Here is a 281,661-nt window from a genome sequence, read left to right on the forward strand (position 1 = left end):
ATGTGAAACAAGGAACATGAGGAAAACGATGGAGAAGCCAATGCTATAATTGACAAGGGAAATGCTGAAGCCCACCAAGAGATCAAGAACATCACTATTAGGTGGGAGAGGAAAGAAAAAAGCCCAGAAGATGACGGGATCATGCTGGCACATCCCCATTCATTTGTGGACAGCAGCCCCTGGTTCCTGTGCTGTGACCAAAAATATCAATTTGCTGTCTTCTCCAAGGAGGCTGTGCAATGCCAATTCTGGACAAAGATCTTGGCCAGAGGCAGAAGGCACATGGATGATGTACAGCCAAAGGCTTTTTGCTATGATCTTGCTCTGTTAATTAACCACCTCTCCCCCAAAGCACATGTGTAAAACAGTTCATTTTCTAGCCGTTGTATATATTTTTAAATTTTCCACCAATTGCTATTGACACAAGCTTGGTGACATTTATATCCAGTTCTGTTTCTCTTCTCCATTTTCTCAGATTTGGATTTACATTGCTGCTCTGTGTTGTATGAGATGTGGAGAGACTTTATAAAATATATAGCAGACAGTGTTTGTTAAAAAAAGGGAGAAAAAATGGGAAGGGAATGATTTGGTACAGCAACTCAATAAGCCATGACATATTTTACAAAAAAACAATCGGCAGTCATGTAGTATAACATCACACGCTGAGTAGGATTCGTGGCTGTGCATAAGTTAGAGCAGTACATTGACAGATAAAAAGATTAATGAAATCTCCCCTCCCTACCCAGAAAAAAACAGTTCTCACAAATTCCCTCATATCTCCAGTCATTTCTGAACTCCCCTTTTCCATCTCCATGAACTCAAAAGCTGAGGGTGAGAAAGCTTAGAGGAATGTTGCCAACCTCCAGCTTCATATTTTCTGGCATCAACATGTAATTATCTCTGCAGGAATGTGGCAGGCAAATCTGTTGCTGTACAGTTTTTATATACAGAGGATGAAATTTCTTGTGCTGATTAGAAGGTGACACCTGAGGTGAGTTGAGGAGGTTCATTGACTTTTAAAAAGATTATCTGTGCATCAGCAGTAGCATGTAGGATGCTCATGATAGGAAATAAAATCTAGCTCTCGGTGGTTACTTTGAGCCTTAGTCCTGGAACCACAGGACCAGGAAGGAGCTTGTCCCAGGTGGCTCTGGGAGTCTCAGGGCTGGCACTTGCCTCCTGTTGAGGACAGAGGTTTTAGATGCCTGTGTGTGTATGGGGTGCGTGGGCCAGGTGGTGGCTGAGCCAGCAAGGTGAGGATTGAGCTGGCCTGGAAGGTCTGGCTTTCCTCTGGCTCTGCTTTCCACCTCCAGGCCACTATGATAACACGAGGGACAATGATGGAAAGAGATGAAATATGAACATAGCACCTATTGCTTTTCCCTGGACAGGACCCAGCTGCTATTTCTACAGGGTGCCCTGAGTTGTTTAAACCCTTCACAGCTGCCCTGTTTGTAGCTCTACGGATTGGCAATTGATTTACTTCTTTTTTTTTCCAATGCAAGAATAAAAATTGGAGTATTGAGAAGATCACAGTTGCATATTTATAAGAGATAGACATGCTGGCAGAAAGAATCGCTACCCAGCCTGCACTGCCCTTCTTGAGCAGTGCCTTTCTGCCCCCATTCATCTCTCTCCCAGCCCAGGGTCTGTGCCATGCTGTGTCACTGGGCAGATGGGAAGGCAGGGTGGGCTCTTCTGATCTTTGGTGCATTTACCCAGAAGATGCAGCTGATGAATGATCTTTTGGATACCAGAAAGCAACATCTGCAGTGTGACACACAGTGTCAACATTGCTGGTGTCACACAGAGAAAAGTAGGTGTTCTTTGACAAACAAAACCCAAAAAAGGACAGAACTTCTGAAAGGGACTTTTGTCCAATTTTGGTTTTTGTTGTTAAAAAAATCCATCTGGTTTATTTGGAAAGCTCTTCCCCTGGCAGACTTTATTTTCTTTTCCTTCTTTCAGAAAAAAAAAAAAAAAGGGGGGGGAGGGTAGAGCGGGGGAGGGAGAGGGGGAATAAAAATGTTAAAATACGAAATGGTATATTTTTCCTCATAGAACAAACCAGAACTGAATATTTTCAATCAATTCCCCTAACTCACAGAGAAACAGAGACATGTATGGCTCTTTACAATAAGAAGAGAATGTAAAAACACTTAGCAAGCTCTTGCCTAGACAAATATAAAGCCGTGAGCCCAAATTTTCCATCCGGGTGGGTCATGCTGTTATTCTGGTGTCAGGGTGGGCTGGATGCCAGAACCATTTCTCTTCTACCTAACTGGATCTCCTGCCTGTGCACAGCCTGTTGCTGTGAATCCCCAAATCACTTCCCAGTTTACTGCACAAGCACAGGCTGTTTGTGCTGTGTGCTGCCTGGGGAGGGTGCCTAGACCACAACTTCAGGTTGTGTATGAGCACACTGAGTAAACATCTGTCAGGACAGCATTGGGTGAACATCTGGAAGGCTTAGAGTATGCTGAGACTTGACAGACTTCATGGTTTGCTGGGTCCCCACAGCCTTGTGGTTATGTGTGCTGTCCATGATGCTCTTGCCATTCTGGGGGGCAACAGGAAGTGGCTATCACCAGGACAGTCAATGCTGCCTGATCCCCACAATCTTCCTTTTGAGAAGTGCCTCCAGACCATACAAACTGCAGTATGCTGCCTACTGTAGATTGCCTGAACAACTCATTCTTGATCATTGCAGTCATTGTCAAGAGAAGAGGTACTGGGGGAAGGCTGCGGGCTGGGTGACAATTCCTGATGGCTTGTGTTTGGTCTAAATATGAACTGTCTGTTTGATTTGCAAGTCCTCTCCAGGTGCCTCAGGACCTCTCCAGGTGACACAAAAAGGTCAAAACAGAAATAATGTAGAGTAATGAGAGTGGAAGAGACCCACAGCTATAACTGTCTTGTGTGAGCCTCACTTCACAAGCCACTTGAGTTAAGATTTTGATGGTGGATGTTGGGATTCTCTTGCCATTTCTCTTAGGAGTTAGTTGAATAAATAGGCAGTGAGGAAACTGTCCTTGAGGCAGGAGTGTTCTTTTGGAAGAACAGCAAGGGAAAGAGAAGATGAGGGATGGAGTCAGAGGTATGAGGAAGGGCAGTGACAGTGCAAAAAAAAGGGCTTAGGAATTGATATAGGAAAGGGAGAAAGGTGGTGCATAAGATCCAGACATGTAGAGGAGAAGAAAGGGTTAAGTTGCCAGGAAGGTATCCATTAGACTGACTTATGTGTGTGGTGGCTTGGGGAAGGATTATGATTGTTCTGTGGAGATGGGGATGAGCCTAGAAAGTGTTTGACCCAGTATGCAAGTTGTGTCTATAAGTTTTAATCACTCTGGAAAACATCTGGCTGGGATTAGCATGTCTATGGCCAGAGTAGCTCCATCCCATTAGGGAGGGAGAGCCAGCTGGATGGCCATGGGTGGCACATAGAGAAAGGAAGGGATAAAGGCTGAAGTTCATAATACAGAGTGAGGCCTCCAGGCAGCACTGTTGCTGGACACTGTTGCCACTGCCACATCAGTGCTTGAAAGTCTTGTTCTTCTTGTGGGTTTGTTCACCTACATGGTCTGCAGAGAAAGGGCGAAACAAGCAGCAGTAGCACGTTTGTTGACCCCAGTGTGGTCTGAGCAGTACTCGAATTTTCAGGGTGCTTGGTGAATGCATGTAGTGGAAACCAGCAAATGGTTTCCATATGTTATTCGTGTTCTTACTGTTCATCTGACAGGTGATACCTTTTTTCCACTGAAATGGTATCCCCTCATCGTCAAGCAGTGGGTTTGCAAGAGGGAGATGTGGTCTGTTCCACTTAATTCTGTAATTGCTATCTGACTGCTGACAGAAAGCATTTGGGAAGCTTCTTAAGCTATCCTAATGATTTTACATTGTGTACACCTAGAAGAGCTCTCAGCCTTTCCATCTCCATTGGTGCGTTAACATGTCATGTAATGAAACTATTCAACTGAGATTAGAGGGAAGCTGGAGGAGCAGGCAGTGGGGAATTGGTTAGATGCTTGACTGTGTCTTCCTGACACTTGTATTACCAGGGTCACCGAAACAGGCGGAGTGGAGCATGAAATGAGTACATTGCTGTTAATTTGTTAAACAAAACAAGTTGATATTAAGCTGTCTAAAAGAGAGTACATTTATCCAAAAAACAGCTGTTACAACATCACCCACATATACTGTGATCTATACAGTGATCTCAGAGCACACCTTGCCTTAAACACTACCGCTCTCAGTTTGCAGATGGGAGTCAAGATATCAGAATTCAGTTGTCCACTGCCAATCCACAACCTGAGAGCAACGCTGGGCCTTGTGCAAGGTTTCTGTGTTATTTCAGTGCTGAAATTCGTTGGTCACACTACGTCTCTTGCTAAATAAATGAGCAACAAATCATCTACCTAAAAAAAGCCCCTCTTGTTCAGTGATGTCCGTTCATTTCAGACGAGTATTAACATTTCTGCATGGCAGCCACCAAAGATGCCTATAGATCATTAAATTGCAGTGGAATTAGATGGATTTTTTTGTTAGCCAAGAGAAGCCTCCCCACTATTATTATAACTCCCATTATTAATAGATTTCAAATGTTGAATTTAAGTCAACAAAATTCAATTGTTTTCCCTATAATCTTCCAGCCAAGGGAGGGAGGATTTACACAAATATTGCTTGGAGTATTTGAGAAAATGTTTGTTTGTGGTTTTCAGCACAGGACTGCAAATTTCCAGCAGAGCTGTCCTGAGTTGTATCACAGTCCTATGCACTATGGAGGAGGAGGACAAAACCATCCACAATCTCACAAATACTTTTGTTCCCATGAGTCTCTCCCAGTAGATTCAGGGAACCAAGTGTGTGAGCACCACTAAATACTTGCATGGGTTTCAATATTTTCTGTGGAAAGTTTGGAAGGAAAAATTCATAGAGAATGGAATGGTTTCTCAGAGCTGTGAACAGAAGAAATTGTCTTTCTTTTGTCCGTTCATTCATTCATTCATTCATTCATTCATTCATTCATTCATTCATTCATTCATTCTCTTTCTTCCTGCCTTTTCACCCTCCTTCACTTCCTTTCCCTTCTTTCCCTCTCTTCTTCAGTGCAGATAAATGAAGATCTGTCACTTTGGAGTTCCTTTGTCCTTTCAGAATGTTCTGAGCAGTAATTCCAAAATGGCCCTGTCTGCTCTTTCAGTCCATAGTTCATCATCCTAATTGTTGCTTTCTTGCTGCAACCCAGATACTGCAGATGTGGTATTAAGAGAAGAAATCAAGAAAATGGAAAAGGAACAAAAGGAAAGGTGGGGAACTACGAGGGTATCCACAAAACAAAACAAAACAAAAAAAACACAGCCAAAAGTCTCCTCAGCTCTCATGCAGGTGTTCACTTACACACCTTACACCTTGACACTGTAGTTTGCATTGCTGTGTGATGAACACACACAGAATTTAAGCTATTCTCAGCATTGGGTGCCTGCTGTGGCATACCACCTTAAGCCATGAGTCAATGGGTGGAATAACATGAAGACAGAACTAAGTAGGCACCTGAGATGGAGTTTTGCAGTTGGAAGCTCTAATCAGCCTTTAAATTTAGTCAAATTCAGCACTGAAAGCTGCAACCTGGCATCAGCTCCTCTCAACACTCTGCAAAGTGCCACCAACTTCAGCACCAGGGGAGGGGGCTTAGGCAGAGCCATGAGGGGAGACAGGTAGAAAGCCAAACAGGCAAGAAAGAGTTCTGAGAGCTGGAATAATTGCATTAATGCCTACAGGTTTGACTGCCTGCTCTTGCCCCCTTTGACGTCAGTGGAATATTTTACTGTGACCTTCAGGAGAAAAAGAATCAGGGATGAGCAGATCAGGACAGGGTACAGAATGCTTGGAAATGTGATATGAATCCTGTTTGTTTCTGATATGCCCATGCAAGGATGTCTGAGTGACTAGATTAGAAGACAAGATTTTAAGGTCCCCTTGACAAGAGAAATGAAACAGAGAAAGCCATGGGGTTAGGAAACGTAGTGATTATCCATTCATCCTACCTATTCCTTTATGTGTATGGTGCTCAGATTAGTGCTGTGCTTTATATAAACTGGTTTTAGTTAGTCTCGATGCTCCAAATATTGTCAGCAAAAAGAAATAAAGATAAAGCTTTTTAAAAGCTTGCTCAGCTGTGAGAAAGAGGGTTAAGTCCTTGAAGTCCTTGATCCAATAAAGTGTTTGAGCATACACTCTTATTTTGAGCATGTGAGAGGGCCCTTTGATTTACACTCAGTAGTCTTGGGCCCCTGGCTAGGAAGCACAGCAGTGCACATGTTTGGCTTTCCGCTTGTGCAGTCCTGTGACTTTCCTAAGGAAACTCATGTGTTTGGCAGGACTGGGCTGAAGGGGTTTTCTGGGAGGTGCTTATTGCTGCAATGGGGCCAGGCCTGGAAAGAAAAATGTCTCTGCTCTGCGTCTCTGGCTTGGCCATCACTTCTCTTCTGGCTGTTGAACTCGATTCAACTACTCGTAGCTTTGGGATAAACCATAACCATTGAGAGAGTTCCTTAGGAAAAAGAAACACAAATTTTCACTCAACATTTTGGCACTCACAGTTCTGGCCTTCAGCAGACATGGAAAAGAGAAGATGTAGCCAAGAAGTTTAGAGTCTTGAAGGAAAAGATACTATAAAAGTGGTTTTAATTGGGCAGGGGTATTTCAGGAAGCAGAGAGGAAACAACAATTTGGGTTTAATTCTGTTCCTTCTGTTAGAATAGCCTCCCCTGCATGAGATCACTGGTGTGGCTCCTTTCCAAGCTGATAACAGCAGTGCCTGCCTTGTATGCCTTGTTCACATGCTCAGATGAGCAAACTGCCAGATCTGGAGCCAGGAGGGAGTTTCCCCTCAGGTCGGATGTTTGGACTTGGTTTACCCCTCCCCTGCTCCCTCAGAGTCAGGGTGATCCACCAGCTGTCTTCCTGGGGCCATTTGTGGGAATAGCTTTCAGGCTTTTACTGCAGGACTGAAGCTCATAGTGGGATTTTGGGAAGATCCACAGCGCAGGGTAAGCCATCCTCCTGCATCCCCTGGGATGCCAGGGGCTTGGGCTCAGTGGCCCCAACATGGCCCCTTCCCACCATAGGTTTCTAACATCTAACTAGGCCTAGATCTTAGTGGGGGAGTAAGACCTGCTACAGAGAGTAGCTGCTGGGTGTCTGAGAGTAAATAATACCACAGGAAGGAGACAAGGTGAATACGCAATGCATGTTTTGTTGAGTCATTTTGACAACTGAAATGTCTTCAGCAAATGAGATTTGCTGCTCATATATGAATTGAGTTCTCCTTTCAAAGCAAGAGCCAACTATCTGCACAGGGCATGCCACCACCTCTTTGGTGGAAGCTGAGAAGTGTGAATGCTTTGAGCAACCCACGTGGGGAAGACGTATCTGCCAGCAGGAGGAGGCAGGGATACTAGGGATGGAGGACGGTGGAGCTGTCTGCAATCCCATTTCCTTGGGTCTTGCCCAAGCTTCTGCAGTTTGTTTATACAATAGTAATCCCAAGCACTTCACGTGACAACTCCCTGGTGATAACATTTCAGAAGAGTTATATTGATTTACACTGTTGGAGGCCTTGGCCTGTATTTTCCAAAGGATTTTCCAAAATTTCCTAATGAAAAATACCAGAGTAGTCTAATCAGCAGAGGGCTGGGTTATCACAGTCCCTGTGGTTGGATGTCCAGAGCTTCTCTTCCCCTGACCTCCCCCAGGTCAGCCCCAGCCCCAGCATGCTGAGGGTGTAGACAACATCTGTGGGCACTGGAGCCATATCTGAGAGGTCTCGCCCCATCTGTGATGCTCCCATCTGAAAAGCTGTGTGGCAGGCACCAGGTGTAAATATCTTGACATTAATTAACTCCTTCGACCTCCCTCACCACTCTCCTTCTCCTTGTCCAGGGCTCACTATCTAGACAGGAGAAAGAGAAACAAGGTTCTTGTTTCCATGGAGAAAGGTTGAAGGAGTGGAGAAGGGCTGGTGAATAAACAGAATATAATCTGAACCATACTGTTCATCAGGATTCTGAAGTCTGTCTAAAGGTATTATTAACACCTTAACAAGGCTTGCTTATTTTTTCTGTCTTCCTGTTACAGGATTGCAGAACTCTTTTCCAAACTGACTTCTTTCCTGTTACTAAAAGCAGCAGAAGTGATTTATATGCACATTAGAGAAATTGGGGTCATATGAAGAGAAAGAACATCCATCCTCTCTTCCACCTGTATATGAACTTCCTTTCCCTTCCGTACTCTTCCCCTGGAGCTCAGACACATAGTGAGATTGCTGTGGATTCTGGGCCTGCTGTCATAACTTATGAGCATGCACGGACCCAAGAGGAGCCAAGATTTGCCTCCCTTTTTACTTTGTTAGCTGGGAAAGTCTGAAATGCTGATTTAGGAATATTACCTGCCTCATGCAGTGAGGTTCATTTTAAAATTCACTCCGCTCCCTTGTCCTTGAAGACAGATTCCCAGGGGGTTTTGTTGCCTAACTCCCTGAAGAGCTGAAAGTTGGCTTTCTTAAAATTTAGCATCCTGATTTTACTCTTTGCCTGTCTGATATCCCTCAAGAGTGTGAAACCCACCATTGCATGGTCACTACAGCTCAGGCAGCCTCCAATCCTGATGTCACCAATCAGTTCACTCACATTGGTGAGCTACAGGTCCAGCGTTGCATATTCCTGATAGAGTTGTCTATTACCTGGCTCAAGAATTTATCCTCAATATGTTCTAGGAGCCTCTTGGATTGCCTATAACTCACCATGCTACTTTTCCAGCAAATGTGAGAGTGATTGAATTCCCCTGGCAGGACAAGAGCCTGCAATCATGACAGCTCCTGTAGCTGGAGAAAGAAGGCTTCATCAACAGGCTCCATTTGATCAGCGACCTGTATTAGACAACAACCACAAGTCTCCCTTTATTGCCTTAGTTTCTGACTCTCACCCATAGACTTTAGACTCACTCACAACCATTCTTCAGAGACAACTCTTTACACTCTATTCCTTTCTTGACATAAAGGGCAACTGACATAGAGGTGTACAGCCACTTCAGCTGGGCTGCCAGCCTTTTTGCTTTCTTGGACGATACCTCCTTAATTCCTTTGAAGTACTGCCCTTGAGTTTCTTGGTTGCTGTCTCCTACTGCCTCAGCAGTCCCAGGCTCATTGTCCTAAGAATTCTCAGGACAGCAGGTTGAAGGCCTGTAATAGTACCCTGTCCCTCTAACTTAGCTATGCTGGTTAGACACACACCTTTTAATGGGCAGGCTCTCTATACACCCCCTGCCCCCTTCAAACCTAGTTTAAAACCCTGCCTATGAGCCCTCCTAGCATTTTCCTGGGGCTGAAAAAAGCCCACAAGTCAAGAACAGCACATTCCTGAAGCTGAAGCTCACTCAAAAACTGCCTCTGTATCTCTGTTCAGTATTCTTATCTTTTGTCTGAACTAGATAGTGATTCACCAGCAGACCTGAGGTCTGGTGTTGGCTTCTGCAGATCACAACCAGGGGCATGAACCTACAGACCCTGCGTGGTGGCCCAGGGCTCTCCTCACCACTTGCACTGTGTCCATGTGGTGGGAGAAGGGTCAGACTTGACTGAAGAGGAGTTCCTGAGGTGAAAGGAGTGCCCAGGGAAGGGATTTGTCGGGCTGGAGCAGAAGTTAACAACAGACGCTGTACCTAATGTTGGTGGGAGGATTTTCTATCTGAGGTTGGCAAGGGTACGCTAATGAGTATCATCAGAATTAGGTAACAGCGCGCTTCCATGTAGGGTTGCCTAACTCTCTTGCTGTGCTTTCAAGCTGAACATATGTTTTCAATTATTAACATGATTAATGGGAATGAGGTGACTTGAATCCCAATGAGCTCTATCTTGCCATCGCATGCAAAGCCAGCAATATGCTAACAGTTATACTGTGTGGAAACGTGTAATTTTTTTCATTGGAAGGGGTCTTCAGAGTTCTGGGTGCCTACCTCTTAGCAAGTTTAGAAATCCCCTATTAAAACCACTTGCTGTATAAATCCCTGGGCAGCTCTTTGGTACCGTGACCTGCTCACTATCAGTGCCCCGATGGCTCCCACTTCTGCCTCTCCAGCAGCACAGGATATGGAAAAGGCTGTGTAGGAGCCTTTTCATACAGCACTCTCCCAACCTTGTGTGGTTTTTGGTCCCCTCAGAAGGACTGGGAGACTTGAAACCATCTTCCATTGTTATCTGGGACAGCCTCCAAAATTCATAAACCTCTGGTTTAGGTAAGACTTTCCAAACATTTTGTGTGGCTTCTAAACCATTCTGTCTGTTCTTGATGGGCAACGTGTACATCATTTTCACTACACCCTGTGTCTTTGGTAAGAGAATAAGTAAGGTTTAGAATGGGGAACAATAAAAACAGACTTGGAAATTCTTGTATTGTTTAATACCTCTTCAGCTGCAAAACTCAGAAGTCATCATCGCACTTGGACCATTTTTCTCCCATCAGTTAAGTCCTGGTCTAATTCCTTCTGACATAAGTAAGTACATCACTCACCCTAAGTATGAAATTCTCTCTGGAAGGGAGTCATTCAACCCCTTACAAGCAGAAAAATGTTGGGTATAAGAAGTATTGTACAGGATGAGTGTGTTTGCTGAACATCCAAGCCAGAAATCGACAGAGAAACACTGTTTAGAACAACAGAACAAAGCTGAGTTGTGAGTGCTGGATCTAATAAAGTTTCTTTTTAAAATTCTCTAAGATAGCTAGAGTTTTAAGTTTGCTTTATCTTGCAGATTCTATTGGTTAAAATGAGGGTCAATTCATATTGTAGCTTTTACATCAGGCACGATATATGTTGGGGCTTTCTCCTGACTGGATGCCTGTTTTCATGTATTCTGTAATAAACACGTTATCTCCAAGTGTGGCTGAAGCTGTTAAAAAGGTTTGGAATTTCAAGGAGAGTAAGCAGGCAGGATGAAGGATGATTTCATAAATCATAATTTCCATGGGAAATGTGACTAAATGTTGCTATACAGTGCAAGCACAGATGGTTTTTGCAGTAGCAGCGACATATGCACATGTGTATGTGCAGATATATAGCATCAGTTACCATCAGAAAGCAGTGTGACTAAATCTTCTTTTCTGTTTTGAAAGATTCTCTCTATATATGTATATGTGGGTATATGCACATACATATAAATGATATATCCTTGTCTGTCTCTATGCATACATGTGTGTATGCGTGCATTTTTTCTATCAAAGCACTCCATATATATTTAGACAGAGTGCATAGTATCATCAAAGTTGGCCGATGAGTGATTATTTGTCCCACTGTGCTTCAGATATGGGCTTGTTCTTTTCAGATTTATCGACTAGGTTGCATATAAGGACTCTTAAATTCAACAAAAGAGGAGTGTGTGCATGCTAGTGCATTTCAGTGTGTGTGTAACAGGCCATACAAAGGTTACAGGAATTTACATGGGAGACAGTGGCATAAGGAAAGGCAATAAGGCCACCCCATGTGAGCACCTATGGCCACAGTGTTGACCACAATCTGAATACCTGTATGCTAAGGGAAGCTGCACTGTAACCTGTACATTTTCTGTCCTTCTGTGAGTAATTTCACTGTTAGCAAGCCCAAAAACTGTGGTTAGGGGTATGATCTCAGAGTGCTTATGGATGGAATTTCCATGTGTGACTGTAGCTGGGATAATACAAATAAAAACTTGCCTAACAATAACCTGTGAGTTCCCAAACTGTAAAATACTTAAAATTGAATCTCTACTCACTGTTGCTTTGCGTGGGCAAGCTGACATGGAGGGGTCTGGAGTGACAATGGTTTAGCAATGACACGTATGCAGGGAATGCACGCCCCGCCACCATTAATCAGTGTGTGCAATCACACAGATGTTGCTGTCAAACAGTACCAATTTTTGGTAATTGCCAAGCATGATGAGAGGAAGCAAACCCCTGTATTCCATTACCCATCCTCCGAGACATCCAGTTTTGCTGAGGAAGGGATTTTTGAAAACTATTTTTAAGGTCAATTGGAGCCTGAAGAGATTCCTGTTTTCTGAAGCTGCATAATGCACAGCATCTGTGAAAGGCAAGGTGGGGGATCTGCTCCTGCACTGCAGTGTGGGCAGGGGAGGCTCTGCAGAAGGAAAGAGACAGACACCCCCACATGCTGGAGCCAGCTCTCTGTATAACCAAGGTGCAGTGCTCTCACCAATCACATGCACTTTTGCCCACGTTTGTGCCAAGTGCAGTGAATTTTAAGCAGTCAGACACTGTTCAACAAGAAAACTTCACTCATGTTGTTGTTTTTATTTATTTATTAATTGTTGTTACTTCCTGCAGATTTCACTTTGTAAGCAGTACTTGAGCCTCCCAATTTGAAACATTTAGACCTTCTTTTATAGCTAAGTGTAGACCCTGTACCCCCATTTCAACAAGGAGCATTTTGATGAGTGGACTGAACATTTAAAAAAAAAAAAAAAAAAAAGCAGCATTAAAAGGAGCTCACATTTACTTCTGAAGGGACCATGCAGATATGGCTAAAATTAGAGATATATTGATAGTAGTACTGTAAAACTGGCAGTCCTGTGTTTGTTTATAGAGATAGAATGACACTGAGAATGCAGCATTTATTATGTCTGCACTGCTGTTTGTATGGGTAAAATTAGCCAACTCAGACAGATGAAAGCACTGCTGGGTTCTGGGAGGTGGTACAAAAATCACAGCTTCGCTGTTGAAAACTGTGTGTTTAGAACACTGCAGTGGGGGATCCATGTCATATTTTTTAAGCCCGTTAAATTTAAATGTTTTTTTGAGAGGTTCATTTGGAGAATGCCCCTCAAACAACCGGCTGCTCATCATGGCCAGGATGGGAAGTATTTGGCACCCATCCCCAGAACCCCCAGCAGTGTGAGTTACAAACTTCTGTAGGTGCAAATATTACAAGGTGCAGTTTTTTGAGGAACACTAAGTTTTCACTTAATAAATCATGGTACGTGTGGAAGAGAACCAAACTATTCCTGAATTTCAGTCAAATCCATCAAATCAAAGATTTCAAAATACTTTGTGTACCTAGTTTGAAGTTGAATGTTTTGTTTGGGGAATCTCATGGAAACCTTTATTATTATTATTATTATTTTTATTATTATTATTATTATTGTTGTTGTTATTATTACTATTAAAAGCTAACATAATTTGAGATGGAAACAAAATATTTTATTTCAAGTTAAACAAAATGTTTCTGGGGAGGATATTTGTTTCACAAAAGTTCTGATTCATTCTGGTTCACTTAGATCTGACCTCAGATTGAGCACCACACTGAAAAACCAGGCATAGCAAGCAGCCATCTTCTTTCAGCTCTGTGTTTCCCCAGTTCGCACAGCCCTTCAGGAATCCTGACACAGCTGGGGCAGCTGTGGCAGACCCTACAAGCAGGAGGACTCACCTCTGATGGGTGGGTTTTGTCTGACACCTGTTCTGCTAGTGCTCAGCCTCTTTGGAAGGAACTTGTTGTCTTCCTACAGGAGATCCTAAGTTCACTCTCTTGCCCAAATGTTTGCCTGGGAGCTGTTGTCACCTGGTGAAAACACTTTTTGGGATCCTCGTCATCTGGTCTTCCAGGCAGTGGCTTTTATGTGAACAGGACAAGAAAGTTAGGAATTATCCAGAGGATATTCTGTATTGGAAGTAGTGGGGGGTAAACATTCCTCTCTGCAGAGAGGTGGAAGACAAGACCCAATAGCAAGTGCTTTTTCAAGAGCTAAGTTTTCCACTTTCTTTCCTTCCTGTGTTTATTTAGCTTGGAGAAGAGAAAGCTATGAACAAACCTCCTTCTGGCCTTCCAGTACTTGAAGGGAGCTTACAAGCAGGAGGGGGAACAACTTTTTACATGATCTGACAGTGATAGGAGAATGGGGAATGGCTTTAAACTAAAAGAGGAGAGAATCAGATTAGATTTGAGGCAGAAATTCTTTACTCAAAGAATAATGAGGCCCTGGAACAGGCTGCCCAGAGAAACTGCGGATGTCCTATCCCTGGAGGCATCCATCACCAGTTTGGGGCCCTGGGCAGCCTGAGCTGGTGGGTGGTGTCCCTGCCCTAGCAGGGGGTTGGGGCTGGGTATGCTTTAAGGTTCCTTACAGCACAAAGCATTCTGTGATTTTATGGTTCTATCAGTCTATGATTCTATCATTCTATGATTTCTTTCCTCTGTCACATGCAGAATAAAGTTCACCAACTAATTCATAGAAGCACTACTTTGTCCTCTGCAAATCTCATTTCAGTTGTGAAGCACAGTTAACTGTTCTGAGTAAATATTTATTAGATGCTAATAACATGGTTCACTATTTTTTAAGTGCATCCTCTAAAGAATAAAACTATACAGAGACCTGGCCAACACAGAAATGTCTTATCATTTCCAATCCTCTTTGTCTCTCCATTCCTTCAGTACAGATTTTCTACTGGTCCTTGATGATATCCCCTAAACCTAGTTTAAATGTATTTCATCTAGAGACATTTGTCTATGTGATTCCTGTCTTGATATAGTATTAATAACAACAAGAAAATATTTTATTATCATAGCAGCAGGAATGATATGGCCCTGTATTTTCATCCTGATCCCAGCTAGATTCTGAGAGACATCACCCTCATCTACAGCAGGAGCAAGTCTGAGTCTATTACAATCGCAAGTCATTGGTACTGCCCTTTAAGAATTCCTGGTTGGCTGTAAGCAGAGCTCTGCTGCCTTGTTGTCTGCAGGGATATCCTGTGCCTTGTGCCACCCTGATCATAGCTGGAGGCCAGCAGCCAAGCCAGAGGATAGCTGCTTACTTGTTCCAATGCAGCAATGCTTCTAATTATGTTAGGTTGGGCACTGGATCTTCAATGCCTATCTGAAGCAACCCAGATGTCTACTGGTGGCCAGTAGCTTCTGATACAAGACATTGATTTGGAGTGTGAGGCTGTGCAATATGACCTGGACATACTTAAGTGTTGGGCAGAGAGGAACCTGTTGATTTAATGAGATTTAACGAGAGCAAATGTAGAGTCTTGCACATGGGAAGGAATAACGTCAGTACAGGTTAGGGGATGACATGCTGGAGATGAGCTCTGCAGAGAAGGACCTGGATGTTCTGGTGGACAACAGGTTGGGCATGAGCCAGCACTGTGCCTTTGTGGCCAAGAAGGCCAATGGTATTGTGGAGTGCATTACAAAGAGTTTTGGGCCTCCCAGTTCGAAAAAGACAGAGATCTCCTAGAAGGAGTCCAGCAGATGACCACAAAGATGATAAAGTGCCTGGAGCATCTCTTGTATGAGGAAAGACTGAGTGACACGGGTGTATGGTAACTGCTGAGTCACTGCCTGAACTGCTTATTGAACACCTGGGGAAAGGACCTGGTCAGCCCTGGGAGCACAGGTGAAGTCAATTCACCTGTGCGATTGGAAGGGGTTGGAATCTGGCTGCACCCCTCTTAGACTTCATTTAAGGGCTGACTGCCACTGGGAAAGGATCTCTTTCTGGAGATCTTTTCTTGGTGAAGCTTTCTCCTTTGAACCTAGAATTTTCAGAAATGGGTGAGCAATATTTTCCCCTTCATTTACAGCACATTTCTATTGTGTTGTCCTTCTCTCACCACACCTTTGTTGTAATGCCTTTCCCTTTTTGTTGATCTGTCCAATTGCTACACCTGGTCTGATCAGCCTGGGGAAAAGAAGATTGAATGGGAGTCTGATTAATATTTATAAATATTTGAAAGAGGTGAGAGGCAAGGCTTTTCTTGGCACTGTGTAGCAATAGGATAAGGAACAATGGCCTAAAACCTGAGCATAGGAAAACATGAAGAACTTCTTTATGGCAAGGGTGACAGAGCACTGGCATAGGCTGCCCACAGAGGTTGTGGAGTCTCCTTCTATGGAGATATTCAAGACCCATCTGGATGCCTACCTGTGTGACTAACTGCAGAGTACTTGCTTTAACAGCGGGGTTGGACTCAGTGAACTCAAGGACACTTTCAACTCTAGCAGTTCTGTATAGCTAATACCAACTGGAGCTCACCTGCTTGGCCATAACCCTGGATTATTTATCTTGCCCATTATAAAACATTCTATTAGTACAATTTTGTCTTTTGTGACTTGCACTTGCTTTCAAAAGAAAAGTACCGATCCATAGAAAAATCTATGTCAGTATCCTGTGACTAGAAATCTCTTGCTTCACTGCAGCATTTTGGAAAAAACAGTAGAAAGATAATATCTGCAATCTGATGTTGTTCTATCAGGGCCTTTGTGCCTTCTTACTCATCCAGCCTTTTTATTTTCCCCCAGTCTTCTCTCACAAATAACAAGCAATGCACTGTAAGCAAGCCTGGCAGATCATCAAGATGGAAAGGTTGGGTTGTATGTTAAGGGAAGAATTCAGATATCTTTAATGCTTCACTCATTGTCCCCAGAACATCATCTATTTGGTTCATAGACCTGCACTATAATCTGCCCGATAACTTATAGACTGTTTGACCCGTCACAGTCTCAGACTATTGTTTTTTACTGACTTGGAATAATAGGTATAAAGTAATAGTTGCCTTACTATAAGCCTACGATGGAAGAGTATTTCACTTCGCTGAAGGCGAAGAGTTGTATCTAAGGGAATCTCTCACACAAGTCATTTCCATGTATTCTTCTGGTTATTCTTCAGATTTTGTTATCATCATTTATTTATTGAGCACAGCCAATGTGCAGTTTCCTACACTGTGTAGGAACAGCACACAGTACTTGACTCTCAGCCAAGTTAAACTAGAGTGTTATGCTCTGGTGAGTTTGAATATCACTCCCTTATCTTCAGGGCTTACCATCAAAGGGTTTCACACAACTGTATTAAGTACAACCTTCATCTTTGTTTCATGTGCTAGTTCTACATTCAAATACCTTTGGGGATCTGGCCCTGCTGAGAAACTGGGACTTAAATCAGCATCAGTGGAAACATCAGGACTTCATTCCTAAACCATGCTTGCCTGGTTTTCCTATTAGTTTCTCTTTTGTGTTTGTTTTTTTTTTTTTTATCCCCTTTCTTGTGTGTTGTATCTTATGAGAATTAAATGACACAAGGCTTCTCTTATTCTTTTGAACACAAAAGCAAAATCCTCATGGACAGGATTATCACACAATCAGGGCTTTTGGAGATGAGAGCTGTTATCCAAAAAGTCAATCTTCATTACTCAATTCCTGCCTGGTCCCCTGAGCATTTCTCACTGTGGACCATGGAAGGTCCTGGTCTGCCCTGGGAAAGGTTGTTTCTTCATGAACTCTGTAGAGAGCATCATAAGTCCATGAGGCCAATGCCCTGTACTCTTGGGCATCTGGCAAGCTCTAGGCAAGGATGTGCTGGGTCAGCAGTGAGCTGGTGAAAGGATGTACTGGGGAAGGAGTGCACTCCCTCTGCCATCATTTTTAGGCAGATTCATTTCTCCTGGGTGCATTCCACTTGTACTGCATTTCAACTGGGCATCTTCATTACTTGGAGTGTTCTGGAGCAAGATGTGATAAGGTGCAGGTATCTAAAAGCTGACATGATACAATTGTTGTGGGATCCCTGCTGCTTCTATCAGTTATTTTACTATGTAATTATGGCTCGTTTGGACCTTGTGCAGCTGTTGCAGCATAAAGGTGAACTACCATTAAGCCCCCATGCATTTATTAGAATCCTAGGCAGATCTTGCAGTCCACACTATACCCGTCAGTGCTCTGGTCCCACTGTTAAAATGGAGCTGACTGAAATCTGGGTGTCAGGTCAGCTGCAGCTGTGGTATGCCCATAGCTAGAGGGGAAACTTTCTCCAGCTGCAGAGACATGAGCCAAATCTGGGAGCTGATGGGAAATGTGAGGGCTTCTGTGAGGACAACAGCCAAAAGCAGTAAATATATAAGTAAATCAGTAAATGGCTGAGGAAATGTATCCCTGGGTGTAGTAAGTAAAGGAAGTGGAAGAAAGAATAGAATTAGAGAACAGGGCTAGAAGTGAAGTGAAAGAGGCTGAAAAAAAGTGAAATTTATTGAGAGTTCATCTTTCTTAAGGGAGGCTGGGAGGGGAAATTAGGGAATGGGAAGAAAGAAGCAAGGAAAAAAAGAGCTGTGAAAAGAAGGAGAGAAAAAAAGTACTGAAGGATGTTAAAATTGTTAACATTTTCTGGGCTGGCTTGAGATCTCCTGTGTGCACGTGCACAGTTGACTTCTCACTGATGTCTCAGCAGCTTGTTAGGAGCAAGTTAGAGTTTCAGGAGCCTTTTATTTTTCAAATTTAAAGTCTTTTTTGAACTAAAAAGTCTAGTGAAAATGCAGGCAATCGCACTTTTTTCCTTTTTCCTTTTTTTTTCTAATTTCTAAGAAAAAAAAAATTACAGCAGTAAAGCTTCTACATTTCATTTTATTACCTCTTGACATTGGTTTGGCTGTCTATGGGGGCAGAGGAAAAATATTCTCCAGCCATAAGAGAAGCCCTGCAGGGCGATGCAAGCATCTGTCCCATCTATTTACCTGTGCTGGTTGTACTCCCGAGGTTGCTATCCAGCTTTATGCTCTGTGCTAATTGCATTGCTGGGGTTTTTAGGGCTGTGAACAAAGTAATCTGTAAAAGCTACTGTGAGGCAGGGCAGATCAGCGTGCGTAGTGCTCCTTCCTCCTTCAACTGTTTCTTATAATTTAAAGTTATCTCACATGCGGTGATTCTGCACCTCAGTCTGCAGCACATGGCAGAGCAGATCCAGGTAGTAACTCGCTGTCACTCAGCACTTGCACTGCATCCCACAGGTCAGGCTGTGAGCCCTGGAATGTTGCAGCCTCAGGCTTTGTATTCAGTGGGGTAGAGATTAGAGCCTGAGGGTCTCCATAGGTAGCTGAGCCCTGGAAAAAAACATTCCCTACTTTCCACCACTGTGAGGATAAAAATTCAGGATAACCTGGAAGCTATTACAGGTGGAGTCCCAGCTCAGAATAATATCTGAGAGTGACCGGAAAGGAGTTAGTTGTGATTGCTCACTTGTAGCCATGCCACATAGTTGGTAGAATGTGCAGTGCACTGGGGAGAAAAGGGGGAATGCAAGCCCCCACAGCTCTCACTGTTGGGAAACCCATGTATGCAAGCAGGGAGCAGAGCAAGATGATAAGAGTGCTTCCTTCTTGCTCACCTAGAGCATGAGAAAGGAAAGGCATCTGATTCCATATTCATAACTACTGAAGAATTGAAGAGACAGAAAAGCACCTGCAGCTGAACTTCAGCTGTATGCAGCTGCAAATAAAAGCATTTTGATGGAGATATGGATAAGACAGGTTTGAGAAAGCTGAGAAGCTGGATAAGCGCACTGAGAACATGTATGTGATCCCCCTTGGAGCAGGGACAACTTTAGTACCGCTCGATCTACTCCTGAAGTCCTTCACCAGCAGAGAGTCCCTAGCCTCTTTGTTTCCAGAAGATTTTTACTTGATGCTATATTTCCTATGTAGGGTTGTTTTCATGCCTGAAAATCCAATTATCTGAGTAATTCCCAAGGATTATTAGGCAGCCTTGGATTTTCTGCTGATATCTGACTTAAATCTGTTATTCTGTAGGATCTAGTCGATTCTTTCCTGAAAAGTAGGTTAAGGAAGTACGTGATTGAACAGTTTTTCACATATTGGTAAATTATTATCAAACCTTCCTTTAGAGCTTCTGGAAGGATCAATCTAATGATCTGAGCTATTTCTGATTGATCACATTGTCTAAATCTCTTTTATTCTTGTTGCTCTTTTTCAAGCCATGCAGAACTAGATCCAGTCCTCCAGCTGTGTGAGGACCAGTGCCCTGCAGAGCTGAATAATCTTGTTGCATGTGATGCTCATGTAATAATACGATAATACAGTATGAGATTTTCCTGCTTTGCTCATATTTGCTTTGAGCCCTACCTGTAGCTCTCACATCCTTTTTTGCAGTCTCTTCACCTCTTCTATGATTCTGCATTTTGTATTTGTACATTTGATCTTTCATTTTATGTGTGCAGTGGTTTGTACAGGTTGTTACTGAATTCGAACTTGCTCATTTTGGACTATTTCTCTAATGTCTTGAGATCATTTTGTATTCTATCCCATCTTCTAAAGTGCTTGCATCCACTCCCACCTTCATGTCACCTGCAGATTTTATAAGTGCACTCTCCACTCCATCATCTCTGAAGATGGCAAGAAGATATTGAGCTAGGTAATAAAGCATCCTTTTTTTAAATCTTGCTAAGATAAATAGTAAGTTAAGATATGATAAAGAACACTTCAGGGTGAAAAAGATCTAAATATATCTTAGTTCTGTGACTTCTAATCCCTGCTTGTGTGGATAGTTCACAGGTGCTACATTCACGAGCAGAGACTGGAAAAAACATAATCCTAGTTTTTGTGAGAGGCTTTCTTCCCTTTCTGGCCTAAGTGCAAGTGAAAAGGAATGCTGATAAACAAAAGCATAAAAAGAGTAAAAGGCAGTCCTAGAAAGAAGTTTAGTATTCTGGGAATACATGGCACTAAAGTATTGTCAGTGTTGCAGTATTTTGACACATAAGTGGGGCACATCTGAAACCTTATCCTTGCCTTCCACTGCCTAGTGCAAAGAATTGGCATGGTGACAGAATTCATCTTGCTCAGGAGTCAAGATGTTACAAGAGCCATCTTTAGGAAAAAAAAAAAAAAAAAGACAGAAGTATCGCCTTTTTTAAGTCTTACAGCCCAGGGTTGGCAATTGCAGCATCTATACTTGTGACAAGCCTGAAAGATTTTGTCTCGACTCAAAAAATGTACAATTTGTGACCTTGCACTCTGGGGAAATGTCAAGAAACACTGAATGAAGAAGGTACTTTCATTAGCCTTTGGGATGTTGCCAGTGCTCCCAAACTGTTGTCAGCTTTGCCACCCTTCATAAGATTTTCCCATCTGTGTAATCAGTTGTCAAGATATATCTCTCTGCTTCCAGAAGATATTCATTCTGCCTGTACCTGATTGCTACTTTTCCTGTGTGGGGTTGTTTTCATGCCCGAAATTCCAGTGGAAATAATGAGCTGAAAATACAGTAAATGCCAATTGCATCAGTTATGTTATTGCTGGTGGTAGTGCTGTGTTTTTGGTTGTTTTTTTTTTTGTTTGTTTGTCCTAGTGAAATTAGTGGTTCTGAATGGTGCTAGATTAGCAGCCTCTATTCTGATGTCTTTTCAGTAGAGCAGATACAGGATCTGTGTAGGCTTTACTAAAGGTCTCAGCAAGACTGAGAGCAGCATACACTCTTTATTGTATCTTTGCAACAACTAACAATGGGGGAGCCTATTGCAAGTGCAAACATTGTTCATAACGTGCTATAGGTTCTGATCCACCACAAATGGCCTAACACAAGTCCATTTCACAGCTCTCCCAGCGGAAAGATGGGAGTCTGTTCATGGCTGGAGCTCTCTGAGTGCTTCCTGAGGAAGGCAAAGGAAAATCTTGGTAGGGAGGTTTACATGAGATGGTGGTGACTGATTGCATACTATGAAGAGGCCTTGACTCAATTAACTGATTTATTCAGACTTGCCTCAGCTCTTGGTAGTGTCACTTTTCACAGGGAGTTCAGAATAGAAGCACAACTGAAGTAGGCTATCTTACATTGGAGAGGTGTCTCTATGAAGAGTTCATTCCTCTGGAATCAACACAAGTCTAGAAGAAGAAACTCATGCATATGATGAATCTCAATGCAGACTTCTCATGTTTGTATAAATGTGAGCCCTTTTATTTTGCATTTGGCTGTCAGAAGCATATTGACTACTCTGAGACATTTATTAAGTACTGCCTCGTTCCCAGTAGAACACTGGCTGGGAAAGTGGGCTTAAGGAGTCAAAGAATCACAGGATCATAGTGTGGCTAAGGTTGCAAGGGACCTCTGTAGGTGATCTGGTCCAACTGTTTGAGCAGGGACACTCAGAGCAGGCTGCCCAGACCCAAGTCCGGGTGGCTTTTGAAGATTTCCATGGAGGTGACTCCACAGCTTCTCTCCCTAGCAACCTGTGCTGGTGCTCTGTCACCTGCATGCTAAAGAATCTTGTCAGGACTTCTGGCATTTTATTTCAAGCCTTCTTTTCTGTGCAGTATCTTTGTGCAATTTTTCAAGAACTGAAAGAATGACATGTGCAGGCTGACCCCGATGAGCATCTGAGATCTGAATCTGTTCATGTCTTCCAAATGCAGACATCTTTCCTCTCTCTCTTTGTCAGCAATTATATGAGCTCATTGCTGATCAAATCCAGCAACTAAAGTACCAGTAGGATTCTGAGCTAATTTGGTGTCCCTTCAAATTCTTTGATATAGCTACGCAACAGTTCAATGTTTTAGTGAGTAGAATTTAAAAAGAAAAAGAAAAAACCAAAAAAAACAACCTGTTCTCCTGGGTGTATTGGGCTTGCTGATGTTTTCTTGGCTTTTAGAACAGAAAATCTAACTAAAATAATAACTACATGAACTACCTCATTTTTTCCTGTTTATTATTGTTACTCAAGCACATGGTATGCCTTAAGGTAAACTAGCCAAGAAAGCAGTGTAGACAAACTGCAAGCAAGCAAACACTATAGAGAAGCCAGCACAGAGCATCATGATCCGACTCCAGCTGCTGGGTTAATTATTGTTATTTAGTCACATGCCAGAAAGCATGTGATTAATTGCAGCAAGAAAATGCACTGCCCTTCATTGACTTTAAAAGAATTCTGCCTGCCAAGAAGAAAGATGAAATCTATGAAGTTAATAAGCTGAAACATTAAAAAGGAAGAGAGAGATAAAAGTTGATAGTGGTTCTGCAGCAGGTGAGGCTTCCCAATTGCATCCAGCTCTGCCAAGGTCCCATCAAAGAGCAGGAAAACCCTGGTGCCCAAGCACAGGGAATATTGCTTTTGTTCTGGCTCAAGTCCTTTAACAGTGCCTTGACAGAGCTTTGTGAAAGTGTGAGAGCACAGAGAATTATTTCTAAAGTACAGGGTTTGTCTGTGGTGTGTAGATGTGTGCCTGGCTAGCATGCTGTGACACGAACTTCTTCCTGATGGGATCCTTGCCTTCAGGTGTGGCAATGCACACAGCTTCCTGCCTGCTCCCTGCTCTCATCAGCAGGAGCCCCAGGTCTGACCTGCCTTGGGGCAGGTAGCAAGCATGGTGCTGAAATGGCAGATGACTCAGATCATGGTTTGGGTAAGACGCTGCTCGGCTTGGCAGATGCTCTGCTGTTTAGAGGTAGAGTTTCAACTATGCTTTGTGTGGCATACAGCTGCCAAAGTCAATATTGCATGTGCGCATCTGTCTCTTCTGTCCTGTTGCACCTCTGCAGGCACATCAGTGTGCCTAGGCAAGTATCTGGTGAGCTCTTCTGTAGCAAGGACACGGAATTTCTGGTTTTACACTGTGCAATGCAGCCAAAGATGTTTGTTCCTGTAATATTATTCTGTGACTTTCATACAGAAGGGATCACTCAGACAAGATAATTGAAAAACAAGTATACAGTAGAAATGCTGCTTACAAAGCTGGGAAACCAGAAACAGCGGTTTTCTTGTTCAGCATCCAGCATTCCCTATTTCCAGCATCGCAGTAGAGAGCACTTCCTAGAGTGTGGGATTTTCTCCTTCACCAGTGATGGTGAAAGGCTGCAGTGTGTAGGCACGTCTCTTGTGCCAGGCTGTTTTAACACAGTTGGGATATGTTAGCATGTGCCCAAGAGGGTGTGTCCTCTCTCTTCTGATGCTCTCCTCCTCTTCTAGTGCTCCCTGAGAAAGCTGCTTATTTTTCTCCACTTATACCACTTTCATCCTGTTGTAGAGAAGTGGCCTTCTGCAGAGTTGGTGCCCAGTTTACATCAGTGCATGTGAGATGACAATTAGAGCAGGTATCTCTCTCTCAGACAAGAGATAGAATATTTCTATATAGAAGGAATAACCTTGCTGCAGAACTTCTGCTGCCAAAAATATTATTTCAGCTGAGAAGGCCTCATTTACACTGTATGGACAGGAAGAATCTAATTTACAAGTAAAAGTCAAATCATTATCTAGCCATTTCTCTGTGCGGTACACATATCTCTCAGTTCAGCAGTAGTTCTGAAAGCCAGATAAAACATTGTATGGTGCTGCAGTAGAATGAGAAAGGAAAAAAATGTAGAATCAGTTCACAAACCTGCAGATCTTCAGCTTATAAAAACATGATGGAATGGTCTTTTATTTTTTTTGTCTTCTTGGAAGAAAACACTTTCTTCTCTACCTGAAACTCTTGAAAGACTAAAGGGCACAGAAAATACATGGTCTCTCTGATACAATCCTTGTTTCCTCTTTTGAATTGTTTTGTGTGATAGATGCTGGGGCCAAGTTCATTGTGGTTTAGAAGTGTTACGCAGAGGGTGGATCTGGCTACCACCGTGGGAAGTGGAATGCTGTAGAAGTGATTTCTCATGATTTGTTTCTGAAAATGGCATGAAACCAACAATGTCTTTCGTGATTTCAGCAGATGATGATAAAGGTTTGAAGCTGAAAGGGTTATAAAGGCCACAAAGGGGAGTCAACTTCCCTCCCCTGTGGTGAGTGAGCCTATTTACTGTCTGTTCCAAAATACTGAAAGATTAAATCTGGGAGAAATCAATATATGACTTCTACAGAGCATGTGAACTGAAGCAGCTATGAGCATCTCTTCTGCCTTGCATGCTCTTAAGCATGATACAAAAGACCTATGTAATTTGTTATAAAGACTGTGAGATCCAAACACCACGTTTTATTAATTGGCAAATATGCAAAAGAACAGGATAAAGTGACATGTTTATTTTTAATGTGCTGTGGGAAAAGATTACTTCTAATTGCACAATGCGAAATATTCTTGAGCAATATCTGGGAGTACAATCTAGAGTATCGATTAAAAATGAATCACTCGGGATTTATTTGGCTGTGGTTGTAAAGGAAAAATTAGGCATGATACTAGGGCAGGTGTGTGTCACTTGTCAAGCAAGGAGAAGTCTTTGAGAATGTGCGCCACTGCTGACTATCAGACCATGCTGTGCCCAGGATGAATTGTGTAGGTAGGCTGCTCCAGGCAGCGCATCACTTCTGAGGTATGGGCTCTACTGTTGCATGAGTGGGAGACAACAGTGTGAACATAGAATAATGAGAGGAAATATTTCTTTAAAAAAAAAAATAATATATATATATATATATATATGCTGTTATGGCACTTCTGGAATTACCTTGTCATTGTCAGTGATTAGGGTGCTTCTCTAGGTAGTGGGAGACCTGCTTTCAGTGGCTCTGGCTGAAATCACTTTAACACCTATCATAAAGGAAGTGAGGACAAGGTAAGGAGACATTTTCCACTATCCAAATGAAACTAAAATATTAGTTTAGGAAGAAAAGGCTCACTCTCACTGCCCTTCTGAAACATGTGCAGTCACTGAAGAGAACCATTTACGGTACCTATGTTAAGTAGTTGATAAGCATCATCCTCTCCCTGTTGATTGTATAAGAAGGCAAGGTTTGACATCTTGGGAAGCAGGCTGTCTGAATTGCCATTCATTCCACTTCAGATGCTGCAGACAGCTAGTCTGGAAACAGCTCTGTAACTTCAAAAGGGGAGGCCCTACATGGCTTCCTTGAACGCTCAGCTCCCTTCCTACAGGTCTTCCTTCATTCCTCTGTCCATTTTGTCTTCTTCTTTCTCTCATATCTCATGTGGTGAGCTGGTGTCAGTGTAATTAGCTAGGAAAAATTTTAGTTAAAGAGATGAGCAAAGCTTCTTCTGGCAGAATGCTTTGAGTTGGGGATACTTCTTTCCTGTTCTCCAGGAATTTTGCTGTCAGCTAATTTAGCAGCAGTTTCTATGCTTTGCTGTATCATAGACAGCCTCACGTTGCTGATCTGGATTATAAGTTTGAACTTATAAAATACCAGCTGAGGTTACGGAGGCACTGTGTGAAGAGTTCACATCCATTTTTTTTTTGCTCAAAACTAGATTGCTGTACTCTGCATTAGCACTCAGTGTTCACCTCTAGCCTCAGAATGCTAGGCTAGTACATAGTGCTGTGACTGCACACCACTGTGACACAAGCATGCTTGAGAGGAGAGGAAGGAATTTCCTGCCCTGTCTCAGACTGTAGATCACCAGTCTTTTCCACTCCTGGCAACAATGAGAAATCCAGCGTGACCTTGAGAATTCAGATAAATGCAATGAATGAGGATCGAATTACCCCAATCAAAGGTGAGGTCACTGTTTCAGCAAGTCTCTCTTCATGGCTGATTCTCACCCACCTATCATCACTCTCCTTTGAGAGATGCTTCTGAGCCATATCACGTTTTGAAATCTGATGATCAGCCTCCAGAATGCTGCAAGAAGGTTTTTTTTTGTGTGTGCTGCTGAAGTTCAGTCCGACTCACTAAGTGACTCAGCTTAGGAAGAATAGTTGGCAGTGCATCTGTAGTTTGTACTGGTTGCTGCCATCCTTAGCAGGAGGCCTACCGAAGGCTGAGTTGTTCTTTCTTTGTCTTGTTGTGTTTTAACCCGGCAGTCAGCTCAGCACCACAGTGCTGTTTGCTATCTCCTCCCACAGTGGAGTGGGGGGGAGAGAAGTAGAAAAATGGTGAAACTCATAAACTCATAAAGACAGTTTAATAGGACATAGAAGCAAAAGAAAAGAATAACAGTGATAATAATGACAGAAGAATATGCAAGACAAGTTATGCGCAAAACGATTGATCACCATGCTTTCATCTGCCCACTCAGTTCCTCAGCAGTGGCAGCTCCCTTAGCCACCTCCCCCAGTTTTATTGTTCCACATGACCTTGTATGATACGGGACATCCCTTTGGCCAGTTTGGGTCAGCTGTCCTGGCTCTGTCCCTCCTTCTCCATGTGCATTCCCAGCCTCATGCTGGCAGCACAGCACCGGAAGCTGGAATGTCCTTACAGCTTAGTGTAAGCTCAGTTCAACAACTTAAGTACGGTTGGGCTAGCAACTTTATTTCTAACCAAAATCCAAAACATAGCGGTGAACCAGCTACTAGAAAGAACCAGAAAGAAAGTTAACTCTATCCCAGGCAAAAACCAGCTTAGCCTTCATGACCCACAAGGAAAAAAAAATCTATTTCCTCTGTTCATAAAACCAAAAAAACTGCAAGGAATGTTGAACTTTCATCTTTAACAGAGAGGAAGAACTTCAAAATTTGGATTATTTGCCTTGGAAGCACATGGACTTAAGGTGACACTGTAAACCTCTATGAGAAAATATGGCGTTTGCTTTATCTGCATCATATGATGTAATGCATTATTTGATCTCTAGTGGGGAAACAGCAGTAAAAAAACCTGCTTCCAGGGGAAATATTCATTGCTTCATGCTTTAAAAGCGAAGATACTGCCTTATTGATGTCAAAGTCTGCAGAGAAAGAGAATTTCAGCTCTAATGGACCTGAAAGCACTCTGGCTTTGTAAGGCATACTCTTTGGTCAGACAGGATGACACGCTGTTCTCAAGGTAAAACTTGTATGATACAATATTTGCTACTTGGGGTTTTAACAGCTCCAACAGCGTTCTTGGAGGGTAACAAGATTTTCTGGAAGTGAGCCACTCTAGAACACTATTGCCAGCATGTCTGCCTACTCTGGGTAGCATCAGAAGCTGTGCTAAAAAATTAAACAAACATAGTTCTTGTCATCTAAACAGATGGGAAAGGACATGTCGACTCCCGTGTCTTTAACGAAGGAGGTAGGCTGTGTCTCATTGTTACCACTGTGCAGTGAGGAATTGCAAAACACCCACATAGATTTTCAGACCTGCTAGCTGCACTTAACCTTTAATCCTGCAAGTACTCAGCCATGAGCGTATAATTTCAAACATCTGAGTAGTCCGACTGACTCCGGTGGGAATGTGCACTGAATGAAGTTAAACATTTGCATAAACGTTTGCAGGTTCAGGATCTTTCACTACAAACACAATTCTTTCACTACAAACACAAACTCAGTACAGGCTGAGTATTCAGCTCAAGCTCTCTATGTATTAATAAACCTTTATCCCCGCAGATGTATTTTACATTTCGTGTTAATATGTGGTTTCTCTGTTATAACACGTCTTACATCAGGCTAATGAGTAACTATTTTCTTGAGAGGGAGGGAATAATATACCTTCTGACGTAACTGCGTGACTTTGAAAAAAATATAATCTGAAGTGGATCTGCTATGCACATTAGCTTCTGTATATCAAAAAGATTCAGGCAGCTTGGTCAGAATTTGGGCCTTTAAAAGTGTTTAAAACCTATTTGCTGGGTTTTAGATCTGATCTGATAATCTTCACTCCCATCTTTCCAGGGGCAAGATTGTGTGTGTGAGTAAGGGATCGACTTGCTTATTTCTAGAGGGGAGGACTGCTTTCCATTCTCACTGATGGAGGATTCCTTTACCTCCAGTTAGGTCATTTCACTACAGAAAAGGATGAGCAATGTTTGTGGTCCTTAGTTACAAGCAGGTGAATGCTAACACCCTGAACTAGCCTCTGATCCCACTTGCGTCTGTTTCTATACCTGCTCTCAAATGTATGTGGTGAAATAACCCCTGGTTTACACCCTAGCTAAGCAGAGCAGGATTTGGCCCATGGAATCTAGGTGCCACATTACAGATCAAAGAAAAAGTTTTGATGAATCCTTCTGCAAATTTCACCCCTATTTGTACTTTCACATGAATGATCTCCCTTTTGTTTAAAGCACTGTGGTTGATACAGAAGCATTTGAATTCAGTGAATCATCCTAGCAGTGCTGCTCTTAAAATATGCTAATATTTTCTTTTGAAATGTGCTAGAAAAAATCAGTTTTAAATGTCTTACATTTTTTTTCTCTTATTCCTGGCTTTAATTGAAGGTTGCTTTTTTTTCTTTTTTCTTTTTTTGGTGTGTGTGTGTGTGTCTGATTTGACTTGCTGACTAAACACGTTAGGACTTTTGAGGCAAAGAGGTATGTGCATGCAAACGTGTCGTAATACAACAGGCAGCTTTTCCTAGAGTTAAGGCTATATCATATTTTCCATCCTAAACCTCTGTGTTTCCTGTGGTCACTGAAATAAAAGTGCTTCAGAAGGAAATCTTCCGGCTTTGGGCTTTTTCCAAATGTGAATAATTTGGAAGGATTTGAACAGAACTGGTTCAGCCAGTTTCAGAATATCAGGAGAGTGTGTGTGTGGGGGGGGGGGGGGGGGGGAGAAGAAAAACTGTTTTGTGAGCTAAATAGATCCTTACACCATTTCTTGAGCATTTCTGCAACTTTATCAGCAGAAGGCTGAGAAGTGAACTCTGACATGGAAGTAGCCTTCCTTTAAGTAGATGTGCCTTTGCTTGTTCAAGAGGAAATTAGTTTTGATTTGCCTGAGTTATAAGGCTTTGAAAACTGTGATTGAGCATGTGCACTGGATTATTTCAGTAAGCCTGTGGAGTGTGCAGCTACAGAAGGATTTTCTGTACATGCATGGCTGGCTAATTTTGCTGGAAAGGGAAAAAATCTATCTAAGCACATTACTAAAATCAGTGAAAATACCTGAGGCTTCAGGAGGACCTTTGAAGGCTGTCTCAACATCTTTTAGACTACGAAAAGGGCAAGAAAAGATTCCGTAGGCTTTGCAAGGCATTTGAAGAGTAAGTGGCCTGCAGAATGTGTAAGGTTAAATGGGATTATGGCTCCAGAATCGAGTACTTGACACATCCGTGTGTGAAGTTCTCCGTGCAGAGCCATAGAAGGAACAATGTTCTCTCCCCCAGCACATCTGCCTGGTGAAGGAGTCTGCACAGCAGCAGGGAAGCTGCTTCGTCATCTCACCTCCAGCTGACGACAGAACTGGTGTTTATCAGCATGTTAACAACCCTGGACTGCTGAGACTGCTCCAAATTACATTGGAAACATTGGTAATGAAAATTTAGCCTTTGGAGTGGTGTGTCCGTGTGTGTGTGCCTTTTTAGATGCAGGCTTTTACAGTACGGTGCTCACCTGCATCTAACACGCTTTGGATAAATAAAAAAAATCCTATCCAGAACATGTGTGTGTCTCCTGGCAGCCTGTACTCTCCAGTGTACCTCACTTCAAGGGATGCCAGCTGTTTGATTCCAAAATTTGCGTTCTGCACAAATTGATGCCTTTCTCTAACTCCCTCCAAACACAAGAATCATAGAACGGCCAGGCTTGAAAAGGATTTCAAAGATCATCTAATTTCAATCCCCCTGCCTGCAGGGTAGCCAACAAGTAGACCAGGCTGCCCAGAGCCGCATCGAGAATCACAATGTTGAGTTTATTTGAAGGAGACATTTGTTCAGAAGAAAGAAGTGATGTTATTTTATGCTTCCTATGGGAATTACGCAGCTGTGATTTCTTCCTTTGACTTTTCATCCATCCCTCCCCTCCAGCGGGACTGTGGCAGGCAGGAGAGCACACCAGGCAACTTCTGCCTGGGCAGTTCCAGGACAGACATGGCTCTCTGGAGAGTCAAGTGAGCATCCGTGACATTTCTTCGGGCTGCTCTGTGTTTTCCCGCTAACACAGCAGACTTAGCACCGAGCCCCTGCTGCATTCTGGCACGACTCGCAGTCCAGAGGGTCTTTGCGGCCGTCCGTGCTAAGGCACCGGCAGAAGTCTGATATTGGCACGAACAGACGGAGCAGAGAAAAGCGGTGTCGGGCCCAAATGGGCGGTGATAAAGCCACCCGTTGAGAAAACACAATGAGGCAACAGAGAAAACCTTTAAACTTAGAATTGCAGCCCTGAGCCGCCCCTCTCCGAGGCTTAGCGAGGACCACCGGCCCCACCGCCCGCCTCAGGGGCCTCAAGAGCACGAGGAGCGGAGCAGCGAGCATCCCGCCGCCGCCGCAGCCCGAGTCTGTCTGCCGGCCGCCAGGCGCGGCGCGCGTCTCTGAACGCGCGGGGGGGCGGCGGCGGCCCGGCGTGCTGCAACCATGGCGACGCTGACGGCCCCGCCCTTCCCCGCCCCCCGCGGGGCCGGGCGGCGCGGGATTGGTCGGGGGGCGGGCACTCGCCCTCTGCCCCCTGACCCTGCGCGGCGGCGGCGGCGGCGGCGGGCGCGGCGGCTGCTGCTGCTGGCCGTTTCCTGGTGGCCTGGCGGCGGCGCGGGGGACGATGCGGCGCAGGTCCCGGCTGCTCCTCTGCTTCGCCTTCCTCTGGGTGCTGGGCATCGCTTACTACATGTACTCGGGCGGCAGCGCCGCGCTGGCCGGCGGCGGCGGCGGCGGCAGGAAGGTGAGCGCGAGGCGCCGTGCCCGGCTGCGAGCCCCTGGCGGGCTGCGGGGAGCCCTCGGCGTGTACGGGGGGGCGCCCTCCCGCGCCGCTCCTCCCCACCCTTTCCTCTTTATTTTTATGTTTCTCCTCCCGCCCCCAGCGCGTTCCGCGGGGCGGGCGGCTGCTCGGTGGACTTCAGACCGGCTCCCGCCCAACCGCGCCGAGCCACGTCGCGGGCCGGGAGCAGCGGGGCGGCGTGGGGTGTCGTTCCCACCCCGGGCATCTTCTCTTTGCGTGGGGTTCTCCTCCTGCCCGCCGGAGAGCCGGGCTGATCGTGGGCCGGGACTGCGTCGGGCTTTCCCCGCTCGTCGTGTTTTATTTTATTTGTTTTAATGGTCCTTTCCCCCTGGCATTGTTCTGGGAGAGCGTTTGGAGGTGCTTTGGTGGTCCGTCGTTGAGAGAAAGAGGGGGAAGTTGAACGCTCCGCCGTTCCCATCTGCGTGGGTCAGAGCGGTGCTATGGCAGGGCGAGGTGCGAGGCAGAGCCTTCACCCCAAAACTCTGCTTGGAATAATGAGTTTTGAATGCGTGGATTTGCATGTGCCTCCCCAGAGTCAAGAGCTTCCGCAAACCCTCCTGCTGCGGTGGCCAAGCCTCTGGAAAGTGAGCTTTATTGTAAAAGATTCCCCAGGCGAACCCAGAGATGGGCAGAGGGTGAGGAGCAGAGCGCTCCGCGGCTGAGCCGTGCTGTTTGCTAAAAATGGCACTGCTGGCAGGTGAGCCGACTGGTGCTCCTCCAGCACAGCCACGGGGATCTCTGTACGATTACTTTGATGCAGTGCTCCTCATCGGTGTGTGTGTTCCAGGCGAAGATCTGACTGGTTCCTGTGCAAGCCATGGGAGCGGAGCTTGCATGCTGACTTACGGTGTTACTGAGGGGAGCGGGGCTCTGGGGAGAGAACTGCTCTCAGGCTGCCTCAGTGCTCTGTTGTGTCCTCTTCTTTGCACCTCGTGTCTGCAGGACAGTGGCTGTTGACACAGTATGTTACAGTGTTAAGCATGTATCCTACATACAGGCTCTCAGAGCAGATACAGTAGCGGAAATAGATGAAGCATAAGATAAAAAGTAAGGCAGTACCCTAAAGCTTCTCTTGAGGAACTACCAGAGTGTGTTTAGAAACTAAAAGCAATCTTATGCTGCTGCTGATGCATAATGGGATAAAGCAAAGCTATCAAAGGCGCATATATCTGCAGATAGGGAAATAGATTTTTAACTCCCAGTATGTTTCATTTTGAGTTCCCACTCAGATTTGTAGCTGAGCTCAATTCATTTTTACTGCTGGGGAAACGGCAGCATGGGGATGGTGATTTGCACAAGGTCACCTAGAAGACCAGGTGAGAATAAAACAGAACAGAAACCAGTTTTTCTGAGAGCAACTCTAGTGCTTAATCTACTAGAACCTGCTGCTATTCCTTATTGGTAGTAGTATGACTTTCTATTATGGGTTGAAGAGATCTACAATCCCCGATGCTTGCTTCAGCCTTATAACTTGTCATTATTCTGCTAGCAGTTTAATATACCTTACCAATATGGGTAATTGGAGAGTTTTAGCAGAGATGAGTTTAAAGCAAATAAGATATTCTGTAAGCATGAGCCGAAGCTCAGTGTTGGGTTTAAAAATGTGAAAGCTTAAACTAAGGTTGTGGTAAGGAACAAAATAGGTACTATGACCATGAGAAACAAGTGGGGAAATTAACAATTATGTGTGGATTGGTGATTGAGGATTCTATTTTCTGTCAGCGAAGCGTAAAATTTAATCCTGGGCCTCAGTGTAGGTTAGCAAATGTAAGTATGGGAAGATGTGTGTAATGTAATAGCTTTTGAATCTCAATAAAAGCCTTATTAACTTAGTGTCAGACCCTGGTACAAAGCAACAGCACAAACTGCCTTAAACTTATGAACAGAAACCCTGCTGTAGTAAATTTCTTTGTTTGTATGACTTCACATAGTTTTCATTGCTTTTCCACTATTTCAATGCAATGAAAACAGGGTTGCTTACAGAGGAACATCGCTTCTTATAAATTGAAGTGTATGCCATGTTGAGGCTCTAAAATTACAGAAGCCAGAAGGAGATCATTCTTCATTTATGTGAATAAGTAATTTGCATGTTAATTACAGATCTAGTTAGACAAACAGAATGGTTTTTCCATAAGAATGTTTTTTTTCCATATTCAGACCTGATGTATTATCTGGACACCCCGGACTTGTTTGGTACGACACCCTGTGCTGTGAAGACACAGTCAATTCCCATTTCCTTTAGAAGAGGTGAAAGTATTTGCCCTTTTCTGGCACTGCACCTGAGAAAGCGAGAAGAATGCTTTATTTTTTTTTTTTTTTTTAGTAGAGGTGTGTCAGAGTTGATGTAAGCTTCTACATATTTTGGTTCTTCATTTCTAACATTTCAAGCCATTTGGATGCTCCAGTGTGCAGTATCCTTGTCCAAGCATTCGGCCTCTGGTAGCAGTGGTGGGAGCCACAGCCCTGTATGCACTTCTCTGGCTAGGTAGGCAGCAGGAGCTGAGCGTGCACAAGTGGAGCTAAAGCACACAAAGTAGAAGCTGTCTCATTAATAAATATGTGGATAATAATAACACGCAGGAGAAATATTTCATGTTTTGGAAATAGGCACAAAGCAGTAGTAGGATGAAATTACTTCTTCCACTTCTGGAATCTAAGGTATGATAGCATTTTTTTCTTTTTTTCTTAAAAGGAAGAGAAGGGGCAAAGTTGAAGCCTTTCATTCAAATGTGCTTAGAGGTGGCAGAATCACTTCTCCTTCATATTCTTTTTAATCTCCAATGAGAGTGACTTTAAGCATGAGAACCAGGGGTTCAGCTTGCTCCTTGTCCAGCCAGGTCACTGAATTGTAGATTGGAAAGAGCAAGTCTGTCTCACTTGTTTAATGGTTAGTGAAATAGTTCCACAGACAGAGTCTGTGACACAGAAGAAAGCAAGTCGCAAGCCCAGTAGTTGTGAGACTGAAAAATGTGGATTGCTCTTGTGCTCACTTACTGTGCTTTATATTAAACAGCCTTTGGAGTGGAGACTGGAACTTTCCTTCTTGTGGGCAAATTTCTTAACCCACTGCAAATGTAATTTGTACTCTGTGTCCCAGAACAAAGTAGAGCAGCTTCTTCAATGTGGTTAGAAATGATGCATCCCCTCCCAAGCTGGAATCATCCTGGTGATATCCCCCAGTGATACCGCCCCAGTCTTCAAAGAGTGGTGTGAATCAAAACTGGTGTATTTGGAAATCATTTAACTTGTTTCGGATTTTGTTTTGAGTCCCTTAACAACTAAGTTCTTCCACAAATGAGTGACGACTGGGTATGAAACAACAAAACAGCTTGTCCTTCCAAGCATTACAGCAGAAGGCCTGCTGAATGGAGCCCTTCAGGCAGGACGAAGGAAAGCACCAAGCACCTCACTGCTGCCAAGAGTGAAATCCTCATAGGCGTACCCTGGAGGAGACCTGTAGGCACTGAGTGTTGTAAGCGGAGGCATCAAGAGGAGATGCCTGCTAAGCAAAGCAGCAGCTGAGCCAATGTTTGGAGTCTCCTGGATTTAGGTACCAAAATACTGACAAGCTTTGGCTTTTGTTGCTATGTGAAGATGGTGTTCTGTTTTTTTTTTTTTTTTTTTTTAAATGTAGACCTCTTCCCCCTCCCTCACTGCTGTGCCTCCTCTCTTCCTTTCCATGCACTTTAGAGAAAGAGAGTAAAACAGTTACTAGGCAATCAGAGCTGGATAATTTTTGCCATGTTTAAAATTAGAAACCTCTTTTTTCTTATATTTCATCTTTCTAATCCAAACAAAAAATTAAAAAAAAAAAAAAAGGGGGGGGAAACAGCTCTGAAACACTTTGGACTAAAGGCCCATTAAGCTTCTGGCTTGCCAGATTTTCTGGGTGCAATAGAATGAGTTGCAGAATTTGGATTGATTTTAGCTGAGCCACAGGGAGGCAGACTGCTCCTGCAGAACTGGTTACAACCCAGTGCATTGTGCTGCTCTGGGGTTTTTCCTTCGGTTCCCTGGGCTTGTGTGTTTTTGGGGCAGGGAGGGAGCAATAGTGCTTTTTCTTTTTTTTTTTTTCTTTTCAGTAGGCTTTTGCTAGCGGCTGTACCATGAAGTTAGCTAAGATGAAAGAAATTCAAAGGTAAACTATGATATCTGGAGTATGTGATTGACTAAAAGTAAGTCAATCGTTTGGGGAAAGCAGGGGGAGAAGAAGGCAGCTGCTTTCTTTGGGATTTTACAAAGGTCCAATTTTACAACAGCTCCTTCCAGCGTAAGGGCTGCTTTCTCTTCCTTTCTTCTCCATTTGGAACAGATGAACTATTTCGGTTAGTGTTAAGTGAGGCTCTTAGGTGTACCATTATGTGTGCATAATGACAGGAGGAGGAGAGTAAGGGAGCTGTGTGTTCGACAGACTTAGTGCACTTGAGTTTCTTTTTGAAGGTTAAAGTAGGAGGAAAAAGGAAGTGTGTTTTAACCGTAGGTGCATTAGCCAGGTTTTGTCAGAGAATGAAACAGTGGAGTGCACTGTTTTTCTCACGACAGGAGAACTCCTTTTTGGAAGAGGATTGAAAGTAACATCAATTCTGTTGTCTCCTTTTGTCTAAGGAAGACATTGCCAGTTTTAATGACTAAGTATTGAAAGTTTAGTTTATTGCTTCCTTAAGGGTAACTGTAGTGCCTTGTAATGATGCCACATTGAATGTGATTTCCAATATCTCGATCTTAAGACAAATGAAGACACGTTGTCATGTGGCATTTGCTTCTAGGAGGAGCAAGAAGACAGAAAAGGATGTTCTAGCTGTTTAACAGGTAGCTATTTCCTGTCCCAAAGGTGTTTTTCTGCTATACATAATTCTATAACAACTGTGAAAGAAATGAAATACCTTGGCACTTTGATAAGATTGTCCTTCTCTTGCTGGAATGTAAAGTCTCTGAAGTTTGTCATGTGCATGCTTTCTTAATTTAAAATGTCACTTGGTGAAATTACTGCCTTATCTTTGTGGATTGTTTCTTTCATGAATTTAAGTTCAGCTGTGAGGAAAAGACAGCCACCTGCAAACTCTGTGCAGCTTCTTTAGGTCTGTGGTTGCATGAGGCTCTTCCTCTCATTGTCTGTGCAATTTGAAATGCTTCCAAATAGAGTTTTTTTTGTTGTTATCACAGGGTAGTGAGAAGTAAATTCTTAGACGTAAGAGTGCTGTGTCATCCCCCACAACCTACCCATCAGTGTAGGAACTGATGACCCTGGCTTTGGTTTGGATGCTATTGTTCTTGAACAGTTGATATCTATTTTTGTTGCATAAACAGAAGGGACTGAGGAAACAAGAATGACTTTGGGGTTACATGAAACAGAGTAGTTAAGCTGCTTTTCCACTTTTCCTGGTGTTGTGATAGTTAGCTGTGCTTCTCTTTTGCTTTGCTTTAGTTTGTTGTTTACTGTAATCTCTATGTACGAAAGTTTGTAAATTCTAATAATGATGTCCTTTGAGAGATGTAGGTTAGAAAATTAACTAGAATGTGAACAAAGTGTGCCACGTATCCTACCTATTTTTGTCTACCTGTCAGTCATGCAGTTTGAAATGTGTTGTAAACAAATGTCAGTCATTCTTTCAGGGTATTCCAGCTGCTTCCAAAAATACAACTTAAAATGCAATATAGAATGTAATAGTTTTCTAATATAGTAAAATTACTTCATATTAAGTAAAAGAATGTTCAATATCCGTCTCAGTTGTGACTAACAAAATGAAATAGACATGACTTGGTTTTGAGACCAATCTAGAAAAATAGAAGATTGATACATGCTGGAGAACTTCAATCTCTATCTTCAACATTATAAGATAATTCCATGGGTTTTTTTTCTTCCTGAGAAATGTTGATTTTGTTTTTCTCTCGTCCCCTCTCTTGCTTTCCAGTATGATGTGATATCTAAGAGCTTGTGCGTAACTGATGCTGTTTTATCAGTTGATGAGAGGTCAGATAAGAGATTGGATATTAACTGCTAGAAAGCCTGCTCACAATGCTGCTCTGTTGCAGAGAAGAGATGCCTTTGTATCTGTACTAGCTGTCATGACAGGGTAACCCTTGCATGTCTGGAAACTGTTTCAAAAATAAAACCTATGCATGGCCTAGAAAATGTAGTTTGACTTGATTTTTTTGCAACTACATATATTTTCATGAAGAATTCTATACATGATACCTTGGGATAAAATACATCTATTTGGAAACAAAAAAGTTAGGATGCAACTGATCCTGTCAACTCAGGTGATGAATTTAAGCTGCTCAGGTAGCCGGTGCAAATGATAAATATACACTTGTGTTTTGAAGTTGGTTTGGTCCATTTAAATCTTTTCTTACATAACCTTCTCAGGTGGCTGCTCAGTTGTAATGGCACCCATCAGCGTTTAGCCAGGCTATGTACAAATGTTCCTTCAATGGACTGGACATTGATAGCTTGTTACTAAATGTGATTTTTTTAGCAGGAGCTATTGGAGGAGCAATGCATTGCCAGTATGTTGGCAGTGCCATGTGTTGGCAATAGACTTCAATTCTAAAAATGAATCTGCAGGAAGTAGTGAGGCACTCTCATATTTTTTTCTTCAGTAATAGGGAGTTGAATGTCACTGCCTGCATATATTGGGGTGGGGGGAAACAGAATATCAGAGTGGGTGTTGCATAAGGTTGTTCTGTTGTCATCATGAAATTCAAACCGGTGGCATCTTCGGCTATATGAATTTTAAAATCTGAGTGCATTCTGTTATGCTGTTTGTTTTGAAGTGAGTGTGTGCTCATCTGTTTTTTCCCTTTCTGTGAGCTTCTAAAGAATTAAGGGATGAATTGAGGAGGGAAGATAAATTACTGTGTGTGAGTGGTGCACACCGAGTGCACGCTTACCTGTCATTCATAAGAGTTCACTTGCCAAACAATCTTACCATGAATGAAGCAGGAGTACTTAATGAGTCCTGAGGCAGTTATTAATGATCAAGAGAGCAAAAAATTCAGCATCTGTTTTCTTTCTTAAAGCTGTAACATATACTTCCCCTGTTGGAATATAGTGCATTTTCTTTGTGGCTTTATGGTAGGTTTTGTAGGAGGGGCTTCTCAGCGTATTAACTTGTTACAAAACGACTTGTTCACATGATAGCAATTTGCAGCGGCTGTGTTTGAAGCCTGTCAGCGCTTTATTTTTCCAGTTGCTTTTCCATGTGTTTAAACTCTTTATTTTCACCACTTTTGTATTTTTAAACATTGGGTTTGTTAATTGCCTAGGGTGCGTTTATTGTCATTTAAACGAGTTAAAATGCTAACTTGAATCCCTGAACCACCTGGCAGAGAACACCATCTATCTGAAGGGACCATCTATATAAAGAGACCATCCCTGCCCATAATAATTCTGAGCTCTGCTTATGAAACTCAAATGGAAAAAGGAATGAGATAATAAAAGAAAATATATCCACAAAAATTACTATGTGGTATTCATCAAAAGCAATCATTTGGATTTGTATACTGTGGTCTCTTATGGAAGAAAGAGTCAATTGAAAAGTTTACAGATTCAACCTCTTAATAACTTTTTGAAGTTGTAAAGTTACCATACAATGTGGGTGCTCTCTTTAAGGAAAACAGCACGCAGGGATTCTGCTGAGTTTGGGCATAAGCAAACTGCAGTAGATTGTCCATACTGAGTAAAGGAGCTGTTTGAAACAAAAAGAATTTAGTTAGGGAAAGATTTGACAAAAAGTTGGCACTGAACTAACGCTATTGTGAACAAATCCTCTAAGACCATGACTTGATGAGAAGAAAATGTTTCCTTGTTGTATGAAGTTTCAAATGTTTAACTACCCTGAAAACAATCTGCACAGCTGAAATTTCTTTTGGTTACTAAAATAATTTGCTTTAGCTGCCCTGTTGGTTTAAGGATGATCAGTGTGTGGGTATGGGTATGTTATAGTGAGATGAAATAATAGTTTTTATATAGCTTAACTCCTTTTTTCCTTTTTCGCTTTTCTTTTTTCCTTTTTCGCTTTTCTTTTTTCCTTTTTCGCTTTTCTTTTTTCCTTTTTCGCTTTTCTTTTTTCCTTTTTCGCTTTTCTTTTTTCCTTTTTCGCTTTTCTTAAATGGAAAACTGTTTGCTCAAATACATTCAGGTTCTCTTAAGATCTCAGTAAAGAAAATTTCCATATTTCATTTGGTAGCTAGCTGCTACCAGCTAATGGTGGATTGGCTTGTGTCATTACTGGTCTCTGTTCAAACACTGGGGAATGTCCCTCTAACAAAACCACTACTGTGGTAGGCAGACCTATCAAAAATGTGGGAGCGATTGGATTACGGTATTTTCTGCTGGAGTGTTCCATGAAATGAGGAGTGCATATGTTGTCCAGACAGTGTATTAACTCCTTGTTATGGTGCTCTCCTGTTACAGTGGAGTGCTTCAGACCATAGCAGACCATCCATTAACAGTAAGTCTGCTTGTTTTCTCCTGCATTACCTACTTGTGGAAAACATGTATTCTTTACTCCTCTGACCTGTGCTCGCACAACACGGCATACGTTTGGGTTCTTGCCCTGTTGCTTTGCCAGTAAAATGCCATTGACACGAAAATGAGCCATGCCATTTAGTCTTTATGGATAACTGGTGTTCTAGTGTGTGGAATAGTTATTATCCAGATACATGGTTAGGTGATGCTTTTTCAAGTTTTAATTTAAAAATGTTGTTTTTTTGTTCACCTGATGGCAGCTTCCAGGTTTCATTCAGAGTCTTTTGTAGGTGATGATAAGGAACAGTAATTGTAGCAAGTGCAGTGAGAAAGCTGGAGCTTGGTTCTCTTCCTACACTTTGAAGAGCTGTTTTTAATACCTTTTAAATGGATAGACGTCTGTGAAAGACACCTCTGCCCAATTTGCTAAGCTGTGTCAGGTCAGTTAATGAGCACATCATATGTTGCAGGTCTTGCTAGTTAAAGTAGAAAGGTATTTGCAGTCAGAGAGAAGCGTTTCAACTGAGAGCAGCTGGCAGCAGCCTAGCAAACAGTAGCACTTGTTTGTCTCTTTAGGTTTTGTACTGAAGCTGATGTGTGAAAAGTAAGGGGAAAGGGAGCTGAGTGGAAGTGTTGGTGCCTCCACTGTGACTGTGAGTTAGAAACACATCAGGACAAATAAGCCTCTACTGATCGAGGGAGGAAAAAAAATTTCAAGGACTCATCTGCAGTGACTGTCAGGGCTGTGAGAGATGTCGCAGTGATGCATTTCCCTTGGTTAAGGTGCAGTTGTTCAGTTATTCCCAATACTTACTGAGCATTCTCTACTATATAAAAAAAAAGCAAGAGATTGATCTTAATGCTCATGTTAGCTTAGGCATGAAGTACCTGACTTGAAATACAGTGAAAGTTGTTTGCTTAAAAATCCATTTTGGTTACCTACTGTGATAACTAATGTAAATTATAGTGGTGTTCCAGGAAAACACTACTTGCATCCTAGGAACAATAGCTAGAAAGGCAAGGTAACCCCATTCTGTGCTCGCTTAGCTCTCTCTCCTATGTGCTTGCCATCTCAAGAGCAAGAGGCTTAGGCAAATCCTAAGTTTTTACATACATGGGGTGTGAGATTTCTTTTTTTAATATTTCTCTAATGGTTGTAAATGTTTCATATGGGGCCATGATTGTGTCTTTATTTAAGTGTTAAAATAGTTGGGTTTTTTTTGTTTGTTTTTGTTTTTTTAAATTAAGCATGCAGCAAATATTCAAGAAGCAGATTTGCTAAGTTGTCTGTGTATAAGTAGTGATTTCTTGAACAACTCAGCTGTTGCAAACAGTCTCTGACAATATTGGAAAGATCGGTGAAATTCAGGAGTATTTTGACTGTTGTTTGCCTTATAGCACTGTCTGGAGTCCCAGTTCTGTTGTGCAAATGATTGAGTGGTCTTGACAGGTTCTTTGTACTTTGTGAGTTTAGGAAAGGGCTTTTTCCTAATGGTATTTAGACATGGGAGTGAAGCCGTAGTCTTATAGCCAAAATTCTCTTGTGGTCATCTTTTAAGGTTTGTCTTCTGTTCCAAACAACCCTTTTTGTCTATGCATTTCTCAACAAGATGTAGTAGAGAGTTGGCTTGTATGTGTTAAAACTAAGGAATGGAACAGACTCCAACAAATGATAATGTCTCAATTTGTACTCAAATGAAAAAGAATAACTCAAGCCTTGCAAGCTCTGGTATTGAAGTGTGATGTGACCTAGAGTTGCTAAGCTTTGAGGAGAACAAGACTGGACTGTGTTGTGGATCTGGGTATGATACTGTGGGTTGCAAGCTATGCAGACAACCATGGATAGTGCCTGATCTTATGTAGCTGATGTTCACCACTTCTGAAACCTTCAGTTCATGCATGTTCAGTTTTGTTTAGAATTGTGATATTTCGATGTTTATTTCAAAGAGCAGCTACAGCTCAGATGCAGGCAATGGTTTCGAAATATTTTGGCATTTGTTCTGATTAACTATGACTGTGGTTGTCCTCTCATGAAAGTGTTCTCTCAGACAGTTTCCAGTGACAGATTTGGATAAATATGCAACAGAATTGCTGAATTTTGTGCATCTTATAATGACTTTCCCCCAAAATAATAGAAATGCTCTTGGTGTTCCAAAAGTTATTAAAAAAAAAAACAAACCCACAGCAACACAAAAAAGCAGGAGGCGATTTAGGTATGTTATTAGATAACTCTTGCAGTGTGAGAGTACTTCAGATGTTACTTCCTTTAAGTACTTTACAATGCCTGAACCAATTGCTTTTCAATTGTATATTATTTTGAGGACTTTTTTTTTTTTTTGTGAATTCCTGCTTGAGTGATTTTGTTAAGTCAGTGAGGATTGATGAAACCATGTAGAGAAATACCAGTTTTAGTAATGAACACAGTTCGTAATGAAAGCTAGTTCATAATGATGAGTAATCGAGGTGTTGATTGGATGGATGTTTCTGCCAGTTGAAGGAAGAAGAGTCTCCAATGGGAGGGATTTTTGTAGTACAACAGTGAAACTCTGCTCCTGGCAACTGTACTGTGTTTTCATCTAGGATATTCTCATGTTCCTACTGGCAGTAGACAGCAGCAGCTGGGATATCAGCATGTTTGCTTTCTTGTGATGTAGTTTATTCTTCTTTTTCAGGCGTATCAGTTTAAGATAATTCTAGTAATTTTCTCCATATTTGAATAGTCTTTTGCCATTATACACATAGTTTAAAAAAAAAAGGCAACGGAATGGAAAAAGTGCGAGTGCGTCCTTTCTAGTTTTGGAAGCTACAGTAGTTAATGCATTTCAGAGTGCTATTTCTTGCTTTTAGTTTGATAATTAAGCTGCTGATTCTCTCCTCCCTCTCTGAGTACTGAATTTTGATATAAAAATAAAACTATCTTCTTCCCAACTCTATCAGTAAACATCAGCGCTTGGCAATTGATGCAGTGATTTTAGTATAGGTAAGAACTACTGATGGATAGGAGCTGTCCCAGTCAGACTGTATCAGCCTGTGCAGACGTGGTATGGGCTGTGTTTTCTGCACCTCCTTTGAGTGCTACTGTGTTTAGGCACATGGCCTTAGTTTGCACATGTTAACTTTAAGATTACTTATCTGAATACTTCAAAAGAGTACTTTTGTGTTGGGGAAGTAGCAATTATTGGCTTATATCCATTAGAGATGCAGATGCCTTTTAGCATCTTATATTTTGAGTAATTAATCCCTACCATGATACTGGCAGTCAGATTTTTATATTGTGTAATAACTCAACATCTCAGATTTAGCACCATGCAACTGCTAATACTTGATTCTGCCAGTTTCTTTCTGGAAGTGACATTCAAGTTCCTGTACCGCTTCCACCAGTAGAGATGACTTGTAAGATGGTGCCCAGTTACTCCTTTGAGGACGGAGATGTACAGCAGTAAGTTGTGTAGACTCCATTTGCTAACTTTGTGCTGTGCGCATGGGTTTCTATTCGAACATCTAGCTGCTCTTACTTGTATGCAAGTAGAGTAGTTGATCCTTGTCTCCTTGTTCATATCCTTGTCCAAGTTCATATCAAATCTAAAGAGAATGCCGTTGGTCAAGGGAAGAAAGATCTTTTCAGTTGATGGAGAAGAACAGTTCTGGTAAATTCTTAGACTGCAGAACCGGACTTCTCATTTTTTTTTTCCAATTTGTATTTTCCAAAGTTGATTAAGTTTGAAGTTTCTCTAGGACTTGGGGGTAAGACTTTGGACTGATTCTGTCTCACTGCCCTTGTTTGGTTTCCTTAAGGGTATGAGTGCTTAAGAATGCTTTGATTCAGGTCTATGTCTTTTAAAATATGTTCTAACACGTGAGCCTCTTGTGTGTGTCTGCGTAGTATTTTATGCTACTAAAACTATTCACATTTTGGTAAGACGTTCTGTTAAAAGACTTCCCCATAATGTGATTTGTTACCTTCTTCCCCAAAATAAAAGCAATTCTCCCATAGCTTTGGGTGCCTGACAGTCACTTATTTGATATAGCAGAAAGTATTCTTGGTTTTGCTGCTGTCTCTTTACTCTTTGGATTAGACAGAAGGCAGGAGGAGAGCTCAGGGTAAATTGGGAATGAGTGTGTGCTGCCTCTTAGGCAGTTGTGCTTTTTCATTTGTGAGACTGGTGACCATAACTTACTCACAGAAGTACAGGCCTGGACTGAGTGGTCAGCTTGCTTTGTGTTTCCTAGCCATTAAAATTAAGGAGGAGGTTTGTTTTCTTATAACCTTCTCTCTCACTTCATTTTCTCTTTTATTTGGAAAATAAATGGTCACCGCCTTCACACAACTTTATATTGTTGGCTTTGTGTAAATGTATTTTAGCTACACTTCAGACTTCCCATTTCTTTGCTGGCATCCAGGTATTTCATCATCCCATTCTGTTTTACTTCTGAAATTTAGGTGTTCACGTGTTGCTTCTTTGCAAAACTGAACATACAGTGTGTCCATGTGTTAACGAAATGGCTTGCCAAAGTCTAGGATGTGGTGGTTGTTGGCTGAAGAGAAACAAAATGCATCTTGTGTGAACATTCAATGGAACTGTTTTCTCATTCAGTGGGGCTTTGTTGCAGCAAATAGTTGCATCAGCAGGAACATGCTACTTCCGTTTCTGTCCAAAACCAGGCAGTTTCCTAGGAGGGAAAATAATCTTAATAGTATCTGAAATGCACCAACACACATCTTATTTGTGTTCTGCCACAGAAATGGGAAAGAGGATGACATAGAGTGCTTCTTTGTTTTTGAAAGCATAGTATCTGTTGTACGTAATTATTTCATCAGTTGCTAACAATGCATCCTGTGTAAGAAAAGGAAGGAATGGAGGCAGATAAGCAGGAGGTCAATAAGGGGAGAAAGATATCCTAGAGAAGCTCAGCCTTTTTCTTGCCTTCTCTCTGTCTTTGAAAATCATCCCACGCCCTAGGAGAATAAGCGCGCTTCATTTTAACCTTACCATTAGCATTGCAGGCTGCCTGCATTACCTGTTTTCTGCATGGAAGCCATAACTGGTTCAACTGAAAAAAGTCTGCAGAGAATAACATGCTGCAGATTAGTTTGTTTGCTTGTTTATACTGGCAGAAATGTATACTTTCAGTTATCCTATTAAATTCACTTAGCTTTGAGGTTTACAAAACAATAGTCTTTCCGTGAAGAGCAGCAATGCACTTTTAGAATAAGCTGTTCAGTATGCCTGTTTAGGAAGTTCACTTGTAGACAAATACAAATATTTCCCATTAAGAACAAATATGAGTGGAAAGTTGTTCTTTTCATATTTGTATTTTGTTGTTTATGCTGTTTTATCCCTTTACTTAATGTTTGCTCTCTGCCTGACAGCTTGACTCTGATTTATTTCTTTTTCAGTTATGTTTGGATTTGAGGATTTGAGTGGTGACAATTACATTTTTTTTGGTAGACTTTGAATACCAAGGACATGGAATTTTTCAGCTGCCTTAGATTAGCATTGATAGAGAAAGAGGCTTTTAGAAGCAGAAACCACATCCATATTAATATTTCAGAGTCTTCTTGCAGCTATAAAATGTAGTGTATAGAAAGATTAAATATGTGGTACAGAGATATACAAAACTGAAGGAAAAACATATTGGCTAGTCATGTTTCTTCATCTAGGATGCTGGGTGCTCTGGGCGGTACCACTTCTGGGGTTCAGCTTTCAGAAAATTTTCAAGCCTTAATGATCTATGAAAGTCAGAATTTTATGTAGCCACCAATCATGCTTCAAAATCACTACAAAGTTTGAGTTAAGTGGGAGAACCTGCAAGCCAAGTTATGGCTTGAACTACAGCAAAACCATGTAGGAACGAGAACTCTTGAAGAGAAGGGTCAATTTCTTCCGTAACTATCACTGGGACTCTAGTCGTTGAAACAGTGAATTTAGATTGTAAAGAATATGTATCTGAAAGTTAAAAGTATGCCACTTGTTTTGCTATTGATGACTTTCTTAAGAATTTGTAGTAACGTTTTGGCAGGTAGTGAATTAGGTTCTAGTGAGAATGGGCCTTCCACATTTTCCCCTAATTTCAGTGCCTCTGCTGCAAAGCAATTAGAGTAGAACTTGGATTTCACTTTTCCTTTGTTCTTCTGCCATTGCTCCTGTGAGTGAGTAGTGCTGGTGCCAGAAATGTGTATGTCTATCTGCATAGCTTCAACTTATTTCAAATGGATCAGAAGGTGTTTTCAGGGATCTGCAATTATGAAGGAGAGATGAAGTTGCCAACTGAATTCTCTCCCATGGTTAGGTATCTAAAATTTTAATTTGACTACTATTTTAGAATGTTTTTCAAACTTTGCTTAAATAGTAAACTTGGTCTATTAGTTTGTATTTCTTATGACAGGGCGCATTTGTCAAGGCTCTGCTTCTCAGCTGCCGTACTAGTGATGAGGTAATCCTGAATGTGTTACGTGCTCATCATCACTTATTATCCACCTTTATTATTTAAAACAAAACCTATTTTGTCACATTGCTGTAAAAGAAATTAGAATGGAGAATTCTACTATCACAACAAGAAATAAATACTGTTTGTTCCAAAATACTCTTAATATTTGATGAAAACACTTGATTTTACTTATAAACTGTGTAGAGTGAAAGTGGAAAGTATTATGTCTTTTATGAGCAGATTAGCTTTTGTTTGATTTTTGCAATGTACTATTTTACAGGCTTCAAGACTTAAAAAATTTTGGAGCTTGTTACTTTTTGAGAATGGCAAAATGTTTGATTCCCTCTTCCATATCACCATATACTCTATGCTACTTTCTAGATCTCAGGTACTAGATGGCTGTGGTTGAACATGTTTCCCAAGTCAAGGAATGTTGATCTGAAGCATTGTGGAGATATAGGCATTGTAGTGATTTATCCATAAAGGGTTGATGAAATAAAATCTGTCTAAAAAAGTCTTTTGTACTTTATTTTTGTACATAGACAAAAAAAAAAAAATACTGAATTATCTCATGGTGAGGTCATGTGGTCATGATTAATGCACAAGTAGACCTCACTAAAATTTTTGTTAATATTTTCATTTTTTCTACTTGCCTTCCTAGTTGTGAACTGCAAACTAATAGGAATGAACAGCAATCACCTGAATACATACTGGTTTTCTTTGAGAGTTAGAGAAAGTGGGAGCCTTTGGAAGTCCTGGAAGAAACCTGATGTTCTTCATAACTATGTGGGTCACTCTGAAAGTAATGCCTCCTATTTATTTCCACAGAAACTACACCAGACTACGGTAACACTATTTGATGGAGCAAATTCTCAGCATCAAAACATTATTTTTAACACAGTTATCATCAAGTTGAAACAGATGTTGATTTTCAAGCTGTTACTTAAATCAACCCTCTGTTCAGATGGTCATTGCTCTCCTAAGGAGCACGGTCAGCTCTGTTCTAGGAAAGAGATTTCTGTTTGGTTTGTGAAGATCACTGATTAGCAGCTTCTGTCCTCACTGGCTTGCTTTGCATCCAATAGTTGTGTTATCCCTCTGACTTCTGTTTTCTCCCTTCGATCTGAAACTGTCCTTCTGCAAACAAGTAGCTGTGTCATTTCTGTCTTCACAGATTTTTCTTCTTCTGTATCTTTGTACAGAGCTATACTGTTTAGTTGTACCAGTCTTTTCAAGGATCTAGCTGTCAGTGGAATTATACTGGACTGTCTATTTATGATTGTGCTTTTTTCCTGATGCAAACCATGTATATTTAGTCTCTGATTTAAGTGGCTGTTGAATTTTGTTGGATGGTGGTGCAGTCTGCTACCTTCTGTATGTGTGCGGGGAGAAGTTGTGTAATAAGTATTATTGTAATTAAACAAGAATAGTTTTTCTTCTTGCTTAGAGGATTCTCAAATCAGTGTGAAAGAGGGAAGTTCAGAAACAAAAAGAAGAAATAACATGGTTGTTTTCCTGCTGGAGGGAAAGCATGACATAGAGCTGATGGTAATCAGATCCTGAATAAATAAATGGTTTTACAAAAAAGTAGCTCTTCAGACTGTGAGTAGCAGGGGGAAAGTGATGAAGCTTCAGCCTATTCTGCCAGACAAACTGACACAATTTCAAACTGAACTTCAGCATGAATTTATCAAGGAGGTTTTTTTTTTTTTTTTAATTGAATGAGGGAGTGGAGGGTTAACTTAAAAACGGCTTCACAGTTTCTGCCAAATGTGAACTTGTAGTCATTGCAGGCTTTCTTTTTCCAAAGGAATCTGTTCTAGTAGCATTCTTGGAGTCTGTGTTTGGTATGGCGTAACTCCAAAGCGTTGGGAATGCATTTCTGAAGAGTGGTGATGTAGCTATTTCTTTATTCTACTTGCATACAAAATCAACCATCTTTGTTCTGCTCGTTCTAACATATTCATTCCATAAAACAGATATAACCCTCAGTATTTTTCCTTGAACCTTCTCTTGCCTTTGTGACATTTTCAATTGCTTGACTTGAAAGGAAGAGCTGACATTCAACCCAGAAATTTATATTTACTGGATATAAAACTTTACATTTCATCTAAGATTTGTCCGTATAAGGTACTGGCAAGAAGAATACTGTATGTGAACTGAAAAGTAATATGCTCTCTTAGCACAGATTATCAACAAAGTAAATGTATTAATAGAAATTATCACTGTGCAGAACCTCCCCCCTCTCTAATTTAGCCTCTGGCGCCGAAGCTGTTGCAGCAACAGCTAGATGCAGAAGCTGAAACATCACCTGATGTTCAGAAGCAGTTGAGAACAGCTTCTGGATTGTAAAATCTTATTTTCAGGTCTTTGACTTTAAGCGAAGCCTTTGTTGCATGTCTGTTCAGTGCAGCCAGTGTAAGCATTTGTCTGAGGTGAGCGAAAAGCAATCCATTCAGTGACTTACAAAAAAATAAAGACAGCAGCATACGGGAATTCTTCCCTCCATTGTTTCCTGTCTATCCAGGCAGCTGCTCTGAAGGGTTTTTGACAGCCTAATGCAGTTTATTCAGTGGACAGGTCAACTCTTTCGAGTAGTCCTTTCTTGCCATTGCCATAATGGTGGCATCCTTTGCTGTGCCAGGGTGAGTTACTTTTTGTCTGATCAGAAAACAAGTCGTTACTGCGTGGCTGCTTACTGGTACAGTGCTGAGTAAGTGGTCTCAATTTGTACAGGGGGCAAGTAACTGACAATTGTTTTGTTCATAGGCAGATTACAAATGTTTCTCATTTGCTGTGATTACTGATGGGCTGGTTCAGTAACTGGCCGTTTCTCCAAGATGTGCGGCCAGTGGCCTTAGCCCTACTGGGGAATGCTCCTTGTCTGGAATTCTTGGGAAATATTACACCATTTATCAAGCTGCCACTGACTCTTAGGGTGATCACGCTGGAAAATAAGTGCTTTTAAACTAGGAGTTTTCTAAATTGGCATAAACTGTCATATGTGTCTTTATAAAGGGGAAGAAACCAAAACTTTTCCTTACCCAGAATTTGATTTCTTAGGAAGTGTGCACAATGGGGCAGTGAATTTCTTAAGCTGAATCACTGTATTGATGTTCCTGTTTTTGGTAGTGTTAACTGTTGCTGTGCTTCTGATGAATGTGCCTGGAACAGCTGAAGAATCTTTCATGATTGTTACAAGACCGAGAATTTTCACTGCATTCGAACTTCTCATTATACATATCCTCTTTTAAAAGAGAGTAAGAGTAACTGTTCGTCTGTACAGGAAATTGTTTGAATGAAGTTTTTTCTTTTGAGCAACCGTATTAAGCCTCTTGCATTCTTCTTCCCACACATCTCCTTCCTCTCTTATTTGAAGTGGATTGAATCGATCACTTTTAAGCGATTTTTAGATACAGATCTTTGTATTTTGCTGTGGAAAACAGAATATCAGGAGATCTGAAGAGTATTACTAAGTACAAGGGGAAGTCTTGTGTTAGACTTACTGTATTTTCTTGGTGTGTCTTGCTCAGACAGCTGCGCATGATGGAATATGTTTTAAAGGCAACTATGAAGTTCTCTTTCTTTGAGGGGAGGGTTGGTGAGAGGCTTCATGGTTGCATATATTCTTTTTAGCGGAAGAGTGTGTGTATATATATAGATCTACATAGCAAATTTTAAAGTTCAGGGACTAAATCTGTCATCTAATACTGGAAGCATTTTGACACCTCTGAGGTTTCCTCCTGGGTGATCTAGATTTTCTTTTCCCTCCCCTTTTGGGGGTATGCAGTATGATTGGTAGCATCTTGAACCTCATGTTTTAATCTGCCTGGTTAGTTTCCAACAAACAAGTCTATGAGCAATTTCACTAATCCTATGACGTTTATATCATGTTGGAAGGTCTTTTGCTTTGAATTTAAAGGCAAATATTGAAGAAAGTTTTAAAACCAGGCATACAAATATATTTTTTTCCTTTGGTTCTGCTGTACTGTATTGTAATATGCATAGACTATAGAAGGTATTGTTTAAGTTCCTACTTGTTTAGTTCCTCAGTAATGACAATTTTCCATTTTCCTGTGCATGCTCTGACACAGAGAGACCATGAACTCTTACTTCTTCATATCTGTAACGATCCTGGTGAGTGCCATTGAAAAAGGCTGCTGTGGTTTAAACTGCCAGGTGGCTTAGCACCACTCAGTCATTCACTTACCTTCTGCTGGAAGAGAGAGATGAACTCCTGCCCCTGTCAAAACAACTTCTGCTTGATGTCATAGAGCATGGAATATCACTTTGGCTGTCCTAGTTCTATTCCCTCTCATCTCTTTGAGCCCTTTGCTGAGAATGGCCTTGGCTCTGTACTGCACTGCTTAGCAGCAACTACATATATCAATGTATTATCAACACTGTTCTTCTCCTAGAACCAAAACTTAGCATACCAGTCACTGAAGAAAAATCCATCTCAGCTGAAACTAAGACAAAGAAGACTAAGACAGCTGGAAATATGTCCAAGTCACTGCTGTTGCTTGCTAATTTGGCTGTGGTTCCTGTGAGAATTTATTGTGGAGTGCAAAATTGCAGAACCACTGCAGCAGATCCAGCTAAGGTCTTAGAAACCTAACAGCATGTCTGTTTTGCATTGGAGGTTAGTGCTGCTCTTACTGTTTATGAATGACAGAATGCTGTTGTCTTTGGCTCTCTGAGGTGAGTGGGATATATTTTGCTTTACCTCATTTAGATGGATCAAGAATAGGTTTTTAGGATGTGGCTCACAAGATCAAACAAAAGACTGCATTTGGACAAGACTTGCAGAATAAAGTTGTGTGGGGTAGAAAGGAGATTCTGGAAACAAGGGTGTTTGAGGACTATTCATTTCTGGATCAAGTGAATGAATATTGCTACTCATTCGACTGTGCTCTGCAAGTAGGAAAATGTCTACGTACACTCTGCATAAATTTCATCACTTCTGCTTTTTTTGACTATTGCAATATCTTTTTCCAGTATTATGACCTTTTTTTCATATAACAATTCTGCAAAACTGTCATCTTTTTTTGCTTCTTAAGTGAGTAGCAACTCAAAGAACACAGTATATGGAAAGGTAGTGAGGTAAGAAAGCACTGAACAAATTCTAGTGCACAGTCCATATGCATGACTGTAGTGCAGTAGGGTGTTTAGTCAGGAAATGTGTTTGGAGATAAGATTTTACTGTCATTAATCACATGACCACCGATCTGTGACAAATCTGTACATTTTTGTTGAAGGTTTATTAGTTTATTTTGAATGCTGAATGAAGCAGTGCCTAACAGAGCAGTGTATTTGTGTAAATCTAAACAGATATATACACTCCTACAGTAGGAAAGGAAAGTGAACAGGAGAGTGCCACTGATCCAAAAGAATGACCAGTCTTGTTAGGGGTCCAGTAAGCACATATGTGAGGCTTATTATCTTAAAAACTGGATTATTAGATAGCTGCAAGGTAGTGTGACAAGTGGGCAAGCCCTTTTTGTCTTGCTATGCTGTTAAAGCTTTGTTGCCTTACAGCCTGTATCACTAAAGTTTGTATGGTTTTCCAAGAGTATTGAGCCAATCCTTTTATCTTTGTCTATAAATTCTGGTAAGGCAACACAATTTGGAAGCAAAGCAATAGTGATAAGGAAGCAATTTTCTTTTTTACCTTGACTGTCAGTCTGAAAAAGCAGTTTAGCTCAGGTGACTGTTGTGTGGGTTTTTTGTTGTTGTTGTTGCTTTTTTGTTTTTTGTTTTGTTTGAAGGAGCCTTCTTTTATCGCCTTAGTGGGGGTGAAAAAGAGGCTCAGTAAAGATAAGGTTGAAGAAAGGCGAAAGAGGAAAATAGGAAAGAATGTATACCAGTTGAGTGTCATCAACATAACACAGTCAGAAAGGCTGCTCTGCTTTAGGAGAAGAGTTGGCAGAGCGCAGGGAGTGGGCACTGTAGAGATGAAGGAGCAGATGGGTCTTGGTGAAAACGCGGGTAGAACATAGAATGAATGTGAGCATGTTATTTTTGATCTTGTGCCTTTAAAGTGGCAGTGGGCAGACCAACCACCTGTTCTTTATCATCACTTTTTAGAAAATGTAAATAAGCCTAAATGTTAATTCACTACTGAAATTTCATGTCAGCTTACTTATAGAATATTTGCTGGTATGCTTGCTTCACACACAGATGGAGAGTTTTGAGGAAAAACTAGAGTTTTTTTGTGAAGACAAGCCTCCTGACAACTTGCTGTGATATGGGATAAATTAAGTATTAGTTAGCTTAAGAACCAATCTAGGTATTGGCATACATGTCTCTCTGATGTAATAAACTGGTTGAGTGCAAGTCCTTTGGATTTGTGTGGTGAAGAGTCTTGACTGCTATGTTCTGTTATGGTTCTGGACTTTTTGTCCGCTCTGCATTTTCCCCCTCAGTGAAGTTTGCATTAGCTATCAGTTCTATGAATGCACCCCTAGGATGATCTTGCATCTTCGTTAAAAATGGGGACCTGCAGGTAGTGGGTGGTGGGACTTGAGCTTTGTTTTCATTTGGAGGGAGAATGCTTCAAGCATACTCAATTTGTTCCTTAGTAGAGGTTGCAAAACTCCAAATACAGACATAATGTGAACTTGCACCAAGGAGAACCTCTTTGGAATGCTAAATCACTGTTGCTGATGCAGCTGGTGTGAGCCATATCCGTTATTTAAGTTTTCAACCAGCTGTAATCTGCCTACTGAATACTCCACTTGTCCTAGATAAGCAAAACAGGAACATAGGGGACTCTTCAGGAGATTAGAAGCTGTTGTGACACTAACTTTACAGGGTCAAATGTGACATTTTCAAAGCTTAAATGTGATCAAGATTGTTGGGACCTCCCTTGGAGTTCTTCATCTGCAAAAAGTTGATGCCAAAACAGTGTTGCTAGTTAGGCTTAATAGTTGCTTCTGTGCTGTAGAAATATAGGGGTTCAAGTTCAACATTCAGTATTGATCACACTGAAAATCTGTCTGCATTTATTATGTCATTATGTCTCTCTAAACCTTATTATTGAATTTTCTTGTTGAAAGGAAATTGCATGACATAAATTTATTTAAGCCCTGGGGCATATGTTTTGTTTGGTTTCTGATCCAGGAGTAAAGGGCTTAGTTGTGAACATGAGTCCAGTCTGAACTCACATATGTTCTTAAACTGATAATCACTCCTTTTCTTGTAAAGAAAAGGGTTGCTGAAGTTAAATCAGAAAAATTAAAACACAAATATGATGACAAACAAATTCCCTGAATGTAGGCTTTGCATGTTGTTTGGTACCTCTTTTTTTTTTTTTTTTTTCATTAGCAGTCAGTGTATATATTTAAGCATAAACCTTACGGATTTACAAGAAGGAACAAGTATCACCTGTAACTGATTATTTGCATCTTCAGAAACTTCTAGTGCTAAATTGTTGTGTTAATTTCTGTAAAATTAGAGCTATGAGATTTCTGTAAGGTACTGCTAGTGTTAAGCTGTGCAACTTGAAGTTGCAGTTTTTCTAATCATCCCTGATTACATCTTCGTTTCTTGCATGGCGGGTGTAATTAAATGTTGACTGTACTTCAGATTTTGCTACCAGAATCTGTTCTCGAAAGTGCAAATTTCTGTTCCAGTTAAGTCTTCCAACCTATATTTTAACACAAAATTATCACTTGCAGAGTTGATGTCAAAGCAAAAATGAAAGCATCAAATTTTGCATACATGTAGGCAATCTGAGATGCAGTGAAACTGGCTGTCCCTAACTACAGTGAGCTATAGAACTAGCTGCTCTCAAATGGGCGCATCTTTCTGGATAGCACTTCTTTTTATACCTGTCAGTTGCTTTTTGGATGTCATGTGGAAGTTCTTTGTAGAGTGGTGAGGTGCCTGGAACAGGCTGCCCAGAGAGGTTGTGGATGCCCCATCCCTGGAGGTGTTCAAGGCCAGGTTGGATGGGGCCCTGGGCAGCCTGGTCTAGTATTAAATGGGGAGGTTGGTGGCCCTGCCTGCAGCAGAGGGGTTGGAATTTGATGGTCCTTGGGGTCCCTTCCAACCCAAACCATTCTGTGACTCTACTTTGCTATCCTGAACTTCAGCATACGAAAAGGATCAGGCCAAAGCAAGTGGGTTTTAATTTTCCCCAGTGGAATGTAGAGTCTCATCTAAGTGGGAGAGCTGGGTGAGATTGTGAGGGTGTCCCTGTTGCCTTTCAGTAGTTTCAGTGTTATTCTCCATCCCCTGCCATCCCAAAATACTAGACATACCTTTTCTACATCTCGTAGTGCCATTAAGAGAGATAGAAAAGACTGAAGTTTTAGATGTAATTATTTTTGTGAAGTCTGACTGCTACAACTGAGTGTTTTCTGCAGGGTGCTTAATGGCTGAATTCAAGTGATGGAACGTTCAGTTATGTTTCATGAAACAGAAAGTGAGTTTGTGCTGTGCAGCAGCCGTAAATCAGGTGTCTACTTGCAAGTTAGCGAGGAATCACTGTGCTTTATTGTGCCCAACAGCTGCCTACAGAAACTAGCAAACTGGTTAGTGCTTGAGGACATCTATCAGAAATACAGGATGAGCTTATTGTGAAACCCCTCAGCATTGTAAAGAGTAAGACTTCCTTTTTGGTATACAATCTGGCTTTAAAAAAGAACTTAAGTTTTGAATAACTTGTGCACCTGAAGGTGAATTTCTAGATGAGTAGGTGAGTTCTGTATCAGTTCATACCACTCTTGTTGATATGCTTCTGTAATGTTCTCTTTGTTAATGTTTTCAGGAGTCAAGGCAAATACTTAAGACATGTCTTTAGTTCCCATAAACTAAAAGTTGTATGAAAATGCGGTTGTCAGTATCTTCTGCAGAATGTAGTGAGTTACCATATTAGAATCATTTTTTAAGTACAAACTCATTATCTCATAGTATTTCTGTAATGATTTCTAAAAAGTTATATACAGTCTTACAGAAAAATGTCTTTGCTTACTGTGAATATATGGGGTTCTAATTTTAGGTAAAGGAACATATTCTTGACACTTGTGATAATACATTTTTGGTTGACTCGGAAGACAGGGATTGCAGTGATTTCACTGCAGAACAACTGCAAAAAAGTTCTTCTTAGTACTGAATCAGATTTGAGTGTCATCTTTTTGTTTTGCTTTAGGATGTGCTCACAAGAAATTGTAAAAATAAAACTTGACTTATCTAGCTGGACTGTTGTGTTAGAGGAGTATTGATTGTTCTTAAATTAATTTAGAGACACAGCTTGCTGTGTATGTATGACTGCATACAATCTGTAGGTCTGTTCCAAATGTTTTTCAGCATTTGTATCACAGACTCCTGATTGTTCTAATGGCATTGCTGTTTACGTCCTGCCCAGAAAATGGGCAGTGCTACAGGCCAGCTGAAGCACTGATACAACACCGCCCTTCTTGTGAGTGGAATTTTCAGGGTAACTTTTAATGCTTCTGTGCTAGGCTCTGAAAGCATCTTACTGCGAGCATAAATGCTTCCCTATTGCTTAGCAGTCTGCTTGTAAAATAATATCAATAACATTTTCCTTGTCTAATGTTATACTAAACAGATCAGTTATCTTGTTCCTGCAGTTTCAGAGCTGCGCTTTGTCTTCAGCTAATGAACAGTAGAGAGACTTGCACACAAGTCTGCCCTTTCTCAAAATTATTTTGACAATTGCATTTCAATCTTTGTTTCTGAAGTCAAATGCTGTGCTTTTTTGTTCTGTGCTAATATCTTTTGAGTGATAAGCTTCGAGAACTTTACTGTTTTATTGTTAAAATAAGAGCCAAGCCCAGATATTTTGGGTGGAAATACAGCGGAGCCTTTTTGGTTTGTTTTGGTTGGGTTCTCTGAAGTTGGTGGCTTTTAGCTGCAAGATTACGGTTGGCTGTATGTTATCCAACTTGCTGTCCTGTCATTAACATCCTGCTTGCTTATTTTCTACTTTATTTTTCATAGGATCTTAATTCTCTTCCTTAGTCACTTTATTCCTTCCTCTGTCCTTCTGCAAGAAAGAGGCTTGGTAGATGTGTATGGACCACGTATAGTCTGTTCTTCCCTCTCCTTACAGGTTTTGTTGGCATTCTCTGTACTAGGTGTAGAAATACCTGTGTTTAGCCAGGTTCCTGATACTGCTCCTCAGCTTCACTGAATTTTTAACAGATCTTTATGGTTTTTAAGACCTCTCTCCCCCTGCCCCACTAGTGATCAAGCCACTGAAAGAGGGATTAGTGGTTTTTAACCTGGGAAGAAATAGGTTCTTCTCCATCACCTGCCTGCTTGCTTTCAGGAGGGTTGTTCAGTTACGGTGCTTCTTCCAGGTTCTGGGGGAAGCTGTGACATCCATCTGAACTTCCACTCCATCTGAACAGTGGATGTGAGTGGTTTTTTTTGTTTTGTTTTGTTTTTTTCAAGGGACTGGAAGCAGGTCTTTAATCTAAACTCTGTCATTGGTTTTAATAACTGCTTTTTAGCAGGCTAGTGGCCAGGTTTTTTGTAGGTTGCACAGTTTCCCAGATGACTAATGACAACATCTTTCAAGTCAGTAAATTTGTATTTCTCTAGTGATTCTGGCAAGTTTTGAGTGACAATATTGGGATTTGAGCAGGGATGCTTCACTGATAATTTGCATTCTGTTAATTCCCAAGAGACTGCATGGAGGAAACAACCACTTTGTACTGAGTGATCCCCAGAAAGGAAGTTGGGAGACCCTCTGCCTTTGTTTTACATTATACTTCTGATTCTAGCATCCTTTTGTTAGGAATTGTTAGGAATTATGTTAAAGATATTCTTAGAACTTGTATCTTTTGAAGCTGTGAAATCTACAGTGGTTTGGATTCTTGGTTATGAAAACATTTGTTCAATGCCTCACTGATAAATTACGAGAAAGCTTCCTCCTTTGGCTTGAGCAGGAAAAGAATGCTGTTACTTGTGAGGACTCAGTGGTGAGGTTAACTGGCCTAAAATGTCTCTTCAGGAATGCTTGTTAATTTCTTGCGAAGACTTTTTTTTTTCTTTTTTAGAATGCATGGTAATTTTTAAGAGCATGATAATTATTTAAGGTATTATATATCTTTGTAGGTAGTTAATCTATATCTTCCTGGAGTTTAAACAATTTAATTCTTGTTCAGCACTTCTGAACTGTAAATTTATATCTAACTCTTATATGTATGCTTAAAAATCTCTGTGGTTAACTTGCCAGTATGTATATGAGTCTGTGTCTTCTATGAATCCACTGCCTGATTTCCATATTTTCTTCTTTGTTCCAATGATTTTGAATTACTCTGAAGACAGCAAAGAGGTGAGGTTTTCCCCAAGGCAACCCTGCAGAATTGCAAGCTATTAGGAATACCATAGTATTAATCTTCAGTATTGCTTCAGCAATTAGGTGGATCTTAAGTGCTCAAAATTCCTTTACCAGTTAATGAGGACAGACTTGTAACAGTGTGCATCTCTGAATGAAGTTTTAGGCTTAGCACCTACTTTTTACATGATAAATGACTTCCAACATGCCTGCAGAATTGGTTTTGGGATGTAATACTTTATATTAAAAGTTGAAGATAAACTTACACCAAGTAGTCGTAATATACAGGGCATTTGAGATTTATCTATATGTATAGTTTATTTCCACTAATTACCAGACTACAGGTATCTGACATTTGGCACTGATGAGGCTTATTTACTGTCGTATTTTGGGTGGGTATGTATGTACCAGAGATGCTCTATCTCTTTTCCCCCCATATGTTTCAGTATTAGCACTTAGTTTTTAAATATAAATAACTAATATTAAAATTAAAATAAGGCACCTCTTATTTTACCTGACTTAAGTTTAGCATATTGCATCATACAGAGAGTAGTTAATCTTTTCAGACTTTCAACTTCTTACTGAATTCTGTTTTTCTTCAGGTCAGTGTGGAAGCACTGCTATGAATTCTGCCCAAAACACAGCCTTTGGGATTTAGAGGAAGACTACAGCTTATTCATGTCTGTGTTTGTGCTGGCAGACTGGTTAACAATTTAATTCAGCTCTTGCTCTTCATTTAGTGCTTAAGATAGATACAAATTTTGTTGCAGTACATTGCTGTTGTGTCCTTGTTCTGAAGTCTTACAATTGTCTTGCAAAAATACAAATGCCAGAGGTATCTACTCTTTGTGTAAATTTGTGCAATAAAAATAATTTGGAAAATTCTAGTATTAAAATGTGTATGTAAAAATTTCAATGTTGGTAACTTGCTTACGTCCTTGACTCAGTGCTGAGGTAGCCTGTATTAAGTGCACTGAACAGCTAGCTGTTGCTGTATGTTTGACAGTTTTGTAATACTCTGTTAGCTTTATCTCATGAGCACTTGGAGCAATGTCTGCAGCATGCTTTCCTTCTGGTGTTTAGGAGAATGTTCGAAGTCCTTCTCTTCAGTCACCTTCTCAAGATGGAAGGAAACGCTGCCTAGATATATTTCTATGTATAAATTAGATAACTCTGACAGACTTGCCAAGTTAATGATTAACTTTTTCATCAATGAAACGGAATTGTCTTAGGCAATGCTTTAATCCATAGACCAAGAGGTGTGTAGCTAGTGAACAAATCTATAGTTAAATAGAACATTTTTCAGAATGCGAATCTCATCAAACCACAGATAGGCATACACACAGAAACTAGGATTAGCAAGGTGCAATTTTCCTATCTTAGTTTGATAAAGCACTCTTTTCTTGTTTACATCTATATAAACTTTATCGGTAATGTAATTAAGAAGTCATTTCAGAGATGGAATTTTTTCTTTGCATGTGAGTCATTGGAAGGCTAATACAAGAACTTGATAAGATCATGAGTAGGAGTAAGAGGAAGCCAAACTTGGTTTTCTTGTGCTGCAGCAAAGCTTGGCAGCCTGAGAATTCTAGACTTTGCATTCCTTTATTAATGTATTTATCATAATGGATGACACGCAGTATGTTTCTTCAAGGGTAAGAGAAGTAGTGATTGCCAGGACAGCTATTTCACTTTGTTCTCTCTTGTAATTCTTTCTTCCTGTGAAAGGAATAAAGTTGATTACAGTTTTCTGGTTGTGCAACAAAAAAAGATGTTCATCTAATAATTTTTTTTTAGTTGTTGACCAGGGATTTTTTTAGGCATCTGCTGTGGTGTTTGGCTTTTTTGTAGTAGCATGAGGGACCATCTTTATTAGACCAGCTCTATTAGTCAGCGTTGCAGTGCAAGATGCTGTATGACATAGAGAATGATTTCTCATAGCCTGTATTAACTTCTGGGAAGGAAGTCTGAGAATGAACCAATTTCTTCTCTCTCTCTCATTTATTTATTTATTTATAAACTTTTAAACAGGAATGATATTATGGAAACTAATGTGATATCATTTTCCAGCAGGTTCTTTCTCCGTTACAAACTCTCTTTACTGCTTGCTTGTAAGGATGAAAAACCTGTTTAAAACTTTACCCTGGAAAATGAACAGTCATATCTCAAAGCTTCATATAACTATTATGTATGTATTGTGACTTATTTTCAGTTTACCCTTTCATTTTCATATTATTTGCACAAAATCTTTTAAATTATTATTATTTTAAATATAGGGCAAATTTCATGTGAGGGTTAACGTTCTCTTGAGAAAATACATCTGTTCGTTGGGCTCAATAGGTATCTCTAAAATGCAAGTGAAATTACTACCAGAATACTGAAGTAACTTACCTTTTAAATAGGTAACTATTTTAATGGACTGGGTTTTTGTGACACTGTGTGTATGCCAGAAATAAGTTTGTTTTTCTTACATGTTTGTAGCTAGTTGTCCCAGGATTGTTAGAGAGGAACTTTTAAGATTTTTTTTAATTGATTTTTCAACTGTAGCTAAAGATATTGCCAATATGCAATTTTAACACATCATTCTGTATGCTGAACCAGTGCAGAAAGCAAGTTAATTCAAGCTGCAAAAAGTCTCCTGCAAGTTGTGAGCAGGAAAACCTAGTATTTGTGCTGGAAAACGTTCCTTTTTGTTTTTAGTCTTTTCATTCACTGAAAACCAAGCATCCTTAGTTTATCAATGGTGTGATTTGATATTGATCTTCCAGTAGCTGTTTCACTTACGTCGCCTAACACATTGTGCTTTTCCTCTTTCCTAAACTTTTCTTTCCTCTGACTACACAAACGTAGTCCTGTAGAGTTTAGAAATAAACACATTATCTTCCTTAAATTTTTAGAAGATTTCAGTATAATTTCTAGAAAATTCAAAGCCCCATCGCTTGCACTGGTACCTTCAAAAAAGACTGTTTTCATTAGGGATGCAGTCCTCCTCCTCTTAAGGAGATAAAAATGTAAGAACTCAGCTGTGCAAAAAAGAAAAAAACAACTGGTATTCTATTTTGTCTCTAAAGGAATGATTTCATTAAGAGAACTAGTATTTATTTTCTGTAATCTGGAATATATATTATTCACACCACTATACTGTCTATTTTTTTTTTTTTAGATATTATAAAGATTTGTTTTGGGCTTCAGAGCAGTTTTTTTTTTCTTGGTAGTTTATTTCTACTGGTACAGAACTCTAAGTTCCTTTTCATTTTGCTGAAGCATGATCTCTGCTGCTTTCCAAAAGTACAAATAATTTCAAGATGTGTTTATTTTCCATAATTAAACCTGAGGGTAGAACTTATTTGTCCTTCGGTGTATGAATTCAGGATTTGTTTAAACTATATTTTATCTCTTCCTTCCCCCAACCTTATCTTTCCTCTAGTGTGTTCTAGTAGAGGCCCTTCTGAACAATCTCAATGACATACTTCAGTTCTGCAAGTGCTATGTTTTTTTTCCTCACAAATTCCTTCATTTTCACTGTCACTATAGAGTTTTCTAGAACTAGACAGGTAAAAGGAGATGCAAAGGAATAATATGGCTTAAAAAGTGAGAAACATAAGTTTTTGTCAGAATACAGCGCTCTTCATGTCATATGTGAGGGCTGATAGGTTACGTTCTGCAGATCAGCTTTTGTAAGGATCATTTATCTCCCTCACCCTATCAGCACTGTTCGCCTTCTTTGTTCTGACTGAGATCTCCAGTATGAGGTGGATGGTTTTTCTTGGTGAATATTGCCCAGAATTATCCCCAGAGTTGCCATCAGGTCTGTAAACTGTTTGGAGGTACCATGTGTTTTTCTATAGTACAGAAGATGGCAAACAAGAATAAGCAGGCATGTGAAATGAAAACTTCTTTGGGAATAGTTCTTTGGTGTTTTTTTTTTGTTGTTGTTTGTTTGTTTGTTTTTGTTTTTGGCCACGCTTTTCTGTGGAGTGATTTAGAATCACAGAATGGCTTGGGTTGGAAGGGAGCTGAAGGATTATCATGTTTCAACCCCTCTGCCAAAAGCAGGATGAACAGCCATCTAGATCAAGCACTATATCAGGTTGCACAGAGCTCCATCCAACCTGACCGTGAATGCCTCCCGGGATGAGACATCCACACCACTGGGCAGTTTGTTCCTGCACCTCACTGCACTCTCAGTAAAAAAAAAAACAAAACAACAAACTTCCCCCGATATCTAATCTAAATCCCCCCTTCCTTTAGTTTAAAGCCATTCCTACTTGTCCTATCACTATTTATCCCTGTAAAAAGTTGGCATCCCTCTTGTTTATAAACTCCCTTTAAATATTGGAAGTCCACAAGGAGGTGTCCCTGCAGCCTTCCCTTCTCTAGGCTGAGCAAACCAAGCTCCTTATCCTGTCTTCACAAAAGAGGTGTTCCAGTGCTCTGAGCATCTTCGTGGCCCTCCTCCGGACTCTCTCCAAAAGCTCCTCATCTTTCCTGTGCTGGGGGCCCCAGACCTGGACACAGTACTCCAGATGTACTCACAAGGGCAGAGTAGAGGGGGATTTACTGGCCATCCCTCTTCTGATGGACTCAGATTACAGTTGGCCTTCTGGGATGCAAGTACACACTGCTTACTTATGTTAAAGGACACCAAGAAGTACAAGGTGCTCTTCCTCATTCAGAAGGCTCTCAGTGAGGTTACCAGAGAACTAGTTCTGAATGCTAAAATCACTTAGATAAGACTTGAATAATTGCAATACCCTATGCTCAAAAAGTCAACTTTGCTCCTTATTTGCAGTGTTGTCAAGTCCATAAATATAGTTTTACTGTTTATTAAAACACTTCTGGAGAACAGTGCAAAAGAATATATGAAAATCTAAAAATAAAATTGCCTTGTATTCAGATATGCTAGCAGCACTCGTTCATAGTTAGAGGAATAAAATCGTATTTATTGACAGAGTCAGTATCTTCTCTTAAAGTGAAGTGTGAACTGCAGTATACAAATTTTGGTGTATGTTTCTTTGCCTCAAGTTGATTTCATAAATACATGATCTTCCTGCGTCTAAAACCAATCAATAAACCTGAGTTAATTGCTTTGCACACTAACCCACCAGTGAACCAAGATTATTCTCACAACACTTGCTGTGTTGTGTTTAATAAGACATTCTTACTATCGTGTATGAAATGCACTTAAGCTAATAGCCTGATTTAAAAAAAAAAAAAAAATCACTTTCTTAAAATGGTGTTCAGTAACAGAAAACCTATTGTAGGTTATCAGTTTTAACATATTAAATGTTTTAATTGTTTTCACCTCCTCAAGTAGAGTTCAAAAATCCTGAAATTCTCACTTATGTCTGACAATTCACATCTGCCATCTCCTGGAATGGCTAGTTGCTGTTTTCAGCAACTCCATTCAGAAAAAAAAAAAAAATCCCTTAGTAGTAATGAAAGCAGCTGATAATGGAATAAACCCAATAATAATGTTGTAGAACAGGTGTTCAAAAGCAGCTTAGAATTCTTGCCCTTTTGAAGGGAAGCTGTTGTCCAAGATGTGTACCAGGTGCTTTAATCAGGAGCATTTCTTCTTGTATGAGAAGACTTAGAGACTAAATACATTTTAGATAAACTCAGCATTGCCTCTAAGTATGTGTCATTGTAATTGAAGTTTAGTGTTGGGCGTGTAGCTGATAAAGGACTCAAGTCCTTTGCCTTTAGTGCCGATTGTAAAGGAGTCACCAGCACAAGAAATAGTGATATTACTGGTTGCTGAGTGCATGGCTTCAGAGCAGTTTGGAAAACAAGAGAACAATACTTAACACTTATTTTTTCTTATAACCATGGCCGCAGTATGTAGGTTTTTCAGGTGCAGTTATTGCTGACAGTAAGCAACTCCTTTTAGTGACGCAAGCAGTCAGAAAAGTTTAGAAAAAGATGAAGGGGCAGAATGAGAACATAATTTTGATGTTAGGTTGAGGTAGTAGAGCTGGCAACTTTCAAAAGCATTGTGAGAAACCACCACTATAGTGGGCTTGTGTTTGTACTGTAGCTTGGGTCAGGGGCGTGCGATCAGTTTGAGCATCCAATAACTCCAGTTCTAAAGACCGGTTCATCCTCTTAGAGGGAGTGTGTGTGTGCTTGCGTGTTTGAGTGAAAAGAATGAAAAATATAGAAAAAGCTGGAGTCACCAAGTAATATTCCTTGGATCTGACAAAAAAAAAAAAAAAAAAAAAAGTACCAAAAATTTGGCTTTTGGAAATCAGCGTTCAATGGCTGGAGAAATTAACATGGTGTATCAAGTCCCATGTCCACCCATTCCCCTCCTTACTCAATTTTTTAATTTTGTGAATGTATCTTTTAATGTTTGTGTAGATATAAAGCATTTTATCTCAGAATTTTCTGTAGCTCTTCATTTTTTTCAACTTTAATCTAAACACGTGAAGACTATCCATCAGCAGAATGGCACATGCTTTAAGAGCAGGTGACCTAATCTATGTCTCTGTCCCTTATCTGAGTTTTTCTGCAAGTGTAAAATAAATGAGTTTTCAAGGGGTCTATCTTTTTAATAATAAACCTTTTAAAGTCGCTTTTATCTGAAAGGTGATGTCTAGTATTGAGAATTAAATGTCAAAGAAATACTTGCTTTGAATTGTTGCTTGGTGGTTCTGAAACTTTTGTTTATTTTCTCTAGGGATTCTTCTGCATCTGTGTGTTTGGGTATTTATTAGTCTACACTTCCTCCCTCAAGAAAACTCTTTCAATGGACTCTTTCTTTCCTTCCTTGTTCTTCTTTCTCTATCTGCTTCTGAATCTACTGTTCAATTTAAAATAAACTTAAATATTCTATCTTGTCCAGTTTCAAAAAAGCTTGATAAGGGTTGTAGATAATTGCAAATGGGATTATGACTTTTCCAAAGGAATGGCTGTATTGTGAACCAAAATATTTGTAACTCCTTGTGGGCTAAGATTACAGAGTCTAATTTCTCATGGCCTTAGCATTGCAAAATACTGACACTTATGCAGTTTTTTCTATTCTAGTTCAATAGAAGAAATAAAAGTGAAGTTGCATTTTAGATTGCATGTCAACTATTTATCTATGTGAATCAGAATTTAAGAAAAGTTGACAGATTGGATTTGCTCATTAGTTTAGAAGTTGCTTTTGAATTATTAGTCTGGGTAAATGAGAAGTGTGGCTCTATTATCCCTCTGATGCATCATTTCATTTTGTGTGCTGTGACTTTGTTGTGCTTTTTTCAGATGCAAACATAATGTGAGGGTTTTTTGTTTGTTTGTTTGTTTTTTAAAGAGCAGTATGTGTTGTTTTTAAATTTGGCCTAAAAATTGAAACCAGTCAACTCTACCTGTTTAGTTTATCTGCACTTTTCAAAACAATTCATCAGGAAGATAGGGCTATGTCTGAGAATTTCTGAGTCATGCAGTTTTGTTCAGTCTGAGTTTGATGAACAACTTGTTTCTTATTCTATCTTCTGAATCTTTCAGGTGAAACAAACTGTTCTAGGACTTGGGAAATATCCAGAAAAGATTGTCAATTTCAAGAGTGTTATCACTTAGCCTTGAAGTGAAAGAACTGGCTCATTAAAGCTATCACTTCAAAGGCCTCATTGTGATGAGGAGGAGTTACAGATGATTCAAAAGAAGAACGACAAAGTAGATTAAAAAGTAAATGAAGCAAATGTCTCAATATCTACATGTATTATCTAATGTTACTACCTGTTGCCTTTATTCCCCTCTTGTCTTAACTGTTGGAGCTGAACAGCTGTTCTGTGTTTGTAAAGAATGAGACTGCTTAAAAATCTACATAAAATGAGTTTCTGTATAAAACAGATTAAACTCTACAATCAATAAAAGTAGAAAAATACTACCATATCAATCTGACTGCACAATCTAGTGTTTAAAATCATTTCATGTTCGATTTTTATTTTTTTTCTGATGAGCTGTCTGTGATGAAATGCCACTATGTTAACTCAATTTATAGTGGAGGGACTTCTCTAAAGACAAGCAGTCACCTTTTTAGTCAGAAAGAAGGTTGCTGTCCAATAGAGATGATAATATAGTTGAATAGCAACTGGGAGAGGCCAGATGACTAAGATTTCTCATTCCAGTGAAGTTACTGCTGTGCAAAACTGAAGGCTGCATCTGCAGTTAGTGAAGGCATAAATAAAACCCACTTCAGACTAATGCAAGAAAAGAAAACATCACTCAAGTCATATTTTTTAATTGAATATTCTTTGGAATAACCAATACTAAAATAATCCCTAGTCCTTTCCTAGCACATCAACTATTTCATTCTGCCAGTTGACTTACTGCTTTAACTTACAGAAATTAAGTGAAAAACAATGAGAAATAAGGAATATGCTATTAGTGAAACATGAATTCCTTATCATCATCAGAGCTGTGCTGCTTTTAAAAAATGATTTGTAATATAGATACTTATTGCATTACTTGATTGTATATGTACTTGGTTGACTAATAGCATATGAATAAATTAGTAAGTTGATGTTATTTCACACATTCATGGCAGAATAGCTACAGCACTGCAGTGATCTTTCTAGAATATGAAACCTTCTGTTCAGTAAAAGCATCAAACTGATGACTGTATTCTTAGTGGAGCTAATTTATTTGGAGCTGTTTTCTAGTGTAAAAACATAGTTTTTCCTCCTTACTCTCATCTTTTTTTTTTTTTTTAAGCACTTTTCTAAACTCTTGTTACAGTGTTTTTTTTTGTGTGTGTTTTTTTTTTTTGGTTGTTGTTTGTTTTTTTTGGAAGCTAGTGACGTTCTTGTTTTATTGGCTAAATTTGAAATTGATACTATTGTTTAGTTAGAGACAGTTGATATTACTGTCTTGATTTTTTTTTTTTTTTTTTATGAAATCTTGTTTTACCCTTATTTTTGTTTTTATCTTCGGGGAGTAATGTCTCTTACTATTCTCCTATGGTTAGGATTTCAACTTCTTCCTCACTTCCAGAGAGCAAGTATTTTTGTATTCTGGTGGTAGTTCAAATTACTCTTCAGGATTTCTGTTTCAGTTTTAAAAGTGTGTTTAGTCTGTGTGTATGCATGAACACATATAGAGTTAAGGACTGTTTCTCCTGAAATCTTGTTTTTATAACTTTGGGATGCTTTCTGTCTCAAATTTCAATATACGTCCATACCATACAGAGAGCTCACAACAGAATACGGTGTGGTATTGCTATTATGGAAATGGAAGATGAGAATGACATTTTTTGTTATCTTTTTTTATGCCATTCACGAGTTCCAAAACAGATGATAGCTTTGACTTCATCTTGTGGCATTTCCAATATTAAGGCTAATATTCTGTTTCCAATTTGGTAGTAAAAAACATTTGAGGTAATGAATCCTAGAAAATGGTAACTCATAAAATCCTTTATATTTAAATGTAAACATTGAAACTTTCTAATAGTTAGAGCAGTTGTTCAGCAGCTTTAGAGTAGAATCTGCAAGTATGAATCTTTTCTGTTGCAATCTTTTGAGTTGCTAAATTCCAGGACACTTGTTATTGATGGGTTTGAGAGCAGCACAAAAGCTTTTCTGTGTTGCACCTGGTTTATCCGTCATGCTTGGATCAGTCTTTAGTTCTGTTTTATTTCCTTCTTAGGTCAATTTCTATTGTAAAGCTTCTTTTGTAGAGTTGGTGTGTGATTTCATTGAAGAGCATGCAGTTGGTAACCTCTCCTGAGGGATTTTGGATGAATAGGTCTTAATTTGTGCAGACTTGAGCTCCATCTTCTTGCTAGGCCTTAGCATCCGGGAGGTTTCCCACCACTTTTTAGAGTCAGATTAATTTCAGCATGAGTAGTGTGAAGCTGGCTTCTAACTTGATGCTTTCAAATGCACAGGATTCTTGGGATGCTTCAGTAAAGGAGGTAATGGAAGCATCTGGGAGCTAATATTCTTGCAGGCCTTAGAGATGCATTAGATATGCTGTGAAAAATTGAAGGTTTTGCACACAGACCTAAACTATTTCTGAAGGGCTCCCTTTATAGAGTTCCTATAGAACTTAGCTGCTTCTCTGCTTTGTGCCTCGCTATCTGTTTGTACAGGCCTCAGCAAATGGGACTCCATCTGGAGGAAGTGCACTTTCTCAGAAAGTAGGGGCAGCTAAAAGCAGAAACTACAGCAGTTATCTGAAGTAAGTGGTTTCCTGCCTTAAAGGAGTGGGTCTGTACGTGCTTTAAATTTTACTTAATGGTGATTTTTGAATTTCTTATAACAGTTCACACCCAAACTGATCTCATGCATAGTAGTAAAAAACGAAACAACAAAAGACAAACAAAAAAAACAACCCACAATAAGTCCTTTCTTTCCCCAGCTGATACTTTTTTGCAGAATGGTTTTATCAGAGATATAACGTTGTTTAGTTTTGTTCTGTGTTGAGTAGGGTTGTAAAGCTCTACTTACTCCAGATGCAAATTATAGTACTAAAATTTGGCAGAGATAATTTAATGGAGGGAAGGATAGATATCCATTATTTCTGTGGTGATTCATATTTCTTCATCCTGATGCAAGGATGCACTTTTCACACTTGGTATCTGACTTGTAATAGGCACTTGTCCTGTAGTGGAACTGAGCTTTAATTTCATAGAATCATTTAAGTTGGATGGGACCCTTAAAGGTCATCGAGTCCAACTCTGTTGCAATGAACAGGGACACCTACAGCTAGATCAGGTTACTCTGAGCCCATTCAGCCTGACCTTGGCTGTCTTCAATAATGGGGCATTCACCACCTCTCTGGGCAACCTGTTCCAGTGCCTCATCATTCTTACTGTAATAACTTCTCCCTTGTGTTGAATTTAAATCTCCTCTCTTCCAGTTTGAAACCACTTTTTGCGGCACTCTTTGCACTTGACTTTGTTGAACCTCATGAGGTTCTCCTGGGCTCGCTGTTTGAGCCTGTCTTGGTCTCTCTGGATGACATCCCATCCCTCATGTGTCAACTATATCACACTTTTCACACAACTTTATCTCACTGATGAAGATGTTACAGTGCATCAGTCCCAGCATTGACCCTTGAGCGACACCTTTTGTCGCGGTTCTCCATCTAGACACTGAGCCATTGACCAACAGTCTCCGGATTCAATCCTGCAGCTGGTTCTTCGTCCACCTAATGATATGTCCAATTTAGTAATTCTAAGTGTTTCAGATGAACAACTTTGCCTAGATCTGGCAAAACTGAAAGATGTTATTGACTGTTTTGCATGAAATTCACAATGTGGAGCCTTTGATGTTTAATTGCATTGGTAGATATTGCTTATTGGGTGCAATTATTGTCAGAATTCTGGAACTATACTAACACTGAATGTGAGCAGTGTTTTTCATTTTGACTTTTTTAATTAGCATGTGAACTGCAGATTCTTAATAGTGATACTATGAGTACTATATCATGTGTCCAGAGTTGCAGTCGTTTGTAAATCCTAATGTTAGGATGGAAGGGAAAAACTGTTCAAGAACTGTTGAATGCAGAAGCCATCTGTCCAATGCTAGCTTGTTACAAATCTATGTCATTAAAGGAGTTATTGAAGTTCTACAGATAAAACTTTTCCCATCTGTGTTCAAAAGGTGTCCTTGAAAGAGGTAGAAAGAAATGGTTCCCATATTCTTCAGGGTCTTAGTTCCTGAACCTGAAAATGAACTATTTCCCATTCTTTTAAAGTCCCTTAGACATTACAACAGTACTTTTGCATGCTAAACAAATGATTTAAGACTGGTTAAGACAAGGTAATTAAAGTTGCTATCTACAGTATTATTCTGTACCTGTTTTAACTTACTGTTACGTCTGAGGAAAATGTGGTATAATGTTTTGTTTCTTCATTGCATCATAATACTGCAGTTCCAATCCAGCAAAGCACTCAAACTGTCAAATGCATTTTTTTTTTTTTCTTCCTCTCCACCTCTCCCTTCTGGAATAGCTGTCTTGGATCCTATTTCTGTGTTGGTTTGTTGCAATAAGTCACCTTGCTCCCTTCTCTAACAAACCACAGACGTGACTGCAATAGAGTTCTGCCTTTAGATATACTTGTATATCTCATAAATGTATGCATCTTTTTGTCCTCAGTTATATTTGCAGGCTTAAATATTTATAAAACAAAATTAAGCTGAAAAGTGTATAGTTCTGATTGCACTCCTTCTTTGTTTTAACTTCAAGATATGTGAAAGGCATGCGAATTTTTCTTCCATTCTTATTTTCTTCCCAGCTGTTTTCTGTATTGCAGATGAGGAATTGCTTTCTGCTTCCTTCAGAAGTATACAGAATGAAAATTGGAAATACCTGGGTTATTGAAATAATTGTTATTGGATTCACACTCTGTAAATTGAGATCTACCTACTTATTCAGTCCTTAGCTTACTACCTAGAAGTTCAGAAAAAACTGGAGTTATTAACTGAAAGAAAAAGAGGCTTTCTCATGTGCACAAAATAATAAATCAAAACACCACACCCATTGCTTTCTGTGCTCAGAGAAACCTTTTTTCTTCCTTCCCTCCCTCCCCCCCCCTTCTTCGAGGAAGTTAATCTTGGAGGTAAGAACAAGCAGTGATTATTTGTATTCAGAGAGGATTAGAGACAGGACTTTGGAATGCACACTAATTCATGGGGCATTTCTGATACTGTAGAATTAACAAGAGGTGGCATTAAATCGTGCCTGAACATTTGTTGGGTAATTGTGTATTTTTCTGCTTGAAAGCAGGCAGTGGTTTTCAGTGATGGGTGGTTTAATGTTCTAGCTAAACTTTTAATCCCTTACTCGTGCTGAAAAGTGTATTCTCATCACCCTTTTCTCAGCTACTCTGTGTGCACACACCTCCAGCTGCTGCCCTCCATCAAATCACGTAATTCTGTAGTTGATATGGTGGTTCAAAAAAAGCCCAACTGTTGAAACAATAGCTATATGTGTACCTCTCTGCTCTGGCCCAAAAGCTCAGTGCCAGGTCTGCTGAAGGAAGCTGGTCAACAAAGCTGAGAGCAGTGTCTGTAAGGGGAGAAGTGGGGCCATTGGCAGTTGGTGCAGGGATGTCAAGGGGAGCTGCCTCAGTCACATGCTTGCTGTGCAGAGCAGGATGGCAGCTGAAGGCTGTACTGTCGTTGGGTTTCTTCTTCTCTCTGGACTGCTTGTTCCATGGGATCTCTTTGATCTGTGGGACAAGCTAATCAAATGGTTTTTGGCATACTTGGCAAATTTTATTGAGTGACGAACAGTCTCACCTGTTATCCCTTGGATCTAAATTGAAGCACGTATACTTGTGTTAAGCTACTTGAATGTTTGGATTTCACCTCTTGCAAAGCCCTATGGTGAGAAGCAGAACATGTGCAGTAATGCTCAAATGAGCATCATGGACTTGGAAAGCAGCCTTTCAATGCTTCCTCTGTAGTGTTTCCACTGCATTAATGGTCTTTCTGGTGTATGAGACTTTCCCCTCACTTCAGCTTCCTAAGGAGAGGTGATATTCTCTCCCACAAGTTGGAGTGAGACTGATGAACTTTCTGGTCCTTGGGCACTTCACAACAAGTGCCATTTGTGCTTTTGTCTTAGGCAGGCTGTGCTGAGCTTTTTGCTTGGTTGGTCAGACTGCTTTAGGCAGGGTAGATTAAGGTTAGCTGATGTTACTAGAAGTAACCTCTGAAAAGAAGGTGTGTTCTTATCTACTGTTAGTTTAAATGAGTGAGTATGTTTATATTATTGCCTTTTTTTTTGGCTGTGTTCTGTTAGAGGATTTTTTCAGTTGCAGAGTGAAAAAAATTAGGGTTTGTTGTGGTCTTTGACTTGTGATTTGTGTGGGTTTTTTTTTCTTTTGTTTTTTGTTTTGTTTTGGTGGAAGGCAGGCAATGCTTATTTTTCTTCTGATAGAAAAGGTTGGCCACTTAGTTTTAGACTCTTGTTACTGGAGTTGATGAAATCTCTATGCAAGAGACTATGGCTTAACAGAGTCAGCACCATTCAATGTCGGATGCTTATGGAAGAATTTACCATGTGTTATAATATATTGAAATACATTAAAAAACTGCATAACATTTACATGCTATTCAGTTAACCCAATGCATATTAAACCAATGCAGGGATTTGAGAGTTAAAACACACATTTCATTTTATGCTATCTTCAAATTCATTTTGATTTTTTACCTGAAAATACTCAGGAATGTAAATCTTTGTATTAAAACAATTTACCTACATCTAAAACGCTACTTTGCCCTGACCTGAGGGTTTTCTGTACCTGTTGTCTCTTTTTGGTGGAACCAAACTTCCACCAGAACTTCCAATTTTTGCCATTTGCTGTACAAATAAGTTTTCCTGTGCAAAGTTGGCTCAGGCTGTCCTCAGAGAATATGTGTACGTGTATGCCAAAAACTTTAGAGAAAGCATTATTTTTGTTTAACTTGATCTAAGTTTATGAAATGTCATGTCAGGTTTTATAGTTGTTCTGGCAGTTCAGATAGTGCCTGTAAGCACTAAAATATATGCTTTGTCCTAACTAAAGGTGAACTTTACAGAAAAGTAGGACTCAAAGGTACTTCGTTTTGTCTGGAGACTGCAAGTTACAGTAGCAGGCACTATCAAAATGCTTTGTATATATTCACTGCTACTGGATCTAAACATGTGGGACTATCAAATTATAATTTTGATTACTTCATATTTCTTGAGAATTTGAAATTGCCTTCTTGTATGTGTGTGTGGTGATTGTGTGTGTTTTTGTTCTCTCTTAGTGGAAACTTCTATTTTACTTAATATTATATTACTTAATATTTACTTAAAGTATTCAAACATATGAGAAGAATGTACCTTTGGCAGTAATTTACTTTAAGTAAAGAAGGAATTAAGAGAAAAATAAATCTTTTGCTGTAATAATATCAGACTACTTAAAAATGTGTAATCAAGTTTTGCAAGGTGTTTTCAGTGCTTTTTTGGTTACTTACATTATGCTTCTTGACATACCTGGAAATGTTTTGCTAATGCTAGGTAATTTGGCATCCACAGAAAGTCAGCATTTGCTTACAGGATATTTCCTGCCTGTTTTGCCTCTAAGAATAACCATTCTAGGCATTACTGAAGTATGCTTTGTCGGCCTCATACAAAACGTTTTTGCTGACAAGAGAAGACATGGATGCCCCTTAATGTAATTAAATTAAATTTCTAGAGTACTTGTTTGGCATGTAGTAAAAATGATCTCATTTATCACAGGAAGAGACTTGAAGTCTTATTTCTTGAGGCATCCTCTTGGATGGCAACAAATCAGAAAGCAAGCAGATGAGTTTGATTCTTCTTGCTTAAGTTTCCCTAGGACTAGGAGTTACTTGTGCTTTAGAGCCTGCATAGCTATTCTATAAGCATCTCATGTGATATCTGTTTAGAAGCTTGTAAACTGGGTAAAGGAAAAAAGAAGTAGCAAACAAGACTGGACTTTCATTGCATCCATGCATAGCCAGCTTTTAATCCTTTCTCAGGTAACTAGCTTCTGCAAGGAGCCTTGGTCCTTGGGGAGGATCTGAATCCTAGCAGGCACTGAACTGTTGCAGTGCCAAGTACTAAGCTATGTAACACCAAGGTGCTTATGCGTATCTGGTTCCAGTGCACCACTGGAGCAGAAGTATATGGAGTGTTGAGAGAAGTGTCTGCACCTCTTCCAAAATCAACTAATTTGACTGATCTGTACTGCGTGGTGCAGAAAAGCCTTCTATTAGGCTGGCTGGATCAGATGACACTTTGAGGATGCTGCCAGTATTCAGTTTCCTTTTAGAAAATCTTCAGTAGAAGGAAATTTGCCTGCAATTGGCCCTTGGCCAGTGTCTTAAAAGCAAGTAGCAAAGCTTTAGCACGTGTTTTGTCCCATCATTCCTCTCTTCTCAATTATTCTTTCTTAATGTATGTTACTGAAGGAGAGCCTTCTATTTTAATCTCATGCTTTGCATTCTGCATGAACAACATTGAAATGTTGCATTTCTACACAGTGATGAGCAAGAGAGGTCTTTTCCACATTTGACATGCATCTAAGGTGCTGGATGGCATTAGCCCATGGAATAGTGCTGTGTGTTCAACCATGAGGTGTTTTTATCTACATTACTGCCGTTTCCATCCAGGAGACAGTGAGCAGTTGTCCTGGTTGTGTGTGGTGCAGTCATAGCTCCCAAACATCTCCTGTGCCTTAATATCGTGTGGTGTTCAGCATCAGGGTCCACAATGGTAGGAAAGACTGGAGTTGGATGCATGCTCAGCTTCCAGTTGATGTTTTTAACCACGAGTTTTTCTGTAGTCTTATTGACTTGCCACTTATAAGGCATGTGAGATCTTGATATATCTAGCGATGTTACACATTGGTAAATTGTTCTCTTGGTGATGGGAAGTCAGTGTAGGATAGAAATCTTATAATGAAGTCTAATATATCACAGTTAAATGTCAGATCCGTGGCACTCGAAATGTGAGTTTAAAAAAGAAGAAGACATAAATACGAAAAACAGTAGTACATGTATAGAGCAGTAGTACCTAGGGATTTGGATTAGTTTAATGTCTTTTGTGCCAAGTGAAATAACAATCGGTGAAACACTAATTGCTTTGAAACACTTCTAAGGAATATAGCAGTAGATGCAAATAAATATACCCAAACCAGAAGGGGAAGCAGTCTGGATGATCTAAGTAATGCTAATGCAATGATCCAATAACGTATGTCTGTGTGTAATTACAGCTTTCTAAACTGAAATGGCACTTATCTTACATTTCTTGCTGCAAATGATGACATCTTGCAGTAGATGTGTAGAAATGCTGTAAAAATGAGTTTGAATCTTTCTTAGAATTTTTACTAAGTGCCTCATCCTCCTTTCCCACCCACCACTCAATGCAGTCTTAAATGTGTAACTAATCATTTGATTAAGGGTTTTTTTTTTTTTTAAAACTCTGTAGAAATTAGCTGAGACTCTGAATCCTGAAGCTGAAATCTCCTACTGCACCATTTTTCGTATCTCAGCCTGAATCTACCACCGTTGTATTAACGGAGTCAATGAGTTGAGCAGGAGAAGAAAAAGGGCACTTGCCAGGCTTATGAACTAATGTATGCTTTTTCAGGTGTAGATGCATTTTAACATTTTCTGAAATAAAAAGTTCCTGTACTTTAGTGATTAATCAGCCTTAAAAAAACAAACAAACAAAAAAAAACAAACAAACAAAAAACTCTAACAAACAACACACCCAAACAACAAAAAACTTCTCATTCATTCAGTTCTACCTATAGTGAAATCTAACCTGAGCTATGCGAAGGCTGCTCTGGAAGTAATGCCTCCCACCTATGATGTCAGCCCATGATGTCAGACGTAGATGTTGGTGGCATAGCAGTAGAGGCTGAACCTTCCCACCAATATTCTGTTACATTTAGTTGCAGTGTGAGAGATGGCTGCTAAGGGGCAATCTGACAAAATGGCATCTAATGTGAAAGTGCTGATGAAGCAAAAGTGTGTAATTGAGTTACTCCATGAGGAAAAAATGGCACCCACTGGCATTCATTGATGCACGTTGAATGTTTCTGGAGACCACAGGGTGGACATGATCATGTGAGGCAGTGGGTGGTGTGCTTCAGCAGTGGTGACAGTGGGTCAAGTCCACTAGTGCAGATTGTCAGGAGCAGAGCATGCAGGCTCTGGTGAAAATGCACAGCTACTGGTGGTGACTATGTTGAAAAATGATGTCTTGCAGCTGAGAATTTCCTCTGTCAAATAGCATTATTGTGCTCTTTGTAGCTAAATAAAAATAAATAGAAGGCATTACTTAGTAACCTGCACATTAAGTCTGAGAAGTATGCACTTTCCTTTTTGCTGAAATATTATTAATTTATAAATGAAAAGCGGAGTTGGGTAGCTGTTGAAGATATCAGTTTATTTGAATTTTCAGTGGAAAAAATCTATTGTGATTCTGATTTGCAAGGAGTGTTTTAACAAATTGATAAGTGTGCATTGTCTTAGCTTCTGAGCTTTTGGAGTAATGAAAGTGTAATTGAATTTGAACTTTAATTACAGTTCAGTTAGGTTTGTTTGGTACATCGTAATATTGCTGTAGTTTTGCTGTAAGATTTCTCTCTGAATGAAGTTGAAAGCTTGCAATTTTGTCTCTTTGTAGATCATCTGATACTGAATCAAGAATAATGGAAAGCCGTGACGTGTAAAAATAAATAAAATTTAATATATGCAAAATCCCTGACACCTGCATTGTAGTTGAAAGCACTGATGTAGCTTTTATGTATCCTGACCTAAGAAAGTAACATCACAAGTGAGGACCACAAATATTACTGTAGTGGTGTTGCACATGCATCATATGTTTGGTTAGCATCTATGATGTTTGGCTAGCTACCTTTCAGTTTTTTCAGCAAGCTTAAAATACTTGTCCAAATCAAAAATGGCTACAAATGACAGCTTGATGTTGTCAGCTTTTTTAGTATGCCAGGAAAATAGTATCATGAAGTGTTAAATATTAATAGTGTTAATACTTTTTTAGCATTAGCCTTTTTCTTAATTTACTCATTAAATCTCTTTAATCATGAAAGCCTGGAACTATGCCTCTCATTGAGCATTTCTGGTTGTTTCAATCTTAAGATTAGCTTTTTATGTGAATGAAATTTATTAGTACAAGAATTGTAATGGTCTGCTAAGATTATTCATCAAATGCAAACAGCTTTTTAAGATTACATTAGAAATGGGTATTTTGTTTCACTGTAAGCAAGCTGAAAAGGCAACGCTTTTCTGTGATGATGACGACATAGGAATATTATCTGACCATATGTTTTGTTTGTGTTGCTCCAAATTAACACGGTGAAACAAGTTACAGTTAGAGATCCAAAGAAAGTGGTTGATCCTGGTGTATTTATATCTATGGCATTAATGTCTGCTTTCTTTCCCTTTCGTGCACTTTGAGTCCTCTCTAGAGGATATATTGTATTTTTTCCTCTTTAAAGGCATTGGATGTCTTCAGATATCTTCAGAATGCTTTATTGGCCGAAAGTTGGTGGTTAAAATAGAACATCACTAAAATAGACTTCTTTTGGAGAAGAAAAATACCGCAAAGCCTTAATTAAGGCACACAGGTTAGGGGTCAATATCCCATACTCTGCCATCTCTGTTCTGTTCAATAGGGAGCTCTGGGAGGGAGACTGAATACCCTAATCTGTGTTAGGAACTTCCATCCTTGCAATGTGGTTTGCCTGAGAATTTCTGTAGGTTGCACCCAAATAGTTGGGAGAAGTCTCTCATTCATAAGTATTCAAAATTGTGTTCAACTTTTCTAAGTCTAACTTTTGTCCTTTGTAGTTTAATTGGGAGATGGTTGGGAAAACAAGGGGAAATAACTTAATATATGATCGTGCCTAATGACACATGTTCCTATGCTTTTAAGCTCAGTAGGAATGGCAGAGATTTTCCCCAAAGACTTCAAAGGCATGAGGGTGGAAGAAAAAAGAATGAGAAGGCACTCAGCATCTTTCCTTAACTTAATGAAAAATCCCTCCGGTTTCTTCTGGATACTTTATTGATGTTTTGCTTTTATTTTCCAATTAATATATTTTGTCTTGGTCTCATGGGACAATGAAAAGCCTGGTAGAATTTCTGCAGAACTTGACATTCTTGTGTTTGGAAGGTTTTCTACCACCTACAGTTGATATTTGTAGTTATTCACAAAGTGTTTCCGTACTGCTGCTATCTTTAAAAATGGTGTGCAGAACCAACTAGTAAAATCCATACTTTCTAGAACCAAAGACAGCTTTTGCTTCACTGTGCTGCTGGGGCTTAAGGCACACTGAAATATACTTTCATTCACCTACATGAGCAATGATAATTCTCTCGACATGCATTTTATTATTGTCTTAAAGTTGTTTTTTTTAAGTGACATTCTCAAGGTTTTGTAGCTCAAAGTATAGACTGCATGGTGAATTTAGTACAAGAACCTGGACAAATTCCCTCTCTGATATCCTCGATAAATGATTCTGTGAAAAACATGCATTGATAGCACTTCATTTTTAACTTCAGTGTTTATATAACTGCTTCTCTAGAAATGATTACTAACAATAAAACATCAACATTGAGTTTTGCGTTTTGGTGTTTTAGAAATATGAGATATTACATTCAAAACTGCAGTTATTAGTTCTTACTTAATGTAGACAGTTAAGCTGAGTTTACATTGGGAAGTTCAGCGTTTGTGCCTGGAGACATGCTGAAAAGCTATAATTTCTGGTTTAAATGTTTTCTAAAATGAATTTGGCTCATTCCATCCACTTACTATTCTAAAGAAGTACCAGATACGGCTTAGGAATTGCAATGGCTGAGACCACTTGTAGTAGGTAATTTGCATACCATCATCTTACTGGGGAGGCTTGGGCATATTACTAGAAGAGGTACAAACAGTTCTGGTGTTCATAGTAGAGATGTTGCCTTTAGTGGGATTGCCCCCCAAAAATAGTGAAGTAAGAGTACAAGGTTGTGTTTTTTCCCCGTTGAAAGGAAAATAAGACTTTGAGAATAAATTTGGAATTTGGAGAGAGAGGAGAAAATCTTAGTGGTTTTTTTTTTTTTTTTTTTTTTTTTTTTTTTTTTGCTTGTTTAGTTTCTCTCAATGGGTATTATCCATATTCCTGTACTAACAAACTGTAACTGTAGTAACAGTTACCTGTGAAACCCTGAATAATCTCAAAAGAACATGAAAATAATAACTTGTGAATAACAACTTGGGAAGCTTTTTCGGTCAATCAGAAAATTGCTACTTGGGATATTATTGCAAGGTAATCTGACTTCTTTTTCAGGGAACTTTCATAGTTGTGTTATTCCTTATTGGAAAAGTACTTTCTTCATGTTTCATTTAATTTTTGCCTGCCTTGTATATATGAGTATTTCTGGTCAAAATGTTTTTATTCTATTTTTACTCCTTAATTCTTACTTTCTCCCGGAAAGCATTGTTGTGTAAATTAAATGCAGAAGTCTGCCTCAACATTTTGTTGATTTCTTCATTTTTTTTAAGCAGTAGAGGAAATGATCATCTTTTATCTTCCAAAATCTAAAGTTGTCTCTCTTGGACTACTAAATAAGCTTATAGTGCAAAATAAACTACTAAATAAGCTTAGTTGGGTAGACTACTAAATAAGCTTAGTTATTGCTGCGTTCCTTGAGAACACAAAATTAAATAATCTTGGACATAACGTTCCTAACTGGTATACTTTGTTTTTCAGGAGGACCCAAATGACATCGATGCCAAAAGGAAAGACATGCATGTCAGTGATGGGGAGGATAAAGCTCAAAGTGTGGAGACGTTACCTCCAGGTATTGCAGTAAAGTTTGTGATGAAAGATCCATAGGCATAGCGTGCAACTACTTGATAGCCATAAAGCAAACCAGTTCTTCTGATTCTAATAATTCTTTGTAGTTTGGAAGTGATAGGATTAGTATGTACCTCTGTTCTTAAGGCTTCACCTTCCTTAAATCTTACCTCCTTCACTATTCCTTTGGGCTTAAAATCATAGAAAGAAAATTACTCTTTGCTAGCACATTTATGTTGTCTTGCAGTAGGTTTTTGCTGCTGTTAAAGCATCTAACAGAAAAGTTGTCCATTTCTCTGTGGGCATTGTTGACAGGCAATAGACAAGACACCTTGGAGCTATACTTCTGACTGAAGATTCAACCAAGGTTCTGGCATTTTTTTTTTAGCTTTCGTGACAAAGGTATGATGTAGTAGGTTTTTTTCTTTTTTGAGCATGCTGATGGTGTGCCTTATTTTTCCTTATTCTTCCTGAGTATTTGTCACATATTCGCAAGGAAACAGCGCCATATGACTAGATATTTGAAAGAAGTGGAGTCATAACTTGAAGATGAGATGGGATAGTTAGATGTTACAGAACCTTCATTTGATGTGACTGCTCTAAAAATTCTTCTGCTCCTTAACTGCTTCACATCAATGAGATTTAATGTATAGCTAGAATTGCTATAGCAAGTGTACAGAAGAGATGAAATGGATTTAAATGTTTTACACTGTATTCAAGAACTTTGCAAAGATGACACCTTCTGATCAGATTGCTTCACAACATTTTTTTTTATTCTACAGTTAATCCTTATTTTTCTTAGCCATAAATAAGCCAAACATTTGAATTTGTTTGAGACCTTGAGGAAAGACCTAACTGAAGTAAACTTCCTTCTAAGCAACTGGGAACTTCCATGCCCAATAATGTGATGTATGATTCTTGTTTTACAGTCATAAAACCCTTTCACTGGATAAGCTGTTTAAAATTCATGGAGTTTTTATTCCTGCAGCCTTTGATTGCTTTGTCTTATTGCTTTCTGGAGAGGGGAAATGAGGCTCTGGTTATGTTTATATGCTTTTTGGCAATTTTTTCCAACTCAGCTTGGTTTCTGGCAGATTTTTCCAAGAACTTTTTCTTGAACAGAAATCTCTGCAAGTTGAAGGAATATTTTTTCCTGATACTGGAATTACAGGTCAGCCAGTGCATGTCTTCCAACTAGAATTCTTCTTTCTGCTAATATTTACCTGGAAAATAAGACTTAAAAAAATCAATATTCTTAAATATTGAATATTTATGTATTCTGAGCCAAACTCCATTTATGTCTTCAAAGATCTTCTTTTCTATGTTGCCCAAAGTAGCTGTTTAAGTATTAAGTGGTGGGAAGTATTATAGGTCAAAAGGGAGAGAGATCAGGACCTGGAAGGTTAGAAGCAAAATTAGATGTAAAGTAGGACAGGTTAGGACTCCTTTTTAATCCACTGATTAGCAGTCTCTTTAAGACTTGATTTAACAGGCAGGATAATCGTTACTGCGAGATAGCATGAATCTCAAGTCAGATATCAAAGGCTACTCAGAATTTTGCACTCTCAAATCAATATTTGGTTTATTTAAGTAGGCGACTTTTGAATTCAAATGGAGTTCATACTTCTGCAGATACTTTTGGGGTGTTTCAAAACAAAATGATCAAATTTCAGGAGATGTTTGGTTCAAAACTGTCTTGCTTTTTCCATTGAGGTTAGAGGACCTCAATGTATTGTAAAATGTATTTTAGGTTTCACCATTATGCAGTATGGTGTCTTTCAGAACTTATACAAAATAAGAAATTATTTGCTATTTTTAAAGATTACTTAGAAAAACGGTAGTTAAACCTTTATACTACCTCCCGTACAACAGAGTGTAATAATATTTTGTCATTTTATGACCTATTTGTGTTGTGAAATTGTATTTCTTGTTCTGTGCAAATAGTGACGTCAGCTTTTGTAGTAAGACTGTCTGACCCTGTATACTCTCTGCATGAGTAACAAAACCAAAACCATATGGCCTGTTCTTTTTAAATGCTTTTTTTGAGCTTTGAACAGGCAATGATAAGAGTTTCAACAGTTAGTCAGCTAGCTCCTTCTGTTAATTAACAAATCTCTTGATGTCTGTAAGTCAAAATGATCATATTTATATTAGGTATCCTATCCTTTTAAGCTCCTCTGAGTCAGGAAGAGCAAGGTATTTGTAGAATTCTGTGTCTATCCATTCCTATACTTTGAGGTCTGCTGCTGGATTGCACACAAATTTATCTGCTGTGCTTTTTTCCCTTCTGTCTGACTTCAAGCTGCTTTTACTGTTATCTGAGTTTTTCCTAATGGATCTGATATATTTCACACATTTGACATGATCTTCTGTTGGAGCCAGAGCCAGGCTTTGCCTCCTTCCTGCCTTCTGAAGCCAGATTCACTTGTCTTTTTATTCTATGGGCTGGCACTGGTTTTCAGTAAATTTGGCACTGTGGAATGGACTACCTCCTTGACTTTTTTCCTCCAACAAATCCACTTTTTTTTTTTTTTTTTAAAATAGAGCTACTTATTGTTTCAGAGCAAAAAAAAAAAAAAAAGGTCCTGTTTAAAACCACCCAGTGTATTTAAAAATAAATAAATAAATAAATAAATATATATAAACTATTCCAGTTGATTGCCTCCTCCAAGACCTTAGAGTTGGGAAATAACTGTTTCTGTGTATGGATGAAAAACAACCTCACTATGTTTCACTTCTTTTTCCTCTTATCTCTGCTCAGCTTCTCAGTGTCAGAACAATTATACTAGTGATCACCTTAAAACTGAAGAACATCTAACCTTTGCATCTTGTAAAATAAGCACTTGTCAAATGCAAGTTCAGCATTGCAGCATACTGTGGTTCCAGATTCCTAACCAACTGATTTTTGGCTTTATTTGACTCAAATAGCAAACTCTGCAGTTCGTTTACTATTGAATTTATTATCATGTTAGATGTCAGTGTAGGTTGCCTTAAAACTTGCACCTAAGATTGAAATTACCAACATGTTCAATTTAGGTTTTAGGTAAGTAACAAGCAATTATAATATTTAATTGCATTGAAATAAAAGTTTTCTTTCAATATTGGGATCTCCTAACAGAAGTTCACATAAGATAATTAAAGCATATTTTATGGATGAAAGCTTTAAATGAGGAACACCTTAGTTTCTATGCTTCACAAATTGAGAGAAGGAAGAAAGGCAAACCTTGAAATGTCTGAGCAATCTCTGGCTCTCATTAATAGTTGTTGTAATAGTGTTCCTTCTGTGTGTATCAGTATACTGTAGGATATGCCTGAACTTTAGTATTTGCCTAAAAGCTGATCTTAAGTATATTATATTAGAATGTCAGTTCTGTAACTTTTTTCTTTAGTTACAGCTGGTATAAATTTGCTGTAGGTAACAGAAGTTTGACTGTCAGTACAAAAAAAAGTGTTCAATCAGAAGTGAGAAATTAGACCTTTGATACATTTGATATTAAACTATTTTACAGCCGAAGGCAAAAATTCTGAAATTTTGTTCCTAGATGATAACTGTTAATCTGCCTTTCAGTTTTACGTATACGAGTTCAAGTGCTGCAATCAATTACGTAAATAGTACTTTCTTTGTTAAAGAGTAATTAATCTGTGATTCCTTTTTAATGTAAAGAAGGTTGCAGTTATGTCATGTAATCATTGGAGAGCTATGTGGTGCTCTGCCTACCTGAAATGCTAGCTTTTAGGAATAATGTCCTCTTATACTTCTAAAAGCCCTGTTTCTCGAATCATTTGGTTTCTGTTTGAATAATGTGACAGTAGTAAATTAAGTTAGAATGTCTTTGAAGCCCGGACCTTTAAAAAGATCTACTGTGTTAAAGTGTATGAAAATTTGGAATATATTAAATCATTGTGGAAGTTGTGGTTGTAGGGGCAAAACCCACAAGATAGCAGATAAGATGATGCATGGCCATCTGATGATTAGCTGTGTGAACTGAGAGCTGTGAAATGGTTCAATTTCATTAATTCACAGGGTGTTCTGGTGCAACTTAATGTGCAAAAGTGAGTGTGACGCTACACTGTTAAAAATACTGTTGGGGCTTAATTACTTCGTTGCAAAATAAGATTAGTTATATTTGGATTTCTGAATTCTCTTGAAGTTGCAGAGGTTAAGCTGAATATGTTCCTGCTTTTCTTTTGTAGGCAAAGTTCGGTGGCAAGACTTTGATCAAGATGCTTATGTTAGTGCTACCATGGTGCGATCTGGTCAGGATCCATATGCTCGCAATAAGTTTAATCAGGTAGAAAGTGACAAACTACGAATGGACCGAAACATTCCTGACACGAGGCATGATCAGTAAGTTCCCAATTGAGCTGTGTTGGGCTTGGATTAGCCTTTTTGTTTGCTTATTTTGAGCAGAGAGCTGTTTTCCTATAGCAGAAGTTCTCCAACTTTCAGGATGTAAGGAACAGTAAACTCTGCTGTAATCCTTAAACAGTGGAGTAAAGAACAATGAATCTTCACAGAATCATAGAATGGCCAGGGTTGGAAGGGACCTCAAGGATCATCAATCTCTAACCCCCCTGCCACATGCAGGGCCACCAACCTCCCCATTTAATACTAAACTAGGCTGCCCAGAGCCCCATCCAATCTGGCCTTGAACACCTCCAGGGAAGGGGCATCCACAACCTCTCTGGGCAGCCTGTTCCAGCACCTCACCACTCACTCTGTAAAGAATTTCTCCCTGACATCCAACCTAAATCTTCCCTTCCTCAACTTAAAACCATTTCTCCTTGTCCTGCAGTTATCAACCCTTTCAAAGAGCTGATTCCTCTCTTGTTTGTAGGCTCCCTTTGGGTATTGAAAGGCTGCAGTGAGGTCATCCCACAGCCTTCTTTCCTCCAGGCTGAACAAGCCCAGCTCCCTCAGCCTGTCTTTGTAGGGGAGGTGCTCCGGTCCCCTAGTCATCTTTGTGGCTCTCCTCTGGACCCTCTCCAACAGCTCTCTGTCCCTCCAGTACTGGAGGCTCCAGACCTGGACACAGTACTCCAGATGGGGCCTCACAAGAGCAGACTAGAGGGAGACAATCGCCTCCCTGTCCCTGATGGCCAGTCCTCTTTTGATGGAGCCCAAGATACCATTTGCCTTCTGGGCCGCAGGGGCACATTGCTGGCTCATGTTAAGTTTTTCATCTATCAAGACCCCCAGGTCCTTCTTTGCAGGACTGCTTTCAAGGACTGCTCCCTGTTCAAGTTTGTCCTGTTTTCAAGAACTTCCATCAATGTGTATTTGGTATCAAGACTGATATTGTATTTCAATCTCGTTTTGTCTATTTATCTGATAACTTTTCTTGGTTTCTATGATTGTGATGGGTTCTGTCTTAGCTTCACTCTGGTGATTGAAATCTCAATAAACACAGCTCTGATCAGTATCCTTGCATTAAAACTAACATTATTTCTATACTTGCTAGTCTCTAGAGACATGTGGTGCAGTTCTTTACATGGAGCTGGCTTGCAGGTCTTTCCCACACAGCTGGGCTGATTGCTGAACCATTTTCCTATTTCTAAGGGAAACTGTAGGCAAGATAGCACTGAACACATGCTATTAAAATGATTACTTCAAAGTCAGGTGAATCTGACGTTTTTCTGGTATATAAACTATCCTGTGTTTATGGCTTCAAAGTTAATACCGGAGGTTTAAATTGTTGTGTAGCTTGGAATTATGCTGGAATGATTGCTCAATGATGACAAATTTGTTTCCCCGAGTTGCAGGACTCATCATTCTGTATTTGTGGTGATGTTTTCCTCTTGCTGTAGGAGTGAGGTAGGCATCTGTTGAATGTAGTATTCCATCTAATAGACCACATTTATGTAAACAAAAGGATACTTTCTTCTTTCCCCAACCACAAAGTTTATCTTACCTGCTTCTGAGAGAGAATGGAAGCCTGCTGTGTGTTGGTGTGGCTTTGTGGCTTCTCTGAACCTATGGAATGGAATAAGCAGGTATAGAGGAAACTACTTCTGAGGTGACCGGTGTCAGGAGTCGATACTAGATCCAGTACTGCTTAATATTTTCATTAATAACATAGATGGTGTGGCAGAGTGCAATCTCAGTAAGTTTTCAGATGGTACAAAGCTAAGAGAGTGACAGCTACACAGGAAGCACAGAGTTCTTGGGAAGAGATAACCTCATGCACCAGTACCATTTGGGGGCCAAACTTAAACTTCAGATGCTTGAAAGCTTTTGCCATGTCTCTCTGCTTGTACTACTTCCTGAATCAGCATGCTTCAGAGCAAGATAAAAACATTTTTCTCATTTGGAGGAGACTGACATTTGGTAAGGAAATTAAGTGATTTGGACCAACCTTGCTTAAGCAGATTTGATTAATATTAAAATGAAGGTTGCTCATTATGACATCAGCAACTTGAAAAAAAAAAAAGTTGAACTTCATAATTACGAATGTTAATATTTTCTCTTAATAACAAGGCAAGTACAGCCTCAAAGCATGAAATTAACCAGCTGTGTGTAGCTGAATTGCCTAAGTAATTCTGCAGCTAGGATGAGTGTACATTCACGGCTGTGTGAGTAGAAGAAGCTAGAGGAGATGCCAGAGGGAGAAAAGGAAGGTGACTTTTTTCTTCATAATGCTCTGTAGTAAGCAGCAGTATAGGAGAGGAGGTATTTAGAAAAACGTGGATATTCATTATGTAATGTTAAATCCCTTGTATAATAGTGTGGTTTTAGGTTCCCTTTAAACATGCGATATTGCAGATGACATAAGGCAAGTCTTGTAGTCTGGCATTAGTTGACCTGAAAAGTAAGAAGAATCCTGGGTTTCACTTGTTGCCATGAGAGCACTGAAAATATGATGCTCACTGAGCAGTAAAGTTTTTTAATTACTTTTAAATTGTCTTAATTAAATATACTTTTTTTTTTTTGCACAAGAAAACGATTCAAACTGGTTTAAAACCAGTGTGGTTTCCTCTTTCCCCTCCCTGGTAGGGAAAGCTCAGCCACTAGCATCTTAAAACTTACACAATTTAGGCTGTGTTTGGAAGTTTTCTAGATATTTAATTAGGTATTAAATATTCTCTAAGGGGGTTCTAGCAGACAAATGCTATCCTTTGTTGAGAAGAACTTAGATAGGAGAGATGACAGAAGACAAATTATATTACAGTAGCTGTGGTTGTTGTGACTTTGTGATGTGACTTCCTTGGCTAATTTTTATTTTTCATTTTTATTTTATTTTTTTAAATGGTCCTAGAAAAGAGCCTTGCAAAGAAGTGTGAGAGATAGTTCTGGGGAAAGGCTGCATCCGTGTTGGGCTTATTAGACTTTGCTATGAAGCAGATTTAAGTGCCCATCAATCTGTAAATAGTCATCTTCCTAAAGAAAAGAAAATTACTCGAGCAGTAATTCCTGCAAATTGTTCATGGTGCTTTCCTTGCTGTCTTGCAATTAATTTTCCTTCTATTTTGGCAAGGACAGTAACTGCAGAAGCTGAAAACATTGCATTAAATACTTGTTTGAGATCTGTCTAATGGAAAGCACAAGAGTAATAGCCATGGGAGGAAGAATAGGTTAAAGAACTGAGCATTTGACACTTGAAAGCATGTTAGTTTCAGTAAAAATTGAAGGCAACTGGATTAAGATTGATATTTCCTTTGGAGTTGCTGCAACATTTTTCTTCAGGAAAACTGAGGAAATATTTGTTTCTATACTTGCAACTTTACTAATTGATGTCTATAAAGACTATTTGACTCTAAAATAGCTACATAATAATACTTTTTAAGAGCTGAAATTGTCTAGGTTGTTTAGAAGCAGTTGAATGTGTGAATGCATTTCTTTTTTTGTACTATATTGTTTACGCTTTTCTGTATCTAACAAATTTATACTAGCATCAAGATAAGTTTTCTAATTGATAATTTTGTGAAAGCTTGTCAGCAGTACTGGAAAACACTCCGGTTTGGCCCTTTAAGCTGCTTGCCATTGTTTAAATAAAAGGGATAAGCGAGAAACAGGCTGATAGATCATCTGAGAAGTGAGAAGGTCTGGAGGAATATAAATGAGGTGATGCTCATGACACTACCACTTTGAACGGGCTTGAGAAAGCTCTGGGTTTCTTCTGTTGTTGTCTGTTTATAACATGTCTCAGGCTGAGAGCTGACCTAATCATGGTGGATTTTGGAGACCCAGAAGGTGACTGTCACAGTCATAATCAGAAATCTCTAAAGCCATCTTTTGGTCAGTGTAAAATAGTCTCCCAAGTGGGAGCTGGGTGGAATACTCCGTGTTTTTGGGTCTTTTAAGGACCAGTGCCTCCCACAGTTCAGATCAGTGGTTTTTGGTAATGTCTTTATTTGGATTAAACTTTTTTTCCTCTGACTCTAAAAGTATGAGCAGGCTCTGGACTCACGTTCAAATTTTCATTTTAAATAGACAAGAAGCAAACTTTGATATCTCTTTAGTACCCAGATGTCATCGTTGTAGTGAACGTCTCCTTGGTTAAAGTGAATTTTTCTACCAAAAGGTGATTTCAACTAAGCTCAGAGATTTCAAACATTTGGCTAATGATATGAGCTAGCTCTGACTCAAAATTCTGGGGTAAAAAAATATACTTTCTGTATCTCATTAATTTTAATAATCTTTTCTAAGCATTGAAGGTCTAGTTTGATGTCTTCAGTTCAAGTGCTGTAAGTTGAGGGAAGAAAATCATGCTTCCCAAAACTGATGGCTTTGTTTCTTTGGTTTGTTGAGTTTAACTGTGGCATTATTGACACCAACATAAAAGGAAGAGAAATGCTTAATTGAAGCATTCCTCCCATTTTATTTGAAAGTCTAAAAATCTTTTCTTCCTCTGAAATATGTAGTAGTGTTGTTCTCCTGAATTTTTTTTTAAATAACAGGCTTCATTGCCATGAGTAATTACCTCTTTAGATGTGCTCTTTTATGCAAAGAGAACAGTATAACTATTTTTATTATTATTATTATTATTCTAATGCATTTAATTTAGCATTATGACTTGCTTGCAATAGACTTGAACTAAATTTACTCACTTTCATGACCTTATTCTAAATTGGATTGATACAGTATTCAATTAATTCTTGTCACGCTTAATTGTAATCTTCTAGGGTTGCTTTGAATTATTGAGCATGACTTATGATGCAAGTTTCAATGGAGCATTTCAAAGATTAAATTTCAAGTTTGAATTCTGAGTGCTCATCTGTAAAGGACCAAGCTTCTTGGCTTGTGTCAGGGCTTCATGGGAAACTGTGTGCACAGTAGGCTCATCTTGTGTGGGCAGTTTGGAAGTTACCAGAAAACAGGAGAATTCTTTTAGCTTTTGTAGGCTTTTGTGTATAATAGCTGTTCAGATGAATTGCCAAAAGATCCTGATAGAGGAGGTTTTAATTCTTTACTTTCCATGAATATTTGTGATGTATTGCTTCAACTTGGGTGTTCATGGAAATGCTGTCTAGTACACCCACCACTGGAGGAAGAAAGCTAGATAAGGCCTTGCTAATCTGACATACAGCAGTTGCAGGTTTGGCACAGGCTTTGTTTTTCTTCGGGGCAGTGAGATCACAGTGGCACAATAGCATTTTGTTTCACTACCAGTGCAAACATTTGTATGACCTGATGGGGGTGTCGCATTGAAAGCACTGTACTTCCTTGGGATTCTGGAACATGGACGAGGAGAAGCAGCAGATTGCTCACTTTAATTCCTTGAAGCTGAAAGTTGTGTGATTTATGATTTGTGACAGGTGTTTCATCAGATCTTTTATACAAGGATTTGGCTTGTTTTGTAAGTTTGGATAGTAATACAACTTTCCTCTCTTCCCATCTTCCTTAGTAGCTAGTTTGATACATACTGCGTAGATCACAGTTCCTTGGTGACTTTGCCACAGGTGTATGCTAATTCAGCTGGGATTGCCCTCTCTGAAGATGTTTAGGTCTGTTGGAATTGTGCCCCAAATGTTCGATAAAGCAAAGGTTCGATAAGTGAAGAAATGCATCACTCATATGTTACTGTATGAATGATGATTATGATCTTGACTTGTCAGACAGCAATGATTCTAACACAAACTCTCTGTTACACTATTTTTTAGTATGCTATTCTCATTGCACAACAATTAGTCCTTTTCTTTAGGTTTATTGTCAAAGTATTCAAGTAGCTTAATTTTATGTAGATGTACAAGAGTTAATGTATTTTTAGAATTTTGGGTTTTTTTTGCTTATATTATTTGAAGAGATCATGAAAAATGAGTTAGCGTAGATGGACTATTGTAAGTCTCAATCTTAAGCAGTTTTCTATGGTAATGAGAAGTTACATGTACAAGCAAGACTAGGGTGCAGTATTAAAAATAGAAGGGAAAGTGGATGAGTGCTTTTCTAAAGGAGACACGTACAGCTTGTGAACTGCTGCTTTTTTATTAATGTGCTCATTTACTTAGACTTAATAAGCGGTCTTGAAGTGAAATAGAACTCTGGTTTCATATTCAGTTGCATGTACAGTAAACTACAGTGATTGTAGTACAGTGACGTTTATCTATCCAAATCTGACCCTGACTCAGTCTGTTGTATACGAAGACGAGTACCAAGAGTGGTAAAAGAGGAGCTGATTATAAATCATCTCATTTGAAAACAAAATACATCATTCTTTCTAGGTAGATACAGTGCGTACACAGTTTAGTAGATAACTCCTTTTTGATGAAGACTGTTTGTTAAGATTGTAATGTAAATATTAGATTGAAATGACAGGCTATTTTGTCTTTCAGGTGTCAACGGAAACAATGGCGGATAGATTTGCCAGCCACTAGTGTGGTGATCACCTTTCATAATGAGGCAAGATCTGCTTTACTTCGAACTGTTGTCAGGTATGCCTGGGATTTTTTATTTTTTTTCCATAAAAAGTACTTTGCTTGTGGTAGAATAGCTTTTGGTAAAGAGAAGTAGCAAATCCATCATCCGATGCAATCCATTATGCTTTTCTGTACAATTTACAAAGGATGGGTCTTAATTTCATTGATGCCTCCAGATCTTACATCCTGAAATAGTGATCTTAAGCAAACAAAAATGCTTCCCTTAACTACAAACATAAGAAAGTGTGAAATTAATTGCAAGAAGATATCTTGAGATTGGTTGTATAAATGGTTTCAAGAAGAATATGTGGAAGATGGATTTTCAGGGGATACTTTATCTGAGGATATCGGCAAAGTTTCCATTTTCCAAATTGTCTAATTCACTCATTTCTGGAGACTGGAAATCTGAGGGAAGAACAACTCTGTGCTCCTTTTTTCACAAACTCTTTACTGAATAAGCCAATAGCTGTTGTAGAAAGATAAGATCCTGGATTAGATTAAACTGTAGTTTAAAAATAATGTCATTAAAAGCACTGCTTATGGGAGATGGAAACTGCTTTGTATTGAATGCTTTTTTTGTCTGTTTCAGTGTCCTTAAAAAAAGCCCATCACATCTTATTAAGGAAATCATACTAGTAGATGACTACAGTAATGATCGTAAGTACTTTTATAGTGTCCAAACGTTATTTTGTTTATTTTGCTGAGACTTTCCATAAATGAAAGTAGGTGACTCAGTTGGGAGTTAGTCCATATGAATGGGAATTTGTAAAGTCTGGTTCTAAACCAGCTCTTAATTCTTTTGTGTTTGTCATTGTGGAAGCATGAAGAGTTCTAGAATACTTCAGATATATTTTATTACTTCCTGTTAGCAGAAGAAGCAGAATTTAGAGTTGAAAACAGCCTTCCCTTAGTACATTATGATGCAAAAATAAAACCCATGGCACTTGCACAAAATACTTCTTCGTAATGCTGCTGCTCTCCATCACTTTTGGAAAATTCTTAGTGAATAAAGAAAGTCAAGATTTCAAAACTGTTAGGATATCATAATGTTAATTTGAGCAGTGAACCTCTGAGTAATGGAAGTCAGTGTCTACATTTGCAATGCTGATTGATACTTTAGGTTAGTTTAAACCTTAATGTTGCTTAAAAGCTTTCCTGTAAGCAAAGAAGACACAAGTTTTAATCTTTTTTTTTCATAATGAAATGTAGAAACTACTCAAGATAAGCAAAAAGAGTATAATTGATTAAAAATATTTTGAGTGTAAAATAAAATTAGTTTTAAATAATATAATGATGGTGGTAATTTCTTACCCTGATCACTTTTATACCTGGAGAAACAAACAGGCATTTTTTTAAGCATGATTCTTAATTATTTGTAACCATGATTGCTTTCCACTATTAAGTTTTTGTTCTTTTTTTGAAGAAAAATGTACTTGTGGTAAATGAGACTGTTTTTGATCACTTTATTTTATTATTATTTTTAAGCTGATGATGGTGCTCTATTGGGAAAAATTGAAAAAGTGCGAGTTCTTCGAAATGATCGCCGAGAAGGTAGGCTTGATTGGGAAAAGGAAGATAAAAATTCCACTGGGTTGCCTTATCCGCTAATCTACATCAAGTCTTTTAAAGGAACATTCTGTCCTGGAAGGGAGGATTTTTCATTTCATAAATCACCTTACAATTGGAAGGAATAAAAGCTGTTGTATTTGTGTGATTAAAAATAGTAATTCTAATTAACTTGCTATTGTTGTGTGCAGTTGCACACGTGACAACTTGATACATTGCCTCTCATCCTCAGCCCCTTGTTTTTCTCACTCCAGTGAATCCTCTGTTAAGCTGCTCCAACTGTATGCAACGTCTCACTGTAAGTTGTATGCAAGTCTGCAAAAATCCAGCTTAAAAATATCTCTCTTCTGCTGGTTCCCTTATGAGAGGTGGTTTTAAGGATTCAGTTGATGGACAGCCTGTCAGACTGTTTGGCAAACGTGAGTTTAAGCAGCCAGGAGGGCCGGGACCACGTATGCCAGCTTTTCTTGCATCTTTTTCCTTTTTGTTGCTTTGCACATTATGGCCTCATATCACTGAGCCCTTCAGTCACAGCTTCCTGGCTGTGTAGCTTAAAGTATTAGAGGCAACTGTTATTCTACAGCTGTTTGAAATAGTAAGTAGGAGCTGACAGTTGAAATAGCTGACTGAGTTCGCAGATACGTACTGTTTGTTTTTATAGGCACTGTATCTTCTAGGCTGACAGACTAGGGAGCAGCTAGAATCATTAGATTGCCAGAATCTGAAAGTCGCAAGCACAAAACCTGTGTTATCCCATAATTAAAGTAATGACTTACTGGGGATTCTTAGTATTTAAGCATTTGTTTGCAATATGCTTGTAAACAAAGGCTTGTTAGGAAAGCAGGCCTTTTATGACTTTCCATGGTTTCGGGGTTCTGAGAGAGCTGATCTCATCTTTCTAACCAATGCAACATTTGAAGATTATGATAGCAGTAATGGAAAAACTGGTGAAATAACTCTTTGATTTTTTTTTTTCCTGTACTATAAATATTCTGTACAGTACATACAGAGTTCTCATTCATACTTCAAAATAAGCACCAGTATATCTGAAAATGATTTTTGGCAAATCTCACTGTCAGAAACGAACTGCTTTCAAATTGAAGGTGCAGTGCTAGTTTACTTGCTGTTTTTATGAGATTGGAATGAAGTTATTAGGCATGAAAGCTACTGTACTGGTTAGGAAGTTTTTCTTAGATATGCGTTTACGCAGCCAGATAATTTTCTTTAATGAAAATATTTTCAGATTTCATTTGATTGCTACATTGTTGTGACAGAGCTTAATGCTAAATTTGCTTATTGTTTTCATGTGAAGACTTACACTGGTATCTCAGACAGGGATGCCACTGACTGCTTTCCTTTTGGAAATATGTGATGGTAGATTAAGGTTTCATACGTAGGACGAATTTGCTATGGGAACACATGCGTCTTGGAGAGTCTGGTATGACTGAATGGCCAGGGGAACTTTCTGGACTCTTCCTGTTTTATTGCTCCATGTGATTGTAGAGGACTCGATGACCCAGTTGGTTACTTCCACATTCTTTGACGTAGAGGAAGACATTGGATTCTGTGAAAACACAAGTTAGAAATAAGAAATTTGGAAGGAGAAACTGCAGAAGTAGAATAAGCATTAACACTGTGCTTGGGGAATGGTTTGTGAGGTAACTGCATGGAAAAAATGCTAGGGTTGGGTCTGAGGAGAGAACCTAAGTATCTGATGAGCTGCAAATGTACAACAGGTAAAGTAGAAAGCACTGACACAGAGCATCACCACAGAGCCTATCTACAATACCGAAGTACTCTTATGATAAGAGAGCACAAGGATCTTCATGAAGCTGTTTAGTTGCTGAATGTTGGACAGAGCAAGCTAGTTCTATAGCTATTTACTCTTAAGTTTTTGTTCTCTTTGGTAGTGACATTTTGCAAATTTATTTTGTGAAGAGGATGAAAAGAAGTAGTTGGTAGTTTCTCATTTAGTTGTTCAGTTCTGTTTTTGTTTTAAAGAACTGTTTCAATTCAGAAAACAATGCAAGTGAAATCAGTTAATTTTGAAGAGTAATAGAGAAAAACAGGTAGAAAATTTGCTAAGGGGAGAGAGCAAGCTCACTTTCTTCTGACTGAAGAACACAGTGGGTTGTTCTAGGGTGTGCATGTGAATGTCACAAGGGACTTGGAGGAATGGTGAAGTCATTCAATGATCAAATAATAAGAGCAAAAGCAAGAAAGGAACAGGACAAATCAGTGAAAGGATCTGGGTAAATAAGGTGTTGAGAAAAGTCTTTTGATTTCTTACCAGATGTTTTCTGTTAAAGAAGTCTTTTCAGGTGATATTTATAAGCAACAATTAAAAAAAAGTGCTAACAGCAGTGACCCTCCCCCCAAAAGAAACCACCAAAACAAACAACAGAACATAAAAGATAACAACAACAACAAACAGAAGAGAATAAAAATAGTGTAGAAAAGAGGTGAGACTCTGAAACATGAATTAACAAAGCGTGGTTATTTCTGGAAGAAGTAGACAGAAGAATGGACAGACTATTCCTGAGAGCTTCTAAAATGGGGGAGTGGAGGGAGTGCAGAAAAATGGGTAGGATCTTCAGTCATAGAGGTAGGGCTTCTTCATTCACTCAGCACTAATCCTTCAGTTGTGCTAAAATCAAATGGTGCTATATCCTATTGTGAATATTTGACCAAAAAAAAAAATAAATTGCTTTCCATATTGATGTTAATATTTATCAACCATTAATGACATCTGCTGTATTGCAGACTGAGCTGTACTTGTATACTGCTTTTTTTTAAAGGCACTTCAATTCTTCTGTTTAAATAAGATTAGAACCTGTAAAATTGGGTGCAGTAGTTAAGGATGTAGGCTTTTTTATTGTGAATTGTTAACAGGCATCTTTTCTTTTTTAAATGAAACTTGTGTGTTTATGTTTTCAGTTAGAGTAATTAAATTCATTACTATCTTGAAATGCAATAATTTGTCTTGCTGCTGTTGATTGTTTTCTTCCAGAACCTACTTCAATTGTTTTTGTTTTTTTTTTTTCCTTTTCAGGCTTGATGCGCTCCCGGGTCAGAGGGGCAGATGCAGCACAGGCAAAAGTACTTACTTTCCTGGATAGTCACTGTGAATGCAATGAACACTGGCTGGAGCCACTTTTGGAAAGAGTAGCTGAGGTTAGTAAAGAGTTCTTCTAAAGTAATTTCCTGAAGGAGTAGTTTTTAAATTTTAAAGCCATCTGGTTTATACTACATTAATTTTATGCATTTTTCTAAAGGAGCTTTTTCTCTGAAGTGAGATGATGGAGATGATCAGAGTATTCTGTGATTAAAACTCACTTTTTGTTCATTTAATCTGTGAACATAGGAACATAAAATGTGAATATTTATTGTTACCTTCAAAAGTAATTCAAATATATGCTTCTTTGGTTCTTTAGGGACCTCGTCAGTAATCTTTAGAGCAAAATATTGTTCCCTTCAACCAATATATTCTCAATGTAATTCAGTTTACCCTGAATATTTATGCCTCGTTAACATTCAGTGTGATAATGGGAGAGAGGTTGAGCTGTGAAACCAAAATTCTCATGGAAATTAACAGGGACCGTGGGCTCTCAGTTTCTGTGAAAATGATGTTTTGCCTGTGTCCCAGAAAAGCTAGTGACAGGACTGAGAGTTACACGTTTTTTCCGTGCTCTGGAGGAACTCAGTTGAAGTAGACAGTGAATCAAGTGTAATCACAGAGTCCTAGGGAGTGTTCAAAACAACAGAGCTATTCCATTTCATATTTCTGATCACTTTGTTCTGTTCTTACAGTATATTGACTGAGAGAAATAGAAATTGGAAGGTTCTGGTGCAGAACTGAACTCATCTGTTTTCATAGCATAACTATAAATTGTCTATCACTTTTGATAATATTTTTACGCAAAACATCCTAAAGGAGGAAAGAATTAGGATTAAGAAATGATATGTGGATTCTTTTCTCATATCTCTTAGATTGTGCGACCTTGAGTGAATTGCTTCCAACTGCTGCATTACTGAAAGGAAAATATTTGTATTTTCTGCTAAGAGTGTTGTAAAGTTTAATCTTTGAAATGCTTTGAGATTTTTGGATACTAGATTGGGGGAAAAACAATGCATGCAGAATCTTGAGGATAATTTCCAATTGTTTATGAGAAAAACGAGTAGTAGTAGTAGTAGTCTAACTCTCTAGAGCATGTATAACCTCCTTATGAAATATTAAAATGAAAGTCTGCTACAAAACTCCAGTCACTAGAGACCTGCAGTGTTCACAGGCTATTTCTTTCTATTGGCATCATCAGAAAGCACAAGGTTTCCCAATTGTGTATTCCATTATATGTTACGGTATGAAACTTTCAGAACAAAATGAGATGAGAAAGAGTTTGTTTTTGCTTTTATTTTTTCCAAAACACACATCAGGTTTCTACTGTAATTATATATATATATATTTTTTTCTATTGTGCTTGAGGATAATTTAAGAAGAGCAAGATTTTAGTATTTTAAGTGAATGGTTTTGAACTCTTTCTGCCTTAGAGACCCACTGGCTCTTCTTTAGCAGTCTCTACATTAACAATTCTGTAGTGCCTTGCAAAGTGTTACCTTAGGGACGTGCAAGTATTTTGTCTGCTTTGCTGCTGAACAAAGGTATTATTTTGAAGCATGGAGGGGGCAGCTTGTTTCCAAGGCTGAGAAAGTGGCAGTTGTACATCAGCCTAGGTATTTGCGTGTCAGAGAAATGACGAAGTTGCCTAAGTAACACGTTAAGTGTTGCAAATGGTGCTAGTTTGCCACTGCGCTGATACTGACAGAATTAATCAGACCGACAGCAATGACCTGGGGATATCCTGAATGTGTGGAGACTGTGCTGCCTGCTTGTTCAGCATCGTGGGGATGTAGTGGAGATAAGCTGAAGCCTCACTGAAGCTCTCCCTAATGTGACAGACGACAGGCAGTTTTTACCACCACGCTTAGCTGTATCAAGTATAATTGTTTGAGAAAACAGAGATTTTTGCTGGAGGAGATTTTTCTAGATGGGCATAGATTTGTATAAGCCGCCTCAGTTTCAGCTGAGGAAGGAACAAGAAAGAAAGGGAAATTTTATATTCATTTCTATTTCAGAATCACAGAATCACCAAGGTTGGGAAAGATTTTCAAGATCATTCAGTCCAACCATCCATCAGTCACCAATAGCTCTAACTAAATCATGTCCCCCAAAACAAAATCCAAATGTTTCTTCAATACCTCCACGGTCGGTGACTCCACCACCTCCCTGGGCAGCCCTTTCCAGTGCCTGACCATTCTTTCTGAAAAGTAGTATTTCCTAACATCCAGCCTAAATCTCTCCTGGAGCAGCTTGAAGCCATTCCCTCTAGTTCTATCACTAGTTACACGAGAGGAGGCTGACCCCCAGCTCACTACAACCTCCCTTCAGGTAGTTATAGAGAGCAGTAAGGTCTAATTTCATGCTGATGGGTGTACTGTGAATACTGGGTAGGCTGGGTATCTTTAGAAGACATCAGCCTTTAAATAAGGAAGTTTTCTAGTTTTGACACTGCATATAGATATCTAAAACAATGTGTACACCTGAAGTGTTTTAGTGTTGTAGGAAGGCACAGCAGAAATCTGTGGTGTTTTGCAGTTCAGATGCAGTCAATCATAATTGCCTCCCAAGTGAAGCACTGCTAGTAAAACCATATTCTTGCATTATGAACATGTAGACTTGGGTCTACAGCTAACAGAAACGTGAGCTGAAGATGTAATCAATAGCAGAATAGGGTATAGTCTTTTATTTGTGTTTCTAATTTGGTTTAGGCCAAAGATAATTAATAGCTAGTGAAAGACATGATCACATCTTGCATTATATCCTTCACAAAGACTCACGTGGTATAGCTCAAGTTCTACTTAAAAGGAATGTAGAAGCAGTAACAAGTTGTCAGCTTTTAGTTCAGTCTTCAGGTTTTGGCTGGAGACACAACTCAGATTTTCCTTCTGGCTAATATGGGGGAAAGTGACCTTTTGTTTACTTATATAGAATGATGTAGTGTATGTCAGTTGTTTAATTTATGCTTACTAAAATCTGTACAGATTGAGTAATTAAGATTCAGAAAATAAAAATAGGTGTTTTTAATGTCCTTTTTGGACCAAGGAAAGCATTTGTCTAAAAGAATTGCTTTCAGGTCTCCTGTTACAAGCTCACATTATATTCTCCTGCTAGTTTAGTACCAGTATAGTTTAGTTCCGTATAATACTGCAGTAGCAATGAGGATGCACTGTTGAACCTATTTAGAATATATGCATTGTTGTTTGGAGCCATACTTTACAAATAGGTTCTTACAGTTGAGACGTTTAGGTTAGTATTGTTTTTAACCATAAGAACAGTTTCTCTGTAAGATAGTTACCAAAATATCCTGTTTGTTTAAAGCATTTTTATATTCATAAAGTTGGTATTCTACTGTTCTGAAGTTGCCATGCTCTGTTGCTAAATCATGGTGTTTAAAGTTCTACTTTGAACGCAAGCTACCTGTTAATCAAACTACCATAGAAGTTATACTTTAGTTTGTAAATGTATCTTTTTCTTTTCTTTTTTTCTTTTTTCTTTGTCTCAAGAGGTACCTCATGGAGAAGAACTGATTTAACCATGATACTGTGTTTCTAATATTAGATGATTCTCTTTTAGAGTACAGATGTCTTATGATCCCAACGGATAATGCGTGTGGAGTTACTGGAAAGATTTTTTTTTCTTTTTTTAACTTAAAAGCTATTTTGACAAACACATGAGCTAAGGTAATTAATGTTGCTCAGAATAGTATACGAGACCAAGTTCAGACAGAGGAATGCAGAATCTATGCCACTGGAATTTTGGCTGCCAGAGATTAATAGCATTCATTAGTTTAGGAGGATTTTTTCATTTTTTTTTCCTATTTTGTATCTGATTGTGAAGTGTGATTCTTCTAGTGTGAAATCGGTTATCATTAACCTAAGACTTTTCTGATTGTAGAAAGGCCTTAATGTCCCTTAAAGATTATAGTAATAACACCACAGTACCTTATGGGCTAGGAATTTGCTGTGAAAATATGAATTACCCAGATGGTTCTCTTCTTTGCACTGGCTTGAAAAGTAAGAATGAAAATGCAGTTTGCCTGTCTGCCTTTTGAAATAGAAGTTTGCTGCTTTCTTCACAGATAAGCCAGAAGAGGTTTACCTGTGTGTAAGGTCGGCTGGAATATGAAGAGGATTCTCAGCTATGTAGTGTGGTTTCTGCTTTCTGAATGAAGCAGTGGTGAGCAATGCTGCTCAGAACAGGAAGCTGAAGCAGGGGAAAAGCTGGGGGAGCAGTATTCATGAAATGCTCATGAACTCTGCAACATCTCATCCTGTCTGAATCTTTACGTATTGATTTAGTTATTTTAATATCACTTTCTAATATTTATTTTAGGACAAGACCAGAGTTGTGTCTCCTATTATTGATGTAATTAATATGGACAACTTCCAGTACGTGGGGGCATCAGCTGATTTAAAAGGCGGTATGTATCTCTGCTGGAATACAAATAAAATAAGAAGCATCACAAGTCAAAGCTCATGGTCACTGCAGTTGTGGAATGGGCAGTTAACACACTGCTCTTCCCTTTTGCATATCTGGCTTAATTTCTATATATCAACTGTTTCCAGGCTTAGAATTTAAATGGCCTTGTTGCATTCTACTTTAGAACAGTTTGTCTTTATTATACCAATTCTTTTGTTTATGCTGCTTTTTACCAATGTACAAGAGTCACACCAATGTTTGCAGCGCTGTGTAAGTACTAGAAGCAGCTTGTGGTCAGAACTTATGATTCCCTTTTTACAGAAGACAATTTATTTACTCTCTAGTTCAGAAGCCCATGAGCAGTGCAGTGCCTGAGGTTTTTTTTTAAGATGCTGGTTTGCTTAAAAATTAATCTCTTGTGGAAAAAGCAGAAACCTCTGGAATGTGTTTGCTTTTTAAAAAAGAAAGGTGTTTTTTTTTTTTTTTACCCATGATCTCTAATTGTGAAGAGAGTAAAACATAACCTTGAAATTTGTAGTGTTTATATCTTTACTTCTAGAAAATTTCCTGTTAAATTCAGTTTACAAAAGCTACAGTTTTGTTGTCTGCTTAATGCAAACTGTTAACAGCAAGCAGTAAAAAGCTTTGTGAAACCCTCCAAAAATGATTCTTTCCCTTCTTTCCAAAAGAGGAAGGACAAGTTTGCAGTAAAATCTTCATTTGTTAAGATTTTAAATTTAATTTCACTATTAGCAAGTGTCTAGCATTTAGAATAGTTGTCCCATAGCTGCTCCACAATAATTGTTCCCACAGCCCTAGAAACTGTGCTGTCTGTAGAACAGATGTAAGATAAGCCACAATATTGAAATTATGTGGTACTGTTTCCACAGTGTTTCAGCTTATTTTGAATGGGCTCTCTCAAATGAGGTAGGAGAAAGCAGTTTTAAGCTCCTTCTGTATGTGAAATCCTAGTCCATAACTGGCCACCAAATGTTTGTTCCGGTAAACTAAAGTAATATTTGCATAATGCTGCATGTGCTTCAAGTTCCAATCATGATCTTGAGGTAAAAGTTTCTGTATCCTTTTAATTAGCGTTCTGAAAGAATGTCTGCCATGGATATATTCACAGTATGCTAATATATAATACTATGCTATTATCTGTGTGCTAGCTTTATTAAAACCTTAAGGCTTTTGCCCAATCTATTCATTATGCAGCAACTATGGAAATCTCTATACTATTATGTAGCTCTTATTGTTGTCTGCAGTGGGAGGAGGAGTTTTCATTGAAATCTTAGATTGGTTCCTGTGGGGTTCATGGTCTTTAATTCTTTCCAACTGAACTGGGAGAGGATTGAGCGATCATTCTACTTGTTGCTGCTTTTCATGCTTCATCTATGAACTATATTTCCCATTTTTTTTCCTCCTTTTAGCACTCGTTTTCTCTTATACACAATAGGTTCTTTAAAGCGCATTGAGCCTCTGTACTTCTGGGCTGAGAAGTGAGAAGCTGCCTTTTAACAATAGAAATTTTTCACATAGCAATGTCTAAATGCTATTTGGTGGTATGTTCAAATGTGAACAATATATTCTCATTCAGATCCCAAAGGACAGATTAGCATGTTAGGGGCCCTTCAGCATTTGACATCACAGGACACTTTCATTGAGGTCAAGTCTAAACATGGAAATCAAACCATGCTTTCAACCTTAGATACAGTGTCTGCATGGCTGAATCATGGAGAGTTGAGACAGCTGGGACAGCATTTGTGCCTGCTCTGTTTTGCAAGACTTAATCACCCAAGATGAGCAATCTAGCAAATGCTACAGACTTAAAAGTGGACAGAAATGAAATAATTTCCATGGCTGGCCACTATTAAATCCGTGCACTTCATATTACAATTTATTTTATTTTTTTTTGGAAGGAAGGAGGCTTACAAAACTATTTATACCCTGAGTACCATTTTAATTACTGGAATAAATTGTAGTTAACGGAGATCTAATAACTTAGGTTATGCCTATTATGAAGTTTACACATGATAGAATTTCATACTGTACACGCACTTGTGTTTAAAAATATTCCTTTTACAAAGTTACTGATACTATCTCATTTAGTGCATTTTTTTCCCAGACTCAGTGAAAATGGAGACAGAAGAACAGTTTTTTATGAGTAGACAATTTATACACTTGTTTCGAGTTTGCAATGCAGTGCTGTGTTCCAAAAGAGACCCCTTGTGTTCACTATGGTGTACGTAACTCTATCTCTACCACTTGTGCTGGGAACAGTAGAGTTTTTCAGTTCTTCCCAGATGCAAGTAATTTTGCTGGGGATGTATGATGAAAAGAGATTTTTTTTTTTTTAACTGCATGAAAATATTGGAATTGATTTTAATTCTCATCCTGGAGGCTATCAGTTGTAGCCATTTTAATGCTTTGAAACTTGGAGTTTAAGAGTCTTTAGATGGTCTTTCATTTTTTACGATGTAACACTGTACAGTTTTAGAGCTCAAACCTGTAGAGGAAAAGTTGCCATGCATTTTGCAAAAACTGTTCAGGATAGCTTCTATGAGATAGACATATCTTGGGAATTGAAAACTAAGCAATTTTCATTTTAGCTCTCCACATCAATCTGTACCATGCACATTTAGAGATACAGACAAACAGTCTGTTGCCTCTTTAGCTTAATTTTTTTTCCTACTTTCCCCAGAAAGTAATTGCTTTATCTTCATACTGAAGAAAGAAAACTATTGACATCTGCACAACAGAAATCTGGAAATCATTTATTACATGACCTCATAGGATCTAAATGCTTTTGGCAGCCCGCAGTCTTTGTAAGGCTGGTTCGCTAAGCGTACTGGGAGATCACTATACAGCTCATGGAACCTTTTCCATAGAGGTTCATATCTAAAGGCGTCACATAGCTCAAAACCAGTTAGTGTTTCCTGTAGGAAGTTTATCTTGCACCTGCTGTGGTGTTTTTTTTTTTTTGTTTTTGTTGTTGTTGTTGTTGTTGTTGTTTTTTTTGTATTGGTGGTTAAAGGAAGGCAGTTCAAAATGTCAGGTAGAAAGCTACTGTAAGTGACTCATTGGCCTTGCCTTTTCTGGTGATTTTTGTGTTTCTGTCCTTAACTCACAAAAGAACCAATCTCTTGTGTGCATGCAGTCACACGTATATGTGTGTACAGAAGATGATTAAGCTTTTTGTCTCTGTAGCACTGATCTGAATTTTAAAAATGATGCATGTAGAAGCACGCAGTAGGAAAGGATGCAGTTATATGGATGTTAATGAGAAGTGAGGGCCAGATAACATGCTGTAACCTTTGTAGTAGAGAACCAATGCTGATAGAGAAGAGCAGTGAGTGATGTATAAAGTTTCTGTAAGCCTAAGCATGATCGTATGATAACAGCTCAGATGCGACAGTACAGTAAGAACTGTTAAGGTCAATTTTAAAGGGATGAAGATCTTCACGTGATGTTCAATATGACTTACATGTGAATCCATAATTTCATGTATTTACGACTTATGCTTTCTCATCTATTGACTGGGCTTCTTATATTGTGTAATAGATGTCAAAAAGAAAAATCAATATTATTTAGATTACTTTTTTATTGTTATGTTCAACTTCTTTTCTTTCGAGCTCCTCCTCATTTGTTTTCTACCAAGAAAATTGTGCAAGTTTAAACTTCCTTCCCAGTGATTTTGTTTGATATTATGCTACAACATGAATAATAACCACAGTCTTAACATCCTACTCTGTTTTCTTCTTAAAGGCTTTGACTGGAACCTGGTATTCAAATGGGATTACATGACACCAGAGCAAAGAAGAGCACGGCAAGGAAACCCAGTTGCTCCCATAAAGTATGTCTGTATCACTGATTCTCCATTTCATAGATAATGCTTTTTTTTTTTTTTAATTAAAAAAATGTATTGATTCATCTTCATGGGACTCTGTTCCCATCAGAGATCTTCAGAACAAATAGATTAGCATTGGTTGGTTTTTCTGATTTAAATGCATAATAAAACAGGCAGAGTGTAATATTGCTTTAGGACATGATGAGAGTATAGCTTGAAGCAAAGTTTATCACGAACACTGTTCTGTTTTTTAACTCAGGAGTGTGAGACTTACTTTTGTGCATGTCACTATCTCAGAAACTAAAAGTGATATTACCAGTTGGGAAAATTCGAATGGAGGCAATTAGTGAAGACAGTCCCTGTTTTTCAAGATTAGAGTTTATAATAAGCAAAGTAGTACAGAATTTGCATCCTTTCTGTTTTTGCTTAAGGGAAATTCATTTAGTTTTTTTTTCCTATCTGTAGCATTTCATATTTTACTGTAAATGACATGCATTGAAGTGTAGCAACTGTATATTTACAGTTAGACTTGACATATTTAAAACAGAAATGGATCCAGGACCGAGTAGCTTGTGGCTAAACAAAGCTAAGACTTGTTTTATCCATCTAGAAATGAACCTTAGCTTTCAGGAATATGGTAACTTCATTCATGTTTGTGCATCCTTATGATGCTCTCAGAAATAGTGTTTAAAAAAAGCATACAAAAAAAAAACAAAAACAAACAAAAAAAACAGCAAAAGAACCCACCCAACAGTTCCCCTGTAGATTATTTAACCTTAAAAAAAAAAAAAAAAAAAAAAAGTTATCTTTTGACAGCTAAAAATACAACAACAAAACTTTAATGTTTTACTGCTGGCACAAGTTCCCAGTTTTTAAATAAGAGACTTGGGAACCAAGTGAGTTTTGGAAATTCAGCTTCTGAGTCAATGGTGGTTATAGTGCTGTATACGCCATAGAAGTGTTGCATGATGTTGTGCAGACAAGCTTTGACATGATGGATGTAAACTTAGTCGCCTTTAAAAACATTGCAGCTTTTTTCAAGGAGATATTACCCTTGAGATGCGAATCAATTACCTCCCGGTTCGTGGTTCTGTAGGTATTTAATTTAATTTTTCTTGTCTGTTTAGGACACCCATGATAGCTGGTGGGTTATTTGTGATGGACAAATCCTATTTTGAAGAACTGGGGAAGTATGACATGATGATGGATGTTTGGGGTGGAGAAAACTTAGGTAAGTGCATAATGTACATTAAGATCCGTTTTCAAAGGAAAGCAAGTTTCAGCTTTGCTTTTACTGTCATGGTTTCATGATCTTCATGGTTTCATGCGAACAGGATTAAAGAGCAATCAAAACTTCAGGTGCGTTATTGGCAAAATCCAGAAGGTTTCAGTGTAAGAATTAAAACATGGTAGTAATTTTATACTACGTATGAAAAAGCAGAACAGTTTGCTTACTGTGCAGTTAAATAAGTTGGCAGGTAAAATGAAATGAACTAAGGATGCAGATAGGAAATTCTTTTCAAAAATGATACCTTATTTGAAAGCCATATCCTCCTCTAATGTTATTGATTAAAATACGATGTTTAAATGCTGACAATTTAAGGCAAGTTTTAAAATGCTGGTGAAAGTTAATGACAAAAATCAGAGCATGGGAGTTCATGAGTTTAATGTTCTCACATACGCTTTAAGCAATTGATCAAAACAGCTGACCAAAAAATGATCTTTTTATCATTAATCTTTTAAACTTAGGCTTTTATACTTAGGGTTTTTGTTTTATACCCCTATTTTAGCTCAACAAGATAATTATGCTTGGGAAGGTATTTTTATTGGAATTCCTTATTTTCAGATGTTTGAGTGGGATTTGAGGAGGAAGGAGGAGGGACCAAGAACCTGCACTTTAGCCATTACTTTCACCTTGGGGTTAGATTTGGCATTTGGCTCTCTGCTTTACAATATTATCCCTCAGCTAAGACTAGTGTATTTGTAGTTAAAGAAATATTTGAGTAGAGCAGAACTCTAATTGCACATGAGTTACAGGATGTCATTAATTTAGTTTTTCAAGGTAGAGGTCATCTCAGACATTCTGAATAGTGTGTTTAGGACCAATTCTGAGGATTAAAATGTCTCTATTGCTGTTCTAGCTGTGAAATCCTGAAATAACTTGAACTCCTAAAAACTCATGAGTGTTTTCAGCTACTGAAATACCTGCATTAGGCATATGTGGCCTATAAGAGAACGTCTATTTTATCCAGTACACCTCTAAATACAGAGACACTGTAACCACTTGCTTAGCACTCAATAAGGAACTGGAATGCTGGAAAAAACATCCTTACCATCTCCTCTGACTTTTCTGTACAGTGCTCACTCTTATATATTATGAGCAATTACTTTCTCTATTAGATTTTATTCTTCTCACTAATTGGCTGCATGTGGCTAAACTGTATTAATTTGAACATCATCTTTGTTTTTCATTTTTTAAAATGTTCTGGAAAGTCATTGAATAAACCTACTATAGCAATGCTTTTATCCTCTGAGAACCTCTTCTGACACTAGAGCACTTAAATATCTGATTAGCTGTAAGGATGTACTTGACTCGCTCAGATTTTTTTTCTGAAAACTTAGCACTGCTCGTGTGCTCTGATAATTGAGGATTTTGTAGTAATAAAGGGCACAAGCAACAGCTCGTTACTCAAGGTGAAAAGCTGGCATGCAAAAAGCTCTTTGTTTCTTCTGTTGCTTTCAGTTTTCTCTGCAGTGGGAGGGAGGGGAGATGGAGCCTTTGGGGTGCATATTCTCTGCTCCCTGAAAATGCAAGGTCTATCAGAGCAGACAGCTAATTATTTGTTCATGGCTGCCAGGTTAACTGAAAATGAATAAAAATTGCATGGCATGTGATTTAATTACCAGTAGATTACATGCATCAGATAGTGGAAATCTGTGATGTGGGGTTCAGTATAGATATTTGTACAGCCTCGTTATTCCCAGGCATATCTCTCAGTCAGTTGATGTTACATGCAAATAACCTGCTAGATGAACTTGTAAAATACTTCTAAACGTATTTATACTTCATTTAAATTTGCATTTTCTTGCAAGCATGTACAGGGCAAATGTGAGATTTTCTTCACATTAGTATAGGTTCAACTATACTCATATAACAGGTGTACGAGCTTGCAGTATTTTCCCTAGTATTAGCCAAGTGACTGTTCTTGCTTTGAAGGTATGGTGTATATTCACACTGTTGCCAGATATGACCGATAGTATGTTTGCTGTATAAAACATGGATCAAGGTTTGTCCAGTCTTCTCGAATTCAGAGACTCTAATTCTGAGAGTTTTTGCAGTGCTTTTTTGATAAGCATAGGGATATCAGAGTATACTAGAGAAATGGATAGATCATTAAAAGGTTTGGATTAAATATGAAAACCTAGCTTTTTCTTTCTGATTTTGCTGAAATCAGAGAGCAAGTATGACTTCACATTCTAAATTGGGTGATATGCTTCAAGAGCAACATTGAAGGTAATCTTATGCAGTGAAAGGAAGTGCATGACATACTATTTGTGCCTTTAAAAAAAAAAAAAAATTGTGTCTTCTGAAACTGTTAAAATAGTAAAATTTATTTTCCCAGTGAGTATGATGAAAAATAGCATCCTAAGAACAAAACAAGAAAAGCCTAACACCTTACATTTTAATTGCTTTATGTTCCTTTTAATTTAAAATCCATGCACACTTTAGAAGCCATGGTAATGTAAGTATTAATCTGCCCCTCCCTATTTGCAGGCCCTTTTGCTGTACTTCCCACAGCTATTTTTCATCTCTTTGATATTCTTCAGAGCCTAAGGTGTCTGAAAGTATATATGTAGGTGTAACAGACCTGGGCATTTATGAAGGGAGAACTAATCAAATAACAAAGCATTAACTTACTGTACAGAGTAGAGGAAGCTATGAATAATGGAAGAAGTTGGTATGCAAGATATTTCTAAATTACTTCTGGAATAGTTTTTCAGCACCTATATACAGAATAACAGAATGTTTGAGTTTGACAGGGGCTTCTGGAGGTGATCTGGTCCAACCCACACTGTTCAGGCAGGGCCAACTGTTGCACAGAATCGTGTCCAATCAATGTTTGAAGAAATCCAACGAGGGATATTTCTCGTAGACCTCTCTGGGCAACCTATTCCAGTGCTCCATCACCTGTATGGTGAAGAAATTTTTCCTGAAGTTTAGCTGGAATCTCTTGTGTTCCAGTTTATGCCTGTTGCTTCCTGTCTTGGCATGGAGCGCCTCTGAAAAGAGCATGGCTCTATCCTCTTTGCAGGCTCCCTTCAGGTATTTATAGACATTGATAAGATCCCACATGAGCTTTCTTTTCTCTGAACTGAATGGTGCCAGCTCTTGCAGGCTTTCCTCATATGAGAGATGCTCCAGTCCCTTCATCCTTACATTAGATTTTTGCAGCTTCATCCACGTCTCTTCTACTGGCTGGCCCAGAACTCTTCACAGAATTCCAGATGCATTATCACCAGTCTTGAGTAGAGAAGACAGGTCACAGCTCTTGAACTGGTGGTGATAGTTTGCCTAAGGAAGCCCAGAATACCAATTAGCCTTGCTAGGAGCAAGGGCATGCCCCTGCCTTGTATTCAACTTGATATGCACCAGAACTCCCAGGTCCTTTTCTACAGAGCTGCTTTCCATCTGGGTGGCCTCCAGCATGTACTGGTATTTGGGGTTGCTCCTGCCCAGGCACGGGACTCTGCACTTATCCTTCTTCTTGAACTTCGTGAGATTCTTGTCAGCATACCTTTCCAGACTGTCAAGGTCCTTCTGAGTCAGACACTCGCTCCAGTTTCATGTCATCTGCAAATTTGAGGATAGATTCTACCCCATCATCCAGATCACTAATGAACATGGTGTTTTGGATGAAGCATTCAAAATTCATCATTTTAATAAAAGCACTACATAAAAGCACTTTTTTTGCAAGCTTAATAGAAACACTGAACAGTCATTTATTGTAATTCCCAATTTTTGCTGTTCTTAGCACAAAATAAGAGATAAGAATAAAGTCAGTGCTGTGAAAAATGTGTGGTGAGAATGCCACGTTCAGTTGCTTTTTAAAGTCATTTGCCTATCCTCCCATGTTAATTTAAGTATAAAATCAAGGCCATAAGTTACTGCCAGAGATAATGTTGTTGTCATTAATATTTTTTGGAAGACTGTCTGCAGATTGTATTGTGTTGATTATCTAGACTTCATGAATATGACTAACAGGCCTTGATTCAACAGAAATTTTTACTGAGGTGAAATTAGAAAGAATTCTTGTAAAAAGCAAAGAACATTCAGAAGAAAAGCAGTTAACTTGCATTGTCTTAGTTTGAAATGACAGCACTTATTTTTCCTCTGGTCAGAACAGTCAGAAGAGAGCTACAGAAAAGAAGGGTCTATGGTGATAGAACAAGGGCAAATGGTTTCAAACTTAAGGAGGGCAGATTTTGGTTGGGTATAAGGAAAAAGTCTTTTACAGTGAGGCACTGGAACAGATTGCCTAGAGATGTGGTGAATGCCCTGTCCCTGAAGATTTTTAAGGCAAGGCTGGATCAGACCTTGGACAACCTGATCTAGCTGTGCATGTCCCTGTTCATTGCAGGGGAGTTGGACTGGATGGCCTTTAGAAGTCCCTTCCAACTCTAAGGATTCTATGATTGAGAGGACATGCTTGCTAACCTTTAGGTTTTCCTACTTTAGGTTTTGAAATGATGAAGTTTATTTGAAATAAAACTTTTGATTTATACATGTGAGAGGAGGGCTTCTGGAGAAAGAATAGCACTTAATTTTAAAAGAAGAATGTAACTTTGCATTACAGATGCTTACTATTTGTGTCGGTTTTTTTAAATCTGTGGAAATATAGTGAATGATGATGAATAGACTAAGGGTAGGAGATGGTAACCTGTTGCAGCTACTAGACTAAAACGGGGAAAAATATCAAAGTTGAAACACTGCTACTGCAAGCACCCTTGTGCTTGCTTCAAATGAATGAAGACAAGTTCTCTGTCATTACTAGTTGACTTCTGCTGTCAGAGGTCTAAGATGAGAAATATGCAATATATTTCTAGACCTTGTCTTCACTACCATAATTAGCTTGCTTGCTTGATTTACAAAAGTAGTGTCCATAGCCTTTGGTTTATGTAAGTTGCTACTCTATCTTCAAATCAAGATTGGCTTGGCATAACTCCTTTTACTGCCAGTACTTTGAGCCAGCAGCTCGAATCTGTTGTTTTATCGTGCCTTGAATTTGCTTGACATTCTATTTAATCTTTAGGTGATTTTTAAAATTATAGATTAGATAATTAATCTATGCTAAATGAATTTACTGTTATTTACCATTTAGATAAAGCACAGCAATGGAACAAACAAACCTAACTGATTCTGGCAAATTTCAGCATCATTTCTGAGTTTGGAGAATACTGCTCAGAGGAGAGAAGGCATGCAGTTTTGCTTCCAAATTAATACGGTTATTTCTTCTGAGTTTGGATAGGATAATAATAAACAAGAATATGCCTTGGTTTTATTCTAGATTTTCTCAGAAATCCATCTTATTGATCTTCTCAGCAATTACCGGATTCTTTGTTTCAAAACAATCATACAAAATTACAGTATTTTGTCATGTATTTTGTGATGTGATGTTGGTCTTTTATGTTTTCACTGCAGAGATCTCATTCCGAGTTTGGCAATGTGGTGGGAGCCTAGAAATCATCCCTTGCAGCAGAGTGGGGCATGTATTCCGCAAGCAACATCCGTACACATTTCCTGGTGGGAGTGGTACCGTATTTGCAAGGTAACTCTTAAGATGATCTTCAGCTAAATAGTGATGATTTGAATTTCTTCAAATGATCAGCAGGTGGCAGTAATTTAATTTTAGGGACCTTTTCTTTAGAAGAAGTTGATGACTGAGGAGAATATGCATAAGGCAAAGTATCTCCATTAGAGATGAATCTGGAAAAAAGGGAAATAGCCAATTTTGAGAAATTTGTTTATTTGGTTTTAAAGAAACCTTTATTTTCAGAACAGTCCCATATATCTTCATTTTTTAGGAATGATATTGTCATTCTCTATGACTCAGAATACAATAGGTTAGGAATTTGCTTTATTTGCTCTTTGTTATTACAGAATCAGTATGAGATGTACAAATGATCCTGTAGGCTAATTCTGGCATTTGTACCTGGCTGTTGGATGCTTAATTCTTCATTGTATCTGCTTTTCTAGTGACGTGATTAAAATGCTTTTTGTGTAAACCTAAGAAATTGCATTAGTAAGAGCATAGATTAGCGTGTGTGTTAATTTTACTATTGATTTAGTGTATGCAGTAGCTGGAATGTGGAGATGTTTCATCATTCTTTTTTTCCTGTAGAATGAGAATAGCAAGTCCTGATTCTTGTTCATAGTGTTCTGAGTCATAAGAGTTAAGGCACTGAGTGGTATATGACAGGGATTTTGGCTAAGGCTCTGTCAGTTCCAGCTTTTGAAGCGTATTGGTTTAGAGAACGGGATTTCATACTCTCCAAGGTCTGAAGAAGCAAAGTTGGAGCTAGAGGTTCTACAAGTTAAGAGCTTCAAATTTGAATCGTTTCATTTATTTATCTTTGAAGAATATGGAGCCACAGCACAGAGTGCAAATGTGTTCAAGTCCGTAAGAATGTTCCAAGTTGCCAATATATTTGGAATAGTGTTTTACCTGAGCTTGAGGAACTACCTTAGAAGTGTAAATTTTCACGTGCATAGGTTCTGCCAGCAACACCACGCTAATCAATTTAGTAGTCTGGTAAAATAAAGTCACTGTCTTTGTTTCTTCCAGTAGTCACAGGAGGGATTTTCTTGGTACCCTATTATTTGAATTCTATATGCTACAGTAAAAATGACTAGTATTTGTGGGTAAACAAAAACTAATAATGAAGTACCCTCTCTGTTTAGACATTACATCTCTATACTAATGTAGAATCCTAGAATATCCCAAGCGGGAAGGGACCCACAAGGATCATTGAGTCCCAACTTCCAGCTCCACATAACATCACCCAAAACTCAAACCATAATTCTGAGCATCATCCAAATGTTTCTTGAACTCCAGCATGCTTGGGACTGTATATATAAATATATATAGAAACATATATACTAGGTTATAAAATTATGATTTCATAACAAGGATCATGCTCAATAAATAAATCAAGTTGTGCAGTTTTGCTAATTCTCTGGATCTCTTCTACCATTAGCCTGTTGACTAATGTCTGTTGCACACTTGTGCTATTAAATAGGTACTTACACATAATTCATCTGAAGAGCAAGAAAAGGGGCTGGCTTTGCATATGCAAGGTTAGAGCATGCATCAAAAATGTGTCATTTACAGTGGTTGAAGATTCTGCATTTATATTGGGATGACAACTTTTAGATTTTGTTGCTATTAAGTCAAATCATCACTGTGATTTAATCACTCACATTTCCTGAGACCATGACAGATTATTTTTGATGCATTTTGTTTTCCTGTTATTTTGTTCAAAATGACTTTAAAAAGAGATACCACCTGGACTTGAATGATGAGGACAAGTAAAGCCTGCGAACTTTAATCTTGGGCACTTGCATCCCTATTCAGATCTATCTTTCTCTGCAAGTGGTTTATTGCCATTGTCCTTGACTGTCCAGCTGTCTCAAATTCTGAAATGCCATTAAAGTTCTTTGTTTCACTGGAATTATTTTTGAATTGACCTAGAAAACTTATATATCACTTTACAGCAACTTGTCAACCTTGCTTTTTAGTTGAAGGATGTTTCTTTCTCAGTCAGCTGCCTTGTGTGTCAAACTAATATAACAAAATTCCCTTTAAAAAAAAAAGTATTTTTAGCAATGAGAGAATGTGAAACCTAAGGTAATGGAATACCCTCACGGTGCAGACATTATCGAATGTGTGGAGCCATGGTGCCAAAAAAACGTAGTGCATGGAATTGCTGCTTATGCAGTTGGGACTCATTAGCTTATACAATCATCTGTCCCTTGACTGTATGTAATTTGTTCTGGAGTGCTCTGGGTAAGCTTCCTATTTTTAGCTGACTAGCCAGTATGCACTGCCTTTGGGCAGCCAAAACAAATTGATCCTGGATGAGAGACTGGGAGTCATGTGGTACAAGAGGAGAAAAGGGATGACATCGTGGCTGTGTGGTGGGGGCAGATGCTGCTTGCTTTTAGCAGAATGTATTAGATCAGGTTTGCTTTGCACGTTTATATGCTTTACTGCTTGAGGGCCAGCTGCTTTAATGCACAACTTCATCTGAGTTAATAAACTTATAGACCCTACTCTGGTATGTGCAAAACTATCTCTGATGGCATGATGCTGAGTTTCATTATCTGTGGTTTAATCTAAGTGCTGAGTGTTCCCTACACTGTGTTTCTTAGTATTCTGACTGCTTTGGAGTCATACAAATTTGAGCAGTTCTCAGCATCTATACGGTTTCCATATCCATATTGCACTGTATCTGAATTCTTAATCTTTGGTTGTGTAAAAGTGTGATGCAGAGATGCATACTGGCCTTGGAAGTGCCTTTTGAGTTGTTAAACTCTGGCAAACCAATTAGAATCTCTCCCACCACCAAAATCCATTTGGCCTGTGAATATATGGCCAAGCTGATTGCTGAGTGGCTGAGTGACAGTAGTTAAAACCTGACAGACTACAAGTAAATTTGAACTGAAACAGCCTGATCTGGATTGGATGGGTTATGCTTACACACACACACACACACACACACACACAAAAGGAATCTTTGCAAGGAAAATATTGGTCCTCAAACAACAAATGATTGAAGTCTGCCTTGTGTTGTTTTTCTTGTTTTTTTCTTTTTCTGTTTTGTTTTTGTTTTTTAGTTTTTTCCTCTTTCCCCACCTCCTCTTCTCTTAGCAACTTGCAAGAACTGAAATCGTCCTGGCTATTTCTGCCTTCTAATTTGGAAAGAATCGTACCAATAAGTTGTTGGCTGACTGCATTTACTCTGGCTGCTTAAGATTAAACTTTCTGCCAAGTGTAAAATAAGCTTCAGAGCACGACAGTTGCAAGGGAAGTAATTCAATGAAATTACAAACAATAGAAGTAGATGAGTTTTACATGGAAGCCAGGAGATGTGGAAAAAAAGCACCTTACAATCTCACAGTCCAAAGGGAGCTGTAAACACACCGGTTACAAAAATATAGACATTTTAGTTAGCCATTTGATTTGAGGTAAATAATACTGGTTAGCTTTTTTTTTTTTTTTCCCTTTACATTTACTGCAGTAATTCGTCTCTGAATTTTCAAGTATTAAAAAAAAATTTCTAAGTAGTGTCTCCTCTGTTTTAGTAGACTTGTTTGGTTCGTAGCTTTGAATGTCAGAGCAGCTTATGTCTTGGAATGTTGAGTGTTATGCTGGTAATAGTAAGATGCAGACTAGAAACGTGTTGCTGAAGTTAGCATATCTGTTTTCAGCAAAGTAAAATACACTATTAAATATTGCAAATTGTTGAGATTTTGTGTTTCCAATTAGCTTGCTTATTCAGGTGAAGACTCACTGAATTTGGTCTGTCAAATTGTATTAAAACAAACAACAAGACCAACAACATTCCCTGAAGATTATAGGAAGAATTCCAGGGTGTATTAAGTTCCAGATGAAAATGTGAAGCAGGAAAGTGTGGAAAAGGCATTTGTTCTAAATGTATTGATTTCAGTTGTGATTTTCTAATGATTTTCTGTTACTTGGGTCTTTAATAGGAAATCTTCTGCCTGGCTTGAGGCAGCTGATGATGTACTACAAAGAAGGATTAAAATCAAATGAAGAATAAATGACATGGTTTAATTGCAGTTGGGGGAAAATACAACATTTTTTTCAAATTTGTCCCTAGAAATACACGCAGGGCGGCAGAAGTCTGGATGGATGAGTACAAGAATTTCTATTATGCAGCAGTGCCTTCAGCCAGGAATGTACCTTATGGAAAGTAAGTCACAATTACTACTTCTGAGGTGTAAGTAGTGATGGTACTTAGGTCCTTAAGATGTAGATCTACTGAGAAACTTGGGTTTTGTATACATTCATTAATGCATACAAACACAGCATCCAGACCTTGAAAACCATTCTTCTTTTTCCCTTTCTAGTATTCAAAGCCGAATGGAACTCAGAAAAAGACTTAGCTGCAAACCCTTCAAGTGGTATCTTGAAAATGTTTATCCTGAGTTACGGTGAGTTTCATCTGAATCTGAGATGGTGTGGAGTTTTGATTTGTCTTCTCCTGAAATCACTGGTTTCTCTTTCTCCTTCCTTGGCAATAAAATATAATCGTGGCCTTATTTGCTTTCATTATTGTTTGTTCTATTCCTAAAAATCCATTTTATCGAAGTAATCTTCTTTTCCACTTAAATGGAAGTGCAGCTGTAGCTGCAGTATTTCAGAGAACAGCATCCAAAGCCCTAAACTCCTCTGAGCCTGTCTCCTACATGGGCTTTTTGCTTGAGGGTACATTGTCCTCTCTCCTGTTGTCTTCCCTTTTAAAGTGTTGCCTTCACCGAAGCACATGACTAGCTGAGTGAGAAAGCTGAATCTCAGTACAGCAGAAATAACAGAAGCTAGCAGATAAGGAAGTCGTGCAAGTTTTGTAAGCATTGGTAAATGCACTGCTCTAAGAAGCAAAGTCACATGTTTTATTATCTCTTACTCCGTGGGCAATAGCTAACCTTTATGCATGTGTAGAGGAAAAAGCAAACTGAAATTATGGGTAACAAAACTAATACTTTCAAAATGAATCAGTGCTTACAGCATTAACATAGTACATGATACAAAGGAATAATTTTTTCTGCTGTAGAATGCATACTAACCAATGAAAAATCCTCAAAAAAAACATTTTTAGCACTTCTTGAATGAAAAGATTTTTGTTCAGTGATGTGTCTAGTGATAAGTATGTCTACTAGGTCACAAAATCACAATGTCTTGAGTTAGAAGGGACGCTAAAGATCATCCATTTCCAACTCTGCTGCTTTGGTATCTGAGTCTGTAAACTACTGTGTCTTCTGTCAACATAATATTGGTTGCACAATGGTAGGATACTGTCTGTGTGATTCATAGGAGTATTTATTGCTGAGGACACTTTGTGTCAGTGAAGTTGGATTGTTACTAGTAGAATACAGGCTTGGAATGCAAGAGCATCAGCTGTTACAGCCTTGCTGTACTTCGTACAAAGCCACACGTGTTAAAGAGTCTCATGAACCAGGATAATGCTGAGGAGGAAAGTTATTCTGTATTTCTCCTAAAGTGCCAGAGGATATTTATTTGTGTTTAATTTGTCAGAAGAAATATGGCTTGCAATTTTTCTTGGAAAATATGCTACAATAAGCATTACTGGTGCGTAATATTATCTTACTCTGTGTCACCTCCCTTGTGCTCACTCTGCTGAGTTGAATTGTTATATTCTTATTATAGTCTGAAGTTTTTAAAGGAGTTTGTACGCCCTTGCTTTTCTGTTTAATATGAACTTACGGTCTCTCTGCCCCACAAGGATACTCTGAATATGTTTGCCTATGTACTTCCAGACTATATGAATTCCACTTTATATGCAACTGTGTAAAAATAAGTATGAGTAAAACATTTTTTTTTTTTCTTTTTTCCCTTCAACCCCAACTTCAGTAAAGATCAATTTGGGACAAAAGTAGAATGTTTCTGATGGCTTGTCTGGAAAAAAGTGTGGTGATCTGAACTGATAGCATGAAGATATGAGCGACCTTAAATGATAATGATGTCACCTTTAATTTGGTCATTAAGCTGAGTTTGAATGTTCATCCTTGTTTTCTATTTTTGTCCTATGCTTGCAAGTTTGAGTTTGATCAGACATTTGTCTTCTGTCTTCAAAAGATGTTTGGAATTTCCAAATAGTAGCCATCACTCATCTTAAACCTCTCATCTTAAAAATACTTGATGAGGAGGTAAAAGAAATAGCAAAGATAAACTGATTGAGGGAGATATTTCTGGTTTTATTTTAGGGTCCCTGATCATCAAGATATAGCTTTTGGGGCTTTGCAGCAGGGTACCAATTGCCTTGATACTTTGGGCCATTTTGCAGATGGTGTTGTTGGAGTTTATGAATGTCATAATGCCGGAGGAAACCAGGTCTGTATGCTATTCATTTTTTTCCAAAATATGTGGTCTTAGGATTTAAAAATAAATTGAAACTAACTCAACCATATACTGTGTGCTAGTGATAGGTAAAGGAACTCAAATGAACAAATCAGTTATTTAGGCAGTCTGTTGTACAAATTTCTCCCTCAAATGTAGTTTTGCATTTTCAGGGTTAGAATCTGAGCAGAGGGGCTCATTCAGTACGATCAGGTTATCCCCTTCCTTTTTGTCTATTAATATTTATTTTTATGCTGGAAGCCAGGAATCTTTCCCAGGAGTTTTAGGCTTTCATAAAAAGCTTTAATCCATTAATAGGTATGTTTGATTTTTGGAGGAAGTTTTCTTAAGAAAAGATATGGATTGTTAAGCATATGGCCTAAGGTCAGCAAAATCAGAAGAGTGCTTTACTGTGATGCTGTATTAGTAATTTACAGTTTGTGGTAGTGGCATGTAAAAAATCTGTCTCAGATCCCTGCTCAGCTCTTCCAGAAAACAGAGGCATCTAAACTCCATCTCCTATTTGTTCAACAAAACTTATCTGATCCTACTTTTACTTACAAATATGTCGCATCTGTAGATGGGGGCATTATTGTAAAGAACCTAATTTGCAATCATGATTTCATCATTATTAACAAAGAATGTGCGTATGTACTCACTATTTTGTGTGATCACTAAACTTTTCAGTACCAATGTGATTATAAATTATAATAAATTTAAAACTAATAATCAAATGCATGTGTTAGATCAGAAGCCTGACCAATTGCAGATCTACTATTGAAAGAGTGATTGTATCAGAATGTTGTGCTGTGATTTAAATTAGAAGAGGAAAACCCTATAATCAGATAAAGCCTAACATAAGTAAGTTATTTCAGGCAGTGTATAATGTTGATTTGAATTGCTATTGTACATCTGAGATGTGTCTTCCATATCATTAAAGGGAATATACTTGGGGAGGTGTTTTCTGTTATCTTTATGAAAATGCACACAACTTCAGAATAGCACAGGGTTTTGTTTTGTTTTGTCTTTTTGTTTTGTTTTGTTTTTTTTTTTTTTTTTAGAAGAAGGGATAAGTGTGTCAAAGTATTGCCTCTGTGCAGAAGTTTTGATAGTTCCTCGTTATCCTGTATGTTCTCTATAGATACGTACACACTTCTTTCAGTCCTTCCCTCTTCCAAATCTGACCCCTCTTTTCAATTTTCAGTGCAATTTCACCTGTAAAGTTGACCTTGAAAAACAAATGTATGTTCTTTCTGTGATGGAATTTCAGACACGTTATGAGGCAGAGCAGGTCGACAATGGCTTTTTACATCCACGCTGATTTCCATATTGGATTTGTGGAATGAACGAAGTGATCTTAGCATGGGAGAAGGCTGGGGGAGCAAAGCAGAATCTTTAACTCTGTCCTATGTGTTTTGCAACTATTCTTGCTGAGAATGTTTAGGGCTGAGAGTAGTGGGTTAGACTGTAAGTACTCAACTACTGCAGGCTGTGGAAACCTTGTTCTACTATATGGAGAGTGTACTCTGGCTTATGCTTACACAGCTTAAAAAGCAAAACTTCAGTTTAAATAGATTTGTTCTCCTAAAGCAGACTGTTAGAAGAATTCAGTAGTCCAAAAGGTAGAATTGCACTTCAAAACAGATGAAGAAATTCTGATACATTGCTTTAACAAGTCTGTGTGAATCTTTAGGGTCATAATAAGGAGTTTAAGACAAACCAAATGCACTCAGGTGCAAGGGGAAAGTTTAAGGTTAGTAGTGCTCTATTAACTTTGTATTTCTGATTTATGAGACGGGTTTTTTTTTTTAAGATGTCCTGGTTTTCCAGTTGTCACACACATGACCTATTTCTAGCCTGCGTCCTGAACACATTGCATGCACTGTTTGCATTTTTTTCCTGTTCTTCTGTAGTGCTACGTGCTTAAACTTATCTCCACTATAGCAAATCACAGATCCTGATCCCTAGGAGGAAGCACCTGTACATTCTGTTTTACACTATGAAGGGCCATTACATAGATGTCTCCAGCTGCAGAACTTGGAACTTCTCTGAAGCTGTAGCTTTTGCTTTCAGATGAGCTAAGTTCCTGTGTGGTTGCTGGTTTGTCTGGGCCTTTTCTGGTCTTCTGATGGAAGGGTAAAGAAGGCTTTGACTTCCTTTTGCTGCAGGATTCTTGAATCCGAATTTTAACCACTACACTGACAGTATTTTCAAATGTCATTACTGAGTATAAATCATCTGTTTCATTGGCACTTGTGTTTGCTGATGAGCTCTAAAAATACTTGCTTACTTCCTTAAGTTGTTAAAAGTGGCTATTAATGATGCTACTTGGCCTTGGACAAAATGATTGGAATGAGAAGGCATCTGAGATTAAAACAGAATAGAATATCCTGAATTGAAAGGGGACCTCTGGGACCCTGGAGCTCCACACAGCACCACCCCAAATCCAAACCCTATGTCTGAGAGTGGTGTCTGATTGCTCCTTGAACTCCAGCACTTGCAGCTGTGCCCAGTGCCCTGGGCAGTCTGTTCCATGCCCACTGCCTTCTGGTGCAGAACATTTTCCTAGTATCCAATTTGAATGTAGTGAAAAAAAAAAAGATGTATTGAGAGCAAAAAGGAAAAGCTTTCAGCTTTTTGTTTTGGGAGCCATGAAAAGAGACATGCAGAGTTCTCCTTTCTTTTTGTTCTGCATAGTCAATTGTATTTATTCTAGTGGTAGCATAATATGGTGTCCATCTAATGATGTGCTGCTGGGCTTGCTTCCTGTATGATGGTGATTACTGGTAATCACATTGGAGAGAAGTTCTGATTGTTTCCTGAGCATCTGTTCTCAAAGAAATTTAATCACTGTTAAATCTACTGGGTTTAAGTGATCATGCAAGCTGAACATCAGTTACGGTATCAGAAAGTAAGTTGAAAAATGGGATGGGACTAGGCATCTAATTTCTTTCTGAAACACTCACTGCTTACAAAATAACACTAAATATAGCCAGACGTGAGCTAGTATATCTAGGTTTTTGTGTTACACAACCCTGACTCCTCTAAACTTACTGGAATGAAGTTAATTTTTCCTTTTTAAGTAGCAATGAGGGAGAACTAGACAGTTAGTGTGGCTCCAGCGAGGAAGGAGATCAAGTTCCTTCCTCAGAGGATAATGAGACACGGAGACCAATCTGGATCCTGGAGACCAGACTTCAGAGTGAGAGGCATGCAGAGTGTGAACGTTAGGGCAAGATCAGGTCCTGTGTAGGACACTGAGGTAAAACCACCTGGGCAGTGGTGCATACAGAACAACTTTTCTTTGCTCATCGTTTAAGAAACTGCTTGCTTATATGCATTTAAAGGAAATTCTCTTGTACATCACACTTTGGGTTGAAAGCCTCTTTCTCCCATTACCTCTGAGCTTGGCTGCCTTGTGTTCTGCTTTCTGGTGAGCTCTACCATTAGGAACTGTTTTCCCTCACGACACATGTGCGTTACCTAATGTGTGGATAGGGTGACCAGTGATATTGCAGACCTAGCTTGGTTTTTTCATATATGTAATGCGAAAGTTATATATAATCTATACAACTATAGCTACAGAAAATGTAGCTAGTTAGATACTTGCTTTAGAAGCTGGCCCTACTTGAGGACCTGTAACTTCCTGTTGTACCTCCGTAAAGCCAGTAGAGGGAGTAGTTAGTCAGCTAGCCCAGCCCAGCGTCGATTTGAGACCGTTGGAGTAAATGAAAGTGCTGTGTTTGAAAAGTACCATTTTTCTCATCTCCTTCTCTGTGGGCAACAATAAATTGTTCTAATGCTCTTACTGAGCCGTTTACAGGAGTTTAACCTGTGTTATGGATGCAGAGATAGCAGGTGCACCTTGTGTATAACTTAGTATAAATGATTTTGCATACTGTTCATAAATTTTACTTCCTTTTTCTAGGAATGGGCCTTAACAAAGGACAAGTCAGTGAAACACATGGATTTGTGCCTTACTGTTGTGGACAGAGCACCTGGTTCACTAATAAAACTTCAGGGCTGCAGGGAAAATGACAGCAGACAGGTCAGTATATCCTGAGTATTCTCTATGAACAGTGGGAAAACAAGGGTTGTGAATGAGAGTGCAAGAACACGCATTTGTGTCTGTATTCCGTTTAAAGAGTCTACTCTTTGCTCTGCATCATTCTTTGCATATGTAAAATTTGGATACATGACATCCTGCAGAGCAGCAGGAATAATTTTGTATATTGATCTTTCCTTTTTATAAACCAGTGACAATCTTATGATAACGTATAGAGCTGTTATCTCAAAATTGGCCTTATATAAAGGTTTCACCCAGCAGCTCTGTTGTGTGACAGTCTTCAACTGTCCCGTCCATTTTCTGAAATAAAGTATGTGTTTCATGATGTATATTTGAAAGGCCTTCAGTGGAGTTTGAAGATAATGTAGTCTGTCTCAGGAGAGGGTAGGTTAGCTTTCCTTTCCTCTTTGCAGCCGTGACCTGTTTATAACAGTGCTAGACTCCTTTGCTAGACTCCTTATTAATGCAGCAGTGCTACTTCATCTATTTCCCATGCCTGAGGAAAACCACATTTGCAGACTCGTATAGTCTTTTTGTTGTTGTCAGTTGTCATGTAACAGTTCTGTTTCTGCTAAGTCATCAGTTCTGATTTTCTGTTACCTTCCTTGTTTCCGTATTTCACTATTTGCAAACAGAAATGTTGATGTCTTGAAGAAGAAAAAATATTCTTGCCAATTTTCAGATAAAGAAAACAGGGAGGCAGTATTTTCTTGATAAGACTTGAAGGCAAAATTCAAAGAAAATAGAACAGAAAATCTTTTAACATCTTACAGTTTGTATTTACTCTGTCTGTCCTTGGCATCACCTTGGGCAACAGTGCTCCCGACAGCACAGACTAACCAGTTGACATCTTTATAACTGATTGATTTCTAGATTCCTCCAAGCTTGCCTTTGGTGATTGTACTTCTCGCTTCTTTATGTTCTGAACTGTAGTAGTAGTAGTGATTTTGTGGATGGGTTTTGTGACTTACTCTCTTCCTCAAACTAAAGGCTTTGGAAAGTCAAATATGGTGTGACAGCATATTTGAGAAGTGCTGAAGGAGAAGAAAACGATTTGGTGTATTCTGTATCTCATGCAGTGCACTAGCTGAAAGAACAGTTGCTTTGGCAAGGCTTTCTATAACGTACATACCCTTAATCAAGGATCGTCTAAACTGCATTATTGCAGTATTCACATCTCTCCTAAGCACAAGCCAGGAAAGCACATGAAGATTTCAGTTGATGGGATATAGAATGCTTTTTTTTTTTTTCCTGATTTTTTACGGCTTAACTTTATTCTCTCTTCCAGAAATGGGAACAAATTGAAAGCAACTCTAAACTGAGGCACGTTGGCAGCAACCTCTGTCTAGACAGCCGAAATGCCAAAAATGGTGGTCTCACTGTTGAGATCTGCAGTCCTTCTTTATCACAACAGTGGAAATTCACACTTAATCTGCAGCAGTAGAACTTACAAGCAAAATGCTGTTTCAACTTATAGACATCGGGCAAAGTTTTGATTGAATTACTGATGTATTTCTTAAAACTTTCCACGGAACTTATATACCTCAGTATTCCATCTTTATCTGAAAGTAGGAGAGTGCTGAAGCGGACGCCAGGGAACAGGTGGACTCGGAGCACTGCAAAGATTTCACTGAACGTGGCTGCAGCACAGCTTCTGCTTGGTGTGAAGACTGTAACAGTTCCTTTCTGTCTTCAGTTACATACTTGCACAGCAGATAACTAACTCTAGGAACAACTGATGTATGATAGAAAAAGGATCTTGAAAAACGCCTGTGGGGAACAGGGTCTGGGAGGGAGGGTGGGAAAAATTACCAGGAGAAGGTCATTTGAAATCTCCATTTACATAGAAATGCATTGTTTGTTTGTTGTTTCCAAAAACAGAGGTGTCATTTTGAACGTTTTTTTTTTCCTGTGTGTACTTGGTAATTTGAATATGAACTTTTCTATGATGGACTCTAAATATAAATATATAAAATATATATATTGCCAGCTCCTAATGATTTATATCAATTTTCATCACCCTATAATTATCAACGAAGTCATTGACGTATGTATAACCAGAAATTGGATCAAAAAGCTAGAAGAGTGGATCTTAATGAAGGTGCGGATTTTGTGCTGCTGAGTATGATGTCCATGGTAACACTGGATGCTTTTGCTTTGCAAATTGGATCTACTTTTTGAAGCTTCGCCCTCACTGGAGATCATGAAACTCAGGAGGAGAAAGAAAATAGCAGAATAAGCCAATGCATCTGCACAGATGATTGCTCGGATTGTTTATTCCAGCTTGGAAATTCATTACACGTGCTCTGGATATCGTTAATCTTGTACTTGATATTTGTGTTGATGATTTCTGTAATATTATGTCCTGAAATACTTCTCTTCATTACAAAATTGTACGAGTGGTGCAGATCTTGCACAGATGCAGCCATGTGGGTTCAGCACAATTTTATTCTGGGCCCTCATCATAACAAAAATTTCCTTGTCTCAAACTCTTCTCTTGAGTTCTGAGAGTAAGATGGAAGGGAATGTCACTGTTGGCAGCATGAGGTCTGAATTTTAATTTGCAAGGATGAGCAGTTAGGTAATATCTCTGAATTGCACTTACTTAATTTATAGGCCTGCTACTGGGTAATTTTCTTGGTTTTTTTTTTTTGTTTTTTTTTTTTGTAGTTGTTGTTGTTGTTTTGTTTCATTATATGGGGCTTTTGAGTGGATTCAGGTTTGGCTCTGGGAATCAGTCTGGATCCTATGTGGTGGTTTTCACCATTGAGCCTGTGTGTTTTACAGCGACAACTCAGCTGATGCCATTTTTATAATACTGTCAAAGTTAAATCAACTTTGACCTGTACTTTCTTATGTTTGCATAGACTATGTACTTTTTTATTAAAATAAATAAATAATTAAATGTTTGAATGAGCTTCTAAAATGAAAAGTGAGTAAGTAGTTTCAGCACTGATAAGTGACACAGCATTGGTGGGAGGAGAAAAAAAAAAAAAAAGAAAAAGAAAAAAAAAAAGAAAAGAAAAGAAATAGTGCAGGCCTGCAGTGCCAGGAAGTGGTTTTGGTAAGATATGGATCTTGGGGAAAAATGTAAGAGTTGATCACAAGGAGACAAAAAACATCTGCTGAACTGTATAACTCCAGTACAGTCCCCTGTTTCTTTATTTCTGGAAGTAGAGTAGTTCCTGATTCTTGAGTTTCCTTTGGCTGCATCTATATGTTAGGTATAGAGGTGGTACTCTTCCGGTCAGTAGCTCTAATTATATGTCAGTCAGTGTGCCACGAATATCTTATGTCTCTGGAGCTATGACCTGCAAGTATCTGCATACCTTTTGGATGTAGACATTAAATCCAACTTCTTCCATCCATCTGACTTTTTTTTTAATATGTGGGTAATTAATGCTTTTTTTTGTTTGTTCTTCACAGTCTATTTTCCTTAAATCTAGCCTGTTTTAGAGGCCATGCAGTGGGTGAACTAGTTTCCATCTCTTTGTCTCTCCCTATCTGTAGCCTTTTAACCTTGCTGAGAACTTGAAGAACATGATTCATAACATAGCAGTAGATTTCTGAATATTCTGGAGAAGAAATACTGAAATGTGGGCTCAGCAGCAAACCAGTTCTCGAGGTTTTGGAAAACAGAATTTAGAAGGAGAAAGCACTCAGCTTCTATGTGGATACTTCCACTTGCAACTTTGATCATAGTAAACATAGTGCTCAACTGAGATAAAAAGTTGTAGGTCTGAGCACTGGCCTCTTAACTCTGAGGTAGAATTGGAAAAAAAAATCATATTCCACCTCTTAAGTCTTAAATGTCAACTGGTATAATATAAAGTAGGAATATTTTCACTAATTCCCCGTGGATGCTGTGCATAGGGGCTTTAGAACAGCAGCTGTATTTTAAAGACAGCATTACTTTTCTTTGAGAGAACAGACAAGTGTTATCCTTTTGTTATGTTTACATGACAGTGTGCCAAAGTTAATTACTGTGATTTAAAAATATTTAGGAAATTGGCCCATGTGAAAGATAAATTAAGAGCCCTTGAAGCAAATGGTGATGGAGTCTTCTGAGAACTTTTCTTACCGTCTTCAGAGAAAGAATGGTGATGTTGTTCGTTTTGCAGATTTTCAAAACTTACTTTGGAAACTGTTTTTTCAGTTGGTTTGAAAAGTCTGCTGTACAGAGCTTGTACTTGTTCATTTTATAGATGGAAACCATCCTTGAAAAATTGTTTAACTTAAATAAAGAAGAATGCTTTATAGATAAACGTGTGGTGGTTGATGCAATTAAGTAAAACCAAGGAGTCTGCCTGAAGCTTGGTTGTTTTGTAATTTGATATAAAAGTGTGTGTACATGAATATATATTTATATTTAAGAAAAGAGAATTTGCTTTTAATGTGATAGCTTTGAGGAAATTCTTATTTTCAAAGCTGTTTCCAATTGGGTGAATTTACTCTGACAGTAGTTACCTAAAAATACATGGTTAAGGCATGTCCCTTAACCTGACCCAGTTAGATCTGATCTTCTCAAGACTAATGCTGTTCCTCTTTTCACTTTCAGAAAGTGCTGTTCCAAGCATGGCAGGGCTTACTTCAGCCTGGAGGGACTTGAGGAAGAGTATTGCAACAACGACTCTAGTAGTTGATTGGCATGCCTGTCGTCGCCTGCTCACATCATGGAATGTGCCCAAAGAAGCGCAGCAAAGCTGGTGAAGGGTCTTATGGGGAGTGGCTGAGAGATGTGGGATTATTCGGTCTGATGAAGAGGAGGCTCAGGGGAGACCTTATTGCTCTCTACAACTCCCTGAAAGGAGGTTGTAGTGGAGGTCAGGTCAGCCTTTTTTCACAGGTAACAACGATAGGATGAGAGGTAATGGCCTCAAGTTGAGGCAGTAGATGTTCAGGTTGGATATTAAGAAAAATGCAATCTCTGAAATAGTGGTGAGGCAGGGGCATAGGCTGCCCAGGGAGACAGTGGATTCACCATCCCTAGAAGTGTTCAAGAACCATGTGGATGTGACACTGAGGGACATAGTTAATAGGCATGGTGGGGATGGGTTCACAGTTGGACTAAATGATCTTAAATGTACTTTCCAATCTTACTGATTCTGTGATTCTGTGTTTCTCTCTGTGCTTAATCAGAGATTTCTTCTGTATGCTGGGTGGTAATTCAGATGTCTGGAGTGCTCTTGAAGAAAGATCTGAAGTAGTCTCTAAAACAAAACTTAAAAAGACACCTTTTTTAAAAAGTATTTTTTCCTGGGGGACAAGAACCTCACAGGTGTAGTTTAGAGAACTTCAAAATGAAGTGTCACACTGGCCCAATTGGGAAGGGGGCAAATTCTCCTTAGTAGGTGATGGAGAGCTGTGAATGTGAGATCTTCCTCTTCTGGGCTGCAGTTGGGACACAGTACCTGATTGCAACATATCTGTGATAGATGTGGGCTGCAAATCCAACAACTACTACAGGGTACAATCTGTCCAGGAAGGCAAGCAGGAGAATGAATGAAATTAAAATCACAGCTGGGATGTTTTATCCAGTTTCTGAGGCTCAAATGAGCTTGAGGCACATCCTTTTCTACTCAGCAGCATATGGAACTAGAACACTTGCTCCTGCTCTAAGAAACCTAGGTTTGCAGTTAGCCCCAAGGACTTATCAGCTAGAATAACCTGCAGAGGCATTTATAGGAAAGATATAAATGCTTTAATTGTACTGACAGGAGGATTTTTGCCTATCAAGCCGTAGGGAAGGAGAGTTCTTTGGTGTAAGCTTACTCTCCCTGTGTGCTGGAGGTAGGAGACTGGTTGTCACCTTTCAGAAAGTTTAAATGAAATCTAAATGGAATCTTCTATCAAGAAAATAGACCACTGATTAATATTTATGGTTGGAAAAATAAAATTGCCCTGTCAAACTGCAGTAAACAGAAGAAAACACCTTGTATTTACAGACTGTATTTGAGAATTCAAATGAGGGTTCTCCATCTTAAATGCCTTTTGACACCTCTGAGCTGACAGGTAATACTGGGAAGCAATTAGTCTTCTGGGAGTAGTACCTTTGTAATCTAATCCAGTGATAAATGCAGAAGTCTGTCTCATGTCTCTGTAGAGCCTTAGGCTTTTTCCATGGGTGCTTTTCCTAGTAAGCTGCTTAATGTAAGTATCTGAACTGTCCAGCAATTTTTGAATTCCTTCTGACTAAAACTTAATTGTTTCCTTTGCCTTGTTTCCAAATATATATCAAAGTTTCTCATCTGTTGTAACTTTCTGGCTGGAATGTCAGGTCATGCTTTTTCGCCTATTTGTATGCATGGGTTTCTGTTTGCCTATCATTATGCTCACAGTCAGATATTTACACCATTTTTATAAGGGAATGTTAAAACTTTTTTTCTTCATGTTTAAATAAAGTGTATTTTAAATATATAATTTTCAAGAGGATCCCTGACTGTACATAACTGAATACTGAGAGATTATAATGCTAAACTGCTCGAGGTGAGGGTGGTTGTCTTAGTTGAGGTGGGTCCTGTAGAGTACTGTCCAATTCCTGCCTGGAATAGGACTACCATAACCTTAGTTAATTTTAAATTACATTTTTATGTATGAAAAAGTCTACACTGTTTTACTTGTATTTATATTAAATATAGATATGCTATAGATTAGCGTGATCCTCAGTTGCATGCATCGCTCTCCTCATCCAGACTGAAATACAATGAAATATTTCATAGCGATAATTACAAGAGGCTTATTCCTGTACAGAATGACTTCAAATGAATAGAAGCCATTAAAAAAAATATAGTCTGGGATAATAGGCTGTGATTACAGAATGAGCGAAAATGTCAGAGTTGTATCTCTTGTTAGACTGCACATTTTATTTACAACTTATCATCCAGCAGCTATTTTAAGATCTGCCAGTAATCAAGCTGAAAAATTGGGAATTAAGTCAGTGCACAGATGTTCTCTCTGTGCAGCCCTCCAAGAGGTTGTCGGATGAATGGGTGCAAAATACTCTTTTGACTGGATTTGATTTCTTGCATAGTGAGCTACAATATGCTCCTATGCTGCAGGAAGAGGGACCTGTTTGATTTCAATTTGTTATTTCTACCCAGCAAATGTATGACGTTGTTTTAATTAAAAGAGATCTTGAAATAGGAAACACCTATGTTTACTGCCATGCTCACAGTATTTAAACTTGGCCTTTGGGAGTCCAAGTTTTTAGGTAAAAATAGGAGGTTAGAAAGTGCTACTGAGTGCTATGCCCCAATTGCCTGGTGAGAACTATTTCTGCAAAATATACTTCCTAATATTTGTGCTCCTCGTCAAGAAAATTGGCAACACTGAAATGCTAAAGCACTTTGCCCATCCTGTGGAGCTGTGGGACTCATCAGCTGTATTTCCCCTCCTGGTCATCACAGTGAGACCTTGGATACCAGTTTGTCTCTGTCTTGTACTGACCTATGAGGTAGCAAACACTTATTAGATATGTTTTGTAGTGAGCTAATGTGGAGCATAAAGAAGATTGCAAAAAAAAAAAAAAAATCATGGGAAGAGCTCAGTTGTTCCTTACAGTCGCTGCAAGCCATTAGAGCTTGGCTTAAGTAGATTGCAAATCAAACCCTTTGTTTTTTGAGTGAGCCTGAGTGCTGGGATGTTCTTTTTTTGCTTTCCAGTGGAGATGACTTCTGTGTAGTGTTGTTTTTTTATGATTACAATTTATTACCAAAACAGCCTTACTGCTGGTATCAGAGTGACAAGTTGGGAAGAGAGAAGGGAGAGCAAGAGATGGGAAGGAAACGTTTTGCTAAGTTAGATCCAAACCTCAGTTTTAGCATCAAGTTTATGTTTGATGGGGATTTTAGCTACTTGGAAGGGGCTTGACTCTCTCATTGAGATAATCTTGAGAAAGAAGATGTTACACCTTGATTGCAGTTTGTGTTTTGTATGATATGGTGCACACCGTAATGGTGTTGGACTCTCTGCCAACTGCTCTCAGAATTATATTAAGGTTTTAATTTGGCTTTTTCTATTGAAAATTGTAGGAACTATAAAAGAATATGGCGCTGTATTCATGTAGTTGGCAAGAGTGGAAGAAAAGTGAAGTGGAAGCATCAGAGAAAGCAAAGTGAGATGGTATGGAGAAGCAGCTGCAGGGCAAATTTACCTCTAAGGAAATGAGGGTCCAAATTTCTTCTGTCTGGACCTAAATTTCTTACTAGTCAGGCTGACCTGGGTGGGAACACATGGAAACTGTGTTGAGGGAAGTGGAAAAAACAAGAGACATCTTTATTTCCTTCTTCCAGAAGAGTATTGCTTACAGCACAGTTGAATGTGTTTCAGGGACAGTACATTTGTAAATTAAGATAAAATAAGATGTAACTGTCTTGCGTGCTACAGCATAAGCTCTGACATCTTCAGCAATGGTATCTGTGCCAAGTCCTCAGCTTCTTTTTGGATGTGACCTCGGAGAAAAGCATTGAGTTCAGATATAGAAGACTGAATACAATTTTCAAAAGTGTTTAGGACGATATTTAATGATAAAATTTAGGCAATTAAGCATCATTGGAAATCAACGATTTTGAGAATTAGGAAATCTCCTTCTCCAGCTGATCTAATTCTTTTTTTCTTTGTCAGCTATTCTAGTAGAAGATTGTTTTAATGACTAATTGTTTCCAGGCTGAAATTCTAGCTTCAACTCCCAGCCATTTTGTCTGCTAAGTAAGTTTCATCTCTCAGAATATTCTTCGTTATGTCAGAGCTTCTGGAGACTGATCCTGTCATGTCTTAGCTCTTCCCCTCACAGGCTGAACCCAGCAGCAAACAGGCTTTGCAGATCACCAGGCTTTATTCCATCTGGGCAGATGGAAGGGTGATGAGATATGACTGTCCTCCTGCTCTGGCAAAAGCAGAATTAGGTCCTTACAGTTGTTACCTGTCAGATGTCCATCGATGCTGACCACGCGTGTTGTCCTTTGGAATTGGTAATAGAGACAGACAGGTCCTAGTGTGCTCTGAGAAGCTTTGAATCAATGATACCAAGGGGATGGCAGATCTTCCTTGACTTCCAGCAAATCCAGCACAGCGGGATAAATCAACGTTCAGGCAATAAGGCAGGTTTGTGTGTACATGTGCAAGCAATAAAACATTGTTGGATATCCAGAAGAAGTGTTTGCATCTCAGGCTACTGATCTGAACTGGTGCTTCTCAGGGCTGTCAGTTTGCCTAGGAAACATCCCCCAAAATTATTCTTGTCTATCCACAACCTATGACATATTGTGGTTCCTGTTTTTCTGAACAAGATTATGTGCTGGAATAGATTAAAAAATATGTTCATACAACATGTTGGTAAACCTGTAAAGGTGTGAGGAAAAGACATCAAAAGGTAGTCTCTAAATCAAAGATTGATAGGAGCTTGGAGGGCAAGTGGAGGAAATAATACTGTGTTAATCTCATTCCTTTGATTCTTCCTTAAGCATTTGCTGCTGTCTGGATGCTGAGTTAGATCATCATCTGATCCCTGCTGGCTAACGGTTTCCAGCTGAAAAATGTTGGATGGCTCATATCACAGGTGGACGAATATGTGAATGCACAGAGAACAGCATGTGAGTGCATCTCCAGGAATGTGCAGGGTGGCTGTGCTGATCGAGCATAGGAGTGAGAACTGAGCAGCTGGTGTATGATGTGTTCTGTAGAGAATCCCATCTCCAGCTCTTGTTTCAAATTAGCTTTCTTTTGCTACAGTTTACCTGCGAAGTTATCTGTATAACATCATGCATAAACTGTGAACAAAGGGGTGGACAATTTTGATATTACAATGGCATACAGCTGCAGAAAGTTATTTAAATTTAAGGCTTTCATCTGGAAAGATGAAAAAATGATCATAGAATAGGTCAGAAAAATGAACTTTTTGTATTATTATTAATAGAAATCTAACGCTTTTAGGGATCAAATGCCACATGCTACTTAAGGAATTTTCTGCCTATCTAACATAGCTGCAGATATAGGGGGGAAAAAAGCTAGCATTTTCAATAGCATCTTGAGTAGACACAGCATCTTTGACATTCTGGTGTCTCCTCATTGCACAGTCCCAAAGGATAGGCTTCTGAAGAAAACAAATTTTTATAGACTACTGAAAACATGCCATGGAATTTTCCACTAGCATGCATGCAATGATCTTTGCTATGCATCTGAATTTGGACTTTTATCAGCAGTGTTAGGAGAGAGACTTGTATGAATTTCCCAATATCCTCACCCGGCACAAAGAGGAGTCTTGGTTGAAGATGTGTTAGTGGTAGGATAGGTAGAGGTAATGGCCTTAAATTGTGACAGAAGAAGTTCAGCTGGATATTAGGAAAAATTTCTTCTCGAAAGAGTGGTGAGGCATGGGAATGGGCTGCCCAGGGAGATGGTGGGGTTACCATCCCTGGACGTGTTCAAGAGCTGCGTGGATGCAACACTGAGGGGCTTTAGTGGGCATGGTGGGGGTGGGCTGATGGTTGGACTAGATGATCTTAGTGGTATTTTTCAAACTTTCTATGATTCTATGATGTGTTACCATGGGCTCCATCAGAAGATAAAAAGTGATAAAAAGCAGTGACTTGTTCAATCAGATAATTGGTTGCACTGAGAGATGTGGTGGGAACCAACCCCACCATTTTTGCTAGTGCCAGTGCTATACCTGTTTTGTGACCCATTTCATGTGGATGATGAGGTGCTCTGCCTTGCCACACAGGACTGAGCCTGGCAGAAATGAGCAGTTCTCTCAAAGCAACGGCCACAGAGTGACTTTCCTGACAGAAAGAAAAGCATCCATTTTAAGATACTCTTCTTCCTCACAGAGTTATTTACATCTGGCAAAAGTAGAAGTCATTTCATAGGGTGACACAGAGGATGTGTTCAAGCCTAGGTGAAGCTGACCGCTGGGCTCCCTTGAGGCAGCTCGCTGTGCTCTGACTGTGTTTGAACCTTTGGCCTCTCTCACAGGGAAGACTACGGTGTGCCCGGGCAGCTCAGGTCTCTGAGTCAGCGCTTGGAGCACGAGCTTCCTGAGGAAAGCCAGAGATGGCAGCAGGACAAGTTCCCTGCTGGTTCCAGCGTTCCGGTTTCCTCTTCTTGGCAGAACGGAATTTGATTTTTCTCACCACTATTACGGGCTGTGAAGAACAGCTCTTAAATTAGCCCTGAGGAGTTGCAAAGGTAGAAGTGAGCTCACCGCGGGGCGTTGGGTTTGACGCATGCACCAGGCACACATTTTTACCTGACCCGACTGATCAGCTGTGCTGCATGCAAGTTTCTCTTTTCAGTTTGTTTTTGTTTTAATTAACTTCTGGCCACCGTGCCAAATGCTTGGCCTGCATCTTTCTAGCTGCTGCTGTGCAGTTAGTGGCGATCCTTGGCCAGATTCCAGCTCAGGTGGCACAGTTCCATTTTGGGAACACACCATGGATCTCAAGGCCGTTTGAGGGCATGCAGCAGCCAGAACTTGCCAAATGTCTCCTGGGGAGCCAGACAGGGTTGATGAGCTGGGCCCGTGTGCAGACAAGGGGCTGATAAGGGCCTGGCGTGTGAGGTGATACTCTGAGTACCCCTCCGGGGAGAGACTGGGCCTTCCTCAGCACCCAGCACTGCAGAGCTTTGGTGTTGCTCCAGAGGGAAAGATATCCTCTGGGGTGCTTCAGCCTTTGTGCAGAGCCACACAGCACAGCCACAGCAGCAAATCAGTGCTGGTTTTTGTTAACAAAATGAGAAACTGGGTTAAGTACCCCAGGCGATGCAATCCCAGAGGCTGCTGTGAGGCTGTCATTGCTGGAGAGGCTGTCAGCTGCAAAAGGGCAATGCTGCCTTGCAACAGCAAACCTAACAACACTATAAATAACTCCTTGTTACTAGAAAATAAATGGCAAGATTAAAAATTGTTTTTCTGCCCTAGTTTTCTTCCTTTGGGGCAGCAACAGAACAATTTGGCTTTTTGCAGGGGCCAAAAGCAGCAAAAGGAATGGGCAACAGGCAGGGCGAGCATGTAGGGGAGGAGAGAGTTGCATGAGCAATAGAAAGCTGGTGCTGGCTCCTGTTGGGTCCACTCAGGTGCTTACATTCAGGGTGCACATGCTTCTTCCAGGTCAGGATGAGGGCAGGTGTATTTTACACAATGTGAAAGTAGCTTCTAAAACTACTGTAGTGCACAATGCCTTGAAATTGACTGCTGTCACCACAGGTGAGTGCTGCTGAATATGTGTGACATGTAACTGCCTGGTAGCTGCTTTTACTGCACTAACCCTGACCCCTGAAGGGAATACAGGGATTTAGTGACTGGTTTGAGTCCAATTGAAGTGCCTTTCAGGTGCATCAGAGCCCAGCTCCTGGCTATAGCAATACATTTTCTTGATTAAAAGTGCTGGAGCCTCTCTTATTTTAATCTGTTTGTTGAACCTGACTTGCAGTATTTAATAGCTCTGGTTGTGGGTCACCATCTGTATTTGGTTTAATAAATGCTTGATCTTATCTGCTGTCCTCAAGGATAGTAACTGTGGATTTCTGCAGTGAGTGACATTTTTGAAACTGCTTTTCTGAGCAGTGCCCCATCTGCCCTACATTAATTGTAGAATAGGATTTGGGATGTCTGTCTCCGGTGCAGAAATGGTATTGGACCAGGTGGTGAGTTGTTGGGCACAGCAATGGAGATCGGGCACAATGAGAAGTTAAACAGTACTCGAAAACAGAGGAAAGCTGATACCAACAGAATTACCTTTTTCTTTCCAAGTGTTGGGTGGAAGCTTCAGCGGTTGGGTGGGGACACAGTTGCTTATGTTTGTACAGCAGCCTCTTCTGCTTAAATATTGAAGTGATAATATTTGCACATATACATTAATTCCTGTTTGATTTTATCTCCAGCAGTTTGTGTTAAAAGGCTTTGGGGTATAGACAGATCAGCAAGCAATGCACCTCTCCAGCTTGTGAAACAATTCCAGCATGGCTGGCTGCAGATGCTGATCTCACAGCAAATTAAAGGAAGGTCTCCCCCCTCCCTGTATTCCTTCACAGACAGAGTATTATTTTGAACTGTGTCTGGCTGCTGGAAGCTTGACAAGATTTTCTTTTTATTTATTTTAAATATTGTGTGTCTGTCTAAAAGAGATTAGCGTTTTTTCCTTTGCTGTTTCCTCCAATGACAATGACATGCTGTGATTCTGCCTCATTCTTCTTGGCCAGTTCCAATCTGAAGGAATATCTAACTCTTCATTTAAGCTTGAAATTCAGCTCCGAGTTGTGAAAGTGTAAGTGATAATATCTTGGCTTGTTGCACCTTGTGTTTACATCACCACTGATTCCAGCTTCATTGGGGCAAGGGCTGTGTAGTGGAAGGAGAGTTCGCCTGGTTAGAGCTGGCTATCTTCCTTCTGGTCTGTGGGCTGTGAATTCCCAGTGAGTCTGAGGATTTTCTTTACCACTCTTCTTGCTTTTGGAATGATTTGGGATTTCCAGGCAAAACCTTTAGCAGGAAATGGGTGATGTCAGCATAAGCACTGTTGGGAAATCGCATTCATTCCTGGGAAGTGGGAATAGTAGAAGAGGGAGACAAGTCCTTAGCAGTCCCTAGGGCCAGAGGCTGCACTTGCATGCAAGTGAACTGCAGCATTTGGACAATATAGAGGAGCAGTGTAAAAAAGATATGGGGAAAAGACAGACGTCACGGAAGGAGAAGAAGAGGAGGGAATGAAAGATGGTGAAGTTAGGGATGCTGAAATACAGCTGGGACAAAGCTAGGCAGAGGTGCCCCCATAAGAGGTGCCCCTCCTCCTCTGTTTTTCATGCTAACCCCAGGATTCCACGTCCCTGAGCTCCTCAATTCTCATAACCCTTTTCCTTTCTTAAACTCTCGTTGCCAAAGATGAAACTTGCTGGCTGTGCATCTGTCCTGTTCTGTAATTAGAGGAAACTGGAACACGGAGATGGTCTGTGCAGGGCTGGGATGACTTTGCTTTGCAGGGGTCTGATGAGATGCAATTCATTAATGCATGTCAAGTGCTTTTCTGAGCCTTGGATGAAGGTGCTGAAGAAGTGCCCAGACTCGGTGGTGGCTGGGCTATCTGCAGCGTCTGTGACTTGGCACCTCTTTCACTCCTCTCCTCTCCAGGGATGGAGAGGCGAGTCAAATAGGATATTAGAAAGTACTGCAAAATGGAATGTTAAGTTTGGCTTAATTAAGAAAGACTACATTGCTGGAATTACTAATTGCAAATTCCTCTGAGAATAATTTAAAGGGAGATTGAGTTACTGCAAGGCCTTGGCCTGATCTGAATGGATGCCATTGTTCTAAGTGACAGCACTGAGGTTACACATGTACATGTCTCGGTGTTAATCAGATCCTGGGTTTCATAATTTCACAAATTAAATTCCTTGTTTCATTCAATTAGTGTGCTAAAGATGACTCGTGCTGCTGCTCACAGCTCCAGTGATGGAGCCTGATTACACACAGCGTTAGCTCAGGTCATGGCGCATCCAGGGACTGGTGGGCAGAGCACTGGGAGCTGTTATACCACAACAGAGAATTTAAAGAAATTCCCACTTGGCTCATCACAGCTAAATGTGTTGGCCGGTGTGTGACAGGGGCCTGTGGTCTCTTTTGGTCAGCTCTGGCTCAGAGTGTCTGTGGAGTAATGTACCTGTGGCACCAGGATGGCATGCTCAGGCTGCCCCTTCAGCCACTTGTCTGCTGGTACATTGCAGAGCTCAGAGCTGCTGAGCATGCCAGACTCTCCTCTCCTTCCCTTATTGATAGTAGGGGAGCAACTTGAGAAAAACAACCATGTAATTGGGTCCATGGTGATGTTAAGTAGCTAAAGTCAAGGGATGCACTGCTGGTTGCTTTTGGTCATGTTCTACATTTACCAAAAATCTGTATTTTTCTTTGGACAATTTAGATGCAAACTAGACTTCTTCCCATGGAAAATACTGGTTACTAGGAAGAAATACGTCGTGAGCAAGATAAAGGTACAGCAGGTACCTGACACATCCCAGCAAGAGGTTAGTGCTGAGCCACACACACTATACAGCCTGGTCCTTGGGGGGACACAGGCACATAGCATGGGGGAAATCTCTCCTTTATTTGCTGGCAAAGAGATACCGTAGCCTCACGTAAGTTTTCTCTTGTGAGGTTTCTGCTTCCTTTGTGGATTAGGGTTGCAACCATGCGATATGCATTTAGCTTTTTCTGCAAATGCCACGCACTTGGCATGTGGGTGATGGTTCCAGTATGTACTGCTGGTGGTCAGATAAAGCTTGGCAAGGCAGGGACAGAGCAGCAAGGACAAAGGGCCATCACCATTCAGCAGAGATTTCTGGAGCCCCTGTCCCTGTGCTCAGCCCTAGGGGCAGCAGGAGGCACTGACCAGGGTGTTGGGGGCAGCAGGGCCCTTCCCTTTCTGTGTGCAGCCTGTGCTGGAGACCTGGGGCTCTGTCTGCACTCAGTTCTTTCAGAAGAATATGTATACTCAGTGGCCAGGTAAAGGAATCAGGTTTTTGGTCTATAGTAGTCTGAGAGTGAGAATATGTAATTTATCTGTGGGTATTTTCTCCACATCCTTTCACCTAAACAAATTACCAAAGCTATTCTAGAAAAGAACGAGACAGAAAAGCAACCGGTAATATATCTGACTGTATTTCAAAGTTGCTGATTGTAAACAAACATCGTTGAAGAAATAAATTCACATGACAAGATATCAGAGTGATACTATAAATCCATTTTGTTATTGTTGCCACACTTCACTTTTTTGGAACTCAGAATTTAGCTCATGGTGTACAAAACTTGTAAAAATTTATTGCAAGCGTGCCTTTGTGTAGAACAAAACCAGTGTCACAAAAGTAGTTCCCTGTCCCATGCAGAAACACAGCTGTGGATTGCTCTGCGAAGAGGTCACACACATGCATTTCCCCAAAAGACGTGGCTGTTAGAAAACTGCTCAGAGAAAAAAAAAAAAGAAAAGAAAGCAGTTGCAGTGTATGCTTTATCTGTGGGATTTACATTTTCAACAGAAATCTCTGGAATTTTTAGGAATATGGAACTCTGCAACAGAATTGTAATCGCTGATGTAAGCACAGCCCAATGGAACTGTTTTGAAAGCGCTCTGACAGCTTTGTGTTTGGTGCAGTTGCCGCATTAGATGGAATGTCACTTTAACATTTTATCTATAAATTGGAATGAGATGTGGATGGGGAGATTCCTTTTCCAGAATTCCCATCGCTCCCATCTCTCCCGTGGTACCCCCTCAGCTTCCCTTCCTTGCACTCCCTGCTCTGTGACTACCAAACTGCACAGTGTAAGCAAAAGCATGGAGCAAAGCTAGCAGTGGAGTGGCTGTGCAGAGTGGTTGTATTAAACATCAGCCTTTTCTTTTGGATTCAAGGCAGCAGGGGAAGGGGAGTGCACATGCTGACAGATAAGTTAGGAGGGATCATCTGGCTCCTTTCTTCTGCATGCCCAGCCTCTTCTGTTCCCTCTGCCTTTTTATTGCACCACTTAGCCTCACCTGTGGCAAAAATCTTTGTTTTGCTGTTCCTGATCTCTCTTCAAAACACAGGGTAAAGTTATTTTTAATTTCTGCACTGAAATGCCAGGCAAATATTTGGCTTACAAACAGAGGAAAAATCCAGGCTGCAAAAGTAAGTGTGAGACCTTCAATTCGTTTTCCATCAAATGAGTAACTTGGTTTCACAGAGAGATGCAAATAGTTCAGCACATTTTGCACACACCTTGGCACAGATTATTTGAAGAAAAGGACTACATCATAACTTTGACACCGAGTGGGTTGAGGCTCTGGACAGATGAACCTAGTGTACTGGGCTCTTTTTCATTGTTTCCAGGCTTTTTTGGTAACTAGTGAAATTGAGTGCTCTGTTTGAAATCCAGAGCATTCTGTAAATACTTGAAGAGTAGAAGCGTTTGCAGGCTTTTTGATTCTAATGAACAGAGGTGTATGGGCACTCATCTTGCCTTTCTCTGCTTATCCAATTGGATCCTGAATGTCCCAGCCCTACAGCATGGTACCATGCTCCTTTCCCACTAGGTTCTCCATCCAGATTCCCCAAGCATTCCAAAATTGTTGCAGTTACATCAAATGAGCACTTTTGCAGAGTAATGTTTTCACGGATAGAATTTTTGCACTACACATTGTGTGGACCACTTTGACATCTAATGCTAGCAGTCGTTACTTCAGAAGAGTGATACAAAAGGGATTTACCACGTAAGGCCTTTCTGTGATACCTAACAGCTGCTCACCAGTCTGACTGGTAAGTGTGAAGGGTTTAAATAAAAGGGAAAAGAAAAAAAAAGAAAAAAAAGAGAGAGAAAAAGGAAAAGAAAACCAAACCATTGATAACAAAAACACACCATAACCACTTGGACAGCGCTGAGAGCTTTCACAGCCATTCCAATGGGAGCAGTAGGTAGGCGATGCCTCTATCTCTTCGGCCCATATGAAACTTGGTGGGGCAGCAGTAATGGGGCAAAATAGGAACACCTTCACAGTGACCGCAATTAGTAAAGGCTTCAGAAACAATACCCTGTTCCATCTGTGATTTTTAAAATATCAGGAAGGATCAGTGAAGTAATACTACAAAAGTAAATGGAAAGGCCAACTCTGTTGTCACCTGTTCCAGACTGACCAAGAGCTGGTGGGATGATCAGCATGAGCTCCAAAGGCATTGTTGGCCAGGAAGTTCTTCAGGGCTAAAGAATGAGAAATTTTGTACAGAAGCGTGGATATACTCAGCTGTTCCCCAACAGCGAGATGACCATAAAATGGCCATTCCAGTTCGAGTTCAAAATGCTTCTGGAAGGAAATGTTGGTTTGGGAAGAGCCTTTACAAGAAGAAACATACCAACTAGCACTGGCAATAGGCTTACATCTAAGCAGGTGCTGAGCTCTGTGCAAAATAGCCTAGTTAACAAAGACCAAATACATAAATGTTTTGAAGCTGAAGTTTCTCACCTTTCAAAACATCACTAACTTTTTTTTTTTTTTTTTTTTGACACTTGCTTGTTTTTCTCAATCAGACTGAGATGTATTCTTGTTTTACAGACAATCTCACACCAGTCACAGTAATCAGAAATTGCTGTGGTATGTTCCACAGCAGGGATGGATGGAAGACTTCATACTTTCCTCAAGACAGCCTTTGTAATTATTTCTTTGAATTTTGCACTGATGACTAGCCTACAGCAGAGCTTTGGATTCTCTGTTTATATCCCTGCTCCGTGCTTCCCTGGCAGGCTGGGCTGCTCTACTTTATTCAGCTTTTTCTTACCTTTAGCACAGCTTGGTTTTGACTCATATAGGCCTATATGTGCAAAGAACCCGTGCTGTGCTCCCACAGCCCTTGCTGCAAAGCCGGATGACGTCTGTCCTGCTCCCAGTTTTAGTTTGGAAAAGCACAACTGACAAAGAACAAAGTTGCTGAAAACACAGAACATGGACTTAATCAGTAAGAGTGCAAGCCCCATTTTACAGTTTCATCATGCTTTTATCTCTGCTGTGCCTCACTGATTATGAAGGGGAAAGCTCCCATGTGAAAGGATAATGGTGTCTGATGACTACCACCGTTGTAAGAGCACTTTCCAAGAGGTAGACACACAGAGCTATCAGTGCAGCATAAACCTCTGCTCATCACTGAAATCAGCTGCAGGACTAGTGGATGCTAACACATGCAAGACACAAAGCCAGTGGAAGCTTCTTTAACTACCCACAGCTCAAGGCAGTCTACTAAATGCCAGAAGGAAAAAAAAGCAACAACCCTTCAGCAAAAAAGCCACAGCCACAGAAGCAGAGCTGAAGGTGATGAAAGGGCTTGGAGTTGCTCTCCTTCATGCCAGTCTGGAAATGGGTAAATATATTTTTCTGAAGAAAGCAAAGTTGTACCTATTAGTGGCACTGGGATGTCACTGTAAATGAAGAAAAGCTGGGGCCAGAGAAAAGAAATGGAAAACAGAGAAGAGGTGTCTTTAAATTGTGCCCTAGTGTTGAGTGCACAAATGGACTGAAGTAAAAAATGGCAGTTTCTGCAAGCCCTTGGAGCATTTTTCAACTAAGACAACACCAGTGGAAACCATTTCACAGTGGCTTCTGAGCTCTTGTCATATTGTTATATTATGCACAAGGAAAGAAATGCTTTCCAAGAATGGATCGTGGCAGGACAGACATTTCTTGAAAGAAGCACTGTGCATAGAAGATGGTCAGTATGTCTCACTGATGGTCTTGGTTCTCTGAAACAGAGTTTGCATACCATAGTTAAATCATTTTCAGAAGTACAGATGAATTAAAATTCAGTTCAGCAGGAGAGACATGAGTCTTCCTGATCCCATGTCTATTTCAGCTTCAAACTCTCTTTCCTAGAAAAATGTACAGAAGTTCTTCTGTGACTTGGTTGACATTTCTACTGTCTTTTAGCCACTGCGGAGCTTTAAGATCTCTTACCCAGATTGTCTCAAGAATACAAAAAAAAAAAAAACAAAAAAAAAAACTTGGTGTCATTTCACAAGCCATTGCACAATTAACATACACGTGCACAGTACAACTAGCATCCTTGCACTACTTTGAGACTAAATCTTTTCTTTTTTCCCTTTATCTAGGGAGAAGCTTTAGTGTTACAGGCAGGTGGAAAAAACCAAATCTGAGTCAGCCAATTGGCAGTAAAGGAAATGCTACAGAATCTGAGCTGCAATTAATGAACTTTTGCTTTTTAATCTCATTTAATTTCTTCCTTGATTACTTTGCTGGATTTTTTTTGTTTTGTTGTTTCTTTTTTTTTTCTTTGTTTTTTTTTTTTTGTTTTTTTTTTTTTTTGTTTTTTGCGTGTGTGGTTTTTGTTTTTGTTTTTAATAGTAACTTAGAGAAAGTGCAAGATGCTTTTTCAACAAGGAGAAATCCTAACTTTCCTCAACCCTATCCACTCCAAGTCAATAGATGAGAAGATAAGGTGGAACAGTTATCTGTGGATATAAACTATGCTTTGGTGGGTTCTGCTTGTTGGCTTTCAGAGCCAAAATTCAGGCATTTTGTACATACAAATATATATAAATATTTTTGCTTACTTATGGAATGTTTGTGCATGCTTAGGGCACCTGTTCAAAATGATGAAGGATGGTTAAGGCTAAGAAAATGAAATTCATTGCAAAGCTATAATTTTGTTTAAATTTTTCTCCTTTGCAAAAGGAGACTAAAGCATCTTCCCTGTAATAGTCAGCCACTGTGTAATCCCCCATCAACACCAATTCTAGGGAAAACTACTCAGGACCCAGTCCCTGAGGCAAAAAGCTAGGACCTCGTCATTTTAGCTCAAGTAATCCACATAATTAACAACATAAGTTAGTAGAAAAACTCAATGTTCCAAAGCCTTGGACCTACTGACACCTGAAAAAGAAAAGGCATTTTCTAAATGGGAAGGCATAGATCCAGGCCTTCAAGCACACACAGTAATGATGTAATAATTTGCAAAGGGCTCCAGCTCTAGCTGAAGGGGCTACAACACAGCTGGAGAGTGCTGTGCTTGCTCCTCAGACATGCAAAGCAGCTCCTAGGAAGCCCTGCAACCCTCTGCATTGCTGCTGGGGGCATCAGCATCTTGCAAATGCTCTGGTTTAGCAGGGGAATGGGCTCCCAGCAGCTATTGTTCATGCAACGTTTGACCTGCAGAGTTCCTGCCACACCTATCCTTACTAGCCTGACTCTGACTGCCATATAAACTTACAGGGCATAATGAATTTGTCACTATTCATCCTGTCACAATGAAAGCCAGCACTGCCTGAGCAGAGATCTCACAACAATAACACCGTTTGCCTTCAGGTATCTCTGGAGTTTCTTAAGAAATGGAAACTGAGGGCTGAACATTTGTTTTTCATATTTCACGCTAGCCTCTTCCCCCCTCCACTTAGGATATTTAGAAGACCGGTAAGACCCAGCCACATCACACATTTAGTCTGCAGAAGGATCATCTCCATTCCCTGCTGGGACAAGGAGATTTGAACTCATCTTCAGGGCCCTCTATAACCCAGCACTGCCAAGGATTTACAGTGGTACAAACCCTCCCCTTCCTCTTGAGGCTCTGAGGCCTCCAGTGCATACGGTTGTAATTTTTGCTATTCTCTTTTCCAGGACGGAGACATTGTGGACTGAGAAAATGGGCACTTACTTAAGAAACCTGTAGTTTGTCACTCATCTTGTGGCTGGCAGGCAGAGCAGGACAGGTGGGGCAGTCTCCAGGTGGTACTGCAAGCAGAACCACTGAAGTGTTGGCTGTCCCTTTACTTTCCTGCAACTAGGTGAGATCTGCCTAAGCTTACTCCAAAAATCAAAACGTTGATGGAAACAGAAAGCTGTCAGTGCAAGGATTCTCCTTGGGCCAGTCAATAATTTACCAGCCCCTGATGATTTACACAATATGCATTTGCAGTGCCTTGGCATATCTGATGGTCATAGCAATGGAATTCAGGCAGTTCTGAAATTCATGTTCATGACCCTTCATATAAACTAGTGAGGATTATACTGATTATTTAATCAATCACTCTCTCCATCCCTCTTGAATCAGCCCAAATCGTTCTTTGATAAAATTTCTCAGGAAATACTAAGCTTGGGGACCAAAAATCAGTTGGTTCTTCTAGCAACATGGTTTGTGCCCTGTAAGTTAATACAACTCTGTCTGTTTCCATCACTGATAACCTTTAGAATACAAACTTTTTTTGGTGATTGAGTTGTGGACTGAAATCAGTAATGTGTAGAGGGCAGGGCAGTATTTAACTTCCATACCAATTCTCTCCTGTTTCAAACATACTTCCCTCGCTCTCCACTGCTTCCCAAAGCTTTACTGCCTTCAGATTCCACCAATGCCAAACTGTAGCAGCTCAGCCACAGGCACCAGCATATGACAATGCTTGTCCTCTACAGTGTGACTCAGGTGAACTCTTTAGGCTTGCTCTGTTTTAGTGATGTTTTATTTCTGGCTCCAACTGGACTTCTTTCTTTTTGCAAAACACAGTGCTATGTTATTTTGATAAACAAGTAATCTGCTTAATTACAGCTACTGCAACCAGCCCTGTGTTCTAGTGAGAAGAATTCCTACAGAACATCCCGCAGTGATAATGTGAAATGCACAGCTATTAGTGAATTATTTTCTTCCTGCCAACTGTGTGCCAAACGAAGTTCCAAACTGGACTGAAAAGTCTTGACACTTACAAAAGGAAATTAAACCAACTGTTTTTGTTATCCATTTAACAGTCCATTATGTTAGACTTTAAAGCAACATACAAGCTGAAATCAAGAAAAAATATGATTGTTATGCTTTTATTTCTGATCTATATACCAACAGATCTTAACTGCCATGGCAGTTAAGATGTGAGGCAGTATTAATTCACTCACTGTTCATGTATAAAATGTTTCATCTTGGTTTAAAAAAAAAAAATATCAGTGTCACGTTTTTCCATTTTAAATTTACTCATGTATTTTGTTTCTTCTAATCTTGCTGTGTTCTACGGGGGATCAAATTGCCTTACGCTTTAAAAAGAAAAAAAGAAAGAAAAAAGTCTTAATCAGTTCTCAGTTCCTGGCTGCCTGCTTTAAAGGTTTTGTTTGTCAATATGCTATTTGGGGTTCATGTCTTGGAATTGCTTCTTTTAGCACACTGTGAGGACAGCAACAATTCCTACAAGGTGGTTGGCACTCTCAACCACAGCCCACGGTACAGACTTACACTATTTGTCCCAGAATTGAGTAACTCCAAATAAGGTATAGATTTCTATGCAATGCCCACCTGGGCCTGCTGAGTTATCTCAGCTTGTGGAAAGTACTGAGCCCAAGCATGACTTTACAAGATGACCCTGTTTAATGAATGGCATTGAGAGACAACAAGTCCATTTCCGGTGTACAGATACCCACAGGGCATTCACATATGCAATTCTGTGTCAGCGTTTCTTGTGGCACTTTCTGCGGAACATGTTTACATCCAGCTGCTACTAGGAACAAAAGTTTCCACCTCTCTAGTGGCATCACTTGTTGTTTTTTGGATAAGGACAGCACTGGTGGTGTCAGAAGTTCCTTGCTTTGCTGTTGCAGGTGTGGTATTTTCTTCTGCTTACCTTCCACATCCTGCCTATGCCTCCAAGAACGTTACATCAATGGAAAGGTGAGATGTCTTCCAAGCCCAGAAGCTCCTTTACAAGTCTTTCACCAAACTGTGCACGGCTATACCTCATCACATGGTAGGCCTCTGACATCTTGTAGAGGATGTAGGCATTGTTTATAGCAATGCTGATGGCAAACCAGAATACTTGCTGCCAGGTCTTGTTTGGTTTGTGAGAAATAAAATATCTACAAAGCCAAGAGAAAAGGCAACAAACAAACAAATAAACAAACAGTATTCAGCCATCACTTTCATCTGGAAGGCAAGAAATAACCCTAGAAGAAGATTATGCAAAAGGGAAGCAGGACCAGTACTTACTGCCAAGTGCAAGAATGATCTTCAAGAATTCTGTACTTTGTATTTTAAATCATTTACAGTTAGTTGCCTGTCTCTTCAGTTTTGGAAATTTCTAGCAGTGTCCTTGTTTCAGGAGCCAAAACCTCAGCAGCATTCACCTCTGCACACAGCAAAAAAACCTGATGCTATACTTCTAGAGCTTGCCTGTGACAAACACCCAAATGCTGGGAGCCATTGGTCTGAATCCCTTCAGACTGTAACTAAAATAAAAGACTCAGGCCCATTTGGTTACAATTTAGGGAATACTGCTGATGTCTCTCTCAATTATTTCAACTGTAAGAGAAAAATTATTTCTGCTGTTGTCAACAGTATGTGGGAGGATATGGGGGCAGAAACAGAGCATACAGTGCTGGTATGCAGAGCACCTCCTCTCCATAAGGCAGAAGAACTAGGACAGACTGACCACCTTATATTTAGGTTCTGACTAATTCTAGGATTACCAGAATATTCTCTTCAATCATAAAATTTTCCACTTTTCTATTTTCTTTTTTTTTTTTTTTAGTAATCATTTAAATCTACTACCTAATCTCTTTTCGCGTTGCTTTCCACATACCCAATTCTTGCTACTTTGCTCAGATTAATTTAGAAAATCTCTGCTGCTTTTTCTCCTCAGTTTTCAGCTCATGAAATCATCTGCATCTCACTGCTACTCCCACAGCCAAGCTTCCCCACTGCTGTTATACTTGTCTCTGTTTCTCCGTTACATTAAGAGCTAGCAATGAGGACATCAAATGAAATCCAGAAGCCCAGATATCTATATTCTGTTCTTACAATTCACCTAGATTGGCTCTGTATTCGCAGCTGAGCATCTTCTGGCTCAAGGTGGCTCAAATATCACCAAGACAGATAATCACCACCTGCTGATAGGAGTGGAGACTGAGCTACCCTGAGAGACTTGGAGACCTTTGCTGAATTCTCAACTTAGCCTTGAATCTGATGTGGCTAAGAACATCATCTGCCTCTTGGCTCATCTTCCCAACTCCTCTTACAAGTCATTTTCAAGATGCTAAGAACATGAGACTCATAATTTTCTTTTTTGGACTGGTAGGTAGGTAGATAGAGCCAAAACGAGAATAGCAGGTCTTTCAGATTATTCAAAAGGTGAAAGGAAGCGGTAGAAAATGCAATGTGCTTAATGATGAGTGTTCATTCATCTCTGTACTCCTGCGGAGATTCTCTACAGTGCATCTAGCAGTGCAGCTCTCACCACTGTGCAGAGACAGATTCTGATCTTTGATTAGAACAAGAGTTTTGACAGAAATGAATTAAGTGAAAGCAGGACTGGGCTCACAGCTGCAGTTCAACATGGAGAAGGAATGAAAGAAATAAACTCCCTCACCCCCAACCCCTTCTCACTTACTTGCTGTATTTGTCGTCATATTTGCAGATATAGCTAAGGTGAGCAGCAAATGCTTCAACCGCCAAGGGGCATGGAATTTCTCCACTTTTTCTCTTAATTATAACTCCTGCATCAATTAGAAACATAACAGTTTTAAATCCACATGATAGGTGTAGCCATTGAAAGATACAGTTTACATACATTGAGCATTATAAAATAAATTTTTGCAAGTTTCTGTCCCAAAACCAGGAGGCGGCCCCTCTGTTACCCGGAATGGAGATGCTAATTTGACATTTTTTTCGTTGATAGTACATTGAACAAGGGAAAAAGGAAGATGAATCAATATTTAGTTGGAGGTGAAAAGGTGTTGTGGAGACAAATGTTCTCACCACGTTTCAGGAAAAAAAAACACTATCCTAGTCCTACAGCAGCCCACTACCAACAGTGTATTAGTCTCTCTTCTGTTAGTTCACAATGAGTTGTGGGCAACTCTAGAGCTGTGACTTGATATTTCCTGCTTTGAGTTCTAATAGTCCTAAACAGGTCCCTTGAAATGAGTCCCTTCCTCATATCTGCCTCTGAAGAACAAAAGCAACAGGACTTCCACTTCAGTGGGTGCTACTTGGCAAAAACAAACAAACAAAAAAAAAACAACAATGACAGTAGCCTCAGTTTGTTTGGTGTGTCTTTCACTGGCTTCTTCCAACACTACCGCAGTATTTATGAGCCCAATGCTCTTCCAAGAAACTGCCCTAGCTCTTTCCTTTACTCCAGTCTTCCATATCCTTCCCATTCAGCAGGGGCGGCTGTCTGCAGAAGGGAAGGATGAATGAAATAAATTTGTAGTACCTTACTGAGTCTGTTCCCTCATTTTTGACTTCATATTCCTTCAGCGTTTGATTGTCAGATCTACACAGTATGGACCATCTCTTGCTCCACGGCTACAGATTACTGTCTAGGGATGATCCCTGCTCCCTGCTAGGCACAAGTGTTTTTCTCCAACTCTAGAGAAGCAAAGGCTTAGCTGTATTCTTTCTCAGCATTGTTTCAGTACAGATATGATCCTGGGCTTCCTCACTTCTTCAACCTTCAAGCTCCCATTTCCTTTCTTTTGCCAAGTCTTTTACAGTCATCCCTAAAATGCTCCTCACGTTTTGATTGCAGACTTCACCATTTCATTCCTTCAGCTGGAAGTCTCATTCCATCCATTATCTCTGTCAAGCCCCCTGTGCTGTCCTAGCTGGCAGGCTCTATTTTGAAGCAAGACTTGTGACACATACTAAATGTCATGTTACTGCTGAGCCACGCAGCAATTTATTTGGGGTTTTTAAATTCTGATTTTTCATGAGTTGAAAACAATATCACCTTTAAAACGTTCAACACTCTCACCTCTTCCCCTCCAAAACAGGGTGTAAATGTCCTCTCTCTTCTCCCCTTCGTCTTCCCTTCGAGAATTTATATTTCCTTTGCAATTTGATTTGTATTCACAATCCTTAACAATGCATTTGACGGCAACTATGTGGGCACCACACACTCCCTCTCACTTTCTATTATATTCTGTGCAGTGTTCCTCTGTACTGAGAACATTACATAGCTTCATATGCACATTACTTTTATGGCCTTCTCTAAGCTTATTCCATAGCTACGAGGCAGCCCCCCTCGGAGCTGGGTCATTCATGGCTGCAAGTCTCTGTGGCAGGAAGCCCCAAGCAAGCTGACTCACCGGCACCTCAGATGAGTTATTTCCCCTCCTGGTCCTCCCCCAGCATCACTGTGCTCAGTCCTTGGCAGCCTTCCAGGGGAGAACACTGCCTGCGCTGCAGCCTGCCTTCTCCTGCCTGCCTGCCGCTCTGATGCAGGCTGCTGGCATCAGCTTTAGGTTTGGATTGTTACACATTCCAAGTGCTATATGGCTTTTGATCTGGGTGTAAATTTGTTACAGTTCTTTATCAGAGCTGCAGACAGACAGCTTTGCATAAGGCCTAATGTTCAAGGGCTTGCCCTCATTCCATCCTAACTCTCACCATACTTGGGCACAACCCCATGATTTCAACCTCAGAAAGGACACGTGCAAATTTAAGGTTATAATCCTAGAGCTTCCCTGTCCTGAAATATATTTTTTAACATTGCGCATCTTACCCCAGGCTTTCCAATTTTGCAATTAGAATTTTTTTCAGGAAACAAAGATGTCAGCAGGCATTCCTCGCTCCAGCTCCTCCAGGACTAAGAACCACACTGGGGCTTGCTTATCAAAGCAGTGTACACAAATGCAATGCTTCCACATCTCCCATCTTTTTTTGGTTCCCGTTGTACAATCTTCAAGGCAGGGTGGACAGAAAAGGCATGGACAGCAAGGAGAAGCTAATGAGAGCTTCCCAGGGAACTGCAGCATTTGATACTGGCTGTGTCAGTAGGATGTTATTAGCAGTTGGCTCCTGATCATGCTTCGTTGTCGTTACCACTGTCTCCTCTCCAGCTGCCTCTCCATGCTCCCTTGTCTCTCTTTAGCTTTCTATCTAGTCCATATTCCTAAGTGTTAAACCCTACATCAACCTTTTACCACCACCAGTTGCTGGTGAGACCGTGTCACCTGTGCAGCTTTTTGGTCCTTGTCCTCTGCACGTGTAGCTCAAACTTCATTTTTTATCGTTAGCTAATGTCTAATATATAAACAGTTTCTAAGTAGAGCTGGCATCTGCGAAAGCTCTTCTCAGAAAGAAGCTACTTCTCCAAAGGATCCTGAGTTCAATAAGTTTCTGCTTAAACATAATATGCTTAAAAGAAAGCAGCCCAGCCCCTTAACAGCTTGCAAAGGAGCTGATGTTTCCAGCTCTGCATGCTGCCAAAGCCATGGGATTTTCACGGTCTCCAGCAGGCTGGGAACACTACACAACACCAGGGACCCTGAAGCTCCCTATTCCTTCCATAGACCAGAAATCCCAGGATTCCGAGTTTCTGGTTATCCTGCTGTGCAGCAAGAGAGGTTGCTGCCTTCTCTGTTTTGCTTCGTTTAAAAATTAAAAAAATAAAAAAGTAGAGAGGATTTTTGTTATTTCTAGAACACAGCCCTGGAGATGTGTGGAAAGCTGGTTCCAGATCTTGAGTGGAAAACAAAATGCAGCCATGTCACCCAGACAGGAAGGTTTGGACCAGCATATCACCTGGTTTACATTAAGGGTAACTTTTTACTCTCTGGGAATCCCAATTGCTTTTGACTTCTGCGGTACTGACACAAAAGAAAATTCAACTCAAGTTAAAACTTAAGGGAAATTAAAAAAACACTGAATTTTTGTTCTAGGCAGAAAATTTGTATTTCACAGCAGACTAAAGAGGCTTTTTTTTTTTTTTTTTTTTGCAAAACTAAAGGAATAAGACTCATCCTTTAGCATCCAAGATGATATATTATGACATACTGCTTCAAAACATCTATAATAAATAATGTGCTGTATCTAAGAATAGCACTCAAGCACTCATAGATCAACGGTGACAAGAGTACTGCCCTCCCAGTGCCTCTGGCTTGGGTGGGATTTGCCCTCCAAGTATATGCAATGTTTACCTTCCCTACTTTTCTTTAAATTGCAATATATAGCTCACTATTAGCTACACCCACCTCTGTTCTCACTCTAGGTTTTGCTTTGTCCATCTCTTTTATGTTTTGTTTTCATGGCCTCTCCACTCTCACTAACGTTTATGCTCAGTGTGGAAATGCACAATTTATTGTCAAGTAATCCCACTGGCTCCAGTGTCTGTCTGATTGCTCCATGTAGATTTCAGTCCCATTTACTCCTTACTCCTCTCCCACTTAACACACTTACTCAGCAAGTCTGTGCTTCAGGATTGCCTCAAGGAACACAAATTTCTTCCTCCTCCATGTTTACACCATTTAGAGGAGACTTTGGTGGTCAAGTTGCCTTCAACCACTCTTGCTGCACTGACTTCAGAGATGCCAAATTAGAGGCAAGCAATCTGGTCTCTTACCCTCCTGCTGAACCTCCATCTGTTCTCAGACCTTCACTGGAGACTCTTTTCTCCCCAGTGCAGCTCTGAAAAAACCTCTCAGTTTTCTGCTCTGATTCACCCTGAACTATCTTGGCTGTCCCGGCAGGCATTTGGTGAGCACTGTGAGGTCTTACCCAACACACGCACAAGTCCTAACCAAAGAACCTTAAACCACTGGGAGGGCCACCACCAACTCCAGCCTGCTCATGGCCCTTCTCTGAAAGGGGCAATTAACTCGCCCTGTCACCAAAGCCCATCTTCTGCATAGCTCGTGGTAGAGATGACAGTGGGGCTCAGAACGTGAGCCTGTGATGCTTGTGAATTGGTGGCTTTACACTTAGTGGTTTATCTCAGACAGTTACATGTAATTCTGAGTAATAAAATGAAGAGAAACTGAAGCAACATTTTCACTGATACTGATTTTCAAAGAGTTAAGTTGTCATGTTGTATCATATAGTTTCTAAGTGAACTTTAAAATATTTATATATTTTTGAAATGGAAAAGATTTTAGTCATCAAGAAGCTTTTTGCCATCATTTGAACTATTCAAGTTATCTCTTTTTGTTTCTTTTCATCAACTGCTAAAATCAATTTAGCGTAACAGGAAGCCTTAATTTGCTTCTGGCAAAAATACATTTGTTTGTGACTGTGTTTTTACTGGATAAGATAAATTAATTGTAGGACCTACTCTGAGTTTTAAGTACATCATGTCATTTATTATTTTTTCTGCAGCAGCAATCCTACAAGATATTTTGCAAATGTGACTAGTATAGCGTCATACAACACTCCCCTTCTCTGACCACCAGCAAAGATATTGTCTTTATATCTAAAAGGATACAGTCTTTACCAGTACAGGCAAAGGATGCTGCATTAGCAATAGGCTTTTAACCTTTGAATAGCAAAATATAATAGCTGTAAGTAGACACAAAAGGGAAGTCATCGCTACTGCAATCATTTCTCTAGGATATTATGCTCTTTGTTCAGGCTTATAATCAAACTCCATGACTCATCTTGCCTTGTCACTTAAACCATCTGCACTTTCCACATGAGCAGCAGGAATACTGCTTACCTTGTTGAACCGGTGAATAGGCGTTAGTCAGAAAACGGAAATGCCCTTTGTTGTACCAGCAGATCAAGGACATATTTCCCTTCATTCTTATTCTGTATTGTCCTCTGGACTGGGGAGTGTCAGGGTTGTTCAGCATGGACGGAGGTAGGCCTGTACAGTCGCTCTTCCTGGCGCTCAGCAACCCACAGCAGTAAATTTCTGCACGTGAAAAAAGCACTATCAGCAAAACATCACCCAAAAAGCAGGAGCAACAGAGCAAGTCCAACTGACCTGACTAGAAAATAGCTTGTCCTACAACACTGTAGTCCAACAAATACATCACCCAATTGCTTCTGCCTGCAGTACCTAACATTTGTGTCCATTCCGAATGGCTCTGGAAACTGAGACAAGTGCAGAAAGCCTGCTTTTAAGATGAAATGTACTGACATTTCCTGCACAGACACAGTGCAGTGACAAGGAGAAGAATGCAGGGTGTCTTCTCAATAATGACATCTATAATCCATGTAATATTCTTCACAACATGTTTTAAATTGGACTGAAAAATATAAGCAGTGATGTGTATTATGGAACAAATCAAAATTTATGATCCAAGAGAGTCTTTCATGTTTAACTGAGAGAATAAATTGTGGAGGGAGCAAAGAAGGAAAGAAAGCTGTAACATCTTCACTGTTAACTGAAGTCTCATACATTGCTCCTATTATACCTTTCATAATATACACAGCTGACAAACTCTGGTTTAATCTGCTGTTTCACTGTGCCATCCAATTCTTGTTCTTTATCTTGACATTTCTTGTACATGCATAATCTAGTTTATTAAAGAAATCAAGGATAGGCATTTAAGAACTACTGAAACCATGGGTCAATTAAAAAAAATGCATGCTGTAAATGATGGAGAAGATGGAAATATAACGTTTCATGAGAGCAGATTTTAGGGAAAGGAGACAAAAACCCTGTGGTAGGTTTTCTTTGGTTGGTCATCAGGTTCACACCAAGCCACACTTTCACTCTCCTCCTCAGCAGGAGAGGGAGAAAACATACAATGGACAAGCTCATGAGTTGAGATAAGCACAGGTAGGTCATTCATCAGTTACTGTCACAAGCAAAACGAACTTGGCCTGGGGAAGATTAATCTGACAACTGATAACAGAGTAGGATTGTGAGAACTAAAACCAAACTATAAGCTCCCCTCACAGCCCTTATTCCCAGGCTCATCTTAGCTCCTATTTCTCCTCCTGAATAACACTGAATGCCACAAAGTACATCTCAGTGCAGCTAGCTAGGAATAGACAAGACTTTGAAACTACATTAATAATGAAAATGCTTGAGCTTCTCACTAGGTCATGAAATAATAACTGTCTGCTTTCAAGGAGGAGATCTTCTTGAGCAAGCTAATTAAACTCGAGGAAATCTTGGATAGAAATTTCTTCAGTGTTCTAGGCTTTGCTTTAATCCACCTGCATGGAGAAAATGGATAGGCATGGAAGCAGGTGACATCTGTGCACATCATTCATATGGCAGCTGAAGCCTACAGTAGTCTGAAGCTAATATGTCAGCTAAGATCATTTAATCAACATTGTCATCATGCTTAATTTTCCACAACGGATAATTGGATATCCTTAAATGGGAAATGCTATGACAGATTACAGTTTCTGGATTCCAAAGAGCATTACCTGTATTCTTGGATTTCCACTTACATGACTCTTCTGCTTCTGCCTGTCTGCCTGTAACAATGCAAGTTCTTGAAGGCAAGTGCAGCCTTTGCCCTTGGTTCATATAGAGCCTGGCATTCTAAGCATACTCAGTAACTAGGGTTCACAAACATTAATGGAATACTGATACAGTAATAGCAAATACTCAAGGATTCGTCTAGTTTTTGTGGGCACACCTATGAGGATCTAAGACTTTTCCACCAGAAATGTAGAAGACTCACGTCAGAAGGTCAACCAGCACTGGAGCTGCTTTATTCAGAAAGAGACAGGTACTTGACTGGTTATTTCTAAGGAAAGAAATCAATCCTTGGAAATCTATAATTTCCCTGTACAAAAGACAAGAAAAGCCTGATGGCAACAGGCCTAGAATCAATACAGGAGGAAATGCTTTTTTTTTTTTTTTTTTTTTTTAAATTTCTTATCTTGCTATACAGTACGCAAATACTGTCATGGAGGTCATGTTCCTGCAAACATAGGTGTTAACACATCAAAATTTTAAAAAGCTTTCTTCTAGCCAATAGTAAGACTTTCCTGCTCTAACAACACATAAGCCTGAGAATTTTCCTGAACTGCCTAAGGTTTATGACTCACTGAAGGGTGATACTAACTCTCTCCACGAGACTGCAGCAGTATAAAACCAAGCCAATAACTACATTATTGCGCTAGAGCTTCAAAATAGTAACAGACATCTCTGAAATCCCATAATAATTAATTGCAGCTTTCCCTTTAGCTCAGGCAGTAAGCCTGGAGAAAGCCTTCAGCAGATATTTCAATCCTCACACAGAATAATGGGAACCATTTCCTCTCTCAGGAGCACACAGCATAACCTCCCTGCTACACAGCACAGAAAGGCTCAACGCTTCTGAGATACACTGGTGTCTCTCATCATGGATGACACCCTTAATCTATAGAATTTTTAAAAACCACCCAGGTACTATAGCAGTAGAAGCAATAAAAATTAAGCCCATCTGGATCAATGAAGTTTTTGCATGTAATTAAGTCTAAATCACAACAGGTGTTTGCTGCATGCACAGGAGACAAGGAGATAGGCTCCCCACCAGTCTTAAACAGCAACTGTATAGAAATGCAAGCACCTAAGCTAGCGTGGGCTGTGACTAAAGCAACAAGAGAAAGTGTGGCAGAGTGATCCAGGTTCATTCCCGAGGTCTCCAGGCCACAGAGAGCTTGCTTTGAAGCGTATTCAATCGTGCAAATGATACAATTTGCAAAAGTATCCAGGCCGAAGTCAGTTCAGGCAGAAGTACACATTTTTCAACCATATATCCTCATGCAACACTGGGTCATGGCAACTCAGGGGTCTGTTGGAACGAGGAGATGTGAGCTTGCTTAAGACCATGTGCTTGGTGTTACAGGACCCTGCAATGATTCTGTGTGCACCATGGACACCCAGCTGTCTGCTCCTGCAGCTTGAGTCCAAGTGCTCTGCGGTACAGAGCCAGCTGCTCCTGCTGGTTTTAGAAAGCACAACAGGGATTTTTAGGGTTCATATCCTCAAGGGAAACATGAGGCTTCAGGATATGCTGTGCTCCGTAGGGAACAACACTTTTGCTTTGAGGAGTGAAAAGGAATATGCACTATGAATGACTGTCACAGCAAATAACAGCAGCTGTCTGCTCAAAGAACAGAGAATTTGGGGCATTTCAGTGCAGGTTTCCAGTTCTATTCAGAGGCCAGAAAAAGAAATGTTTTGAATGTTCCTTGAAAAAGAAAACTAATCTATTCAGGTTTTAGATTTTGAAATAGATCAAAGTTCCCAGTCTTATTTTTTGAAGTTTTCTCATCTCTTGGTATCTCCAAAGACCTTAGAATTATATTCATTGATAGCCCTTTATCTTACTTGATGCGTATTCTGTCCTGTTGTACAGTTAAGGCTACATAGCAGGCTCTCTAAAAAGAACACCGTGATTTTTGCAGGAATGCATGTGAGGCATAGGGAAAGCTAATGGTATTTATAGTTCCACAAAAGTTTTCATAGGATCGTAGGAACTAACAGATTATAGGATAATTCAGGTTGGAAGGCAACTCAGGAGGCCTCTAGTTCAAACCCCTACTGAAAGCAGAGTAAGCTCTGAGGGCAGACAGGACTGCTTTATCTTGTCTGGGATTGAAAACTTCCAAGGATGGAGACTGTAACTTCTCTCCAGGCAGCCTGCTTCACTGTCCTCAGAAAATCCTCAAATCTAATCTGAACTAATTATTTTGTTCCGCTTACGTCTCTTGTCTCTCATCTTTTTGCAATGAACTTCTGAAAAACTGGCACCATCCTCCCGATAACCTCCCCAGGGTACAGGAAGGCTGCTTTTGGGTCCCTTCCAAAGCCTTCACTTCTCTGGGCTGAGCAAGCACAGTCCCCTACTTAGAGTGGAACATGTGGTCCAGCATTCATCAGCTTGGTGGCTGAGTCCAGACTTCTCTGTCTGCCTCTCTCCAAATGTACAGCCAATGCAGCAGGATCCCAACAGGTGCTGGCAACACATTTCTTGTTCTGCAGTACAGTCAGTACTCGACTTCTCCTCCAGAACTCCTACTGATTCTACCAGCACTTGGCATCTGATCTCTCATAGTTTATCACAGTCCTTCCACTTCAACAACACTACGAAACCTGTGAGTGAACACCCATGGTAATCACAAACAATCCCACATCCTTATTAAACAGACACACTCTCATATTCTCATTGTGACCTTCATTATGTAAAAAGTACAAGCAGTGGATTGGGGATGGGTGGCCTGGGAAGAATCTAGGGATGCTGTCCAGATGCGCAGGGATGGAGTCATGAAAGCTAAGATGCAAACGGAATCTGCTCCATGGGGCTAGATGACATGCATCCAAGGGTTCTGAAGGAACTCACTCGTGTGGTCACCAAAGCACTCTCCATCATATTTGCAAAATCATGGTGGTCAGGCAAAGTCCCTGGTGACTGGAAAAAGAGAAACATCACTCCCATTTTTAAGAAAAGGAGAAAGGATGACCTAGAGAACTATGGGCCAGTTACACTCACCTCTGTGCCTGGAAAGATCATAAGTGAATCCTCCTAGAAGAGATGTTAAGGCACATGCAAGATGTGGAGAAGATCCGAGACAGCCAGCATAGCTTCACCAAAGGCAAATCATGCCTCACCAATCTGGTGGCCTTCTATGATGAAGTGATGGCACAGATGAACAAAGGGAAAGGCAACCAATGTCATCTACCTGCACTTCTCCAAGGCCTTTGACATGGTCCCGCCCCATCACATCTTCTTCTCTAAATTGTAGAGATATATGAATTTGAAGCCTGGGCTGCCAGATGGATAAAGAATTGGTTGGACTGTTACAGCCAGAAGGTTGTCAATAGCTCTATGTCCAAGCGGAGGCCAGTCAAAAGAGGTGTCTCCCAAGGGTCCATCTTGGGACTAATGCTCTGCAACATCTTTATCAGTGACACAGACAGAGGGATTGAGTGTACTCTCAGCAAATTTGCTGCTGACACTAAGGTGAGTGGTGCAGTTGGCACAATAGAAGGGAGGGACAGCAGACAGTGGGACCTGGACACACTTGAAAAGTGGGCACATGAGAATCTAATCAAATTTAACAAAGCAAGTGCAAGGTGCTGCATTTGGGTTGAAGCAATACCAGTTGCAAGTACAGACTGGGAGAAGAACTCAGAGAGAGCAACCCTGCGGAGAAAGACTTGGGGGTCCCCACAGATGAAAAGCCAGGCATGAGCCAGCAGTGTATGCTTGCAGCCCAGAAGGCCAACTGTATCCAGGGCTGCATCAAAAGACAGGACCAAAAGGGCAAGGGAGGGGATTTTCCACTTCTACTCTGCCCTTGTGAAGCCCCATTTGGAGAACTATGTCCAGGCCTGGGGCCCCCAGCAGGGGAAGGATGAAGAATTGTTGGAGTGGGTCAGAGGAGGGCCATGAAGATGATCAAAGGGCAGGAGAACTTCTCCTATGAAGAAAGGTTAAGGGGGTTGGGCTTGTTTAGCTTGGAGAAGGCTATGGGCAGATCTCATTGTAGCCTTCCAGTACTCGAAGGGAGCTTACAAGCAGGAGAAGGACCAACTTTTTACATGATCTGATAGTGATAGGACAATGGGGAATGGCTTTAAACTAAAATAGGGGAGATTCAGGTTAGATGTTAGAAATAAGTGTTTTACTCAGAGGGTGGTGAGGCACTGGAATTATAGATATCCCTTCTCTGGAGGCATTCAAGGCCAGGTTGGATGGGGCCCTGGGCAGCCTGATCCAATGGTTGGCAACCCTGCCCAAGGCAGGTGGTTTGGAACTAGATGATCTTTAAGGTCCCCTCCAACCTAAGCCATTCTATGATGCATGATATAGGAATTCCAAATTATTTTTCAGAGCCAGTAAGGGAAGTGATAGAGTGTACCAGATCAGAAATTTAATTTTGCAAGCAGCTGTCAAACATTGTAAAAGTCTCAGGAAGCAATATAACAAATCATGAGTCAAACTGAGATCAAAATAGTAATAGAATATTGGATCAGATAGTAAGTCCAAATTGCATGTGGTAAAAACATTATTACTGAATGTTCTACTGCTAGAAATTGTTAATTAGAATTATCTGTTCAGTGTAAAGCCCACGAGTAATTTACCTCTGTAAACAATGTGAATTATCTGTAAATAGATAACATACAACTGGTTTTACCTGTTTCACTGGGGTTATGGACTAACAGGGTGATGCCATATTTGTTTTTTTCCTTTCCCAGCTGAGCAGAAACAGTGCGACTCTTTGTCTGTCACTCTTCATGCTTAAACTGACACATTTCATGTGCAATGAGTATGTGGGATATCCTGTACTTTTTCTGACCAGTCACTTTCCATTCTAGCTTTGTTAGCCTTAAAAATGTAATGGTTATAACCGGTCATTTTCTACAGAACAGAAGAGTAATTCCAATGCACCATAAATACGCTCAACTTTTTCCCATACGGCTGTTTACAGCATTTGGAAAATTAACAACTTCTTTTGTGATAATACACTGATATTCTACTCACATTCTGTGAGCTCCCAGTTTACCTAAAACAGCTTAGGAGCTAAATTCTGCACCTGAAACAGCCCTCAGTGTCAGTGCATTTTGAAGTACGGGACTGAGGGGCTCAACTACAGCACTGGTATAGCTGACTGGTTTGCTTGTTTCAGATGCAAATCAAAATATTGTCTCAATCCTGAGTTGTTTCCCTTTGCTTTGGAGCATGTCACATTACTATAATGGTAGAGGTGGGTTTAAGCTTCTGCAATGGAAAACATGCCAAAAGCAAAAATCAGTCATCAGCCATGAGTTGAAAAGGGGAACAGCCCTGAGCCTCCTATAGTGTATACTTTCAAGTGCTTCATGTACCACAACGCTGCGCTGACTGAACAACTAGCTGAGAATTATACTGAAATGACTTTTATCTGATTGCCAGAGTGCAAGAGCCTATAATTCAAGGGGAATCACAAGTCTTTAGCATCTCCAAAAGCAAGGTAGCATGCAGCTATTTCACATAAGGTGAAGAGGCATTTGACAGAAAGGATGTCTCGAGGTTACTCTCTGCACTAGCAAGATACTGGCTGGAGGAGCCACGCTGGTGTAACAGAGGGCATTCTCCTGGCAAATGCAGAGTTCATTATGCTTTCCAAATACCAACTTTTCTACCAAGGCTTATTTGTACTAGCAAAAAGCTGAACTATGCTAGGGCTTTTGCAACAACATAAAATTATCACCCCATAACTGATAATAAACTAGCAAGGACTTCTAAAGACACATTTTTAAGGGTTCATTGCATCCCTAGTCTTTTAGCAACAGGAACAAAAAAATCACAGGCAAATAGGGAAATGCCTTGAAAAATCCCCTAGGTCATACAGAAGATCAGACCTCACATTTCTAACAAAGTCCAAAAGCCAGGGCTTTAAATACCCTCATTTTAGCTTGGAAGATTTGAAGATCATAGATGGAACTTAAAAAGCACTCTTCATAGTACCTTTCCATAAATGAAATCTCTTCTGAGGGATGACTAACTTAGCCATACACAGAATTGAGATCTCACTGAAGCCTTTTAGGAGGTTCTTTTTAATTCAGTGGCAGGAGGCCCCTAGGCCTGTTATCATTAAAACCCAGTGAATCACTCAATACACACCTTGCTTCTCAAATTCTTCAAAGAGATTGAGGCTGGTAATGCTTGGGCCAGTGAAGATAATGTAGTTCTTCCCAGAGGCATTCTGACAAAGGCTTTTGGCCACCATACTGTGCAGCTGTGGCTTGTTCTTCAAAGCATCCAGCCCGTCAGCACCACTGCCTTCTTTGAGATGGACGTAAATCTTAAAGGAGTAACAGAGAGAAAAGACAACAGATTATAATGAATCCAGAGGCAGAGAAAGCAGATGCAATGGCTAGTGCATCTGCTCAAAGGGAGACAATGTGAAGATCAAGGCAGCAGATACGCTTAATAATCTGCAGATATCTAAAGCACAAGTGTTCCAGTCTTTGGACTTAGTTGAGCCACATTGACTGAAGAGGAACTGTCTTGGGTCATGTACAAAATATATAATATAATTAATGTATATAAATAACAAAATTTTTATTTTTTATTTTTTATTAAAATATTAATAAAGCGGACAATAAAAAAAATAAAACTAGCAGTCTGGGCACAAATGATCTAAAGGCTCCTTTGAGGAGCTGTTATTTTAAAACTATCTCAGGTTAGCTTTTGTAGCTACCAATAAACATAGCGTCCATTTTAGGGCTTCCTGAGGTTCCTGTCACTGTTGTGCAGTTGGAAGACTGTTTGCTTGGCAGGAAAAAAACTCAAGTCATAGAAAAGATTACGTGTTCTACTGAGTCTGTATAGGCTTTATTGATGCCAGCAAAAGGAGAGCACAGAAACTTCAGTTCCAAAGAGGCTTTACAAGATGACCAAAAGGAAATGGCCCATGAGCTTCCCTGCATTAATGTTCTGATTTATTTCTGTTAGCAGCAGTCACTTAAGCTGCAATACCAGTGTCTGTGCACCCCCATTAAATGTGAGGAGCCAGCAATATACATACTTAACCAGCCAGAACATCCTAATCAAACTCTCCAGGCTCAGCACTAAATCTGAGATCCTTTTAGATCAGGATTTGGAGACAACCCACCAAAACAGACTGAACCAGGAAGCAGAGTACAGTGCAATACGCTGCTTTTAATAATGAAATGCCTGGCTCATTTGCAGCAGGCTGCAGTCGTTTTAGCATGTGTTCTGCTGCTGTGCAACTCACATGGCTACGCATTTCAAGAGAGTTGCCACCATCACCTGCAGGTGGACATACATGTTAGAGAGCAGGAACATTTATCCCTCAGTAATGTGAACAAAGCATAATTAACTGAACACAGCACAGTTAGCATACTCACACCAACCGAAAGAGCACTGAAATAAAGCTCTTCTTTCATTCCTATAAATGACCCCTCTAGAAGAGGAGACTTCTGCACTGCTACGTGCTTTCTGCCTCTACATGACCTTTCTTTTGTACAGAAGCCTTCTCTGGAAGTATTTCACAAGTGTAACTTTCACTAAAGTTCACCATCCATCAAAATGAACGAGGTGTCTGACCCTTATCTTGTTGTAAAACTCAAGAGAAATAACTTGCTGGAAAGATGCAGACTCTGTATTCAGTCATTCAAACAGCACCAAGCTACTTTCAAAGATTTAAATAAACACAAATGCTTATTTTCTGAAAAAGCTGTCCAGGTAGGTACGTCTATGTGACTTTGGCTCTGAAACATTCATAGAATCACAGAATGGCTTGGGTTGGAAGGGACCCCAAGGACCATCCAGTTCCAAACCCCTGACACAGGCAGGGTCACTAACCTCCATATCTGGTACTAGACCAGGCTGCCCAGGGCCCCTCCAACCTAGCTTAAACAATTTCAGGAATAGGGCCTATCTGGGCAGCCTGTTGCAGTTCCTCACCACTCTCTGTGAAGAACTTCCCCCTGAAATCTTTTAGGAATTCCAGAACTTCCCCTCTTCAAATCTTTTAGAAATTTGGGCTGGACTCAATGATCTCTGGAGGTCCTTTCCAGCCTCTGCAATTCTGTGATTCTGTGAATTTCAGAAAATTTCAGGAATTTCAGCTTTTCTCTGAAGCTGAAACTTTCTCAGTATTCAAGTGTAGGGAAAGGGAATTGTGCCTTGTTTGTTGGAGTGATGTATCCAAAATGAGTGTTTGCTAAACTTGCTTGAGAACTCGCCATCCAGAATACACAATGTTGCCTTCCTAAATATTTATCTTACCAACACACTCCTTCATAAAAGAAACTTCTTTACAGCGCTCAGAGAATAAAAATTCTTGTATGTTTGCAATAGTGCTCTCTGTAATTTTTTATTATCTCGATGATCTAAGAGAGGGACAAAATTAAATTAAACAGCTTCTCCCTACTTTAGATGTTGCATCTCCCAGCACTAGTATTCCAGACATATTAATGTAATATTCCCTAGCTACTCATTCTCTGACCATCCTCCATTGACTTCTGAAAGCTGTCAAATTTGTGCTTTCTTCAATGCTAAGCTTAGGACTAGTTAATTACAATAAGTTATTTAGATTATGAAATAGAACTCAAAAGCGCAGCTTAACAGTGGAACACATACAAAGGGCAGATTGTTCCAGATTTACAGCAAAGGTTGTGCATGGTATCAAGGTTTATTGGTATCAAAATTAAGATTAGGTTAGTAGTGTGCCAGCAGAGAGACCACACAAATAGCCCTTAAAAATCTACAGACAAAGAGGTGAAGAGGACACACAAAAGTTGCAAACAGACTAGTTCTGACCTTGGGTTAGCAGCTGAGCTGAAAACAAAGAAGGCATTTCTAAGCCTAGGAAAATGCTCTGCATTTTCCCTGTCCTACTGCAGTAAAACCAAACCACCCAAGAGACTCTGCAACTCCATCCTCACTTTGTGTTCCCTGCAGAAGCCCATGCCAAGGGATGAAACAGTCTGCTGGCACTGGTGGGTGCCCCAACTGCTCCCTTACTATGGGCTGGTTTGGGTCTGAAAGCAGCTTCTCTGAAGAGCATGTCCCCACTTACTATTTTCATACCCGGATGCAACATATTCCATATGTTCTGTAAGCAGAACTAACATCTGGCACCTTTCCTTTGGGCTCCCCTCTGACTCGAGGGTCCTTGTTATGATCTCATGGTGATTCTCTTTCCCTTTCACTCTGTTTACCTCCCCATGTCCTTTTCCCAAACATCCACATCTAGTGCTGAACATTCCCTCCCCCTCCAATGTTAAAATACATACTCCTTTTTTCTCCTTGGGCACTTCCTTGCATACACAAGCACAGCCTTTGTTCTAGGCACAGTTTTTCTTGCTTTGGAGAATCATCATTCAAAGCTTTGCTGTGTTTAGCTCTACTGGGAGGATGGGTGACAGCAGCATAATGTTGGAAGGCATTAAGGCTGCTGTGAAACTGTGGCTGGGTACAGACAGCTGGCAAAAGCATAGCTTCAAATATCCTTCCAAGTACCTAGGATTCCATATGGCCTTTATTTTTCTTCTCATCTTTCCATCCAGCTTACTTCATTCTACCTCAAATCATACTGACCCTCACCACTGAAGTCCACAGCATTCTCCTCACCTTCTATAATTAATTACTTGAGTTATTTAACATTTGGGAGTATGCAGACAAAGCACAGAATTGCCAGAAACTGACTGTAAGACCTTCACAGGCACAGTCAGAATCTGCTGCCCCAAAAATATTTGTTAAACCATTCACCAGAGCTGCTGGTTTGCCTTGGGACAGCATCAGAGCTTTGTGCCCCCTTGATATGCTTTAACAGGAAAGCATCGTCAGAAGTACAGGCTTGACAACTGCTGCTGGACAACAGATGGAGATGTTGGCCGTAAAACCCTTTGCTTCTGCAGGTGACAGTCAAAAAATCTCTCTCAAATGTCAGCAGAAATCTCATTTACTGTGTAGCTCTTTCTAGTTGATAGTGATCCAATCAGTCTACAACAGCAAATGGGATAATTTCTGCAGATGTAACATCATTTCTCTTAAGAACAAATACAGGCTGAAGTTCTTTATCCTGCAGTCTTAGAACAGAAAAGGAGCTTTCTCTAGCCATCCTTCAGTTCTCTTTATTGGAACAGTTACACTTTAAGTTCTGCCATCATTTTATCTAGGGTAGCTCTGCTGCACCAGATACTTCTTAATCCAACATGTCTTAATTCAACATGTCTTAATCCACTTGCACAATACCAGCTCTGTCTTCTCACACCCTTTTACTCATCCCTCAAAACCTCCTCTCTCCTGCCTTTAGTCTCCATGCACCATCCTGACAGTCCTAAATGCCTGACAATAAGAACAGACCTTCACAGCCACTGGCTCATCTTCCCATCCACTACAACTTCTTTTGTATCACAGAGGCAAAAGTAGCTATCACTTAATATACTTCAATGACAGAGTGACAAGGCATTGATTAAGACTGTGCTTAGCTCTTACAAAACAAGAAAAACACTGCAAACTGTTTTGGAAAGTCCGTTTATCTACACAAAGGCAGACAGAGAAGACATGACACTTCTGAGCAGGAGATTCCACATGTCGTCAGAAAAGAGGCAAATCAATCACCTGTCATTCAGAAACATAAAATGTTTGGCTACAGAAGAAGGTTGCTACAAAAAGCAATACCAGAGAATGGAAGATTTCAGAGCAGACATCTATGCTACAAGCCACCAAGACTCTTTTTGTTTTGTGTTGGCAATTTTCTCTATGGAAAAGTCATGAAGAAGGCTCATAAGGTCTTGCTAGAAACAAAGTAAAAATGGATCAGTTAGAGACAAAATCTTCCACTTGGTTGTACACTTGAAAGTGCCCTAGAAACCAAAATGTTCTGTTAATATTCATAGTTCAGATTGCAGATTGAAAGCATTTGTATCCCAAGTACTTTGCATCCATATATAACTAAAGCACCTCAGGGTACAATTCTCAAATGAAAAAGGTGACATTTGGAAGAAAAGGGGGGTGAATAGTAATAAGCAGGAGGAAGATTTTGAAGGCTACATTATCTAATAAAGGGTAGATAGTAAACAACGACAAAACAGGAACCAGGTTTACAGATAACACTTATAAATGCAAGAGAATGAATGCTACTGTTATTCTCATTGGATCCTGAATTGCTATTGAAAAGTTAGCTTCATTTTTCTGCAGTTTTTCCCAGCCAAATACTCGCACTGGTCTCTAGATCCTGCCTCACCCTGCCTTCACATCTTACTCTAAACCCTACTTCAGCTGTTACTGTTTTCATCACTGCTGGGAGATCCTCCCCTCCAATCCTACCACAAACTCTCTACAGCCCATGTCCTTCCCTTCTTTAATGTCCTCTTATCAGCCAGCTGTTAGGTCTAGTTCTTCCTCAGCAGCTGTTTGTTGCTGGTGTACTTACGGTGCTCTTACTGACACTGGATCTTTCCAATGGTTTTAACCTCTTCTCAGTCTCTTCCTACTTGTCAAAGGCTATTTCAGATACTTTCAGGGGACATGAACTGTTCCCAGATAGATTTTTAGGTAGCCCCAGAAGCTCTTTCCTTGACCCCCTCTTCCTCTGCCTTCTATTTTGAATGACTTCAGAGGGCATCGACATACAGGTCCAGCTAACAACTCTGTGGATTGTCAAATCTTTGTTTTGCCTATGTACATTCATCAAAGTTTCTAACAAGATCTTGGTAATACTGCAGAGAGATGCTGGTAAAGTTGATACTGAAGGTCCAATATGGCTAAAAATAAAGCTTAAGTTTTCCTCCCTGACATCCTTCCTCCAAGTAATTTGTTCACCACTGAGAACACCAAAGTATTTATCTGTATGGTGAATGTACAATCTGTAGATCACCAAATGTACCAAATGTAGATGTCTCTCTGTACCTTCTCCCAGGCCAGCCACATTTAACACAGATTCATTATCCACAAAACATCTATGAGAAATCCTTTCCCAGTTTTTCAAATACCTAAGAACTTGTGGGCTCTCATCTCAAATACCACAATCATTGTTCTTTCCCTTGGTCCTGGCTCACGCGCATCTTGAGTTCCAGGCAGTGTATCTGGTTAATCATAGAATGGCTTGGTTGGAAGGGACATCAAGGATGATCAAGTTCCAACCCCCTGCCACAGGCAGGGTTGCCAGCCACTAGATCAAGTACTAGATCAGATTGCCCAGGGGCCCATCTAGTCTGGACTAATAATCCTTTGCTCTGACCATCTCAACATTCTGCCAGCTTCCTCTTGTTTACAGCATCAAATAGAAGAGGGCCTGGAAAATGGATACAAGCCTTTCTAGTTTAGCATTCCCCACTGAGTTCTTCCTATATTTTTTCAATATACTGATTCCTGCCTATGTTTCCTTGAGAAGCCAGACTTCCAACTACTGTTGCCAAACAAGGCCATTTTTGCTCCTTTCCATGCTGGTCTTCTCCTTTTTAGTATGAAAATCTGCTAATCTCCACAAACTCTTTCCTCCTTCAACATTTTCCTTAAAAACAATGAACCCTCCTTCCCTCCCAATAAATTTCTACTCTGTGCATTTGTGTGGCTACCTTCTTACCTATAGCCATTTCATTGGGCTGTTAGCCAAGTCCACGACTGGGCCCTCACTATGTTGCCACACAGTGACACAATTTTTAGCTCAGTTTTCCTGAGAAAATTAGTGTTGAGCTTTAAGAAAGTGTACAAGCAAAGTTATGTAAGTGAGAATGTATTTTAGTGGTGAAAGATAAGTAAAAACCATCTAACATCTTGTAACTGTTAAGGGGATAATATTTAGTAGCTCAAGGAGAAAATACTTACACAAAAAGCATGAAATCTTAAGAAAAAAAACAGAGGATGGCAATTCAGTCCCACTAAGGACCCAACTCATTTCCAAGAAGCAACAATGCTGATGGCTGTGGACTCACTGGGAGATGTCTGTTGCTGCCAAGCAGCATGCTAGCCATAGCATACCGTACTAGCTGCCTACAGCCTGTATTAGCCAGCAAATAACATTTGCATGTATCCAGCCTGCAGACTCTGGGCAACTGAAAAGCATCCAAGCAAAACTGATGAGCTGATGGCAGCTTACACTTCCATCTCATGCTTAGATATTGAACTTGCCAGGGGAAAGATTATCTTCTTGTTCTGCCTACAGCACATAGCACATGGGGTAGGATGTGTGAGGGAAGTTCCTGTGGCAATACTATTAATTGAGGGAGTGAAGCAGACCCATAGCTTTTTAGGCAGAGAGTGAGTGAGAACAGCTGCAAAAAGGGGACTATAGCACTAATCTGTGAGTTGTGAACAGCATCATTAAATCCCCATGCACTACAGACTGGAACTAAATAATAACATTCCCTCCTAGCTGACAACTGACACTGAGACCATGGGCCAACTCTGAGAGGAATCTCTGCATTAGGTCACATTTAAATGTTTGTTTTTCCCTTTAATAGGGAAAGAAAGTAAGAAAGACAGTAAGCTTTTGAACCCTAGACAAACAAATGGGGCTGGCCCACCACACATCTGCAAAACTACCTTCCTGCATAACACTGGAGAGTAAGAAGATTAGAGACTTTTAATTGAGATCTGAAATTCTCAGATGCTGACAACACAAAATCACATGCATTAAAAAGACAGAGCCTAGTGGGAGCCAAAGGGAGAAAGCAGATAGGATTTTCCAGCCAAGAGTGACTGGCAAACGAAGGTGATCAGATTTCCTGGGACTCCCTCCCAGACAAAACCTGACCTTGAGAACCTGACCTTGAGAACTTGTTCAAAACAGCCGCTACATCTGTGCATTTCAGATGTAACTATTTCAGCGACAGAAAAATTATCAGGGTGCTGTTTAAAGAAACCCCTTGGCTCAGGCTAATCTCAAAACAGAACTTAAATAGGCTGAAACACCAACATTTCTGAGCAGCTTTGCTAACAAATGCACAGATGGCTAATGCTCCCACAATTCTGACCCTGAGAACCATGTTAATCCCAGGCATGTTTACTCTTTGCTTTTCCCTTTCTAAAGGAAATGGGTAAAAACAGTTACAACTTAACAGAGACTGTATTCACTTACATGATGTATTGCAAAATCATTAACTGTTTGGGGGTATTTTCTCAGTTTCCCTAAATTCTGGGAGTTCTTAGCCTGTGAAATCAGCAGGGCTATGAAATACTCAAGCTAACTACACCCACCCTGTTTGGCATCAGGAATGAACTACAGCATTTATTACAAAACTGCGATATTTGCATTGTTTTCATTTTTTTGCTGCAAGTGAATGATGCAATAAAGACATGCAATAAAGACATACTGAAGCAGAAAAAGCAGCAAAAGGCAACAGATATGACACTGCCTGAGTTAGGAGAGCCAAGGTTTATTCCCAGCCCTGGCACTGGTCTGTGGAGTGCCTTCAGGCAGCGCAGTGTAGCTCTTCAGGGCATTGTTGCTTACCTCTCAAGTGGGGACCACCTCAGTCTGGTGCACACTCATTAGATACCGCAATGTGGGAAGGCTTGAGCTCCAGAGATGCACACAATTCTTTTTCTGAGTCTGTTCTGACTCACCCCTTCTTTGGGATGAGCAGAGGAAGGTGGAAATTTAAGTTCAGTCTCAGTACAAGGTTCTAAAGAACTTCACAAATCTGACAGAGACACTTCACAACGATACTAGTGAAAATGAAACGCATTACTTCCAGAACTTTTTGCCATATAGACAGAAAATAGAACCAAGTGCAGAACTTGTAGAGTTGAGGCAGGATGGAATGCGGGAAGATTGTCCAGAATAGCCTCAGAGAACAAATTTCATCATAACGAACACAAAACATATACATATCCAAAAAGCTGTCTTTTCTCACCTTTTTTCTTAATTTCATAGTTTTCTAAGCAAGTAATTAGGTTGATGAGTTAATTCCATTACCACCTATCACAGAGATTAATATTGCCCAACCAAACTGTTATAGTACTCTCTACTGTCTATATATTGCCTTCATTTTGTTGATTGATGATGCTTTAGGCTGGGGACTGCCTTTTTCGGTTGTCCTTGTGCCATGGGTCTGTGGTACTGGAATAGGCTCTATCAGAATACTTTATCCTGCCTGGCTCTATGGTGTTCTGTGCAAGGCACCAGCTGTCAATGCTTTCTTCTCCATCTACAAGATCAGGAAATACTCTTGTTTGTTCCTTATGTGCTACACACAAGCAGGAATTGGATATTTGGAAAAATTTGTTCTCAGAAGGAGTGGTGGAACATTGAAACAGGCTGCCCAGGGAGTAGAGTGGACTCCACCTTCTCAGGAGTGGAGTGGACTCCTTCTCAGGTGGAGTCACCTTTCCTGGAGGTGCTCAAAAAACCTTGCGGATGTGGCACTGAGGGACATGGTTAGTGCACACAGTGAGGATGGGTTGACAGTTGGACTTAATCTTAGTGGTCTGTTCCAACCTTAATGATTCTGTGATTCGAGGAAAGAGAAAACATGATGTGTCAGCACAAAATAACTAACCCTGAATATTTAGGAACTCTCACCAGTGTTTTTTTTAATAAGCTCTATTTATATATATCTATAATATATATATAAAGAGAGATCTACTAATCATATTTACACATGACTTTTACAAGCAAGTGTTCCAGACTTCTTGAGAGAAAAAAATCTGACACATCTACAGCTTTGATTTAAAGACTTACTCAGCAAATACTCTAAAAAGGAAACACTCCTTAGCTACTGCAGATATTTAATTTGGAATTTGGAATAATTTGGAGATATTAAAATATTAGTTTGAAAGGAATCTTAGTGGTATGTAGGGAAAGGAAATGAGTGATTGTTCAATACATATGATTGTATTTGGATCTACCTGTATTGTCCTGAAAAACATAACACAAGTGCTAGTGCTACCAAGTGTAGCATTCTCAAGAGAGAATGAGTTGCATAAGTATATGTCATTCTTCAAAGCACTGATACCAATTTTATATTAAGGAAAACAATCTAACCCTTTACACAGTAGGAAAATCACATTGCTGGAAAACTAGATTTTCCTAAATGGAGGTTTTTATCATCAGACTAATCACTTAGGTTTAGAAGACCTTGGCCATTGCTTCCATCCCCAAGTCATACATCGTTCAGCTCCCTCTTTTGCCAGGACGTCCTCACCCTTTCACAGCTATGCATTTTTCAGACTTCAGCTAACTCAGTTAGCTTGATTTATAAAGTGTTCAGTGTTATATTTTATCCTCTGATGTCACTCTGCAGAAAGGATGAGGGGAGAACTTCATCCAGAGTGTTAAAAAATCTGTACGTATTTCCAAGTAGGTGTAAATTCTTTGACAGCAGACAAGTGACAAACCAGTAGGTCCTTAAACACTGGATTATCTTCTTGATTAGATCAATTCTCTCAATATTTTAAACAAATAAAAAGCTCTTTTTAGCACAGCAAATAATCCAACCATCAAACAAATGCTCTAGGTGCCTTATGATCCTTTGTAATAGCAATATGTAACTGAACATAGTATTTCAAGCGTAGACTAGTCGAAGACCTTCCTCCTCCTCAGACTAGAAATGTCCATTTTAGAAGGAATGTTCATGTTCCTGTATATTCTTTTTCATACCTCTCTAAGGTCGCTCTCACCCAATCATTTTATCACTGTGATAATCACAGCCAAATCATGGAATGAAAATAGAAGGCTGTTAAGAAAATCCTAGGCGTCATTTGGATGCAAGTGAAGATAAAGTATCTATTTCATTAATGGAGCAAGAGGATTGAGGTGGTGCTGAGCATCTACTCTGTTTCCATGACATTTCATTAATTTACTCTCAAAGGACAGGAAGGGAGATGCAACGTAATTACAGCTCAGCATCTGAAACCTCCGGCATGTCTGAAGACTTACTTGTTCAGTGGTAGTTGGCTGTGGAAAACATGGCAAGAGAGATCAGCAAACCTTCTGCTCATTGTTCAGCCCTGCATTCACCATTACACTTCAGAGTGATAAGCTGTGTCTGGGATAGGTGGAGTTCACCTTGGAGATAAAGGACACTACCTCTGTAGAGCAAATGTTTTTCAAAAAGACTTGAGTGTGGAAATTTCCAAGGATGCTTCACAGCATGAATCTATTTTGTGTCGGACAAAACAAACTGCTTTAAAACTTGGACAGAAGATGTATGATCCTCATTTTTCCTCCTGCAGTGAAAAGCATTGCTGGAAGTGCAAACATCTGTTCCCAGACAGACTTCTCCTACACTGCTACTCAAATGTTGCAGTGATTCACAGGTCAATGTGAATGTTCAACTACAGCAAATCCACAAGCTCTACAGCACTACATGCATTCAAGTCTGAGCAGTCTGTGTGCAAGTTCTACTGGCACCTGAGCATAGCTGCTCTGAAGCATGCAGGACACCAAAAGCTCCTGGGAAAAAGAAATATCAGAAACTACCTGCCCCCTCACCTCTAGGTATCAAAATAAGTGGGCAGATTCTAACGAGTGCTCAAAAACACACCAGCAGATGAGGAATCTAAGAATTTGAGAAGTAGTCCCCAGTGCTTTGCAATGCTAAATACAAATCCCTTACTACATCTCCTACTGAAGCTCATATTTCATCTTGAGGTCATATGTGATTTAATTTCTTTGGTAGAGAAGTAGAGGTATAAAAAGAGATATAAAAGAAAATCCTGTTAATATGTTTCTCACAGAAAAATGGACATCTTTATACCATCCTGACTTAGTCTATTGGACACGGCTGGCTATCACAGACAGTATTATACTTTGAGAAAGAATCTGGTCCATTAAACAGGACAAGAGTCACAGTTCCTAGACCTTTCAATAAACTTAGGATGTACAGAAAGACCCTTTAGTTCTTTTTCAATTTGATTAGCTTAGGAATGGCAGCCAGTCAGATCATGTTACCGACAGGAATCCTCAGTTAAATCATCAAGCAATCAGAGCATCAGGAATTTGTCGTCACCCTCCTTGGGATCAAGTATCTGAGAACTAGAATCTTTGCTGTACTCTGACTGTAGCCATGGCATGGTTATGGATAGAAGCACCTATTACCACTGGTCTTGCAGTGCATCTGAGGGCCAGCTAGGAACCAAATCAAAACATCTGAAGAAGTGAAACCCACCTGGCAGATGAAACCAGTGGATGAGCACTGCCGAACCCAGAGGCTGAATTTCCTTTTTTTCCTCTTGCGCAGCTCCCTCTCTGTGCACGTGGCAATGAAAACAGGATCCTCATCAATCAGGGGCTCATGCAGAACCTGCAATTAGACAGAAAAGAAGGTAAAAAAAAGAAAACAGGACAGTTCATGATTACTGAAAAGAAATAGTGCTTTAAAGTCTTCCAAGGAATAACAATCTTTGCCTTATGCTTGTGCGCAACATTTCATACAAAGGAGAAAAGCTACTTTTTTTTCAGGGCTGCTACTCAACCAAAAAAAAAAAAACCAACCAAAAACAAAGCCTGGACAAGCACACTTCTGTGCATGGCCAATCTACATACAGTTTTCAAGAACCATATGCAAGGATCAAGGCATGGCTCTCTGCTTCCCACCATGAGATACAGTTTAACATTCCTCCAAAATGTGTCCCTCTACCACTATAAGCTATATGCTCCAAAATGGGACCTCCAAAATGGGACAGCGTTGAGGTTTGTTGGGGAATTGCATCATGCCTCTCCAAGCTTCCTCATCTGCTTCATTTTGTTTGGCAGAAAGTGTTCCACCCAAACACCCCCTACAATTTGTTGTAAGGTACTCTTCCTTCCTACAGCAAACAGAAAACACACACCAAAGAATGAGAGAAATGAAGAGAGAAAAAGGTATTTGCTGCCAGTTGTGGAGGTGGTGAAGAAATAGAAAACATTTTTCCTGGTGGCAGCAGCTTCAGGGAAGGCTCTCTTGCCTCAGGAACTGAAAAATTTGACAAAAGAAGATGGAAACATAAAAGACTACAGAGAGGAATAGAAAAAGACGAGATAGACTGGAGAAAGCAATGAAAAGCTATGAAAGCTAAGCAATTTTTTGCATTCTGCATCCTCTTGCTTATAGCTGCTTTACTACATTTCTGGCCATTAATTCTGTACCAAAGTGATTAGGTTTTATGTCACAGAGCCTACCTATGGAAAAGCATTGCTACTTCCTTGCACAGCTTAAGGGTAGCTACACACATATTCCTGACTATGCAGTGTGTGGATTGCCTAGCAAGGCACTTCCGAGACATGCTCTCAAGCTGCTGAAAGGTCTCAACTGAGGAAAGAGGGTTTCTCCTGACCAAACTCGGACAATTGCATCTAAATCATAGCACTGGAGCTCCTGACGTAGTATCTTAGGGGAAAGCATCCCAGAAGAACATAATTTATACTCTCTCAAAGACTTATGTAAATAACTCAGATACATAATGCTCATCTTTGCGTTATGCCCAAAGGAGCCCACTTTTTTCCAGTAACCATCACCCCACAGAGATAGGGCTTGGATACAAACATCCACAAGGCAGAGGCTGTCACCCTTAGACAGACCCTTTCCACATGTGCACATCTGCATGCATCTGGTGGTGAAAATGAGCAGAATGCTGCATTAAATCCGGGAATTAAATCTGTGTAGAAGAAAAGTGGTAGGTAAGCAGTTAAGCACCACTGATGAGCAGCTGTTGCCCTTCTGAATGCAAGATGCTTGTTGAACATTACTCCGGCAGCCCAAAATAGGCATCTGAGCTCCCTCTGCGCAGCCGCGGCACACTTTCATTTATGTATACTCCACTTCTTAACGGCTCATAAAACATTCACAGGACCATCTGAAATCACTCTTATAAAATGTTCAAATTATACACCAAAATGCAGATGCAAGCAAGGAGTGTTGCAGACAAAGATATTTGTTCTTAAAGCTGCAGCTTCCCCATTACCTCACTGGAGCAAAATCCCATTCCTCTCTCAAGATCCACAAGAAATACTGCTCTTCTTTCCTGAATTCCACCTGGGATGTTTCACACTTTGATCTCAAGGAATTCTGACAGTGTTTTGCAAATGTTATCTATGTCCTTATTCCTTTTGTTTGGCTTTCTGTCTCTTCTGGGCAGATAGGAGGACTGCATACATTGGGATGGGGTTGGATACACTGGTAGAAATTTGTCAGCTTCTGGAAAGACCGTCTTACCAGCCAGGTGCATGGTTCAACTGCTGTAATATCTCTTTCTGTGGAATGATGAGCAGCAGAAAGAACAGACTGCTTCAAGGGTCATTTGTCATGCTGCATGACAGCATCAGTTCTCCTCACAGCAGCACTCTACTGCATTCTGTTTACACCCTTTGCCCTTTTTTCTACCTTCCAGTGCCAAGTAAGATCTGTCAGCCGTAAACGTAGGAAGTAAGCCTGAATTCTGAAAACATCTCCTCATGCTTCCCTTATCAATTTCTATGCTCAGACCAGCCTTCCTCTAGTTCCCAGAGACTTCCCTCCTTTCTGTGACTCAATATTTTAAGACATTCCAATTTCTCCAGAAGATGAAAGCTCTACAGAAGTTCCCACTGAATATCTGGGAGAAGGGACAACAAATGGAAACAAGGTAGGGATTTGTTCTTTCTGAAACAAGGGAGTAAGGACAGGCAGGGAAATTGAAATGGCAATTTTGGAGCTTGTGCTTCTTCTTTCTTCCAGAGAGCGTGGGGAGACAAATGTTGCCACCCCAGCGTGCAAACACTGCTTCAGTAGCGGTAAAGGACTTTGCATGCAGAATGCTGTATGGGTCATGCCTGCTGCTGGGACAGCTGATCCTCACATCTCTTTCAAAGAGGTCAGTTCATTGCTTCTGGAATGCACTGGAATATTTTCCTTTTGAGAAAAGTTATTTCTGTTGCCCCTGGTCAACCCTATTAGTTTATCTTCCCTCCCCCAACTCAAACCATGTTTTTGCCAGATCTCCATGCAAAGTAATATTTTCCCCTTCCCCTTCTACATTCTTGCTGTCTCTGCAATGCTCGCTTTTCCAAAAGCAGGCTTACTGCCCCCATAACATATTCTTTCCTGTTTCTCATCTTCCTAGATAAAATCTACTTTCAGGCTTAATTGGCTCCCACACACGTTCCTGGCAGCCTTTTCATCATCTTTGACTCACTCTCCAAGCTCTATCTTCTTCCTACTCTGACTTCTATTGATGCAAGATACCTTGTGGATTTCTTCACAGAAATTTCTCCCATTTTCTTCTCTCAAATCCTATTTTGTTAAGGAGCTTCTCATCTAGCTGTTTCACTCCCTCTCAGCTATCCATTGTTTATTATTCTGTTTATAGCCATCTTCATCACTGCCAGGTCCTCTTGCTAAGATTTCATTTTCCCTTCCATAAGTATATGCACTCCAAACGTTGGGAGTCCCATCTTAGTCTTGTCTCTCCAGTAATTTTACTCCATCTCACAAAATCTTTCTTTGCTGAACACAGCAGATAGTCACTGCCCAGAGGGTGTCTTCCTTCTCCATTTTAGATCACCTCTAACGTTCCTTCCGCTCCGCAATGCTGCTCACCGCAGCCCAAATAGCCTGTAGTCAAAGTGCCACTAACTCTACTGTTGTCAGACTTGTTGGACTCTCACTGCCTTGGATGTGTCCTTTATAGGTTATCTTCCCTTATTTCTGTAGCCATCCCTACCAGAGGCTGTCTCTTCAGCCTGTCCACTGGAATAACTGCCTCACCCTGCGTTGTCTCTGGCTTTTGGTAGGTACCATCCAACTGTGAACAGAATCCCCTGGGGAACTGCACCTGTGTATACAGATTTCTTCTGCATCAGTACCTTGCTTTTCTGCTTCTTTGCTCTAGAGCTCCTCCCATCTAAACTAAATCCTCTGCTAGCATCTGACATCTCTGCTTGGATATCTGTCAGTTCTAGTTTTGTTATGGTACATTTGAGATCATCTCTTTCCCCTTAAGATAACCCCTTGCTATCTCCTTTTTTTTTCGGTCTTAGCAGCCATCGCCCCTCCCCTGCTCTCGCTGGCCTGTGCATGTGAATGCCAGTCTTTACTGCAGCTCCTTGCATGATGCTCTGAGTTAGGCAATGCCTCCATTTTTTTCCATGCTTTCTTAGTAAAAGTTCTGCAATACATAGTTTTTTCAACCCACCCACTCCATACAAGGTCAGAGCCATCCTGCAACAGTTTGGCCTCAACATAAGGCAATCCTGCTCTAATGTTTCCTGCTGGGAAGCTAGGCCATCACACTAGGCAGTCCCTCTTCTCTGTATTTCTCTCTAATAGCTCTCTTTCTCCAGTATTACAGAAAGACTTATTCATTTTCCAAGTCCTGTTCAACCTTTCCATATTTTACTGATCTTCTTTGCCACTGTTTAAAGGTTAACTGCCACCTCCAGTGGAGTCATGATTTAAATCTCTTCTCAAGATTTTCTGCCTGTTTGCTCAGTCTTCAATTGACTTTCTTAAAATAACTAAACAAAAATCACTTCTTAAAGCACTCCACAGCCAGGAGGTCATTTAAAAATCACCAATTTCTGCTATCAAATCTCTAAATTCTGGCTTCACCAGAGAATCAACCAGCCAAGATCTATTTCAGAAGTTTAATATTCTAACTGTTACTTTGCCTGTTTTTGTCTTGCTCCATGTCTTGGCTGACATCATCTGAACACTTAGGATCTCTGTGCTATGCACACAGAACCCCTAGAAAAGAGCAGTCCTAGCCTACAACCAGGATTTTTACGCACAAAGGATCTTCTCTATGGGGAATACTGAGACATGGACATGTCACTGCAGCCTTTCAGTACTTGAGGGGAGTTCACAAGCAGAATGGGAACTGATTTTTTATATGGTCTGACAGTGGTAAGACAAGGGGGGATAGCTTTTAACTAAAAGACAGTAGATTTAGGTTGGAAGTTAGGAAGAAATTTTTTTACCCAAGTTGGTGGTGAGGCACTGGAACAGGTTGCCCTGTTATGAATACCCCTTCTCTGGGGGCATTGAAGGCAGAGTTGAATGGGGGCCTTTAAGGTCCCTTTCAATCTAAGCCATTCTATGATTCTATGACTTGAGCAAAATCTTTTAATTCAGAAATACCAGATACCAAATAACATCTAATCACATGGACACAAAATAGCTACAAATTAATCATCCTATTTTAACTTCTTTATGTTTTCAGAGAAATTACTGTCTAATGCTGTGAGCTGCTTTGGAAGAACTATGATACCATGAAGAATGAAAATCAACAACCCCTTAGTAACTAGCCAAATCAGAGTGGCACTGCCTCTGGAGGTTAGAATTATGTCTATTTTTGCCAGGGAGCTTTTTACTGCCTGGAGTAAGGACTTTAGTCAGCTACACAAATGTGTTTAACTGCTCCCAGCTGGTTTCACCGGGTGGATGCAGAAATGTCTGGTTGCAAAATGCCAAGGAGAGGGATAAGGAGAGTGCACAGAGTTGTGCTCCTGACCTCTCCCATGCTGGTCAGGAGACAGCAATCTCGTCTAGCCACATCCTGCTGACAAGCGTATAAATACTCAGCAGGCACAGAAGGATTTTTAAGCAGTAATGTTATTTTTCCAAGCTCCTCTGCTTTCTGGAATTTAGTCTGTACCCTTGGTAGGTGAATACCCTTGAATTTGTTGCAGTATACTTTCTGAGCTCACTCAGGGCATCTTCTCTGTTCTCAGGCTTTCACTTGCAGGTAGTAGCCTAGCTACAAAGGTACAGGGACCCAAGCAGCAAGGAGATGATACTGATTCCAGGAACTGAACCCCTAATTTCACCTCTTGTAGTTCAGGTACAGGCAGCAGTGATTTTTACATGAATTGTCAAGGAGGGATAGGATACACAGATTATTCCCATCATTCTTATACAATCTAGGTCAGAACACTATTTCTTTTATTTCCAAAATTGAAGCTTGCACTGTTGATACACAGTTAGAATGTTCTGGACTTTCAGTGCCTTTGTAGGCTAGAAAGTAATTATTTTCCTCTGTTTGCTCAGTATATTTAGCAAAATAATTATAACTCACTAGATGTTTTTCTTTGTTTTGGCATATTGGCATAGATATTTCTCTCCTCTCAGTTCCCTTTCATAAAAAGCTCAGTGTCATTTTTGCATGCACATTTTTTTGGAGGGTTGGACGTAAGAAAAAAACCCAACTAAATATTTTCTGATAGAAAATCCATTTTAAGAGTCTTTTCTAGCTCTCCAAAATGGGAAGATCAAAGCTACAGAAGAAATAACAAAGAAGGTGAATGCCACACTGCCTGCCTTGCACCAAGACTGCCAGCAACGTCCACAGGAGTGTGTTAAGCATGGCATTGTCCCAGCCCACATTGCCAGCAGAAGAAAGTCAGTAAAAAGACTACCCAGAAGCCCAAACAGCCTCAATGCATTCAACAGAATGGAGCAAGTCATTCCTCTGCTTGATGACACTTAGAAAACACTAGCCTAAAGCTTGAGCATTGACTGCAGCCCTGGCACAAACCAACTGGATACCAAAAGTCTCATGTTTAAAACACAGGTGCCCCTTAAGCTACAGATGGATTTTGAACTTAGGATTTCATGTATTACTGACTACAGAAATCCGGGCACCTCTTGTTGAAATGCTTTCAGAGGCAGCACATCCAAAAGCCCATCTGCATGGCCCTTCCCCTTTTGTTTTCCCTTTGTTCTTGTGAAGCTGAATTATTTCAAACCTCAGTGGGTCTGTCATTCTGGGATTGATGGTTATTGCTGTCTGCTAATCTGTACTCAGGATCTAATTTCCAGAGCCTTTCCTGCAGTTTTGAGCAGATGGGGTCCGCATCTCTTGAGACAGGGAGTGTGCAGCTCTTCTTGATTACATCCCAAAGGGCATCGGGAGCAAGGCTCCCCTGGAAAGGAGGCCTGGAACATCCCCCAGTAGGCTACTGAAGCTACGCCAGACTATTTTTAACAACAAATTCAAAACCTTTTTCGTTCTCTGAGTTATTTTTGAAGTGGTATTTTAGTGCTTTTTGTTCCGCTCAATACCACTGACACATGTTGTATAGAAATCACTGACGTAAATACTGAAATGGGGCACAGAAGTGGAAGGGAAAGGAGAGAATTGGATTATCGCTTTTTCTTCCTTTTTTTTTTTTTTTTTCTTAAAGTAGCATCTCCATATACAAGCTCCTAATACAAGCACATATTTTGCTTGTGGAAATTTAGAGATTTTATCACTGCAAATGCAACTTATCAATTCAAGTTCTCAAACCTTGTTTGGGAGAGGGGAAGGGAGAAAGGATATACATGCAAATCAAATTTTATTCTTTAATGGATTTGCACTCTCACCATGTCCCACAGCACCATTATAAGCATTTACAATTAGAGACTGTGATCACATTTCTGAACCCTTTATCTTATGCCCATTGAAGTTAGTGCCCATAAGGATTAGATTTCGTATCTTAATGAGAGTTTCATCCCAACAATACCATGTCTTTAACTGCCTGTTTTGTCTTAATGGAAATGCACCTTGCTAGCATGGCTTAGCAAAACCACTTCTGCTTCCCTTCTCTACATTTATTGCTTTTCAGGAAGCTGAGTTGTCCTGGATTAGAGGTATGATTTTTATTTTCCGTAAAATAGAAAAAAGAACAAAAAACTTTGATTACTCCCTGGTCACTCCTAATCATATTTTTAGGCATACTTCCATTGATATAGTGTATCTATGTCTCCATTTTTTGTATGCTGTGAACAAAAGCCTAATGTTTCAACATGAAAATGGGAAGAAGGTGCACCTAACAACATTTCCCAATGACTATGTGAACTCAGTGTATATCCTGAAAATAGAGATCTGACTGAGAAGCTACTTCAAGCAGTCACATATTTCACTGTTACTCCATTTTCTTTCCAAACTTTTAAATGTGACCAGTAGCAGCAGTTCCAAAAAGAGATTGTGTGGCAGAACAAAGTTTAAACAAGCATATGGTAAACATTAAGAAAATATTTTTTTGCACTTAAAAAAATCATTTTTTCAATTATACGCTGCAGACAGACAACTACTAGCTCCATAAGCTTCTATCTTTAGTTCCTTACACTGTTTGCCTAGTCTCCAGAGCAGCCTCCCTCCAAAATGGCTTTCTGCTATGCATATACTAGTATGTAGAAATGAATATTCATTAGAGACCTGCTTATTTTATTTCTGGAAGTCTAGAAACACTTCAGTTCACTGACACTTTGGTTGGAAACATACAAAGCAATAAATTTTTCCACAGGAGCATCACCCATTATCAAAAAACAGGACCAGCACAAGGCACATGCTGTGTTGTTGAGGGCAACTGACAACAGCAGTAAGCAAAGTCACTAATCCCCTGCTTATTTGCTCTTTACCCATTTGTGGTGAAATAGCTGTACTGCCGGTGCTTCCCAGGAGGGCCTGGACCATATGGCAAACACCTACCAAAGAGGTCGGGCTGGTCATTCCTAGTAGTCCCTAGGAGTATGAATCCCTAGCTCTTTTCACAGACAGCTGTACTTTGCATTTTCAGACACAGCAACACAACCCAGAGAATGTAGGTTATGTTCCTCACAAAGAGATTAACTCTTACCTGGGCTTGTGAAGGTCTAAAAGCAGAGTCAAAGCCATTCTGCAGAGAGTCCAGGAAAGGCTGGATTTTGTAGAGTCCATGTGTTGTCTGGCTCGAGCGGAAGGCCACAATGTGGAAGTACTTCAGGATCTTCTCAAACCGTGATTGTGTCATGATAAGTGCAATGCTCTTGTTGCTATAGAAGCCGCTGCTCCATATGCTGAGAACAGACTCACAGTGATGGATGCTGGTCGATATCATATAGCCTAGGAAAGCCTTCATTTCTGTCAAGGTGACGTCAATCCAGGTATCGTCACTACCAAATCTCTCCTGGTACTTCTTGGCATACATGTTGGTTTGTACCACCATGTTTTTTAGTACGTTGTCGGGGACAAAGAGTTGAAAAAAGTCCATGGCACTGGCAGTCAAAGGCATTTTTCGTGTTGGACCTAGGACAAAAGTAGGAAGGGAAAACAAGATCATAATGCATGTTCAACCAACATCAGCAATTTAAAGCAGGACTAACTTGAGTGTTTGCTGGAATTACCATATAGTGATATGAATTAACTCCCTACCCTCAGTTGCAATGGAAATGCACAGAGCTCAGTCATGACTACTTCAGGTCAGTATGCTTGTTTGGATTCCACAAGAAAATGAATCTATGTAGATACAACCGTGATAGTTAAAGCAATGGCTGTTCAGACAGGATACTTGGAAAACAAGGCCGAAGTGATGGCATGACAGCTAATTCCTTTAGAAGCACATCCACTGACAGCTCTCAGGAATCTTCACCCCTATATTCTTTGCCTTTCTCTACATGACTGATTTCACCATCCCACATCATATGGAATAATCTTCAGCATTACGGTGCACATACTGGCTCATCTTCCTCACATAATGCAATAAGTTTTGCAGTCCCATGCGGTCATTAGCCCAGCTTTTAAATGATCTTGCACTTTTGCTGCAAGTTTCAAGTATTTATTTTATTTCTTAAGTAGTGGGGGTGGGAAGAAGGCAGTAAGGGTTGGCAGCCCTGTAGCAGCATAATGAGGTTATCCAGTCAGACACTAAATTACATTAAGCCGAATTAGGAACACCAGGGATGCAGACACCAATCCTTACAGCCCTCTCTTCTCTAATCCCTTCCATAAGTTAATTAAGCTCAATTTTAAAAGTAGTGTTTTTCATGCCCCACGTTGGCAGTGCTTGAGTCACCAGGAAAAGAATATAGGGATAGGGACATTTCCTGTTCTCTTAAGAAAGCTGTGCAATTGCCAAACACACAAAGTTAATGCAACTGAGAGGGGCAGCACGGGCAAACCTAAGCACAGGGCAATGCTAAGAGCAGCTCTACATCCCTGTGCAAAAGATAGATGGGAGTTATGACCATGACATTAAGAGCTGGATTCAGTAAATATTTTGCCTTAGTTTAACTGACAGGCTTAGGATTGACTGAACATTGCTCTTCCTGATCAAAAGCAGAAAACACACAGATTTTCATTGGAAGTTCTACTTAATACAAAATGGTCTTCCTTGTACTGCATGGCTCCTTAGGTCTCAGCATGAGCTGAATACAGAGCAAGAAGTTTGCCATTCTGTCCTTTGGAGCTTCAAAGACTCACCAATGTGTTGATTAGGTCGCGTTCTTCTATAAACCTGTATCTCAGTTCACATTCTTAGTTGCAACTATGGGTTTCAGAAATACTGCATGGAACAGTACTGCATAGGAACCACACAAACTATGTGGTTGAACTTGCTCTCAAAAGGTAGTTAACGCCTTAATGTTTGGCTACAGGCTGGTGAACTCAATCTACTGGAAGTAGAGCAGAAATGGCACTAAAACAACAAAAAATAAAATCTTCAGGTTGAAGAGAAGAAAAAAAAAAAAGGAAAGAGAAAACAAAAACACAATAAAGTGGATTTTTTTCAAGTACAATGGGGAAGGAAACATTAATTTAAAAATTTATTTCCAATTTTAATTTGCAAGATTGGGAAACTATAAATGAAATACTTTAGCTGAAAGCATAAGACTAAAAGAACTCCCCACAAATCATGGTATGATAAGAACAGAGCAGAAAATTTCAGCTTAAATGATAAAAAGCTTTCATTATCAATTGGAAACTATGGGGATAGGATAAATATACTTGTTTTACCTTAACTGCTACTGCAATAGTGAAGTATATTATATAAAGATTTCTTTTCTTTTGATCAGGAGATTTATGTTGTGCTAGTACACGCTAGACTGTTATAGTTGACATAAAATGCTCTATAAATGATTGTGCATGAATTACTTATAGTAGTTCATCACTTCCTCCTTCCCCACAATTTAATCAAGTTTTGATGTTCTACAAGAGCTATAGCTTTCTGATAACAACACACTGTGCATTCCTAGTTGTATACAAAGCCTTGAGTAGCTACGTGATGCTCCATGTGCAGTGCCCATGCAACCCTTCCAGGTAGTACATGAAGGCAGCTTTCAAGTTCTTTTCTTTAGAAGCAGAAGGTGGGGTTGGGTGTTAACATTTCAAATCTTGCTTACAGCAACCAAACTGCATTCATAAAGCATTAGGACTTATGAAGTGAAATATGCTGGTCTTGAGGCAGGTGCATACAAATAACAAGTCTGTGCTGGACTCCATTTTTAGGAAGTCAAGCACAGTCAGAAGTAAAAAAAAAAAGTAACTTTGTACACTATTAAATCTTCAGAAGTTGCACAAATTTACCTTGAAAAGTGATTATGGAAAATTGCCAGACAGACTGGATAGGATGCTTTAGTTTTTACCCAGCAGATCTGCTCCACCTGCACACATCTCCTATCTGCTCTCCTAGAAATAAATGTGCAAGACCAGTAACCTATTTGCCTTGCAGAACCCACACAGCTCTAGAAGCAAGCTGAATCACTTTCTGACTCAATCATCAACCTAATAGTTGACTAAATATAATTCTGAAAGCCACTGTGTAATTTTATTGTCTTTTAAAAAAGCCTTTATTGGTAAAGTGAGAACATTTGATTCATAATTCACTGATATGTAATAAAGCAAGAGTGACACTGAGTTTCTGTAGGGAGAAAACTGAATTTTTTACATGAATTGGGTTTTGCACAGTTAATGACTACTTTAGAATAAATTATTTAAATATGATCCTCTAAGTTCACAAATATATCCTACATACCAAGCAAACTGCGTAAGAAACCTAAATATTGCATTTGAACTTTTTAAGCACTTCTACTTTGACATAGAATCATAGAATAGTTTGGGTTGGAAGGGACCCTTAAGATCATCTACTTTCAACCCCCCTGCTATAGGGGACACTTCAATGGCAATTACTCAGACAATTACTCAGACTGATAGAAAACAATCTCAAAGATGTATATATACATTGTTTACCCTTCAAAATTTTATTCAGTCAAATAAAATAGTGCCTTTGTCAAGTCTTCCTTCTCTTTTAATGAATAAGACTTTAATAAATTAAAACAAAAAATCCACACTAATTTTCAGAAATTCAGAATGAATATATGACCATATACCAAATTTAGATTTCTCTCCTCTTCATTTAAGTTGCTGTATTAAGATATTGCTGTATATTTGCTTTTTTTTTGTTGTTTTTTGCTTTAGAAATCAATCAAGATTTCCAATACCACATGGTCAGAGCACAGAAATGCTCTTGAGTTTCAACACGCTACATGACCCAGTGGTCTAATTACACCCAGGTGGGATCATCACTAGCACTCAGGGTTTGCTTTATATCACATTTTGTAGAACTGGAAAAATAACACAATCTACCTCTGTTACAATACAATGTGTAAGTGCACTTTCCTCCCTCCTTCTTACCTTGACTACCAGGAAAAACTGGCATGTGCAATCAGCAGCAGTCACCTTGCAAGTTATCACTGTCATGCAATCCGATTTTGACCAGATTGGTTCCATTTTCTGTTTTGCACTCAAAAGTAACATCACTGCCAAAGCCAACCAGCAGGGAAATCACTATTTAAAACATCAGGACAGACTCTTAAGTAAATGGAGATGGGCTGAGCAGGGAACGCCATTTGTAATACAACCTGGAGGCACAACTGGAGTGGAGACTGGAGCCCTGCCTCAACCGTGCACTGCAGAGCCTTCCAGCTCAGCTCAGCTCAGGGCACGTTACAGCAGCTTGGCTGGTCTGCATGCCCAACTTCTCAGCAAACACACACACTGCAGAAAGAAGTCAGACACAGTGAGGATAAAAAGTTGAAGGAAGTATCCAGGTAACCATCCTTCAGGGAGCCCCTCTAGTGTTTCTCTTGAATGGGTCTCTACCATTTGTATTTTTACCACTGCTCCAATCTCACCGGTGTTTCTCGCCTTCCTACTGAGGGGAAATTTAGAAAAAAAAAAAACGTAAGAATTTCCAGTGAATTGACTGCTTGTTCTTTATTAGCCTGGTCAGGTTTGCAACACTGAGGTATTTGAGTGCACATTTTTAATAGGTTAATTTACCTTTTACCAGCAGTGTGCCGAGGTGGACAAGAAGATCAATGGCATCCTAGCTTGTATCAGAAATAGTGCTGCCAGCAGGAGCAGGAACACGATTACTTCCTTGTACTTGGCACTGGTGAGGCTGCACCTCAAGTACTGTGTTCAGTTTCAGGCCCTTCACTACAAGACAGACACTGAGGCCATGGAGAGCATCCAGAGAAGGGCAACGAAGTTGTGAAGGATCTGGAGAGCAAGTCTTACAGGGATCGGTTCAGGGAACTGGGATTGTTCAGTCTGGAGAAGAGGAAGGCTCAGGAAGATCTTATTGCTCTCAACAAAAAAGAAAAAAAAAAAAAGGAGTTTGCGGCAAGGTGAGGGTTGGCCTTTTCTCCTGCGTAACTAGCAATAGAACTAGAGAGAATGGGGAGCGGCCTCAAGTTGCACCAGGGGAGGTTCAGTTTGGATATTAGGAACAACATCCCCTCAGAAAGCGTGGTGAGGCCCTGGAACAGGCTGCCCAAGGGAAGTTGTTGAGGTACTGTCCCTGTCACTGAGGTTCATGATAAAATATCCCATTGCCTTGATAGACCCAAGTATGAACATTAAGGTGTTTTATATACAGCTATATATCCAAGAAGGAAACGTAACCGGAATCTGTTAATTTCTGAAAACTGGGAAGTATTTTCTCTTCTGATATATGGCGCTGCTTTCAAGTAGCAAGGTTTGAAAATCCAACTAATTCCATCAGCCTAAGTCCAAGTAAGAAAAGACAATTTTATATTCCTGGGAAATTACTTTCCAAAAGTACACAACAAGATTTTGAGGTCTTATTTAGAAAAAGTCAAAAAATGCTGATGGAGAATTTCTGTCAGAAAATAAACATTCATAAAAAAAATCATGATGTTTTCATAACAAGTGTCAATTGATGAAATATGGCAGACAGTTTAAACAATTTTTTCAGCTTTCTCAAAGAGTAAAAAGCAACACAAAGAACTGGGGGAAAAAAAATATCTAAAAACAAATGTCTTATTATTTTCCAAAATGATTTTTTCAAAATTTCTGTTTCACACTAAGTTCCCTCATCTAAGCTTTGGAAGCACTGGAGCTTATCCAGCCTACTGGAAAATCAGCTTTTGTATTAGCTCTGTTCTTAATGGCCTGTAAAAAGTGTTCATCAGACCATCTTCAAACCACTGCCAGTCTGACAGCTTCATGACAAGTCTGTCAAGGAAACTTGACAGTGCTTGAGTGCATATAACAATTCTCTCTTTTGCCAGTTTATTCCAGATACTGCCATTCTGCAGAAACTTGGCAGCAAAGTATCCAGGTCTGTAATGCAGTACATTATGCTGCATGTATTTCATTCAATTTATTAAAAAAATAGCAACCAGTCCTCCAAAGACAACTCTACTTTGTCAAGCCGAAGGAGTCGTCCTAATTTATAGCAGCTGTTCTTCTAAAGATGGGTCTCTTGTTTGATTCTCAGCAGCCCATGCGTCTATGTGAATTTTTACTAGACGCTAATGTGCATTCTGCCTAGCAACTCAGTTGCACGCACTTTTATCTTCATTTCATAGTTACATTTATTCCAAAGTATTTAGTGAAGTATGATTTGACAGCACTTTTCAAGATCCATGTATAAGCACTGACCAATGCCTTCACATTGGTGTGTAACAACCATAAGCACAACTGTGTCAAACAGCTTCAGTGACAGGGCACTTTCTCATTCCTCACCAGTGTTAAAAAGATGGCTTTCTTCACAGCAGTAAAGCAATCTATACACTGTGTGCCAGTGTCTATCCACAAGGAGAACATAGAGCTGGATCCAACATAGTCCAAGGACAAATGGAAGAAGACTGCTGCATTCACCTACCCCCTGAGCAACCCGCATATAGCTACTTCATGCTGGCTCTGGTCAAGGGAGACCAGCTTCAATTCCAGGCTGCTCTAGCAGAAAGAACTACAGTTGGACAAGTTAAATAAAGAAGTTACTCAGCAAACCAAGCAGTAAAATTTAAACTAAATGGTAACATTCAACAAAGTACTTCCTGCAGTTGAACTTGTTTCCACGCTACATACTGGATCCAGATTCCTACCTCACTTTCTTCAGCAGGATAGCAAGAACCTTGAGAGCCAAGTCTGGCATGTCAAACTAGTGTAGTTCCCTTGTCCCTACCCAGCACAAGATGGTCTCCTGCTCCTTGTGATGGTGCTGTGTGCCAGCTTGGAGGGCAGCCCCAGGTAGACCCAGAACAATACCAGTGGGACAAGACAAGGCTAAAGGATTTTGGCTGTAATTCAGCAGGTTACTACATGGGATCAGACACCACATAAAAACAGGTAAAATTCTGGACATCTTCAGGGGTTCAAGCAGCCAGGTCTTGTGCCCTACCCAATGACTGTTCCATCAGCAGCACTGGTCTGAAAATGAGCACGTGTGATATGTTGTGGCAGCCTTCCATGAAGTGCAGCTTGTTGGGGATTTACATCACAGCAAAAAAAAAAAAAATCCCCACATTTAATTGAATGTATTTATTTGTTTACCATCTTTTTGAGCCTTCAAGCTGCAGCAAGTGAATAAGAGACTAAAAAGCCCACTGCAGGCAGAGCTGACACTTTTAATTATATACTTCATTTCCATGGTGAGATCTTATAATCTACCAGCCAGCATCATCAGAACCCAACAGAACTTCCCAAACACTGGTACAAGGTTTTATAGCTAAAATCATTAAAACCAACATCAACAAAAACCCCTTAGAACAGCAGACGTGCTGAAACAGTACCATACAGTGCCAGCTCACACAGTGCTTTGCTCATTATTCATTTGGCTGTGGGACTGAACACACTTGTTCCTTTCTCAGGGGAATTCTCTCTTCAGCAGCTTCCCTTGCACCTGCAGTTTTCTATTAATTCTATTAATATGTTTTACCACACTCAAACATCAGAACAGATTGGCTGCTCGTGACAGTTCAGGTGATATTGAGCATTCCCAGCAGGCTGGAGACAACCATTAACATGGTGGCTTCATTCATCATCTGTAATACGGGCTGTACACATCTGGCTGTAGGCACAGCTGTTAATATTTATCTGAGATAACTTCACAAAGTAGCATGGATAGATTTATGTCAGCACAACTTCCATTACTAGCAGAGTGATTCCCCAGAGCTAAATCCAAGAAAGCTGTTTTGGGATAGCCTCATAGGAAGATCCTGAGCTAGGAATTCTTGCTGATGCAGTCTGCCTTCACATCTTTCTCTCCAGAGTTTCTGGTCAGTTCCAGTGCAGGTCTACAAACAACATTCATTATCTGCAAGCAACTTGTTCCTTCCAGCATTAGGAATATTTGGTGTCAGAACCCTCCATTTGTAAAGGGAGAGAGATTTTGCATTTGAAGAAGGGAAAATAGTCCAGTATGTTTTCCATTAAAATCATCAAGATATTTAATCTATTTTCTGTAAGTAAAAGTCAATAAGCAAGTGACCCAGCTAATGAGATTCTGAAAGTCTCTGTGTCAACTCCTGCATTTACATGCAAAACACACATATGCCTCTGGAAAACCGACCTTTTGCTTTTGAACAACTCTGATGAGGAAATTGCTTTCTGCTTTGTTCAAAAATTGATTTTTTTTTTTTAAAGACCGAATAAAAAGTAATAATAATATCATCTGGAAATCCACACAGCTCAGCAAAGCAATAGAGACAATCTTTTCATGCAAAGACATTCACTTCAGCGCAGAGCTTCCCAATGATTCAATGATCTCCATCCTACATGTGCTAATATAGCTTCAGAACTGGGGCTATAAAACTGTGCCCGAGCAGCTACAGCCTCCTTCTGAAAAAGGGCTGCTAGGGCAAGCCCATTGTCCATAAAGCATTGGATGCTGCTTCCCAGGTGCAGAACAAAGCTCCTGCCATGATATCCACTTGGAAAACGGTGACGAGGCCACAGCATGACTCTGCCCCCGAGTCATCATGCATGGAGCTGGGGCTCTTGCTGCAGCCCAGCTAGAAGAGCTTAAAAACAGGAAGCTGGCAAAGGAACTTAGTGCCAGGGACTCTATGGGAATGATATTCAGATTCTTCTTCCATGTCAGCTTCCTTCAGGCTGTGTCAGCCTCCCTGGGATTTCACTGCTCTCTGTAGTAGGGTGCACATGCATCTCTAGCTGACTTCACAAGCTGCTCAGTCAGATTAGTTTTCTCTGCTGTGCAGGCCCCGAACAAGGTAGCAAAGGAAGTTTCATCACTTTGGAGACTAAAAGAATAAGTCAACCCTACAGTCACTGGCACTCTCATTTAAGGACTACACCATCTCCCATCAGAGAACATAACATCACAACAAATCTTCACCTATACACTGTTTTTAAATTTGCAAGTTTACCATCTTTAATTCCCCATGTTCCAACCCAAAACCCTCCAAAGTGTTGGGATAAGCACTTACAGATCACATGTCTTGCCAACAAGGAGCAGGTGTATTAGGCTTAGGGGCAAATTAAGGTCTATTTTCTTATAACAGTTAGGAGGATCCACACAGAGGAACAGGTGTACGAGAACAACCGCTGTCAGATTCTCTTTTTCCATCCTTGCTCCCCTTAGAAGTAATGTACAGGTAACACTGCAGGGTGTCTGAACATCTCAACTCAGAATAGCCACATGGCTGGCAGCTTTGATGAACGACTTCTGTACATCATGCACACCAGCAATCCTAATCCTCTTAGCTCATGCAGAAAGCATGACACACATCTCACAGCACGCAGGCTGCTTCCTAATAACTTTTATAAACCCACAACTTCTCAGTTTTAAGAAACCAGAGCATTTCTTCAACGATAAAGTGTGAAAAACAAGAAAGCAATCATCCATACGAAAAGGTGGATTTACCACTTGTACTGCCTGTGTTGACTCCAGGCTGATGCACACTTTTACCAATCCCATGCCCCCAGGGAAGGCTTTTGGGGAGCTGTAATTGCAGACAGAGCAAGAAGCACAATTCAGAGCTAAATATAGTGCAATCAGAGCAGAACCTTGAAGTAGCAATCTGTCAGCAACACAGCACTGCTCTTACAACCTCCTCCCAGCTACTCTGAGTAGTAATCAGAACTAGAGCACCTGGCCTCCAACTTCCCCCATGGCCAGTGACAGGCTGCACAGCAGTCAAGGGCAAATGCAGCAGAAAGAGATCATGGTGAGAAGGTCTGCAGAGAAGAGCATCACATGCTCCTCCACAGCTTTTCAGGACAGGCAGGACATAACTCTGGAGCCAAAGTTTATCACCTCAAATACAGACTCACTCTTTATTCTGCTGTACCCTGAGTTGAGGAAGGGAAAAAGTCTGAGCTTGCCAGGCAGACAACACTTCCCACTAGCCATCCATCACACCAGATGCCAACTCTGCACTGGAGAAGGTTCCCAGCTGACAAACCTGGAGACCAAAGCATTCTTATCTGGGTAACTCAAGAGCGAGCTTCCCCTTCCTTCCAACTCCCTCACCATCCTGACATTTAATGCACTTCGAGGTTACAGAATCACTTAAAGATACGAAAACACAAATATACTTGAGCTCATCTTTTCCATGTTTCTTGGGGGCTGGCAACAAATGAACAAATAAACACTGAAAAACCATTTAATCACTGTAAGAACACACTTCAACTCACAAAAAGAAGTACTTGTATCTCTTGTTTTGGACCAAGTAGCAATAGAGATTTAATACAGTAGGGATTTCCAAAGAACTTCATGATATGCTCATCTAAAAAAAAAAAAAAAGCCATAGTGATGAGCTCTGGGTCATATTAAGTAGCAGGATGGAAGACAAAGTCAATAAATTTTTCTGGTGCATAAAAATCAGGCCCACACATCAGTTCCTTAAACCTGCGTGCAATTATGCAGGATGTACCTGCAAGGTAAATTTACATTAGCAACATGGGAACAACCTTTGCAAAACACATCCTTCTGTTTGTAAAGTACCAAACACTTTACACTAAGTATTTCTACAGAGGCTTCGGGCATTATAAGAACAGAAATAATAGCTTCCTCTTCTGTAACCACAGATTAGGACATTTATAGCTGCAGGTTTCACAAACTGAAGGCTCACATATGCTAGCTGTGTTATTCCTCTTACTTAATGTTTTAGTTACATAGGGGCAAGAAAGTTTCTGAGTGTGTTTTTGCTCTGTAGACTTGGCCTCCTATCTCATTTCACATGCTGTTGTCTATTTAAAGACTGATTTTCTTAAAGGGTAAAAATAAGATTTTGTTTCTATGTCAAGCTGGCTTATGATTTCACAATATGATGAAAAAGAGTGTATTTACTCAGTGACAAGTAACTGGAAAAGTTCCCACTCAAACAAGGGCTGTGAATTTTGACTACTGCTCAACAAGAGCAGTTCTTCCTTTCTAAACTGCCTGTTCACTAAGCCAGAGAAAATATTTTCCTGAGTTATGAAACTGGGAGTCAGCCTCCCTGCACGCTTTCCTCTGCTACTGATATGCTGTGCTGTCTTAGGCTAATTACATCATCTGTGTTCCTGCTTCACCATGCCTCAGGCTGACAGTGGGCTTTGTGTGCTGTTTTCATTTGTTCCCTTCTGCAAGTTCCCATCCTTCCCCAGGCTGCTGGACTCACCCTGATCTCCCCTAGGATCTACGCTCCCCCTCCCTTCCTCCTGCATTTTTGAGATGCTGATGTTCCTCAGAGCTTCCTGTTCTCTTGACATCTTGCTGAAGACATGGGATGAGGTGAGGCTTCTGTTAGTAGCAATCGTGTAAATGCATACGTGCTGTATCTAAGGATATGTGTTTTAAAACAAGGATTCGCTGCTGGATATAACAGGTGGTCATCTGGGTAGATGTTGGTCAGGAGTGTGTCCAATTGTACATAATTCTGTTGTAAGTTACAGAATAAAGATATGTGCCTGGCCTACCAAAAATAATAGAAACAGAAGTCCAAAATCCCCTTTTGGTTCTTGTTCATACCTCCTCTTGCCCACAAGCCCAGTACTGACATCTGCAGTCACAAGTTCACACATCCATTTTCTACTAAGCCCTTTCTGGCAAGGAGCACCTAAATAGCAGGTAAACACAAATCAAATTCTATAACTAATGGTCAAGGAGGTCTGCAGCTGGAGATTTCTCTCTTTCAATTTGAAGTCAATGCAATCTTACATTCATAGAATCACAGAGTCATTTGAATTGGAATGGACCTTAAAGGCCATCTAGTCCAACTCCCCTGCAGTGACCAGGGACATCTACAACTAGATCAGGTTGCTCAGAGGCCCGTCCACCCTGACCTTGAGTACTGAAAGCCATAACCCCTGCCTCTTTTCCTGCAATCATCAAGTACAAGCATGCTGTACATACATCCTCCTCAAGCATCCTCAACACAGTGAAAGAAGGATTCAAAATCTAAAGCACAGACTCAAATTCTGATGGCCTAGAAACAATACACCAAAAGGTTTAAGCACTTATTTCTGCAAGCGATTAAATGCAGAGACTTGTTCTTCTGTATAGTCCATCCACCCGGGCCACAAAAATCAATGTAATTTCATGGCATATGTGGCACACCTCACACAGAGCTGCTGTTCCAAGTCCCTTTCTTCAACTTTGCCAGTCCTTGCCAGCAAGGAAGAGCCCAAGGTCTGTGTGAGGACTACTCATCAGCACCACAACATTTCCTACAAGGAATCCCCCAAGTGCTTCACAGTCTCCACTTAAAAGCTAATGACTGAAGGTTATTTAAGAAGGTCTCTGCTCCCAAAAAGCAAAAGCTGTCTCTTCCGTGTGGCTGATATCCAAGCTTTTCTGCCTCTTTGCCATTGCATTTCCTAGAGATCTGAGACCTCCCTCTATGCCCTTGCTGCAGCACTATCTCAGTCAATGTTTGCTTGTCAGAAACCCTGGTGTTGGCTCACGCCTCCTGGAGAGATCAGCCCATGCTGCTGCTCCAGCCAGAGCAACAGAATTACAGCTTCTGTGCTAGGATGAATGCTCATCTATTTCCAGACCTCCTTTCATTTTTTCATTTGTTTTCTTTTTTTTTTCAGCACTCTTTGAATACAGAGTCCCACAGTAAAAGGAGTATCTGAGAACATCCACTTTTGAGTGCTAAGTCTGTCCCTGCTCTCTTGGCTCTGTATGCGGGAATAGCAAGGCAAACAAAGAAAAGAATATCTGTCTCCACAGGGAGTATCCTGCTTCCTAAGCCTTCCAGACTTCACTACCACTGCTGTTTTTATATTAAAGACAGATTTGCTCCTTTGTATAGCCATTCTATTTCTTCAGCTGCTTGTTGCTGTGTTCACAAAAGTCTTACTTTTAAGCTATGTTTTTCTCCATTCACATTTTATTTACGTTGACTGTCTCAAAATAAAATTAAGAAAACAGACCTGCTGCGTTCATTCAATCCCACCAGCTTCTTCCATCATCTCTGATGTAATTCTTTCCTCCTCATAATGAATTGCCCTGAATATGTAGCATTTTCCTTTCCACATCAGGAATTATGTTCCTCCCTCAGGGTTAGGTTCTACTAGATCCTAAGTGCTATAACCCACCAATATAATATATATAAAATGCTATAACCCATTAATGTTTTAGTGGAAAATAAATAAATAAAAGCTTTCATATTATTAGCAAGGCCTAGAGTTTTCATAAACTACTGTTATCAAAAGCTTAGGCACCCCTGGCAAGCTAGAATGTTATTTACCTGTTGAGGAGGGAGAAAGAGATGAACATATTGCTTTGCACCACTGCTAAATACCAGATCTCATAGTTCTACCATCAGACAGAGCCAAGCCACCTCACAGAAATTTTCTGTACGGGCCTGGTTTGAAGCAGCGTAGCAGAGTTGCACACAGATGACCATAGTCCTGCTCATTGGGCACTGACCAGAAATGAATGTTGGCCATATTAAAATCCTTTCACTGACCTTAGGTAAGTGCTCTCCAACCTGGGGTATCACAAGCCCAGAGAGCACACATGGCAATCCATACTAGTGCAGGAAGAAAATATTTTTTGTATTAAGTAATAAAAATCTAAATAGTATTTATTTCATCTATCCTATCTCATCCTTTTTTAATTTCTATTTTTGAGTACATTTCGTAGTCTACATTATTTACTAGCACAGTAGCATACATGTACAATTTACAGATAAATATACATCAAAAAACTTCTACTGATAAAGGTGGACAACTGAACAACTTTGGAGACCATTGCTTTAGAGTACTCCAGTAATAAGATCCATAACTAAAGCAGCCTACCTGACTCACTCAAACGCTCACTTCAGCAGAGAGTTGAGTAGGCAATTGAATTCTATCAGTTTCAGTAAGGCCTGATGTACCACCAAAGGGTTTTATACCAGTATAACCAGTTTGCTTTGAAATGGAATTGGTTCCCTTTCTGACCCCTGGAAAACTGTTTCTCTTGTAAGAACAAAGCAGTAGTATTGCACAGAGGGACTTTTGCATTAGTCTAACAGCTCCCATGCTAGTCTGCTTATAGTATGTTACTGTATTATCATTAAAGTAGCATTGCATTCACATACAGAAAAGCTTAGGATTTAAGCATATGTTTGAGCTTTCCTAGATTCAAGACATAATGCGCTTTTTTAACACCCCCCCTTGACACTCAAATTTGACTTTGAATTTGTATTGCTGACAAATCAAAAAGATGTTCAACAGCTTTGTGTTTTTCTCTAATGGAAATAAATTTCCAGAGCACAAAGTTGTTGTGCAGTCAGACATTGAAATTATTAATCCTATAAGCAAGACTGAGCCTGCAATATGCATAATGGTAGGAAAGGAGGGAAACATCTTTCTACCATACAAATCCTCTGTAGTCATTCCCACAGCCTTATCATCATCCCTTCAGGGCCTTATGACTGTCACTCAGTAGACTGCGATGACTTTTCTCAAGCCTTGGCAAGCAGATTACAACTGATGCGTTCTTCAGGGAGCATGGGAGTTCCCTTTTAATCACTGGTCTTACTGTTATTTCTACCACTTAGACACAGATCTGATACCACATTGATTGCTGTTGTGTTTATAAAAATGGCATTTTTAAGAAGCAGTTCAGTCACACATTCAGTGGCAAGCTGTGTAACATCAGGCCTCAAAGCTGCTCATGCAGTCAAAGCAAACAAGTTATGCTTTTTGATAAACACACGAAAGGGATTGACAAGTACCTTAAAAAAAAAAAATGTCCCCCTTTGTCATTCGACAAAGGCCAAACTCATCATATACTACATAAGAGTAGGTGGAATGACTTCATGTTTGAAGTAGCTTTACTTAACCTGTGATTGTTCTTAAATCCACCTTTATTCATCACAAGAGAACAGGGCCAAGGAAGATGACAAGAGAAGAGCTATAGTTCCTGTGTCCTGTGGATTAGGAAAAGGCAAGTGAAATTCTCTCTGGAGACAAGGGAAGACTTGTGTTTGCACACATTTAATGCTTTTTACTCCAAAAGCTCAATTAAGGGGCAAAGCAGCAGCAGATATTTCATGAGATTTTCTTTAGAGTGACAACACATAATGCTGGCACAGTAGGAGTATGTGACTGTCGTTTAATAGAAAGCTCCAGACTCCAGAACTACACTGAAAGCTTTTTGCTCTTAAGAAGTGGATAGAGTTGCTTTACAGAGCTAAACAGTTTTTCCTTGGTGATTATTCATTTGGTCTTTATCTTTGTTATGTTTTACTTTAATTATCTTGATAGTTTTGATCAATTCCTGCTGATTAGCTGGAAACTCAAATACAGGCATAGGTCTGGATGCCAGTTTGCTCTTCCATACAGAGCTGCATTTCCAAGTGCTTCAGCAGCACTACTGCTGCGTAGCCTTCTTTGCTCTCATACTGCACGCTTGGGCAAGAACCTTTCCTCATTCTTCCAAGTAACCTACACAAATGTTACTATTCCTCGAGAAGCAAGTCTGCATTTCAAAGCAGAAACCAGCATGTAAAAAAAAATGCTGAGGGTATAGGTGGGGAGTTAGCTAACAACACTGCTCTTCTTTAGGGTCTCAGGCTTCAGTCTAGCCGAGACCATTTGAGGCAGGTAATCACAATAGCTTGAAGTCAAGCAAGTTTTTCTTGGGCATCAGCCCCACACTTCACTGAAATGAATGCTTGTAAGGTTAGGTATATTTGTGATAACCAAGTGTTGCTCTAAACAAGTGTTAGTGGTAGCAGTAGTACAATGTCAAGAAGAGTCCTTGAAGACATAGTAAAATTAAAAAAAAAAAAAAAAAAGAGCTTGAAGACATTGCTTAGCAAAGACCTTACTTTCTCTTCTCCTAAGTTACAGGCAAGGCAATTTATTCCAGCTGTCTACAGCAGTGATCAGAGAAAGCAAAATTTCAAATGAATGCTTTAGGAAGCATTTATGCTCCATCAGTATAATTATTTAGGACACGGAACAACAGTGAGTTCAGCTAAACTTAAGAGGAAAAGGAAAGCAACAGACACCAATGCTATTTATACCTTTTTTTTTTTTAAATAGATGTCACTTGCTTTTGACTACTTCCTCCTGCTTCTGGAATCAATGTCCAAGCGATGACAGGCTCAGGTAGTTGTGCAAGCAAGGGAAGAAAGCATTGGGAACTCAATCCACACCCTTGCCCATACATTGAGGGAAGAGACGGGAGAATATTTCTTAACTGCTCAGTGCAATGAATTTGAGCTATCACATAGTGCATTAGCCTCTAAATTTCTAGGATCTTGTACTGGGCAGCAGCATTACAGATGCTTAGCATTACAGACACCTCAATCCAACTAATATGCTGGCTCAGAACTCCAGGCTGAGGCAGCAGACACCTCAAAGCTCAGCCTTCATCCAAAAAGGTCAGTTAAGCATGGGATAACCAAAGCCACAGAAAAACACCATTCTGATTAGATATGACACTCAAATTTTGCTGAGCTGCATGAAGTGTTAACAGGCTGAAAGGAATGCTAAGTTTGATGCTGTGGTGGGTGTGACAGTTGTTCACATATTGCATCTCCCACACTCAGATCTCAAACATCAGCTGTAGCAGATGTCAGCGAGCAATGTGATCTAGGGGCATGTGGCCATATTGCTGTATACTAGAAGTACCAGCTGCCATCTTTATGGACATAAGAACAGGCAGAGCCTGCATTCACATGACTTCATCACAACATCAACTGGCTTTTTCATAGAATCATTAAGGCTAGAAAAGACCACAAAGATCATCAAATCCAACCATCAACCCATCACCACCATGCCCACTGATCATGTCCCTCAGCACCACATATTTGCTGCAAGACAGGCTCTTCTCACTACAAGTTTGCTGTCTAATAAGAATAGAATTTGAGCAAACTACCTCTAAGCAGGGGCATTTCCAAGTGCTCTCATCATCTATTTTTGCATGAGGTAAGTGAGAACTCAGTATCTGGAGGACCTTTGCCTTCTCCTCCCATAGGAATGGACCTTGCTACATGACAGAGCAAAAAAAAAAAAAAAAAAAGAAAAAAGAAAAAAAAAAGAAATACATAAAAAGCTTGAATTACTAAGAAGCAAAACATGAACAATGAATTCCTGCCCCAGACTACCTGCAATTATTTTAACATGGACAGTGGAGACATGGAATCCAGCAGAGCTCAGAATAATAAAAAAGGAAGTTCATAATGAGTAAAAATATGATGCTAAAATGTGAAGGATTAGCAAGATCTATATTAAGGTGTAGGAGAAATGGTCATTTTTATGACAGCAAAGGATTTTCTAGAAAGAGAAACAGTTAGAGAAACTAAATGCTGTATCAGAGAAGAGAAGGTTAGGAAAAGGTTATAGTACAGATTAAAAGGATTCACTAGCAATGGAAAGTTTCAAAGTAAAAGTTTTGAAAACCTTTTGTTATACTTGTTTCCTAGCTCCTTTTCTGATTAAAGCATTGCACTAAAGCATTCTCCCTTTAGCTGCCCATTTCAGCTTGAAAAGAAAAAAAAAATCTCATCTCCCTTTTATTTCAGGAAGAAAGCCGACATTAGAACAATTGGTAGCACACTGCTCAATGTCAAGCTCCTCGAGGTCAACACTGAGACCCTTTCTCTCCCTTTAGAGTCAGCCTTTCAGCAAAAGACCTAAAGAGAAGGCATCATTTGTATTTTAAAATTTGACTTGCTCAATTTCTGTGTCTGCTCATAAAATGTTATCAAATGTTTCTACTTCACATACAGCATCACAAATAGGTGCTTTTAGGAAAAAAATGCTCATTTAGTTTCTTGTCATTAATTCAATGAGTGACATTCAACAGTTAAGAGAACAGAAGTAAGAATTAAAAACTGATTTAATCTCAGCAGCAGCATTACCAGTGTAAGTACATATTAAATTCCTAGAATCTTTCATTTCTGGGGCCCAGTTTTACAGCACCATTTAAAAAAAGTATCCATAGTTGAATATTTTACACCCACCATCTGCCCCAGCAAGCAAGTAGCTTTCAGATTTGCACTTACAGAGTTCCAAGTGGTTCATATTTATCCCAGCCTAGTGGAATTAGGGAATTAGATACCTCTGGCTACATTCCTGCAGCTCCTAATCAGAAACAGCTGTGTCTTATACAGAAAGAGCTAGAAGGCATTTTTGCAAAATAAAATGGAGAAAAAGGGGATGAAGAAATAAGTAAGGTCAGGGAATTATTCAGGACACAAATTCATGATAAGCTAGGTGTGATTCAGCTGTCAAGGCAAGGATTTTGCCCTGGTTTTCAAGACAACTAATAAGATTCATCAGAGGATAAGTTTCACGAGTCTGAGGGCAGGACAGCACAAGCTACAATGCCTGCAGCGGAAACAAAAACATAAATAATTAAAATGTTGCAAGTTAGTTAATATTTTTGGTCTTATTCCTCAAATACTAGTAACCTCATAACAAGATCCAAAGTCAATCCAAGTTCAAGGTAACAGCCTAAGCTAAAACAAACAAAAAAACACCCAACAAGTACAATCTAAGAGGAAGAAGAAACCTGGTAAATTTAAGCTTGTTACTCTCATCTCAAGATTTCTTCAAGATTGAACAGATTTGAGTGGAAAGAATAAACACCATAGGCACTGAGACAAATTCAGAGCAGTATTACTCACTTGTATCATAGACAAGATACCCTACAATTTCATACTTGAGCTATATGTCAGGAAAGGAGACCAACCTAAGCAAAATAATATTCTTCGCAAGATGAAACAACTTTGCAAAGCTCACAAAGAAGTGAGGAAACAACCTTCTGAGAAACCATACACATTCTTTGTCTTTCCTTGTCAAGACACCTATTCCATGGTCATCAATTACTGCAGGTGATATGTCCTTAGTTGGGCATATTACAGACCTGTGCCTGTCCTCACACTTTACAGTAGTATTCTTGGTATTTTACCTACAAGGAGGGTCTTCATACCTCAAGAGAGTCATAGACAAAAGTAACAGGCACTACTGAATGACACGACAACTAAAAGATTCCCAGGTGCTGTGAGGATACCAATACAACTATTTGAGTAATGCTGTATCCAAAAACTAGTTTTTAAATATACAAAATGAGGCCTAGAATTAATCACTTGAGTAGAGATACAGTATACATTGACATAAAACTCATTACCCTAGCATGTGATAGAGACAGCAATACTCCGAGTAACAGGCATATAAGCTTGGGCCACTGTACTGGAGAAGGAGGAAAGGGAGAGGTTCACCCTAACAGATGAGAAGGCTTTCTGTGAGCACACAACTCCTTCCTGCAAGATATACAGCTTCACCCCATACCCAAAGCCGAGGCCAACGATGCGAATAGCAAGTCTTTTGCATAGCACTCCAACATACAGCTTGCCACTGAGCAGCTTTCCTAGTGTATACATCTATCTTAACCATTTGTAAAACAGCAGAAAAGAGTGCTGCAAGGGACATGAGAAGTCATTTAATCCAAGTCTCAACCAGAGATTGGTATACATACTAAGTGTCAATCTATTACAACAGGTTAGTACAGCTTGTTCTTAGGTTTCCAGAGACAAACCAAGTCTGCTGCAGTATTACACTGGCTGAGAGTTTCTATCATGATTGATTTAATTCTCCGCCAATTCAGCTTAAGCCTGTTATTCCTTGTATTCAATTTCCATAGCAGATAAGGCAGATAATGCCCTTTTCTACAATAGCCTTTATTTATCCACATGGCCACTTAGTTTATAAACAGAATACTGAAACATGGTCCAGTTGGTAGATTTTCTCCTTCTTGATTCTCTCTCTCTTCACATTTGGCTGTTTACCTCTCACCTGGGGTGGTGACCGAGTCTCACATTCTCCTAAATGGCAAGTCAGTCTCATCACAAATCTTGTAAGCTTTTCTGTTTAAATATTTGAGTATGTTTGTCTTTTCACAAAAATATGACAGAGTCACATTCATCTTGTGCTCAGTTTCATCCTCCTGTTCCCTTTCTATCTAAAAGCTTCTTCCCCTTCCCCTCCATTTTGCATTTTCACTGTTAATCACTGGTGCCTTCACACTATCTGTTTCTCACTTGCACTGTACCCTTGCACTCTCCTGGGCTATTTCAGGATGTCAAGACTGCATGAATTCTGAACCTGTCCTCCAGTGTACACAGAAGTGCTCCCAGTTTTGTTTTATCTAAAAGTTTAATGAACAAATTCAGTAAGTTCACCTCCATTAAGGAAGGCAGTTACAAATTTTCAGAAAACAAAGTAATTTTTCCATCGAAATACTTAAGCTTTAGCCAAATCTTCATACCATGTTTTCAGAGATACTGACTCAGGCCTTATCAAATTTAAATGGAAACAGTTTCAGTAACAAATTTAGTGAGAATGCCATCTAGCCCCCACCAGGTATCTAACGGATCAGCTGTTGGTGCATCTGCTCCTTCTCACCCTCAAATTTCAATCTCTGCAAGAAGGTGTTTGCCATGATTGATATAATGTAATGCAAAGCACTCCGCAGAAATCAGAGCTAATAATACCAAGATGGCTCCTGCCTTAAGAAGATACCTTTGATTCACTGTAGGAAGGGAGGAGACAAGTCTGGCAGGAACACAACAACAGTTGTAGTTCTTCAGCTTCAGATAGTTCCTAACCACATGCAAGCACTCCAGGCACCAAAAGCATCAGCTGATACCTTGTTTCATATACAACAAATAGCACAGGTAATTTTATAGAGAACAAACTTGCAGAGCACCTGCAAAATAGGCAGGTACTGAAGACATGCCCCAGACCCTTCAGGTCTGGAACCAGGCTCTCCATGACTGAGGAGAGGCTGGGTACGGGCAGCCAGAGTCACATGGGCAGAGAAAGGAGCCCACAGAGCAGCCCGTATGTGATCTGGAAGAGCTGCACAAACAAGAAGTGCCAAATTCCTTCCCACCTCTTCTTCTGCAGAAGAGACATTTCAGCAAAAGCAAAGACTTTATTCAGAGTTTGTTTCAAGGAACTATCTTAGGGGTACTGACAGATCGAACTGTTCCTACGGCCCAGTATCTCAGGTCATCCCCCAGCATGGCTGGGTTACACTTCCCACAGCTTCACCTGGCCATGGGTTTCCCTGCCCAGGTGCTCCTGGCTGTGCGAGAGTGGGTCCCAGTTGCCAGGACCTGCACTGGTAGAGAGACCAACTATTGTAGACAACCTGTGATGTCAGTTAAGTCAAGCCACTACCCAGCAGTTCAGAAGCAGGTAAAGGTCTCTTCTGAAGGGATAAAGGGCCATTCCTTATCAGATGCAGCCTCCTCAAGTAGAAAGAGCAACATGTAGTTTATGCCAAAAGCCACCACTCTTTTCTGAATGAGATTAGCAACACACTCAAAGGCTTTTTTCCTTATTCTTTTTTTTTTTTTTTAATTTATTTTTAAATACACTATTTGCAGGAAAGCTAACACCGTGGAAGAAACCACAAATCGACTTGGAGCGCTCGAAGGCCCTCCAAGTCTTAGTGCTTCATTTCTCTTAGTCTCAAAGAAGATAACAAGAGGTAATTAATGCAGATCTTACTAAACTTCATACTTCGTGTTTCACTTCATCTCAAACTTTCCCTGCCTGTGGGAGATTTGGAGATTCATGATCTTTGAGGTCCCTTCCAACCCAGGCCATTCTGTGATTCTGTAACCAATGGCTACATGATAGGACAAAGTTTTATATTAAAAAAAAACCTATGATACCCTAGAAATGGGAGAAAGTCTTCAGTTTAAAGAGGCCTTCTCATTCCATGATCCATTCTAGTAACACACTGCTTTGAATGATTAAATAAGAATTTATATTCACACATGTTCTTACATCCATCATAGCATGAAAGATGTAAGAGCATTTCATGCTTTTCAAGACCAGATTGGGAACCTATGAACCCAATCCAAAGATAACTCATTTTTTCCAGGCCACTGCAGCAAGGCAGTGATCCACCACCTTGACCTCTAGTGAAGGCTGCCTATTTCTTGCCTTGCAATAGCAATCCAGTTAAACTGTTCAGCCCCAGTACTGACAGAACAAGTGATACTAGAATCCCCACCCCAATTACCACAAACCACATGCATAAAAGCATGCATGAGTTTCAATATATGTAACTCCTTCAAAGTAATTTTTCAAGGCATTAACTGACAAGATTACCAGTACCCAAGCCTAGTCTGCATTCTGCAAGCAGAGAGCATCATAACAATGATGACAGCTACACGTCCACAGCAACACACAGATCCCAGACTACACAGCTCCAGATGCTTCCCAGTGGGAAGTCAGCCAGCATTTACCACTCAAAAAAAAATGCATGACTATCCACACAATGGATAGACAAATTTTCCAAACCAGTGAAAGAAGAAAGATACTCTCTTTTCATGCTGCAATTTAATCTATTTCATACACACCCACCTCTCTGCCATATGTAATCACAAATGAATCACAGTTATAACAGCATCTGCTTGAAGTCTGTTTTCTGTTCTTTCTCCCCTTCCCCTCCAAAAAAAAAAAAACCCAACAACCAACAAAACCATTTGTACCTGCTGACGGGCCCACTGTATCTTTCATCTCAGTCCAGTAATCTTTTTGTTCAAAACAACTTCTTTCCCCCACCCATATAGACATAAAATACTCTTTGCTTCGGTGACTCCTATTTATCCTTCTCTGACAAGATTTTTGCATCTTTACAGTGTCATACATCAACCATACTTCAGTTTTACCAGTTCTCAACTGCATAGCTAAAGCCTCGTATTGCTGTGTTTGTTCTTTAGCCTTCTTAATGGAAAATATTGTTTGTTAGTAGAAATCATATGAATCCACATGATGTCCAGGAGAGCAAAATTGAAAGCAAGTCTTCTATCAGGTACCATTAATATCAGTCATCTTCACAGAAAATCAGGGGTGATAATTCAGAAATATTTATATAAGGCCAGCACTAGCTACAGAGCCCTCTAAAACTGTTTCCCTGCAGTCCTTCACTCTTGAAGCTATGGCTTCATTTTTACAAGATCCATTCAGTTACTTATCTGTTCATTTTCAGATAGAGACTGTGGCTGATTAACATCCTGTTTGAATTGGGAGGTTGGATAAGTTCCTAGAAAGGATGCCTTGCCACATAGAAGTGAGATGTCAAATGGTAGTGTTCTCATACATCTGTCTTATGCATTCCTTTGGAGTCAATCTGTTCTATTTTCTAATAACATGCAGAAATTTTGGCAGTATTAGGAAGGATAAGGTATTCTAGGGACTATATTCCTCTGACCTCTAGATAAGATGTAAAACTGCACCCATGATTATCTTCCCTTTGAGAAGCACATTTCCAAACTGCTAAATCCATCTGCTCCAAGTTTTTGGAAGACAAGCATGGGAGGAAAACTATAGAAAACACCTAAACAAACAAGTGCACGTAAGACAAATTTCCCCCTTCTACAGAATCCAGGACAGCTTCTTGTGGCCCAGCAGTCTATACATAATAAGCAAGTCAACTCAGCTATTAGCAGCCTCATTAGTCTCAGGAGAGAGGCCAGTTTCCTCCAAGGCTGACTTGGAGGTAAGCAAACAAGGGAAGTTGTCAGCATCACAGAAACAGTACAGCAAGCAAGTGGACGTGACTATTTGTAGGAAGTAACCTATTTCTTTGAAATGACCCCATAAATAACAGCAAGGGGAAAGGATTCATTTGATGCAGTACAAAAATCAAGAAGTAAATAAGTTTTTCCCTTGTAGACGTTCAGTCAGTGTCTATAAGAAGACATGAATTTGCAAGCATTTATATATCTTCATGTCTCAAGTACTGACCAGAACTGGCTCTCTGTATAAAAGCAAAGAATAGGTACTTCTGTGAAATTTATCAGTAGTATTTTATTCACAAAATATATGCTCAATCACAGAGTTATGCACAAAAGGATGGAAACATGGCTAAATTGCAGTAAATTTTAGAATTAAGGCGGCTGTCATGAACTTGTATTACAGTGATGATGGAAGCAGGAAAGTGTGTTCTAAAACCATATAGAAAGCATATTTAGGTTTCATAAGAGGTATGATGTATTAAGCCCTTGCATAATTCACAACTTTAGCAAAACATCAAACCTTTAAGTCATTCAGTAAATGATCTGGAAAATTGTAATGTACATCTTTCTGATGTATTTATCATACCACATAGCAACATCACAAAACATCCAGGAAGCTATAAATAACTTCTACTTAGAATGCAAGAACAGCTCATACAGATATGCCATTTTCCATGGTTAAGCAAGTCAAAAGCAGCTAATTCTGATGACAGAAGTAAGCAATAACATGACACAGAGGCACTTCAACTTGCAGTCAGAAAATCTGGCCCAGATATTTCTCAAGTAGAATACTTCATAAGCAACTAAATAGCTTTTATAGGTTTTCTTATACCTCTGGAATCCGTAGGTATTGTCCTCAATTGAGTAAGATGAAAGCCTTCAGATTCATTTCAGGACTTGAACCAAGATGATCAGTGTTGTTAGATGGCAGCATGAATGTGGCCATCTTTTACAGCCCAGACTGACCCAAGAACTCTTTGTCCTGTCTGCCTGCTGCTGGAATACTGTCTTTTCATCTGCCTTCCCATACAAGAGCATGCACACTGCATCTCTCCCTACAACTCTGATTTACAATTAAAGATACTCAAATCTGAAAGCCTCTCCCTTTCTATCTTGTTCCTTTCCTCTCTATGGTTATTTAACTTCAGCTGAATTATTTAGCTCTGCTAATATTGTTCCCAACACAGGTCAAATGAACAACTCTGTGCTATACCAGTATCTATTATACTGTGAGATTCACTGCTGACTAGCATGAAGGAACTAAATTTTTGTTGTTTAGCATTCCTGAAACAACAACAATGAAAGAATTCCAAAGAGTGAAGTCCTACCAGCTGACACACAAAGAGGCACTTGTGAATCACCATAAGGAAAAAAAAAACAACAAACAAACAAAAAAAAAACCCAACTTTTACTGGAAAAGTGGTCACACGCTGGAACAGGTTGCCCAGAGAGGCTGGAGTATCCTGCTCCTGGAAATATTAAAATCCCAATTGCTTACAGCCTTGCAAAAACTGCTCTAGCTGACCATGCTTTGAGTAGGAGATGTTAGACTAGAAGATCTTGAGAAGTTCCTTCCAACCTCAACTGCTCTTTGATACTGTGATCTTCACTTGCTGAACTGAAGGGGCACTGGCTGCATCTTTTCTTACTAGTTAACCCAAAATCAAGGAAACGTATCACACCAGTTTTACATATTTCAGACTTAAAAAAGCCTCTCCAGTATATGCTTTGGAAGTATTCCTACTACTGAACAGGATAGTTAAATGACCAAGCTTAATGTAATGTAATACCCTTTTATTTAAGCAAAGCTGCTGAAATATAAGTATGTAAGATTAAAGAGAAGTTTGTGAAACAGATCACTTGCCTAGACCACTGGAAAGAAAATACCACTCAAACCAAGTACTAAAGACTGTTTTACTCAGAAGCTGTTGCAGATGAAGCTATATCTAGTTGGCTCCCAGAAGATGCATGAAGTAGACAGTTCACTACTTCAATTTAGAGCTATCCCTTGCTTCTCTAACAGTAGCTGGAACATGCTATTATCCTGTATGCAGGCTCATTTCGTAAATGCAACCTTCCTTGAGCAGATCTTCTCTCATATGCTAGCCATCATGGAATAAGTGACTATTTCCCATCACGCAGCCTTTTGGAAAAAATTACTCTCCTAAAAAGTATATTAAAAGTTACTTCAAATATTCATTTAAACCTTTTCTAGGTAACCAGGGGAGCCTGACTGCCAGACATGGACTATGCAACTTCTTGAGTGCAAGCTGTTCTACTGGAGTGTGTTCTCCAAAGATATCTTACAGCACATTTTGTGTTTGACAAATACTCTGGAAGCCCATAAAAAGCTATGCTCTCCAAATGCAACCTGCTGAGGAGGAGCTGTCTCAAACTGTCAGTAAGGAACAGCCTTTACATTTTGTCCTTGAGTTTAGGTCTAAGAACCCAAGGTCTAAGGTTTCGGAGAACACAAAAATGAAGAAAACAGTAGCACTGATTGGCTGTAACTTCAAGGATTTCAGCAATAATTTTTAATCAGACTTCCCTGCTACTGCTGTCATCCTAAAACATGATCTCTAACAACAGGATCGCTTTTACATCTAAGAGCCAATTTTCTAGTTATTGGATATATAGATATGGAGAGCATTAAACTCTAGGGACACAGTATCAGCTACCCAATTCAGGAACATCGAGATGCAGTAATACAAGGATATTTGTATTTCTAGGACCTCCAAGAAGAAAGACCAAAAGCAATAGTGCCCATGTTTTACAGAAAATTTCCTGGTCAGATTACTACGCAAACAGAGGAAAGCACTACTCAAAGCCACCCAACTCTTTTCACCTCTATACTTTCATTTCTCTCATCACTGAAGGATGTTCACTCTGTTCCTTTCAGGGCTACAGAGAAGAGCACTATCACTGTAGCTCCTGTTAGAGAGAGGTAACCTTAGTAGGTGGTGATCTAGGGTGATGGCAACAAACCTGCTGGAACTCAAGATGCATTTGGACAATGCTGTAATAAATAGGATTTGAACTTTGTGTGGTCTTACGTGGAGCCAAAAGTTAGACTGAATGATCTTCCTCGTTCCCTTCCAACCTAGAGTATACTGTGAAGAAACAGCACACACATTAAAATAAGTTTAAGGCAGGAGGAACCAGAAATCAAGGTTTTATATTGAGTTTCTAGCATTCACTAGCCCACAATTGAAGTAATAACAGTTGCTTTCTCCCCATTTCAATTCTACTTACCTATTGTAGTAGCATTTCCCCAGCTCACTCAGTCCTACCCTCACAGGAAGGGAAGACAGAAAATCCACCCATCCTTTCTACCAAAAGTAAAGTAGTGTTTGGGCAGAGGTCAGATCTCCTTTCCTGGATGCCCCTTTCTCCCTCTCTATAGGCCCACTTCCAAACAAATCAATTTTACCTTCCCTTCACAGTAAGGTTTGGAGAAAATGGGAAGTTCTCTCTTCAAGACAGTGAGAAGGGATATAATAAAACATGCTGAGATTCAACATTTCCTCAAGAATGTCATCATCCTTTTAAATACACATATTGACCTACCCACAAACTTGCTGGAGCCATGCACTCTTTCTCAAGGGAAAGAATTTCAGCACCTCCTATACACCTTAAATCACAGTACTCGCATCATTACTTTGAAATTTATGGCAAGCAATTGAGCTCCCTAGTTTCCTCAACTTATTTTGATCAGAGCTCATAGTGCTACTATTTATCAGTTTAAAAAACAGGGCATCACAGTATGGCTTGTATTTTCCTCAGCAACTAAAGAGAATGATTTTGCAGAATAGCTTAACTGAAAATAACACCAAGAGCCAGAAAACCATCTGTTCTAACCTCTGTGTTAGAGTTAACAGCTACCTTGGATTCCCAAAAAGGAAGTCTGATGAAGCTATTCATGTTTGTGATATTTCTTTCATAGAATCATTAAGGTTGGAAAAGGCCTGTAAGATCTAGCCAGCCGCCAGCCCATCCTCCACCATGCTCACTAACCACAGCCCTCCATGCCACATTCACACATTTGTTGAATGCCTCCAGGAACCATCTCCCTGGGCAGCCTGTTCCAATGCTTGACTACTCTTTCAGAAAAGAAATTTTTCTTTATATCCAAACCTGAACCTCCCTAGCACAAAAAAGACACTAAGCATCTACTGTTTCTATTAAATTAAACAGAAAAAAAAAACCAACAAACCCTAGTAACTGAAAATGCCTGAAGAAGGGGCAGAAAACAAGTCAGGGATATAAACAACCTATAATTAAGTGTTGTGCAGTAATGCTCTCCAGTCACTTCTCTTTCAGCACCCAAAGCTGATACAGCCCCTTCTCAGTCCATCAGAATGCAGTATGTGGGCAAGGCAGGCATCCTCATAAGTACACATAGCTACTTGAGTACAGACTGAGGGCATACTGAAATGAAACATCTTATACTGCCAGCAGCCCCCACAGCATCTGGGCCTCAGAAATACAGTAATCCTGATAACTCTAGAGACTAATTCTAGGGATAAGTACAACACTTAGTTAATACATTGAGGCTGGGAAGGGAAAGACACTAAATAATTATTTTTTAAAAAAGGAAAAAGGTAAAGCAATAGGATTTTCTGCCTCTGGTTAAAAAGACCATAAGAGTATCATAAGTGGCTATTTTTTTCTTGATAGCTTTAGCTCATTCTTATTAAGAAACTTGGATCTTTTTCTGTTCCATACCTTCCCTTTCCTAATGGGGCTGTCTCCCAAACCAAACAGCTTGACATTAGTTTGATCCTAGTCTGACTCAAAGATTTATTTCTAGAATCAATACAGCTCATGTTTCATGAGACTTCAGTTCACAAATACATTTATTTTCTGGCTGAAATCTCAGTAGAAGTATAGTAATGGAAGACCTTTGCATCATCTGAGGCCAGAAGACCATACTGAGAAGCTAATTTAAATTTTATCTCATTCAAAACTTCTTTTTAAGATCAGAACCTGGAAAGAAAAGATTCTGTCATCCAAAACTTTTTATTGAGAATAATTTGTTAGTGCTGCATGCTTGACCCTACATTTCTTTCTTGTATATTTCATTACATTTGTCCATTAGGGATAGAAAGAGGAGGTGCCATTGCAAACAACAGTTCTCTTCACGTCAGCCAAGTCCTCCTCTTCAGTGGTACTGCCTCAGTCTCCTGAGTCAGAACACTGTCCAGTGAAGTGGCAGTAGTGACAGTACAAGTATGCTTAGCATGGACCTAATTATGAGACATGCATTGACTAAAGCCAGTTGATCTACAGACCAGAATTACAAGAGTTTAGTTGTACAATGCAGTAGTTTCTGTAGTCTGGAATTAGAGTAGTCAATAAATAAGTAATCAGAGTGTACATGCTTCAGACACATCAAAGCACTACACTATCTGAACTTTTGCCAAACCAAATCATCATGCTACGAGCAGCATGCAGCATCTATTATCATCATTAAGATCAACAGAATGAAAGGGCAGCAGCAAACTCTACTCCATCTATTACTAGCAGGAAATATTCACAGCAATACCCATATGCCTATCTCAAGAGGCTTCTGCATCTGTTTCTAACAACCACAGATCAGACTCTTATTTCAAAGGAAATCTGAATTCTAGAGTTAACAGGTCAACTTAATTTTCTTTCCCAAACCAACAGTAAAATGTGAATCCCAGTTCTATTTGCTGGAATGTATATTGCTATAAAGTAATATATGAAGAAATAAGCCAGTGGAGGCATAGAGAAATTAAATGATAATGCCAAAATAACATCACACCATGAAGCCTGTGGTCCAGAATGTGATCATAGACCAATCTGCTGAGTTGAAAATCAAAGAGTTCCTTAAAGAGGCAGATCAGCTTGATATTTAAGGATATTACAGTGTTTAAAGACTTCTAGAGTTAGGGGGAAATGGCAACTTCTTTTTCACATCTGTCTGAAACATCACAGAACTCTGAACTTCAGTGCCAGCTCCACTTCACTCCCTCATCCCTAGCTACTCCCTCAGATAGGTTTCTACCCATCCCACTGCACAAATTCCAGCATACTACAACAAGTGTAGAAGCACTCACTTGCACTTACATTCTAATAAGAAAGTAAATTAAACACTGAAAAAAAAAAAAAGTGAAGACAAGCAACCCTAGGACAGACAAGCCATCCATTAGCTCAGTGGAGCCAAGCAGCACGTCTCCTTCAGAGACACAAGCACTTTATTTGAGCCTCACCCCTTTGTAACCAACGACCTGTTTTCGCAAAGCTTTTCCCCTTCACAGCCAACTCGGATGCTCGGCCGTGCCGACAGATGTGTCAGCTGACGGAAGCCAGCGGTGCAACTCGCTACGCAAGTCACCCCGCACAGCTCCGAACTGCCCGACCGCCTGCCAGTTCACCGCCCTCGGGCGCTCACTTCGGCCACGCAACACGCAGAACTCTTAGGATGAAAGAGATCGGCACGAAAAGCCTCGCAACCGGAAGGAACTCCCCTTCGCGGGCAGTGGGTCGAGCCAGCCGCTCGGCTCCTCGCGTGTCCCCACCTGTGGGCAGGGCCCTCGCAAGCGCTGCCCCGGGAGGAGCCCGCACGCAGTCCCTCAGCACCCCGCTGCTGTCCGCGCTCTGCGCCCTGAGGAAGGATGTTTGTGACTAAGCACGCACGCGGCCCGCACCCCGCACGGCAGCCTAACGGCCGGGCCGGCCTCAGGAGGCACCCGCTCCCCCGATGCCGGCTCGGCACGGCCGCACCATCGCCCAGGCCTCGCCGCCCGCCCCCGCGTACCGCTGCTATCCTTGAAGCGAGGCGGCGGGACGTCTCGCAGCGACCGCGTCCAGCCGCCCGTCTCCGCGTCCTCCTCCTCCTCCATCGGGCCCGGGCCGCCCGGCACCGCGCCGCCTCCGCCGCCGGCTTGCCGTTGCTGCTGCTGCTGCTGCCGCCGCCGCTCCGCCGGGGCCGCCGCCGGCCTGGGGACGCGACGCCGCGACGCCCTGCTCCGGGGGCACGGCCCCTCCGGGCGCCCCTCGCCCTCCTCGTCGTCCTCCTCGTCCTGGGAAGAGGCGGCGGAGCGGGAATCGGCCGAGGTGCTATAGAACGGGTTCCCGCTGCTGTCCTGGCCCGACTCCCCGAAGACGTCGTCCGAGATCTGCAGGCTCTCGTAGCGGGAGCGGGCCGCCTCCAGCAGCGACAGCGCCTTCCGCCGCGCCGGCCCGCCGCCGCCGCCCTCCGCCATCATCTCGGCCGCCGCCAGCAGCCGCCCGCGCTCCCCGCGGGCCGGCTCGGCCGGGTCCTGCGGCCGCAGGCAGCAGCCCAGCAGCAGGAGCGGCTCAGGCACGGTGGCGGGCAGGCAAGCGGATGGGCGAGCCCCGCCACCGCCGGGGCTGAGCCCTGCCTCCCGCTCCCGCCCGCACCACCCGCCCCTGTGTGTGTGCAGGGACATGGGGGGAAGGAGCCAGCTCAACATCTCCAAGTACCACATCCAGCCAATTACCGCGGCACTCCGCGCCCGGGAGGTGGGGTTATATGGGAGCCGCGGGCCAGCGCCGACCGCCTACCGGCCGCCCCTCCGCCCGCCACCGCTCCGCCCATTTAAAACCACAGCGCCGGCTGCGGGTCTGCTGCCTCTGCTCACCGCCGCCGGAAGGGGGGGACCCTCCGCCGCGCCGCCCCCGTGCACGGCCCCGGCTCCCACTTCTTCACGGCCCCGGCTCCCACTGCACGGCCTCGCCTCCCAGCACGAGCCCGCCGCGCCGCCGCCGGCCCGCTGCGGGGTCCGTCCAGGCTGGAGCTGTCCGCCCGGCCCGGTGCTGAAGAGGGCCCCGCAGGAACGGTGACATTTGTTGAGCACCTGTGACTGATGGAAAAGCAATATGGTGGCGTAAGGAGAACGGGGAGGGGAAAGTAAGCGTGCTGAGTGGGTTAGGCGCTCAGAAATATCCCCAGAGCAATTTAAGGGTTTCATAAGGCAGCTGAAGTCTCTAGTTATGCACAAGTAACATTCTGTCTGACGTTACTGTAACGTTTGAAATTACTGATCAAGGTTTACAATCATTACCATTGGCACCCCACTGTGCTGCTTACTCTACAAACACTCATCACGAAGACATTCTCTGCCTTCTTTCTCACCAGCGGCAGTAACTATCAAGCCTACCCTCACAGCAGTGCCTTCAAAATGGCCATGAATCAGTTGCTGTGGAATGGCTATATGCAATTGGGGCAGAGGATAACATGCATAATTTGTATTTTTGTATGCAGTCATTTGGTGTAGGTTAATCTAAAGATCTGTTACTATGACAAACTTCATACATTTTATAATAGTGAATGTTTCTGTCTTTTAAAAATGAAGATTTACGTCCTTCCAATAATTTTCAAGGACTTTAGCACAACCTGGAATATAATAAAAGCTGGAATGTATAAGTATTTAAAAGTTCAATCTTATGTTCTATTCAGATATTTTTAAAATGCAATGACTTCATTAAAACTTTAAAATTGTGTATAGTGCATGCAGCCAAGTCCTGAGAGAAGAATCCATCTCCTATGCATCCTCAAGCAAACAGAAAAGCCCAGTGTAATTTGAGGGGTGAGATTTAAGCCATTCTTCTACTATGAAAAATCTCATAAATGTCCTATTGATTATATTAAAAATTACTAAGTTTCTGTACAAATGGATCGAATGGATTTTTTTTTCTTTTTTTTTTTTTTTTTTTTTTTTTTTTTTTTTTCCTGCAAGTTCTGCCAGCTTAGCCTGTAATGCGGGAATCACATTGAGTTCTTCTCATCTCATCTCACCACTCACCAGAAATCACAGCTCTGTAGGCCAGAGTACCATTTTAATCACATCCATACTACTCTGCTGTCTTCAGAATATGCTCACCTGTAACAAATTATCATTTGAAGGCAATGAAATTGCAAAGCTGACATTGGAGATATAACTGGACTTGCAGAAATTTTCTTGCTGGTATCAATGAGTGACCAGCTTGAGCCCTATGAGCTCCTATTTAACAAAAAATTGCGAGGCTCTGTGATGACCTTCACACACAGTGTTTTTTAAGACTGAAAAAGTACCTTAAAGATGCTGACAGATTTTTTTTGTACTAGAAACATTGAAATAGATTTTTCATTTGTGATTGGATGGATCTCTCCATCCAGATGAATTCATCTCAGCATGCAGGTTTTTTGAGTGTGTCCATGGACTTTGAAATGTCTCTATATTTTCTATTTTTCAGTAAAACACAACAACAGGAAGGACTGCTCTGAAGATCAGGATAGAAAAAGAAGGCTCATGAAAATGAGTTCCAAGTGAAAACATTAATGGAAGCGTTTCAGAGATTGAAGAAACACACATGAACTTCTGTAGCTGCTGGTTGCTGCAGTAGTAGTTTCTCACTTCTCTTGAACACTTCACTTTAGGCTCCCATTACAGCTGGTTAGGCACATTGCCACTACCTTCACTCTGAGTGGCGTGACAAATGCCAGAATTTCAGCTTTCCTTTTTTTTTTTTTTTTTAAAAAAAAGATTATTATTATTATTTTGTTTGTTTGTTTGTTTTTGGTTTTTTTTTTTTTTTTAAGAGAATTCTGGAAAAAGAGCCCTGGGAGGAGGCAGCTACAGCTTCTGGCTACTAATCCAGCACAATTTTTAAAGGTGGAATCTCTTGCCATACACAGATATGCAGCTTTTGGTGATGGAACTATCTGTTTCAGCCTATCTGTAAAAAGACAAGTAGCTATTCTTCCTGTCCCACAAGTAGAGATTGTTTGAGTTTGTCGTGTGTGCATGGAAGGGTAAGATCATTTTTGTGAGACAGGACTCTAGAGGCTCCCATGTAGGACCGCATACTTAGGATTTTGGTTTGTAGTAAGCAGTCTAACTCATAGTTGTTCATGTAAGCTACTGGTTGGATTACTATAACCTGAAATAAGGGTTCTGGATTGTAAAAGTCACCCCATAATAAATGCTAGTAGTCATTTATTCACAAATGATTGTGGAGAAGCCACGACAGGAAAGGTAGTTCTAACAATGGTTTCATCATGCTGCAAGGTTTTTCTGAACAGCTGAGAAAACAGTCATCAGTAGAGGCTTGCAATTGAAAAAAACTAATTATATAAACCTAATGGAACATAATAAACATAAACGTGTTTTCTCCTTAATCACTAGTGTTTAGTTGCTAGAAAGCACTGCTAGAGTAAACTGACTTTTGTATCCATGGCAACCTGTGGGTCAAATTTTAATTTGTCTTCAGAGAAAAGGTTGGGATTTTTTCCTTCCCTGACGTTTTCTATTTTTATTGCAAAAATAGTGGTGCCTTCTGTATGCTCTTCTGATCATGCGAATGTTCAGTACCCATGCTCAAGGGTAGGACTATGGAGGGCCGCCTCAGCCTCTCATCGTATATAGCAAGTCATTAAAGTCTTTAACACTTTTAACACTTGAAGATCCATTGGCCAGCTGCCAATAGCTGATTTCTTAAGTCATCTTTCAACCAAATTATAAAATACTTTGAGGAAGAGACATGATGTGCCACATCATGCGTAGGAGAGCACACTGTCAGCACAAGTGGTCAGGTGGTCCTTTGTATTCACTTTGTACAGTTTCAAATTTTGTCCTGCTTTTACTTCAGCCAAAGATAAAATAATCCCATTGCCTTTATCAATATGGGCCTTTCTGGAAGTGGGATTGGGCCCTAATTTCTTTCCTTTGTTAGACTGCAGAGGAAGAACGCTTCATTTAGTATTTGACTGCTGTAGTAGGTTTGTTGGTACTGCCAATTGACTGTGGACTGTCTGAAGAGCTCTAGCTGAGAAACTGAACTACTAAAAGATGGCAAATCACGGGTTTCTAATTCTCCTCTTCAAACTTCTCTTTATACCGTTTAAAGACAAATATACCCAAGGTTTTTTTGTACTGCTATTCCATGTGAATCAGAAGGCAACAACCCCTCGTTGAAAACCAACATGCTAAAAGGAAAGGCTTGTGAGTTCTTCTGAGCAGGTCTGTTAAACCTAAAATTGTGAATTTTAAAACTTAATAGAATAAGAAATGTGATGCCTAGAACTGGTAGTGGGAAGTCCTGTATTACTTACTTCTCAATAATTTGCTCTTTACAGTTAGACATCAAGCTCTTTGAGGAAGAGTCTTGTCCTGCGTTTGCACACTACTTTATGCAGTCAAACCTTTGCTCAGACCCAACCATACACTGACATTTCTACCTGCTATATAAGCTTTCTTACTTCCTATTGATTTCATGGTTTGCAGACCTAAGTCCTGGTGTGTGCACAGTCCTTTCACAACACAAATTCATCAAGTTGGAATGGTATTTATTCAGTTTGCAAAGTTATTCTTTTCCAACTTGTGTTCTTCAAATGTAGCCCAGAATCTGAATTTCAAACTGTTTTCCATCTCAATGTCTTCCTTAAGGAAATTTGTACAATCAGAGTTGATTTTCTTCATCAGGTGAAGTAGACTCAAATTCTCTTTTCTGTGACTGTACAACCTCAGGTGAGCAGAAAAGATCAAGAAAAGACTTCACAAGCACTGAAAAATGTGATAACCTGGTGGAAAAGAAGATAAATATATTGAGTTTGGAAATGATGGTTTTATTCCACCAGTTCTCTGATAACACACTGCCGTGTGAAATGGAGCCAGCACACAGCTTTCTTCCAATCCCTGGAGAAGAGACAGCATCACATATCAGTCTGTTTCTCAGCACATCACTATATGTTGTCTGGTTTACCCCCCACTTACAAGGCAGAAATCTATACAATCTGTAGTGTCACACCACTCTCCACTCTCCACTATAAAGTCTTCTGGTACATGCCTGGCTGCATGGCATGGGGAAAAGCAACTCTACAGGGACTAATTTACCTCTGTGCTGCCCTATGTAATATACACTCTCCATGAAGAAGAGTTGTGGAGCTCTTTTGCCTCCTCCCTGCAGTTCTCTTACATGAAATAACACTGAAAAAAAAGGGAATATTTATCTTGCTTTCGAACCTCTTAGGCAGTTAGGTGATGTTGTCAGCAATAGCAATGCATGTCTAGATATTTCCTTTTCATACTTAGGTTTCCAAATTCTTAGTAGTGTTTAAACTTTCTTTTTCTTTAACTGATATTTTACATTGCCCAAATATGATGTTAACTTGAAGCTCACAGAAATAAAACAAGTTGCTGTTTTCAAGGGAACACATGTATTTTTCCTACCATGCAAAAGGGAGAGGTGAATTTTGACATTTCTACCACTGAAATGTGCAGACTGAAATTTAAAATTTAGCAAAATAAATTTGAGTATTTCAGTGATAAATACTTTTGATTTGCTAGTTTTAGGAGCCTTTGAAATCCCCGTTTTGTGCATGGATGTAATATTTTTAGCTAAAGCTATTTTATAAACAACTCTCACCTAAGCTCCAAAGGGAAAGATAAGGTGTGTTGCTCAGGCATGCATGGAAGATTAGCTGTTTCATCAATAATTTATAGAGGGTCCACAGAGTATGCGGCAACTGTCTGCAGAAGCCCTGTCTTATTCTCCTTGCTCTCTGGTGCGTGAGTGGAGCAGAAACTATATCTATAGGCCCAAAGCACAGAAGTGTACTGACTTAAAAAAAAATCAAACACTGAGTGCTCTAATGCACATATTTTTTCCATTGAAAACCACATCATTTTGAAACCCACTTTTGAAGGGCTGACCCCATGAACACACTTCAAAGTAAGCAGATCCAGTAAGGCTTCACGTGAGTACTGTTAAGGGCTGAAGTCATTAAGCCAGTACGTTATGACAGCCTGTGTGGAAATCATGTCCAGCCTTTGATCAAGGTGGGAACAGAACCTAGAAAGTGACTGGGATCGGGACTGTCTGTATTTAGCTAGTGAATTTTATTATAATGCACAACAGAATCATTAATTTGTCAGGGTATGAAGCCCAGTGTTAGTGACAGAAAGTTTCTTCTCAGAATCTGCAGTTCACAGGCTGTGGTAACACACTTGTTACCATGCAAGTAACATATCAAAAAATACCTGTATTTCTACCACCTGCAACACCTTTTGCCGCAAGTGATAATTTCAGGAATTATCCTATTTGTCCAACTAGCTCATTTCTTCCACGTATCAGCCTGTAAATTTACCTTTCTAAGATAGAATTAGAGTGACAGAATCACTAGATATCAAAAAGACTAAGCATTGATAATAAATACTTTATATTTAATGATTAATTAATAATTGCTTTATCAATATATAAGTAAACCATTAAGATTTGTAAAAATATCATAAAATAAGAAATTGAATAGTCACTTCAAAGTTTCCCTAACATTAGGAATATTTTTGGAGGTAAAAACACAGCCTGTAAGAGGGTAGAAGAACCATAATGCCCAAAAAACAGTTCTTCAAGCTGTCTCTCCCCCCATGACTACCTTCCTTTGGTCTGCTGAAATACCTTCTGGTTGTTACTCCCTTTTTCTAAGACATCTTTTGAAACTACTAAGAAATAAAAAGTATTTCATCTGGTAGTTGCTAGGATGCATTGTCTATTGTTATCTAAACAGGCTTCAATCCATCCAACAGTTTATGCTAAACCTTCTTATAAGACAGAATCTCCTTTTTTTTTTTTTTTTTTGTGCAGTAACTTATTCAACAATTATAATCCTATTAAAGTTGGTTGTCCTTGCAAAGCTGTATAAATTAACAAAATATATTTAGACTGAAACTCTGTTGCATTTGATCAGATACCAAACTGATTACATTTTGCATTTTTAATAGGATTCAACTTCTCTCCAGAGAAGAGAAAAAGAAGCTGAAAAAGCAAAATATCTTCTGTATAGGGAGATTTGAATTGCTTAAGGATGTAAAATGGAATCACATCTTCCTGCAAAAATGGAATAGTGTTAGTCGTAGAGTATGGCAGATGGCTGTTAGTCACCACTGGATTTAGGGCGTTTACCCATTCTGTTCAATTCTGTCACAAGAGAGATCAGTTCCCAATTAGCTCCTGCGAAAGAAGTCCTTTAGAAGTCAACGTTTTATCATAAAATGAAGCAATATTGAAAATGTGAGAGGGGAGAAGGTAAAAGAAAGACAAACTATTTTAATTAAGAAAAATAATTGTTAATCTCAGAAATACCTTCTGTTTGATACTTGTTACCCTGTAGGAGGCAATTTCTTTTTCCATGCAAAGGCTAAAAGTTCAACCATCATGATGTAAGTGGTCTTGGCTCTTATGAGTGATTGAACATCTGCAGCAGTGAATGAAATGCAGAAACACTTTCCCGCTGTCAGGATTTGGCCTATCAACCAATCCTTTCAGGGCACATCAATGGATGTTATCTCAACATATTTTGAGTTTCTTTTCCAAGATGCACCACTGGAAGATACCAATTCCAGAATCTGTAGTCTCTAAATACCCTTTAAAATTGATAGAAATGGGATATTTAAAAGACCTCTGGAAAAAATGTTCATCATTTTCTGTCACAAAGGGTTTATTCACATACCAGCTTTTTTCCAAATACACACTCAGGATTCAAAAGAGGAACATTTCCAAATACATTGTCAAAATAAAATCAGACTGATTGATACTGCGAGATAGAAAAAATGATCAACTGAAGTTCATTTATTAGAAGTTCCCTCTATGTATTGTTGAAAATAAAGTTACAGAAATGAAAAAATAAATGCCAATCAGATTTTTTGCTCTTTTTTCCTTTTTTTTTTTTTTTTGTTTGATTTGCCTTTGTGTAGCTTAAATAATTTTGTTACTGCATATTACTTTCATTCAAATGGTCATTCCCTTACAAACCCTCATACTTTTTCCCAATTTCATGATCTTGTTGTGTGTTGAAATAATTGCATTTCAGGGGAAGCTTAAAATCTTTTAATAGCCAGTTTCCAACTCTTAAGAAAATGAGTGAAAACATTCTTACATGATTAAGCCATACTCCAATATTTATCTATCTATCTATCTGTCTGTCTGTCTGTCTGTCTGTTTGTTTGTTTGTTTTGCAGGGAGATTATGTAGTCTGCAAGACAGTGCCCCAATTACTGCATTGTCTTCCTCCTGACAATACCAAACTGCTAGTTAAATCTAACATAGGAGTCATAAGGCCAGTTCCTTGTTGTGCCTCAGTTCATTGTGGTACATTTTCCCATGGTACTGAACTGCTCACTGGGGCTTCAAAGTCTGGTCCTTGGAGCTTGCAACATTTCTTAGTGGCTTTGCTTGGGGATTGCTATTCTCAAATTGGCACAGACTGGTTGTAGGGATCACTCTGTACTCATTTAATCACTGGTCAGATACTCAAGCTGTAGTTTCTCTGGAGTACCAGCACTGTGTTTCAGTCAGAGCATCAGCCAGCCACCAGAGCTCTGCAAAGATGAGGCAACAGCATGTTGACATGGATTTGAGCAGATCCTTTCTCTGCTATCAGGATCTCAGCCTTCTCTGTTGTCTGCTTTCTTAAAAAAAGAGGAAAAAAAAAACAAACCTTTTTTTCTCATATATTTATTTTTAATTCTGCTAAATGAGCCCTGCCTTGCTGAGAATGGTTTTTGATTGTTTTGTTGATTTTTACAGTGATTTTGCTTCTTTGTTTGAAAAAAAAAAACACCCAACCCAATTCAAAAACAAAAAAAAAAAAACCCACAAAGCTATGTATGCTGAAAACAGCAGAATGTTCATGGAAATTCAGACACTGCTGTAAATTTGACAATGTTTCACATGACATGTCTTAATCTGCTCACTTTCATGAAGCAAATGAGAAAACATGATGGATACAGGCACTTGGTATTCCCTAAACTCTGAAGTGACTTTAATATTTGCAAATACTTAACTACAAGTCCTTCAAAGTTGTGCAGTAAGACAGAGTCAAGTAAAGAAGAAAGAGAAAGAAGAGAAAGCTTTCTCAATACTAGGTTAGTTGCTGAGCCTTGAAATAGACATTATGCAAAACATTCTAGCTGCATGCTGTATAACCACTCATTTATTCACTTGCTTTTCCTCAGCTGGGTCACTTGCCTTTTCAAAGCTCTTTATGAGTAACATTAGTCTCTGGAGAAGATTACACAAATAACACATGAAAATACAGCGATGATCTCCTGATTTGAATGACATCTGCATCCTTCTTCATTTCCCCCACTGCAAACAGCCATTACTTGCTCCTCTGGGAAGTCTGCAATCAACGGTGAGAGCCTCCTTTGCAGTCCATGAGCTGAAGAACACACAAGTTGCCCAGATTTCCATGACATCCAGCCCTAGATCAACCTCCCTTCCCAATCAGGGAAGCGTACCCTCTCATAGATAAGGACTGAATAGCCACCACCAAGAAATGTCATGGGAATGCTGTTAAGCTAGCGATGTGGCTGCAGTCACTGTAGCTTCCCTGCTTTCTCCATTCCTAGGTAAATGTTCATGTATCCTGTTTTCATAACACATAAGCTATGCCATTACCTTCCAGATGGAAGCCAATATCTAGTTCAAGATCTCTTTATCTTCTCAGTTGCTACGAGTTTTATTCTCTGTCCTCTGTCTTCTCCAGGAAAACTTCTTAACCTCTTTTGCATCCTGGCCATATTCAATAGCATCAAAAACCGTAAGAAAGTTTGTACCTTGGGCGAATACCGCCAGAAATATACCCTGCTCCCAAAGACCATTAGTCTTAGCAGTACTTAAGGATTGGTGTGTAAATTACATTTCTCTAGAACCTTGAACTTGTTAGTAGAATAGACATTTGCTGCAGGCAGCTGCAGCACAAGTCAAACCAATTTATTTAGTGTAGATTAATAATTTGATACAATTATTTTCCAAGGACACTTATGAGGGTTATTTTTGAATGTTCAGTCATTTCAGAGTCTTAAATGTGCTCTATGATGAGTATAGCTGGATTTATACTTCTAAGTCATCTTTGTTTCATTTCAACTCTTTTTTTCCAAGCAGATGCTCTACAAAGATGAGCAGAGGTCAAATCATCAGCTGTTGGCTATAATGCTGTCCCCTTTCAACTAATTCAGTGAGTTCCAATTCCATTAATTTTGTTGATTTCAAATACACAAATGCAGACTGAAATCTAAAAGGAAAACCTGAGTATTTAGCTGCCTCAGAGATGTCGACCCAAATATATAGTCTGCAAGATTTATTCTGTGAATCTTGTTAAACAGATCTGTTCAGTATTAGGCATCTTTTGTTTGGTGGTATAGGTAAAGAGACATTTATTCCACTGAGAGAAAATAATAAGGAAAAGCTACTGATAAAATGCCTTACTGTATATCTGCCCTTCTTCAGAAATAAGGGCATATACCTGAATTCATACAGCTGTGGAAAATGTACTCAGTTTTAAGGAAATCTGGCTCCATCGTCACATTTGCAATGTCAATGGATGATTGCTTGTTCATGAGGGTATTTGTTTGTGGTAGTTACTATGTGATGTCAGTCAATAAATTAGGCCAGATAATCCGGGGCTGTAACTGTTTGACTCAATAATATTCAGCCTTACTACCCTTATTTGGCCATCAGATGTATACTGGTTGTGTTTAGGAAGCTTTTTATTTGTCTGTGCTTGAGTCTGCAGTTTCTTCACTCATCCATCTTGTGCGCTGAATTATAAACCCAGAAATGCAGGCCTGTGCTCTATTCAGCCACAGCCCACATCCAGAGAGCACCAACAAGATCTGTCTTACCTTAACTACTTTTTCCTTCAGAAAACCTCAGAAAGACTCCCAGACACAGCAGAGAGCCAGCTGCTGGCTGGATGAATTGTTCCAGCAGCGCTAGGCAGCTCCAAGTCATTGGGTGTATGCCCATCATGTTAATCAAGACGTCACCATCACTGTGTGAAGTGACAGATGACATGAGAGTCCTATCACAAGACAAGAGATGGGCCATATCTGTGGCTTCCATGGGCAGCCTTCTCCTCTGGCTTGAGCACAGATCCTCCTTTCCATGACAGCTCTGTTGGGAAAGATTTCAGGTGTCTTCAGCACTGTATTAACTTTTTCTGCATCATCTCAGAAGCAGAACTCATTCCCTTGATCAATGCTGAATATAGAGTGCATCTATCCATTTCTTTTTTCCGTCTCTTAATTTAAGTTTACTATTGATCTCCTCAACCACAAGAAATCTGTGAGATGTGTACACAATATTATGAAGCTGGAAGATACAGTGACATTTTTTTTTTTGTCCCCAAGGGCATTCTAAGCAATATGCACATATTAAAAAAGGATGACACCTTCCAAGATCAGTTTGTCTTTCAGATCAGCTTATGACACACATAGTCAAGGTATAAGGTTAATCATTACATCTTTCCAGGATGACTCAACATCCAAGAATTCCTGTGAAAGAGGTAGAGCATATGGGAAACTTAATGTAGGAAAGATGACCTGTTGGAGGAACAGATCAAAAGATGAAGGAACCTACCAAGAGGGAAGAAAATAAAACAAGAACAAGAATGCTAAGGCACATGAAAGAGCTCTCTTGCCCACAGCCTCTTCTTGCCAAGGACTATAAGCAGAAGCTTGGAAAAGCCTAATGGGACAGTGCCCTGATGTGAGGCCAGTGAGACCTTGGCCTTATCTTGTCTTCTTACCAGCTTTTAGAGATAGATTTTGTAACTACATTATCTCTGTCTAATGGCCTTGGTAGGCTTTATTTTCAGTCATTTTTCTAATTGCTTTTTGAGCAGACTCATTCTTTTGGCTTTCTCAACACACTTCACAAGTTGTGGTAATCAATCCCAGTTTAAGAGCAGTATGTAAAGTATTTCCTTTTTATTAATCTGCCACTTGATCATTCCACGTCTGTCATTTCTTCCATTGTGAGGAATGGTCAATAATTCTCACACATTCATTTTCTCTATGGCATCCATGATTTAATGTTTTTTTGTACCTTTTCTACTTTTACTGTTTAACTCTGATTAAATAAAACCACATGACGGTTTCAATGTGTGAGTGTGTTGCATGCTTTTGCAATGACCTGTTCATGTTTTCTTTTTTTTTTTCTTTTTTTTTTCCCCCCATATTCCCTTCTGTCTAGTTAACCTTCTATTATCCTTTTTCACTGATGCTGAATATTGAACTGATATTCTCAGGAATTATTCAGGAAAAGAAATCTCTTTCACAAGTAACTATTGCTGATGGGAACATAAGATGATGTATAATTTCAGAATTTAGGTGGTTTGATCTAATGTAAAAACAGAGACAAAGACATGCAAAAGAAAACAAGCATGCATACATTTGTACAAATTTGAATGATACAGACTATTTTTTCTCAGGCCATCTTCAGAAAGAACAGAGAATTGGGTGGGAGGAAGCTGCAAAGAAGCAAATTACAGTGTCAGGGGTAAGAGATGACCAAGACATCGACCATATAACCTCTCTTGTCACATTTGGATGAAGTAGGTAATATCCATGAGGGATAACAGATCATAGTGTAATTCCTAATGAGGACAGATGCTAAAATTGTGATAATGATGGAAGAAAAGGTTACAGAAGGAGTGATGTAGCTGTTTGGCACTCAACTGCACTGGGGACCACTTGTCAGAGGGGCCCAGGTGCAGTCTAGGAAGACAAGGGAGGCAATGGCTGAGTGTCAGCAGCTGGCAGGATGTACAGCTTCATTTCAGCTGCTGTAGTGCTGCCTGTATTAACCACATAATACTGTTGAAGAGAAATGCAAAACTGGAAGATTAGTCCCAACTTTTTTCGCTTTTAAATTGAGAGAAGATGAGATGAGAGAATGAAAATATACATTTTGATTAGCATTTCCTACACATCTAGCTACAGCAAGTTCTTTACATGTAATGCATTGTCTCTGTTAATGAATTACATATGATTTTACAGCCATTATTGCCTTAGGCTTCCAGCAGTTATCTCCTACAATATTTCATGTGAAAATTTGTGTGCTCCAAGCACTATTACTCTTTACTGCACCTATGGGATTATGGTGCACATATGTTGACTTTTTCCTATCCAAATAATTTAATTGTTTCAGTCTCTTGCAGTATGACCATTAGTCAAAGTAATTTTTATACTTTTCTATTGACACGATGAATGTCTACGTGATTAAACTAACATGATTTTCCCCTGAGCAATGTTACTCACTTGTCTCAGAGCAAGATGGAGACTAGAAATTTTCTCTATATTTACAGTTTTAAATCTAATTTTTCTCCATTTATTATTTTTGAGTGACTAATTGATTTGACTTCAAAATTGACTTGGATAATTTGAATTCTAAGAAAAAATAATTCCTGAAAGCCTGGAGAAAATCAGTTATGTGAGTAGATGTCTTCTTTTCCAGCTATCTTTGATTTAAAACAATTGTTTATTGTAACATGGGGTAATTTCCAGAACGGTCAGGTCCTGTGTATGCGGTCAATTGGAAAAAATATATACATATATATTTGGGAATTTTGATTGATGCCCTCATTAGCTGCCTTAAAATTGGGCTTAAAAGCAGGCTTAAGTAGGGGAAGGAAGTCAGCGCTAAAAGAAATCCAGACAGCAACAGCATATTTAGAAACTGGTTTGTTCTGTCAGCCTTGAAAATCAGGTCAGAGTTGAAAAAGGCATCTTCTTCCAAAAAAAATCAACAGCACACTGTCATCCAAACACGATGCAGAGTTACAGCAGGTTTCCCCAGGGAGTGGAGGATACTTGATTTGTCCCATCACCTCACTAGAACTTCCAAACAGACAGATAGCTGCTGAAGCTGGTGCTGTCCTTTGGATACCAGATAGTGAAAAACCTTAAGGATGGAAAACATCTTGTGTAGTTTCTCTTCTTTCTGGTAATAACAAAGCAGCTCAGTGCCCCTTGCTGTCCCCAGGCACTGAGAAACGCTAGCACTGCTCCAGGGTAGTGGTCTACGCATCTGACCTTGGCTGGGAGCTCTCCTTGCGCTGCAGCAGAGCTGCACTCAGGGTGCTGCTGGGTGGACTGGGTTCAGCTCTGATGGTGCTGATACCACCCAGTCCATCTGAAAAATGTTCGGGGTACAGGCTAAAGCATCCAGAAAGACTGCATGTTTCTCCTTCCCTCACGCAGTGCCCTGCCAGAAGTGGCATCTGTACATTCGCATACATATCCCTGAGGTGGACGAGCCTGATCTGGAAACAGGGCTAACCTTTGTCTAACTGATACGGCAGGTGAAGTTTTTGTTATCTTGGAACACTAGTCACATGCACACTGTCATGAATGGCAGTGAAACAGCACAGAAAATCTGCCTCCATCTCCTCCAGTGCCTGAGGTCAGCCTGTACAGAACAAGCAGCTGTTGCCCCTAGCAGAAGCGCCATTAGGTGAGCAGAGGCCCTGGAGAAATTATGAAGCCCCCTGGACATCCACGCTTTGGAGTGCACAAAATAAAATGCTTGGTAAAGACTAGAGTTCAAGGCCTTTTTTTCCTCATGACAGTTCTGTTTCCACTTCGCTTACTGTTTGAATTCACGCCTTGACTACTTTCAAAATCACGTCTTGCAAAGCAACGTTTTCTCATATTTTTTATTTCAGTCATCCTCCTATGTAACTAAAAGCTGGAGGCAGCTGGTTCAGGAACCCACAGCCCTAATTGCTATCCCTGATAGACAGCAGTTTGCCTTTTTATTCCACATGGATGCACCTGGAAATCACAGTAGATCTCTCAGAAATTCGTGTCAAAGACTTAATCAGGATAAGAAATCACATCATCGGAACTGCTTTTCAGTGTGGCTAAAGTTTCCTCTAGACCAACCCAGGGAAAAACATCAAACCAGACAAGAATTGCATTAATCATATTTGGCACACTGACAGCTCTGGCTTCATGTGTGGAATTGAATAGATATTTACTTCACAGATCCAAAAGATATGAGCCAAATGATCGCTGGTGTTAGTTCACTGAAATAAATGGAATTAAAGCAGGATGAATCGTCCACGAGAGCCTAACATAATTCATTAATTTGAAATATTTTTCTAAGCCACTTGGTTGCAATGATGAGTATAGTTTGGACGGGCTTTTTTTATTTGAGGGATGGGATGAAGTTTGGAGAAACTGAGCAGTAATTCCAGGTGACAGTGTGGAAATGAACACAAACTTTTCTGGCTGCCGAGCCAGAAGTTTAATTAGACTTATTAGACTGAACAAAAGGATTAAAGGAGTATCGGAGCATGGTAGGAATTACAGTCTGAACAATGTAGGACAGATCTGCCCTGGGATTATAACTGCTAAATCTGAGATTCCAAATGATAACTCGAGTTTCTAATCCGGTGCAATCCTGGGGGAGGGTAGTGTTTAAGTTCCTCATCAACCCTCATGCTTCATGACAGTCCAGTGGTGCTGGACAACACCAGCAGCTTGTGTAGCTTGAAAGAAAAGCTACAGACTTGAGTCACCAATGTCTGAGGGACAACATCAAGCTCAGGGATCTCTGAAGGACAAGATCAGGTACAGAGACAGCTGCATAATGAAGAACCTGTCCTACTTTTGTCCCTTGACCAAACTGAGAAGAGGTGATCCAGTCCAGGAAGTGCAGGACTTTTTTGCTCTGTCTCCACTCCTCACCCACCTCCCAACCACCCAGCAGCACATGGAAGGCTGTTGGGGCTGCTTGAGATCAGTGGGAGGGAAGAGCAGATCCACTCCTTGGGCTGGCTTCATTTCAATACAAAACGAAATCTCTCTTTACACCTTTGAAGTACCTGCTCCAAAATATTCCATTTCTGGACATTCTTTATTGTACATCCTTTCTGTGCATGTTTGAAAGCTTTTTGAAAATCTGCTTCCTTTGAAGTCTTTGCATTCAGGACCATCAGCTGCTGAGAAGCCTTTGCCTGTGGCAGAAAGGACCTCTCAGACTGGTCTCAGACTGACTTACAACAGCAAAAGTTTTGGATGTTTTTGTTGTTATTTATTCCTGACCTCTTTAACTTGCACATCCTTAATTTTGGAGTCTGGGCTCAGAGACATGGAATAATAAAGAGAGAGATAATCACCTACACCTACAGCTGTTTCTCTCTCTCATCAGCAATGGTGGTTTTCCACATTCCAAAAGTTCCCAAGTGCTACACCAGAAAATGTCAGAATTTCAGTCCCTGGCGACACTTCACATTCTCAGCTAGTCCAATTTATTTAATGAACTATTTCTACCTCTACTGAATACCATTTCAAATTTTCACTACATCCAGGCTCCTCTCCTCTCCTCTCCTCTCCTCTCCTCTCCTCTCCTCTCCTCTCCTCTCCTCTCCTCTCCTCTCCTCTCCTCTCCTCTCCTCTCCTCTCCTCTCCTCTCCTCTCCTCTCCTCCCTCCTCTCCTCTCCTCTCCCTCTCTTCTCCTGCTTTCCTTTTCTTTGCCTATAATTGAGAAATCAGAATTCCTCTCTTCTTCACTCAGCTGCAAGAGAGCATGAAGGCTGATGTGTGGAAAAATGGAAAATGAACTGCAAAGAAATGTCTGTATGTGGTCACCTTATTTAACAAAGGTTCAGCTTTTTAATAAACTGCCATGTGATGACAGAATTAAAGACCGAGGAAAATCTGAAAAAGCAAACAAAAATGATAGATACCAATTACCAAAATGAAACAAAGTAATGCACAGTAGAATAAATGATGCTTGCTTTAAAATAACATTTCGTTGAATCAGACATAACTTTTCCTATATTGGAAACTGAAGGAATTACAGTGATTATGCTGGGATGATGCCAGAAGGCAGCCTGGCTGCATTTTTAAGCTTGAATGAATCAGCTTCAACTATGAAATGCATTTCAAAATAGGCAAGGACAGTAGCAAATTATAGAAAGGAAAGTGAGGGAGGAGGGAGGACATCTTGTCGCTGCATGGCATGTATGTAAGCACTGATCATCTATCTTGCTGAGGACAGCCCAGGGAGGTGGGGAAATACCTGCATTCTCAGGAAACAAAATCAAACCTTGGTGCAAGGATGCTGTGAAAAGATCATATCTGTCGGCATTTCAGCACAGGTGGCAGCCACAGATCTGTGTGTTCAGCAGCACACTGGGGATGGAGTGAGGTCCTGCAGGAGAAGACTGATCCTTTTGAGGCAGGTGCAGTGCCTAAATGAGCACCCCGCCAACAAAGCAAGCCCTGCAGTCAGGCACTGTTTGTTAAAAATGCTGATAACACAAATACACCAATGCTTAGAACACAAAATATAGCAGCATATGGTGCCAGAGTGAGAAGGGCAGTTACAAACAGAGAGGAATTCAGGCTGGGTTACAGCTTTCCTACCTCCATGATGCTAATGGCACTGCTTTGTTTTAACTAAAATTGGCTCATATGCCAAGCAGAAATGAATACTGCCTTGCAGTACACAGCAACAATGTGAGCCTGTCATGTATGTGTCTGTTTTAAAACAAGTATTTTCAGTTGCTGAATCAATAACAATGGAAGAACACTCTAAGCAAGCTTTTGCTTCTAGAAGACAGATGCACATAGGAAGATAGAAACAAACTACGTTAGCCAGCTCTGGGGATATTTGATGACTTCTGCTAGAGAGTGAAGCAACCTGATGCTGCCTTGAAAGAGAGGATGGTTGAATGATCAGAACTGATTCTCTAATTGCAAAGATTAGGACGCTCACTCTCACAAAAAAATAACAATTTATCAATGGGTCCTGTTCAGTGAGAGGTCTTTTGAAGGAACTAAATAGTATGACCACAGATACTAACATTTAATGGCAGAACTTGAGACCGGTCTCAAAGCTGCAGAAATTTCTTTTGTGTTAATTTTTGCTTCAGGGTTAGAACAGCCTACAGATTTCATACTGGCATTTTTAGACCTTTGTTGTATTTTTATGTACTAAAAATGGCCTTTTCTCTTTTCTTAGTGATTCTCTCAGGGGCTTGATTCACCATCTGTAATTTCCGTATGGAGTTGAACTTTAAGACATTAATTACTTTCACAGTGTAATCAGACTTTTCCTGAAAATAAATAAAGACAGAAAGGGAAGGGAATGGAAGGGAAAGGAACAGAAGAAGAAGAGAGAATGAGAAGGAAGGAAGGAAGGAAGGAAGGAAGGAAGGAAGGAAGGAAGGAAGGAAGGAAGGAAGGAAGGAAGGAAGGAAGGAAGGAGGAACAAATGGATACATTACAGAGTGTTTTGAAACTTGCTTGTGGCTAGACTTATTCACCAGATGTAGATAGATTCTCCCAGAATTTTGTTAGGAAAAACAAACAATTTCATTTTTCTATAGACAAAGAGGTGAAATCATGGTATCTGTGGATGCTGGTTGTTTTTTTTTGTTTGTTTGCTTAGTAAATCAAGAAATAAATTAATTCTGAGACTTATCTTACTCAACTACAGATTATCTTTCTGCATGAAGGAATCCTCTAAAACCAATGAAATATGCTAAAATTGGAAACTTACCTATGCTGAAGGGAAAGAAGACCCAGAACTAGTTCTTCTACCGACTCTGGTGAATTCAGAATCTCATCTCTGTTTATAAAACTTGAAAAGCTGTGTTCTTTTTTCTGTTTCCCAGGTAAGTCCTGAGGTCACTGTAAGAACATTTATTAAACATTTAGAGTTCACCCAACTGAGACACTGCTATACATTCAGATACATTCAGTGTTCTATTTAAAAATATATATAATCATTAAGGTTAGAAAAGACCTCTCAGATCACCCAGTCAAACCACCAGCCCACTCCCACCATGCCCACTAATCACATCCCTCAGTACCACATCCACACAATTCTTGAATAGCCCAGGGACAGTGACCCCACTACTTCCCCAGGGCAGCCTGTGCCACTACCTCTCTATCTTTCTGAGAAGAAATGTTTCGTAATATCCATCTCGGTATCCAAATTCCAGATTAAGGCTGCTGCAAAGTAAAATAATTTCCATCAATGACTGTATTTTTCTTTTTTAACTTAGAAATCATTAATATTTTTTATCTCAAAATCAAGAAGAATATTATTTTCATTTAGCACTCCAGGGGAATTTATTGGTAGCGTTGTTCAAATTGTATACCTAAAAGTGGAACATTTAAAATTCAACAACCAGAACTTTTCTTATCTGGATTCTTGTTGCTCCCCCTGAGAGGTACACAAGTCACATACTGTGAGTGTTAACTCAGAACTCACTGGCAATGGAAGTATGTGACACTGGCTCATGCATTGCTCAAGCATGAGCAGGAACAAGTGTTGGCCACATCCCATAAGTGAACTGAGCAGTGACATCTTTGGGTTATGATTAAATTAATTTTATCATTTGAAGATGTAGCTCACTGTTTTGAACTAAATGCCTAAGAACAGGAAGCTCTGCATTTCTGATTTCTCACCCTTAATGTTCCTTATCATCTACAGTAGTTGGCTGCTGTCCTGTCTACATGCAAAATATGTGTTAGAGCACCAAAGATATTCAGTACAGGTCAAACACAAAAAGAACTCCTTCAAGTCAGCTTAAGATGAGAAATGTGTGCCTGCCTTTAAGAAGCAGCACAGAGAAGCAAAGCTGGTTTCACCTTGGTTTGATGTTGAGCATGTCTGAGATCCCTGTCAAAAGCACCTGTCATATTGTATTACCTTGGACTAACTTTGCTCCTTCAACCTCTCCCTTAATTCTACATGTTTAAGGAGGACATGGAGGAAAATGTCAGTTCACTAGGACTTCTGAGTGCTTTGCTTCTAAAGTACTCTGAGGGCTGCACCCTGGGGAAGCAAACAGATCATGCTGAGAGCTACAGATCTACTGGGATTTTTTCATCTAGAAAACCAAGAAAAGATGTTCACACCAAAAGCCTCTTTGAAAAAAACACCACTGCAACAACTGTTTGGCATCTGCCTGAAAAGATACTGCTATGGTGAATGGATGAAAGACATGGTAGCATGAGGTGCACACCGGGTGCATTTGTATTGCATAACTTAAAGCTGTCAGTCAATAATTTCCTGCATGACAGAGATAATACTACAGAACATTAGGAGCAGTGTCACCTTTGTCTGCTGCACACAGAGGCAGCATAGACATTTTTGCTGCAAGCAAGAATTTGGAGCTGTTGCTCCCCGTCAGTCTGCTGACCTGATATGACTTATGCTTCAGATCAGCTCAAGCACAGTGAAGAAAAAACCTCAGGGAGCATCCAACTGTAACACTGATGTGCAGGCAGTACAGCACACAAACATAATGGGGGAATGGCAGTCTAGGGACTGGCTGAAAACATCCGTATTTATAGGCAGAGTTCAGTCCTGTTGTTAGTGGGTATCCCAAAATCTCCCCGGGCAAAGTCAATGTTGAAAACTGTGGTGAAGCACTTTGGTAAAAAAGCCTTGGCAAATACTGCTGAGTGGGTGCAAAGCAAAGGCTGGGTCCAATTGTGGGAAAGGATGAATTCTGCACAAGAGACAGAGCTAGCTACTGAAGAGCAAGTTGTTTGGGCTGCCACCAAAGGGCCTTCTGCTCAGGCCTTTCTCTTCCCCTATATTGCACATTGCCATGTCCCAGAGTTGGACAGAGCAGTAGTGTTTCCCTGCTTGTAGTCAGATGAAGAAAGTTCCCAAGAAGGTCAGAGCATAACAACATTTTCAACAGACACCAGAAAAACGCATGAAGATTGTTCCACTTGGAGCTCAGGATTCATTTACTTACATACAGAAGACTGAAATATGAATGAGTGGCAATTACTGAAGCCTGGATGCTTTCATGCCTAAGTTTTGCTCTTTCCTTGTACTCTTAGAAGGTTGCTGAAGAAATATTAACACCAAAACACCATGGTAAAAATACTGGGTGTATTCCTGGTTGTAGTACCTGAGGCAGAAACAAGGTGTCTTTTATAGCCTTCGTGCACCAGGGGAGATTCAGGTTGGACATCAGGAAATACTACTTCTCTGAAAGAGTGGTCAAGCACTGCAATGGGCTGCCCAGGAAGGTAGTAGAGTCACTGAACCTGGAGGTGTTCAAGGGATGTTTAGACGTTGTGTTGAGGGACATGGTTTAGTGAGAACTATTGGTGATAAATGGAACGTTTGACTGGATGGTCTTGTAGGTCTTCTCCAAACTTGGTGGTTCTATGATTTTATGATTCTATGATTTCTCTGTTGCTGATATGGCCACAGGTGAACTGGAACATAGGAGGTTCCCTCCGAACACCAGAAGCACTTCTGCACCCTGCAGATGGTGGAGCACTGGCACAGGTTGCCCAGAGGTAGTGGAGTCCTTGAAAACCTTCAGTCATGCCACTGGGACATGATCCTGCGCACCCTGCTCTGAGGGTGCCTGCTTGGGCTGGACTGGAGCAGGTGGACCCAGATGTCCCTGCCGGTCTCAGCCACCTTGTGATATCCTGTGATTTGAAGCTCAGCCTCACACATAATTCAAAGCAGCTCAGGGGCTGCCATATGTTTTGACGTCTTTGGATCATCCCCGTTCTCCCACAGATACTGCTCCTTCTTCAGTTGGCCCTGGCAGAGGCATCCCCAGGTGATGGCAACCCTCCAGGAAGAACCAGGGGGCCAGCATGGCCCCCTCCAGCCCATCTGGGCAGCAGCCTGCATAGCCAGAGGGTGAACCCTGCCGTCAGGAGGCCATTACAGGCCTGTCCGTCATGTTTCCATTAGTGTGACGGAGAGGAATGGCTCTAGCCAGGAAAAGGCATTAGCTGAGGTCATTAATGAGAGGTTTTGGGTATTCTTAGAAAATCACAGCATTAGTGAAATGACTTGAAATATTTATTAACGTGGGGAATCATGTCCGTTTGCAGATTTCTCTCTTTTTTTTTTTTTGCTTCTTGGAGGCTGTGAAGCAGGCCTGTGTAGAACCCAGCAGTGGTCTCTTCAATCACAGAAAGTGCTTTTAGAAAACATTATGGTAATGTTCAGCACTAAAAACTGTTTCTCCCTGAAAAAAAGAAAAATCATTATGAGAAAATAAGAAAATACAACAGAGAAAAGAGTGCTCTCTGCAAGAAAACCACTTCTTCATCTGCAAATCAAGATTGTTTCAAGCAACAAAATTCAGATGGTGAATGGCAACCAAGCTTGAATACAAGTCATGTCCTACTCAAAGAAGAAGACAAAATCATTGTTTCCATTATTGGATTTCCTTTTTCTTGCCATCAATGTTTATGACCCAAAAGAAATTATGCAAGCATTGTAAACAAACAGACTTTTGGGGTAAATTTTGAGCTAGTTTTTTAAATGACTATCAAATACGCATTTGGAGGTCCTTTTTAGGCACTTGTAAGTCTGGATGCTACAAAATTTGAATCTTCTCCTTACAGATAGCTTCCAAATGTCCACTATAACTACTTCCATTTCCAACTGTGACAACACTCTTGGCAAACACTACGGATCTCTGCCTACATCTGTAACCTGGGAAAGTACAGAAGCTACACAATTTACAGGAGGGGATTTCAAAGCAGGTTCTGTGTAGAAGCAGACTCACACAGATGAAACTACTTCTAGAAAAATCCTCTTTGAAACTTATTCACATGCACATCTCCAGCTGAGCATGAGCACTCACTCAAAGTGAGTGTGAGTGCAGATGAGAGAGGCTGCTTGTTCCACTTGTTGCAGCAGTGGAGGGGTTGTGAGAGTTACCTGATGAAAGGAAAAATGATGGTAGCCTTTGTATTTGTGAGAATTTAGGTGATTGTCACAAACAGGCAACACAGCGTTTGTCTTTTGTGTTGGAAGCCAGGCAGAAATGGCTGTGTGGGTGTGGAGCTGTGTGCATGTTTTCTGTGGTTGATTTAGCTCACGTCAATAATTCTGCTGAGATAAGTAACTGAAGTGCCAGAGGCAAATGAAGGCAGTTAAAGGCACCTATCTGAACTTCTCTAGAATCTGAAATCAAGTACAATATCTCCACAGTTGCTATCTAAAAGACATTGTCAATCAGTTCTGGACAGAATTTGAGTTAGACTGGAAAGCTATCAAAATATAAGAATTTACTACACAAGAAAAACTAGCAAGTGATTCTGTTGCTAGTGTTGTTTTTAGCAATCACTATAACGATTAACCATTTACCTTCTCTGTACCTAAACCAAAGCAGTATACTAGGGATCAAAAAGTTTTAAATAATCATGTAAGCATAGGCTTTATAAATTTCTAGCAAATCTACCACATCTGTTCTTGTCAGTGGGGGAAAACATTGAAGAAGGAAGCACAGTGTATTATTAATCATTTTTAAATGTAAATGAAGAAGCATAAAACATATAACATGCACTGACTCTCTGAGTCATTAAGGGAAATCTGCAAGGCTCAAAAGTCAGAGAGAAAATAACAACTTAGGATTACACCATGCAAATCTGATAGCACATGGCAGTTTCCCACTAATGCAAAAGAAAGCATTTCATTATTGATAAGTAGAGTGCATTCAATATGTAAGTAGCTGGAGTCAACGTAAGTGCTAAGTTAAGTCATATTTACCATGCACAGCCTAAAAGTGGGTCAGAACACTAGAAGGTGACTTTAAAATCTTCATTGAAAATACTTAAAATCTTCATTTCAGACACTGTTTACAAGTCTGGACATGCAGTTTATATACACCTTGGTTATCTGTCCCCTTCTTTTAGAGAAGGGACAAGACTGCATTGGTCATATTCTCAAAGCTACAGATAACTGTCTATGGAGGTGCAGAAATTCCTATTATTCTCTCATTCGTTTAAGCAGGACTTCTCTGGTGACTAAATGCTCAGCAGCACGAATAAAGATTAATAAAGCCTACCCCAGGAAGATCTTCCTACCATTGTCAGATGACTTTTCTTCTTATTAACAATATAAGATATCTGAAACCGGAGCACTGTTGCTTGGATTTAATTAGATATATATATATGATAATAAGCATGTGCCTCTGGACTGGAAGAATATCACTTTTGGAAGCAAATCCCCAGAGAAATGATTCTGTGCTATATACACAAAATGTATTTCCTTATTTTTCCATTATTTTTATTATTATTGCTTTTAATGCTGTTGCTGTTACTAAAAATACTCTGCAGAAAGTCTCTCTCCTTCAAGTGTGTTCTTGCACAAGGAAATTCCTACACTTTTACATAATTAATTATTTCAAGATGGAAATTTTCGTGGAGTTGTCCCACCGCACATTTTCATCGTCTATAATGTGTGAAGGAATTAAGGAGGCTTTAAGGCCTTTAGAAAGATCATTCCTTGGTGTGACCCCTAGAAACAAGAGAGGAGATAAACTGTCTAAATGGAGTTCAACTGAAATTCATCTTCAAAGTGCCTTTACCTTGCACTGAAAATATGTCTTCCCCATTAATTTAAACTGCTACAGAAAGCACATCAACCCCTCTGAAAAAAAAAAAAACAAAAACAAACAAAAAAAACACAATGCACTTCCACCTTAAATGGCTAGAAGGCAAGAATGAAAAATCATCCAAATTAATAATTTCTGAAGCCCTGAATTGCAGTAATGCTGCCTGAGAACCCGTCAGCAGTTGCAAATAAGAATGTAGACCCTGACTGGTTTGGGTTTTATGCTGCAGGATGTCCTAAAAATAGATGCCATTCCTGCTGCTTTTGTACATAGATGGTGATGGCCCCCACAGCTTTCCATAACAGATCAGTGAGATGCCAGAGGCCAGTCATGGTTCCTGGAGCCCCAGTAGGAGAGAAGAGACTTACAGCTGAGTTCATGAAGTGAAACTGCAGCTGAGATGAGAGAAGTTTGCTGAAAAAATGAAGAGAAGTTCTAAGTTCTCAGAAACTCATTGACAGTGCAGCCAACTTCATTCACTGATGCATGGGCATAAAATTAAATTGCTTCATCATGAAAATAGTGAAGGTTTTTTAATACCTTTCTTCTGGGTTTTCATTCCTTTCATTATTCCTCGATAGTCTTTCTGTTTCCTTTTGTCTGAACAATGCTTTTCCTTTTCTCTCTTAGTTCTAGAATTTTTGCTTTTGTCTGTCCACATATTTCAAGTTTTTAAACTTGTGCTTTTTTTCTCCCTTTCAGTAGCCCCACCGATACCCACTGATTCCAATATGTCACTTTGTCTCTCTCTACACCACTAATACACACACACAAGCACATAGCTATCAGTTTGTTCTTTTTGGCTGAGAAGTCAGAGTGAACGAGAAGGCTATGATTAACCAGAATTGGTTGTCTTCAGCTTCAGCCATCTTGGAGTGTAGTTCCAAATGAAAAGTGATCAGCAAACATGTCGCAAGAAAGGCAGAGAAGATGACAAGAAGACTTTTGAAGGTTCTTTTACTAACTGGAAAGTTTGGGACAACAATGTTCTTGACAAAAGTTTTGCCTAGAAATACAACATCTTCAGCTGAAAGCATGTTTAGTACTGACAATCTTGCTTCACTGGAAAGTTTTTTCGACCAACCTGACACTATGTGGAAAGTTGGAGTACAACTTGTTCCCAGAAATCTGAGATTGATTTGTTTGATCTCCATTCACCCAGCAGGGCAGCCTCTGGCCACACAGAGAGGCAACAAGGAGCTGCTCCTCCTGTCCATCCCACCAAGTCATAGACAGTGGGAATTTATCTTTGGAAGATGTCTGGTTTTGTCAGTTTGGCAATACTACCAACCAGCTGAGGACTGGGGTATCCAGGAGCTGTGTGCATGAGCAGTTAATCTGGGGTGAGTGAAGCTGATCAGGTCCCACGGACCAGTAGCTGTTACAGAACTTGATGTTTTGCATCAGGGGTGAGAAAGCATTTGGTGCACGGCTGGAGCAGAGTTTCCAGTTTAGCAAATCTAGTTGCTCTGCACAGACACCATTTGGTGAGTCAAACAAGGAGGTGGTAAGTAGAGACAATCAAGGAATTCTCTTTTAAAGACCTCACTATTTGTACAAAGGGTCTTTGAGATACAGGTTATGAAGACAACAGCTGAGAGTTATGGCTTCACGTGTCTAACTTCTCAAACTAATAACCCTCTGGGAGAATTCTCAGTAGTCTGAAAAGAAGAGAGGCACACTGTACTATCTGACATGGAAGTTTGTTATATGAAATTTAAATTAAAGTCATTCCAGACTGAAAGAGTTTTTGGCCTTGTGCACTAAAATAGCAAAAGTCACCACTAGCATAGCACAACAATATATCATAATGAACAGTCCCTTTTCATGCAGTAAAAACATTTCTTCAATGATAAACCAGGTGCAAGTCTGTGATGAAAAATGAGAAGACTCTACAAAGAAATACTCACTCCTTTCTCTGTTGGTCACATTAAAACAAAGAGGGAAGAAATTTTCTCATATACAATCAGAACCCTGTCTAAGTCAACTAAAACATATAATTTTATATAAACTAAAATTCCCTCTCAACCATTACTTCGTTTCAAATAGATCATTAGGTATTTTTATTTCCTTGCTTTTTAAAAATACACTCGAGAAATAGCAGTTTGAGTGAATGGAAGTGTAGGAAATGAAAATAAATTCAATTAAATACTGCATTTTTTCAAATTAAGTAGGACAGTTTGGTAGCAGCAGAGTCCACTAAGTTTTACAAAGATAGATGGAGCGTGTAGCATATTCAAAAAGCCAAACGTAGGTAATGAAGAGGAAAGCTCCGAATATTTTCCAAAACAATTTTCAGAATGATGTAACATTTACAAATCAAATAGATCAGAGGTAAGCAATAGCACAAAGAGAAAACAGGATAGGTTGAATGAAAGACCTCACCCACCTAGAACTGTATGTCTTCAATCATCAGCCATCAGAAATGAACTTGCTTGGACGTGGAAATGCAGTATTTCCTCCAGCCTATTTTGTCAGTCTTTGGCATCTCTGCTGGCACCCTTCATCACTAACAGGCTGATGAGAAACTGAGCTCTTGGCTCCTACCCATCAATATCTGTTGTGGGAGAAACTAAGATATACCCACCTTCACTGTGTCTGAAGAGCTGTACCCACTCTGAATTAATTCCCAGTTTCTAATATGGCATTTCAGGACCAAGGATCACCCATACATATTAAGAGGTTTGATTGTGAGAACTAGACAAAGGTGGAGCAGACACAGAGGGAAAATTCCTATGTTGTCTCCATTTGAATTGCTAGAGCTTGCAGATATAATCATACTGTACACAGATGGGCCACACGATACTGTTAAGTCTTGAGCAATACAACTCTGATCTGGATTTAAACTGACAGTCGGAGAGGAATGAGATACAGAGTCTCTACGTCAAGTCATCTAATCCTTTTTCTGTGATGTGATTTTAATATAATTCTTTGCATTCATATAGCATAGCTTAATCTGAATTAGCTTTCTGAGCAAGATCTGGCATGAGCTGATCATTTAGCCTCTCCAACCTGTTTTGTCTCAGCCAGTCCTAATTTTAGGTCTCCTCAATGTTTTCTCCAGCTGTTTTGTCGTGACCTTCAGTAGCTCTAGCTTCCCTCCGCTGACCCAGATGCTTTGCTGCTGTAATCTGAATCCTCAGCACTCAAAGGTCAAAACTCCTTTCTAAGCTTTCAGTAAGCTCTTTCACAGTAAGTTTTTAAAGGAATATGGTTATCATGACTTTGGAAAGAAGGAACTTTTGTCATTAAAAACTGCTTGGCGTAAGAGGGAGAATAGGAACAAATGATCGCTTTTAATAATGAAGGGAAATTACTAACAAGAATCCAAAATATTTTAAGCTTAGACTTGAGAAATGTGTGACAGGAGGATATGAAATATAGGTGACAGGAGGGTATGAATGCCTAGATGACAATGTTTTTGTGAACAATAAAAGATAATTTAGAAAATCAGTTCTAAAGCAATTTAAAAAAAATCTCAGATCACCAGCTGTCCACAGCTGAGGCTGCAAGAAATGGAAGACAGATTGTTTTATATTTGCCCTTTTTCTTACTTTCTTTTTCTAAACATCTAATTGGCCAGTATCAGAGACAGGATGCTGAGCTGTAGCAGTTGTTGCTCTCACTCAGTATGGGCATCCACCTGCAATGAAGGACGAAGAGCCGGATAAAGACTTTCATGAAGTTGCATGAAGTGCCTTCATGCATCGAATGAAGAGAAGTAAGCACAGAAGTGATTACACAGATAGCAATAATATTTGGAATGCAAAAAGTTGCTTCCAGTGCAGAATCATCTCAAGAAAATTCTAGCCAAGGAAGATACTTCTTCATATACTATGTTGACTAGATCTTTGGATGCAGTGTTAACGTAGTGCCTGTGCAAGCTATCCTGCTCAGGGGAATTTTGTGAACCACATGACCAATTATTCTGCTGCACAAGGAGCAAGCTGATGATGATCTCAAACGATCTATAAATAAAATGGAAAACATTAAATAAACAAGTCACAAGATGAATGTCATTGAGATCAGCTATTATGAGGAATAATAACAACTTCTTGTGGGGAAAAAAAAGAGCATACACACTAATGGTTTTGCTAATAGGCTCAGCTCTGTGTCAGGTGTAGAAAGCAGACAGCAGTAGAAGGAAATACGAGCTACATGTATTTGTTGTCATGGGCATGCTCTGAATGCAACAAGCCAAAAGCCAACATGAGGGACAAGCCAAAAACTGTTTACATATCTATGAAGGGAAGAAAAGAGAAGGAAGAGATGATCCAAACAGGATGCTGTATTTCAGGACATAAGGTGGGAAGCGTTAGTCACAGTATCAGGCATGCACTTCTTTCACCCAGTGTGAGGAACCATCTGCTTGAAAGCTTTGACTCTACTTTCCAAAGCTATCTGGTACAGTATGTTTTCAAAGGATGCAGTGAAAGGCCACAGAATGAGGCTTTGAATGGTGGAGCATGTCGTGACAGATGGGAAAGTTAATCTACTCCTTTGTTACAGGATCTCAGTGATCAGACTCTCTAAAGTACTGCAAAGAATGGAAATTTCACCGACAAGATTTCTTAAAAAAAAAAAAATCAATTCACTTTCATCCATCCAACGAGTTAAGAAGCCACAACTTTTGCTGGGAGCAATGCTGCCAGAAGCTGAAAATTGATGAGGATTCTGCGCTCCCATTAACAAACAAAGTCTGAGAAAATGCAAAAGTAGGTGAAAAAGTAAATTCAAAAAATCAGGGTAGCTGGTGAATGTTTTTAAGCCACCTACTTCAAAACTTTCATTTCCCAAAGTTCAGTATCAACTTAAAATTTGAAGGCAAAAGCTATAAAACAATTAAAAAACTGGTAACTCTTTACACTCCCATCAACTGCAGAAATTTCATCTCAGGGTGTATGTATAGAACAATATTCTCAATCCAGCTCTGACTAGCAAATTTTTCAGCTTTACTTAGCTGACATGGCAGAAGTGACGATGCCATGTACATAAAGCATATTTTCACAGCTGTGTGTCATGTTAAAAATGTGACATCGATCAAGATATCAGAACTCAAAAAGAAAGTGCTTTTCATATCATACAAGGACAGACCAAATATTTCTTGGCTTCCAATTGTTGCAGAGGAATTCCTCAAGACTGCAAGAAGAAAGAGAAAAGTTCAGCACCTCTTTACTTTCAGAAGTCACACCCAGTGAGTTCATTTGTGTCATGATTTATTTCTTCTGCTTTTAACAGTATCAAAGTGTGAGCTTCTCTTACAAAGGCAGTGTTTCCTTTATACATCTGCACAACCCACACACACTCCAGAGAACTGAAGTCTATTCAGTTCTATCTATAAGGCTGCTGTGACTTATCCAGTAGCCACATACATCATAATGAATTGAGGATTATTTTCTGGATAGGTCTGTTTCAGAGGATTGCCGTCTGGAATTTCTTGTTCCAGATGGTGAATACCATGAAAAGCTTCCCTATGCTTTCTTCTCTGTCACTGAGTATTTAGCTGGCATTAAGAGAAAAAAAATAATAATAAAACCCAACAACAATTTATGATAGCCAGCCAGCAAGGCAAGTTCTGTCCTAAGCAGCTATTGAGCTATAGAATTACAGTCAAAGAAAGTAGTTCTACCTGGGAAGTGTCAGGCAGCCTTACCTCCAGGCAGTGCTATGAACTTGGTCTGGTTTTTTCATGTTTCTTCTCCTTGTTATTGGTTCCTCTGGGTAAAAATGCCCTATTTTTCACTGGTCGTATTGGCTCAATATTAGTCTTCCGTAAAATCAATGGGGACAGTAAATTAAAAAATATAGATTAAAAGGAAAAAGGAGATTTTTGCCAACCTAATATTAATGACTTGCCAAGACAGCTAAGCTTGGCATATGAAGGCAGCTTTCTTTGGCTATCCAAAATAATTTCTATCATAATTGGCTCTTTCTCATATTTCTGAAGGATGTGTCTCCAGCACAGTACCATGCAACTGACAATTTATGCTTCTCGTCAGACTAAGGAAACTACAAAAAAAAATAGAGCCTAAGCCACAGCAGGCAAACAAGTGGCCATAAGTTTGCTACCAGAACTGCCATAAGTTTGCTACCAGAACTTTCTTAAGCCACTTGATTAATAATTTAGTAGTGAGGATACTGCAAGTAATCATTTAAATCAGTAAACTCGGGGTTCTCACAAACTGCAAAGTCATAGCAATATTCAGTGACTGGAGAAGTTATTTCCCCAGCTGATAGTTAAATAACTTCTACAAAACAACCTGCAGCTATTGCAGAGGCAGTGATTTTACCAGTTCTACTGTCCTACAGTGACACCAAGGAGCAGCAGCTCTGGATTTCAGTATGCCACCCAGCTGATTTGGGCCTATGTGTGCATTGACCTGGAATGTGATGTTCTGTCTTTGAGGAGTGGGAAATGGTGACAACCAGAACTGGGCTGTGGCACTTCATAAGCTCTATTTGCTGGAGGCTGAGAAGGATTAATTTGTTTGGTAGGGGCAGAGCACAGCTGGTATTTCTGTTACCAGAGAGTCGCCTGTTTTATCTGCAGCCTCTACACACCTTCACTGCCAAGTCCTGGGTAATGGAGCATCCCTTCATGGTAGAACCACCTGCACACTCAAAAGCCTCAGTGACTGTTCTTCCCATATAAGGAGAGGAACTTTGCAGATGCTGGGAAATAGAGGGACTATAAGGTGAGAAGTCAAATACCTTTCCTTCTCTGTGAAAAAGAATAAGGCTGGACTGTTATAGTATGATGGTCAAGGATATTCCTGTAAAGACTGATAGCTAACTCTAAGATAGAGCCTTAGATAAGGAGACATTTTCCATCAGCACCACAGTCAATCATTAAAAGAGAACAATAAACAGAAGAAACAGCACCGGGCAGTGTCTTCTTGTAGAAACAAAATTATGCTAATGCAATAAATGATAGAGATGTAAGAATGTGTTGTATTAGCAGCGAAGGAAGGAGTAATCCCCACAGCATTGCTTTCAAAAACTCTCCATCCGGTATTTCTTACAGAAGTGTTTATTAGAATACAGAGATCTGTCCCAGAGGATATACAGATACTAAGGTAGTAGAATAGCTTGCAACATTGGCAGTATCAGAAAACACCAAAACACCACGATGGTCATATTTCTCTTGTGCCTGCAACAATCTTCTCATGCCAGTCCTGATGTGGACCAGCTCTGCTGAGCATCTATCTGCATTATGCCTCACTTCACTGCTCAGAGCTGGAGGCTCCTCAAGCTTTAGCTTAAGGAGAAAGCAGGGAAAGGCTGGAGGTGGGCCATGGACACTCCCAATAGCACTCTTGGTGAAGTTTCCTCATGTTGTTAATAAGGTAGAACCTCTATTCCTCTCACTCTCGTAGTGTTACTGTAACTTGTGTTGTTGTTGCCACTGAGTAGAACCCTCTGATGCCCTGTTGCTGGCAGAATTCTACAGAGCGAATTGAGATCCCCATAGCTTTTTGACTGTCTTCCCCATTGTGCTCTGTGCAGCTTAATCAAACCCTGCCAGATACTAATGCGGATGCTAATGAACTAATTAACATTTATCAGTAGCTGTGCTTCCTGGGAATGCTATGGGAGCTGCTCTTCACATATGTCACTAGAACAGGCTCTGTTCCTAGCTTAATCAGAGATTTCCACCTGTTGTTGTTTTTCTACATTGTTTGGCAAACCTTGATGGAATAGAAGGATAATATGAACCAAAGATAGGAAGAGTTACACAGAACAGTCATTGTCACTTCACAGATCCCTGGAAGGTGCATCCATCAATGGGAAAGGCAGTGATGGGAAGAGAAATAAAGGTTCAGCCACCTGAGAGTGGTCTTGTAAATCTCATAAATCAGCCTAAGAAGTTGGGCTTGATCTTTTCGGTAGCATGCTTTAGAGAAATGTTGTGTTTTCCAGGTCTATTTGATACAGCAAGAATGAGGAATTAAATGCTTGATACATAAATGTGACAGACCAATTAACTGAGCTTAAAAGGACATCTTCAAAAAATGATTTCAGGTTTTAGGCAAGGCAGCGCTTGTCAAAGAAAGTAAAAAAACTAATGGGTATCTTCTTCAAGGAAATACTGATATTGCTACGATATGAAACATTTATAAGGGAGTCTGTGTATTAAAATTAAAAGAGATGCAGTTAATTCGGAAATGGGGAAGCATGTACAAAGCCTACCAAAGGACTGGATTTCTGCAAAGGGAAAAAAATAACATATGGGGCTGATTTGCCAAATTCCAATGTGTGATCTGTTCTTCTGAAGAAGACACCAAATAGGCCAAACTCCAGTTCTTGTTATACTATTTTTGTCTAAAGCTGAAATAGAGAGATTTCTCTTGGTTAAAATGAATTTTAAATCTGAACCAGTATTCACATGAATCCATTAGAATATCTGGGCTATTCTTGCAGGAAGATCAAAGTGAAGAATTGGAATGAAAGAAAGAGTATGAGAGCAAAAACTATAACAGATAAGAGGTGGTAGGGAAGAGAGCATGAAGGAATGTCTTTCAGAAAAGTGTATGTAGGTAAGAGAGAGACTACAGAAAAAAACAGTGAGAAAGACAACAAAGCACAAAAAATGAATCTTTCTACCAAATTTCTCCGCTTTCTGAAAATGTCAGAGGGATAAGGCACTAGTGCTAGTAAAACTGTCTTATAGTTGTGGAATGGAAGCATCTTGGTGCATTTAGAACAGTCAAAAGATGACTGTATAAGTTTTGGGTGGTTTGAAAGAATGATGGTTTGATAGCAAGTACTGGAGACATCCATCCAGCTATATATTAACTTTCAGGGCACTGCAGACAGAAATAAAGTTCATAAGTTTTGGTGCAGTTGCCACTTCTTTTGAGTGTCATGCAGTTCTGATCCTAAGACAGGGTTGCAATTTGTTAAAAACGTGCTTCTGTCTCCTGTGTGGCAGTGTCCTATTAATCACTGAGGCAGTGTTAGGTCTTGAGCGTGCAGGTACAACGGTGCCTTGTCATAGGGCGTATGACCTTGAGGAAAAGAGAGTCCCAAAGCAGAGACATTTTTAGGGATTTCATAAATAATCTTCCAGAGTCTTTACCTTAAAATCAACCCTAGTTATTTGCAAAGAAGGGGGGCGAATAAAATGAAAATAGTAAAAAATATTTTAAATAGTGTATTTCAATTTTACTAAATAAAACTCTATTTTTTTTTTCCAGTGAAAAGTTTATTTTTTGAGTCCTTTCAAAATTGAAATGAAGCAGGAAGGCAGGAAACTGCAAAAGCTGCATGCTGTGAGGGGTCAGTTCTCCACTCTTCCACTTATGCATAGCCACAGATGAGTATGTTACAATTTCTGTGCTTTCATTTCCCTATGGAGTAAGACATTCCTACTAATAACATCGTGGTTATTTTGCAGGAATGAGATGAAGGTTAAATAACATTGCTTTCATATCCACCAGTAGAAAATGTTAGAAAAAAAAATAAAAAATCAAGTGTTGTTAACTGAGTTTCCAAAGAAGACAGTGGACAACTGGAGAGAAAATAGTGAACAATAAATCTCTCGAATGATTGACCTAAATTTCCCATATATGGCTCATTTCAAATAAGCTAGGATTGTTTTCTTAATTTCTCTTGAGTTAATATCACTTCTTGTCTCTGCTAGTGCACTTTCTATGTCCAGAACTCTCTTAACTGAATAGTCAAAAGGGTGAGGGGAGTGGAAGGAGCGGCACTCTGTAACCCCATGTCACGCCTGCCAGTGACATGCCAGCTGGTGCTGTGGGGGCAGCTAATATCCCTTCACCTGCACTGATAAATCCGTGTTTTATCACTATGTGTTAGAGCTGGGAGAGGCAGAAATAGCTGGGGCAAAGTTCTAAGAGCAGGTTCTCATAGTTTTTATTCCCTTGATGCATAACATGCTATGTGAGTGTCTGAAACACAAAGTGAAGACTTATCTTGACTTTAATGATGCAATTGCCCCATTCCATAGCAAACTGCAGGAATCACTAATTACATCTCTTAGAGGCCAAGCTACTAAGCGTACATCAAATGAGAGGCTAGGAAAAAATAATTACTGTTAACAAGTGAACTGAAACTATTATGCAGACTTCCCTGGTGTGCAAAAGCTGCAAGCCATAATCTGAATGAGATGGAGGATAATAAACAGCAAATGTTGTTAAAGCACATGGAATGTGTCCTCTCTTAAAAAAATTAAAATATAACAATCTGAGAGGTCAATGCAAAAAAAAAAATACCATCACAGATATCTGCCCTAGGGTCAGAATGACAAATCAAGATGCTGATGAGTCTGCTCTCTGCAGACCTTTCTGAGCTGAAGGAACAAATTACATGATTGCCACCAACCAGGCCAGTGAAGACCAGTGGAAAGCCCCCCTTTCGTTTCACACTCTCTCTGCTTCCAGTTGGTCCTGTCAGCTCAGATGTTGTGAAGAAAACTCTTCTTCCCTGGTGAGGAATGAATGTGTGCTGTAAAGATTGGCTTGAAATAAAACTGGGCCAGCAGCCAAGCTTGGATTCAGTAGCTCTAAAATAAGTCAATTTACCTTCTCCCCAGGGATGAGCGTCCACCCTATGGCTGTCCTCATCATTCCTAACTCTTCCACCCTCTCCCTGCTCATCTCCATCACTTCTCTCTGCACCCTACTTCCCAAGAACAAACGCACTACCTCCCACCACAATGCATCCACTGCTCCCACATCACCATTCCTTGTGCCACAGGGCACATGAAGCTGTTTCTCCTCCTAAGAAGGAGGCATCAAATTATCCTGAATTAAAGCCTGCACATAAATAGTTGCTGCAGAGGGTTTGCCTGATGGGATGCAGAATTGGACACAGTGACACATGATCACAGCAGTGATTGGTTCTTACTGTGTATGAACAAGTGTTCGTCTTTTGTTTCATTAATGGGGACACTGCAATCACTGTTTGTGTCAAAAATCTGGGGGTTTTTTGTTTGTTTGTTTTTTGTTTCTTTTTGTTGTTGTTGTTTTTTGACATCCCATGTTGTTATTTTGCTTTGAGGCATCTGAATGAATTCAAGAATTAGATTAGGAGAAATTTCAGTAGAATATTTTACAGAGATTCAATAAATATCCTTGTTTTTAGACACTATCAAAGACAGAATGTGGGGCCAGCTGAGCTGTCAGTCAGAGTTTCTGTAGCAATTGCTATCATATATATATAAAAGAAGAACTGAAAAGCTGAACTGGAAACATTTTTAATTTACAAATAGGAATAGAGAAAACATTTTAGGAAAGGCATGTCACAACATGGGAGAGAGCTGGGAGAACAAAGTGGAACTGAAACCACCCATGCCATACTTTGTGAGACAAGGAGAGAAAATAGCAGTGAGTTATATTCATAGCAAGGTGACCCCATGCGTTTTCACGGCTGAACTCACCACCTGCACAAAATAGTAATGGTTTAGGGCCTGTGAGACAGAAATAAATTTTAAACTTGCATTTTCTACACTGCAAGCAGTATTCCTTTCTTTCTTCTGCATTCTCTTGTCCTTGCTGAGTGTAATACTCAGAACTTGTGATCTTGGGAACTGTTAGAGAAGAAAAGCAGATAAGATGATGGTTTTAGTCTACTTATAGCTACTCTAAGTGCACCTCAACCTTGAAAATTCCTCCAGGCTCTTCTCTTTCTTTTTCAAACAATATTGTCATTGTTTTTATGTGAGTGGTAACATACCCAACTGGGCATCATTTAGTATACATGTAAAATACAGCTTACAAAGCTTCAGATGGATACAAAAGCAACGGACATAGATCAAGAGAGGTTCTACCTGGCCAAGAGGAATCCAGCTGTAATTAGCAAGGAAAAGGATCATTGCATAGCACCATACAGCTCAGCACTACCAAGAATTCTGAAGGCAACAACTTAGAAGCAGGCTTCAGAAAGGCTTAGAATATTATAGACTTGTTTTCACCATGACTCAGACAGGGACTATCCCTTCTCTTGTCTTCAATCCACTTTTTTTCAGTATTCCAAATAGCCCATAACTCTTCCATGCTCCTTTCCTGTGGTTTCTTTACTTCAAACAATTCACACAGCACTCTTGGACATCTCAGCAGTATCTGCATATAGGTTTGCTGGGTAAGTTCAGAGTTCTACATCTCCTTCAGTGTCTTTCTTCCTCTGATTTTGTCCTCTTGCTCTTCTCAGCTGAGATGCTAGTATGCTCTGTATGGGCTTCCTCAGTCCTACAGCTTTTTAAACAGTAACTGTGACTGCCTGTCAAAAACACCTGTCAGTCCTGCTCTAGGCTGCACCCATGTCTGGGAGGTGCGAAGCTGCGATTTCAGACTGAGAAGCGCTCCTAAATTCTCTAATCATCCATTAAATGCCTTCCCCTTGGCCCCTGTGCATGCCAGCAAGGATTCACCCGCTAATGAAAAGCAGCTGTTGTTCATTCTGTCATCTGGCTATAGGAAAGGAAAGTGAAATAGAAATGGAAGCACCAAGGAAACAAGCGGTGAACTGTGAGACTGAATGAATGAAGATCATCAGCAAGCAGTGGGAGTGGGAACACTGAGAGCAGCTGACACGGATGCCTCCCTGCACTTCAGGGTGCCTCAGGTGCAGCCAACCTGCTAGTTCAGCAGGTAGTGCCTCTACATCCCTGCATTCTGCCCTCCACCTTTACATTTCGAGGAGGAGTGAGAACCCCAGCAGAGTACACTCAGTTTCATTCATGGAAGGTCTACGTGCAAGGACAATCCATGCGTACTCCAAAAGTGGAGGATGGCCCTCACTGATCAGTGAGGGAGGAATGGAAAACATTCTTCACAGCAAAAGAATATTGAGCATGTCTGTTTCTTATCAGTCTCCATAGCATATTTTTTCCCGTATCTCACAGGAACCTCATACTCACAGACAACAGAAAAGACAAAACCATGGTTTTTGCTTTTCAGAGACTATCAAAGGTGGCCACTGTCATCTTGTCACAATGATTTTTTTTATACCAAACATTGACCATTCATCAAAGCAAGTCTCTTTCCTCTATAAAAAGAAGTAATATCTTGCTGTCAGCCTTCTGTGCAAGAAATGAAAGCTTATTTGAGCTATTTGTGCACTGCATTGCTTAGAAATTATCCTGCTGCAAAGGGATAGACTTAATGACCAAATAGGTCATTTCTATTGCTAATTTCTTCGCTTATATCTCAGGAGATTGCATGCTAAAAATTCTTCTTCATAAGAAGAGCTTTCTTATCCTAGTGTACATAAATTACACCTCTGATAAAGCACAGACTTGTTCTACTTTTTTATGACTCATGATTTTTCCTGCTTTGCCTTCAGATACTGAATGCAATCCATCTTGAAAGGATCTGATTCTTAAGAACCTTCTGAATATGTGGTCTCTTCAAAGTGTTATATCGTATCTAAGCCAAAAGCACTACACAACTAATTGCTTGAAAATTTCATTACAGTATCTTTCCACACTGTAGCTAAGGTCAGGGGTAGCTTCTTTTAAAAAAAGTACTTGGCTGCAGAAGAGTCCCATTGAGAGCCATTCATTACATTTATACGGCAGAGGACAAGCTGAAAATGGTGGAATCAAGAGAAAATGTGAAGTCATTTCTGATCATTTATTGCCAAGTGTAAGTTAGTTGGTAGCCTAAGTGAGACCTGACAAAGATGGCCTAAGGACAGAATGAGGACTGCATATCATAACCTTGTTGCTTTGTTTTTTCTTCCCAGCTTTAACTGTACAGCATTAGATGACAGTGACTCAGACTGCATCTCATCTGCCATATGTCTCAAATATGGTCTTTTCCCACTTAAAAAGTTTGCCTGGGCAGAATGAGGGGATTTTTCACATTTGCCTGTGAATTCTGGGCAGATGGCAGTATTTCTCACTAGCTCCAGCCATCTATGTCTGGAAAGCCGGGGTATTTCCTCAGAGCGCCAACAGATCAGCTGTATAGTGCTCGAGATGCAGGAACAACACATGAGCACAAGGCTGTGCCCATAAATCCTGCACTTCTCAGGAGCACCCACTGGTTAGCACATGCAACTGATGCGTCCACAGGCAGGTGAGTGCAGCACTGAGCAGTGTACATTGCTCACTGCAATCAGCTGAGTCCCACAACTTACTTTGTGTGGTATGTGTTGACAAATCCAGGCCAGAGCTAGTAATATTTTCTGGGCAGATTAAAAAGGTTGGTCCCTGGTGATTAATAATAGTGCCAAGGCCTACCTACCAGTGTGCTGACTGAAAATAGTAGCATGACAAATACAAAAAAGGAATGACACATACAATATTTCTATGAGGAGTTCTTGAAACTGTCAAGATGGGCACATTTTTTTCCAAAATATTTGTATAAAGAGGAGAAAGATCTTTCCTCTGACAGTGAGTCAAATTCAACGCCTTTATCTACAAGTATATTTTTGGTGATTTCAAGGTAAGAATAAGGTTTCCTTATATAGCTGCATCAGAAGAGTGCTTTAAATGACTGTGAAGACTCTGAATTTATGTCTTCTGTGTGATAGGTGCAGAACTTGAACTTACAGCTGCCCAATCCTGGTCAAGACCTCATGGACATTATTGACAGAGAGTGCTGATCAGGCACCAGGTAAAACACTGGGGCGGGGGGGGAAGATCATTCTCTTTTTAAATCACCTTACATGGAGCAGTGCCATGCCAAGTGAATAACAAGTGTCTGTCCATACACTTGCTGTCCTAAACAACTTGGCATGCTGTAATCATGGAGCAATCTCTGGGTGAAGCAGGGAAGATCAACCAAAGACATTCCATGATTCTATGATTCTAAGAGGAGACTGATGGCTGACCAGAGAGGCAAACAGTGAGGGTGAGATGGGATGGAGGAATCCATATTGCAATCAAGTGCCTTGCTGGCCCTCTCCCCCACCAGCTCTGCCAGAGGCAGGCAGCTTTAAAGCTTCTTTCCTGTAAGCAGCCCTTTCCTGCTGATCCTATTTATTTTTGGGGATGGCTCCCAGCATTGAGCAGCCGAAAGGTTGCCAACATTTGATGATACCTCTCTCACCACCCCCAGAGGAGGAAGGTGGGTGAGGAGCAGAGCTCCCCAGCAGTAACATTGCAGGATTAGCAGGAAGGGAAGGATCTCACAAAGAGGAGAGGAAGAAATATTTTTCATTTCTCATTTCCACTTTCTTTCTGATCACTTGCTCTGATACAAGCTGAAGTGCCAATGCATACTTCAGCCTAGAGAAATGAGAGGCTGAGACAGAGCCTGATCACAGTGGTTGCTAAGAGAGTAACCGAATTTACAGCAGATGGTGTTTATTGTTACTTCCCATCTGCATAAGGATTAAGAATTCTTCTCAGAAGAAAACAATGCAGCCTGACAGCATCCTGGTAGGAAGGGGCAAAATTAATTCCAATCAAATACAGCTTTTCTCATAAAAGAGATTTTTTTTTCCAGACCTTTGGGTAAGCTTAACTTCAATAGAGTTTAGGATCATTATTTTTTCTTTAATATCACTAAGTTTCTAGCTGTGCAGTGTCATTTTTAGAAATGTGAAGGAATGGAGTCAAGTAAAGGTTAAGTACATTGCCTCTGATCAGAAAGAAAGTGCCAGAGTCGAGATTAAAGTTTCAGCTCCCCAAGGTCTTACAGCAGGATGCTGTTTCACAAAGGAACCGACAAGACTTCTTGCAAGCATCTGTCCTTGGCCCAGGGACTGCCAGAAGAGAGCTGTAGCTATTCTCTCTATGAATGATCAGTCCCTTAGAATTGCAAATGTCTCTCTCATATTCAGCTCCCATCAACAAATGTTGACTCAGCATGTCTTTTTGCTCATAGAAAGAAATTAAATTTTTATTCTGTTGGTATAACCCATGTGAAATCATAGAGTTATAGCAAGATGATTAGTACACCAAGCATCATTATACTTTGACTGGGTTTTCTTTGTATGCCACACCGTAAGATTCATACATTTCATACATTAGTTCTGCTGACACTTTCCTTTGAGTTGGGCCTAGGCTTTAGTAAACTGACAAGCATCAAAATGATGACAATTATGAAAGAGCAATGAAACCTTAATCTAGAAATGGAAGGAAAAGAGAGCGGACAGTTAACAGACAATAAATAATAATAAGCAAAAAATAATAGTATTCAAAACAAGGATAGCAAAAGAATAAAGAATGAAATGTAGTTTGAAAAAATAGAATCATAGCATCATTTGAGTTGAAAGTGACCTTAACAGGTCATCTAGTCTAACTAGTCTAACTTCTCTGCAATGAACAGGAACACCTACAGCTTGACCAGGTTGTTCAGAGCCCTGTCCAGTCTGATTTGTGTAGCAGGCCATACTGTATATAGTATATAGTATAGTATAGTATATGTATACACTGTATCTTTTTTTCTTTTTTTGCTCTCTGTTGCTTGGTTATAGAGTTTTAAGCCTGGCACACCCTCTTTTACTTTCTGCAGTTTTTGTCTTGGAAGAATAAGCAGTCTGGCTATTTTTCTGGGATTTGTAGAAACAAGACAGACCTCGGCAGATCGCTGGTGGTGCACAAGCAGATTGTCTGGGTACGTCAGGGAATTCATGGCATTCTCTGCAAGGGGATGGCAACTGAGGCTGCTGAATCTGACCAAAGCAGCTGCCTGGATGGCAGTAGGCAGCCATCCCTTGCACAGTGGCTGCACAGTTGATCTCTCAATTCACAGCAAATCTGAAGCAGCTGGGATATGTCTGATATTTGGCATATGCGCTGCATAAATAGAAATATCTCTCTGAGATTTCTTGAACAGAAGTCTAGAAATCCTACATACATCTGCAGCAGGTATCCTAGTGGTTGATAATTTAATGCAAAAGTCATGACAGCATAAGTCACTGAGTAAGTTGCCTTTTTGAGAATTGCAGTGCAAGTTATTCAGAAAGGCACAACAGTAGAGGAACCTATGTGGTGATGCTGGCAGAAGATGCTTTGCCATTTTAAATTGCAGTTATTAAAATCCTCAGACGTATTCTTCCTCTTAACTGGTTTATACAGAAGTGACATATCTTAGCCTTTTTCATTATTTCCTCTCCTTTGCTGATAATAGGTGAAGTCTGTGTGTGCATGTGTGTACACCTACACACAAGGGTAAAATATACATGCATGCCAACTCATATCAATGCCTTTCCATTTGTAGTTTCTCTAGCAGCTTGGTTGTGCTCATGTTTCTTAACTGATATGTGCAAAAAACCTTTGCAGGCTTTGTTTCTCGAAGTCTTACAATAGAAGATCTGCTTACCACTTATAAAGTCATCCAGTTCAACACAACTTGGTGATCCCAACCGGCTCTATTTTTGTTGTACACTGATACAATCTGCTCCCACTCTAAACAGAAATACTTCTCCAGGCCAGCTCCTTAAGTCTTTCTTTTTTTTTTTTTACAGCCTGGAAAATGTACATGGATTTCTATGTTTGTGTGAAGCATTAGTGACATCCAGCGGTTACCAATGCAAATGGTAAGAATGCTTAACCCCTGTTCTCAAGGGACACCTAATATTTCTTCTTCTCCTTCTGTAACAGACAGCTTGAAAAAGGGGAAAGGCAGAAAAGATGTGTTTCCTGGATCTTTCACAATACATCCTTATCTGGGTTTGATTAAACCTCACTGATCGTGCACTACGTAATTGTTATTTTTCACTTGTATTATGTGTAAGAACCTACAGAGTCCCTTTGAGAAACCGGGTGGCTGAAATCATGCCACCAAAGGCATCTCCCATCAAAACAGATACAGATAACAATGAAAACCAACTAAACAATCAGATATGAGACTACTGAGAAGTATTAGCTATATACATACAAGGGTTTCACTAGGTAGTCTTTCATAGAGGTATGTGAATGACAGCCTGAGAAGATGAAGAAAGAATACAGAAAGAAACAAAAGCAACAGCCATAACATACTCCTGATGAAAAGCATCTTGGGACTACAAAAAAAAAAAAAAAAAAAAGCTGTTGTTCGAATTCTCTCCTCTTAAAGCAAATGCACTTTGTTATAAATAATCAGGTTCTCAAAGAAATAAGCAACTCTATCATCTTTTTCCTTTCCCAATGGAAATAAGTTGATAGTCTCTGAATTTTGGGCAAGAATCTGTTGAACCAGCCACAGGCAGCTATCTCAGCTCCAATGCTGCCAATTCTGCTCTGTCTGGGATATTGTTCAGTTTCAAGGAGCCAGTTGAGACACCAACAGCCCAGAAGAAATTTTCAGATTAACTCAAAATAATTAAGTCAAATTAGAAGAGCTCCCATCACAATCATGGTGAGCATCTCAAACGGAGTTTTTTACATAAAGTACTAGCTCATACAGAACACATCAGGGAACAGAGGCTATTCTGCAACATTTTAACATGACATACGTTCAAAACATGTTTTCGGCCAGTTCATTTTCAAACTCCAGTTCTATATTCTACATATGTTCACTATAGATCTTACAGCACATATCATACTTAAAGCAAAACAAATCAAAACAAAACCAACCCAATAGATTGTAATATAATCACAAAACAATGGCATTACTTCAATTTTATTTTTAGCTTCCAAGTCACATCACCTGAGGAATTAGCAAAGTTCCTTACCTTGTCCAATTAGGACAAAGTGTTTTTTTTTTTAATTTGCCTACTGATATGATTACACTAGAATTATTTACGTCTTTAGAGTTAGGCAGTGACATGTTGCAATGAGTGACAGTCATCAAAGAAATCAGCAGCATTCATTCATCGACTTCAGTGTTCAGGACTGGAACAAGGGGCATAAACACTTCTTTCTGTCTTCACGTAAGCAAGTTCATTCCTACGTCATACATCAAAAGAAAACAAAAAAAAGCTGTAAAACATTAATATTAGGAAAATATCCTTTTTTTTTTTTTGTGAACTTCTATGTCTAGCTGGAGTTCTTTGTTTCTATTATCTACTGAAAGCAGCAAACACCTTTTTTTTTCACATTTTTACCAGAGCCAAGGAATATGCTGATGGAGAAGTCATATTAGTCAAGCAAGATACTCAAACTAATGTATCAGTACTGGCATGATAGTTTGTCAAATATTATCCACATTTCCTGAAGGATTTTTGTATCTGGAGCGTTCAACACAAATTAACTGTAGTATCTCTGTCCCTGCATGATGCACATTGTCACACTTCTCTCCTTTATCATAAATTGCATGTCAGGCCTTCAGCTTTTTAAAATGATAGAAACAGAGAGATGTCTTAAGAATGTGGTGGGAGGTAAAAGCAGATGCTTTCTTTTCCAGCTCACCTAATGTATATTGGAATGAAAGTATTTCCAAGATAGTGGATTTGTTACTGGCAGCCTTCAAGAAAATGATTATATAATTATACTAAGCATGATTTGTCATATCACTTCACATCCCTCACAATGTTCATTATTTGAGAATAAGAAGGGATGCTGGAATCTTTAACATTCAGTGCCCACACAAAAACTAAAAGTAGCTATTCTACTCACTGGCCCCTATGACAACCCTATTCAGGTAGTAACAATAAAGTGAGACAGACTTTCAGATGCTCTCTCTTCATTCATTCAATGGGTTCATTAATCATATGTTATCCAAAACCTGCAGATTATATAGTGATTCCAGCTTTCATAAGAAGTTATTAAGTGTCATGTCTTTGTGTCTTGGGAAGGATGATGATGAAAAAATTTAAAACCTGTGCTTTGCTAGGCCTAGAAATCTTGGAACGAGTGATGAGAGTCAGGAAAGGAAAAGCATGAAAGGTTTCATAACAGAAATGAAATAAATAATCCTATCACAAAAATAATGGAAGATGGATTCAGTAAGAAGTTTTTTACTGAGAGAGTGGTGAAGTGCTGGAACAGGTTGTGAAAAGTTGTGGATGCCCCATCCCTGGAGGTGTTTAAGGCCAGGTTGAATGGGGCCCTGGGCAACCTGATCTAGTACTTATCTAGTGGCTGGCAACCCTGCCAATGACAGGGAGGTTGGAACTTGATGATCCTTGGGGTCTTTTCCAACTGAAGCCATTCCATGATTCTGTGATTCCTACAGTGCTGTGAAATGGCTCAAGTCTCTTCTTGGTTTGGTCTGCTGAGTCATGGGGATGCTCTGGTTTGTGCATGGCTGTGCCAGATGAAGGTGACTGCCTTATTCTGGTTTTACTGTTAACTTACTGAACTTGTTATATTGCAGTTTCCATTGACAAATGATTACATTCCACAGATTCCATGGTTATTTTACAAATACAACAACAAATCTGAAGGATGTAAACAGTTCATCAACAAACAGATTCAAGTGGAAGCATACTCTTTTTTCCTCAAAGAACTTTGTAAGCAAAAGCACAAATAAGTAGATATTTTTAGAGCTGCATTTGTCTTAGATAACACAAGAGATCTTAGCTCCCTTGTAAAGCACATAAACTAAAATTGTTTAGAAGTTTTATTTCCAACATCTTGTTCATTAAATTGAAAAGATGAGTGAGCAGAAATATGGCTTTGCTCCTGTACCAGCATAAGCTACAGAAAAAAAAAAAAAAACCAGGGCCAGCATGGATTTATGTGGTGGATGTATCTTACCTGCTCTGTAGCTGATGACACGTGACAGGTACTAACCTTGCCAACACCTGAGATCTCCTATGGGTCTGGGTTGTGAGATACCTCAGCCTCAAAGAACTTTCCAAACGGACATGGTGAGAAAGGCTGTTTCACTGCATGCAATCAGTCTGTCTACCACACAGGGACAACCAGCACACAGATGGGTTAAGTGCCCACAATTGTTACTGAACTCTTCAGTTCCTCATCCTGATAAGTCATGGAAATCCTAATTAACTATATGCCAGAAGTGACTTGCTCAACAAGTTAGGCTGAGATGTAGGCTTCCAGCCTGCTAAAACCCATGCTGCACAGATCTGCAGGGCTTCAGCCCTCCCTACTGACCTCCCTACCAAAACCTACACCCAGTGAAACTCTCCCATCACTGTCCATGGATGTGCAGAGAGCATTGCAACAGGGACACCAGTGCAATGGCTCAGTACAGCTCAAAGAGGCAAGGTTAAATAGAAAGTAAAGCACTTGTGTGAGGAAGGAGGTCATTTATTCTTCCATTCTGAGGCAGCATACAGAAGCACAAGATGTCAAGGCATATTTTTAGATCTGAAGTTACTTTTATTAACATGTGAGAAACTGCAAATGACAGACTTGAAAGGAAAGAAGATGTTAACAGAGTACACTGGAAGGCAGCAGAATGGAGAAGGTGAATTACGCTCTGATTCATTTCTGATACTCAGAAACACATGGGCACAACCTGAAACGCCTGGACAAGGAAAAGCTGGTTTTGCTGTCGGGGCACAGGTTACCAAGAAAAGCAACAGGAGCTCCATTCCAAAAGACATCAAATCCCAGGGCCTGGGCCGGGCCTGGCACGGCCTGGGGCTGCCAACCCTGGGTGAGCCAGCTCAAACGAGAAGCCACACCCTCCTCCCGGCCCCGCCATTTTGAGCTGCCCGGCCCCGTCCGCAGTGTCGCTCGGAGCGCTGCAGGGGGCGCTGCCATGGCGGCGGGTTGTGCCGCGCCACTATCGCACGCCGGGCCCGCCCCGTCCGGGCCGCGGGGCGGATGAGGCGTTGCGCTGGCAGCTGGTTCCTGTTGTTGTGTTGGGCCTGCGGAGCCGTGCCGTGATGGAGGCCAGGAAGATGAACCTGCCGCGGGGCCCCGAGAACCTCTGCTTCGACAAGGACGAGTTCATGAAGGTGGCTGGGGGCCGTGTGTGCCCCGGGGATGAGCGGGGGGGGCTGCAGCCTCGGTCGAGCTCTTTGAGCCCGCAGCGGGGAAGCGGTGTGTGTCACTGGGGTTGATCGAGGGGAGGGGAGGGGATGGATGGGGTGTGTGTGTGTGCTTGGTTTGCACTTCTCCTTCTATCGTTCTCCTTTTCCTGTTTCATTTCCAGCCGGATTTTGACGTCGATCACTTTGTATCCGAGTGTAGGAAGCGCGTGCAGTTAGAGGAGCTCAGGGAGGATCTGGAGCTCTACTACAAACTCCTTAAAACGGCCATGGTAGAGCTCATAAATAAGGACTATGCGGACTTTGTTAATCTCTCAACGAACCTGGTAAGTGCTACTGTCATGTTTACACTGTGCATTGTAACGTGCTTCTTATTTTTCATGTGAAAAGCAGATGTTAGATTTAAGGCATCTTAAACAGTGGCTCCTTGCATTGAGAAGAGGTGAAAGACTGTTCCTGGAGAGTTTAGCTGAAGTAGAGAATTGACCCATCATAAATGTTTTAGAATGCACTTTTGTTTTATAACTCGTGAAGAAAATAGATTCAAGGCAAATCCTTTCTGTTTTCATCTGCTAACGCTTGTAAAATTGAAAGCTGTAAGTCATTAACATTCAGCAGTAGAGTTTTAGACAACGCCATTCTGCAGGATTCTTTAGGAGTCTTCAAATTTACTGTACATTTGTAGAAGTTCCAACTCATTTTACCGAGAGTTTTAATCCCTTCCATGTTAAAATTACTCATTCCCTATTTCTCCTACTCTTTTACCTCAATTTACAACATTATGCAGGCTCAGAGATTGAGATTTATCATTTTTATTGTAAGAAAGGTTGTTACAGATTGTGATTTTCTTTCACTTTTGGCTTTATGTGACAATCTGATATCTTTATATGTGCATTTTAGGTAACATCTTTTTGTATTGCACTTATATCCTCCTATAGACTCCAGTTTTATCTCAGTTTTCCTTCAGTATCTATAGAATAATAGTCATTAATTCACCAATTAACTTACCAAATGAGTTGTAAATGTTTTTATGGTAATTTCTTTAGGTTGGCATGGACAAGGCCCTCAATCAGCTTTCAGTACCCTTGGGACAGTTAAGAGAAGAGGTTATGGTATGCTCAAAAAAGTCATTATAACTTGTGTTCGCTTCTGTATGATATGTAAACTACATTTTATTTATCTTAGTCTTTGTTAAGAATTGTTAAAAATTATATTCCTAGCTGGGTAATAGGGGAGATGTGTTTTCTAGGACTTGCAGTAATCTACATTTCCTACCTTGCAGTACTGCCTTTCAATCAAGCAATTATTGATTCCTTACATAATAAACAAGTGAACTCCTGCAAGATAAATCTATACAAAATGTTGGAACTATTTCTGCCTTTTTTTTACTTTGACAGTAGTTAATCTGTTTCCTATTCTGTATTGTTAGAATTTAGATTTTTAATTGTTTTTTTTAAACTACTTCTTCATAGTAGCAAGCCAGCTTTTCATGCTGACTTTTTTTCTCTCACAGAGTCTAAGGTCCTGTGTCAGTGAAGGAATTCAAGCAATAGATGATCGTCTGTCCAAACAGGAAGATATCAGGAAAAAAAAGGTATGATAGATAAATTATTACCTTGAAGAGATGTCTATTAGGGCAACTTCTGACGTTAACTCCTAGAAAATTGAATTTACAAAGATCTAGGCCATGCAGATGCATGCTGTGCAGAATTTTGTGGTTGTCAAACTGAGAGATTTTGATTGACTGACTTCATTTTTATTAGGTCTTCTTGATCATAAATATTTTATTGGAAGCACTGGCTCAGTTGGCTTTCAATTACAGTTGCTCTTACTTTTGCTTATAGTAGTCTGTAAACTTGTATATTGTGAAAGTAATTGAAACACAGCAGCTTAATTTTTGTATGGGGGAAGAATAACATTTGACTTGTTTGACTTGGAAAAATTCAGGGGTAAGAACAGCTGTTTTCCCACATTGTGGGATTTTATAGACTCAAGTAATCAATAAGTGATACGTGATTTAAATATTAAGAAGGCAGAGATCTTACATCAGGGGAGAAAAATAATAATTAAAAAAAAAAAAAAAAGTATCCCAAATATCTTGAGAGGTGTTGTAATGGGTTTGAGGTCAGACATTAAGAAGTGTTTCTTTACTTATAGGTGTGTGTCCTGAGGCTTATCCATGTTATTCAGTCAGTTGAGAAAATTGAGAAAATTCTACATTCCCAAGGCACTAACGAATTATCCACTTTAGAAGGAAACAGGTAAGAAATAAAAAATAAGAAAAAGTGCTTTCTTAATTGATGGGACCAACTGAATTTTATGGTATTGTTGTAGATGAATTTACAAACGTACATCTTTGTAATTCTGGTGGAATATGTGGACCATTATTTTAGTATTCTTTTTCGAGCTTAGTCTTCTACAGACTGGTCATTCACTGATCACATAACAGCCTCCAATGTTCTGAATTATTTGTAGCAATGAAGTTAGCATAAAATATTTGGTGAACTAATCCTGCCACATCCAAATTAGTCTACGGTCCTGCAGATGTGGTTGCCTCCCATATCATTTAGAAATAAAGCATAGGGTAGCGTTTATTGCTTTACTTGCTTATGTATATCTGAAGTGACTACACAAGGAGTAGCCAGAGACAAACCACGCTAGTAGTGCTTCTGAAAAGTTCTGGACTGGAAGAAGACTGGACTGTGAGAAGTTTTGATTTTTAACAGTGTAGTGGAAAGTGTCCTTTCCCTCTATCTTGGAGTGATGGAAAATGTCTTTTGGTCAGTTTTGTAACTGATGTACCATCCGGGTGCTTGCAATGGTTGATTGTGATGCAAGTGTTCCTTAAAGGCAGTGGAAAAGACAATTTCATGAACCTGTATGAATGTGAGATAAGCTCTGGTGTTCTGCTGGATCATAAAGCAGTGAGTGGGTGGAGGTGGACAGAAGACTAACTAGATACACAGAACAAAAAAGGATATGCAGGTGTTTTCTGTCAGGGTCAGAGACTTTGCGGAATCACGTTTGGAAGCAAGACTGCTTCAGTGACTCAAAATTTAGGCTAATTATTGGCACCATATAAACTTGAGAAGGATGGTTTCTCTAAAATAGCTGTCGTTAGTTTTACCATTGGATAGAAGGAGGAAATAAGGAAATTTGGATGATAAAGAGCACTTACTGCAGTTTTTGAGCTTTGTGAGGCTGACGTCTGTGACAGCAAGCATCATCATAAAATAAAAAAACACTTCATACTTCTAGGCAGGATCTCATGTTCCTCAGGTTCTGCTCACAGATTTTATATTCTCATGGGCCCCAGACAACTCTAGTAGTCAATGTGTTATTGTCATGAGATTGCAGCAGCACTAAATTTCAAATATTTATGTCAAATCACAAAAATTGAGGAAGTCACCTGTCTGATGCAGATGAAAGTAAGCTGATAAGAAATGATCTGTGTACACTCATTTTCTCATTATCTCTTTTCCAGCCCACTTTTAACTGGACAAGTTTTAGAGAGAATTGCCACAGAATTTAATCAACTACAGTTTCATGCAGTACAAAGCAAAGGAATGCCCCTTCTGGACAAAGTGAGACCAGTGAGTATTGCCTAATATCTGGCTTAACCTTTTGCATGATCAAACTAAATAAAATGATACTACTGGAAAACAAAAGTCCATTTCCACAGAGGAGAAAATTATTTTCAAGAGGCCATTTTATCAGCTGTGGTGAAGTGTTATTTCTTGTGTTTTGTTTGCTAACTTTAGGATAAATTACTTAAAATAATAGTGGGAAATACGACAGACGCTTTTGTTAGCCTAATGCATCTTGCAGTTTGTCTGCTTAATAATAGCAAAGCGTAGATCCAGAAAAGTGTATTGTTTTTGTTAGCTGCAGCGTACAGACGAAAATATAAATTGAATGTACCTTAGAGTGGCTGACTTGAATAAATTCAAGTTTGTCTCTTGCTGATATTTGGTGCCTAACTGTTGCTGTGCTGGCTGGTAGGCTGATCTCCCTGATAGCTTGTTTATAGCAACTATCTAGTGTTTTTTTCCCCCTAGTCAGAAGGAACAAAGACTGGCGCTTAAGAGGTAGATAGTATGAGTGAGGTAATGCTTCAAGCAGATTAGCATGGAAGCTGTCATTCTTAATGGCTTTTGAGCTCGTGAGATGTTTCATCATTACAGCTTCATGCTATTACGTATTCCTACCAGCAATACGAGCTTGTTTTATATCAAGATTTCAGTGGTACCTTGTTGATTCATGGACTGCTCACAAGACTATTCTGGCTACTGAATATGAAGTAGCAACAGGAATAGATGTGAGCAGCAGAGTAGTATTTATGGTGGGAGAAGCTTTGTTCCTTTGTTTGTGTAGCTTTCTTAACACTGTTTGCCTGGACTTCTATACTTTTTGTTGATGCCCCTGTTTTAGTTGGGTGATCTCTTAATAGAGCCTGTTTAGTGCTTTTTAAAATTTATTTTGGACTGGTGATGAAAAATTTGAACGTACCAATGTTTTAGTTGTCATCAGGTAGTGGTTTCCATGACTGGTTAGCAGTTGGGTTATTGACTTTGCGTATTCAGATCAGATTCTCTGATCGTGTAAAAAATAACTTTAAGATGGATGTGTGCAATATAGCATGCAAAGTGCTAGAGAGAAAATTTGACTTGTTAAATTGGTAGTTCAACTTTGATTAAATTATTGCATGTTATTGAATTCACTTTCAGTACAGAGCTGCAAGGGACTATTTTGGGCCAAAATTGTATCTCCAGCTAATGTAACAGGGAGTTGGATCTAATAGAAGAAATGTTGTAGGGGATGAGGAAAAATGATTAGGAGAATATACACTGAACAGGAAGATATATGCTGACTGAAGCAGCTGTTTAGCAGAAGCCAGAAGGAAGGTACCGGCAGATCATTTGTTGCCAGTATAATTCAATGTCTTTGGTTTGCGGTTATTTGGAAAGTAGTGCTGTGAACACGGTATAGTTTTAGTTTTTGACAGAGGGATAAATGCTGTGGTTGTCACCCAGGTAACATACTGAAAATCTTTTGTATATTAAACACATAGCTGTTCAGTTGAACAAGGAATAATTATTGACCTATTTCTTTGCTATAATGAGTACCTTAGATAAGTTATGATGTCTCTTTCAAAATACACGAGAAAATAATTGCCTTTTAATTTAACTTTATAATAGTAAATACTGTGTTAAATAACGTCAGTAACCAAGTAAGCTGTGTTAATTTTCATTAACATTTATCAGAACTTGTGTGCCTTTCAAATAAAAATTGAAAGCTCAATCAAGTATTTCTGGAAGAATTTAGCAATGATGGCAAGGCTTTTTTTAACTACCATGTTTTGTTTCTCTCCATAGCGTATAGCTGGAATAACAGCTATGTTGCAGCAGTCTCTGGAAGGACTGCTCTTGGAAGGACTTCAGACTTCAAATGTTGACATAATACGTCACTGTCTTCGCACTTACGCAACAATTGACAAAACACGAGATGCAGAGGCATTAGTTGGTCAAGTGCTTGTGAAACCTTACATGGATGAGGTAAGGGAAAATCAAGAATCCTAGGAAAGTGAGCTGACTTTCAAGAATACTTATTTTTCCAGCTTCAGTTAGCAGTTTCAGAGTACCTTTGTGAAGGGAGCGAGGGAACTGACCATGTAGTTTTTTGTTTGTTTTACTTAAGGAAAAAAGGTGGAGGAATTCTCAATTCACCTGTCACCAATTTTGGGTACATCCATTTGAGGTTCTTTACCTATGTTTTTCTTGGGGAGGGAAGAAATCCAACTAACAGACTTAAAACTAAGCAAATTACTGTAGTAAAATACAGTTTACTCTGGACCAGAGTGCATTGGATCAGGACTGGAGTGAGCATTTCTCATTAGCTGACTCAGTACCAAGCAAATGCAGCAAAAGTAGTTCTTAATGCAATGTCCTTTTCTTCCCATTGTGTGCAGAAGCAATATCTGACTCTTGTAAGAACTGAGTGGCAATAGATGCTAAGAAAGTTTTCATCAGTGTGTTGGCAGTTATGTCCAGGTCAGGTAGTAATGATGTGTCATTGCAGGCAGATAATTTTTTCTCTACTGGGATAGATGTGAATCGATGCCCTTTTACAGTGTAAGTTCTAATGCTAACTAATTGCCCTATTCTAGGCAGTTTCCCTGGTTTTCACTAGATTATCAGAATATTTTATAAAACTATTAAATTCACTAGTCTTACAGAAAAAGTTAAGCTGGGCCAGTGCCAGGGCTATAAAGTTGTTCTAAAACTAGTGTCATGCATGGCTCGGCAGTGTTACTTATGGTTTCCTACAGGAAAGTTGAGGAGGGACTTTTTGTACGGGCATGTAGTCACAGGACAAGGGGAAGAGGGTAGATTTAGACTAGATATTAGGAAGAGCTGTGAGAGTGATGAGACTCTGGAACAGGTTGTCCAGAAAGGCCGTAGATGCCCCCTCCCTGGAAGCATTCACGGCTAGGCTGGATGGGGCTGTGGGCAGCCTGGTCTATAGCAGGGGGTTTGGAACTGGGTGATCTTAAAGGTCCTTTCCAACCCAAACCATTCTTTGATTCTGTGTTTGGTTCCAAGCTTTCACTTCTGGGGAGGAAAGGCCTTGAAGTGTGAGAGCTGCCTTGGGTGATTGTGATTGCTCAAATTGGTGTGTACTGATACGAAACAGAATAGATCTCCTTTCCCTCATCTTTACTTCTAAAAGAGTGAACACTTTTCAGTGCCTTTAAGTCCCAAGTTACATTATTGTATCTTTCTCTTTGCTGTCCATATTTTCCTTTGTTAGCATTACTCTTGAAATGGAAATGTTTTAATGATATTCTCTGGGCTCCATAAACCCATAAGTGAGAGGCATGGGATGATGCAAGGCACTGTTCTGCTTTCAGGATATTTAAAACAATTATTCTCTACTGGTTTTTTACACTCAAAGAGTTAACATTTCTATTAAGACCCATAAAAGCAATGTGAACATTATTCCTAAAAACATTGAATGTGTAACATTAGGCAATATTAATTGCCTTTTCTTAGGTTAGTGTGCCTTCTTACGCATAAATGCAGAAGTGAACTTAAGCTATTTGTTTCCTTCCTTCTTTTATTTAGAGGCAGTTTGCCATGTAGTGTTTCTAACCAAGGCAAGCAAAAGTTAATCTGTATAACTTCTGATGGAGTTTTTCTAAATCAAGATAGGGGAAATAATTTTTTTTTTTTAATTTTTTTTTTTTTAGCACTTAGTAACTCCTTCAGCAGCCAAGATGTGGAATTATTTACCTTCCCCAGTGAAAGAATAATCTATCTGATAAAACGTGAGCTGTTCATCATTGTCAATAAGATACCTCTTTCCTTCTTTAGCAAAGGAAGCATTTAAAATTGTTCTGTTTTTAGTTTGTGTGCACATACTCTTAGAAAACAAAGCTGATGGCTTTTGGATGGTAGAAGAAGTAGAATGCTGGTGACCAATCCACTTGAGAATGGACTTCTTTTGGGTGCTTTCTAATGCTGTAGCAACTGCTGCAGTGGGAAATGGTCTTCTTCCCCTCAAGCTGATGTGTCCTGCTTGGAAACTGGGAAATATACTGAAGTGTTTTTATATATATTGCAGTATTTTCGGATATGGTATTGGGAGTTTTGAGCGAATAGACATCTCAATCTTTTATTAGTGTACTTCATACTTGCTCTTCTGATGTTCAGCATTGAACTCTTCTTGACAGGTGATTGTGGAGCAGTATGTTCAAGCTCATCCTAACGGCCTTCAGGCCATGTACAATAAACTGCTGGAGTTTGTTCCTCACCACTGCCGTCTCTTGCGTGAAGTTACAGGGGGAGCTATTTCAAGGTAAATGTTTGGGGTTTCTTTCAATTGCTCTAAAGTACCTCAAAGATAATGTATTTTTGAAATATCTCGTGTATTGACCTTCTATGCACAAATGACTTACAAGGTCTTTCCTGAGGATTCATATTCAATTTTGATTTGTATTACATGTGTTTTTAAAACAGTGAACAAGTTTTCTTGATCTGAGGTCCAGACCTTCACAGGAGGCAAATAAAATCCTGTATTTCAGTAATAGAATTGAGTACTAGTCACGATACAATGTGCCACAAATCTAGGTTTTTATTGGTTTGGTTTTTTGTTTTTTTTTGACTCAAGGAAACATGATTGAATGTTTCATCTAAGGGCATCATAAAGCTATTAGAAGACAGAAATTGAAAAGTGACTGAGTTGCTAGGGTACATCAAAAAAGTGGAGATCCCCAGCAATTTGACAGATTTACTGCATGACACATTTAATTGATTCCTATGGTACTTCCACTGTTGTTTTAAAAAGAGCTTAATTCCTTATGCAGCTAAATTGCCTTTTCTGAAGTTTAAATGCTTTATGCGTACTGAATCGTATCCACTTATCCATCTGCTTGCAGGCTGGTTGATACAGTGGAATGCTGTAATAAGCAGAACTGCAAACACATCCCGTAGGGACTGCAGAATTATTTTTCTAGTCATCGTTTGCTCTTAAGTTGTATTAGTGTTACAATACTCCTAATCTTTCAGCAAGTTTTTTATCTGTATTTGTCATAATTGAAGGTTTTGACTTTGTGTACTAAAATGGAAAGAAATGCTTGCGTCTCTTCTGCTCTTGATTTATAAATTTTCCTAATGAGGGTCCTTTGTTTGGAATCACTGTAACATGTATAAGTACAGCTTGGAACAACAATAAAAGAGAATTCTCTTTCTTTCTATTGCATAAGTCACCTTGCACATATTTGCTATTTCTTTCAAGTTTGGAGCTGTTTAAATCTTGAAAATAGGTAAGAGTTAGGAGTTTTCAGCTGAAAAGCAGGTGCTTTCCAGGCACACTTGCAAAATCTGTAAGTGATGAAATTGTAAAACGCTTTCAGGGTTATAAAAATACTTGCAATTTTTTGAGATCATTGGGATCATCCCAAGGTGGAAGGAAGAACAGTGTAAGAGAATCAGCATTCCTATGTGTTTTTTTGTTGTTTTTTTTAAGTAATTACATTTTGTCTAATGCACTGCATGACCTTTTAGTTATCCTTACCTCTAAATAGAAGCCTAGTGGTAAAATACAACCATGGAATCATTTCATTTTTATTTCAGTGAAAAAGCGGATATTGTTCCTGGATATGATTTCTTAGTGAACTCAGTGTGGCCAGAAATAGTACGTGGTTTAGAAGAAAAATTGCCATCACTGTTTAACCCTGGAAACCCAGATGTGTTTCATGAGGTAATTAATTTTGTGACTTAATTTCCATTTGTTATTTCTAAGACACAGATATGAATGAGTCATATTCTCTAGCTTTTTTTTTTTCCTACTGCTGTTATGTAAACTTCTGTTGTGCATGGCTTGGAAGAGAAGACTATCTCACAACACTTGATTTTTTTTCATAGTAATTAATTCTCCCCTCAGGTTTGTCAGCGTCGTGGTTTCAGTTTGGTACCTGGTATGGTGCTGTGTTTTGGATTTAGCATGGGGATTATATTGATAACAGACTGGTGTTTCTGTTGATGTTGAGCAGTGTTGCACAGAGCCAAAGGCCTTTCAGCCTCTTGTGCTGTGCTGCTGGTGAGGAGCTGGGGGTGAATGAGGAGGGGCAGAACCAGGACGACTGATCCGAAGTGGCCAGAGGGATGTCTCCCATCTTGTGGGTTCATCTTGTGGGTGAAACTATAAGACTGGGGGAGTTGTTGGAGGAGCCACTGCTTGAAAACCTGCCAGATATTGGCATCAGTCTGCAAGTGGTGAGCAATTGCATTGTGCAACGCTTGTCTTATGTGTTTCTATTATTATTATTTTCCACTTCTTTCCTGTCCTGTTAAACCAATCTATGTCTCAACACAGAAGATTGACCTTTTTTTTTTTTTTTTTTTTTTTTTTTTCTTTATCCCCCCAGTTTTCTCCTACATCTCATGCAAGGAAACAGGGTGGGGGAACAAACAGCTGTATGGGGCTTAGCTGCCTGCTGGGTTAAATCACAGCTGTCGGGAAAGCTCTTACAGGGGTTACTGGAAGTCAGTTTGTCATGTGAATTTGGCCTTAAGTATTTGTTTTAGGAGTAACTGTCCTTTTTTAGTTATAGAATTGCAACATTGATAATGGTGGAGGTGGATGGCTATGGTGTTTTTGCAAGATCAGGACTTCTGTATTTAAAGGGCTGTCTTCTTAGTTTTTTTTAATTAAATAGCTAGGTTACAGCTTGCCCTAACTCCTCTCAGTTTCCCACAAAGCTTCAGTCATCCTTCAGGCTTTTCCTAATGTTGTGACTTGTGCTGTTTGCTTTGTACAAGAATGTGTTTTATACTGAAATGGTTTTACTCTTTTAAAAGAATTATTCTTATAAGCCTTTCATCTTATGTTGAGCTGATATCAACCAATGGTACTGTTGTGTTTATTTAAAAAAAAGAAACAAAAAACAAAAAAAAACAAAAAAACCACCTACAATGACTTTCAGTTACTTGATGTAGTCAGTCCAAAGTTCTTAAGTTCTTTCAAGACTGCTTTTGTCTACTTAAGATAAAATTTGGAGTCTAGGTCATTAAAATATTTTATCTAAAAATCAATGAAGTGCCAAGTGTAAAAGTGCTCAGATGTCTATGGAAGAACTGGTAGGAGTAGTTATAAATGAAGGAGGGAAAAGTACTTGTGAAACATTTGCTGTGTTGCTGATAATCTATTAATGCAGACTGTAGTCATTAGTCTTCTTACTCTGTTTCCTAGGTTGGTAGAACTGCAGAGTAGTCTTTTTCTGCAGGTTGGTTTGGTTGTTTTGCATATGTAAGTATAGCTGTAGTACTTGGAAGTATTGTCTGTTAAAGGCTGGTCTTACGTGTAGAGGGAGTGGATGGAAAAAATATTTCTTTCAGGTCATGCTGTAAAATCAGACTGGCAGTTTTAAGCCTGTATGAAAGTAACTGTTGTGCAGAGTTTTTAAGTTGTTTTAGGTTGTTGTGCCTTTCTTTCAGACTCAGATTTGTAGTTTTAGAGGCATTTGAGAATAACGTATCTTCTATTTCTCAGCATTGATTTGAGTTTAGATTCCTGTATTTGAAAGCTGCTGCATTTTTTTTTCACATTTTCATCATTCAATAACTTCATCAGGTATCCAGTCCCAGAAGCTGAAAGGGAACCAATCTTGCATTTAGTTCCCTCTCTTAAATGTAATACTATCAATAAGTAGGTAATGTCTCTGAGTTGTCTTCTATTTTGAAGGTGTCAGAGATCTTTCCAGGGTGTTCTGTTTATACCTTTGACTAATACTTCAGGCAGTTGAGCATTAATGCCTTCTTTATCTTTTTTGAAAGTACTGAGTTTATTATTTAAGAAAGCAGGTGGAAAGAGCACTGATCTCTCATTGTTCCTGGATTTAATTCCCACATCTCTTATAGTTTTTTTGTGTTATAAATACAACTACGCTGGGACAAATGTAGCTAACCTGAAGGCTTTTGTGTGCCACTTCCAGAACACCATCTCCACACCATGAAATTGCCACATCACAAGAAAAGCATACTGTAATTACACATTTGACAGAAGGGTCCAAATGCACTGAGACATGCCATGCAAAAGCTTGTCCATGTCGGTGCATTGCCCAGGATTGTTTCTGAGGGCAGAACCTACCAGCAGCATCTCAGGGACTTCTGGGGGTGTTTTACTGCTTCATAAGAGAATCTGAGTGTGTTGCTCACCTGCTGTTCTGAAGTGGGGTAAAAGTCCTGTGCTTACAGCCTTGCACTGACAGAAGCACTGAGAAGTAGAATTAGCATATCCTAAGTTGGAAGGGACCCACAAGGATCATGGAGTCCAATTCCTGGCTCCACACAGCACTACCCAAAGTTCCAACCGTATGCCTGAGAGCGTTGTCCAACCACTGCTTGAACTGGGTAGCCTGGAGATTAATCCAGGCATATTTCATTAATTCAGCAGTGGCTTAATGAGCATGTTCTAATGTCACAAGACAACATCTCGTTTGTTTTGTGGCTGTTTCTTGTTCTTTTGTTTTGGTGAGGGGTGTTTTATTGTTGTTGGATTTGTCTGTTTGTTGAACAGAACTGTGCATTTCACCATGCTATTTTTCATTGCAGAGAGGCAGATTACAAGTGGAGCTATATTACGACTTCTTGATTTACATATTTTTTGTGCTCTATTAGCACGTATTTGTTATTTTTAAAACTTGCTTTTGGGGAAACAGTTTTAGAAATTCCTATAATACAGTTCTATATAACAGAAGTAAAATACCATTCTTTCTTTCTCATGTGTGTTTGGTGGAGCATATTTCTGGAAGTAACTAAGGACAAAATCCATCTGTTATGTCCCTTTATTTCTCATTTACTGGGACTGACTGTTCTTAGTGCTGTGCACCAGCATTGCTCCACCTTGGTGATTCAGCTCAGAAATACTTATAGGTCTTTCTGATCTGGTTGTTGAGGTAGCTCAGACAATTTAATGCTTTTCAGAAGTGCCGTGCACTGGGTTTTCGTATTACAGAGTAACACCTATTAGATAACTGGTTTTGGTTTCACTACAGTCCAGGATTTTGGCATTATATGATTAGGTATCGGTGCTGGCCCATTCTGAGCCTTGAGCTTAACCGTAGGCTGATATGGAAGTTCTTTTTAGAGGGTTGTGGCCTTCATTGCTTAGTAGGACCCTGGCAGTGATCAGAATGCTCATTTTCTTCCTGCAGAAGTACACTGTCAGCATGGATTTTGTACGGAAGTTTGAACGGCAGTGTGGCTCACAGGCCAGTGTGAAACGGTTGAGATCTCATCCCTCCTACCACAGCTTTAACAACAAATGGAACTTGCCTGTTTATTTTCAGATAAGGTTGGTAAGCATCTGTTGGTCGTTTCAAAAGTAAAATGTGCTGTGTGTCATCTCTCATTCCAGAGTCACAGAATCACTGAATCGTAGGGGTTAGAAGGGACCTCTGGAGATTGTCAAGTCCAACCTACCAGCTAAAGCAGGTTCCCTACAGTAGGTTGCAAAGGTTGAGAAGTGTTCTGAGAGTCTCTCAACGGCTTCGTATGCTATTTGTTACAGGAGTAGATCTTATTCCCTTGAGGGTAATGCAGCACTGTTAGTTGGGAATCAGATCATAAGCAGAGGCAGCTAAGTTTCCTTTCTCAGCTTTCTGTTCCACATGTCTTATAGTTTGCATACAAACAGTGAGGATGAATGCTTGAGTTTATGGGTTGTTCTTGTTTACAGTCCATGATATTAATGAATTTTTTTAATATGCTTTTAGTTTAGAACATGCTGGCCTAAGAACTGTTCTGGCTGTGTTGTATACACTGTGTTGTACCCTAACTATATGTAGTCTCTTGTCCTGCATTCTACTTGAATGTGGTTTGGATAACATTTTCTGTGCTGGCAAATCCAGTCACAAGATTTTCTTGCCTTTGTTTCCTACTATACTACACATTTATTTGTTCCACCTCAGCTGTTTGTGGGGCTGACCTACATGCTGGATCACTGAAATTGTCAGGTCTTTTTAAGAAATAAAAGAGGAGAAGTAGGTGGTGGCAGCAAAGGGAATGATATGCAAAAAATGATACGCAAGAAGGATAAGAAAGTGAGGTTTATTTTTTAACATGGATCACCATGGTGGCTTTCCTTATTGCGTGTCTATAAATGATGATTATGGTACAGCCATAGTCACATTTATACAGCATATTTAAACCAGTATAAATCTGATGCTGCTGAAAAGTTCCATCTGGGAATCTTATGAGAGCTGGAGCTAATTCAAGACAAGTGTTAGGAACATGGGGATGGGAGCACGTTTGTTAGTGTTTTGATGATGTGCTACATTTTGTAAACCGGTGGTCCTGGCCTCTTCTGACATCCTTCTTTATTTTTTTTTCCACTTGCACAACTGTTCTGCAGCTGTGTAGTGAACCAATTTGAAGAACTGTTACCTTGGGCAAAATAAAAAAAAGGCTGACTTCCAAACTCCAATCAATTTTTCCAAGCCACTTAACTGTACAAATATTGATGCTGGCCCAAGGGAAAGGGCAGGAGTACTCACTATAATAGTGGTGCTGACTATGCAGACTGTAAGTGTCTGTAGAACTACAGCAATTATAGACTTCTTAGCAAAAGGCAGGTATCATTAATGAGTCTGTGAAACTGCCCTTTTGTTTGAAAGCACAGCTTTTCTAACAAGTGACCACTTGATCAAGCTTAGTACTGCTGTTCTAAACATTGAAATGAATCTTCAGCGTGTTCTTTTAAAAGAAAATAATAATCTCTTAGATGTTTTGAGATCTGGCTAACAAAAAGGAAAAAAATTAGTAATTCTCTTTTAAGATTACTGTAAATCCAAACAGTGCACTATTTCAGGAGATGATTGGGTAACAGGAGTTTCTTCATCTTCCATCATTATCATTCCTATATGTTGGAATGATCTGATAATTTTTGGAATTGCCCATGAATCCTTTAGTACACGAATAATGAAACATATTCATAGCATGGTAGCTTTTTCTTTGCTGCATATAACTATCCCCAACTCACACAGGATTTGTGTTGAAGTGGTTTCTTCCACTATTGCACTTATGGTTAAGATTGGTAGTTTTCTCAATTACAGAAATTGCCCAGAACAAAGAGCCCTCACTAAGCCTGTACAAAGGAGTCTGTAAGGAATAGATGGACGTAGAGGCATTTCTTCTGTAGCAGTGCAGGTACCAGCAGCCTCAGTGACTCTTTTCCTTGCCGTTTCTTACAATTACATCAGTACAGCAGATAATGGAACTGTAAGGAACTCATGCTTGTGATTGTTTTCCCATGTAAGAAATATTCAGCAAAAGCTGAATAATTAAAAAAAAAAAAAAAAAAGTGATTCAGTTCTCTAATCCATTTCACTGTAAGACCTGAATGTGCTGCTTTGTCAGTGAAAGTATTGCACAGGCAGGAATTAAGATTTGAAACCATTTTACAAATACTTCAAAATACATGCTAAGTGTTGGTAGGAACTGAACAAGAAACCTCTTGTGGGTTTCTTCCTCCTTGATGTGTCAATCACAGATATTGCTACTTAAATTACTTAAAGTATGCATCTGGTACATTACTAGCTGGAACAGGAAAAGCTGGGTAGGTGCCTGCTCTGATTTGGAAATGACAGTTGAGAAGTTTTAAAATGATCCTTGCAGGTCATAATTAGGAAGTTTGGTAGGTGTAGAGATTACTGTGATGAACATAAAAGCAATAAGGAAGAATGACAAAAGCTTTCTGTAGAGAAGTTCAAAATATAGTTTTATTTCAGGGTTAGGAATAAAAATGTTATTAATGATTACATTTTTACCCAAGGGAAACACTGTCTTATTTGCTGTTAAACTTCAAGGGAGAAAAAAAAAAGGCAAAAAAGAAAAAGAGGAGGGTAGGGCATCCTGTGAGGAACTATTGATTTTTGTCAGGTACAGAGTTGTTTGCAGAACCTTATGCCACTCTCCATTAACAAACACATAGAATGCTAAAGGCTCCCAGAGCCATGTGACATACCTGAAGGCCAGCTTAAGTAAGTATGAGTTAATGTGTTCACTTCTAGTGTGAAAACAATAACAATTAGGAAAAAGAGCCCACAAACACAAACCTTTCTCCATAAAAAAAGATCTAAATACTTGACATGATCTTAATTCTAAGTTGTATATTTATTTGTAATGTGTACATTTAAAATCTGCCTATATAAAATGAAATGTTGTATTTCAAGTACTTACAGATTGTTGGCCTTATTTGTATCTTGGGTTATGTTGAGGAAAATAATGAATGTATAATCTGTCAGTGTGTGTACACTAATAGCATAGAGACTGAACATTGAAAAGTATTGAGCCATCAATTTAAGAAATGCTTTATTTATAATCAAAACTTTTCTGTTTTTCAGATTTAGAGAAATAGCAGGGGCCTTAGAAACTGCACTTTCAGATTCCCTAGAGGAAGCACCAGGTAAACTTCACTGAAAATAATAGTTTCCCCTATTGTGATGGAAGCTGTATTTTAAGTAGCAGTGATTATTGCCTCTTCATCATTTACTGACTTGCATCCTTAGTGTTCACTTTTGCTGTGGTTTTTTTTTTTTTTATGAACTGATTTAATAGTAGACTACATTTTTGTGGGGAAGGCAATGTAAAAGCATTGTTCAGTGATCACTTCACTTACTAAAAACACTTCTTATGGTAGCAGTAATTAACATGTTTGTGGATCTACTTTCTTATTTCAAAAAAGGTCTAAATTTCCACTTGGCAACCTGCGTGTGATATCCAAAAGGTTATGCTTTGTTGCTGGGACACTTTTCTTGTTACATGTGGAGAGGAAAATGTCTATCTCTTGGCAGCATTTAGGCTTTCTGTGGTTTGCATTGTTGACTTCTACTCAAAACATGTACATTGATTTACGAGCTGGGGAGAAGGCAAGCTTAGAAAAGATTATAGTGGATGGACAAACCTAAGCTATTTCTTAGAAGTATATTTTAATTAGACAAGCTTTTACTTCAGTTAATTGAGTAAAATACCTGTGAGGAAGGCAGTGGAAAGTAATGTCTGTATATAATGCACACATATGTATGTATACATATATTTATACACATCTTGTGTGTAATATTTTGAACTTTTAACTATTAAACTAAAGAATTAAGGAGGAAAAAAAACAAATGAAGATGAAGTGAGTAAATCCTACAACTTCAAGGCATTTATTATAAACTCGTGGTCGTATTAATTAGCTTTTGTATTGTATGCTATAAAATCAAAATCATAAGAATAATCTGGGTTGAAAGGGACTTTAGGATCATTGAGTTCCAAACCCCCTGCCACAGGCAGGATTGCCATCCACTAGATCAAGTATTGGATAAGCTTGCCAGAGGCTCCATCCAACCTGGCCTTGAACAGCTCCAGGGATTAGGCATCCATAGCCTCTCTGGGCAGCCTGTTTCAGGAGCTCACCACCCTCTCAATGAAAAACTTCCCCCTAACATCTAAATCTAACGTCTTTTAATTTAAAACCATTCTCCCTCATCCTACCACTATCTACCCATGTAAAAAGCTTATATACAATTTCCCTTTAAATGTTGGAAGGCCATAATGAGGTCTCTGTGCAGCCTTCTCATCTCTAGTCTAAACAAATCTAGCTCCTTAGCCTGTCTTCATAGGAGAGGTGCTCCTGTCCTCTGATCATCTTTGTGGCCCTTCTCTCAACCCTCCAAAAGCTCCATATCTTTCCTGTGTTGGGGGGCTCTAGACCTAGACATGGTACTCCAGATGGAGCCACACAAGGGTAGAGTAGAGAGGAGCAATCACCTCTCATTTAGCTGATACACCCTGGATACCATTGGCCTTCTGGGCTGCAAGCACACATTGCTAGCTCACGTTAAGTTTTTCATCTACCGTGTTTCCATGATAACAATAAGATTGTTCTTCAATTGCACCCCAGTTTCCAACTCCTCCTGCTAATTTCCCACTGCATGCATTGGTATAGAGGCACTTCAGCTGGTCTTTCAGCCTCAGTATTTTTCAAGAGAAAAAATGTTAGTGCATAAACTGCTTTGTAAGTATTTGGTTTCAATACGGATATTCCCACTGTGTTTTCAGTACCTATTTCTAGTATGTTACTCAGACTTAACTATGAAGGGAACAATAGTTCAGTGCTAATACAGTTTTACTCTTGCATAAGGCCCTCCAAAGTATGCATGTCATTAGGCAATATTCTAAAGGAGTGAGGAGGTAGTATTTTCAGAGTTTGTTTAATAAATCATCTTTGCTATCTTTGTGGTTGTGTCTCGGGGATGTTTTTTTGTTAAGTGTTGAATAATACATTTATTAACATCAGTAATTAACATCTTTCAAGAGTGTGCTTAGGAACTTAACTTTTGTTGCCTTGTTCTTTTTAGAGGGCAGCTCATACTGTCTTTTGGCTACTCACATGGTCTGGATGAGTCTTTTGAAGTGTTGGTCTGATCAGATGTTTTTACCATTGTTAGCACACCGCCTGTGGAAACTTAGTCTGCAAATTTTGGCACGTTACTCTGTGTTCATTAATGAGGTAAGAGAACAGCATAGTTATGGTTCTGAAGATTATGTCCATCTGTAAGAGACCTCTTAAAACAAACAAACAAAAAAACCACCACCAACAAAAAACCCACAGCTGATATTGGGGAATAATTGAGGATAAAAGGGACTTTTGGAAGTCATGTGGTCCAAATTCCTGCTCAAAACAGGGCCAGCATAGGTAAGATTATGAAGACCTTGTTAGGTTAAATTTTGAATATCTGAAGGTGAAGACTTCGCAGCCTCTTGAGCCTGTTTCCAATGATTGACCACCTTCATAATCAAATATCCTCATATTTGATACAGTTGCCTTTGTTGCACTTGTCCATTTCTTCTTACCCTGTCATTTTAACTTAAGGAAAAAGTCTGATTCCATCTCCTCTATACATTCCCCTTAGGTTGCTAAAGACAACACTCCTTGTGAGATTGAATGGTACAGTTCTTTCAGCTGAATTGTCTCTTGAAAAGTGTTGATAAGTCTCAGAATTAAAACAGATAGCTGAGTGAAGCGTGCACTTTGCAGTAGAGGGCTTGAGGAAGTGGGAGAAAGAAGATGATTGACAACCATGAGTTATGTTTCTTGAAACCAAGCAAGACCTTGGCTAGCCTTGCACAGATATGAGCAAAAGGGAGGATGAATGACTGGGAAGGACTCAAACTCCTCCATTTGGTGATTTCATTGGCCTAGAAAATGCTTAAAACTCTCCTAGACATATCCCTGAGTACTCCTCTCAAAAGTGTGATAGTGGAATAGATTGTGTGTTAATTGTTGGCTTTGACTCAAACACTCTAGCAGTAGAATTGGTTGTCTCTGCAGTGGAAAATTACCCATCCCACACAGTCCACAGGTACAAACAGTTTCTGTAAAGTGGGTAATAATCAGGTCTGTTCATCTGAACACCACACTGGTGAAAATTACTCCACAACTGTACTGCCTTGTTGTATAGTGACAAAAAAGCTCTAAGTCATAGAATTACTTAGTGCACCAAAATCTGCTTTAAAATCATCTCTTTTTATGTAATTGAGGAATACAGTTATCTCTTGCAATTGCAACATTATAATGTCAGAAACTTATGAATCCTTTATATACTGTCTCTATAAATGCAACCTTAACTGCCTTTACTGTTGCCAGGATTCACATCTCAATTTGACATTTCAGGTTTCTGTAAGGCCCATTTCCAGTGAGAATACAAAAGAAAGCAAAAAAATAATGCCAGCTGGTAGAAGGGAAACTTCTGTAAACCTCAGCTCTAATGAGGACCAAGGGAATGGATCTTCCCCAGAAAGTCAGCCTTTGCCTTCCATATCCAGTACTCAGTTGGTGTATGTTGCTGCAGATCTGGATAAACTCCAGGAAAAGGTTGGTGCTTGTGACTTCACATACAGAAGTCTTTGTCAGTCTGTGTGCCAATGTTGTTGGTTTTGGATCTTGTTAATTCAAAATTAAATTAAAAAAAAAAAGTACTACTTTTTTAAAATTTATCTTGAATGCTTAAACTGGAGTAGTCTGATAGAGAAAATATCACCTGTAATAAGGGGTCTAACCTCTACATAGTTTGAGTTACAAGTTACAGGAAAAACTTCTTCTGATATTTAATCAGTAGCTGATGGACTCTACACCTGTAATGTTTCTGCTCATTTTTGGTGCAGATAGCACTGTCCCAGAGTCTCACTTTTGCCTGTAAGATCTCTGGCCTCAAAGTGTGGTGCAGTTTTGGCTTTAAAATTATATTCTCTTTTATAAAAGAACTCTTCAAGAGTTCTATCATCATCATGTTTTACTAACGATCCAGAAAGTTTAAAAGAGCTATATAGTATTAATATGCTTTCAGTGGGAACTTTTCTAATGTAGTTCAGTCAGTAAGACTGAAATTTCTGTATTCTGTGAAGCAACATCTGGGTCGATAATATTTTGTGAACTGTCAGTTGTTTTCTCTGAGGACAAAAATGGTAATGTAGGGAATTGAATGAATAGGCCTTAATTCCCATTAATATTCTCACTAACCCAAGTCTGGGTTTCCATAAACATAACAAAAAAGCAGAGAAGAATTGAAAGGGTCTTTCGATACACTGCTAACTTGATGAGTGTAGGAAGAGCTATTGAAATATGTTTATAATAAGATTGTGTCTATCTTACGTTTCATTCTTTAGATTCCTGACATCTTAGAAATGATTAAACCAAAACTTGAGATGATTGGCTTCAAGAATTTGTCTTGTATTGAAGGTAAATCTGAGAGACTGAATTCAGTCTTTCCCCCTTTCCCAAGTCCCTCTGCTAACCGAACCATATCAGCTTTTAAACAGTTTTATTGTTTACAATGAAAAACTTGAAAATAGGAGTGTTTTTTGTTTGTTTATGTAATGGTGCTTGTTTCTGACCTGATCCATTCTGTGATTCTGAGAAATAGAAACTGCCTTAAATGGAACTGTGAAGTCTAGAAAACATTACATTAAAGTTTACTGAGTCTGAAGTAGTTTCTTGGGAGAGAACTTGTCTAATAATTAAGATGGTTCTCGATGAAGCAAGGAACCTGGAAGATCAATATCTTCAAAATCTTTGAACTCTTGTAGTAAGGAAAACAGAGAACAATAAAGAAGATGGTTTGCATTATCCAGTTGAAACTAAAATATTACGGGTTGATGTCTAAGTCTTTAAGAGAGGTAGGAGCTTGTGTATGTTGCAACTCAGTAGATGGTCTCCTGACAATTGCAAGTGTGCATTAGGCATGTTCCAGTTACTCCCTGGGGAATTTAGGTACTGTGGAAAAGAACTTTACAGTCCCAGTTTCCGTGGTAGATCTGAGCTTTTTGATTCAAGCCCCTTGCTACATTGGTAAATTGCTGGTACGTTGCTGGAAAAATAATGTGAACCGGAGAATGTCACTTTACCTTTTTTGTTTGTTTGTTTCTTCTGTGTATCCATTTTTCTGGCTGAGGAATGGCTGATATTAGTGGAGATGTCTTATAAATGGCTAGTATGTATATATTTATTAACTGTCCTGTATTTGACACCAGGAGCAGCCATCTAGGACAGTGAGATGGGGATGATGCTGATTTGTATTGTGATGGGGCAGGGTAGCTCATCTTAAACTTCAGTATTTTTACTTCAATAGGAGCCTTGGAAGACTCAAAGACTTCGTTAACAGCGTGCATACCTACCTTGAATAACAGGATTATCCAGGATCTCAGCGAGTCCTCTTTCACTTACCTGAAGAGTGCACTGGAAATTCCAAGATTATATAGGAGAACCAATAAGGTCAGTGCTGACTGCAGATTTAAAAATACATCTCAGGGGAGTCTGAGTGAAGAATACTAACTGAGCAGTACATTTTGCTCCAGGGCTGTCTGTATCTGCTTAGCAGTCAACAAAACTATTTTATAACTTTTGATGATTTAGTAATTACCATTTACCTCTTAGAAAGGAAGGGAGCCAAAGGGAGATGAGGCTGAATGTCTTCCTGAGTTCTGAGAGCTCTCTGCAGCTACCCAAAAGGAGGTTGTAGTGAGGTGGGAAACATCTTCTCCCAGATAAAGCAGGCAAAGAGACAGTGGCCTTACACTGCAACAGAGGAGATTCAGGTTGGATATTAGGAAAAATTTCTTCTCCAAAAGAGTGGTAAGGCAGTGGAATGGACTGCCAAGGGAGGTGGTGGAGTCACTGTCCTTTGAGGTGTTCAGGAAATTTGGAGATGTGGAACTGAGGGATGTGGTTAGTGGGCCTATGTTACCAAAAAACCCCAAATCAGATAGTGCCTTGTTTTGTTACTGTGATTTTGTTTTCGCCAGGCTGTACGGTTGTTATTGTGGCTAACTTGGTCTCGTGTAAGAAAATGGCAATGTAAAAAAAACTTGAGTAACAGGTATTTCAGGTGTACCCTGTATTTGTATCCTGTGTGTGTTTGGTTTCTCTGCAATGCGTGAGGTTTGTCCAAGCTCTTGGATGCATTAGCCCTGGAGAGGTGAAGCATTTTGCATCCGCAAGACTAGCTGAGAAGAGGGTAGCAAAGGGGGGGATATTGGAGTTATCCCAAAAGCATTCTTCAGGAAAATATGCTGAGGTAATAGGGTGCTATAATAATAGAAGGAGCAGTGTTTTCAATTTAGTGAAGTATAATACAAGATAGTAGTTATTCTGACAAAAGTACATCATATATACTGAGTCTTTTCAGCTTTTCTTGAGGCCAGTGTGAGTAGGAAGTGCCCTGATGATATGAGTAGCTGGCTGGCACATGCATCCTCAAAAACTTGGTCATTTTGGATATTGTTCCGTAGTATATTCCATAGAATAACACTACTGAATGACTTTGTGATAGTGTCTTTCCTGCATATGCAGACCTCTTTGTTGATTGGGCATGAATAGGTATCTATTTCTTGGCTTACATCTGCCCTTAGTCTTCTACATATATGCTGTAATTGGTGTCTGTCTTATCAGTAGATAAATTACAGGTTGTTTTTTTTTTTTCCACCTTCTTTCTCTGTCATCTCCCAGGAAGTGCCAACTAAAGCTTCATCTTATGTTGACAGCGCTCTTAAGCCCTTCTACCGACTGCAGAATGAGTACAGAAATGTACTGAAACAGCCCATGATCCATCAGTGGTTGGAAGGCGCCCTCTCTGAAAGCACACAAAGGTAAGAGAGCCATACATAACGTTCTGTGCAGCAGGTGGGCTTTTCTGTAATAGTAAAACTTTTGCTCTCATTAATTTGCCTTTTTTTAGGTATTATGAAACGGTATCAGATGTTCTGAGTTCCGTTAAGAAGATGGAAGAGAGCTTAAAAAGATTGAAGCAGGCCAGGAGGACTGCAGCTTTGAACCCTGTTGGTACAAATGGGGGTATGAGTGATGATGATAAAATCCGACTGCAGCTGGCTCTAGATGTCGAGTATTTTGGAGAGCAAGTAAGTTAAAAGGGAAAACATTTGTTTACTGCTATTACTGGTTTTGGGAAGGGAGTGAGATACAGGAGGGAAGTTCAGCTTCATTTTTCAAACGTGAAACTTTGCATACATTTTGTGTGGTTGGCTTTTACAGCTGTGTAATGCAGATGACTTGAAACCTGAGCGATTGTAGAGTCTTCTTGAGCAACGCATGCTTTCCTGTGACTTCTTACATAAATTAAAAATCTTGTATTTCTCAATGTTCCAAATTCAAATATTTCTTAGTACTCAGAAGCTAAAAAGAAATACTAAGTGGACAAATCAGAGGGAATTTCCTTTTCTGCTCCAGTAGAAATGACTTTATGGCTTCAGTTTTTGATTGCCTTTTCTCTGGGTATTTACAGCTTTGCCTTAATGCATAGTTTACAAGGGTTTACATCCAGGAGCTTTGAGGATTTCTTATTTGTTGGGTTATGCAATAGTAAGCTCTTTTCAATGCCAAATATGAAACCTTTAATTAACAAAGTAAAAACAAGTGGAAGAAGATTGTCCAGGAAATATGTGTAGTAGCTGTATCAAACTGTATAAGCGTACTGATTTGTAGTCATCATTTCTGTATGTAATATGCAGATATAAACAAATAAGTGTAGTCTACATCATTAATTGCCAAGCAGTTGTCATCAGTCTTGTTCATAAGCACATGCTGTGGCTGCATTATAACAGGCAGATGCATCTGGCCTGTGTGTAAACTGCTGCTTTTCTCATTTCTGAGGCTTAACTGAAAGGAAAGTGATTTAAGTGGAGGTGTGGAAGTTATTAACAGGAAATACCATTTGGCAGTTTTTAGCTAGGAGCATCAGTTGGGTTCTTGGTTTTTGTGTTCCTATTATGTGCAATAACAATATTGCAATGTGAATTTAAGTTGAATTGGGTAAGATTATGAATAATCATTTAGGAGCTGATTTGGTACATTTGGACGAAATTTGGAGTTCCAGCAATGAACACCTCTTCAGGTGTTCAGTAATTTCATTACTAGTATATTTAGATTTCATTGCACTTTCAGATTTATCATTGTTGTGTTTTTCTAACTGTTAAAGTAATGGATTTCCTAGATAAGAAATTTCTTATAGTAATCTTTCTGTAGAGTTTTCACCCAACAGGAAATTCTGTGGCTCATAGAATCATAGACTCACAGATTATTGGAATGCTTTCATTATCACACTGTTGCTTGTTGTTGGATGTATCTTTGTATTAAAAACTTTACTCAGAACACTGATTTGGGATTTGAGAAAAACTTCAGTTGAATTCAGTGTGTTAAAAGCATAGTTACAGCCAAGTTTCTCTTTTTGACTGTTTCATTGGAAAACTTCCAATGGCTTTAGTTACAAGAGGATAGTCAAACATTTTACTCTGAGACATTGAGTTAACTGGAAAGACTTAACTGAGCAAAGTTTTATAAGGTTTTTTTTTTCATATGTTGCACTGTATGCAGTTTGGTTTTGTTTTTTTTTTTACCATTCATTAATGTAAGATAAAACATGCTTTCCCAATTGTTTTAAGAACATGAGCTTTTGTTGTTTTAAAGAAAATCAATGCTGCTTTTGTTTCTTTTTAGATACGAAAGATGGGACTGGAAACAAACAACATAAAAAGCTTTTCAGCCCTTACAGAGCTTGTTCTAAGTGCCAAGGATCAGGCTACAGTGGAACAATCCTAAGTGGTTTTGAAAACATGCGATCAATGAAGAAGAATGTAACTATTTGTTATTTTCCCAAATAAGTAGCAATGAAGTGCTTCCTGTTGCATCTCAAGCAACAAATCGGTGCATCTTCTGTTTGTTTCACCAAAAGACTGAGAGTTTACCAATAGTTTTCCATTATATGGAAAGCAGTCATAAGTTCTAAACTTCTTACTGCAGAAGTGGGAAGTGGAAGAAAATGTTTCCATTATTTTTCTTGTAAATCTTATTATGTAGAAGAGTGAACATATATGATGAAAATAGTATGTAATAAACTGTCTTCCTAACTCTGATGTCCCATTTGTTTTTTGAATCAAATATATTGCTAGCTGTATAAATCTTCCAAAGGAACAGCTCTTCTGAAGTAATGAAATTGTTCACAGGAATAGCTGTCCGCTGTTTATTGCTGTTGCTTTGCATTTATCAACTTTCCCTCATCATGAGTCATGGTTAGCTCTTGTTAGGATTTCAGATGTTTTTATCTTACAGATTTTTTAATGGACCTTGTTGGTGACAAGTGCTCTGTACAGAAAGCTCCTAAGGTACTGTATAATTAAAAAGTCGTTTATAATACCAGTACCTAACTTTCTGGCTATTGCTTCCATAATTGTTTCCCTTCAAACTAGAACTTAGTATATTAAGCTAGAATTTATTCAGAGTTGGTATAGATCAATTTGCCTTTTGCAGTTAGATCCATTTTGCCGAAATGCATGTGGAATTCTTGTGATTAGAAACCTAGCTACCTCAATACAAAGTGCATCATTGCATAGTTGGAAATTTTAAGTGTTATTGAGGTTTAAATGGTTAAAAGAGTTTCCTCAAACCTAGGGTGATTTGCCTTCTGACTCTTCTTTATGTGAAGAATAGGTAACACAGTCAGAGATGAGTAGGAAGTGCATTTGAGACTTCATGCATAATTGTAGGCTGCGCTCAATGATGAACCATGTTGTTATCCTTCGTTTTCTTTCTCCAGATCTCCCATCTGCTAGAGCATGATTTTTGGGTGCTCATTCACTAGACTGTTGATGTAAACTACAGCTGAGAGCTCAGTGTTTGAATGGTGCTTAGAATACCTGTTGTGTACATTATTGCACGTGTGGTGGAAGAATTCATTGAGACCAAGTTTCCTAAGTTTCACAGGGATTTTTGCATCCATATTCTGATGGGACAGAAAGAAGGCTGAGAAGAATATATGTGGCAGTAACAGAACAGTTACTGAGAAGTGGCAGACTGAGAAGCTTTCGCTGTTTTTGGTAGTGTTTAGTACGCAGTTATATAAGATACAGTGTGAATACTGCCAGGAGAAAATCTGTCTTAATATGTTTCATTCTATAAAAAGAGTGAGAGCTTTTTAAACTGTTAGCTTAGCAAACTCCCTCATGGGTTTGGAAGTCTGTCTGAGCTCTTAGTGACATCTGCTTTGCTGCCTGTACTGAAGTTCTTGCAGCTGGAGCTTAAATAGCAAGAAGATTATTAACTGAGGAGGTGGAAAAAGAAAAAAACAAAAGAATAACACATCCACCTTTCTGTTAGGACTTCATTAGCTATATGGAGTGAAGAGTAATATCTGGTAAGAATTTTAGACATAAAATTGATGTCAGAACAAGTCTCAATAAAATAACGTTGTTGGGAAAGTGAACAGATGCCATGTTTTTCATCATTTGAATATTCAGGAAAAGAGACACATAGAGCTTATCTTTTTCATACTGGAGCACAGACTCCAGAACTTCTTTCTTCCAAGTGAACCCCCTGATCCCTTTCTACAGGGCTGCTCTCCAGCCTCTCTTCCCCAAGTCTGTACATATACCAGGGCTTGCCCAATCCCAGGTGCAGAAGCAGGAGCTCGTTCTTGTTAAACTTAATGCAGCAGGTGATTGTCCAACTCTCTAGTTTGTCAGGATGTCTCTGCAAGGCTTTACAGGGGTCAACAGCTCCTCCCGATTTAGTGTTGTCCTCAAACTTGCTTAGTTTGCCTTCAAGTCCTATATCTAAGTAACTGAGGAAAATGCTGAAGAGAATTAAACTTAAAACAGAGCCCTGGAGAACCTTAACAGTGACTGGGCACTAGCCTGATGTAACCCCATCTACTATTACCCTTTGAGCCCAACCTGCCAACCAATTGTTCACCCATCATATTATGTTTTTATCTAGCTATGTGCTGGACATCTTCTCCATTTGAAAGCTGTGAGAAACTATAAAAAGCTTTGCTGGAATACAAAAAGATTACATCAGGTGGCCTCTTTTGGTCAACTGAGTAGGTAATTGTGTCATAAAAGGAGATATAAGTTTGTTAAACAAAAATTTCTCCTGACTCCATGTTGATGGTGAACAAAGGCTGCATTGTTTTTCAGATGTTTTTCAACAGAATACTTTTCTGGCTTGTAATTACCAGGCTTTTCTTTTTTGCACTTTTTGAATCCTGAGACTGCATTTGCCAGCTGAGACCCTTCCAGATTCACAAGACCGTTGAAAAATAGGTCTTACGATAACATCAGCCAGCTGCGAGTTCCCAAGGATGAATCCATTTGGACTCTAATACTTAGGCATCCAGCTGGATGCATCTACACTGTTCCTTCCTTTTCATCCTCAAGGTGTCAATGGACAGGTGCTTTCTACTGCTAGTATTTTCCTTGTTTCTCT

General features: G+C 39.8%; 3 protein-coding genes across 6 annotated transcripts; 2 read left to right on the forward strand and 1 right to left on the reverse strand.

The window, feature by feature from the left end:
- The first annotated feature begins 31,040 nt into the window (after window positions 1–31,040).
- GALNT2 (polypeptide N-acetylgalactosaminyltransferase 2) lies at window positions 31,041–124,143 on the forward strand. The gene is made up of 16 exons (XM_085219765.1): window positions 31,041–31,280; window positions 78,762–78,852; window positions 83,043–83,196; window positions 89,619–89,717; window positions 90,292–90,359; window positions 91,188–91,253; window positions 94,321–94,442; window positions 98,719–98,806; window positions 102,571–102,658; window positions 103,780–103,883; window positions 109,353–109,479; window positions 113,555–113,647; window positions 113,805–113,888; window positions 115,680–115,806; window positions 119,741–119,860; window positions 121,167–124,143. The coding sequence occupies exons 1-16, from the start codon at window positions 31,161–31,163 to the stop codon at window positions 121,320–121,322; spliced, it is 1,707 nt and encodes a 568-aa protein (XP_085075891.1). The 5' UTR covers window positions 31,041–31,160; the 3' UTR covers window positions 121,323–124,143.
- An 11,365-nt stretch (window positions 124,144–135,508) lies between these two features.
- PGBD5 (piggyBac transposable element derived 5) lies at window positions 135,509–208,953 on the reverse strand. Of its 2 annotated transcripts, XM_085219767.1 has the most exons (8): window positions 208,219–208,953; window positions 178,013–178,440; window positions 169,605–169,739; window positions 157,639–157,819; window positions 149,793–149,990; window positions 144,747–144,852; window positions 142,986–143,217; window positions 135,509–139,121 (listed from the first exon to the last, which is right to left on the reverse strand). In XM_085219767.1, exons 1-7 carry the CDS (start codon window positions 208,910–208,912, stop codon window positions 143,022–143,024), a joined length of 1,938 nt encoding a protein of 645 aa, XP_085075893.1. In that variant the 5' UTR covers window positions 208,913–208,953; the 3' UTR covers window positions 135,509–139,121; window positions 142,986–143,021. The 2 variants fall into 2 exon arrangements, with proteins under 2 accessions (XP_085075893.1, XP_085075892.1); XM_085219766.1 differs by having other exon boundaries at window positions 135,509–143,217.
- A 45,194-nt stretch (window positions 208,954–254,147) lies between these two features.
- On the forward strand, window positions 254,148–279,314 carry COG2 (component of oligomeric golgi complex 2). Of its 3 annotated transcripts, none has more exons than XM_085219769.1 (18): window positions 254,148–254,313; window positions 254,511–254,672; window positions 255,393–255,458; window positions 255,860–255,940; window positions 256,504–256,607; window positions 257,831–257,939; window positions 259,722–259,901; window positions 262,079–262,203; window positions 263,481–263,607; window positions 267,062–267,201; window positions 270,251–270,312; window positions 272,249–272,400; window positions 273,565–273,765; window positions 274,557–274,629; window positions 275,519–275,661; window positions 276,895–277,034; window positions 277,124–277,304; window positions 278,899–279,314. In XM_085219769.1, exons 1-18 carry the CDS (start codon window positions 254,242–254,244, stop codon window positions 278,998–279,000), a joined length of 2,220 nt encoding a protein of 739 aa, XP_085075895.1. In that variant the 5' UTR covers window positions 254,148–254,241; the 3' UTR covers window positions 279,001–279,314. The 3 variants fall into 3 exon arrangements, with proteins under 3 accessions (XP_085075895.1, XP_085075896.1, XP_085075897.1); XM_085219770.1 differs by having other exon boundaries at window positions 254,174–254,313; window positions 254,549–254,672; XM_085219771.1 differs by lacking the exon at window positions 254,148–254,313 and having other exon boundaries at window positions 254,590–254,672; window positions 255,860–255,939; window positions 256,502–256,607.
- The last annotated feature ends 2,347 nt before the right edge of the window (window positions 279,315–281,661 follow it).

This window comes from Meleagris gallopavo, chromosome 2 (assembly GCF_905368555.1).
Source record: "Meleagris gallopavo chromosome 2, MGAL_WU_HG_1.1, whole genome shotgun sequence".
NCBI lineage: Eukaryota > Metazoa > Chordata > Aves > Galliformes > Phasianidae > Meleagris > Meleagris gallopavo.

Bases quoted from the DNA above. Each gene is read 5' to 3' on its own strand.
- GALNT2 (XM_085219765.1), top strand. From the start codon at position 31,161: ATGCGGCGCAGGTCCCGGCTGCTCCTCTGCTTCGCCTTCCTCTGGGTG. The intron at 83,197-89,618 runs GTAAGTTCCCAA...TTTGTCTTTCAG, and splicing joins CCTGACACGAGGCATGATCA to GTGTCAACGGAAACAATGGC. The intron at 115,807-119,740 runs GTCTGTATGCTA...TCCTTTTTCTAG, and splicing joins ATAATGCCGGAGGAAACCAG to GAATGGGCCTTAACAAAGGA.
- PGBD5 (XM_085219767.1), bottom strand. From the start codon at position 208,912: ATGTGGTACTTGGAGATGTTGAGCTGGCTCCTTCCCCCCATGTCCCTG. The intron at 169,740-178,012 runs GTAAGAGTTAAT...GTCTAATTGCAG, and splicing joins TTAGACCTTCACAAGCCCAG to GTTCTGCATGAGCCCCTGAT. The intron at 144,853-149,792 runs GTAAGCAGTATT...TAATTGATGCAG, and splicing joins CTATTCACCGGTTCAACAAG to GAGTTATAATTAAGAGAAAA.
- COG2 (XM_085219769.1), top strand. From the start codon at position 254,242: ATGGAGGCCAGGAAGATGAACCTGCCGCGGGGCCCCGAGAACCTCTGC. The intron at 254,314-254,510 runs GTGGCTGGGGGC...TTTCATTTCCAG, and splicing joins ACAAGGACGAGTTCATGAAG to CCGGATTTTGACGTCGATCA. The intron at 262,204-263,480 runs GTAAATGTTTGG...TTTTTATTTCAG, and splicing joins ACAGGGGGAGCTATTTCAAG to TGAAAAAGCGGATATTGTTC.